Source organism: Typopeltis vanoorti, chromosome 4 (genome assembly GCF_054136105.1).
Source record: "Typopeltis vanoorti isolate ZY-2024b chromosome 4, IOZ_Tvanoo_1.0, whole genome shotgun sequence".
Taxonomy (NCBI): domain Eukaryota; kingdom Metazoa; phylum Arthropoda; class Arachnida; order Uropygi; family Thelyphonidae; genus Typopeltis; species Typopeltis vanoorti.
In genome coordinates this window covers 153,167,119-153,429,793 of record NC_143552.1, presented here as the reverse complement: position 1 = coordinate 153,429,793, position 262,675 = coordinate 153,167,119, and the positions used below count along the sequence as shown (strand labels likewise).

The window sequence follows — 262,675 nt, the reverse complement described above, 5'->3', positions numbered from 1 at the left end:
ATTTGGCTCGTTATCGAAACTGTTGAAAAAATATTTATTATATTATTTATGTATGGTTAGTCTAGAGCAGGGGTAAACAACCCTTAACATGCCTGCCAAACGTGGTACGCCAATGACTTTTTTCCGGCACTCAACCCAGGGCTCATCTTAAAAAATAATTAAATAAAAAAATGAGGATGTGAGTTCAATGTTGCAAAATGTAAGGTTTTAAAATTTCGAAAACAAAGATGGGATGCAGAATTTATGCTTGGTGAGAATATATTGTTGGAGGTAGAGGAAATAAGAGATCTGGGGGTGATAGTGGATAAGGATCTAAAATTTAGGGGACACATAGCCAAAATTGTGAAGACAACACAAAGACTTCTGGGAATGATGTGGAGGACACTGACGTGTAGAAGTAAGGAGATTCTTGTTCCATTGTATAAGGCTTTGATTAGGCCACACATGGACTATTGTGCCCAGATTTGGTCACCGGGTTTTCAGAAGGATGAAGAGATGTTGGAAAGGGTCCAAAGGCGACTGACTAAGGTAGTGTCTGACCTCTGGAATGTTGAGTATGAAGAAAGATTGAGAAGATGTAATTTGTAGAGTCTGGTGGAGAGTAGGAAGAGGAGAGATATGATAGAGACCTACAAGTTGGTAAGGGGTTGTTATAAGATCAGTGGTGGAGAAGTTCTACAGAGAATAGTGGGAGATCAGGGGATAACCAGAAGTGATCCCTGGAAACTGTATAAAGAGGGTGAGGGTGTGAGTAGGGGATGGAGAGGTAGGTTTTTTTCGTGCAGAGTTGTGAATGATTGGAATGCCTTGCCTGAGAGTGTGGTGTCTGCAAGGAGTTTGAGTGTGTTTAAGACACGGTATGATGAGATGTGTGTGTGTGTGTGTGTGTGTGTGTGTGTGTGTGTGTGTGTGTGTGTGTGTGTGTGTGTGTGTGTGTGTGTGTGTGTGTGTGTGTGTGTGTGTGTGTGTGTGTGTGTGTGTGATAAAAGGACCTCCCAGATCAGTCTTTGACTCCATGAGGTCTTGGGTAATAATAATAATAATAATAATAATAATAATAATAATAATAATAATAATAATAATAATAATAATAATAATAATAAATACATTTCAAACATCTTCGCTGACACATATTTTAACTTAATATAATACAATTTTATTACGTACAGCTATTCCAAATAAAAATGCAATAATTAATTAAACTCTACCAACTGTTTCATAATAATAAGTAATAAGAAAATTAGAAACAAACATCCCATTTCCAAGCCATCGATATATCTCCGCGATATACTGATGTACAAGTTTTGTTCAGTTCAGTTGTTGTATTATTCGTCAGGCATCCAGACGTGGCGTGACTCCTTTACCATCATTTGATATATCTTTTCATGTTTCGTAAAGAACGTATCTGTTTTCTAAAGTGTATTTGTATTTGGAATTTATTAAATCGTAAGTCATTAAAATATGGATTGGAAGTATTTATTATCAATTAATTGGAAGTATTTATTATCAATTAATATGTTTAACTTATTAGATATAAAAGCAAATTTCCTTTACATTGATTTTCGGAAACTAAAGTTTTCAGCTTTTTTCGTAAAATCCCCGCATATATTGCAATTGCTATTTCAATTACTTTTTCTGTGCGAGGTTACGCGAAACTTTTCAATTTCTTTTTTTCGCAAAGTAAAATCAGGCGTGCGAGGACCAGTTATATTCCAGTAAATACGGTAAGTTATTTTTAAAGCTATGTTAAAGCTATTATCAATATTCAGGATTATGAAGTGTTGTCTGCACGTGATCAGATCTCAACTACGTTAATTTCAACTCAGTTAATAGTGATAGATAAGGGTGAAACTGATGTACTGAAGTAAACAAACGAAAAAAATAAACACATTCCTTGAGTGTTTCTAAAATTTTGTAATATTGTAAAAAGTATGTACATATTTAATGTTTTGTTAATTCATGGGATAAAAATATTTAATATTATTTACTTATTCGACAGGCAAAGCCTAACCCATAATGTCCATGCCAAGAAAGTATCACTCTGGTTGTCAAAAAAGGAAATCAGCAGAAAAGAAAAAAGAAGAAAAGCAAAATCTCAAAAAGTCACAAGTAGATTTGTTTTCATTGCCAAAATAAATCTGACAACGAAATTGCTACGACTTCAGCAGTTGCGATTCAAACTTCAACTGAAGAAGAAAACTCCAAACAAGCTACACAACTTTTCAACGAAAATGTAGAAACCGTGGGTTTCGTAGAAAAAGACGCGTCTGATTATACAAACTTTTTGGATACAGCAAATAACGACGGTGATCAAGTGAATATAAATGATCCAGGTTTGTGGTCAAATATTATAACTGATAAATGTAGATTATTTTGTGTTAAAACTGGACCTAAACAACATCATCAAGACGCATTCATTAGGAACATTGAAGGTACATCATTTTCTACATCGGACTATTTTTAAAAAATGCCAATTGGTGAAACTCATTTTCGCAGCTGGTTAATTTACTCAAAAGCTCAAGACTCAGTATTTTGCTTTTGTTGTGTATTATTTTCCAAAAGAAGAGGAAAAGATCAATCAACACGATTTATATATGGTTTTAATAAATGGAGAAAACTGTCATCTGTAATTCGAGATCATGAGCTTTCTGTTGGTCACTTTAATTCTTTTATTGCTTGGCAAGAACTATTAAAAAGGCTTAATTTATGTTCCACTGTTGACAGAACAAATCAAATTAATATAAATAAAGAAACGGAACGTCTAAAATTACTATTCCAAAGAATTGTAGATGTAATTCTATTTTTAGCATGTAATATTCTGTCATTTCGAGGATCCCAAGAAACAATAGGAACGCCGAATAATGGAAATTTTTTTAAGTTTAATAGAATTATTAAGGAAATATGATCCTGTGCTAATGGATCATGTAAACAGAATTAAAAATACGAAAAAAAAAAATTGTGCATCATTTGGCGCATAGATTTCAAGAGGAAATTATTGCTACATTAGGTAATGAATTCCTTAATAAAATTAAAGACGATATAGAAGCAGCCATATATTACAGTATCCAAATGGATTGTACTCCTGATATTTCTCACAAGGAACAAACTTCAATAATTATTAGATATGTAAATTTTGTAGACAAAAAACTAATTATAAATGAGTCATCTAGGATTTATTGAAGTAACTGATGTGACTGGTGAAGGACTAGCAAATTCGCTTTTGAAAAGAATAGGTGAACTTAATTTAGATATTATGAATTGTAGAGGGCAAGCATTACAGTGATACTGCTGGAACTGGCAAAGGCGTTTGACAGGATACCACATGGAATTCTAATCCGTACACTACAACATATGGGAATGGATATAGGGTTGGTGAGAAGGATACTTGAGTGGTTGATGGAGAGATATCAAAGAGTAGTTTATTCAGGAGTAGAGTCCAAAAGATGGCCTGTGACTAGTGGTGTGCCGCAGGGTTCTGTTCTTGGACCGCTGCTGTTTAATCTTTTCATTAACGATATAGGGAAGGATCTAAGTGGAACAGTTCATTTTTTTGCTGATGTTGCAAAGTTGGGTAGGGCGATAGTGAATGCAGAAGATGTCAAAATCTTGCAAGATGATTTGGATAGATTGGAGTTCTGGGCTAAGGAGAATGGATGTCAATTTAATGTGACAAAATGTAAGGTTATGCATTTTGGGGTGAAAAGATTAGCAGCTGTATACCACATTGGTGGAACTGTACTCCAGGAGATTGACAAGGCCAAGGATTTGTGAGTGTTGGTGGATAGGGAGTTGAAGTTTAGGGGGCACATTGCAAAAGTAGCTAAATCAGCTCATCAAATTACTTGGTTGCTGAAAAATACTTTGACGAGCAGAGACAAGCAAGTTATTGTTCCTCTTTACCGAGCCTTGATAAGACCTCATCTCAACTACTGTGCCCAGATTTGGTCACCTCGGTTCCTTCTTGATGGGGAGGAGGTGGAGAGGATCCAGAGGCGAGTGACTAAGATGATAGCAGGTCTATGGAATGAACCATATGAGAACAGGTTGAAGATTTGTGGGTTGCAGAAACTAATCGATAGGCGGAAAAGGGGAGATATGATTGAGACATTCAAATTGTTAAAGGGATTCTATTGGATTAATTCAGAGGATATTTTTGAAATCAGGACTGGTGGTGGGAGAACTAGGGGACACCTATGGAAGCTGGGCAAGAGTGTGGTTAGCAGTGGTGTTAGAGCTGGGTTCTTTACTTTTAGAGTGGTAAATGAGTGGAATAAGCTGCCAGAGTCTGTTGTGGGTGCTATGACGGTGAGCGAGTTCAAGGCAAGGTATGATAGATACTATGAGAATGTCGTATAGTTGTGTGGACATGATGTTTAGGGCCTCCCTCGATGAGTCTAAGGACTCCCTGGATCGCTCGAAATAATAATAAAAAAATAAAAATTAAAAAAAGCACACGGTAATGGTAGCAATATGAAGGGAAGATATAATGGCGTGCAATCTAGAATAATTAGTTTAAACCCTCATGCAATTTGTGTACCTTGCTTATCACATTCTTTTAATTTGATAATTTGTGATGCTGCTTCCAGTAGTACGTATTGTAAAAAATGTTTCGGAAAATCCAACGTTTATACTGCGTATTTTCTAGAATGCCTAGAATATTCTATAGAATGTTCTATAGAATATTCTATAGAATGCCTAGCCATTCTATTGAAAAGCGTGACGTTTTTAGGCAAAGTATGAAATGTCTGTTTTATTTTAATATTTTACATACTTTCCCTAGGCATTATATAGAATGGCAAATACTATTTCGGCTAAGTATGAAAAACGCTTTTATTGAAAAGATGCATGTGAAAATGTAAGCAGTACAAAATGTAAGATACCAGATTCTTCTATAAAAAGAGAAAAAGACCAGCGCTGAACTACTTGTTGCTACAAGTTAGACTGGAATGATATTTTGAATTGCACTTAACTGCCTTTTTAATACAAAAGCACTTCAAATTTGGCACTTGGTCTTGCAAGTACACCTCACGAACCCTTGGCCGCTACCGGTCGACTGAGCGGAAGCGGCTGATCAGAGAGCTATTTCGAGATCAGGAACGTCTCCAACTCTCAGTAAGTCCTTGGGAAATCAAGTGAATTGTGATCTGGCATAGAATTGGTTTAAAATTCCTTCGGCAGTTCCAAGTCGGTAAAAACCATCGTCTGTCACACTAATAACAACCGCCAGCAGATTGCACGAGTCACCCCGTCCATTTCTGGGATAGGAACTCGCATAGTGGCCCCAAAGTTGCAGGAGAAAATATTTTGAAAAGTCCATTTTGAAGAATCCATTTTCATTTTTTGGCCTGTATTTCCAGATTCAATTTAGATCGAATTTTAACTTCGACAGCATTCTCAATATTGAAGGAAAGAGTACACAAAATATTAACATCATAACCTTCTATTTTCTCACTTGCATCTTCTTTACTCTCATGTCCACAGGTGGCATGAACAATTCGGTGACAGTTTCTACACGAATGGGCACCACTGGTTACCTTCAAACAGATGAGATGCAGAGGTAGCATACCCGGAAGCCTCTTCGATAGACGTGTATTCATCACCACTTTCGCTTCTTCCATCGTGGACTACAGTCTCCTCCGTGTTTTGTGCAATAGACTCTTTCTCTTGGATAGAGTGATCTGTTTCTTCTTGTATTGTTTGAACGTTTTCCATCATTTTTTCCAGTTGCTCCTCAGTCTGTATTCTTGTAAAACATCTTGGGGTAAGGAAGACGTTGTGAGACCCACTTTAGCTTTGCAGCCAAAGAGAACTTCGTATGGTGTTCTCTTAATCCCAGAATGAAATGCCCTGTTCTTCATAAGTTGCACGAAACGTAGTCTCTCACTCCATCGGTCAGTTTTTCATCTTGCATCCACGTATTCGATACTTCCTTGGCTTTGTGAGTGGCGAGGCTTGCCATGCACGATCTTCAAACTCGGCTAGTACTCCTTAAGCATTCTCACCACATTATTAGCAAATTTTCTGCCATTGTCGGATAGTAGAATCGAATGGTGCTCCAAGCAACGTAAATATGTCCACGAGGTTATATGCCACTTCTTCCACTGTCTTTGATGTCAGAGCCTTGAGAACCATAAACTTAGTAAGATAATCTTGGTAAACAATTATAAACTTGTATTCCCTGCCAGGATATGACTGAAAATCGATTAGATCGACCTGACAACGGGAATTGAACTCGGAAAAAAATCATGGGCTTCACTACAACACCCTTTTTAACACCTTTTTGTTTTTTCTGGCACGGCTCACAAAGGTGAATGTACAGTTCAATGTCATGACGAGTAATGTTCTTGTACTTGTGTGAGATACGTTCAACATTCTGTCACGTCCTCCATGGCCAATGGCCAAATGAGCTTCATGAAGTACATTAAATAACTCAGAATCTGTGACGTCAAACTGGATTTCACTGACGCCTTCTTTAACAGGATAAATCAACTTACTTTTTTTCTACAACCATCACATCATAGCGATTCAGCGGCCAAAAGTCACGTGATATCTTCTTAGAAGTCATCTTAGCATTTTTCACATCATTCACTAACTTTTGGTAGGTAATTTCGGTTAAAAAAACGTAGGTTTTAGCAGCATTGGCTCGAACTTTAGATAGTTCGTAGAATTGTCGTTGCAGGTCAACATACCGTCATTCCTGCCCGGACAATGTGCAGTAGCTTGCTCAGCCATTTTTTTTTTTTTTTTTTTTTTTTTTTTTGTGCAAGGCAAGGTAAACCTTGTGCAAGCTTGCCTTGCTTGCACAAGGTTTTTTGTGCAAGCAAGGCAAGCTTCGAAAGTCAAATAAAGCCAGCAGTGCAAATGGCGGAAGTGCTCTGGCTCTCTGTTTCAGACGAGCGTCGAAAGTCACGTGACTCGCCTTGCGACATTAAAAGTCACTGCCGGAAGAATGTTATACTTTGCCCATTTGCCTTTTGACATTCTATAGAATGCCTAGGAAATGTGTGAAAATGTAAGCGTTTCATACTTGGACGTCCCACTTTCGGCATTCTATAGAATGTATTGTATTTAGGCATTGTATAGAATTATTATAATTATATTATATTTAGGTTAGGCATAGAATGCGTAGGCATTGTATAGAATGCCTACGCATTCTATACAATGCCTAATTTCACACTTTACCGGTAACATATACACAGTTTGAACAAACTTATAATGCCTTAGAAGAATTTATTGGTGCAATTAACGATAACACAGCAGTATCCGAAGCTAAAAGTCTACTAGATTCATTACAAGAAATACCATTTATTTTAAACTTATCGGTGAGGTTTACAATATTGTCAAAAATTAATAGTATCAACAAACTATTTCAAGCAAAAACAATTGTTCTTGACTCTGCTTTTAATTTAGTGAATAAAATTAAAAATGAAATCCAAAATTTAAGATCAAAATTTAACACATTTTTAGACGACGCAAAAATGATAGCACGAAACTTGAATATTTCCGAAGACTTCCCCGAAAAAAGAATTCGAAAAAGAGAAAGATTGTTTTCCGAACTAGCAGAAGATGAAGTTTTACTAAACCCGGTAAAGGAATTTAGATGTCACTTTTTCAACGTTGTGATTGATACTATCATTGTACAAATAGATGAGAGATTTAAAAATATTCCCAATGTTATTTCTTATTTTACATTAATCATTGATATAAAAACATTAGAAAAAAATGAACTAGAAAACCGCTTAAGGGATTTTGTAAAATAATTTAGTAAAGATGTAAATAAAGACTTACTGGAAAGATGGAGAAAAGTACTGGAAGAGAGAGGTATGAAACTGAGCAGAAGTAAGACAGAGTATATGTGTTGCGCAGTGGGCGGCGGCGGCCAGGAGACAGATCTGGAGCTGAAAGGAAATACCACCAGGAAGGTGAGAGACTTTAGATACTTAGGTTCAACAGTGGAAGAAGATGGAGGAGGTGAGAAGGAAGTGGGATGCAGGATACAAGCGGGTTGGAGGAACTGGAGGGAGATGGCTGGAGTGTTATGCGATAAGAGGGTGCTGATCAAGCTAAAAGGCAAAATTTATAGGACAGTAGTGAGGCCAGCTATGACATATGCTATAGAAACTGTGGCCCTGAGGAAAAATAACATCAGCAGGATGGAAGTAGCAGAGATGAGAATGCTTAGGTGGATGTGCGGTGTGACCAGAAAGGATCGTCTGAGAAATGACTATGTCAGGGGAACAGTGAAAGTTACGAACTTGGGAGCGAAGATACAGGAGGCAAGGTTCAGATGGTTTGGTCATGTGATGAGGGAGGACGAATATGTGGGAAGAAGGGTCGTGCAGATGGATGTGCAAGGAAGGCGGAAGCGTGGGCGGCCAAAGAAGAGATGGAGAGAGCTGGTAGAGAGGATTTGAAGATGAAGAACTTGGATGTGGTAACAGCCCAAGACAGGAAGGTGTGAAGGAGACTCATTACAAATAGTGACCCCACTTAAGTGGGAGAAGCTGCAGAAGAAGAAGAAGAAGAAGATGTAAATAAAGACTTAATCCAGGAAAATGATCTTGGACCAAAAAAAAAAAAAATGTAAATAACGTGCAAGACATATTGCAATATACAGTATATTAAATAATAGTTATAATGAACTATTTTCAAATGTACTAACTGTATTGAAAATTTTCTTTACATTACTAGTTACTATAGCAAGTGCAGAGCGTTCTTTTAGCAAATTAAAATTGATAAAGAATTATCTTCGGTTAAGTATGCGAGAAGAACGCTTAAATGCACTTGCTATATTAAGAATCGAAAAGGAAATTGCAAAAAATTGTAATTTTTCGGAAAAGATTAATGACATAGCAAAAAAAAAAAAAAAAAATCGCATATTTAAATAAGCACATATTAAGCAATATACGTGTTAGTAAAACTAAATAGTAAACCTATTTATTTTTTTGTGCTTAAATTAATTTTTATTGCTTTAAACAATAATTAATTGTGAATAGTTTTTGTGCGATAGTTGGTGAGCCAGGTTACTTTTGTTTGTGCTACATATTTATTTATTTTAATTATTTAATACTTTTGTTTTGTGTTCAGTAAACGTTATGTTAACCTGTTATATTTCGAATGTGTTTTTTTTTTTTTTTTTTTGTTTAACTTTCCTGTGCCAAAATCATTTGCAGGTAAGAGGTTTCACAATACGTTTATTTCGAATCCTTTAATTTTTACCTTTGAAAAATATTTTAGGCCCCCCCAAAAGGTTTCTTGCACCCGGGCCCCTTTATGGAGAAGGCCATCCCTGCATGACGGAGTGTCGGGTATGACCATCTTTGTGCCAGGCAATGACAAACCATCGACTCAGTAACCCCCCCCCCCCCAATCCCCTTTAAAAAGTTCAGGTGATGATTTTCTACAAGCGCTTCTGGTTTCTTGCTTGATGCTTGCATATCGTACGACAGTTTTTTTTTTTTTTTTTTGTCTGTCAGGGACGGTATATTAAGGTACAGCACTCTAGGTGTGCTTAGAATTTTATTATTTGCTGTTTTCTTTTAATCTTTCCCCTTTTTTAAAGGAGTTACGTGATTTTTTCTGGTTGCTTGCTTGCTGCTGTTTGCTTTTCATATTATGTGATTTTTTTTTTTAATTACACGAATGCAAATTATATACACTGTCTTGACGTGATAACGGTCCGTTCTGAATTTTTTAATTTTTTATTTTTATTTTTTTTTCAGTTCCTAGGCACGTGATTTTTTGTACTGGCGTTTTCAGGTTTCTGTTTCTGTTCAAGGTGAATCTCACATGCGACAAAGAGATGCTTTTATTATTCGAGAAGAGTCAAATATACGTTTTTTTTACAGCAACCTAGGCAGGCTTAGAATTTTCTTATTTTATCGAGTTTTTTTTTTTTCTTTTTTTTTTTCCCCTTCTAATCCCTTCCTCCGCTTTAAAGGGTGACGTGATTACTTCTACAAGCATTTCCGGACTTCTGGTTTCTTACTTGATGCTTTTGTATCGTCCGATAGGAATTTTGTATTTGTCTTTCCGGGACAACGTCCTGTTCTGTAAATGCACTTTTTTCTAAATTCCACGTCATTATTAGGATGCTGTTAATATTTGAAGAATGTCAAATATGTCTTTATTATTTCTGCCACCTACAAAGGTTTGTATAAGGTAGAGCACCCTAGGTCGGCTTAGAATTATATTTTATGTCCTTAAGGTTATTATTATTATTATTATTATTATTATTATTATTATTATTATTATTATTATTATTATTATTATTATTATTATTATTATTATTATTATTATTATTATTATTATTATTATTATTATTATTATTTGAGCCTGTGTAGCTCAGTGGATGTGGCGTTTGCACACCACCACGCTTGGCCGCACGAAGGAAGTCTTGGTTTCGAGTCTAGTCGGCGACTAGAGGAAATTTTTCGACCGGTTCCCGAGTTAGTCGATCTCTGGCACGGGCAAGCAGGTTTTTCCTCCCGGAAACTCGGGTTTTTCGTCCTGTAAACTCAAGAAAATCGACCGTAGAACCCACATTATTTCAGACATTAAATATATTTGTGTTAGGGTTAGGGACCACGAGATGGCGGCACATTTGAGCCGTCTCTCTTCACTGCGTACCGCTTAATTAGTGATAGCCTTGGGCCATCTGTCTCTGAATTGGGTACCAGTGGAGATTGAACTGCCCACTCAGTCTCCAAAAAGTTAGATAGGGCTAAATGGCCTCGCCTACTTCCGTATACGGGAATAAAAAGGCGTTAGCTGATTTTGATTTTTTTTTTGATTGATTATTATTATTATTACGGGTGACTCCAGGGAGTCCTTAGACTCATCGAGGGAGGCCCTAAACTTCATGTCCACACAACTATACGACATTCTCACAGTATCTATCATACCTTGCCTTGAACTCACTCACCATCATAGCACCCACAACAGACTCTGGCAGCTTATTCCATTCATTTACCACTCTAAAAGTAAAGAACCCAGCTCTAACACCCCTTAAGGTTTTATTGTTGTTTACTTTTATTATGATTTGTTTTAAAAATTCGATAGGATGAATTAAAAATAGAACTTGAAAAGAACATTAAATAATATGTAATGATCTTTCTAGTTTTTCCTCCCGGAAACTCGGGTTTTTCGTCCCTTAAACACAAGAAAATCGACCGTAGTACCCACATTATTTCAGACAGTGACATATCTTGATATGGTTAGGTCCAAGAGATGGCAGCACTTGTTTGCCAGTCTCTTCATCGGTGGCTGCTATAATCAGTAATAGACATGGGCAAGCTATCTCTGATTGGCTACCGGTGGAGATTGAACTGCCCACTCAGTCTCCAAAAGCTAGATAGGGTATAAAGGCCTCGCCTACTCCGTATTAGGAAATAAAAGGCGTTAGTTGATTTTTTTTTTTCTAATTCAAAAAAATCTAAAAATAGTAGCATTATCTGAAACTGATAAAGTGCTTTAATAATTATATACTTTTCATTTCGGTATCTATATCTCAGTGAAGGTGGCAACTTACATTAAGTTAGTAGCAATTTCTGCTACTAAACAGTTTCCCTACCTTCCTCTCCCTTCATCCCAAACCAGATATGAAAATTTTCGGGTAGTCTCTGATTGACGGTTCTCTCAGTAGTATAAACCAACGCCTTTTATTCCCTTATACGAGCAGGGAGTAAGTAAAACCTTTTAACCCTATTGGGCTTTAGGAGACTGGGTGGACAGTTCAATCTCTATCAGTACCCCATCAGAGATAGTTGACCCATGACTATTACTAATTATATGCTGCAACAGAGAAAGAGATCGGCAAGCAAGTGTTGAAATCTCTTGGTACCTAACACCCTAACAGGATATGTTAGGGTTAGGTACCCTTGGGTTGAGTTTCTGGGAGAAAAAATCTGCTTACCAGTGCCAGAGATTGACTAAATGGGAAACGGTCGAAGAAAGTTTTTTTTTTTTTTTTTTTTTTTTTTTTTTTTTTTTTTTTTTTAAGGCCTACAGTTGAACTATAAGTCTACCTTCGGTCGACCTTGCGCAGAGAACGCAAGCGTCACTTCCACCGAGCTATACAGGCCTGTTCTTTCAGTATGTTTAATCGATTTTTTTCTGTATTTATATAGTCTAACTATTGCTGGATTTTATTTAGTTCTTTATATGCTTGTTTCTATCTTTCTCAATGTCCTCCTTAGCAATTTTATTTCTCCATGTTCTACCGAATTCTTAATTCTACATTTTTTTTCTTCATCTTCCTCCTTAAGCGTTATCTGTTTATTTTCAAACTATTTTTCCATCGGTTTTCGTTGTCTTATAGTAGTTAATTTCCGTTTTTCAATTTGCCAGATTGTTCTTTCTTTTTGCATTCTGTTGGCATTTTTTTTTTTGCAATTCCTTTTTCCTGTTAGCTGTCCTTTCATTTACTGGTTGTAAGGGCGCTTTTCTGTATAATTATATTTCTCCGCTTATGATTTAACAAATGTATTTTTTCCTGTCTTACTCCAGTAACAGTTATACTCTCTTGAACTTGTTTTTAATCTTAGTATTTTTATTTGTTTTTCATCATCATCATCATCATCATCATCATCATCATCAAATTCCTGCCATGTACCCTCAAGGATAGTACAGGATATGACAGTACTACATGAAAAAAATTACATCATTACTAACTTCCTATCTACAATTTTCCTCCAAATCAGTCTGTTACTTGTCAAGACTCCAACATTATCAGATCTTATATTTCTATCGTCTAAGGCACTTTGTACCGTATCAATCCACGTATATCATGGTCTTCCTCTGGGTCGTTTTCCTGCCAAACTGGCAGAGAACACTTGTTTTGCTAATCTTATTTCGACCATTCTGTTTAAGTGACCATACCACCTGAGATTAGCTCTGCTAATGCATCCTGGATGTTGACAATGTCAAGTTCTTTCCTAATATACTCGTTTTTAATATGACATTGCTATTGATGCCATCTGTTCACGCCTCTAATCTTTCTCAGGACTCTCATATCTGCGGTCTCTAGTCTTTGGTCAAGTGTTTTACTTCTGACCCAGCTCTCAGATCCATAAGTTAAAACTGGCTTGAATACTGTCTTGTATACAGCTAATTTAATGTTCCGACTAATTTATTATTATTATTATTATTATTATTATTATTATTTTAACGGTGTCTCCATGGAGTCAAAAGACTCATCGCGGGAGACCCGACATTTCTTTCTTATTCCATATGAATTTACTCAATTGACTTCCTACTATACCAGCTTTATTGATTCTGTTATCTATTTCCATATTTAATTTACCTTCACTAAAAATCGTGCCTAAGTAGGTGAAATGTTGTATTTGTTCCACAGATTCCCCATTCACAATGCAGTTGACATTTTCAACGATTCTGCCTATTTTCATTGTCTTTGTCTTTTTATTGTTGACCTTCATACCATATCGATTACAACAGCTATTCAATTTAGTCAGAGAATCTTGCAGACTTGTAGCGGATTTATTTAGAAGTATAACAGCGTCCGCATAAAGCAAAGAGCTGACATTAACATCTACAATTTTGATATCAGGTTTAATACCACTTTCCTTCATAATGTGATCCATGTAGATAATGAATAACAGAGAGGATAATGTAAATCCTTGTTTCACACCAGATTTAACATTAAACCATCTTCCTGTACTTCCTTCAATTCTAACTGCTGACTTACAACTCAAATAAAGACAAAGTATTGCTTGATATAATGCCCCATTGACACCATATAACTGCTGTACTGAATAGCTTCTCTCTTGCCACCTTTTCATATGCCTTTTCCAAATCGACAAAACTTAAATACAGATCTTTGTTATATTCCCATGCTTTCTCGACTATTTGTCGTAAAGTGAAGATCTGATCCTGACAGCCTCTATTTGACCTGAATCCAGCTTGTTCTTCACCAAGCTTTTCTTCCACAATTCTTCTCAACCGTTTCTAAAGTATACTTGAATAGATCTTCCCAGGAACACTCGGTAGGGAAATACCTCTGTAATTCTCACATTCAGTTTTATTTCCCTTTTTATATATGGGTACTATGAGAGCTCTACTCCAATCATCGGGAATTCGTCCCTGTGTCCAGGCTTTCTGAACTATGCAGTGCAGCCACTGTAAGACTCTTATACCACCATACTTCAGCATTTCTGGTCAAATATCATCTATCCCTGCTGACTTTCCACATTTCAAGCCTTTGATGGCTTTTTCTACTTCAAGTATGGATATGTATTCCTGACTGCATGACTGGTCAGTGTTTTTTACCACTGTGCTGTCATCACTGTTTGTTTCATTTAGCAGTTTTTCAAGGTAATTACTCCATACTTCAAGGATATCTTTTTCTCCTGTTTTCATGTCACCTTTATCATCTCTAACTCCTTTTACAGCACACTTTCCTCCATTCCTAAGCTTCTTCAACAACCTCCAGAATATTTTGCCACCTTCTTGATATTTATTTTCTATATTCTTGCCAAAGTCCTCCCATGACTTTTGTTTAGCTAGTTTTACAGAGTGTTTAGCATATTTGCATTTGCCTCTGTATTCTCTAAGAGCACAACCTGACTTATTTGACAGGAACTTTTGATATGCTTTCTTCTTTTCCTTCACTGCCTCTTTAACTTCCTGTGTCCACCAGGGAGTTCTGATTTTTTAATCCTTGCAGATAACCTCACCATATGCCTCTCTGGCAGAATAAATCAAAGTTTTTTTCAGAGTTTGCCAATGAATCTCCAAGGTTTGATTCCTGTTCTCAAACTCTTTCATTTTCTTTTCAATAATCTTTGTGTATTTTAGTCTACAGTTCACATCTGAGAGCTGCTCAACTTTTATTCGCTTTAAAACTTTCTTACATGTTATTCTTTTCAATATGAAATTCAATTTTATCCTGCTCAAGACTAAATAGTGATCACTTCCAATTTCAAATCCTCTGTACACCCTGGTGTCCTGCACCAGGGAGAAAACATCACTATCAACAATAACGTAGTCAATGAGACTTTTCTTATTCCTTGCTTCTTCTCTCCATGTGAATTTGTGCACATTTTTATGTTGGAACATGGTGTTAGTAATAACCAGTCCATGTCCTGAGCAGAAATCCAACAGATATTTGCCATTATTATTAGCTTTGCTCTTTTCTCCAAATTTTCCAGAAATATTTTTGTATGTCTCACAATCATTTTCTATTCTGGTATTTAGATCTCCAACAAGGACCAACTTTTCCTTTTTCATTGTGTCAGTTGCTTTTTCTAAAGCGTCAAAAAATTCCTCCACTTCTACCTTAGTAGAACCTTCTGTGGGACCATAGGCTCAAATAAGTCTCATTGTCCAGTTCCCCATTCTCATATTTGCCCACATTACTCTACTTGAGACTGATTGCCATTCAAGAAGATTAGCCTCGTATTTTGTGTTGAATACTATGGCTACTCCTTCTTTTCCTTGATTGTCATTGCCTAAATATAACATTTTGTATTTATTGCTCAGAAAGATCTCACCAGTTTTGGTCTTTTTTGTTTCAGTCACCCCTATTATGTCGATCTGGTACTTATCTAATTCCTCAGCTAGCTCCATTTCTTTGCCATTCAGGCTTCTTACATTGATAGTACCGATCTTTAATCTGGTGATGTTGAGTTGGGGTATGCTTTCAGATTTGTTACAGTAGCTGACTTTTCGCTGTTCGCCCCGCTTCCCTTGCGAAAACAGTGGGGGGCCTTGTTTAACCGGGCGACGCCCCAGCTGGCATGAAATTTTGTCATGTTGTACCATCATTTTTTATTTTGGTTTAACCAATAAGAATACAATTTGGTCGGCTAAATCCCAAATTGCCAGCCCATCCTCGTTCGTTCAGTATCCAAATAGATACCCAGCAGGGTGCACCACGAGAAAGTGAGGATTGGACATTAGGTCAGAAGCCCTAGTCGGTTCTTCGCATTCCTTTAAAGGCTATGTGGAGGTCTCCTCTGAGTTATACAGCTTTGACCCTTAAGCACCCCATTTTTTTTTTAATCTTGGTATTTTTATTTTTTCAGAATATTAATTTTCAAATAAGTAATGCATAGTTAGTTCCAATTATCATCTGATGTTTTAATACTGGAATGTCAATTATTTCTTCAGGTATCATTTCTCTATTCATTATTATGTAGTCCATTAAGGATTTGTTTTCTAAGATATTTCTCCAGGTTAGTTTAAAATGCATTCTGTTGGTAGAATGTAGCATTTATTCTAATTTCGTGTTCTATAGGCTATTGCAGTAATGAAAAAATCAGCTAATGCCTTTTATTATTTCCTAATAGAGAGTAGAAGAGGCCATTTTAGTCTTATCTAACTTTTGGAAACTGAGTGAGCAGTTCAATCTTCACTGGTAGCCAATCAGTGATAGTTGAATCACTAATTACAAGCAGAAACTGATGAAGAGACCATCTGCAATCTCCTGTAACTTAACCTTGACAGGATATGTTATTGTCTGAGGTCTATTTTCTTACGTTTATGGGGAAAAAGCCCGAGTTACCAGAAGAAAACCCCGCTTACCTGTGCCAGAGATCGATTAATTCAGGAACCTGTCAAAGAAAGGCCTAGAAAAAGTTCCTCCAGTCGGAAACTAGACTTGAACTGATCTTCGGGCAAACTAGCACAAAGGATGAAAACACTACTATAAATTAATTCAATATTTATTTTTAATTGGTTCATTAAATCTTTGGTATTCTCTGATTCCCAATTCATGCATTCAAAACTCCATCGATAACGGTAATTCTGTTGGCAAAATTTTATTTAGTTTCTTTTAATTCTTAGTAGAATACAGTCATCCCTCGACTTACGTCTGCTCGGAGATACGTCCGTGATTCAATAAAAGAAAAACATTTCCGACTATACTTTCGAACAAGATGCAAGCAAGCATAAAGTAAAAAAAAAAGGTTACTATTTAACAACAATGAAAAGACCTGGAGGTCCGACCGGTTAGCCTAGTGGCTTTGCGCTTCGCAACCATATGCCTGGGGAAATAGTGTTCTAGGTTCGATTCCTGTCGACGACGTGAGGAGCTTAAGGATCTTCCTCAGCCATAGCCAAGTTGGCCGGTCTTGGGCGTGGATAGCAGGGTTTTTCCCCCTAGTTTATCTGGGGTTTTCATCCCGCAAGCAGGGAAACCAGTCCCGTGAACACACACGGATTACAGTCAAGAATATCACTCTTACGGGATGCAGCACAGGAGTGGCGAACTGGCTGCATTAATATGCCAGTAAGCCCCTCATTAGGAGGGGACTCAACCCGCCCTTGGCGGACGAGTAAATGGATGGATGGAAAAGACCTGGGTTCGATTCTCGTTGTGACAAGGGGAATTCTTATATGGGCTTTTTCAGTTGAAAGTGAGTTAGCCGATCTCATACGGTGGTAGCAGGGTTTTTTATCCCGGAAACTCGGGTTTTTCATCCCACGCACAGACAAATTGGCATTCAGAACACATGCAATTTACAGACAAAAAATACTATCGTCAGCGGTGATGATGGGTGATACAGGGTGTTCGGGATAAATTTGACATATTTATAATTAATTATATTTTTCCGTAAGTTACATGTATTAACACACACTTCTCTTCATTTAAAAGTTTGGACCCTTCTTCATTCATATACAAGATGTCAGAAAGGATGGATAGCTGGAACCCACCTGAATCATGGAAGAGAATAACTTGTATCATGATGATTCGTGCCCGCCATCAAAATAAGGATATTACGACTGCTGCCCAATGCTCCCTGAATACAGTAAAAACAATCAGGCATGAACTAGAGACTTGCAATGGTGACTACGAGGATGTAGTAAGAAGAAAGATCCCTAGCAGACGATCTGATTGCGTTCGTACAGCAGAATTCCTCGCAAATCTGCAGGAACAGGTGTTGAAGAACCCTGGCATTGGAATTCGGGCTTTGTTCGTGGAGTTGCTAACTGTAGTCAAGCCCTGGATAACAAGGGTAGCCAATGGTAGGCCGTATGTATGGCAGCAGGATTCGGCCCCTTGCCACACCTCTGGGAAAAGTCAAAAATGGTTGTCTGAAAATTTCTACGACTTCACCAGTCCAAATGTTTGGCCTCCAAACTCCCCAGACCTTAACCCCATGGATTATTTTGTATGGGGCGCAGTTGAAAAAGACACCAATCGCACTTCCAGTAATACAAAAGCCCAGTTAATGGATAAAATTAAAACAGTTTTTGCGGCCCTTCCCAGGGAGACTGTAGCATCAGCTTGTTCGAGGTTCCGAAGCAGAATTGAAGCTGTGATCGATGCTAATGGTGGTTATTTTGAGTAAATCTTGTTGATAGTATTGTAATTAACTCTGCCTGTAATGTTTTTTGTCAATTCATTAAATTTAATAGATACAAAGAAGATTTTCTTTTTCCTTACGAAACTGTCAAATTTATCCCGAACACCCTGTAGATGGCGTTGATGGCAGTAGTGTCGTAGTTGGGGAATTAAGTAGTAGTGGAGAGGATGAGATGTATTTAGCGAAGTAGAGTAGTGTGCCACCCCACGATGAGTCCTTGGACTCCCTGGAGGTGTCACGTAATAATAATAATAATAATAATAATAATAATAATGCATCATACGCAGTGGCACTAGTGCATTCAGTGGCAACCTCAGTCGGCAATTAGCACATGTCTTCAAGAGTTTTTCTGTTGATTTCGTGTTTGAGAAATAGGTTATTTGTGTATTTATCTATCATGGAATTTCATATCTATCATATGCCCATTGTACTATAATTCGACATGGAATATATGTGCGCAGTAGTCTAGATGAAGTTTTATATAAAGGAAGAATAACTTCTCCATCTCTGCCTGTTAGTGTGATCTTCAACAAACACGTAATCCCATGTGCTATTTTGGTTACCCTCGCACTTTGCTTTCTAAACTTCAACTTTCCAGTCCCTCATCAGTTTTCTGCAGTTGAATTCCATGGATATGGTACTCGGCTTCTGATCTCTTCCCAAAGTGCACCACCTTATACTTGGACACATTAAACTGGAAGCCATTTAACTTTGCCCATACTGCTAGTCTGCTTAAGTCTCCACCCAAGATCTCTGCATCTCCTTCATTTACCATTGCTCTTCCCATTTTATCATCGTCAACAAACAATTGAATATTTACTGTGAGATTATTTCCTATATCATCATTGATATACAAACTAAACAACAGAGGATTAAGTACTGAGCCTGTGGAACACTACTGACACTTGCTTTCAGTAGTGTTCTTCGACATAGAACTTTATTTGACATAAAGTTCTATGTCGAATCTTGTCTCATGCTTTTGTAAAGCATAGCAGTATCACAGAGCAACCATTGTCCTTATCCAACTCCATTGTCACTTGATTATAAAAAGAAAGCAAATTAATAAGGGAAGACCTACACTTCACAAAACCACATTTTTCTTTATAGAGTATAATATTCCTATCCACAGAATCTTGAGTTCTGTCTTTCATTAATTTTCATTAATTTTCAATAATCTTACCAATTTTCCCTAATATATTAATCCTGAGATGCTCAATGGTTTACGCATAATTTGCTACTTTGGTTCGGAGACTCCTTTATGCAATGAGACTATTTTTATTCTTTCCACTTTATTGGCACCTTACCAGTATTAAGGTTTAAATTAAATAGTTTGGTCAGAGGAGCTGATAATTCCCACGCACATTCTCGTAATACACGGGTCGATATGACATCTAATCTTATCTCATAGCTGTGTTCGTATTAAGGTTATCCAGTATTTTAAGCACTTCCATTTCTTAACATGTTCATTGCCAATCACGCGATATCGCGCGATGCGAGTTCTCACCAAACGGCCGATCACGCGTTATCGCGTTGACCTCGCTAACTAAATAAAAAAATAAAAAAAATTTGGCCACCACACGAAATTCCAATTTTCAGCTTGGCAATGAAAGTGTTAAACCAGTATTTTTCCATCATTCAATCACAAATCTGGCATGGTAATGCAACCAGCTAGATGGTATGCCCCTGTAAAATGCTCACTCATTAATACAAATTTTGGGTCTATTTCCTCCCCACTGTTAAGTTTTTGAAGTCATTCTTCCATAGTCATTCTTTTTTTTTTTTTTACCTGCCACAGCAAATAACACTTTAGGGTTCCTTTGGCCTTATCAGCTAGCTTTCACTCATAATTAGTTTTAGCCTTCCGATACTAGTCACACTCCTCTCTCTACGCCTTATACTGCTTACGGTAATGCTGATCATTGTTTTCTTTATAATTCCCTCCATATCCTTTTCATAGCGTGCAACTCCTGGTAAATGAAGCTATTTTCATCCATTTAATTCATACCTGATTTATCCTTCTAACTCTATGTACACTTTCGGATACCGCTTTATTCAAACCCCTCTTGACCACCTCCCATGCACTACCAACACCTCTCCCTTCCAATTATAACATATCTCTGCTCAAAGCTGATTCTTCAGCTTGTCATAATCACTTGCTTTTTATTTCCACATATATATATATATCTTCTTAATAGCTATGAAATCGTGGGAATGTAACTAGGAATTGCATTTAAGTTTCATTGATCTCGAAAAAGAATATGACAACGTGCCAAGAGGGAAGCTTTTCAAAATGCTACAGTTATATAGTGTATGAGAGCGGTCTGAAATGTTATCGGCCTAACAATGAAAAAAGAATTTATAATTTCAAAATTATTCTTATTTTTCAACATAATCTCTCTTAAGACTAATACATTTATTCCAGCGATGTTCCAACGCCATCATCCTGTCCATGTGGTGGTTCTCAGTAAGATCTGCTGCAAAATACCCCTCTACAGCTGAAGTCACCTCTTGATTCGAAGAAAAATGCTGACCAGCGAGGAAGAGTTTTAATTTTGGGAAGAGATAGAAGTCAGATGGAGCCAAATCTGGGGAATAGGGTGGATGTTCGAACAATTCATAGTGCAGATCCTTTAATTTTCCCATTGCCAATACACCTTTGTGGCCAGGTGTATTGTCCTGATGAAAGATGATTTTTTTCTTCTGCAAACAGGATCTTTTCTCACGAATTTTTTCATCTCGTCTGGTTAGAACATCGGAATAATATTCCCCGGTTATTGTTCTATCCTTTTCAAGATAAAAACGCCTTTAGCACCCCAAAAAACCGAAGCCATGATCTTTCCTTCGGATGGAACCGACTTTATCTTTGGAGCTGAACAACCAGCTTCTGCCCACTCTTTTGACTGCTGTTTGGATTCTGGTGTGTAATGGTGAATCCATGTCTCATTCATTGTAATAAATCAGTGCACAAAATCAGTTTTATTCTTGTTAAAATGCTCCAAGCACTGTTCAGAGATTTTCATGCGAGGGCGTTTTTGAACTGCTGTGAGCAAGCGCGGCACCCATCTTGCGTAAAGATATTTCATATGCAATTCTTCATGCAAAATATATCCTACATGTTCTTTTAAAATGTCTATGATCTCAGCAATTTCACGCAATTTGACTGGCCGGTCATCCAATACCATACCTTGCACTTGATCAATGATTTATTTCTGGTGTTGTTACACTTTTTGGACGTCCTTCATATGAATCATCTTCAAGGCTGGTACGACCACCTTTAACATGTTCATTGCCAATCACGCGATATTGCGGGATGCGAGTTCTCACCAAACGGCCGGATCACGCATTATCGCGTTGACGTCGCTAACTAAATAAAAAAATAAAAAAAATTGGCCACCACACGAAATTCCAATTTTCAGCTTGGCAATGAAAGTGTTAAACTCGGCAGCCCATTTCTTAATTGTCGAAAATGAAGGAGAAGAGTGCCCATAAACTTTCATGTACTTTGAATGAATTTCTTTTGACGTTAAACCTTCTTTTACAAAGAATTTTGCAACCGCACGATACTAAATTTCATCATATCGATGCTTATGACAAATGTACCAACTTAGAAAAAAAATCTTTCCGATAGTGTTGCCATCTGTGGTCGAGGCCGAGAACTTTTCAGACCACCCTCATATATGGGACATTACATCGAGCAATACATAGTCTCTGTTTAAGCTGTAAATCAGCAGTTAGAGTTAAAGAAGGTACAGGAAGACGGCCTGATGTTATATCAGGTGTGCGACGAGAGTGGAACATTATCTCCATTGTTTCATTATATATATATGGATCACATTATGAAGGAAGGTGGTATTAAATATGATACCAAAATTGGCGATGCCAATCTAAGCTCTTTACTTTATATATATAACTGATGTTATACTTCTGAATAAATCCAGCACGTCTGTAAGATTCTCTGACTAAATTAAATAACTGGTGTAATAAATTTGGTATGAAAATCAACAATAAAAAGACAAAAAACAATGAAAATAGGCAGGAACATTAAAACCTCAACTCTATCTTGAATGGTGAACTTATAGAATAAGTAAAGAATTTTATCTATTTAGGCACAATTTTTAGTGTAGATGGCAAATTAATATGGAAATAGACAACAGAATTAGTAAAGCTGGTATTGTAGAAAGTCAGCTGAATAATTATATGGAATAAGAAAAAAATTAGTCAAATCACTAAATTAGCTGTATACAAGAAAGTGTTCAAACCTATTTTATCTTATGGATCTGAGATCAGGGTTAGAAATAAAACAATCAAAGACTGGAGACCTCTGATATAACAGTTCTCTGAGAAAGATTAGTGGAGTGAACAGATGGCATCAGTGACAGTGTCACATTAAAAACACTATATTAGAAAAGAACTGGCCATCTAATGAGGAAAAATTAGCAAAATAAGTGTTATGTAGTGATATAGTAAAAGTTGCTTAAAAGACAGAAATATAAGATCTGATAAGGTTGCAGTCTTGACAGATAAGAGATTAATTTGGAAAATTGTTAATTGGTAGTTGGTAATGGTATAATCTTTTCATGTAGTACTATCATAATTATCCTATGAATGAATCATCATCAAATTCCTGATATGTACCCTCAGGGTACATATCAGGAATTTGATGATGATGAATAGCAAATCTTGCATGAGATGCAATCTCTTAGGTCATGACTACATGATCACTTTCTCCAAGCGGACGAAGCATAGCTAGATTAGTTAGTGTTTAGTTCACTGATGCAATGATCGGATGCAGCACTCTTGAACCTCATGTTCTCTCCATTATATGTTGCCTCCGATAATTATCTCTCAGCAACTCTATAAATTCCGTTTCCTTCCTTGCCTGTGACCGTTCTTCCTCCCAGTCTATGTCTTCAGTTGAAATATGGAAGTGCCAATGAAAAGTACAGTACAACATATCGCCTTGGACGTCTCCTGAATAAACAAATTCCGCCTATCCAACTGAGTTCGATCGACAACTTAGCTACCAAAGAACTGCTATAAAATCAAAACCTACCAAAGATAAGCTATCAGTAGAAACAAGGAATGCCCGTACTTCATTGGCTCCTGGAAAGCTTGACTTGCTTTGTGAGGAGATGGAGCGATACCGTTGTGACATCCTTGGATTAGCGGAGATGTACTGTTCAGAGTCATAGGAGATGAGAGTTGGAAGAAACATCTGGTCTAGCAATAGTATAAAACATGAGGCAAAAGCATTATTAGGATACAAACAGATCAGTTAAAGAATAATAATGGCAAAATTTGCAGCAAAGTTCATTTAACATCAGAGTGTTTTAGGTATATTCAGCTACTTGAGAAAGTACCAAAGAAGAAATACATTTATTCTATAGCCACTTGGAAATATCGTTGAAATCAGTACCAAAGAAAGATATACTAATTATTGGGGAAGATGAAAAACAAGGAAAGAGGAGAAAATAATGAAAGAGGAGAAAGAATGCTTAAATATTCCCTGAAGCATAACATGGTAATTTGTGACGCACAGTTCAAGCAAAAACACTACAGATCTTTTTGCTGAAAAAAAAGGAACCCTGGTATATCTCTTGCAAAACGTCAATGACAATGCAGTGGCTGCTCTGAGAAACTGTGCATCACAAATTACAAGAGGCACGAGACAAGGAGACATGGTGTCCCAAGCATCTTTATCATGCTTTTGGAAAGAATAATGGAAGAAAGGTTGGTCGATTGGTAGAGCCTCTGCTACTAATGGCTCAAAAAAGTTAAGCAAGTTTGAGTGCGGTTAGTAGTTGGAAGGAATCAATCGTTAGATGATGTTGGCACACTCTCCCTCGATGAGTCTTTGGACTCCCTGGAGGTGTATAATAATAATAAGAATAATAACATTATTGTACTCATCCTCTCATGTGTTACTCTTCATCTCATTCAATTTTGCAGGTGATCATGTCACCTGAAAAATTGAAGAGATGGAGAGGAACTAAAAAGAACAGTGTTGAGGCTGAGTGAAGCAGAAAAGAGATATAGGCTTATAATGAACATTGAGAGAAATGGATGAAAAAGCAAATAAAGATCAATGAACAAGAGCTCACCACTTCGGTAGAAACATGACGCATGATTTAGACCGTAAAAAAGAGAAGATCTCGAACAACAAAAGCTAGAGTAAATCTACAGGCAATTAACAAGGCATGGAAGAGTAAATCAGTGAAACTCCCCGTAAAGCTGATTGCCCGACACTTGCATATTCTCAAGTGCTCTCTATGCATGTGAGACATGGATAATAGTCAAAGCCTCTGTGAGACGAATAGTGACTTTCGAAAGAACATGTTATAGAAAGAATCTAAGAATTGGATGTGTGCGAAAAGTAACAAATGAAGAAATGTGTCACAAAGTAAACTGCAAGGTGAATCTCACCACCATCATCCTTTTCCTTTTGAGTTTTTTTTTTTGGGGGGGGGGGAGGGTAGTCTTGAAAAAAAAAGGGGGATATGCTGACAGTCATCAGAAGAAGACAGATGAAATGGTTCGGACATGTGGAGAGGACTAATGGCATTCCAAAGCAAGCACCGAAGGAATCGTTCCGGGATCATGGATTTAAGGCCGACGTCGATTAAAATGGACTGATAACATCAAAAAATTGACAAATTCCTCCCTTTCTCAACTGATATCAAGAACAAGAGACCGAGATGATTAGAGAAGGCTAACAAAGAATATCACCTAACAGCCATGAGTGACCCAATGGTCCGTTTAGGACTACAGGAGAGAAAGAAGAAAGTAAAGTCTTGAATTGTCCGTTCTTTCGATATGTTCAATCAACTTTTTTCGATATTATACTCTTTGTCCAATACTGAGTATATTTTTAGTTTTTTACGTAATTCTGTGCTCTTCTTTTATCCCAGAGAGTATAGCCTGCTCTCCTTCGCAGGAATTTCATTCCTCCATTTTCTTATTCTTTTTTTTTCCTGCAGTTTTTATCGTCCAAAATTCACTTCCGCACAATAGCAATGGTCTTTCCAAAACTTTATAAATTCTTATTCTCAGTGGCGTAGCTAGGGGGAGCGGAGGGGCTGACCTCCCCGGGCGACACTTTTTCACGTGAGGCACAATTTTATTTTTCGACGATTCTTTTATTTATGTTAACTTAAGTTTTATTACTTAATCAATAATTAGTTTTTAACAACTTTACTTACAACTAAAATAAACATAAACATAGTGTTTTAATTTATTTCCCTATACGTCGTTTTGACTTTTTGTAGTATTTTTGGTGTGTATTGAGAGGGACGACAAACTCAGGAATCGCCCTGGGCTGCAAAAGCTCTAGCTACGCCACTGCTTATTCTTGTATGCTTTTGAACTTGGTTAGCTTTGAAAATAGTATTGATAATTCCTGTTCTCTTTAGAAAATTTGAAATTTTCATGCCAATGTCAGCTTCTTTTGTATATGATACAGCACATCCAAGGTATTTGAAGTAGTTAATTTGTTCTAAAATTCTATTTTCAATCATGATATTACTTATGACCAGAAACGGTCTATTAAAAGCCATGATTTTTGTTTTGTCTGTTGATATTTGCATTCCATTTTTTTTTTCCACTTATGTTTAAGGCGAATATTTATTTTCGGAGTTCATCTTCACTTCTTGCTATGATTATTTAGTCAACTGAAAACAAAAGTGTATTAAGTATAGTTCTACGATCCAGTTTAAAAGCCGGTTTTATATTTTCCTTCAATTTCTTTACTAATTCATCTATATAGATATTAAATAATAGTGGTGAAACTGGGCATCCTTGAAGGATCCCTCTGTTTATTGATTTCTATTCTGTAACGTTTTCATTGTTTCTTACAACTATTTGGTTGTTCTGATATGTTAGTTATTGCAGCAAGCAGCTGATTTGGAATGTATAGATTTTTTATTATAATCCAGAATTTGTTCCTTAAGATTGATTCTATCAAAGGCTTTCTGATAGTCTACAAATGCTATGCACGTTTCTGTGTTGTATTCTTAATGTTTTTCCATTATGATTTTTAATATAAAAGCTGGGTAAATGCACGATTGTCCTTATCGAAAGCCAATTTTGTTCTTCGCAGAGTTTATCCTCTCATCATTATCATCATCAACAACTATAGGTCCAATGCCCGTAGGTGTATGATGCCATCTTGATATGATTCTTCCATTGCATTTTATTTTGTACAAGATGACTCAGTTTGTGTAGAGAGTTTCCGCACCATTTGACGATGTCATCGCCCCATTCTCTGTTTGGTCTTCCTCTTTTGTTCTTTCCTTCAATCATTCCAAACAGCAACGTTTTTAATTTTCCCATCATTCATTCTACATATATGGCCAAATAGACGTAGTTTCCTTTTGATTATTTTCTGGATCAGGTTATCTTTTGTTTGCATTCGTCTGTAGATTTTCTCATTGTTCACTTTCTGTATCCAGCTTATTCTCAAGATCTTTCTATAGCACTTCCTCTCAAATGCCAATATCCTCCTTTCAGATTCTCTCAGGAGTACCCAGGCCTCGCATCCATAGAGCATGCTGCTGAAGATACAGGTTTCTACAATGCGCAGTTTAGTTTGCATCTTTATAGCTTGGCTCTTCCATATTTTATCCAGGGTTTTTAAAATAGTTGTTGCTCTGGATATTCTAATTTTTATCTCTTTTTTGGGGTCCAAGTCATACGTCATGTGGCATCCAAGATATGTGAAGTGTTCCACATTTTCCAGTTGAAATCTGTCTATCGTAACTCTGTTCAGTAACTCCTGTTGTCCGAATATCATTGTTTATCCTCTAGATATGATTTTAAATTTTGAAGTTAATATTCGTGCATATAAAGAGAATCTAATCCAGAAAGAAAAAATTAGAAAATAAGTTTTTTGACATATCTGCAGAATGGATTATAGTAGAAAGATCAAAATCTTGATGTCTGGTACAATGGATGGTATTAATAGAAGAGGGTGGCCAAGGTGAGAGTGGATAGACTATATAAAAGAGTGGTGCAAAACGAGTTTGCAAGATTTGAGTCACTCTGAGGCAATAGATAGAGAAAAATGGCAAAGAATAGTCAAACAAGCATCAGACACCAACGGGCATTGGACTAATGCGCAATAATAATCATGATGAAAGTTGAAATCCCCCCCCCTCCTCAATAATAATTACTCAGCTTGAACTCAACATGCTAATTTGCGAACGCATGCCATCTGCATTCTCTCGTATAACCCCTGAATTATAGCAGTAACCAAATACATATTTAGTCTATCTTTATTTTTATCTGTATTTAGAAACTAAATACATATTTAGTTTCTATCTAACACCAAGAGCTTCAAATAAATCGCCCTCTGAATTCTTGTCCCGGTGATACACTTCACTCTTTTGGGCTTTAATTCCTCTCCTATCGTTAGTAAACCCCCCTCCCCCCGTCCTGTTCCTTCTGTTCTCTTTAAAGACACAATGTCCATTGTATTCTATTCCTATGACCATATCATCCTCATTTAACCACGTCTCACCAATGGCTATAATTTTTGGCCGAGTTATGCTAACCATTGACCAAAAATCCTGCATCTTATTTCAAATACTTCTGGCATTAGTATATGTAAACTGCAATATCCTCTTCATCCCACACCCTCCCTTACATTTTGTGTTACATAGCTTACTAAAGTTAAGAACCCTATGGTGTTACATTTTGCATCATGTGATCACTCTTTCACTTACTAATCTCTAGGTTGCTGTGACCCACCTGCATCTCCCCCATGTAAACATTCTAATTTCTTTCCCTGACTTTGAGCTTCCGAAGTGTTCCTTCACTGAAGAACACTTTCTGAAGACTACTGACACCAAATCCTTTCAGATGCATGCCATCCACCATATATAAATCCTTGCTTCCATCAAACTCACTCCACAAATCCACAAACTACACAGCGCACTGACTCATTTGCGATCATAGTTCTCTGTCTCAGCTCGTCGTGGCAACATACAGCTTTAACTTTCCCACGATTCTTTTTCGCATGCAAATATATAGGATAATATGGCAGTTTTCTATTCTATCGATAGCTTTCCCAAAATCAGCCTACCACTTGTCAACACTCCACTATTATCAGATGTTATATTTGTCTTATATGACTCATCCGACTGCATCAATCCACCAATATCAATTGTCTTTCATATCTATGAAAAAAGGATACTTATCTTAATTTTTTCTTGTCTTCAAGCGCCTCTTCCTCTCCCATTCTGTCTTAAGTGACCATATCATTTTACACATTTTCTACCTCACACGTTCCCGACTGCTAATAATCTCGTGTTGCTTCCTAATGTTTTCATTTTTATCCTCATTCTGCCATTGATTCTATTTGTTTCCCTCCTCAAATTTTCTCAAATCTTTCATAAATATTCTGTAGAATTGGATCACCTGTTTTCTTTATAATCCATCTGTGAGATCCATAAGTTAAAACTGATCTGACTTCTGTTTCGTGTTATATTACGCCAATTTAGTATTTTGACTAATTTCTCTCTTGTTTCATATAAATTTATTCAATTGCTTCCCGTCGTATCAGCTTTACTTATTCCGTTATCCATGTCCACATTTAATGTGCCAGCTTAGCTTGTTTTATAAGACCTCCATTTAGATGGCAGCTAATGTTTTCAATGTGCCTGCTAGTTTTCATAGTCAGGCTTTTTATTGGTGATTTTCATATCAAATTTGTTAGAGGAACATATAATAATAGAGAACGCTATTGTGCATACATTTTCTATAGCAATTATTCAATTCATTCAGTGGCGTAGTTAAGGGGATGGGGTCCTTCCCGGGAAGCACTTTGAACACTTATCCTATACGTCGTTTTGACTTTTTTTGTAGTATTTTTGGTGTGTATAGAGGGGGGGGGTGGCAAACTCAGGGACCGCCCCGGGAGGCAAAAGCTCTAACAACGCCACTAAATTTAGTTAAAGATCAAAGGGAAGTGCCTGTTTTATTTAAGAGTATAACATCATCTGCAGAAAGTCAAGAACAAAGATTGATATCCCCAAATTTGATATCTTGAATGCACTTTCTTTAATAACGTCATCTATATCAATGATGAATAAGAGTTAAGTTAGTTTGTGTTGTCTGACATCTGATTTTACATCAAACCATCTTCAAAACGTTTCCAATATTAATAGAACCTTTTCGGAGGAACAGATACAAATGTTCTCATTGTACATCCCCATATTGAAATCTGTGCATATTTTTCTACATGAACATGCCTGCCATTGAAGAAGTTTATTTTCGTGTTTCATATTGATTGCTATTGCCAGTCGTTTCTTTCCTGTATTTACACTATATATATCCTACATTTCTGTTTAGCAGGATATCATCTATATTAGTGTTCTTCATCTAAAACAGTGCTTCCCAAACTTCTGGATGTCAGGGCCCCCTTTGAAAATATTAAAATATTTCACGGCCCCACTCGAAAAAAATCGTAATATAGACATATATTATTATAATATTTATTGTATTTATATTCAATACAAAACATATACAACGAATATTGCAAAAATCAAATGCAAATATTACATTTTTAGCATCATACATACACATTTGACATGCCACATTATCTCATATTTTTATATAGATTGATATATTGTCATTGTACATTTGCAGTACAAGCACATGAAACGTAAAACGATTATTAATAAAGAAAGAATGTGAAAGATGTGTTTCAATAGTTCTTCTTCTGCAGCTTCTCCCACTTAAGTGGGGTCACTGTTGATGATGAGTCTCCTCCACATCCTCCTGTCTTGGGCTGTCACCACATCCAAGTTCTTCATCCTCAAGTCCTCTTCTACCAGCTCCTTCCATCTCTTCTTTGGCCGCCCACGCTTCCTCCTTCCTTGCACATCCATCTCCATGACCCTTCTTCCCACATATTCGTCCTCCCTCATCACATGACCAAACCATCTCAACCTTGCCTCCTGTATCTTCGCTCCTAAGTTCGTAACTTTCACTGTTCTTCTCACATAGTCATTTCTCAGATGATCCTTTCTGGTCACACCGCACATCCACATAAGCATTCTCATCTCTGCTACTTCCATCCTGCTGATGTTATTTTTCCTCATGGCCACAGTTTCTATAGCATACGTCATAGCTGGCCTCACTACTCTCCTATAGATTTTGCTTTTCAGATTGATCGGCACCCTCTTATCGCATAACACTCCAGCCATCTCCCTCCAGTTCCTCCAACCCGCTTGTATCCTGCATCCCACTTCCTTCTCAGCTCCTCCATCTTCATCCACTGTTGAACCTAAGTATCTAAAGTCCCTAACCTTCCTGATGACATTTCCTTCCAGCTCCAGATCTGTCCCCTGGCCGCCGCCCACTGCGCAACATATACTCTGTCTTCTTCTTCTTACTTCTGCTCAGTCTCATACCTCTCTCTCCCAGTACTTTTCTCCATCTTTCCAGTTTAGTTCCCGCTTCTTCTCTCGAATCTGCACACAGTAAGATGTCATCTACATACAACATTGTCCAAGGCGCATCTTCTCTCACCTCCTCCGTCATCACCTCCATCACAATGTTAAACAGAAATGGACATAATGCTGACCCTTGATGCAAGCCAACTGTTACTTGAAAACTTTCTCTCTGTCCCAGACAAGTCTGAACACTTGTCTTCACATTTCTGTACATCTCCTGCACCAACCTGACATATTTCTCCGGAACCTTCTTCTCCCTCAGACACCTCCAGACTTCTTGCCTTGGCACTCTATCGTGTGCTTTCTCCAGATCAATAAATGCCAGATGTAGCTCCCGTTGTTTCTCTCGAAACTTTTCCATCATCTGTCGTAACCCAAAGATAGCATCTGCTGTTGATCTACCAGGCATGAAGCCAAATTGTTCCTTTGCAATCTCCACCTCCTTCCTCAATCTTCCATTAAGAACCCTTTCTAGGATTTTCATTGTGTGGGACATCAACTTTATTCCTCTGTAATTTTTACAGTCTTGTGCATCCCCTTTACACTTGTAGATGGGAACAAGAGTACTCTCCCTCCATTCCTCAGGTATATTTTCCTGTTGGCAAACTTTCACGAACAGGTCACACAGCAGGTCAATTCCCTCTTCCCCCAGTGTCTTCCATGCCTCTACTGGAATCCTGTCAGGTCCCACTGATTTTCCATTCCTCATCCTCTTCATGGCCTCCGTCACTTCCGCTCTACTGATGTTCTGCACCATCCCCTCAGAAGGCTACCCATCTTTTTTTCGAGTCCTTGCATTTTCCTCATTCAAAAGTCCCTCAAAGTATATTCTCCATCTGTTTCTTATGTCCACATCCCTCCATAATACTCTTCTTTCAGCATCTTTGATCTGCCTCACATGTAAGATGTCCTTTGCTGCTTTATTTCTACATTCAGCTAGTTGTTAAATTTTTCTCTGTCCTTCCTTTGCTTCTAATTGATCATACAGATTTTGATATGATATGGCCTTCGCCTGTGCGAAGGCCATATCATATCAAAATCTGTATGATCTTCATGGGTGAGGCTGAAAGTTCAACCTCACCCATGAAGGTGAGGTTGAACTTTCACCTTCATGTGAGGTCAGAAGTCTAAGATGATTTTTTCCATTCCTTTAAGCAATGACCTTATGGCGAATAGAAAAAGGAAGTCATCCATACTCGATCGGTCATCGCCCAGGTCACCGAGGACTTGTTTGGTATAGCTCATTACCATAAAGCAATAAATGAGCTACAGGACTCAGACTCCTTTGATGAGCAACAAGGGCAAAGAACTGAAATGCGACTGGAAGAAAACAAAACTACAAAATGTACTTTGTCAGAATAAACAAGGTAATTATGCAAGCAACCTTTAACTCATATCCTTCAACTGGTGGTATTGGAGTATTTTTTCGGGTAGTCTCGAACTGTCCATTCCTTCCATATGTTGAATCCACTTCTTTCGGTATTCATATACTTTGTCCAATACTGAGCCTACTATTAGTTCTTTTCGTATCTCTGTGCTTCTTCGTACTTTTTCCCAGAGAGTATAACCTGCTTATTCAGTTTTTATAATAATGATAACAATAATAATAATAAAATGCTGCTCAAAACTATTCCACCAATTGTATTAACACTGAGCATATCTCACTATTTCCGTGATTTAACGTTTGCTTTTATTGAAAGAAGCAAAAAGAGATGGCGGAAGGATTATGCAGAGAGCACCCGTTAAATCAGCAGTTCTCAAAGTTTGGTTCGCGATCTCTCCGAGGAACGCAAAAAAAAAAGTTACGATTTCAACAAACATTTGATAAGCATGTGTAAATTAAACATTTATTATAGAACTTATGGAAATTATTATACACTACAATCTATTATTCTATATTTTTTTAGTTTCTTTATTTTGGAGCCAACCTACTTGGCCGAGTGGTTTGCGTACCCGCTCTCCAGCCAACAAGTTGGGGAGCGGGTACGCTAATCACTCGGCCTTTCTTATAATCATTTCTTACACGTAACTACCCAATCTTGGTATGGTGTTGGTAACCTCATACTGAGGCAGTGTAATGCTTTTTCTCTTTATCTCCACCGATTTCCTCCTCATGCTGAGATCCGCCAGCTAACTCAAAAAGCAATACTAAAAGGCGAATATTACGGACTCTCTCTTTTTTTGCAGAGCTTGCGTCTTTTAGGCAGTGCAAATCAAGGCAACTCGAAAGGTTATATACTCATAAAATCTCTGCTAAATTTTCGAAAATTTCCATAAGTATCTATAAATTATTACTGGACCCATAATATTCTGCATTTTAGTATTAAAAATAACTTATTCCTAATGATCGATTTTCAAAACAACGCGTTATGCTTTGCGTTGTCTCTCAATTTTACAATTGGTTTTCATAAAATTCAACACCAGCTGAAATTACTCATAGTTCCTTGCCTTTTAAATCTCCTGCATTTGCAGTCCTATTTTTATTTCACAATGCTGCAGATCTACTTATATCAATAATACACAGCAGAATGAATATTTTCAAAAATCAGGTACGTCTTTTTTCCAGTTTAAATTCGATAAACATGAGAAATAATATCCACCAACGTGTATATAATAAAAGCTGCTTATTAATTATAAATCATTGTACATTAATTATGAATTGTTGATAAAATCCAGAGATTTCTTAATGAGAAATGTAATATGTTAAAATGGAGGGAATAATATATCTTTGATGGAGGCGTGGCCATAGGGAACACTCATTCATTTACTTTTAAACGAACATCCATTGCGTCATTCAGTCGATTAGCCTTGAGCAACTGAGGGGTTAGTTAAATATTTCATAGCATAAGTGAAATGAATTATAACAGGGGAGCCATGCGCGCCATTCATTGAACGTCACGTAATTATTTGAAAAGAGTCCATTGCCAGGGCCGTACTTACGCACAGGCACACGAGGCTCTAGCTAGGGGTATCAAAACCTAATGTCAATTTAAGGTCCCAAAGAGTGAGACAGGACCCCAGAGCACTCTAGCATCTTGGATCCCGCCAGCTTAGGAAAAATGTAAGTACAGTCCTAAGCTGGCGGGATCCAAGATGTTAGTTACAACAATGAAATTATGTACTAAAATAGCATATTTTAATATGAAATTTACACTTCTTGATGCACACTGTTATCACCGTTATTGTTTAACCTTTATAGTGAACAAATGCTTAGAGAGGCACTTGAGGATGTAGAAGAAGGAATAAAAATAAATGGAAGAATCATTAATAACTTAAAATATGTGGATGATGTAGTGGTGATGGCAGAAAGTGAAAATGGATTACAACAAATTGTTCAAAGAATTGAAAACTCCTGTAAACAGTACGGACTAAAGGTTGACACAAAGAAGACCATGATAATGATAATGATAATGAAAAATGGGAGATAATGTAAATGTAAGATGTGGAGGAAAGATTTTAGAAGAAGTGGAAAGATTTCAATATTTAGGTAGCTGGATCTCAGAGAAAGGAACTTCAGAGTTTGACATTAGAAATAGCAAAGGCAAAGCTAAATCGGCATTTATGGAAATGAAGAGAATTTTAGTAAACAAGAATATTAAAATAGGTGTTAGAGTAGGAATAGTTAAAGCAACAGTTTGGAGTATTGCAAGTTATGAAGTGAGTCATGGACACTCAGAAAGAGAGATATGGAAAGAATTAATGCATTGGAAAAGTGGTATTATAGAAAGATGGAAAAGATTAGCTATACAGAAAGAATATCAAATCAAGAAGTTTTAAGAGGAGTTGGGATGGAAAGAACACTGCTCAAGAATATTATGCAAAGAAAGACCAGATTTGCAGGACATCTTCTGAGAGGTTCTTCGGGACACCTGACAAGAACTATATTACAAGGGAAAGTTGAGGGGAAGAAAAGACGTGGAAGACTAACTAGAGAGTGGTTCAATGACATCGTGGAATGGACTGGTTTAAGAATGACGGAGGAGACAGACAGAGAAAAATGGAAAAGAGCTGCTCATCAGCTGCAACCATCTTGCTAGAGGATGCTACCGGATGCTGATGATGCACACTGTACCTGAAATCATATTATGCAAAATTTGTGCTCCGAATTTGCGTTTATATAACAATGACTTTACTGGCACTATCTCGTGATTCGATCGCCATTAACTAATGATACCGATGTGTTTTTTAATAGAGGTGAACATTCAAACGAATTTGATTTCTCATTTCGCAGTGATAACATAGGTGCCAGAAGAAAACTCATGCAATCATTTTACAATCTGGTCGGAGAATCAACGGCAATATTTCGTGAACAAATATTAGTATCCATGTTTTTAGTTTTTAGTATCCATGACTTGAAATAGCCGATATTGACAGTGTCCAGAGTGTCAATGTCCAACAGCAGGCTCCTAAATAATGAACAGGATTCATACACAGCGCTGTAGTTATTGTTCAACCTACTGGAATCTACAACTTGGTCAACAACAATTTTTTTTTCTCTCTCTCTCTCCCTAGAAGGATAGAAAAGAAAATTTACATAAACTATGTAAAATCTTCAAATATAAGATATGACTGGATAGTTTCGACATTTTATGGATGAACAGATCCTCCTAAAGCTAAATTTTCACAGACCATAAAAGAAACGAGAAAATTCATTAAGGCAGTGGCTGTGAGTTAGGCAGAAGCAGAAAGGATATTCAGTTTAATGAGCAGTGACAGATTAAGAAATAAAAGAAATATTACCCCCTAGTTGAAAATATCTCTCATCTCATGACTGTAAAGCTGATAGTAAAACCCCCTTGAAGAAGAGGATTCATGCTGTGAAATCATTTTTACACCAAGGACGTCATAAAACTGCTGAGAATTGGCTGAAGAAAAATGGGGAACCACGAGTATGCAAAGCATTAACTGGCTTTGTGGGATCTGCTTAAGCTGTTTGTCAGCAATCTGAATTTTGGGAGTAATGTAAAACAAAATTGCATGACGCATGAATTATCATCATCGTTATCACATGCTGTAAGGGAAATTATGAATCATACAACAGTTGAAAAGTTATGGTTAACATGAGCATATGTTGGAGAAAAAATAAACAGAACTGGTTGTTATTTTGAATAACACCTCTGCAACAATCAAAAATAATACTTTCTTTGCAAAACTCAAAAACAATTTGCTTTTTTTTCAGATATTCTTCATCATCTCATCTTCATTTTTTCCTCTTTTACCTTGCGGTGTCGAGGGTTTTGTTAATCATCGGACCTCAAATAGTTCACAGGATAAGATGGTCAGCCCTATGCTCCGGTGTATCCTATGTCTGTAGTGTTGAGTTCTCAAGGCCGGTTTGCCTGCTTTGCGGGATGAAAAACCCCAGGATAAACTGGGGAAAAACCCTACTGTCCATGCCGAAGACTGGCTAACTTGGCTATCGCCGAGGAATATTCTTAAGCTCCTCACGTCGTCGACGGGAATCTAACCTAGGACACTCCTTCCCCAGGCATATGGTTGCAAAGTGCACTGCCACTAGGCTACCCGAGCGGAATTAGATATTCTTCAACTTGATAAAAAAATACCAAAAGCTAGATAGGGTTTAAAGGCCTCTCCTATTCCCTATAAGGGAATAAAAGGCCTTTTAGCTTATGGTTATTATAATTATTATAATAAAAAATACCAATAAATACATTTTAGCATATTCACTAACATTTTTGGAGATCACATTAGTCCAATTGATCCAGTATGATTTTTATAACCAGTAGGACACATTTCTAGATATGGCCACAGACAGTCATCTTGTCTGAAATGAAACAATCACTTATATATTCGTTTTACATGCAATGAATAAAATCAGAACAATTTTAAAATGCTAGAAGTCACGTTTATCTGATATTCTGCACTTTTTTTTTTTTTTAACAGACTTCTATCTTGAATTTAATAAGGCCTCTCTAACCTCAGGAAAAGAGGCGAGTCTGTTCAATACATACTTTTACTGATAATATATTGAACGAAACTGATAATGCTGTGAGATATAAACGCATATTAGAGTTTTAGATTTATAGAAACCAATGACAACTTCCTTGAAACAACAGGTTTTTTCTCCTTCCCAACCAATTGTTGGTTGCTTTCAGTTCGTTAGCATCCGAATTGTCAACTGTGTACTTCCTCATTAGAACTGCATTTCATTACATGTTAAGGTTCAACGACAGTATAGAAGACTGATTACCCACTTTATCAGGTATAAGCGTGTAAGGAAGTGTTGTTATGAAGTGCTGATTTTTAAGTGCACCTCCATACTTCATTTGGTATAGACGAGCACTTTGGTTGAAAAGACCACGGTTAGAATGCGTATATGACGTGAAGAACCTTTATCGGGTATTTTCAATCAAATAGTGAGTTAGCTAGTCCTAAAAAGAGGGTGAGGATTTTTTATCCAGGAAAATCGAGTCTTTCGTCCATTAGAACAGGCAAACCTGTCTCGTGAAAACACAGATCTACAGACATAAGATGTCTGTACTCATAGAGTGATGCAACAGGGGGAATGGCGAGCTGGCTGCATTAACATTCCTAAAACCAGTAATCTGGGTGATAATCATCGGTCTTGGATGGATGAGAAATGAATTGATGGATTTTTACGACTTAATTTTCTGTCTATTATTGTTTATAGTCCGACTTCGTTTCGTATAGAGTGATATTTATATAATCTTATACTGATCTTCTCACTGGCGTTGTTGAAAAAAAACATGGAAAGATATTCGCTCGATCCCATTGAGGAACAAGGAACCTTTCCAAGCCTTTTGAACTTAAGCTGAATAAGAGGACCAGACAGGTTTTTAAAAATTCCTTATTATTATTTATACGGGTACTAAATGGAGTGAAAAGGCTCATCGCGGAAGTCTCACACTACCCTTTAACACAATACATATCATACATCTTCATAAACGTATTCACTGTCAGGACGCTTACCACCACCACCACTGGCAATTCATTCCACTCATTTACCACTCTCCAAGTAAAGAACCTGGTTCGCACACACTCCAACTGACCACAATCTTAGAAACTTCAACTATGGTCCCTAGTTTCCCCTCACTCGCCATGTATTGAATCATTTCTTTTGTGTGAAGCTTATAGAATTCCTTTAGTAACATAAGATTCTATCGTATCCAATCTCCTTCGCCTGTCAGCTAAACTCTGCAATCCACACACCTTCAGTCTATCCTGACAGAGAATATTCCACAGGCCTGTCATGAGAGCTTGGCGACTTGTCTCCTATCCACCATCTCCCGGTCCACTAAACGCAGGTAAACAAATCTGGGCACATAGTCAACATATGGCCGATTCATAGCCTTATAAAGAGAGATAATAACCTCTTTATTTTTACTTATCGATGTATTCTTCAACATCCGGGTAATCCTCTGAGCTATTTTGCCAACTCTTGCAATATGTCCTGTGGATTTCAAATCTCTATCCACCATCACCCCAGATCCCTAATTTCATCAATTGCCTGTAGTCTAGTATCATCAATATGATATCCTTTTGATTCCAAGATTTTGTTTCCAAGGAAGAGCCCTGGCACTATTTCTATTAGGACTACACCCCTGTAGTCCTAATAGAAATAGTCCCTGCATACTCCCCCTTAAACTCATTCACAGATGAAGCATTCACAACCACCTCTGGCAGTGCATTCCACCCATTTACAACCCTCCAAGCAAAAAATCTAGTAGTTAACCACACTCTTACACAATCTCCAGAGAGGAAACCCTCATTTTCTCCCTTCCTGCACTGGTCTTAAAAAAGTTATCAGTAGCAATCCTATAAAACTCTTAGTAAATTATATGCCTCTATCATATCTCCTCTTCTACGTCTATCAACTAGTTTTTGAAGCACACAGACCTTCAATCTATTGTAGGGGACATCCCACAGGCCTGCAACAATTTTTGTAAACGCCTCTGAATCCTCTCGACCATTTCCACATCACCAAGAAATCCAGGTGACCAGATCTGTGCACAGTAGTCCAAATGAGGTCTTATTAATGCCTTATAAAGTGGGACAATCACTACCTTATCCCTGCATGACAGTGTGTTCTTCAATAACCATGTAATCTGATGTGGTTTTGGCAAACTTTGCAATATGCCCTAGAAACTTATGTTCTCTGGCCACAATAACTACCAAGTCCCTAGCCTCGTTAACTTCTTGCAGTTCAGTTCCATTAATATAGTAAGCAGCATATGATCTCATCCTTTCGAAGTGCATCACCTTACACTTGGCCAAATGAAATTGTCAGCCATTTAGTTTAGCCCAAACCGTCAGCCTATTTAAGTCATCCCGCAAGATATCCACATCATCTAAATTAACTATCGCTCTTCTTAGTTTTGCATCATCAGCAAACAAGTGAATATCTCCTTCAAAGTATCCCCAATATCATTGATGTACAAATTAAAGAATAGAGGACCAAGCACTGAGCCCTGAGGCACACCACTAGTCACCTGCCTTCCATTGGACTCCACTCCACCATAAACCACTCTTTGATATCTATCCACTAGCCACCCTTTAATCCAAATCACTAGCCTCAGATCCATACCCATTTGCTCCAATTTATGCAACAGAGTTCCATGCGGAATCTTGTCAAATGCATTTCAAAAGTCCAGGGATCACTGAAAAAGAATTTTCTTTATCCAACTTCATTGTTACTTCATTATAGAAAGTGAGTACATTGCTTAGGCAAGATCTACCCTTCACAAAACTTTATAAGAGGCATGTTGCCTCTTATAAAGTATCACATTGTTGCCCACCCAGTCCTGAATTCTAATTTTTATCAATTTCTCTTGAACCTTAACCACCACTCCCGATATATTGATTGGTCTATGATTTGTTACCTCAGTCCTGGAGCCCTCCTTATGAAGTGGAATAATTTTCCCCTCTCTCTACTCAATTGGGACTTTACCAGAACTGAGGCTTAAATTTAACAGCCAAGTTAGAGGAGGTGCTAATTCTCTTGCAAATTCCCTTAAAACATGGGCCGATATGCCATCTAACCCAATGGCAGTGTTAGCATTAAGGTTCTGTAATATACTAAGCACCTCAAATTCTTCTATCACTAGACTTTCATCAGTCAATGACACATTCAGCACAGCAATATCACAACCAAGATGGTACACTTGCAAAATGATCACTAAGAAAATCAACTATTTGATTAGTTTCTGTAATTTCGTTACCATCAACACTTTTTAAAGTCATCCTTCCAAAGTCATTCCTTCTTTTACTTGCCACATAGTGAAAGAACTCCTTAGGATTTTTTTGGACTCATCAGCTAGCTTCCTCTCATAATTAGCTTTGGCCTTTCTTGCCATGCAGGTTACCCTTCTTGCCTGTATCTTGTACTGGTCATCACCTTTTTCTTTATACTTATACCACAACTTTCTCTTTATCTACAACTCTTGCTTAATAATATTATTCATCCATCTTACTCCTTCCTGATTCCTTCTCCTGACTCTGGGAATACAGTCAGATACAGCTTTCATTAAATACTCCTTTATAATCTCCCATGATTATAAAGGAGTATTTAACATCTCTTCCGTTTAAATTTTCATGCCATAGCACTTTTGAAAGGTGACTTCTCAGCTTGTCATGATCACCAGCCTTGTAATTCCACATATAACCCTTTTTAACAGAATATTTTGCACATAATACGATATCCCAAGATCACATGATCACTTTCCCCAAGTGGAAACAGTTTATGTAAATTGATACACTGTCTCCACTTACTGATATGTTCTCTGATGCTATGACCAGATCTAACACTCTCAAATTTCTTGTCCCTTAAATTACGTGCTGTCTCAGGTAGTTATCTCTTAACAATTGTATAAACTCCAATTCCTTTGTTCCTTGAGACCATTCGTTCTCCCAATCTATGTCCCCATAGTTAAAATCGCCCATAATAATTACATGTCCTCCACTCATCTTATTTGCCAATGAATACCATCTACATTCTCCCCCTTTCTGTCCTCTCTATCCTTTCTGAAGATATTATATCACTTACATTCAATCCCTATGACTAAATCATTCTTGAAAGTTTATTTTTCACTTGGTTAGAATATAATAAATTTAGTTTAATCTTTTATCCAAGTGTGAGCAAACAAAGTTTGTGCTGGGGTTCAGGACTGTGTTCAGGACTGGAGTAAGGTGGTGCAACACCAGGATGACTCCTGGTGTTGCAAGGAGTCGTCCTGGTGTTGCACTACCTTACCCCAGTCCTGAAGATACTTTCAGGCACAAACTTTGTTTGCTCACACTTGGATAAAGGATTAAACTAAATTTATTATAAATCATTCTTAATTAACCAAGTCTCACTAATTCCTATAATTTTTGGCCAAGTAGAACTAAGTAATGACAAAAATTTATCAGACTTATTCCGAATACTTCTGGCATTAGTATACATAACCTGCAATACTGCTTTCCCCCATAATCATATGGTGCGCGAAGTAGCCCACTCTGAATACCGTTAAAATTCTGAGTACAATGATTCCCTATATCACAGTTATTATGGACCTTAGTACTATTTACAGCTAACACTACTTTCCTGTCATTATTTCTGACAACCATCATCGCACCCTCCACTTCTAACAACTCTCGTTTCCCTGGTGTAAACCCTCCCATATGTTCATTAAACAGTAATTTCTGTAAAAGCTTACTCCCACACTTATTCAATAATGCAGACCATCTTTGGCATATAATTATTTTCTCCCATAAAACTCTTCCATATATCCATATATCTCACCCCTCTTTTCCTACACATCCTAGCTAATATTTCATTCATCATCAATGCCCACCTTCTCATTTCTCAAATATCATATCTGGGTAGCACACTGACAACCCTAACACTTTTACTCTTAAAACTAGTCATCTCTAACATCTCCCTTAAATCACTTGCCACACGATTTACGCTGTTTCCCAAATCATTCGTCCCAGCCATTAAAATCATATGATCTACACTATCACTTCTCTTTACAGCTCTATCTACACACTCTATCGTACCTCCCGGTCAACATTCTTTAAAGACATCTCTGGTTTTTATTCTACGAATCAGTGAATCCCCTATTATTATTTTCTTAACCTTACCCATCACCTTAACCTTTCTCTGTCTATCCATCTCGATCAATGAAGACTTGAATATATATATATTCAAGTCTAAAGGTGGTGCAACATTTATATATATATATATAAATCCTCCTTAACTTCACACCACATGTTTTTCTGAAAGCCTGAGGCATACATTAAACAAACATAGCATTTAACGTTGTTTCTAAACACCATATCCTTGAGTACTGGTGGACGAGAAAAAAGAGATGCACTAACAGTTACTCCATTTGTTAAATTTTGTTTACATTCGCTACAGTCCTTTGCATTGCTAGACTTTGACTCTGTAATTCCTTGTGCATAATCAGTCTTACCAACATCTAAAATAGCATCCTTAGGCCTGGAGGTCATCTTCTTTTTTTACCATCAAAGTTTTTCTTTTTGTTAAAATAGTGCTTTCATCCGGATATTTCTACTCTCAGTATGAGAAGCATTTTATGTGTTATGATGTTCTGCGTCAATTATGATAATTAAATATATTTTTGAAAAGAAATATCTCCTGGGGTTTATGCCTGCATCCTGCATAGTTCACATTTTCCCGTAACTTTTGCTGACGTAAACATACAGCATACTATCCTATCCACCCATAGCTAAACAAGCAACTAAATACGTTTGCAATGTGTGTGTTGTTGATCTTAGGAGTGTTTTGGTGTGTCACTTTTCAGGGAATACATTAATTTTGTAGCAATATTTTTCTATGCTTTTGAGTAAGGCAACTGTTAACCTTTATAGTAATTCTGAATAGTTCAGTGATTATTTTTAATCACAGTAAGGTAAGTAAACATATTTAGTTATTTCATTAATGTTGAATCAGTATTTGTCTGCATGTTTGATATTTAGAATATCCTTTGAAATTCGATATTTCAAATAGATAATTTCATTTTGATATATGGAACCTCTTATTCGTTATATTTGTACTTGATAATTACGGAATATAATAAATATATATTATGAAATGTGTTTTTCTATTCAGCAATTGAGATTATATGTATATAAACGTAAAACTGAATCGAAGCATATCAAAATATGTATTTTATATTTAGGAGACATTTTCTAGCAATATATGAACCTAATTGGAGATGGCTTATTGTATTGCAACATCAAAATATTGCTTATTCCATACTCAGTAGCATTAATTGTATTTTGAACATCAGCAGTATACAGCTGATTGAAATAAAATTTTAACATATCATCCAATTTGTAAATGACGTGATAAATAATAGTACGACTACTTTCAATTAAAGATTGTGTTTTACGGTATCTGTTTAATGGTGAACATCAGCAGTATAATTATTTCAGTTAATTCATTTGTGATAGTATGCTATGTGCATGCCTATTCAGCTGTAGATATTAAGTTAGGTAACATTGTATTGGTACATCATGTTAATATCTACAGCTATGTCTTACTATTATTATTATAGAAAGATGTGTTGTGGATGCTATGTTATCTTTTCTGTATTATTGGTATCTAATGGAAATGAGCAGCTATAGTATTCAACACTAAACTCAAAGATAAACTTCTTGAATGACAGCAATTTCAAGTAGAGCAATGTGGGCAAATTAAAAAAAAAAGCAAAACGGACACTGAGGCTTCTAGATCCATAATATCTGTTGAAAGTTTTTTCACTTGGTTAACTATAAATTAAAGGTACCAAGAAATTATATTCTTGGTTTCATCCTTTATCCAAGTGTAAGCAGAGTTTGCACATGCAGTAACTTCACGACTGGGCTACTTGTATATAGGGACTAGTGACTTCACATCAATTGCCTTAGTATCCCATAATGTAAGGCATATATTCTTTCAGATATGTATAATGCTGTGTATTATGGGAGAGAGAGACCACAACCCACACCAGATTTTACTTTTATTGAGGTCTCATCAGTGGGAGCCAGACCCAGAAGAAATATCAAGGTTGAAGTAATGCAGAAATATTACTAAAGCACTTTGGACTAGAGATAGATGGGGAAAGTTTTTTTTTTTTGCTTGGTTATACTATAAATTAAAGGTGCCAAGAAATTATATTCTTTGTTTCATCCTTTATCCAAGTGTAAGCAAACATAATGCTATGTATTATTGGAAGGACTATTACCCAGACTGGTTTTGATAGATTTTCATATTCATCCAGCATGGCTTGCTTTCATGCTGGATGAATATGAAAAATTTAGATGATATTAGGATTATTACTTTTGAAACAAGTTTTAAGCATGACTGGGAATATAATACTATTAGGCACATAAGATAAACTATCAGGATTCCTCTGATGTTTTTCTGGTGAAATACCAGTGAGACATTTAGTGAGAAGTGATTTGCCTTGGTCATTTACGCAGAAATTGGAGGAGAAGAATGATGCCTGGAGAGTATCATCTTTATACTTGGTTGACATTATATCATGTGGATGTGATAGAAGCATGGAAGAGTTGCATGCAAAAAGCATGATTGCTGTTTTAGAAAAATGCGATGAGAGATCTGGGAGTGATGGTGGATAGCACCTCGAAGTTTAGGGGTCACATTGCTAAAATTGTTGGGACATCACAACAATAGATTATGGCAATAGTGAGGAGGACATTGACATACAGAAACTAAGAGGTTATGGTTCTTTTGTATAAGGCTTTGATCAGGCTACATATGGACTGCTGTGCACAGATTTGGTCACCTGGTTTTGGGAGAGGAGAGATTGAGGAAATGTAAGTTGTAGTGTAAATATAATGTAATTTAATGGAAATGCAAAGACACGGATAGAAGGAGAGGGGATATGGTTGTGACATATAAGTTGGTGAGGGATTGTTGCCAGATTAATCTGGAGGAGATTTTCTTAGAAGACAAAGGTAGAACAAAATATCACCCCTGGAAGCTATATAAGGAAGATGTGAGCAGCTGCATAAGAAGTAGGTTCTTAGCATTGGGAGTGATTGGTGTAGAATGGATTGCCTGAGAGTGTGAATAAGTTTAAGGTAAAGTTCAATGATCTTTTTGCCTGAGAGAAATGGACCTCCCACAATTTGTCCTTTAACTCCATGGAGATCAGATGTTGATATTTTTTTTGTTAATAATTGATAATAATAATTATTGTTAATAATTAATAATAATAATTATTGTTAATAATAATTATTGTTAATAATTATATAATAATAATTAATAACCATTAATAATAATAATAATAATATGCAGTTTTTTTTGCATAAAAAAAATCTTTTACAAGCTAGGTTTGAGAGTGATGCTGAAATTTTTTTCTCAAGTAACTTGCATGATGGTTTTTTTTTTTTGCCTGGTTTGTTACACTTGTCAGAAAAATAAGGTTTGGATAGTGGATGGAGATTTTGAGCAGATTGGAAGATGAAGGCCTTTATTTCACCAAGCCTTGAAAGTGCATGAATGAGGGGGGGGGGGAGAGATCAAAGCATGAGAGCAATACGAGAGAGTATGGAAAAGGAGAGGAGTGAAGGATGCCAGTGTGAGTAGAAACAAAGCTATGAGAGGTATAATGTATGGTGATTCACGGTGTGTAGAATAACATGGGCAAAGAGTATACTTGTCAGGTGGAACAATGGAGAGGTAACTTTGGTATTGAAGAGAGGATAGAATGTGAAGGAGATGACAGTGATGTTGGGCATTTATTACAGGTATGCTAAAAATTGATCTGAGAGGCAATGTCAACAGTTGATAAAGGATTTGAAAACAGTGTTAGAGACTGTGCAGAAAAGTGTGAGTGATAGGATAGTGAGTGTACTTCCTCACTTTTGACAATGCAGAGTTAAGTAGTGGAGCAGTGATATGAATGATATGATTGCAAGATAGTGTAGGAAGAAGGTCTGGAATATGTCGATGTTTGGAACATTTGATGGTAGAAGACAGCTGTATACTAGCAATGGGTTTCATCTAAAACATGGAAGGTCATAAGCATTTGAAGAAGTTGCTGCTTCCTTTCATTCTAAAGGGAACAGAGAGGGCCGAAGAATTAGAAGTAAGTGAAGTGGATGTATTTACAATACTATCTACTCTGGATGTCAGCAAGGCAGTGAGAGTAGATGAGATTTTGCAATGCCTTAAAGGAATGTGCTAAAGAACTAACAGCTCCATTGACTTGGCTATTTAATGAAAGCCTTGAAACCAGAAAAGTGCCTGGGGAGTGGAAGGAAGATAAGATAGCCATTGCATTAGGGTGGTGGGAGGATGGAGGCTTGATATCAAACTATAGACCCCATTTGTATTACTTTTGCAGTTAAGGAATTGTAAAAATTGGTAAGATTTTGCCTCTTTACAAGGCCTTGATAAGACCTCACTTGGACTATTGTGTGCAGGTCTGATCTCCTGGTTTCCATTGTGATTCTAATATAGTGGAGAGAGACTCAATGGAGTGTTAAAAATGATATCAGGATTGTAGAATACTGATTATGAAGACAGATTGAGAATTTTTTGACTTCAGACACTAGCAAAACAGTAGAAAGAGGAGTGATATTTTGGGACTTACAAACTGAAAAGGTCATACAGGATTTCAGTTGATAGAATTTTTCATTTTATGGAGGGTGAGGAAAGGACAAAAGGACATTCTTGGAAGCTGAGAATGAATGTTGCTAAGAAAGGGATGAGGGCTAGATTTTTCTCTCATAGGGTGGTGCATGATTGGAATGGATTGTCATTGGACATTTGTGTGTGTGAATTCAAGAATAAGTATGATAGCTTGTGCATGTAATATGTATCCTCCCTCACTGGAGGTCTCTCATAATAATAAATTGGATGGATGAAAGGATTTAATATTAAATTATATTTGAGTAGAAGTTATATTGTTTTAATCTTTTACCCTAGTGTGAACAAAGAAGTTTGCACTTGAAGTATCATCATGATTAGACTCTTCATATAGAGGCTGCTGACTTCACAGCAGATTGCTTCAGTATCCCCTAATATACAGTATATTCTCATTCCTCCATTTCAGAAGTATATTTCCATGCAATATGCCAGGCCATTTTCAATCTTTGTTGAGGTTTCATCAATCAGAGCCTGTGGAAATCCTGAGAAATAAATCAGTGCAGAAGTCATATTTTACATTTACAAATAGCAAAATAGCTTATCATCATAGAATTTACTAAATAAATTAAAAGATTTACTGGATTGAAACAGAAATTCTTTCCTCTTTCAATCCAAACATCAATATTCATGAAAAGGACATCTTATTCCATTGGACAATTGTTGAAAGTTGTTTCACTTAGGTATAAATTAAATTAAAGATTGAAAGAAATTATATTCTTATTTAATCCTTTATCCAAGTGTAAGCAAACAAAGAGTGCTCATGAAGTATCATCATGACTCGGTTACTTGCAGTACTTTTTTTCTGGCGTAACACACTGGAACGGCGTTCCGGCACCTATTTTTTTTTTACAGTTTTTTTCAAAGGTAATTTTTGAAATACTGTTCACACGTACGTAACGTGTGCATGCGTGTTACTAGGCGTCGCCTGGTAACACGCATGCGCACACCATTAGCATCTACATTTGTGGCTGTATGGACGTGTGATTGACAACATGGAAAAGATTTTCAGTAAAACACTTATCTAAAAATATCCTTATTGAATTGACGTAAATTTAACTTATTTTCATATCCTTTTAGCATTTTTTTTTTTTTTTTTTACTTTTTAGTGTAAAAGTCTGACCCCACGTTTGAAAATGAAAAAGATTTCCAATTACTTCTCAACCACCGCTCCCATTAATAAAAAGCCCAGAATAATAACAGACACAGCGTTAAAAAATATGGAAATAATTGTGCCAGTTGATGTTTTCGAATCATCTCAAGCTAATCTTGAGCAAGGCCAAACTGAAAATGACTGGCCGAATTGCTGGACATTTGATCAAAAAAATGATTTTTGCTTGAAAAATGAATGGATGTATATTTGCAAAAAGAAACTTGGCTGTATGTCTTGCAGAAAAGTTAGAACTCTTGGAATTGAAACAAAGATGGGAATGAAAATTTCCAAAGAATGGGCCAACAACGAGATTACATATTCTGGCAAAGATAGGAAGCTACAGATGAGCTCACTTCGAAAATAAATGTTTGATCACAGAGAATTTGCTGCACACAAAGCAGCATTAAAAATTTTTTCTGAAGCTGAAAAAAAAGACCCTTGAAAAGGTTTTTTAAAATCATTATATCATGAAAAATATTTCGAACTGCATATAAAGTAGCAAAGGAAAACCAATCATTCCATAATTTTGAAAGTGAAATTGATCTGCAAGATCTGAATGGAATTGAAATGGGTCGTATTCTTCATTCAACAAATGCATGTATTAATATTGTGAATCATGTAAGTGAAGAAATAAGAAAAAACGTGTTTAAAGAAATCGTTCAATCCAAAAATATAATTTCATTGATAATTGATGAATCAACAACAATAATCAATAAAACCACTCGCATAGTGTGTATTAGACGCTGTATTGAAGGTGTTGGGATTAATTCACCGATAAATTTATTTTTGGACTTGATCGAACTTGAAAATATAATTTCATTGATAATTGATGAATCAACAACAATAATCAATAAAACCACTCGCATAGTGTGTATTAGGCGCTGTATTGAAGGTGTTGGGATTAATTCACCGATAAATTTATTTTTGGACTTGATCGAACTTAAAAACATAACGGCAAAAAGTTTATTTGATTTCTTACTCCAATGTCTTAACTATTATGGGATTGCAGAAGATTATTTTAAAAAAAGAGATAAAAAGATTTAATAGAGAAAAGAGCACATTTGAAGCTATTTGGTGTGAGATTGAGACTAGCAGAACAAAATATACAGTTGGGTGCTGCTATAGACCAGGTGATGGAATAGATGGTGGAGATAATATGCATAAGAAAATAGACACAATGAGTGGAAGGAGGGTAATTATTATAGGGGGGTTTCAACTATGGTAACATTGATTGGAAGGAGGAGAAGACACATGGGAGGAAGGAATTGGAATTTATGCAGTTATTAAGGGATAACTATCTCCAACAGCATGTAATGGAAAACACTAAGGGTTCGAGAGTGCTTGACCTTGTAATTGCATCTGAGAATTTGACTGTAATGAATATGACCACGTTGCCACCAATTAGTGAGAGTGATCATAGGGTGATATACCCTATGATCACTCTCACTCCAGGTCAAGGGTGATATACCCTTGACCTGGAGGTGCCTGATTTTGTGGAATTTTCAAACATGTGGAATTACAGGGCTGGTAAGTATGACAAGCTTAGTAGAGTGCATGGTTCAGTGCCATGGCATGTAAAACTGCAAGGGCTGGATGTTGATAGAGCATGGGAGGTGGTTAAGGAGTGTTTGCAGGAGGTAATGGTTGACTGTATACTTAGGGTCCGAATAGTAAATCAAGTAGGGGTTAAATGGATGAATAACACTATTAAGCTTGAGCTGCATAAAAAGAAACAACTGTGGAGGGAATTTAAGGAGAAAGGTGACCTGCAGGCACATGAACGGTATAACGCACAGGCCAGAAAGGTAATGAGTGTGGTAAGAAAAGCAAAAGCAGATTATGAAAGAGAATTAGCTGCAAGCTAAAGATAATCCCAAACAGTTTTTTTTTGATATGTTGCAAGTAAAAGAAAAAATGTATACAGCAGAATGATTTTAAAGAATGCCAATGGTAGAGAGTTTACCGAATCAATAGATATAGTTGAATTACTGAGCCAGCACTTTGCAAGAGTATATCATCCAAGTGGTGATATTGCAGGAATGAAGGAACCAACAGCTTATATGGAAATTGTGGTGAATGAGGTGGAGGTGAATAGTCTATTAAAAAACCTTAATGTGAATACATCTGTGGGATTAGATGGTGTTAGATCTTGAATGAGGAATTTTCATTAAAAAAATTATTTCATTCAAGATCTAACAAGAATAAAATAACAAAGAGATACTTGTACTATAGTAGGAAAACAAATTGCAAGAGGGAGCATAAATGAATAACTGTAATGTGAAGTACAAAGGAAAGATGAATTTTGTTTATCTAAATAGAAATTCCGTTTTGTAAGTTGTAGCAATCAAATTGTAGTCTATGTGAAATGTATATCAAGTGTAAACAAAGATCCAAAGGTCGCATGCTAGCCACCCAGTTTAGCGTAATGCCTGAGGCGAAGGCTTACGCGGAAGGCAAACCGAGCTCGCGTTCCCCGAAAAGAGCGCTCCTCAAGGAGCAGAGTAATGACGAAACAGCTTAAGGCCATAAGGGAAAGTGGCGTGTGAAGATTTCTGCAGCAGAAAAGAGGGCGCAACGGAGATAGAATAAATAGGGATTCGCGCAAGTTTCATTCTCTCTCGAGTTTTGTTCCTGTTCTCGCTTGGACCTGAGGTTACTGACCAATAGCAGAAAGTGCTATGATGTCAGACAGCGAGCTCTTCCCTGTGAATGCTCGATGGGTACCAAGCATGACCTCCACGTGGACGCAACCTGATGAAAGTGCGTAGCCTTATCCAACAAAAGAAGACGGACCAGGCAGAGATGGTAGTCAGACACAGTGGTGGTAACGTACAGAACTTTCTTGCTTCTTTTCCAATAGTATCAGAAGGAAAGGCGAATCAGTTTCTAGTGGAAGAGAAATTATGGACAAATACTTAGAGAACTTTGAATAACTAATATGCTTAGCAATTTATTGGTGTTTTCATTGGACTGGTTGTCTGAAAACTTATGGTCATGTGTGTGACCAAATTAATGTGAGGAGCTAGAATTGTAGATAGAGTCTGATTTAAAATTTTGTATTGTGAATGTTATATGTATCATTGATTAACTTAGAGGCTAGAGTTGTTGATTATTTATTAGAATGTTCACTTGTATTCGCCAGTTTGATTTAGTGGTTAATTTATTAAATTCTTGTATGTATTTGAATCTAATTGTAAGTACTCTAAGATCCTAATAAACGTGTTTTGTTATGTAAATCTGAGTGTTGCCTGAGCATGAGACGAACTTACCACTCATAAAATCTGAACCTATGCGAAAGGGAATAAAAAAGGGGAATTTAGAACGTTAGAGTCACGACTGCAAGCTAAGAATTCTACAAACGCTGTAGAACTTCAGTAAGATAAAATAGGCGTTAAGATACTGGGAAGGTCTCTCTGAACAAGGATTCTTCTGTCCTAGGACTCTGACTGGTGCAGCTTTAAAAAACAAATTTGTCAGTGTCTGAAAAGTAGACGGCCCCATGAAGAAGGTCTAGTGAAATCACTCTTAGTTGGTGGCTAATTTTCACTTTCATAGGGAAATTACAAAAGGGATTTGGAGTTTAAGGTTAGAAATTTCTGGAAGGGATAGATCACAGTATAGGGAAGGAAATTACATTAAGGAGAGCATTAAGATTTTAGAGAATGCAATATCGTAACAATGGTATACCAGCTGATGTCGTACGTGAAGGGGCTAAAGAATTGTCAGTGCCCTTGACCATTTTGTTTAATTTGAGTCTCAGGTCTGGGTCAGTCCCCGAGGGGGTGGAAAGAGGGGAAAATAGTTCCACTGCATAAAGGACGTTCCAAGACTGCTGTTGCAAATTACCGACCAATCAGCATATCAGGAGTCGTTGTCAAGGTCTTGGAGAAAGTAGTCAAGAGGAAAATACAGGAATGGATAGATGAAGATACTGTTTGGGCGACAGCATGGTTTTGTGAAGGGTAGATCATGCCTCAGTAACTTGCTCATGTTTTATAACACACTGACGGCTGAACTGGATAAGGATAATGGGTTTACAGTGATTCTGCTAGACCTTGCTAAGGCCTTTGACAGGATACCACATGGAATTGTAATCAGTAAACTGCAGCATGTGGGGATGGATATAGGGTTGGTGAGATGGATAGGAGGGTGGTTGAAGGTGAGATAACAGAGTAGTTTATTCAGGAGTAGAGTCCAAAAGATGGCCTGTGACTAGTGGTGTGCCACAGGGTTCTGTTCTTGGACCACTACTCTTTAATTTGTTCATTAACGCTATAGGAACGGATCTGAGAGGAACTGTTCATTTGTTTGCTGATGATGCAAAGTTGGGTAGAGCAATAGTAGTGAATGCACATGTCAAAATTTTGCAGGATAGTTTGGAGGACTGGGCTAAGGAGAATGGATGTGAATATAATGTGGCAAAATGTAAGGTTATGCATTTTGGGGTGAAAAGATTAGTAGCAGTATACAACATTGGTGGAACTGTACTCCAGGAGATTGACAAGGCCAGGGATTTGGGAGTGTTGGTGGATAGGGAGTTGAAGTTTAGGGGGCACATTGCAAAAGTGGCTAAATCAGATCATCAAATCACTTGGTTACTGAAGAATACTTTGACGAGCAGAGACAAGCAAGTTATTGTTCCTCCGTATCGAGCCTTGATAAGACCCCATATTGACTACTGTGCCCAGATTTGGGCACCAGGGTTTCTTCTTGTTGGAGGTGGAGGAGGAGGTGGAGAGTATCCAGAGGCGAGTGACCAAAATGATAGGTCTGTTGAATGAACCTTATGAGCACAGGTTGAAGATTTGTGGGTTGCAGAAATTGGTTGATAGGCGGAAAAGGGGTGATATGATTGAGACATTCAAATTACTGAAGGTTTCTATAAGATTAATTCAGAGGATATTTTTCAGAACAGGACTGGTGATGGGAGGACTATTGGCTATTCATAGAAACTGGGCCAGAGTGTTGTTAGCAAGGGTGTTAGAACTAGGTTTTTTACTTGGAGTGGTAAATGAGTGGAATAAGTTGCCAGAGTCTGTTGTGGGTGCCATGACTGTGAATGAGTTCAAGACGAGGTATGATAGATACTGTGTGAATGTTGAATAGTTGTTCTTGGCGTGATGTTAGGACCTCCCTGGGTCTAAGGAATCCTTGCAGTTGCTCGTAATAATAATAAAAAATATTTAGTTTCTCTAGCATGTGATGGCGCTGCTGTAATGTTAGGGTGTAAAAGTGGAGTGAAAAAATAACTGTCAGAAAAATTTCCTTCTATTATAGTTTGGCATTGTGCTAATCACAGACTAGAATTATCTGTAAGTGATGCTGTAAAGGAAATTTCAGGAATCAATATAGTCAAATCATTTATTGATAAAATTTATGTCCTATACCATGCTTTGCCAAAAAACAGTGGAGAGTTGCATTCATGTGCAGAATCACTAGCGATTGAGTTTCTGAAAATTGGAAGAATTTTAAGTACTCAATGGGTGTTATTGAGTTTCCTTTCAGTTTTGGATATGTGGAATAATTTTGAATCTCTAGTGCATCATTTTGAAGATGCGATGCATGATCCTAGGAGAGATAAAAATGCTAAATGTACTTATGATGGCTTAAGAAGAAAACATCTACAGACTTTTTATTGGATCTAGGATTGATGTGTGACGCTCTCCAAGAATTGTCTGAATTAAGTTTGGACCTACAAGACAGTGACATGAACCTTTACAAGGCAAATCAAAAAATAAATGCACTTGTACAAGTTTTTGACGAAAGAAGAAGACAGAATTTTGGACCCTATTATAAATGTGCTTCAGCTGCTGTATGCGATCTGCGCTTTCGTGGAGTTTTACTTCACAAAAAAGCTCCAATAAATAATCCTCCTATTGACCCAAAAACATTTTGTACCAAATTGAAAGAGTCGGTTGAAAAAAGGTTGCTTGATAGCGAAGATGTTGAGCTACTACTTTGGCTTGCGTGCTTGACCAAAAACATTGGCCTGATTGGTCTTTTATTCATCAAACTCGATGAATAAAAGACCTTTCGATCTTAAAGTATGTTGATCTGTGGTTACTTAGAGGATGACATTCAGCCTTAGATATTAAGAGCAAAGAAAGGAGTTGAGACTATTTGTTCGATGAGAATTGGACAAAACTTTGGAATACACTATGAACTTCTCCTAAATTATATAATGTTTTTACAAATTTACTTTTACTTTTATATTTGGTCTTTGGTTGTATATTTTAATTTGTTTGTTTAATTTTACATTTGATCACATCTAAAATAAAATACTGAAGATAAATTATATTTAATTAATTTATGCGACTCTGTGACAACAATAGCTGCTTTATATTTCATTTAAATTAAGATTTGAATATCATTTTCTTTAATAAAAAGCTTAACAAGATGTGAGTTCCGGCATCTTTTTTTATGGAAAAAAAGCACTGGTTACTTTTATATAGAGGTTAATGACTTCATATTAATTGTCTTGGTATCCCAGATTGCAAGGCACACATCTTTTCACATGTGTATAATGCTATGCATTATGGGAAGGGCCATTACCCAGAGAGGTTTGACCTTTATTGAGGTCTTGTCACCTTGGGAGCTAGACCTAGAAGAGAGAGAGAGAGAGAGAGAGAAAGGTTGAAAAAATGCAGAAGTCATATTTCTCATATACAAGTAGTGTAACACTTTATTATTAAACAAGATATTATTATTATTAAACAATATAATTTCTTGCATCTTTAATTTGTAACCAAGTGAAAAACTTTTAACAACTAGTGCTAATCTAGAGTATTTTAATAATAAGATGTTACACTTTTTCACTACTTGTATATTGGAAATATGACTTTTGCATTTTTTCAAACCTTCATATCTTTTGTTTGTCTGGCTCTGACTGATGGGTTTTCATGGATATGGGATCTGTTGAAGTCGTCTCTATCACTGTATTCCATTAGATGCTTGCCTACGGTATTGCTTCTATTGACGTGGCCTTTATCAGGGCCTTTTGTTGAATGTTTTCTCTTGGGAGATGAACAGTTCTGCTCAGCAATAAGGTTTGCCTCTGATTAAGTGGAACCACTGCTGAGTACCTTTCAGTGATTGAGAGTTGGGTCACTCATCCAGGTTAGAGTTATTTGAGGAATTTTCAAGTTTTTGGAGATGAATCTTTACTTATACAAAGGTCAAAACCAGTTTGGGTAGTGGTCCTTTCCATAATGCATAAATTATATACACACATGAAAGGATGTGTTCTTTGCATTATAGGATACGAAGGTAGTTAATGTGAAGTCATTAGCCTCTGTACACAAGTAGCCTAGTTATGAAGATACTTCACATGCAAACTTTGTTTGCTTACACTTGAATAAAGGATTAAAGAAGAATATAATTTGTTGTTTCTTTAATCCTTTGGACAATATTGTGCTTTTGTTTTTATTGATGCAATTTTAATTAAGTTTATTATCTTATGAGGTATTCAGAGTTCATTGAAGAGTATTCAAAGTTATTTAACCCTTTGACTGCTACAGTCGAGTTAACTTGAGCGTGAAAAAAAATGGCAACCTTACTACAATCGAGTTAACTCGATTTGAATGGTTGGCATGCCTCTCATATTCAGACAATTTTTTAGTATGGAAAGAATCGTCATAAGATATTCAAACTTCGCAGGTAGGTTCCTCCATCTATTGCCAACCAATTGAAGTTTATTTGACTTTGGTTTCTGTCCTTGTATGACATCTAAAGAGAAAAATTTGAACTGGTGCAACTAATCATATTAAGCGCCTCCTTAGTGCAATTGGAAGAACGACTGTACATTGCACCCTTCGATTAGAAAAGGCCTGAGTTCGATTCTTGTCATGATGGGAGGAATCTTTATATATGGACTTTTTCAATCGAAGGTGAGTTAGCCGATCTCATATGGAGGTAGCAAGGTTTTTTCCTCCCAAAAACTTGGGTTTTTCAGTCCACATACAGACAAATCGGCCCTTCAGAACACGCAATTTACAGACAAAAAATACTGGTTGTAGTGGAGGGCGGTAAATGGCATTAATGTGGATGATTGGTAGTAGTGGTTCGGGTGGAGACAGAATTGTACAGCAGGTGTCCTCCTGTGATGAGTCTTCGGACTCCTTGGAGGTGTCACGAATAATAATAATATGCAGCACGATGCATAAACCACGTGACTGCTGGGATTTCCGGGATGTCACAATATGGAATCTACCAGTAAATATCTGCGTTATCTTACTGATGATCAAATTGATGAATTGTTAACAACAAATGAGTCGGGAGAAGAATTGTCGGAGTTAAGTGAATTGTGTACTTCAGATGAAGAAGATCCTGGTGATTCTACATAAATTAATGTGTGTAATTTGCATAATCAAGCGGATACCCCCTCAAGTGGACACCCCCTTCATTATGCAAATTTTATAAAACACTATTATTGCCATTTTTATGAGTGAACAAGTGTATATCAAGAATGTATGATACTGTCCGGACTTCTTATTTCAGTAAGAATTTTAATTGATTTTATTTATAAATTTTTTGCAAAATTAATTGCACATGGGGTCAGTAGAATATAAAGTCAGCAGTTAAAAGGTTAAACCTCTCTCTCTGAATGCTATCATACACTATTTTAAAAATTACTTCATTACATCTTTTTATTTGCCCTGGTCCAGTTCTTTTATAATCTTACTAATTTAATCTATTGCGGTCTGGTTAGGCACTTCTCTAATTTAGAGGTTTAATGTTAGAAGCAAAAAGGAGTTGGCTTGTTTGCTTCAAACCACTTTTATTTATTTATTTTTTATTATTTTTATTATTTTTTTTATGTTCAGCCCATTCATGAGAGGTTGGTAGATCAACCTATAGTACATTAGTACCGTGTATGGGTTGGGAAAGAAGGTACTTGCTCACATTGGATTTGAATGACTGTATATTGTATTCCTTAGGGGACACATCAAGGGGAAGGCTGTTCCCAAGTATAGTAGTTGCAGTGATGAAGGAGGAGAAGAAACTTGTTCTGTGGGTTTCAAGGTTCACTGTGTAGGGATGTTGAGTAGCAGCTGCACGTGTTCCAACGAGCTTAGTACTAAGTGGGGGAATTATTGATGCTATTTTGGATGAACATCTTCCATGGAAATATTTGTAGAAACCACATAGTGCAGAGACTGATCATCTGTGTGAAAGTGGGGAGGAATGAGTTGGTAAGAGATGGGTCATTAATAAGTCTGATTGCTCTCCTTCTGTATTCAGTCAAGCTTTTGGTGGCTCCACTCCATATGTGGGAGCAGTATTTGATGGTTGGGTGGAGTTGTGATTTGTATAAGGTTAACAGCTGTTTAGGGGTGAAGTAATCTCTTGAGCAAAAGAGAAATCCTAGTTTTGTAGAAACTCAGGATGCAATGGTTATGTGTTTATGCCAGGAGAGGCTTGATGTTAGGATAATTCTAAGAAGAGAAATCTCATTGTCTGGAAATTTGGATGTTGTCAAAAATAATACTGGGAGAAAATGGTTCTTTTTTTTATGAGAAATGAGACAGTATTGGGTTTTATTTGCATTGAAATTGACTAGATTATCTGAACCCCCATTGGAGGATGGCTTGGAGGTCTGAATTGAGGGCAGTGGTAGTCGGTTCTGTTTTTTGAGGTGAGTTGTGTGGAGTAAGGTTTATCAAAAGAAAGGAAGGAGTGCAATGTGCTGTCATCTGCAAAACTGTGTATTGGCTTGGAGGTAAGCTGAAGTTGGTCATTGATATATAGTAGGAAGAGGGTTGGTGAGAGGACAGAACCTTGAGGAAACCCAGCATAAGTTGAATGGTGAGAGGATAAGGAGCCATCCACCATCACACATAGGGTGCGTCCAGACAGAAAGCTGGAAATCCAACTATAGAGGTCTTGAGATATACCAAACGATGGCAGCTTGCTTAGTAAGCCCTTGTGCCAGACCTGGTTAAATGCCTTGGAGATATCAAGTCCAACTGCTTGAGATTCGCCAAACTTCTCCATGCATTTGTCCAAAGATGGGTGACATGTGAGCAGATATCCTGTTGATCGGCAGCGACGGAATCCATATTGGCGGTCATTTATTAGACGGGTAACTTCAAGGTAGTGTAGGAGATGGGAATTCATGATTTTTTCCATTACTTTAGGGAGGACTGAGGTGAGCGAGATGGGGCGGTAGTTGGATGGCAGTGACTTGTCGCCCTTCTTGGGAATGAGTTGAATATAGGCCAATTTCCAGGCTGTGGGATAAATACCACTGGAGTAAAACGGTATATATAAGCGACATAGGACAGGAGACAGTTCCGGTCCACAAACCTTCAGGACAATTGGAGGAATGTCATCAGGGCTAGGAGTCTTTTTTGTGTCTAATTTGGACAGTATTTTGTTGATCTCTTTCTTGCAAAAGGATATAGTGGGCATTGTATGTTGGCCATCTGGAATGGTTGGGGGACATTTGCCATTATCAATAATGAATGCATTGGAAGCAAAGTGTGAGCCCAGGAGATTTCTGAGGGCCTTTTACTGTAGGTGATGATGCAGTGGAGCCACCTGGGTAGGATAGAGGTGGGAATAGTGTTGGGCAGAAGTTACAACCGATTGCTTTGTCAAGGGACCAAAAGGCACAGCTGCCATTTGTACAGGCTGCTAATTTCCTGCTTTTTACTCTTTTGAACTCTGTTTTGGAAGCATTGATTGTTGTTTTGCATTTATTTCAGGCTTGGGTATAAGCTCTAAAGGTGGATGGGGTTCTTGATTTGAGCCAGTAATGGTATTTTTGGGTTTTTATTTGTACAGCCTTGGCACATCTTTTGGAAAACCAGGGTTTAGTCGGGGAATGGCATGTCAGAGTACTGTGGGGAATGTATGATTCCATGCCAGTGAGAATTAATTTGGTTATGAGTTCAGTGCATGGTTGGAAGCAATAGCCTAACCATGGGAATGAGGCATAGAAGTTATGGAGGCTGTCCCACTTGGCACTGTTATAATGCCAAACTACTCTTGTATGGGAGTGGTTTGGCATTGGACTTGTATGGGAGGAGATGAGCACTAGGGTGTGGCCAGAATTGCCTAGCAGGCTCTCTACATTCACTGTGTATTTGGAAGGGTCATTGGTCAGGAAGAGGGCTAGGGTATTTGGAAAGTGGTTTGGGTTATCGGGTATTGTGAAGAATGTATTATGATGGTGAATGTTTCAGCATCTCTGTAAGATCTGTACAGCTGGAGGAGGAAAGCCAGTTGGTGTTGTGGACATTAAAATCTCCCAGGAGAATGATTTTGCTCTTGGGAAAGTGGGACTGGAGAAAGTCAATTTTTAAGGAGAGGAAAATTGAGCTCAGAGTGGTTGGTTGTGGTTTCATTAGGGGAGTGATAGAGATAGCATGTGAATTTAACTGAGTTGGGTAGGGATATTTTCATCCAAAGAAGGTTAAAATTGGGTGATTCTAGGTTGGGTGCTCTCTTTCTCTCTCTGGCACTTCATTTGATATCAAGATGATAGCTCCTTATAACTTCATTTGTCCATGGATCCTTATTCAATATGTTCTAACCATCCTGCCATATCCAGTGGGATGCCTATCTGCCATGGTACATAAGTTGACATCTTAGAAAAAAATAACATGGAAACTAAAATAAAAGAAATTTATTAGCTGTAAAATTTTTGTCTATGTATTATTTGTGTTCCATTATTAGTGTGCGCTATCAATGTACTACCGGCCTGAGTGGTTAGCATATCCGCTGTCCAGCCAATAGGCTGCAGGTTTGAACTGCCATGGGCATAGATGTTTGTGATTGTTCTGCTATCACTGTGTGGAAAGGGAATCTGTGACCTACCACTTATTCTAGCAGAAGACTTTACTCCCCAAATCCTATGAGGTACAGGAGTGACCATACAGCATCTATTGACATTTGTCAACATACTATGGATGCCTATGATGCATAGCTGAAAATTTTACAGCTAATAAATTTATTTCACATAAGTTTACTTTCAGTGTTTAATTTTTCTAATTATAGAATTCTCTGCAAGATGATGTTATTTTATTATTATATTGAATGATGAATGCTATTATCAATTTATGCATTTTTCTTTCTCTGTAGGTTGTAAGATCAAAATGACTACCCATCAAGATATGCTGGAAAGAGATTTTAGCAATATGACATTAACCAATTATACTCCTCAGCAGTATTCACCTTCCCATGGCAAGAAGATTGCACCTGTAGTGCCTCCAAAACCGAAAAAAAATACCGAGAATCTTAGCACAACTAGTTTGTCACATAATTTAAATGGAAGTTATTGTTCTCCAGCTGTATCCACGGGCACCACTGGTAAGTTCACACATAAGATTTTATAATATGAACATTTTAAATTCGCTGTCTAGTTGTAAATGAGAAGATTATATACAATTAAATTTGAATTTTTTTTATGAATAGTCAAAATCAGACTAGAGGACTAATTGTCTTCTTTCATATACCAATGTCTGTGTGCATTCATGGCTGTAGTTTATAGGAACCAAGGTATATGAAAGAAGACAACTATACATCTGTCACCAATCAAGAGACACGTAATTCACCGTCTGTAGAGCATGAATTCTAGATAACCCATGCTTTGTATGTTTTGTAGGATGAAAAACTTAAGTTTCTAGGAGCAAAAATCTTGCTGCTGTATTATTAACATTGACCTTCATGGAGTCAGAGACTTAATGCAGGAGGTACCCACACTATCACACACAAAGCTCATCCAACTGTGCCTTAAATTCATTCGATGTATCTGCATTCACAACACACTCAGGCAATGCATTCCACTCACCAACCACCCTCCATGCAAAGAACTCGCTCTTTTACTCACATGCTCCTTTCCCAGTTTCCTGGGATGGCCTCTTGTTCTACCTCCCTCTCCCATTCTGGGAAAAATTTCCATTTTAACCTGGTAACAACCACAATCCATCTATTCATTGGACATTATCAGGTCACGCCATTCTTCAATAATGTGCCACACCAGTCCTTGCCAGGTGGTCCTGTTGTATGCCCTTCTGGAGGCTTCGACTCTCTGAAGATCAGTCACTTAAGACACCATCCTCTCATGGAGGGTCTACCTCTTCCTCTTTTTTTCCAGGAATTTTACTTTCTGTTACTGTTTTGAGAAGTCCTGCTTCCATCCTTTCAATATGTCCAAAGTATTTCAGCTTTCTTCTGTCAAAATCTTTAAGGAACTGCATAAAGTTCTGCCAATCCTTTCTAGCACTCATTTGTTTGACCACCTTTCAGTATATAATATCCTCAACAGCCTTCTGTAACACCCTCAAAAGTGGCTATCCTTTTTCCTGTCAGACTTCTTTAGGTTCCAAGTCTTGCATCCATAAAGTCACTGTTGGAAAGACAACTGCCTCCAGACTCCTCAACTTTGTTCATGTGGAGATGGATCCATCATTCAGATTTCAGATAGGTCTCTGGGTGTTGTTTTAGCTATTTCTGATTTTCTTCTGAACAGCAATTCTTCACATTAATAATGATCCCAGGTACTCGAACTTGCTGACTTCCTCAATTCTTTCTCCATTAAGGTATTGTTTCTCGGGAGCTTCCCTGTCTATATTTCCTTTGAGAACCATAATCTTTGTCTCCCTGGGATTGAGTTGAAATCCTCTGTCTTTACTAATCTCATTAACTTTGTTAAGGATTTGCCTTAGTTCGTCCTTGTCCTTTACAAAGGAGTACTGTATCATCAGCATACTTCAGATTACTGATCATTCTTCCAGTTATCCTAATACCTGTGTTAAGCTTATCTTATGCTACACCCATGATGTCCTCAGCATATAATAAACAGGTGAGGAGAAAGCAGGCAACCTTGCTTAATTCCATTGCCAATCAGTTAATTCAACACCTGTTCTTACCATGGCTACTTCTTAATGTAACAACCCCTGACCAACTTATGTTGCACTCATATCCCCCCCCCCCCTCACCATCCACAAGGCATAGCAAGTTACATTCTTTCAATCTGTCTTCATAATCCACATTTCAAAAAAGAAAAGCTTCATGAAAGTGATAACTTTCATGAAGCTTTTCTGGACCCTATCTAACATATTCTCATCACCATGAAAATTATGTGACCAAATCTATGTGCAATAATCCATATGAGGCCTGATCAAGGCTTTAAATAATAGAATCATGACCTCTTCATTACTGCACATCAGGGTTCTCTGCATCACTCCCAGATCTCTCATCTCTTCTACCTCCTTCAAAATTTTCTCACTGAGTATACTTTGTATCCCATTATTGTTTACAAAATTTCAAAACGTCACACTTTGTAACATAGACTGGCTGATTTGCCTTCAGTTGAAAAGCTCTATGTAAAGGGTTTCTTGCATCACCAAAGATTTAGTTTTCTTGTCCTTTCTTTCATTGCTGAAAGAAAGAGAAGATTTCGTTTTCCCTTCAGTTTGAAAGACCTTTATATAAGGTCTTTCTATATGAAAGGCAGATTTCATGATATCCTTGCAAATGTTCTATGTAAATACTATTTTTAAAATGTGTGAAAGCTTTACTGCTGATACATCCCATTTCATTTTTGTAAATCTTGATGGGTTCTTGGTTACTTTGTGGTTAGGGCAAACTATTAGTAACAACCCACCACACTTCAGAAGTTTGAATTAATGTGTGTGTGTGTGTGGCATTTTTTGTTTTTCTCCCAATATAGTAACCTTACCAGGAGGTAATTTATTCCTACATGCTCCATTGCATACAATGCATATATTACATGTAGCTTCCAAGTACTACTGATTAACATTATATTTTTACATCTTCTGACCTTTATATCCATATTTATATTTTTATATGTACATATATTTACACTATATAATTCATACAATATCAATAATTTATGATACATTGTGATGACTGGAAGTTGATCTTATTGGCAAATTTAATTAATTCTGAGTAATACTTTTCGATAAGTCTGTTTTGATAGTGGCCACTTGTCTCTGAAAATGATATGTTGTATTAGGGACATCCGGTTGGAGTCTAGTAGCTGACACTCATATAGTATGTGGTCAACAGTCTGTTGAAGGTGTGGACTACAAATACATGATAGTGATTCCAGGATATGGAATTATTATTATTATTATTATTATTACAGGCGACTGCAAGGAGTCCTTAGACTCATCGAGGAAGTCCCTGAACATCATGTCCATCACAACTATTTGACATTCACACAGTATCTGTCATACTTTGCCTTGAACTCATTCACTGTCATAGCACCAACAGCAGACTCAGGCAGCTTATTCCACTCATTCACCACTCTAAAAGTAAAAAAACCCAGCTCTAACACCCTTACTAACCACACTCTTGCCCAGCTTCCATGGATGTCCCCTAGTCTTCTCACCACCAGTCCTGTTCTCAAAAGTATCCTCTGAATTAATCCTATAGAAACCCTTCAGCAATTTGAATGTCTCAATGATATCTCCCCTTTTCCACCTATCAACTAATTTCTGCAACCTACAAATCTTTAACCTGTTTTCATCAGGTTCATTCCATAGACCTGCTATCATTTTGGTCACTCGCCTCTGGATCAAATTCTGTGTTAGTAGTGTCTTAGTTTTGCATCTCCCATTTGTAGCATGGTTAAACCTGGAGAAGTGGTGTTTTTTTTTTTTTTCAGCCAGAGTCTGCTAGGCGATAATCCTTTTGTTGTTGATCTGTTTTTTTTATTTTTCCATTCTTCTTCCCATAAGTCTAGGCTTCTTTCTTCTGCAAGTGTTTTTGTAGCAGATTTCAAGTACTTTTGGTAACTTGTTTCTATCCGCTTCTTTAGCCAGTTGATCTGTTTTCTTGTTTCCTGCTATCCCAGTATGCACATTCACCCAACAGAACTTTATTTTCTATCCTGATAGAGTGAGATTCCAAACTAGATTTCTTGTGTGTTCTATTAATGCTATATGGTCGTTCTGGTTTTTTATGCAATCTATAGTTCTTCTACTATCACTGTAAATTGTTGTTGTCTTTTGATGAGAGGTGTTAAGTTCTAATTCCCAGAGATATGCAAGTGAATGAACTATAGCAAGTTGTTCTGCTTGGTTGTTGGAACAGAGAGGATGCAGTCTAGAGCAGCATTCATGTATAATGGACAGCCTGTTATATGCAATGAATGAACAACCAATGTTCCCTTCGGTTTTGCTTTTGTCAGTGTATATATGGAAATTTTCACTTTCAGAGCTTTCCTTCTTCTTAATATATGTTCTCTTTGTTGGGTGAGGCTACCTACTGTAGTGAAACAGACATTCATGGCAATTTGGATCAATGTTATAATTTTCGTTATATCTTCTGGAAGTGACTTCATGCATAAGAGACAGAGAATTGTATTTTCAGGCAGATCGGTGTTTACAGCTGCAATAACGTGAGCTATTGAAAGATATTGTCCTGAATCCTTTAATTATATGTATGGGTATAAGGCGTTGAACTCTGTTTAGTTTTTGTTAGTTTTTCTTTGATTTTAGTGTATTATGTTACACCAAGCAGGTGTAGCATAAGCGCTTGTTGGCCTAATTCCCACTTAATCCTTGCCAACTTTTGCTAGAAGGTTTAGGCAACATATGAGATGTGCTTCTCGAAGGTAAATTTTTCATCTATTGTTACTTCTAGGTATTTTAGCTCACTGGTGTTAAACTTTGAATGAAGAGGATTCCTAGGAACCCTAGTTCATCATCGTTTAACAAGAAAAAAGGAGGAAGAAAAAGGGGATTCTCATTTGAAAAGTGCTTGCTTCTAGGTATGAACTACAGGCACCAAAAAAAAACTTTGTAAAAAGAAAATATACTGTGTAAGGCCAATAATACCGTAATGAATTATTGTTAACCTGGATTATTGCAAATGTAGATGATAAAAGAGATATAAGGCCAGTAATACCTTTTGAATTATTATTAATCTGGATAATTGTAAGAATAGATGATAAGAGAAATATATTGTGTAAGGCCAGTAGTATAGCATAAATAGAATTTTATTTTGGTTAGAATTGGAATTATATGTTTGTACAATGACTTGCAAAAATCACTGTAAACAAAAGCTCAAAGGTCATGGGAGTGGTGACTGAAGGAAGAAGAAAACCCCCAGGCCGTCACGTGCTCAAAGCCACGTGGAGTAGCGGGACGTGAAAGAGAAATACGATGCTGAGCGAGATCCAGAAGGGAGGAGTGCTGTGCATTGGGCGAGCTATGTAGCTGGCAGTGGTTGTCGATAAGGGTGAAGGTATAAAAGAGTCAGCAACCCCCCCCCCTCTTCCTCTCTATCTCTTTGGCAGTCATCTTGTGCTTAACCCACAGTCCACGGGTACCCGCTCAGCAGATGGAGCAGCTCGGAACGAAGAATGATCAGAGATGACCTCTATTCAATGGCCAACGAACGTAGATAATATTTGTCGGTCAAGTGCTGATGAGGATACGTGCCTTTGATCTCATATTCCTATCCATTTGGTGTGCAGTCTATGCCATGAGATAGGAGCAAGAATATAACCTCAGCCATACTCAGAGAGGATGAACAGTGCAGGAGTCGTGCAAAGTTTCGCAGGAGCGGAAAGAGATATCCAAGTGAACATTGATCGATCTGACCCGAAGAATGTGATCAGAATTGAAGGAGCTATCAGAAGCTGGAGGAACAAATGTAATAAAGCCCTCGTGTATGGTAACGTAGAACTTTTCTTTTCATGTCATGTATAAGGGATCCTTAAGAATTGTCAATGAAGTAAAGAGACATTAAGGGACAGAGACTTTGATCGAACTTAGGAGGGAACTGTAGTGCCTTAACTAGTGACGACCATGTTGTGTTAACCCTTGTATTGGTTAAAGTATTGCAGAAATGTTTAAAGAGAGGATAGAGCGGGGTCTAGTTTGAACAATGAGTTCCATTATGTATTTAGTTGTTGAAGTTAACATAAAGCAGTGTATTTCTAAGGAAGTTTAGCTTGTATGTAGTACATGGAATTTGTTGTTTTAGTGTTCTCATTAATTTAAGGGTCAATCATAGAAATTTACTTGAACGATTTATGTGGCTTGAATTTAGTATGTGCTATTTTATATTGTATATTGCATTAGTGTGTTCAATAAACCTTAGCTATATTTAACTCCCTGCCTTTTTTCTGAGTAAAAGAATCCGATGCATCACCTGCAACAAGGATATACGAATCTAAGCGGAAAACAAAGGAAGTCCGATTCAGGTCACGACTGCATATTACTAGTCATATGGAATCACTTCTCGGTTAAAGTACCTTATTTAACCCTATTACTTTAAGTGGCGCTGCAAAAAAAATAAATTATCCTAGAGTTTGCGAGAAGCAAGATTCCAAAGTCCTTGCTTCACTGGTCTTGGCTCAACCCAGAGACAATTCCTTTGTGTTTGGAGATACCACGTGACTTCCTGAATGAGACTTGACGTGCGATGCATAGGTACAATAAGAAATTATAGAGAAAGGGACACAACACTGGCTACCTCGGGAACTTCCCCATTTAGGAAGACTGTTACAGATTGTTTTGATTTTTTACATGAGATGTGAAGCACTTAAGACTTGCTGCTATTGAATGTAACTTTTTGTTGCGTGCCCACTCTGCAATTTTAAAGAGTTCTTCGTTTGCTGTTACTTCTAATTGCAAGCTGTCATGTTCCTGAATCATTATCATCGCATCATCGGCGAAAACTATGACTTTTGTTTCAGTAGTGAAAGGAAGTCTTAATTGCGAGTCATACTGGATGTTCCAGAAGCCTGGTCTGCAGCAAGAGCTTGGGGGCAGCCTCGTATGACTTCTTTCGTTACAGCTGTGGTTTTTAATGTCATGGTTGCTCTTTTGTCTGCTTACGTTTTTTGGACATTTTAAATCTCTTCATTTGATTGATTATGGCTGGCCACAACGCAGCATCGACGGCTCCTTGTATGTCGAGTGAGATCAATAGTATGTCTTTTTTTTTTTTTTTTTTTGCTGTAGACTGTCTTCTGTGAACGCTTTAATCCTCCATAATTGTGTCTACTGTGCTTGATTGAGGTCTAAATGCATATTGATTGCTGCTTAATAGGTTACTTGAGTAAGCATAGTGCATTATTCGGTTTGTCAGAAGTTTTTCCAGCACCTTACCAGCAACGTTTATGAGACTGATTGGCTAATTTCTATTATTTGTTAATTTTGTCAGATGTTTCTTTTCCTGGTTTGATGTGGGTATAATTTTAGAGCATTTCCATACTAAAGGAAATCGCGTGCCTTTTTAGGCATTCATTGTAAACTATTGTTATGAATTCGGGGAATTCGACAAACAAACACTCTTAACAGTATATCACTGGTTATTCCGTCCTCTCTAGGAGTTTTTCTTGATCCATTGATCTTAATACCTACTCAATTTCATTAGTTGTAAATAAGTCGTCGTTAGGAGTATCTATGTCTGTTTTCATTCTTTGTCTGTAAGTTTTGTGGATTTCTTCATCTGTTGATTCATCGTCATTGGGAATAAACTTCTTTTTTATAATTGCTGCAGTTTCTGCTAAGTTTTTAGTGTAGGTGCTGTCTGTTTTTAATAGTTGATGGTATAGATGTTGACTTATCCTTGGATAAGTCAACATCTATACCATCAATTTATATATATAACTCCAAGAATTCGATATGGTTGAAACAGTACAGAATTTTTCCATGATTCTGTTTTTGTGTTTGTAATTTTGGACTGATAGCGATATTTGGCTTTATAGTAGTTATGTCTTTTATTCTCGCTCTTAAATCTTGATTATTGTATGTTCTTTGATACAGTCGTCTGAGTGCATTAACATGCTTTCTTAGGACTGTTAGTTCGTCATTCCACTGAGGTACTGATTTTCTTCCATCGATGTTTAGCTTCTTGGTTGTTCTGAGTGTTTGGTTGCTGGAGTTTTTCAGACCTGATGAAAGTGCAAAAGCAAGGAAGTCTATTGGCTTGTGATGATGCCCAGATGGCTAAGTTCTTGTTTAAGCTGAGCTGTTGTTCACTAATCCCAATAAAGTTATGTTCTGAGATTAGGCATGAAAATTCTCTTTTTAATGCTTTTACAAATCTCTCTCTAGATTGATTTTATTGGTGAAGTACTTGATGTTAATGCGATGGTTTGTGTTGTGTATTCCGTTAAAATTTTTGTTACTGATGAAACGTAATATGCGATGATCAGAATAGCTTTCCTCTTCTTCGCATCTCCATTCAGAAATCCAGAGTAAAATAACGTTCTTTGCTATTGTCAGATAGCATATGTGTACATGCCACAAAATATAGTCACTTTACAACAACAGCTATTTTGTTGCTTACACTTTCATGCTGATAATCTAGTTGTTAACGTTAATTGTTACTAATAAAGGATTACGTTAGGGTCTAGTATGCTGGAGGTGCATTCACTCCCATTATAAGCAGAATGAGGATTCAGAGCATCTATTAGATAGTAGTCAAAAACTATCAACAGAAGATCCAAATTTCTGATTTCCATTTCTAAGTTGATTCTGCCTTTTTCATCATTTTCTGATGTATATAGCCACAGAGATGTGTGTCTGATGTTATGATAGCCTAGTATAATTAATATTTCATGACCAGTTTTGCAATAAACAGTTTTCTTCTTCAAAATTGTTTATTACATGCCATCATATTTCTGGAATATCTCTCATCCATAGACAACTATCTGATGCTTATCAGATGGCCAATCTCAATCCCATTGCACTAATCTATTGTTTAGTCCCATCCGTTTGACTTTAATTACCAGCTTCTCATGTGGCAATTTATCTAAGGTCTTTGCAAATTTTAAATATACCACTGTGTATACATCAACCTTATCCAATGCATTTGTCACATTATTATAAGCAAGCAGATTGCTAAAACATGATCTTCCTTTAACAAACCCATGGTGACCATCAAAAAGTATTTTTCTGTTGTCACATCAGTTCTGAATCTTGGTCCTAACTAATCTCTCTAGCACTTTAACCACAACTCCAGACACACAGACTGGCCTATTATTCAAACCCTTAGTCTTATCACCTCACTTATGAATCGGAACAATTTTGCCCTCTTTCCACTCCTTTGGAACTTGACTCATGCTAAAAAGATATGTAAAAGCTGTTGTTAACTCCCTGGAACATTCCTTTAAAACACATGGTGAAATTGCATTGTCTTCTATCAGGTTTATTTAATTCCTCATATACCTCATGCTTGCTTACTAACACTTCCTCCTTCTCCTGTCCCACTACATTCAAGTTCTGCATGATGTTTACATTCACAAGAATAAAATACCTTTTAAAACTTGCTCATCAAATACCTCATCTATATTCTCTGCAGAGGTTATCATTTCCCTATTTTCATCAAACAGTGCTATCCTGCCATAATTGTTCTTTCTTCTACTGGCCAGCCACATATTGAAAAAATTCCCTACAATTTTCTTCCCTATCTATCTTCATGAAAAATATCATATCCATCCATATCCATTCCTGTCTCGCTTATACCAACAGTTTTGTGGCAAATAAACTCAATCAATGCAACAGTTTTATTCCCCTTATTTCGAGTACTTCTGGCATTAGTGAACAAACATACATCATTTCCGGTTCTACAAATCCTACAGACATCACTTCTCCGATGTGACTCCTCAATATCTTCCCCAGTCCCTTCTTTTATATTATCATTGATTCTACAACTTCCCTCACACTCAAACTCTCCTCTCCCAGGCCATCTTGATCCTTTTTTTTTGCCCATGCACACATTCACCTCTGAATCCAGCATCCACGTTTCATTTCATATAGTATTTCCCTATTCAACCCTAATCCCCCATCCCCCCACTCCCATTTCCCTGTTTGTGTTGTGCTTCCAGTTCCATTCATGCCACACATTCACAAAATGCACCTTTCTCCACAAATAGCATTTATAATCTTTGCTCCCTGCCTCAATTCATCACTGTCATACCTTAGCAACACAATATATGCTATGTGTGGAGAAAGGTGCATTTTGTGAATGTGTGGGATGAATTTGAGGAATGGATGGAACTGTATAAAGAAGATGGGCTTCATTTAAATGGTTTGGTGTGAGTCGGCTGGAAAGATTGTTGCTGGAAAAGAGGTAATGACTGTAGGTGGTACAAGGTGATACTGACTACTTTTCCTACCACACTGTTATCATTTACTCTCCTTCATAACCTCCTGATATCCAATCTGACATTTTCCTTGTTCCTATCCAAATTATTTGTCTCCACTGCAGCTACCGACTCTTTTGCTCTCTTATTCTTCATGTCCAATTCTTCAATCACTCTGCTGATTCTACCTCCAGGAAAACAAATCTTATGCGCCTTCTCCTTCACCACACCTCCAATAATGGAATCTCTATGGAGATTCCATTATTGGAATCATTTGTTACACCTTTCATGTGGCATATTTCCTTCCACTCTTTTTCACTCTTCCATGTATGTCCATAATTCTTTTCATTTAATTTCGCATGTACTTCATCCCTTGCCTCATCTTCATCAATTCTGCTTTCATGTTTGGATCCAATATATGGTAACATAAAGATTCATGTTTGATATTTTTATGCAGTTTCATATGATACTGATGGTAGTGCAGCAGACCTCACACTGATATGACAAGGATCTCTAAGGATAATGAACTGACTCGTGTATCTTCTAAGTGACATTCTGACCTCATAGTTGAAGTTGGTGATCATGTACATCATAATTGATATTAAATGGAAAATTATATTAAATATCATGATATTTATGATGATATTAAATTGAAAAAATATGTAAGAAAGTTTTAAAAAGAATCAAATACAAATAATATTGGGGGGGGTGAAGATGTTTGAAAACAAATTTTGAAAACTCAGTAGAAGATTTTGAAGAAAACATTCATTTAGCCAGAGATGTGGCGAGGGTGTCGCAAGGGTCGAAAATTCATGGTGCGCTTAGAAAGTTAAAGAGGCAATTAAGAAATGAAGAAAGTGTGTCAAAAGTTCTTGGTAAGTAAGTCAGCATGTTCTCTGAGAGAATACTGTGAAAAACATAAGAAATGAAGAAATGTGTCATGCTATCTAAACAAAACCATGGGAAGACTTTGGTAAAAACATATAGAAGATAAATATCAGGAAAGTGAAAACATCTTCTCGAGGCTATTGAAAAAATTGAGAAATGGATGAAAGAGTACTACTGTTAAGAAGAATCAGATGATACTGATGACATTATAATTGCAGATAAAGATATCCTAGATGTTTGGAGCCATCAAAAACTGAAATGTGGGAAGGCAGCTAGAGTAATGATATTTAACCAGAAATGCTCAAGTGTTGAGGTATAAGAGTTTTGGAGTGGCTGCATTGCATAATTCAGAAGGCATAATCAGAGGATCAAATTCCAGATAATTAGAGTACTAATTATCTGGAATTTTCATAGTATTAATCTGTTTAAAAAACTGAATGTGAGAATTACACAGGGATTTACCTACTGTTCCAGATGAGATTTATGGAAGCATACCTGAGAAGAGGTGAGAAAAATTGTTGAAGAGAAGCTGTTTGGCATGAACTCAGCTTGTTCTCTAAAAAAAATTACAAGCTGTTCAAGTGAAATAGGGGTTGTCACGATCAGATTTTCATTTTAAGAAATAGTTGGGAAATTATGGAATTATAACAGGGATCTGTATTTAAATTTCGTAGATCTGGAAAAAGCATATGATAAGGTTCCAAGAGAAAAGCTGTTCAAAACAGTACAACTATAGGATGTAGATGGATTGGTTTATTGGCACGAGAAAGGTGTAAATGGGACATCATACTGAGCAATATGCAGTCTATTTATGTTGTAAGTTATTAGATTGAAGAATATACAGAAGATAGTTTGATGTAAAATCAGGTGTGAGACATCTCCACTGTTGTTCATCTGTGTGAATCATGTTATGAAGGAAAGTGGTATTAAACCTGATCAGAATTGGAAATGTAAATTTCAGCTCTTACTTTATGTAGATGATGTGATACTCCTAAATAAATCCAGTACACGTTTTCAGCATTTCTTAACTAAACTGAATAATTGCTGTAATAACAAACATGCCATAAAAATCAATAAAAATACCAAAACTGTGAAAATAGGCAGGAACATGAAAAACTTCAACTGTATTCTGAACTGAAAAATCTATAGAACAAGTAAAATAGTTTAAGCTGTTTTGCATTTTCACTAATAATTATGCCTAATGTTGAATTAGATAATAGAATAAACAAAGCTACTATTGGGGTCAACTGAATATATGGAATAAGAAAGAGATTAGTCAAAACACTAAACCTGCAGTGTACAAGACAGTGTTGAAACTGATTTTAACTTTTTGATCTGAGAGCAGTGTTGGAAATAAAACATGCCAGGAGTATCACAAAAGGTGAAGATTGGAAATTAGGTTAGAAATCTTGATTAGCTTTCTCTGCATTGCTTAAAAGCTATATGGAGTTATCTCGATTTGATCGTTTTAATGACAAATTATAATAGTGATCATATATATGAAATGTCATTAAATACTAACCATTGATTTCAAATTGTTTTGCCAATAAAAATGGATTTATAACAGGTAAATTTGTCCCTTTGTGGATCAGTCTTGAATCTGTAACTGTTTTACAAGTTGAAATTTCAGTTTTTGATTATTCTGTTGTTTTATTGCAATTAATAATTATTATTATGGGGGACTCCAGGGAGTTCTTAGACTCATCGAGGGAGGCCCTAAACATCATGTCCACACAACTATTCGACATTCTCACAGTATCTATCATACCTTGCCTTGAGCTCATTCACTGTCATAGCACCCACAACAGCTTCTGGCAGCTTATTCCACTCATTTACCACTCTAAAAGTAAAGAACCCAGCTCTAATACCCTCGCTAACCACACTCTTGCCCAGCTTCCATAGATGTCCCTTAGTTCTCCCACCAGTCCTGATCTCAAAAATATCATCTGAGTTAATCCTATAGAAACCCTTCAGCAATTTGAATGTCTCAATCATATCTCCCCTTTTCTGCCTATCAACCAATTTCTGCAACCCACAAATTTTCAACCTGTTCTCATAAGGTTCATTCCATAGACCTGCTATCATCTTGGTCACTCGCCTCTGGATCCTCTCCACCTCCCCATTAAGAAGAAACCTAGATGACGAAATCTGGGCACAGTAGTCGAAATGAGTCTTATCAAGGCTCGGTACAGAGGTACAATGATTTGATGAGCTGATTTAGCCACTTTTGCAATGTGTCCCCTAAACTTCATCTCCCTATCCACACACTCCCAAGTCCCTGGCCTCATCAATCTCCTGAAGTACAGTTCCACCAATGTGGTATACTGCTGCTAATCTTTTCACCACAAAATGCATAACCTTCCATTTTGTCACATTAAATTCACATCCACTCTCCTTTGCCCAGAAAATCATTCTGCAAGATTTTGACATCTTCTGCATTCACTATTGCCCTACCAAACTTTGCATCATCAGCGAACAAATGAACTGTTCCTCTTAGATCCTTCCCTATATCGTTAACACGTTCGCTGCCAACTATGAGTATAGTCGTAGTTGGCAAACCTGCCACACAAGCCAGCTACAAGTATACTCGTATGACGCTTACCGCCGGCAACGAGATTACTGTACTGACCTTGAAGAAGTGAAAATGCTTGGCTTGTGGAGCTAGCATTAAAACTGTGTATTCTCATAGATGGTATATACTCTGCACAAGCCAACTACGAGTATACTTGTATGACGCTTGCAGCTGGCAACGAGATTACCGTACTCACCTTGAAGAAGTGAAATTGCTCGGCGTACGGGAACAGACTATGCCGAAGTAGCGTGGCAGCGAACGTGTTAATGAACAAATTAAACAGCAGCGGTCCAAGAACAGAACCCTGCGGCACACCACTAGTCACAGGCAGTCATTTGGATTCTACTCCCGAATAAACTACTCTCTGTTATCTCTCCATCAACCACCCACCTATCCATCTCACCAACCCTATATCCATTCCCATTTGTTGCAGTTTACAGATTAGAATTCAGTGTGGTATCCTGGCAAAGGCCTTAGCCAGGTCTAGCAGTATCACTGTAAACCCATTATCCTTATCCAGTTTAGCCATCACTGTGTTATAAAACTTGAGCAAGTTACTGAGGCATGATCTACCCTTCACAAAGCCATGCTGTCCCCCGTACAGTATCTCATTTTCATCCCATTCCTGTATTTTTCCCTTGACTACTTTCTCCAAGACCTTGACAACGACTCCTGATATGCTGATCGGTCATAATTTGCAACAGTAGTCTTGGATCCTCCTTTATGCAGTAGAACTATTTTCCCCCCTTTCCACACCTTTGGGACTAAACCAGACCCGAGACTCAGATTAAACAACATGGTCAAGGGCACTGATAATTCTTTAGCCGCTTCACGTAAGACCCGTGCCGGTATACCATCTAATCTCACAGATGTATTCACATTAAGGTTCTGTAATAGACTATTTACCTTCACTTCATTCATCACAATTCCCGTATAAACTAATGGTTCCTTCATTTTTTCAATGTCACCACCTGGATGATATACTCTTGCAAAGTGCTCGCTCAGTAATTCCACTATATCGACTGATTCAGTGACCTCCTTACCATCGGCATTCCTTAAAATCATTCTGCCGTGTACAGTTTTTTTTTGCTTGCAGCATATTTAAAGAACTGTTTGGGATTGCAATAGCTAGTTTCCTTTCATAATCCACTTTTGCTTTTCTAACCACACTCCTTTTTAAGTAATGCAATGTGTGTTACATTACTGTTATTCACTGAATCTTCAGCTCTTTTGTAAATGTCTGAGTATATGAGATTTATATAACTATCAATTTTTGGCTTATAGACATATCTTTAGTTTTTTGTTTAATTTTGCCACTGAATGGTCTGGTTGTAATCAAAATTGAAATGACTTGCAAATTTTAAGAGATCCTAAATGCCAGATTTGATTAAATTCCATTTAAAATTATTTGTTTTGCCCAGTGGCCAATGAATTGTTTTGCCCAATTTGCCATGAACACTGCTTTGATTTAAACCATAAGTGAAGACATGGATTTTCATCGACACATTTTGCCCCTTTGTGCCCCTACAAATGTGCCAATTAAAATAAATGGTTTAATTTATGTTTCCAAATTTAAATAAAATCCATTTAGCTTTATCTGGCAATAACATTTGCATAGACAATTAGATAAAACTAACCTTATACTTTTTTTTATGGGAACAAGAGATTGTACTGTAGATTATACTGTTCGGACAATATAGAATGGAAGGGCTGTTCTAGAAGACATTTAGAAGGAATGAATGAATAAATAAAGAAGACAAAAAATGTGCTCTATTAATTTTATTGATTTTATAGTTCAGATCTAAAGTAATACCTTCAGTGAAAGATTAATTTTTTTTGGATGCTGAGAACATGATATTTGTAACATGTTAATCCAAGAAAGATTGCAGGTTACATTTATCCAAAGAAGAGAGAGAGAGATCTTATCTTGTCCAGAGATTTGGGTCATCAAAAGTAAGATTGAGAGAGGGAAAAAAAAAAAAAATTTGCTAGAAACAGGACTGATGTTCGGTTGGTATTAGGTACTTTTACTGGCTATATGGCAAGTAAAAGGAAGAATGACTATGGCAAGATGACTTCAAAAAATACTGATGGTGGGAAGGTAACAGAACAAACCAAATTCTTGAGTTACTGAGTGAGCATTTTGCAGGGGTGTACCATCTAGGTGGCAACATTGCAATGCCAGATGTGACATTGACTGATGGGAGAATACAGATTCAAGAAATGGAGGTACTTAAAATATTGCAGAACCTGAATACAAACACAGTTTGAATACAGCCATGGGATTAGATGTGATATCAGCCTATGTATTATGAGAATGTGCAAGGGACAGCTTCTCCTGACCAAGCTGTTTAATTTAAGCCTCAGTAATGGGTACAAAATAGTCTCACTGCATAAAGGAGGCTCTACGACAAAGTAGCAAATTATAGGCAAATCATCACCTCACAGTGGTGGTGGTTAAGGTATTGGAGATGTTGGTGAAATATTATAATTTATAATGAGAAACATGATTTTGTGAAGAGTAGGTCTTGCCTTAGTAATATTATTACTATTCATAATAAAGTGACATTGCAGTTGTATAAAGGAAATGGCTACTCAATAATACTGCTGGATTTTGCAAAGACATTTGACAGGATTCCACATAGAACTATTTTGCATAAATTTGAACAAATGGGGATGGATATGAATCTGGTAATTTGCATTAATTACCTCTAAGTGACCTCTAAGTCACTTAGAGGTTGACTGATGGACAGATATCAAAGAGTGATTTATGGAGGATTTGAATCCAGGAGAAAACAGGTTGTTTAATTTGTATATCAATGATATAGGAAATGATTTGATGGAAAATATTCACTTGTTTGCTGATGATTCAAAACTGGGAAGAGCAATAGTAAATGAAGGTGATGTGGAGATGCTTCAGGATGACTTAAATAGACTAGCAGTATGGGCAAAGTAAATTGCTGCCAGTTTAATGTGGCCAGGTGTAAAGTGATGCACATTGGTAAGAAGAGATCACAAGCAGTATAACTACTTTTTGGAATGAAGTCAACGGACACCATAGTATGAGGAACAAACAGCCATGATGTCTGCTTTAAAAGATGTAGGACCTACTTTTGCTGTGATGACTGCAGCAATCCTATGGGGCACACTTTCCACAAGCATGCAATACCAGTTAATGGGAATTTTGGTCTATTCTTCTTGTAGTCATGTAATGAGGTCCTGGACTATTGTGGGGCAGATGTTCCTTGATCTCACCCAACTCTGAAGTTCATCCTACAGATGTTTAATAGGTTTGAGATCAAGGAATTGTGGGGAGGAGCAATCATGTCTGCAAACTATTCAGTTACAGCAGCAGTGACCTTATGACACGGTGCATTTACTTGCTAAGAGACATGGTCAGTTCTGTAGGAATGTCACAATGTAGGAAACATTGCACTATCCAGAATGTTCAGGGAATGCTTCGTTCGTTGCACCACAAACAGAAGTCAGTGACCAAACCAGGACAAACAGGACCATACCATCACACTACCACCTGCAAATTCCATAGATAGGTTGCCTACTGTGATAAGTGAGATTCACTGGGCATCTGCCACACCCACATCTGTCCATCTGCTTGGTAGAAGGTGTAGCATGATTCGTCACTCCATAACACAGCTTTCCAAGCTTCCCCATCCCACTGTACATGTCCTTTGCACCACTGAAGATGACACTGCATGTTGGTTTGGTTAATGTGGGACTTGCATATTGCAGTCCTACCATGGAAACCCATGTGAGCCTCGGTTCTGAATGTTTTTGTCCAGATTCGTGTTCTAGTTAATGCTTGGAATTCCACATTCAACACGTCAGCCAATGCATGGTGATTTTTACATATTATTCTTCTATCACCCTACGATCACATTCGTTGAGCATGGTGGATCGTCCACTGTGGGTAGCACTTGCAGTTAACCTCTTGTGCTTCCATCTCAGTATGGCATCAATGATTTGTCAGCAGCAATCTGCTAAACGGATAGGTTTGCAACATGGCATCCTATCACAACGTTTCTTTCAAACTCTCAGTTCCCGACTCACAGAGCTATTTCACCCAGACACAATTTTACTGACTTGAGAGCATCATATTCCTCCAATTTATACTGGCTACAAACATGTGATTTGTTACATACGATGCAACTTGCCCGTGAAGGTGTCCATTGACTTCTTTCCAAGTAGTGTATATTGATGGAACTGAATTGCTGGAAATTGATGAAGCCAGGGACTTGGGGGTGATTGTGGACAGGTAGTTGAAGTTTAGAAGGCATTTTGCAAAGGTAGCTATAAGATTCATTATAATTCAGTTATGCCTGATGTCATGGCTCTCTTTGCCCACATACTATTTATGTTCCAGTCGCTTCATGTGGCAAAATAATTTTTACCTACAAAAAAGAATGCACAGCCATGGGCTCACCACTATCTCCCCCCCTCCCCCCCCCCAATTGCTAACTTTTATGTGGAAGCTCTTGAGCAATGTGTTCTAGATTCCTTTACTTTAAAAACCTACAGTTTGGCTTAGGTAAGTTGACAATGTTTTCGTTATCTGGCCACATGGCCACCAAAAAACAATATCGGCACATACATTTTACTATTGAAATTGAAAATCAGAACTCGCTTCCTTTCCTGGATATACTGATCACATGTCTTTCCTCAGGCAGTCTATTCTTCATCTACTGCAAGCCCACACATACCAGCCAATATATACATGCTGACTCTTATCACCACCCTTCACAAAAACTTAGTCATTAGCACCTCAGAAATAGAGCTATAACAGTTTGCTCTCATGAAGAAGCTCTTAAACAATAATTACAAAGTATTAGCAATACATTTATAAATAATGGCTATAACAAAAATACGGTCAATAAAGTTCTTCACAAAACTTCATCAGAAATTACATAGAATATAGATTACAGTAAAACATAGCTATCTCATACATTAAAGGGTTATCAGAAGAAAAAAAAATTCTACACCATTGTAATCTTACGTGTGTAGAGGCTTAAGTGCTGTGAGGACATCATGTTGGAGGCTTAATGGATTTTTTACAACACTCAAAAAGAATTAAAATAGAATTTAATACTTCCTATATTTCGTCCTAGTCACTAGGACATCTACGGGGATTACAAAAACAATTAATGTAACATATACACAAATAACAAACAATACTAAGCCCAACCACGTGGGTGACACTAAAGTCCTATCTAGGTAGAGCACCCTCTAAGGGCAGTAGTAGGTGGCCTGGAATGTAAGGTGGGAACTCTGGTGATGAGTGTTTACCAAATCTTTGGAAGCTTAATGTAACCGTATTTATTGAGATTTGGTTGGTTTTTGAGAGCTGCTGCTGCTTCTAAGAAAAGTCTCTCTTTCTTGAATTTGCTGTGGTGGAGCATGGTGGTTTTCTTCCATGATACCCTGTGGGTGGTGTCCAAAACATGGTCAGACAAGCCTAAATGGCCATAGTTGTGTTTGAAGATGTAAGACTTATGTTCCTCTAGACGGATCGATGCTGATCTGCCTGTCTGTCCAAAGTACACCAGCTTACAGGAACAGGGTACTTTGTAAACTCCAGGCAGAGAGAGAGGAGGGAGCTGATCTTTCGTAGAACAGATAAGGGTAGCAAGTTTGCGGTTGGGTTTATATGCTGTGTGTAGGTTGTACTGTTTTAGTATCTTGGCTATTTTTTCGGATGTGCCACGGATGTAGGGTATGGTGATGGCATTTTTAAAATCTTGTTGACGAGAAGGACGGGGAATGGGGGAGGAGTTGATTATTTTTTTGATACTTAAAACTCTTACCAAGAGAGCCCACAATCTTTGTTCCAGTGGAACCGCCCTCACTACTGAGCTTAACCACATACACAGCACTCTCCTCTCCAATGGCTACAGCGATCACAGTATCAAAAAAATAATCAACTCCTCCCCCATTCCCCGTCCTTCTCATCAACAAGATTTTAAAAATGCCATCACCATACCCTACATCCGTGGCACATCTGAAAAAATAGCCAAGATACTAAAACAGTACAATCTACACACAGCATATAAGCCCCACCGCAAACTTGCTACCCTTATCTGTTCTACGAAAGATCAGCTCCCTCCTCTCTCTCTCTCTCTGCCTGGAGTTTACAAAGTACCCTGTTACTGTAAGCTGGCGTACTTTGGACAGACAGGCAGATCAGCATCCATCCGTCTAGAGGAACACAAGTCTTACATCTTCAAACCCAACTATGGCCATTCAGGCTTGGCTGACCATGTTTTGGACACCACCCACAGGGTATCATGGAAGAAAACCACCATTCTCCACCACAGCAAATTCAAGAAAGAGAGACTTTTCTTAGAAGCAGCAGCAGCTCTCAAAAACCAACCAATTCTCAGTAAATACGGTTGCATTAAGCTTCCGAAGATTTGGTAAACACTCATCACCAGAGTTCCCACCTTACATTCAGGCCACCTACTACTGCCCTTAGAGGGCGCTCTACCTAGATAGGACTTTAGTGTCACCCACGTGGTTGGGCTTGGTATTGTTTGTTATTTGTGTATATGTTACATTAATTGTTTTTGTAATCCCCGTAGATGTCCTAGTGATTAGGACGAAATATAGGAAGTATTAAATTCTATTTTAATTCTTTTTGAGTGTTGTAAAAAATCCATTAAGCCTCCAACATTGTAATCTTAATCTTGCAGTGACTTCACTCCAAAATGCTAATATGGTTGTGCCTTATAATACATCTCATGCTGCATTCAGGGCTTAGGCAGAGGGTCCTGTTCAAGAAGTATATTACATTCTCCAACAAGAGTCAGTGCTATTGTGAATGAGCAACACAGAAGGTATGGAATTAATCTTAGAAGGGAATTTTACATAGGCACATGGAATGTTTGGGGTATACAGACTCTTGAGATTGTCTGTTAAGACATGGATATGTATAAAATTGACATCTTGGGAATTACAGCCAGATGGAATGGAGAAGGTTACTTCAAAAGACAGGATGGTAGTTGTTTACTCAGGTGGTGGCTCAAAAGCATCATAGGGTAGCTGTTGATACTGAAGACAGCTCAGGCAAGAAGCCTTCTTGGTTATAACCCTGCTAATGATAAGAATACTTTGTCTACCAATGTATCAATCATGGTAGTTTATGCACCCCCACACAGATAGGAGTTCTATGAAAACTTTGATTATTTTGGACTGCCTACCAAGGACAAACATACTTTACATCTTATGGGACTTGAATGCAAAAGTGGAAAAGAGTATGAGAGTTAGGCCAGAGTGTGGCATGTTTGGTCTGGGTGAACGTAACACCCGTGGTGAAAGACTGTTGGAATTTGCCCATGCTAACAGATTAGTTATTATCAATACTCCTTTCAGAAACACCCACGATGGACCTATACTTGGATATCTAACATTGATAGGTCAAGGAACCAGATTGATTACGTCCTGGCTCTCCAGTGGTGGAAGACGAGCATCTCTGATGTGCATATTTATCTTGGAGCAGATTGTGGTACAGACCATGGGTCAAAGCTGTATAACTGAGAGGAGACCTCCACATAGCCTTTAAAGGAATGCAGAGAACCGACCAGGGCTTCTGACCTAATGTCCAATCCTCACCTTCTCGTGGTGCACCCTGTTGGGTATCTACTTTGATACTGAACGAACGAGGATGGGCTGGCAATTTGGGATTTAGCCGACCAAATTGTATTCTTATTGGTTAAACCAAAATAAAAAAATGATGTTACAACATGACAAAATTTCATGCCGGCTGGGGCGTCGCCCGGTTAAACAAGGCCCCCGTTGTTTTTGCCAGGGAACCAGGGCGAACAGCGAAAAGTCAGCTACTGGAACAAATCTGAAAACAAACCCCAACTCAACATCACCAGAGTTAAAGATCGGTACTATCAACGTAAGAAGCCTGAATAGCAAAGAAATGGAGCTAGCTGAGGAATTAGATAAGTACCAGATCGACATAATAGGGGTGACTGAAACAAAAAAGACCAAAACTGGTGAGATCTTTCTGAGCAGTAAATACAAAATGTTATATTCAGGCAATAACAATCAAGGAAAAGAAGGAGTAGCCATAGTATTCAACACAAAATACGAGGCTAATCTTCTTGAATGGCAGTCAGTCTCAAGTAGAGTAATGTGGGCAAATATGAGAATGGGGAACTGGACAATGAGACTTATTTGTGCCTATGGTCCCACAGAAGGTTCTACTAAGGTAGAAGTGGAGGAATTTTTTGAGGCTTTAGAAAAAGCAACTGACACAATGAAAAAGGAAAAGTTGGTCCTTGTTGGGGATCTAAATAGTAGAGTAGGAAATGATTGTGAGACATACAAAAATATTTTGGGAAAATTTGGAGAAAAGAGCAAAGCTAATAATAATGGCAAATATCTGTTGGATTTCTGCTCAGGACATGGACTGGTTATTACTAACACCATGTTCCAACATAAAAATGTGCACAAATTCACATGGAGAGAAGAGGCTAGGAATAAGAAAAGTCTCATTGACTATGTTATTGTTGATAGTGATGTTTTCTCCCTGGTTCAGGACACCAGAGTGTACAGAGGATTTGAAATTGGAAGTGATCACTATTTAGTCTTGAGCAGGATAAAATTGAATTTCATATTGAAAAGAATAACATGTAAGAAAGTTTTAAAGCGAATAAAAGTTGAGCAGCTCTCAGATGTAAACTGTAGACTAAAATACAGAAATATTATTGAAAAGAAAATGAAAGAGTTTGAGAACAGGAATCAAACCTTGGAGATTCAGTGGCAAACTCTAAAGGAAACATTGATTGATTCTGCCAGAGAGGCATGTGGTGAGGTTGTGTGCAAAGATAAAAAAATCAGAACTCCCTGGTGGACACAGGAAGTTAAAGAGGCAGTGAAGGAAAAGAAGAAAGCATATCAAAAGTTCCTGGCAAATAAGTCAGCTTTTACTCTTACAGAATACAGAGACAAATGTAAGAAAGCTAAACAGTGTGTAAAACTAGCTAAACAAAAGTCATGGGAGGACTTTGGCAAGAATATAGAAAATAAATATCAAGAAGGTGGCAAAATATTCTGGAGGTTGTTGAAGAAGCTTAGGAATGGAGGAAAGAGTGCTGTAAAAGGAATTAGAGATGATAAAGGTGAAATGAAAACAGGAGAAAAAGATATCCTTGAAGTATGGAGTAATTACTTTGAAAAACTGCTAAATGAAACAAGCAGTGATGACAGCACAGTGATAAAAAACACTGACCAGGCATGCAGTCAGGAATACATATCCATACTTGAAGTAGAAAAAGCCATCAAAGGCTTGAAATGTGGAAAGGCAGCAGGAGTAGATGATATTCGACCAGAAATGCTGAAGTATGGTGGTATAAGAGTCTTACAGTGGCTGCACTGCATAGTTCAGAAAGCCTGGACAGAGGGACGAATTCCCGATGATTGGAGTAGAGCTCTCATAGTACCCATATATAAAAAGGGAAATAAAACTGAATGTGAGAATTACAGAGGTATTTCCCTATTGAGTGTTCCTGGCAAGATCTATGCAAGTATACTTGAGAAACGGTTGAGAAGAATTGTGGAAGAAAAGCTTGGTGAAGAACAAGCTGGATTCAGGCCAAATAGAGGCTATCAGGATCAGATCTTCACTTTACGACAAATAGTCGAGAAAGCATGGGAATATAACAAAGATCTGTATTTAAGTTTTGTCGATTTGGAAAAGGCATATGACAAGGTGCCAAGAGAGAAGCTATTCAATACGCTGCAGTTATATGGTGTCAATGGGGCATTATATCAAGCAATACTTAGTCTTTATTTGAGTTGTGAGTCTGCAGTTAGAATTGAAGGAAGTACAGGAAGATGGTTTAATGTTAAATCTGGTGTGAGACAAGGATGTACGTTATCCCCTCTGTTATTCATTATCTATATGGATCACATTATGAAGGAATGTGGTATTAAACCTGATATCAAAATTGGAGATGTTAATGTCAGCTCTTTGCTTTATGCGGATGATGTTATACTTCTAAATAAATCCGCTACAAGTCTGCAAGATTCTCTGACTAAATTGAATAGCTGTTGTAATAGATATGGTATGAAGGTCAGCAATAAAAAGACAAAGACAATGAAAATAGGCAGAATCATTGAAAATGTCAACTGTGTTGTGAATGGAAAACCTGTGGAACAAGTAAAACATTTCAGCTACTTAGGCACAATTTTTACTGAAGATGGTAAACTAAATATAGAAATAGACAACAGAATCAGCAAAGCTGGTATCGTGGGAAGTCAATTGAATAAATTCATATGGAATAAGAAAGAAATTAGTCGGAACACTAAATTAGCTGTATACAAGACTGTGTTCAAACCAATTTTAACTTATGGATCTGAGAGCTGGGTCAGAAGTAAAACACTTGACCAAAGACTAGAGACCGCAGATATGAGAGTCCTGAGAAAGATTAGAGGCGTGAACAGATGGCATCAATGGCAATATCATATTAAAAATGAGGATATTAGGAAAGAACTTGACATTGTCAGCATTCAGGAATGCGTTAGCAGAGCTAATCTCAGATGGTATGGTCACTTAAATAGAATGGGAGAGGAAAGATTAGCAAAACAAGTGTTCTCTGCCAGGTTGGCAGGAAAACGACCCAGAGGAAGACCAAGATATAGGTGGATTGATACGGTACAAAGTGCCTTAGACGATAGAAATATAAGATCTGATAATGTTGGAGTCTTGACAAGTAACAGACTGATTTGGAGGAAAATTGTAGATAGGAAGTTAGTAATGATGTAATTTTTTCATGTAGTACTGTCATATCCTGTACACCCCTTGAGGGTACATGGCAGGAATTTGATGATGATGATGATGATGACCATCAGCTAGTAAGAGCCAAAGTAAGACTCCGAAAACTTCTAGATTAGGCACATCCCACTAGATTGGATGTTAGAAATTCCTAGTGAATTCACAGAAGAAACACCAACTTGGTTGGATGATTTTTTGGAGACCAATCAGGAGAACTCACCAGAAATACTTTGGGAAGGAATCAAGGTGATAATACAAGAACACAGCCAAGAAGTATCTCAATCCAATAAGAAGACCAAGAGACCCATGGATATCAGATTCAACATGGGAACTAATCAAAAGAAGGTGGTTGGAAAAACAAGGAGACACAGGGACTGAAGAATATAAGAGATTACATAGAGAAGTCAGAAGAACCATCAAGTAGGATAAGTACTGTACTAATAAATGTGAAGAGATAGAGTTCCCGATGACGAGGCACAATTATAAAAGGATGTTTTATTTAGTTCCGTGACCGAAAGCACAAGTTTAAGCCCAAATTGAATGTCATCAAAGATAGGAACAGAAGAATTGGAAATCAGAAACAGATGGAAAAAATACTGTGAGGAACTGTACAATAGAGTGGATAAAGAAAATTTGGAGGACCACTCTTACCAGGAAAATTCAGATTTGGAACTCCTCCACTTAGGCATGAAGTTGAAAGAGAAGTTAAGCAGCTTAACAGCAATAAAGCCCCAGGTGCAGATGGAATCTCAGCAGAGTTAAGACCACAGGGAATGGAGGGATAAGAGTGTTTCATAGATTGATTACAAGGATATGAACAGGATCATGGCCTAGAGACTGGAAGAAGTTGGCTTGCAAGAACTATAGCACTATTAGCTTAATATCTCATGCAAGCAAAATTTTATTGAAGATCATGCTAAATGGAATCGAGGCCAAAGTTGAGGCATAGATGTCTGAGGAACAAGCAGGTTTTAGGAAAGGTAAGGGCACCAGAGATCAGATCCTTTGCCTTAAACAGATCATAGAAAAATATAAAGAATTTAGACTCCCTCTCAGTGCCGGATTTACGTATAAGCTAAAAAAGTTGCAGCTTAGGGCTTCGCAATCTGCTGGGGTCTTAAATAAAAAAAACAAAAAGACCAGCTGATGTAATTTAAAACAGTAGGGGGCCTCTGGGTTTTGTATAGCTTAGGGCCTCAGCAAATCTAAATCCGGCCCTGTGCCCTCTGGTAATGTGTTTCTTAGACTACTCTGAAGCTTTTGACTGTGTTGAGGATGTGAAACTGTGGGAAATAATGAAAAGAATGGATTTTTCTCAACACACTATCAGGTTGATAGCCAACTTGTACAGGGAGAAAGAAGCCACAGTAAGAACAGGTGTTGGAATTGACTGATTGGCTTCAGGTTGGAAAAGGAGTTGGCAAGGATGTTTACTTTCTCCTCACTTGTTTAGTATATATGCAGAGGACATCATGCATGAAACATTGGATAAGCTCAAGACAGGAATTAGGATAGGTGGTAGATTGATCAGTAATCTGAGATATGCTGATGATACAGTACTCCTTTGTAATGAGAAGGAAAAACTAGGACAAATTCTTGACAAAGTTAACAAATCAGTAATAACAGAGGACTTCAACTCATTCCTAGCAAGACAAAGATTATGGTTCTCAAAGGAAATACAAACAGGGAAGCTCTTGAGAAACAAGTGACCTTAATGGAAAAAGAATTGAAGAAGTCAGCAAGTTTGAGTACCTGGGATCCATTATTAATGTGAATTGCTGTTCAGAAGATGTCAGAAGAGGATTAGGAATGGCTAAAACAACAGTCAGAGACTTGTCTAAAATCTAGAAGGACGGATCTATCTCCATGGGAACAAAGTTGAGGATTTTGGATGCAGTTGTTTTTCCAATAGCAACTTATGGATGTAAGACTTGGAACCTAAAGAAGTCAGATAAGAAAAGGATAGCTGCTTTTGAGATGTGGCGTTATAGAAGGCTGTTGAGGATATCATATACTGAAAGACATACAAATGAATAGATGTTAGAAAAGATCAGTAGAACTTTAAGGCTCCTTAAGGATATTGACAGAAGAAAGTTAAAATATTTTGGACACATTGAAAGGATGGAAGGAAGACTTCTCAGAACAGTAATAGAAGGTAAAGTTCCTGGAAAAAGAGGATAGGGTAGGTGGTCTGTGAGATGGTGTGTGTGTGTGTGTGTGTGTGTGTGTGTGTGTAGTGACCGATCTTAAGAGAATTAAAGCCTCCAGAAAAACGTACAGCAGGACTACATGGTGATGCCTGGTGTGGCACATTACCGTGCATCGGAGTGACCATGTGGCATCTGTGAATGCCTAGTGAACATATGGATGGGCAATCTTAATGCTACTTTTAAGCTACCTATAAAATTACAGATCATATCAACTCCTCTAAGGACCCTCTCCTCCGTCACCTCATTGGCTCACCCTGGAGTGTATCACATCCATTGCCTTTTATGTTGGTGAAACTGGAGGTACAGTTCCTATCCGTGAAAAAGAACACGGACGACACATTAAATTTAATAATTTTGGTGACGTTGGCTTCTCAGACTATGCCCTTAACACCCTACACCAAATTGATTAGAAAAGTACTTGTTCTTTACATCATGCAAAAGCCTTGTATGAATGCAAATGTAAAGAAGCCTGGGAAATTTTTATTATTATTATTATTACGTGACACCTCCAAGGAGTCCAAAGACTTACTCAGGGAGGACACCTACTCAACAATTCTGTCTCCACCACTTAATCCACCAACTACACTGAACCGCTGCCACCATTACCATCATCATCATCTGCACCAATGCCATCTGTTGCCTTCCACCACTAGTATGATTTGTCTGTATGTGGGATGAAAAACCCGAGTTTCTGGGTTGGGGGGGGGGAAACCTTGCTATCTCCATATGAGATTGGCTAACTCACCTTCAACTGAAAAAATTCCTTATAAAGACTAGGATCGAACTTAAGCCTTTTCCAATTGAAAGGTGCGACGTACTGTCATTTTTCTTATTGCACTACGGAGGCGTTATGGTGGCGTAAAAATCCCAAGAATTTGGATACCACATATTTTGCCCACTTAAGTTCTTCAAGTTTTCCATCAAACGCTGACTTTAGGATTCTAAGGAATAATTTCAGTTCTTAATGGCCATCATCCCACTGTTTTGTTCTAATTTATATGTGAACTTATATGAGTGAGTATGTGATAGCATGTTGCTCTCTAGCTTAATTTATTTTTTTGTAACCAAATAGATAACAACAGGGCTCTAGCATTTATCTAATAAGTTTTTCCCACCAGATGTCAGGCCAGTAGTTTTAATGGTTCACTGAATTAATGAACTTTAGCATACCATGTGGATTGTAGTGTAGCTTGTTTCTTTGTATATATGTGTATACGCCAGTGTATGACCTTATACAGGCCCTGCGCGAGGCAGGGGTGGAATGGGCGAATGCCGCAGGCGGAAAAGTAAAAGGGCAGAAAACTTAATGTTACAATTATACTGGAGGCAGAAAAATTTTTAAAAAATATTAAATTTATATATACATATTTATAAAGATAATTATATTTTATTCTAATTATATAAGCTCCAAATAATTATTTTTATTTTGATAATCCCTGGGACCAGTACCATCGACAGGGTGTAGTATAGAGGCAGCCTGCCTCATGGCGCTGCTTAACACTCGGGCGGCACTCACATCTGATCTGACAGATACATACTAATTGTTAACATGAATATGCTTTAACCTATCTATTCTATAGGTTGAAGGTCATGAGTAGCTGCACGCGAGTATATTACGAGTGCTATTTTGCACTTTTGTTGCTGTCAGTTTGGTTTAACATGTGTTATGCAAAGATTTGTGATATTTGACCCTGCGGAGGTCCCAGCAGATCTGAGAGATACTTGCTAATCGACATAGATATTTGATTGTATAGGTTGAAAGTCATGACTAGCTGTGCATGCATATGCTACACGTGATATTTTACACTTTTTTTTTTTGCTATCAGTTTGGTTGAACATATTTTTTTGTAAAGGTTTGTGATATTTGATAGTAAATTACCTTGAGCTCCGATGTCAGTATAGCTCATAAATATAAATATAAATGCTCAGATTATTCATATGCTGAAAACAATGTGAAAATACAATGCAGAATATTTATTAGAAATCTCATAATGCAGTTAGTGTCAGAACAAATAAAAAGGCGTTCAGAAATCTCTAAAGATGTGAATAGGCCTTTACGCCTGAAACTTCATTAATTTCAGACATAATTTGAAGGAAATTCTAATGACGACCTAGATACGGCTCCCTCGACAAATAGAAAAAGATGTTTTATGTGCAATGCATCCAAAACGAGTCACTTATCAAAATATTTTTGCAAGCATTGTAAAAAGTATTATGCTTTCAGCATAGCAATATTGTTTGCTATGACTGTAATGGCAGTTTTGTAAATTCAACTATTGAAGATTCTGATTAATTAATGTTAAATGCATTTGTTTAGTTTTATTTTCTTTCATTATCGATGTTTGCGTTATTTTGTAACAAAAATTTTTATTCTTTATATTTCTTTGTTTCAATAATTTCTAGAATGTAACTGAAAATAAATAAACCATCATGTATTACTGAAATAGAGAGCCAAAGGCTTATTTATCATGCATGTCCTCTAGATTCTAGAAGATGTGCTTTACATTTATGGAAAATACTAAGGAAAGTGGTCTTGGGGCTTGCTCAACCTTTACTATGAGTTTCCCGTAAGGCAATGCTTATGCTTGTATTCGCCGAAACTTTTAGTTTCTATATATTTGGCACGAAACTCTTGTAATTTCTATATTTGGCTATGAAATAATGTTGGATTCAATATTCACTTAATTTGTACCATCATGTATTATATTTGCAGTGTTTTTTCTTTGTTTTTTTGCATTTTAGCACATACTAGTAATGAATGTATCTCTCAGATATATCGTGTCGTAAGCTGCAAAATTACCCCTGTGAGTTCCCGAGTGTTAATAAGGGCACTTGCTCAGCCTATTACGGCAACAAGATATTTTACAAAAATACAGCATTTAGTTTACCAAATAAAAAAAAGGTGCCATTTCCCATTGACAGTTAAATATGTGCTTATTATATTTTATTAATAAAAAATTATAGTCATACTAAAACTAAACATTTTAGAACTCACTAGATACTGAAGGAAACAACCCATAAAGTATCATACGATATGAATTCCATAAACTTTTATAGTCTATATATATATGTGTATATATATATATATATATATATTAAATTATATTATACATGAATTCTCCTCGCTCCCTGCAGTAAACAATACACCCTCCACAACAGCAACTATACTGTAGAAACACGAAAACCAATTAGTTTTATCATGTCACTGAATAAGGTTCACAGACATCTGCAGACTGTATAATATATTTCTAAACAAATAGTGTAATTACAGACAACTGGGAATATAAACACTAACTAATGAATTACATCTCCCCTCCAAAAGAAACTGCTATATAGATCCAAGCAAAAACCACATGTTGCTGTTGCAACATAAGTTTTGCTTGACACTACCCCGTCATGAATGTGTTAAAAGAAATATATAGTGAATGTATTTCAGATGATATGGAAATCGGTTTAAGAGAATTAGCATTTCCATTCAATTGTTGCTTTTTGTTTGGGTCTTGCAATCTTTTGTTAATACCGCACCAATCATATGCACTTCTTAATAGCTGCTTTTTCTCTACTGACTCTTGCAATCGCGCACATCTTTCACTTCTCATTAGTAATTTGTCAAGGATTGTTCATTACTTATCTTAAATTACTGGTAATTTTTGCTTGATATAATGGGAAAGAAGATGTCTCTGTTTGGGGGTAGATAATTTTGACGTTGCACATTTGGGTAGATAATTTTGACGTTACAAGAAAACCACTCAAGGACAAAAGAAGTGATGGAGAATAGAAGCTTCTTGGTAAGTCATACCCATTTTCATTTTTTTTTTTTTTAATTTAGTTTCCGAAAATCCCTGCATATATCTCGCACCACGATTTTTTAGCTTTAATTTTGGGAAAAAAAGTGAGAGTTATTTGAGTAAATACGGTAATGTTTTTAGCTTTCAAATTCTAAAGTATGGATCATTCGTTAAATACTGGATTTATAAAATGCACAAAAGAGAGCAATATAACAGATAATAAGCAATTTCACTCCACTCATTGATAAATTATTTATATTAAGTAAAAATGTATAGTATCTTTATAAATTTTGTTCTATTAAAAATAAATCTTTTTTTTTTTTTTTTTGTTTAAATGTACATCTAAATTCAAATAAAATAGACATTTACAATGAAATATATTTTTCTTTATTATTATTATTATTATTATTATTTTGATAAGGTACTTGGTAATAATGAAAATTAAAGAAAGGGTACATGGATATCTGAAGTTTCAGAAACTGATCTATCTGAATATTTAGTCTGAAACATAGATGTATATTACACTGTTAGTTTTCTTAAATTCTGCTTCAAATTTGGATAGATGAAACAGCGTGATATGCAATTACATTTTTTTCAGCATCATTTCAATTTTGAATCTGAAACATATTGAGTGTGTTGTGTATTCTGTGTTAAAGTGACTTTGGACAATTTTTGACTTTGTTTTTAATTGTGTACTTATTTTTGATTTTTGATAGACAAATAAAATATTAAAGATAAGGGTCAAAGTTGTATAACTGAGAGGAGACCTCCACATAGCCTTTAAAGGAATGCGGAGAACCGACCAGGGCTTCTGACCTAATGTCCAATCCTCACCTTCTCGTGGTGCACCCTGTTGGGTATCTACTTGGATACTGAACGGACGAGGATGGGCTGGCAATTTGGGATTTAGCCGACCAAATTGTATTCTTATTGGTTAAACCAAAATAAAAAAATGATGGTACAACATGACAAAATTTCATGCCGGCTGGGGCGTCGCCCGGTTAAACAAGGCCCCCGTTGTTTTTGCCAGGGAACCAGGGCGAACAGCGAAAAGTCAGCTACTGGAACAAATCTGAAAACAAACCCCAACTCAACATCACCAGAGTTAAAGATCGGTACTATCAACGTAAGAAGCCTGAATAGCAAAGAAATGGAGCTAGCTGAGGAATTAGATAAGTACCAGATCGACATAATAGGGGTGACTGAAACAAAAAAGACCAAAACTGGTGAGATCTTTCTGAGCAATAAATACAAAATGTTATATTCAGGCAATGACAATCAAGGAAAAGAAGGAGTAGCCATAGTATTCAACACACAATACGAGGCTAATCTTCTTGAATGGCAGTCAGTCTCAAGTAGAGTAATGTGGCCAAATATGAGAATGGGGAACTGGACAATGAGACTTATTTGTGCCTATGGTCCCACAGAAGGTTCTACTAAGGTAGAAGTGGAGGAATTTTTTGACGCTTTAGAAAAAGCAACTGACACAATGAAAAATGAAAAGTTGGTCCTTGTTGGGATCTAAATAGCAGCGTAGGAAATGATTGTGAGACATACAAAAATATTTTGGGAAAATTTGGAGAAAAGAGCAAAGCTAATAATAATGGCAAATTTCTGTTGGATTTCTGCTCAGGACATGGACTGGTTATTACTAACACCATGTTCCAACATAAAAATGTGCACAAATTCACATGGATAGAAGAGGCAAGGAATAAGAAAAGTCTCATTGACTATGTTATTGTTGATAGTGATGTTTTCTCCCTGGTGCAGGACACCAGAGTGTACAGAGGATTTGAAATTGGAAGTGATCACTATTTAGTCTTGAGCAGGATAAAATTGAATTTCATATTGAAAAGAATAACATGTAAGAAAGTTTTAAAGCGAATAAAAGTTGAGCAGCTCTCAGATGTGAACTGTAGACTAAAATACAGAAAGATTATTGAAAAGAAAATGAAGAGTTTGAGAACAGGAATCAAACCTTGGAGATTCAGTGGCAAATTCTGAAGAAAACATTGATTGATTCGGCCAGAGAGGCATGTGGTGAGGTTGTGTGCAAGGATAAAAAAAATCAGAACTCCCTGGTGGACACAGGAAGTTAAAGAGGCAGTGAAGGAAAAGAAGAAAGCATATCAAAAGTTCTTGGTAAATAAGTCAGCTTGTGCTCTTAGAGAATATAGAGACAAATGCAAGAATGCTAAACACTGTGTAAAACTAGCTAAACAAAAGTAATGGGAGGACTTTGGCAAGAATATAGAAAATAAATATCAAGAAGGTGGCAAAATATTCTGGAGGTTGTTGAAGAAGCTTAAGAATGGAGGAAAGAGTGCTGTAAAAGGAATTAGAGATGATAAAGGTGACATGAAAACGGGAGAAAAAGATATCCTTGAAGTATGGAGTAATTACTTTGAAAAACTGCTAAATGAAACAAGCGGTGATGACAGCACAGTGGTAAAAAACACTGACCAGGCATGCAGTCAGGAATACATATCCATACTAGAAGTAGAAAAAGCCATCAAAGGCTTGAAATGTGGAAAGGCAGCAGGTGTAGATGATATTCGACCAGAAATGCTGAAGTACTGTGGTATAAAAGTCTTACAGTGGCTGCACTGCATAGTTCAGAAAGCCTGGACAGAGGGACGAATTCCCGATGATTGGAGTAGAGCTCTCATAGTACCCATATATAAAAAGGGAAATAAAACTGAATGTGAGAATTACAGAGGTATTTCCCTACTGAGTGTTCCTGGCAAGATCTATGCAAGTATACTTGAGAAACGGTTGAGAAGAATTGTGGAAGAAAAGCTTGGTGAAGAACAAGCTGGATTCGGGCCAAATAGAGGCTGACAGGAACAGATCTTCACTTTACGACAAATAGTCGAGAAAGCATGGGAATATAACAAAGATCTGTATTTAAGTTTTGTCGATCTGGAAAAGGCATATGACAAGGTGCCAAGAGAGAAGCTATTCAATACGCTTCAGTTATATGGTGTCAATGGGGCATTATATCAAGCAATACTTAGTCTTTATTTGAGTTGTAAGTCAGCAGTTAGAATTGAAGGAAGTACAGGAAGATGGTTTAATGTTAAATCTGGTGTGAGACAAGGATGTACATTATCCCCTCTGTTATTCATTATCTATATGGATCACATTATGAAGGAAAGTGGTATTAAACCTGATATCAAAATTGGAGATGTTAATGTCAGCTCTTTGCTTTATGCGGATGATGTTATACTTCTGAATAAATCTGCTAGAAGTATGCAAGATTCTCTGACTAAATTGAATAGCTGTTGTAATAGATATGGTATGAAGGTCTGCAATAAAAAGACAATGAAAATAGGCAGAATCATTGAAAATGTCAACTGTGTTGTGAATGGAGAACCTGTGGAACAAGTAAAACATTTCAGCTACTTAGGCACGATTTTTACTGAAGATGGTAAATTAAATATAGAAATAAACAACAGAATCAGCAAAGCTGGTATGGTAGGAAGTCAGTTGAATAAATTCATATGGAATAAGAGAAAAATCAGTCGGAACACTAAATTAGCTGTGTGTTCAAACCAGTTTTAACTTATAGATCTGAGAGCTGGGTCAGAAGTAAAACACTTGATCAAAGACTAGAGACCACAGATATGAGAGTCCTGAGAAAGATTATAGGCATGAACAGATGGCATCAATGGCAATATCGTATTAAAAACGAGGATATTAGGAAAGAACTTGACATTATCAGCATCCAGGAATGCGTTAGCAGAGCTAATCTTAGGTGGTATGGTCACTTAAACAGAATGGGCGAGGAAAGATTAGCAAAACAAGTGTTCTCTGCCAGGTTGGCAGCAAAACGACCTAGAGGAAGACCAAGATATAGGTGGATTGATACGGTACAAAATGCTTTAGACGATAGAAATATAAGATCCGATAATGTTGGAGTCTTGACAAGTAACAGACTGATTTAGAGGAAAATTGTAGATAGGAAATTAATGATGTAATTTTTTTTCATATAGTACTATCATATCCTGTACACCCCTTGTGGGTACATGGTAGGAATTTGATGATGATGATGATGATGATGATAAGATAATAGTTTCCAAATTATAAACATATTAATCAGAGGCGTATTTTGCTAAAATGCCAAAATCGCTCGTGGCAGCATACTTTATATCTTACATTGCCCTCAATAATTATAGTTTACCTTTAATTATCAAATTATTGTATAAATTAATTATTTATAGTAAAAATCTGTAGAAGGCAACTGTTTTAAATCAATTTTTTAAAATAAGATTTAATTGTTTTAAAACTCTTAAAAATAAGAAATTAATTCAAAATTAATAATTAATAGAAAAAGAATAATTTATCACTATGAAATTTATTGTCACTTAGATCAGTATTTTGAAAGAGAAAACGTTATCAGAAGCTACTTTTCTCAAAAGGAAAAGAGGAAAGGAAGCGCAAGTAAAGAAAGCAACAAGCGATATAATGAGATTTGGAATTTTTGTGATCAAGGTGTGCTCACCTTGCTCACACAAAGGGAGTCAGGAGCAGGTTTTTTGCATGGAGAGTGGTGAGTGATTGGAATGCAGTGCCCGTGTGGTGAGCACAGAGACAGTAAATATATTTAAGGTGCAGTATGATAAACCATGTGTATAATAGTGGACCTCCCATGATGAAGCGTTGATTCCATGAAGGTTTTTATAATAATAATTATTATTATTATTATTATAAATTGTTCACATATCCGCAAAATTTTCTTACATGCCAGTTCGCTGTCCCTGTATTAATATGTATTATATTATTAGCTTGCTGAATGAATTTTGTTACTTTGTATTTATGAAGGTACTTGTCCAATTCATTAATTGATATATTAGTGAAACGAGGTCCTCCTGCTGAATCAAGACTTTTTTCCATGCTATGAACATAATAGAAGTTTTCATGTATCGCATTATAATAGGATTTTGAGTAACAGAGAAACTATTAAAAGATTTTGGTTAATCTCAAGTTCAAAAAATGTAGTATTTTGTTTCTGCTGCAAATTATTTTCTAATATTCGAACTATGAACTTAATTTTGGAAGGAAATAAGTTCTTCAGCACCACGAAAAATCTCAAGAACATTTTAATAATTTTGAAAAATGGATTGATTTGGAAAAGCGTTTAAAAAATGAAACTACAATTGATCAACATCAGCTAAAATTACTCAAAAAAGAATAAGAACACTGGATGCATGTTTTAAAACGCATAATATCGGTTATTAAATTTCTTGCAAAAGAAAACATAGCGTTCAGAGGAAGTTCGGATATTCTATATACAAATAATAATGGAAAATGTTTGAAACTGATTGAATTATTTGCCGAATTTGACAGTGTATTACAAAAACATGTAGAATACATAAAAAACAATGAAATTCACGTTCATTATTTAGGGAAATGTATACAAAACAAAATCATTAATATATTCAGTAATGAAATTTAAAAAAAAATTGTATCTAAAATAATGAATGCTAAGTATTTTTCAATAATTGTTGATTGCACCACTGATATTTCACGGCAGGAGCAAATGTTCTTAATTGTAAGATATGTTTCTATAAAAGAAAAAAATGAAGAAACCCAAGATATTATACAAATAGAGGAAAGATTTCTAGATTTTATTAAAATTAATAATACCACAATAATTGGCATGGCTGAAGTAATTTTAAAATTATTAGAAGAAAAAAAATTATATATTCAAAATAACCGTGGTCAGGGATATGACAACGGGTCAAATATGAAGGGGAAGAATGCAGAGGTACAAGCATTTTTGAGGAACAAAAATCCTACATCATTTTTGTTCCGTGTTGTACGCATTCCTTGAACTTGGTATTGAGCGATGGAGCAAAAGCTGCAATGTAGATACTGTTTTATTTTTTGACATTGTTCAGTTAATCTATAATTTCTTTTCTTCATCAAGTCATCGATGGAAAGTTCTAAACCACATCCAAAATTTTACTTTAAAACCTTTATGCACGAAGAAATGGGAAAGTCGCGTTGAAGCTGTAAAGCACATCATTCACAATCAAAGGTATTAAGCGAATCATACTATACCCGCTTAACTTCAATAAAACTCCGAAATCAAGTAAAAGAAATACATGAAGCTTTAATTTTCATCACAAAAGATGACTGCTTAATTGGGCATCGAGGCATTAAAACAAAATTGGAAGCTAGTTCATCAGCAAAAAAAATTAATTCTTTCAAGTTTATATTTGCCACATTTGTTTGGTATGACATTCTAAGTGAAGTCAGTGCATCTAGCAAACAATTGCAAAACATCTCTTGCAATATTATAGAAGCCTTGAAATCCTTAGATGTCACAAAAAAATTCTTGAAGTCATACAGAAACAAAAATAATTTTTTGAAAGTTAAGCACCAAGCCCATAACTTTTTTGCTCTAAACATTGGGTTGAATGCTGATTTCACAATCAACTACAGCACACAAACTCGACATGTAAAAACTCAATTCGATTATGAATATCCTGACGAATCAATTACTAATTTTGAGCGACAGTTTCAAATTAATTATTTTAATGTAATTCTTGTTTCAGCAATAACACCAATTACTGAAAGATTTGAACAGCAAAATAAATATGAATCAATTTTTGTGTTTCTCTTTAACATTGGTAACTTAAAATTTGATAATGATACAGTAAAAAAAGCTTGTTTCGACTTAGAAACTGTTCTGTGTGATGGTGATGCAAATAACTGCATAAGTCTTTTTCATAATGTGTACACATCACTACGAATTCTTTTAACAATCCAAACTACAGTTGCAAGTGCCGAGCGCAGTTTTTCTAAATTAAGACTTATTAAAAATTATTTGAGGTTCACAATGTCCCAAGAGAGAGATTAGATGGCTTAGCCACTTTATCTATTGAAAGTGATATAGCCGAGACATTAGATCTAGAAGAAATAGTAGAGTCTTTTGCTGAAATTAAGGCTAGAAAGGTTTCTTTATTAAAATAATTAAAACTGTTATTCTTAATTTAGATTTTTTCATATTTGTTTTTGTCATGTATTTTATATAATATTTATAAATTGTGTTAAAATTATGTACTCATTATTAAATAAACAAAAATATATTTTATAGGACTATTACACTTTTTTTATAATCTTTGTCAAGTAGCTTTATTTTATCCTCCTACATGTTTCGCCAATCTTTTTCTATTGGCATCCTCAGGGAATACAAACTAGTAAGCTAAAATGAAGGTTATTACAGACTAGGTTATAACTGATAGTTCTAATTCATACAAAAAATTGGTATTGTGCGTGACAATGTGCGTGTCTCGTTAACGTGATTTATTCGTTATGGCTCATTACGTAATTGTTATGAAAGTTCATTTCTTTGATGTTTAATGATAAAAGTTTTCCAAATTTCTGGTAAAATTAGACCTTGATTCTTGTTTAGGTTTTCAGTTTTACGGGCGACTGTAGCTGCTTCTTTAAAGGTTCTTGAATGGTAGTTATCTTCTATGTATGGCATAAGGCTTTTATCCCACTCAATGTGATGGTTAGTAGAGGCAAAGTGGCATGAAAGGCCTGAAATGTCTTGTCTATTATTTCTGACATATCTTATGTGTTCTTTCTTTCTCGTTTCAAAGCTTCTAGAGGTCTGACCTACGTAACTAATACCACATGAGCAAGGTATATTATATACTCCAGAGTACTTGTAGAATGGGTGAGGATCATTCCAAAACCGAAAATTTGGTACAGATATGTAGATGACATCTTTATCATTTGGGATCATACGAAAGAACTAATGAATTACCTCAACCAAATCAATAGTTTCCACAATACCATCAAATTCACATTAGAAATGGAAAAAGATAAAAAACTGCCATTCCTTGACATTTTAATAAAGAAACAATCCAATAATAGTATCAACCTATCTGTATACAGAAAACCTACAAATACTGGATGTTACCTCCATTTCAACTCAGCTCATCACATAGCTCAGAAACTTAGCATTATCCATAGTCTCAAGAAAAGAGCTATACAGTATACGATAGACAAGGATGACCTACTAACGGAATTAACCACAATATCCAGAGAACTTTCTTTAAATGGTTACCCAAAAAGACTCTATAACAAGATTCTCTTTACTGATATACCACATCGACAACGTGATGACGTCCAATACATCAGTACAATTACGATTCCTTTTGTCAGCAACCTTTCCAAAAAATTAGCTAACCTTTTAAAACCACATAAGATCAGAGTGGCATTCAAACCAATCAACACTATTCGGAAATTTTTAAGATCACTGAAAGATCCTCACCCATTCTACAAGTACTCTGGAGTATATAATATACCTTGCTCGTGTGGTATTAGTTACGTAAGTCAGACCTCTAGAAGCTTTGAAACGAGAAAGAAAGAACACATAGGATATGTCAGAAATAACAGACAAGACATTTTAGGCCTTTCATGCCACTTTGCCTCTACTAACCATCACATTGAGTGGGATAAAAGCCTTATGCCATACATAGAAGATAGCTACCATTCAAGAACCTTTAAAGACGCAGCTACAGTCGCCCGTAAAACTGAAAACCTAAACAAGAATCAAGGTCTAATTTTACCAGAAATTTGGAAAACTTTTATCAGATCATTAAACATCAAAGAAATGAACTTTCATAACAATTACGTAATGAGCCATAACGAATAAATCACGTTAACGAGACACGCACAATACTAATTTTTTGTATGAATTAGAACTATCAGTTATAACCTAGTCTGTAACCTTCATTTTAGCTTACTAGTTTGTATTCCCTGAGGATGCCAATAGAAAAAGATTGGCGAAACATGTAGGAGGATAAAATAAAGCTACTTGACAAAGATTATAAAAAAAGTGTAATAGTCTTATGAATAATTGTCAAGAAAAAATTCAACACAAAAATATATTTTATTTATTTATTCACTATATATATATACTGTATAATTTTTATATATACATATACAATTTCGACCGAAGGCAGAAAAAAAAAAAATATTGCCCACACTCAAAAATTTGCTGGGGATGGCACTGACCTTATATGTGTATGACCTTAATGTGAAGGTCGAGACGTTGAGTGATTATTTTGGTTTATATTAAACTGAAGTTTTACTTTAACATGGTAGTTGTTTCCATAATTTTTATAATGAATGCTTATCATTGTGTAACCATGACGGAAAGGTAGCCATAAAGTTATCCAGATGTTGAAGAACACATTAATAAGCAGGGATAGAGAAGTTATTGTTCCCCTTTGTAAGGCTTTAATAAGGCTGCATCTCGCCTACTGTGTGCAGATCTGGATACTTGTTTTCTGTATGGGATGAAGTAGAATCCAAAGGTGAGTGATAATCATCTCTGGATTATGGGCTTCAAAAACTAACTGATAGACAGAAAAGAGGAGACATGATAGAAGCATGCAGGGTGTTAAAGGAGTTTTATAAGATTGACACTGAATAATTTTTATTACATGGCAGGAAAGGAGAGAATGAGGGGGTCACCCTTGGTGAACGGGTGGAATGGATTGCCAGAGGTGGTTGAGTTTAAGGAGAAGTATAAATAATTTGCTAATAATGGATTTCCCACAATGAGTCTTCTGATTCCATGGAGATACCTGTATTATAATAATCATGTTTTTTTTTCACTGTGATGAATTGTCAGTGAAGAATTGTGTTAACACAATTAAAGAAACCTAAATAAATGTGCTACCTGGGGTCTCTTCTGTTCCATGTAATTGCGAGTTAATTTACTTCAGTCAAATGTATTGATCAGTCACTAAATGTACTTCTGAACATTAGTCCTGTACTGAATCTGAAAAACATAAATCTAGCCATTCTGAACATAACATGCAATTACTAATATCAGCTACAGGATCCTGTGGGATGATGCCGAAGTACTATGCATTTGATCTCTTCCAGATTCAAATATTCTTTTAGAGAAAATAGTGATTCTCGGCCATCCAAACCTCAGCCTCTGTGATGTATTTTTCTATGCCCGTAATAATGAAATTGTTATTATTATTATTGTTGTTATGACACCTCCAAGGAGTCCAAAGACTCATCGAGGGAAGACACCTACTCTACAACTCTCAGTCTCCACCACTCAATCCGGCAACTACAATGAACCGCAACTACCATAATCATCTACACCAACGACATCTACCACCCACTACCACCACCACCACCACCACCAGTATTTTCACAGACAATCGCAAACATCCATGCTCACAGCAGGATTCAAACCTGCAGCCTTTTGGCTGGAGAGCAGATACGCCAACCACTCGGCCAACCAGGCCGGCAATTATTAGCAATCGTATTTCTTAGATGTATGGTCATGTACACATGAGCATCTATTTCAGATACTAATAGCATTATATTTACCTGACTTGTGAGTGCACATGAAAAAAGATACTTTCATTTTTCAAGTGACTTTGTTTGAATTTTCCAATTCTGTTTTGTTACACTGATGATGGTTTTAGAAACTTAAACCAAAATATTTGTATAATTAAGTTTTTTTCTTTAGCTTCTTTTCATGCACTGCTGGATATAGGCTTTCCAGTTCTTTGTTAGCTAATGTCCACCATCTCATGTCATAGCTTTGCAAATCATCCATCTTTTTCTTTGCCAACCTTTACTTCTTTTGGTATCCACTCAGTGCTTAAAATTAAATTTGCAGGCCTTGTTGACTGAGCAGTTGGCATATCTGCTTAAGGTCGTGACATGCCTAACCAATAGATTGGGCATGGATGTTTGTAAAAGCTTACTCTGGATGAGCTTATACAGTTCCTTCAGTTTATAAGTCTTGTCTTTGAAAATAATATAATTAATTACAGTTATATTTTCATGTTTTCATTTCCACTGTTTCATGTCTGTGTATATTATGCTTCTTTATGGATTCACAGTTATTTCTACATCAAAGAATGAGTATGTTTGTTTTCCAAAAGAATGCTTATATGTACCCAGTGGCATAGCTAGAGCTGTTGCTGCCCTTCTTAATATCAAAAATATTACAAAAAGTCAAAACGACGTATAGGAAAATAAATTAAAACACTTTATTTTTGAAGTAAAACTTTAATTTCAACATTCTAAAATGTTATTTTTTCTTGCTTTTCTAATTCTTTAAAATCATAGATGACATTGGTGAAGTCTATTTCATAATAATATAGGTAATTCTTAATCAATTTTATTTAGAAAAACTCCTCTCACAGGTGCACGCCAAGGGTATTTTTCACCAGGTTGCAAACTTTTATTGGCCGCCCCTAATACTGCATTGTATAATCCAAATTAGAACTTAGCTACATAAAATGCCGCCCTATCAATGTTGCCACCCATGTGTGCGGTGCACCCCTTGCACCCTCAGGTTGGTGTGCCCTGTTCACAACTAACAACACTTACAGCAATTGTGAGGAAAATTCGCAGTAGTATTACAATATTTGGAAATGAATTCTCGAGACTGTATTTTAGAATTAATTGTAAAATTTCAAAAAGGTTCACAGCGCTGCCCCCCCCCCCCCCCAGCTATGCCACTATATGTGCGTCATCTCTGTGGTAGCCAGTTTCAAAATATTTTACAGTTGCTGTTGGGGTTAAAATCCAAGTTTCTTCAGGGAAGAGAAAACCCATACTTACCTACCTACCAAAAATTAAATAATTACTGGAAAAGTTGTGCTTTGGACCTAAAAAAAAAAAAAAAAAAGGTTTCCATCTGTATATTCTGTTAACAGGACTTCACTGATGAAAATTGATGGAGGTAATGGTTGATATAGAACTGAAGTTTAGAGGCCATATTGCAAATTTTGTCCAAAATTGCACAGAGGATCATTGGGAGGCCTTAAGAACATGCTGACTAGGTCCTTATCCCTCTTTATAAGGCTGTGATATGTCTACATCTAGGACCACTGTGCCTCAGATTTGGTCACCTGGGTTTCTTGGAATGTGGAGGTGGTTGAGATTGAGAGAAGGGTGACAAAGATTATTTCTGAATTAGAATGGTGTCCATATAAGGATGTAGGTTACAAAAGTTGTTTAGAAGAGAGGGATTATGATAGAAACATGTATGCTTCTAAAAAATATTTTATAGAATTGGAGTGGGGAAGTTTTTCAATAAATAGCAAGGGGAAAGAACAAGAGGTTATGGAAGTTGAGTAAAATTGTAGTTAATAAGGATGTAAGGTTTAGATTTTTTTTTTTTTTTGCTAATAGAGGTGTTGAATGAGTAAAATGGGGTGTCTGCTGTCAGGACTGTAATTAGGGTATATGTCATCCTTAGAGAAGCTATTTGTAGCTCCTAAATTCAAGAAAATATGTATTTTTTAAAATGACGTTTTTTATGGTTGAGATACAATTTTGTTAGCTTTTGCCGCTCCTAGTCACTGCCTTAATTGCTTAGTGGGTTACGACTGTCCTGCCCTACAGTGGTTGTCAACGCTTCATCGGTGAATTAGTTTGAGATGCATGATAGGTACTGTGCGAATGATTATGCTGAACCTCCTGTGGAGAGTCTGGAAACATTGTGGGAGGGCATGATAGGTATTTGTGAATAATATTTTTAGGTATTCCGCGATGTCACTCATTGCGGAATACTATCATATATTATATAATGATATTCCGCATTATATTATATCATTCTATCTATTATTATAAAGTTCTGCCACTCTATTATTAGAATCGGGTTTGTCTTCTAAACTAGCGCCACGGAGGTTACTACAAAGTTATCAAGATACTTCTAAATATATCTAACTGTACAAAACTGTGGAACTTTATCAACTGTTGAACACCCCATTAGAATTGGATTAATATTTACTTTCCGCCCTTTATAATATGGACGTAGGTTTATTCTGAATACCTAACAGTGTTCTTGTTCAGCTGTCTAGTTTTATTTTCCGCTGGTATGGGAAATTTATGTACCCGCCCCCCATGCTTTTGTTTGTTTCTCGTGAAGTTTCTTAACAAATAATAATCTAAACAGCACAAACTAAGAGGAAATGAAAGAATCTGTTGCACTTGGTTGTAGGTTAGATATATTTCAGTTCGCTGTGTTTAAATTTAGCAGTAATTTGCGTAACGTGCCCTGTATCGGCATTGTCTTCTGCTTCACTCATGCATATATTTACGTACGTGAAGTCCGCTGAGGAGAAGTGTATGTATATATGCAATATTTTAGCGTGGATTTTAATTGTGGAGATTTTAAATCATAAAGCTTTTAAATTGTTCTAAGAATTATTTTGTAGTTAAGCATATTGTTTTCATACGTTTTTAAGGTTAAGTAGGAAAGGAATCTGTAGAGAGCCCTCCCACGACTATTTATTCCTTGGATGTATCACGTAATAATAATAATAATTAAATTGCATGCAAGCGTTCTTTCTGAAATGCTTTGATATTTATGCATAGAAGATTTCAGTCTGAAGTGGAAATTTAACCACCCGAATGATACTTAAGGTTTTTTTTTCTCGATAATTTGCTGCTCAGCATTAAAAACGATTACGTAATTGAAACATTTTGTAATGTTCACCAGTAAGTTGCCAAGCTTATAATAAAATTGAAGATTTGGAAAGAGCGTCACCTTACTAAAATTGGAATCAAACAGCACTGAATTGTAACTTTCAAGAAATGGTTATGCAGGGAATTGCTAATTCCTTATTTTCACCTTTTTTCACTGTTTAAAATTGCAAAACAGTGGAATTAGGGTGCAGGGGAAAATTGCCGTTACTGTAAAAATTCTGTAGCATGCAGGAAAGTAACCTGCCGGCGATTACGGTATTCTCCCATTGCAAAGTTCTTTCAGCTATAGTAATTATAATCTTATACTTGAATTTGAAATACATAATTTATTATGATTTATATAGCCTTCAATAGTAATAGAGGTTATGTAGAACACTATTATTATATGATTATTCTATATATATATATGTATATTAAACCATTGTAAATATATATTTATAAGTAAATATATTGTAAATAAACACAAATATATTAAACAATTGTAAGAATTTTTTAAACCCTATTCAAGCATAGTATGAATGATTTCAGATTATGCCTGAAGATCTCTTATTGCAGAATTGTCTATATTTGACATTTTCTCAATTTAATTACTGACTTAGTTGTCTTAGGTGGACAGCATCTGCTACCTAAAAAATGTCTTTAAGTGGTAGATGAATTTCATAGTCCTGTGTGAAACCGTTATCCTGCTTACCTTAAATGACTTGAAAAAGGTCGTATTTGATCTGTAGGGTTCTGGATTATCTGATTCACAACTCACTGCTAGTACTTATCTAGTTCAGTTTACAAAGTTGATTTTCATGTGATTGCTTAAAGCAATCCGACCTTCATTGCTGGAATGAAATTCATATCAGAAGGTGATCAGCATGCTCATGAAAAGTATAAGAAAGGTAACTAGTACAGTAAGAGGGCTAAATCAGATTATGAGAGAAATTTAGATAGGCAGGCTAAAGTAAGTTCAAAAGAATTTTTTTTCACTACATAGCAGATAAAAGGAGGAATGACTATGGCAGGATGATTTTAATTGGTGCCAATGATAGAAGAAATAGTTGAGTTGCTGAGTGACCACGTTGCAAGGATGTATCATTCATGTGATGACTTTGTGACTCTGTTACTGATGTGACAGAAGCTGTTGTGGGAATTAGGGTGGATGAACTGGAGGTGCTCAGCATATTGACAAGTTCAGTGTGAATGTTAGTGATGGTGCTGGATTACAGGAAATTAATGTGGCTGGGAATCTGGGGTTGATGGTGCATAGAGATTTGAAGTTCAGAGGGAATATTGCAAAATTTGGCAGAATAGCTCAAAGGATTTCTTGGATGTTTAGGAACACAATAAGGATTTGGTAGGTTGTGGTCTCTCTTTATAAGGCTGTGATTCACCTACATCTTGATTGCTGTGTGTGCACAGATTTTGGTCACCTCGGTTTCCTGGAAATTGTGGGGGGGGTGAAAGATGTGTGATCAATCTGGTGGCAGGTCTGCTGAATGCTCCTTGTGAGGACTGATTGAAAGTTAGGTGGATTGCAGACTTATCAGTTAGTGAAAGGATTCTATAAGATTGACATGGAAGACATTTATCAATACATAAATAATAGATCCTTTCTTTTAGTGTTGCATGGTGATCAGCATTCATTTTAGAAATTATGGACTTTATAACCGTGTTATAAATAACTATTTTAATTTCCTGACATCTCGATCTTCATATTAAGATCATCATCTGGAGTATATACGAATATACAGGACAAGCTGAGTTACATTATACACAGTAAGCTAAAGGAACAATGATTTGATCACCGGTTAATCTACTGGTATGACCTCTAGTGGGAAAAAAATAAAAGTAATTATTTAGCTTTGATGTAGTTTCTAAATAATTACTTGTATTTTTATTGGTTTATTTATTTTGTTTTCCATTGATGGTCATGCAAGTAGATTAACCGGTTATCAAATTATTGTTCCTTTAGCTTACTTTGTATAATGTAACTCAGCTTGTCCTTTATATTTGTATATACTTCAGATGATGATTTTAATACGAAGATCGAAACGTCGGGAAATTAAAATAGTTATTTATAACACGGTTGTACAGTCCATAATTTCTAAAATGAACATAAGTAATAGGGTTAGAACAAGGGGTAACCTCTGGAAGTTGTGTAAAAGTGTGGTTAGTGGGGATGTGCAGACTGGGTTCTTTACTTGGAGAGTGGTGAATGAGTGGAATGGGTTTTCCAGAGGTAAATAAGTTTGGGGAGAGCTGTGACAGTATTATGTTGAATAGTGGTTAGTATGGGTCTCCCACAGTGAGTGTCGTGACTCTATGGAGATACCCGTATGATAATATATAACAGTTAGTTCAGTATTTTCTCAAAAATCATATAGTTTTCAGACTGGGTTCTTTACTTGGAGAGTGGTGAATGAGTGGAATGGGTTTTCCAGAGGTAAATAAGTTTGGGGAGAGCTGTGACAGTATTATGTTGAATAGTGGTTAGTGTGGGTCTCCTGCAGTGAGTGTCGTGATTCTATGGAGATACCCGTATGATAATATATAACAGTTAGTTCAGTATTTTCTCAAAAATCATATAGTTTTCATATGTTTGCTTAAAGCAGTCTAACCTTCATTGCTGGAATGAAATTTATTTTCTGAGGTTTGTAGGAAATTCTAGAACTTTATCTTTTATTATTGATCCAAATATGGAAACCGATGTTCTCAAACAGTTGATTTTTGCCATATAATAATAATAATAATGATAATTGAATAATTAAATTATGTAAGAATCATTTAATTAAACATTATAAAATTAATGTTTTGTACAAAACTGCAGAAAGTAAATTACAAAAAAAACCAACTAATATATGTGATTCTACAAAATTACAGAAACTGATAAATTTTATCTGCCTTTCACTTTGAGCATATGCTCTTGCTTCTAGAGCCCTTCCATGATGCAAGACTAAAGTACATTATTTAATTGAAAAGATCTAAATGCAAACCTTCTCTAGTTCATTTGGTTTGTAGGAGTCAATCTTCTTCCTACACCTTCATCCATATTAAACTAGATGGAGGAAACCAGTGAGGATTGAACTAATGTGGCCAGAGGTCAGCGTGATAATCTCATCCATCCTCTCTGATGGAATGCCACATCTCTGCACTAGTGTATTGTGTAATATTATTATTGTGCTTATTGGATGTTTGATATGGCTAAAAACCATGTTTGGACATAAAGCCCAGTTCTTTTTTTTTTTTTTTTTTCATGCATGCAGTATGATTGATGTTATCAGTTTATGTCAAACATTAATAACCACATCAGGGTCAGTATTGATGAAATATATCACTCCTCGTTCACTTCGTATCCATCATATATTTAAGTGTAATATCAATGATATTATGGTTTTATTATGTACTTCACATCCATGGCAACTTTGCTGTGTATACATGTCAAGGCTGGTTGTGCAGTTAAAAAAAACCTTACATTTTGTTCTTTTCAAGGATACAGCTTTAAAATAGTTATTCCACAGACTAGCTGATGGATGGTGTACTGGATTAAATCTAATCATAAGGTCTTAGGAGACTTCCAGGTTTTATAGCAAATAATTTTTCTGCCACTATTCTGTCAGGTGCACCTGGAGGGAGTCCATTTATTAGTGGAAATACTCTTGAAGCTACAGTTTTTAGAAGAGTTGGGTGAAATTTTTGACATGTATAGCTTAGTAAAGAATCCATTACTATTCAGTATAAAGAGATATAATTACATGTAGAGAATAATGGGAAACCTCCCAAAGTTTTTCAGTCTCAATAATATTCATCTTCAATCTGTAGAACCACACCTTCTTTTCCAAACAGAAGCATAACTTTTATCTTCTTCAAGTAATCACACACACTCTTTGACTCTTTTTTTTTGCAAATAATTGTGCAAATGTTTACTCAGATATCAGATTTTCAACTTAGAATCTCCTCTTTTTGATCTTAACTTTCTTTTGCCTCATTTTGTGAGATTTATTCATTGTTTCTGTTGTCCTCCTAATGATGCCAGTCATTCTGAACTTCTCAATTTCCTTTCTTTAAATGTTCTTTTTCTCCTGTCAAACTTTCCTAATAATGAAATCATTTTCCTTAGAGATTTTAATGTTTACAATCCCAGCTAGCATTCATTTTCTGACTACGCTACCTAGCAGGTAGTTTCCCAAACATTTGCCATCACCATTTATTCACATGCTTACCTGAATACCAAATGACCATAATTATTCTCCGAGCACTTCAGATATTTTCCTCATTAATGACCAGTCTAAGTATACTGTAGCTTTTGTTTTTCCTCTACATAACCACTACACTAGATTGTGGTTCTGACCACAATCGAGTGTTGATTTCTTCTTCTTCTGTAGAGCAGCGCTCACTCAGCATGATCATCTCATTTGGCATTGTAAGTCTCGCATAATTAATAGCATATCATGTTTGTTTTACATGTTTTTGTTTAGAGAAAACGTTGCTGAGTGATCGAATTCAAAAGTTAAACGAAGGAAAGAAAGATTGTGTAGACAAAAGAATCAAGTAAGAACTATAGTTAATGAAAGAAGTACACAGATATGTAAGTACTTCTGAACAAATATATATATAAAGAATTATCATTGCTTGTAAAATTACCAAATATCTTTTGTATGTAATAATTCTACTACGAAACTGTGTTAATCAAGTGTAATGACATCATGTCCTGATGTTAGCGCATTTTTTTATATGGAAATCTTGAGCAGTATGTATGTGTGCTGCACTGAGTCTGGGACCTATATAAGCTCTTGCATCACGAAGGAGAACATCTTAGGATCTTTAGCCCTCTCTTCCCTGGGTCCACTGCCATGTGAAAGTCTGCTGTTGGTCATCAGAAAGAGAAGTGTCTTAGGGTTTTCAGCCTTCTTTTCCCTGGGTCCACTGTGTGAGGTCCACTGTCCATTACTGGAGCATCTTGCATCAGGAAGGGCAGCACAAGTTGCTTCGGAGAGCTCATGAAAAAGCATTCATTGAACAGCCGAGGCCACCACGTTGCTGAGTGATAGAATTCAAAGGTTAACGAAATCAATGACAGAAGACAAAAGGCAGGAAAGAAAGATTGTGTAGACAAAAGAATGAAGTAAAAACTATAGTTAATGAAAGTAATGAAAGAAGTACACAGAAAGATATGCAAGTACTTCTGAACAATTCACATTATGTGTCTTTGTTCTGCAGTCAGTTGTGTTAGCGTAAATAATCTTGATGTTATTGAACGAGTACCTATTCTAAGAGTAAATGTATTGTTGTATGTAATAAACATAAGGCATTGTTAATTGAGCACACGCTTAGCAAGTTTAATGTCTAACAGATAAGAGTGACTATTAAGAATACTAGAAGTTATGTTTAGGTTATAGGGTGGTATTATAGGAGAACAAAGCCAAAAAATAGAATTACTTGTAATTGTCTAAGGCTTGAAATTTCTTTGTATCAATGCTTATATGTAAAATCAGCAATGTATGTAATTTCTAGGTTTAAATAAATTGATTTGTGAGACACGTTGAGATTGGTTTCTCAATGCACTAATCCGAAAACTATGAACTTGCATAAATCTGACTAGTAAGGAGGAAGATAATATATGCATTTCAATAATCAACTTCTAAGTAATAAGTATGAGCCACGACTGTTATAAATTAAGAGTCAGAAGTTGACCGGGAATAATATTTGCTTTGTCTTTATCATTCGTACAAAACTCGCACTCAATGAGTAGCTTAATTGTTGCAGTCATAAATCAAAAAAATTCGCTGAATTACAGTGTGTGAATGTAAGAAAGCCAGAGCATAAAGTAAGAGTTAAATATAACTAAAAGGCACAGATTAGACAAAGGACAATTAACATTATTCTTATAATTTCAGACAACACACTCGTGCTTGTATGGTTTGCATTAGAAGAATGCTAAGTGGAATAATTTTTGATTTCATTGCCTCGTCTCTTGGTAGAATTGTTTTCAGTCATCCAGTCTGAGCACTTGCACTGAACCTATTACCAAAAGAGTTCTTATTGGCATGGAAAAATTCATTCCTCATTGCACTTGTTCTTTAAGTGTGCCAAGGTATTACACAAGAAAGAGTCAAGCATATTGCAATTGGTTTTCATAAATCTCCATCTTACTGTTCTGTTTGTATTAAAATTTAAAATATTTTTAACAAATTGTTAATCAACTCAAAACTGATTTCGTAAGCTCCAATTTCATAATGCATGAAACTTGCATCATGTTCAAAAGCAGTTGTGCTTTCTGTCTCTTGCTATAACTTTTGTTCATTCAATCAATGGTTCCATGGTATTAGGTCTCATGGAGTCTATGACTCCATGAGACCTAATAATTTGAGTTTCCAGGAGGAGAAAAAAAGCCCTGCTACCTCACAAATATTGCTAAGAACTATTCTTCTTATCATGATGAAAATTGATGCCTTTTCTGATTATATGGCTCCTTGCCTTGCCATTCTTCCATCTGTGCTACAGAGGAAGCTTATCTATACCACACCTGGGATATTAGCCCATATTCAACCTATTCTTGAGAAGAGGAACAAATATTTAATATCAAATTACTTTGTACACTTTCACTCACTTCAATTTTTTATTTAAAAAAAAAAGTAATGAAGAAAATCAGTAACAATCAACTTCTACACTACCTATAGGTTTATGTGTTCACAGTACATGTTATTTATTTTCACGGTATTGATAACACAGAATGATAAGAAAATAATATTTATTAACTTATTTGCTGATGTTTCACTGGTATTCAGCATCTTCAGAGCACAAAAACAGTTTACCACAGTTTGACCAACAATGAAATGTTGTAAACCTGTAGTTCATTAGTATTATGGGTAGATTAGGATTTTCACCACACTTACTGAATGTGACTGTAGGGTGCTGCAAAGGATGATATATAAAAAGCACCATTCATCAACGTTGAATGTAGAGTTCCGGGCATTGACTGGAACATGCATCTGTTCCAGTCAATGCCCGGAACAGATGCATGTTCCGGGTATTGAGTCAAACATTCAGAACCAAGGCTCACAACATGGGTTTCTATGGTAGGACCACAATATGCAAGTCCCATATTACCCTAACCAATGTGCAGTGTTGTCTTCACTGTGCATAGAACATGTACGGTGAGAAAGGAAAACTGTTGTGTTATTATTATATGGGCACCTTTGCAGAGTCCAAAGACTCATTGCGGGAGACCGAATCTATCCACACAGTCTGTCATACTTCTCCATTAACCGAAAAAGCATCCTCAGCTGACTCTGGCAACCCATTCTACTCATTCACCACTCTCCAAACAAAAAAAATCTAGTCCTCACACCTTTACTGACCACATCTTTATTCAACTTCTAGGAATGACCCCCCCCTTGTTCTGGTCCCTCTAGTCAAGTTCTGAAACATTTCCACTGTATCTATCCCATAAAATCCTTTAAGCAACTTAAATGTTTCTATCATATCTCCTCTTTTTCTCTTATCAACCAGCTAAACACACACACACACACACCTTCAATCAATCCTCATAGGGAACATTCCTTAGTCCACACTCACTATTTTAGTCACTTGCTGTGTATCCTCTCCACTGCTTCCTCATCCCTAAGAAACCCAGGGGACCAGCACAGTAATCCAGATGTGTACGTCCTTATCTCTACTTGTTAATGTGTTCTTCACTATCCAAGTAATTTCATGGGCAACCTTAGCATTTTGTCTTCTTAACTCTACTCTGTCTACCACCACCCCTAAATCTCTGGCTTCATCTATTACCTGGAGTACAGTGCCATCAATGTGATATACAGCTTGTAATTATCCCAAAATGCATAACTTTACATTTCTCAACATTAAATTGACACCCATTAACTTTTACCCATATTTGACAGCCTATTTAAATCGTCCTGCAAGATCTCCTTAATCGCATCGCCTTGATTAAGTATTACTCTACCTAATTTTGCATCAGCAAACATCTGAATATTTCCTTTCAGGTTATTTCCTATATCATTTATGTACAAATTAAACAGCAATTGCCCCAGCACTGAACCTTGTGACAAACCACTAGTCACCTGTTTTCGCCTTGATTCTTCCTCTCCATGTCCAGCAACCACCCTCTTATCCACTTAACTAGTGTCATATCGATCCCATATGTTCTAATTTGCATAACAGAGTTCCATGTGGTATTCTGTCAAATGCCTTTGCAAAATCATTGTGTCATTATTTCCTTTATCCCACTCAGCTGTTACTCTATTATAAAAAGTTAGTAAATTACTAAGGCATAACAGGCCCTTCACAAAGCCATGTTGACTCTCATCCAGGATCATATTTTATCTATCCATTCTTGAATTCTCTTTTTTATCAATCTTTCTAGTACTTTTACCACCATGCCTGAGATATTGAATGATCTATAATTTGCTTCTGTAGTCTTAGAACCTCCCTTATGTAAAGGAATAATTTTGCCCTCTTTCTACTCCCTTGGAACTCTATTGAGACTTACATTAAACTGCTTAGTCAAAGGTATTGCCAGTTCCCTTGCACACACTTGCCAAATCATAGCTGATATCCCATCTAATCCCACGGCTGTCTTTACTTTAAGATTCTGCAGTATCCTAAGAACCTCCAATTTATCCATCTCTGTTCCCACATATGTTACAGCAATAACCTCACTAGGAAGATATATACTTGCAAAGTGGTCACTCAGCAACTCAACTATTTTATCTACTTCTGTCTCTTCGTGATCATCACTCATACTTGCCACATAACGAAAGAACTCTTTGGGTTTCCTTTGGCCTGCTCAGCTAAATTCTTCTCATAGTCTGATTTTGCCTTCCTTGCCATGCTGGTCACCTTTCTCTTTATATACATTCCACACATTTTCTTCTTCTGCAGCTTGTACTTAATGATATTACTCATCTATCTAACTCCTACCCGATTAACTCTGCTTATCCTAGGTATACAATTTAATACTGCCTCCTCTAGATGACTCTTAACTGTATCCCATGCACTACTAACATCCTTACCCTGCAGTGTTTTATGCCATGGTACAGATTTATGCTTTTTCCTAAGCATTCTTTAGGAAAAAGCATAATCACCTGCCTTGTAGTTCCACAAATACTCCTTGATAGAATATTCCTCATGTTTTACAATCTCCAAGTCAAGACTGCATGGTCACTTTCACCAACTGGAGGCAATGTTTGTCACCTTGGTTATGGATAGCTCTTCTGATCCTATAACCAGGTCCAATACTCTCTCATCTCTAGTCCCCCACCATCACATGCTGCCTTAAGTAATTATCTCTCAGCACGTGTATAAATGCTCTTTCCTTTCTGCCTGTCTTCCAGATCATTTGTGGAACTCCCTGGCCTATAGCAACAACTAACTGTATATTTTGTCTTAATGGTCTTAATCTCACACCATATTGCTTCAAATGAACAGCCACCCTCCTGCCTGTCTCCTATTCTTTTTGGTTGCAATTCATCTGCTATCATCAGCAATACTCCTTTCCTCATCCTATATTCTCTATCTTCCCTGAAAATACTAAACCCTTCACATTCAATCCCTGTAACTACATTCTCTGCTGTTAGCCAAGTCTCACTAATGCCTATAACTTTTGGCCAGGTTGCACTAACCAATGCCAAAAACTCCTCCCTCTTGTTCCTGATACTTCTGGCATTAGTATATAGAAACGGCAACATCCCCCCCCCACACACACCTTTACTTTCTGAATTGATAACCCTATTCAATATTTTTGTTTGAGAGACCAGATTCCTCGCTTGGTCATTCTCACACTCACTTGCTTCATGGGTGCCTTCACACAAATTCACTTGCTTCCGCCCTAATTGCTTAAGTTTTCCTGAATTTATAGATCAGTATGCTCGGTAAATGAAGCTCCCTCCAGACACCTAGTACCAAAACCATTCAGATGCAGTCCATCTGCATTGTAGAAATCCTTTCCGTCAAACAGAAACCACAGATCCACAAATTCTACATAATTTCTTTTGCACAATCTACTTATAGACTCATTGGCTCGCAATGCCCTTCTCCTCATTTCGCCTCTATCATAACTTGTTAGGAGACTTACAATCTTCACCTTCTTGCTCTTCAGTTTTGCCTCTTCTGACAACTCCTTTACATCCTCTCTCTCATAGAATACTTCTCACCTCTCAAATCATGTAATCATTTCCTCTGACTTACCTTTTTGCATCCGGATGGCGTGGCTAATATTGTGAATTTTTGCTCCTGGAAACACGATTTTGTCATACTTTCATTAAGTACTCCCCTGATTGAGTCTCCATACATAATTTTCTCCTTAACTTGTTTTTCTTGTTTGTTTGTTCAGTCTTTATTGTTCTTTCGGATCACCCTCTTCTTTCTTTTTTCAGCCCTGCTTAACTCTTACCGCTTCTACAGTTTTTCAATTTTCGCTTTGTTCTATGAAGGATAACATTTAAGTGCACTATTTCTTTATAGATATCCGTTTCATTCTCATCTATTTCCATGGCTGCGTGTTCGACATTATTAACATAATTTTCCATCTTATCGTCAGTATTTGTTGCATTCTTGTCACTTAAGAGGTACTCACTTTTAAAGCACTTAATACTTACTCTCTCTCTCCAGTTTCAATTTCCTTCCTCATATTCTTTAATTTTCTTGACACATTTCGCATACACTGCACTGAATAATATCCCGCAAATTCAAATTGCCGGACAATGTGATCATTGCCGCCATTGTTCATCATGTTGGTGCCATGCCGACAATATCATAATAAAAATGTTATAAATATATACTAATACTCTAAAAACATGAAAATCTACATTAATATACTATAATACTCTAGTTTTTTGATGAAACAACGAATCGTACCACAGCCTCTTCCGAGCAGATGGATGGGTGTGGTGGATGCCAGGTGAACATCTCTTACCAGAGTGCGTAACCCCAACTAGGAAATGCGCAGGTGATGGTGGTGTGATGATATGGTCCTGTTTTTCCTGGTTTGGCCTTGGACCTCTGTTTATGGTTGATGCCACAAACACTGAACTCCAAGAGGTATCTGAATAATCTAGACAAAGCAATGCTTCCTACTTTGTTACGTTTCTATGGAGTTAATGATTCTCTTTAAGCAGGACAGTGCACTGTGTGTGTTTGGTTTGTGGATATGAACTTGGCCACACTTGACTGGCATCCACAGAGCCCTGATCTCATCCCTATTGAAAATCTATGGGATGAACTTGAGCATCGAGTGAGGTCAAGGGACGTCTGCCCCACAGCAGTGCAGGACCTCATTACATGCCTACAAGAAGAATTGGCCACAATTCCCATTGATTTCTATTGTACACTTGTGGAAAGTATGTTGCATGGGATTGCTGCAGTCATCACAATGAAAGGATTTCCTACATCATATTATGTTGGACATTATGGCTGTTTGTTTCTCACACTATTGTTGTCCATTGACGTCTTTCCAAACAGTATATGTATATATGCACACACACACACACACACACACACACACACACACACTAGATTCAGAAAAATCACAGATAGCATCTGAAAGTTGCAGTATATTTTTATCCAGAAATCTTATAACAAGAAATATTTAAGTTTTTTGAGGAATTTCAAATTAACATTTAAAGAATAAAAATTACGAGTTAAATATGAAACATAAGAGAAATGTTATATCCTAATATAAAGCAGGTGTTTGTTTTCATCATCAGTGATTGTCATTCGGTTTACTTGAATACTGATAAGTAAAGATACATACAGAGTACTGATACGTATCTTTACTTATCAGTATTCAAACAATGGCGGCAATGATCACATTGTCCGGCAATTTGAATACTGATACGTAAAGATACGTACAGAGTACTTATCAGTACTTCTTTACTTGTAAAGATACGTACAGAGTACTCATCAGTACTCTGTACGTATCTTTACTTATCAGTATTCAAATTGCCGGACAATGTGTTTTCCAAGGCTTTAACCAATTACTAATTTCACACATATAGCATGGATTTCATGATTGGATTACAGCTGAGCATGATAGGATTATATTCATAATATCAAAATTGTAGTATTATAGCATGAATCTGATAAACAGAAAACAAGAGATTAAAAGTGCATGTACTTTTGCTGTAGTTAATGATACAATTGTTGAAAATGGTTGTTGATTTTAAGGTTTTGTAATTTGTAATTTTGTAGTTAATGAAAAAAAAAAATTACAACTTTTTTTCATTAATTACAGCAAATCTACTCAATGTTTTTTATTCGGCTTCAACTAATTTCTGTTTAAGAATCTGCTAGCATTGATCTAACAAATAATATAAGTGAGATATAGAATATCAGTTGAAAAAATTTGTCAGTCCATAGGTCATGTTGCATTCTATGTTTACAACCGCTAATTTAGATTACCAGATGGAGAGAAATGGTTTGCACAGATTGCTGGTTGTTGTCCTCATCACTTCTGATTTTTTCATTATAATGTGCAAATTGCAAAGTTTCTTTTTTATTTTTTACTGGAAGTGTGTTATCATATAGCTAAAGTTATCTTATCTGTAGTATCACTTATAGCTTTTGTTTGGATTAACACAAATAGATTTAATTCTGCAACATATAGTATTTCTTTCTTAGGTAATCCAATCTACAGTAATTACTCATTAGCAGATGATGATCTTCCTCCTCCTCCCCCACCTCCACCACCACCACCTCCTCCTCCTCAGGTATCTTATAGCAATTCCTCAAATCAGATGTTTCCTCCTCCGCCTCCTCCTGACAATTTGCCACCACCACCTCCATCTCCTATCAGTTCTACTTATGCCACCCAGTCCAGTTATGCTACTTATCGACCACAGTCATCTGCAGTAAGTTAGCCATTCTGTTTGCTTTGAATAAGTAAGTTAGCAATTATTTTTTGCTTTGAATTAAGTAGGTTAGCTATTCTATTTGCTTTTTATGCATATTTATCCAAGTTCTTGAAGGAATATTCAGTTATTTTATTGTTTTACTACACTTGGTTTGCCTGTTCTCCCAATATAGGTTCATATCCCACAGTGACATGGATGTTTATGAAGGTCATTAAGTGATAGAGTTTTCATTGTCTGGTGTGAAACCACCACCCTGTTTATTGGCAGCATAATGCATCCTGAGATTTTTATTTAATAAGGTTAAAACACCTTATGGTAACTTGTTCTGGTAAAATACTTAAGCTCTGTATTACTAAAATCTTGGTATTTCTAGCCTGGCTCCCACTGATGAGACCTCAATAAAGGTCGAAACCAGTCTGGATAGTCTTTAATACATAGCATCATACATCTCCTCCAGGGGATGTGCTTTGCATTAAGGGTAAATATTAAGAATAGTGATCAGAGCTTATCCACCTTTACCACGAGTTGCCTTGACTTTTACTACGTGTGGGGTCACCTAGACTTGCAATACTTGCAGGGTGCAAACTTGACTTACTTGTCTGTTTGCTTACTTGGGAAATGGAGTAAAACCAGGTTTAAAATAGCTTGGTGTCTTTAACATTTATTATACCCAAGGTAAAATACTTTCTACATATATATGTTAATGATACGAAGCAATTTTATAAGCTAGGTTTTAATCCTTTTTTCCCAAGTAAGTCAAGTTTCTGCCTGCACATAGTGCAAGTCTGAGACAACTCGTGGTAAAGGTGGAGTAAGCTCTGATCACTTTCCTTAGTATTTTCCCCTAATGCAAAGCACATCCCCTTGCAGAGATGTATGATGCTATGCATTAAAGGCAAGGGCCACTACCCAGACCGGTTTCGACCTTTATTGAGATCTCATCAGTGGGAGCCAGACCATAAAAATGCCAAGGGTGAAGTAATGCAGAGCTTATAAATTTTACCTAAACAAGTTGCCATAAGGTGCCTTGAACTTATTAAATAAAAATTTCTGGGTGAGAGTAAGATGTAGAAAGTTTTTTAATTTGGGTGTACTATGTTAAAGATACCAAGCAATTTTATAAGCTAGGTTTTAATCCTTTTTTCCCAAGCAAGCAAACAGACAGGCAAGTTAAGTTTGCACCTGCACGTAATGCAAGTCTGAAGCAATTCGTGGTAAAGGTGGAGTAAGATCCGATCACTTTCCTTAGTATTTTCCCCTAATGCAAAACACATCCCCTTGCGGAGATGTATGATGCTATACATTAAAGGCAAGGGCCACTACCCAGACCGGTTTCGACCTTTATTGAGATCTCATCAGTGGCAGCAAGTCAAGTTTGCACCTGCACGTAATGCAAGTCTGAAGCAATTCGTGGTAAAGGTGGAGTAAGATCCGATCACTTTCCTTAGTATTTTCCCCTAATGCAAAGCACATCCCCTTGCAGAGATGTATGATGCTATGCATTAAAGGCAAGGGCCACTACCCAGACTGGTTTCGATGTTTATTGAGATCTCATCAGTGGCAGCAAGTCAAGTTTGCTTACTTGGGAAAAAAGGATTAAAACCTATCTTATAAAATTGATTGATATCTTTAACATAGTACACCCAAGTTAAAAAAACTTTCTACATCTTACTTTCATCTGGAAATTTTTATTTAATAAGGTCAAAGCACCTTGTGGCAACTTGTTTAGGTAAATTTATGAACTCTGCATTACTTCACCCTTGGCATTTTTATGGTCTGGCTCCCACTGATGAGATCTCAATAAAGTTCGAAACCGGTCTGGGTAGTGGCCCTTGCCTTTAATGCATAGCATCATACATCTCCGCAAGGGGATATGCTTTGCATTAGGGGAAAATACTAAGGAAAGTGATCGGAGCTTACTCTACCTTTACCATGAGTTGCCTCAGACTTGCGCTACGTGCAGGTGCAAACTTGACTTACTTGGGAAAAAAAGGATTAAAACCTAGCTTATAAAATTGCTTGGTATCTTTAACAAAGTATACCCAAGTTAAAAACTTTCTATATATATATATATATATAATACTATGTATTATGGGATACCTAGACTAGTTTTGACCTTTACTGAGGAGAAAAAGTAAAGATATGACTATCATAGTCATGGAATAGCATAGGGATTGCAAGCAGGCATGTAGTATTAGGAGAAGGAAACAACAAATGAATAGTAGGAGAGAGAGAAAAAAAACTCGGCTCTTTTATAACATCTTGCAGCCAAAGGCTATACTTTTTCCTTTTTCACCAGTCTCGTGCATCTGGTGAAACTAAAATAAGAGATGATTGGTATCACAGGCAGTTATCCTTATCTAAGTTAACCACTTTGAGTTGGCTTTCTCTGACTGAGATTGCTCTTCAGTGATCCCTACAGTTGGCCATATGACTGCAGTGAACTAAGAGGATGGAACCATGCGAAAAACCTCTCATAATGAAATCAGACAGTTTTATTTATCCTTAGTGAATGTTGCATAATGTGTGTTGTCTACTAGGGTTTCTTCCCAAGAATTCCCTGAAAAAAATTGATAGCTTTAAAATTCCCATTTGCTGGTAATAGTAGAAATATTCTGAGAAATTAAAAGAATTTTATAAACTTCTCCAATCTGAAATTCTGCATAAGAAATAACTGGGATATTCCCTGAGTTCACTGTAATCCTACCCTTCATATGTACTATACATATGCATATGAAATTGAGGTTAGTAAAATAATTATAAATATTTAATTATTATTTTTGTATAAACACTAATATCACTTACTTTATTGTAGTTACCCCATAACAATGATGTTGAAAGTTTATTTTTTACTTGGTTAGAGTATAATAAATTTAGTTTAATCCTTTATCCAAGTGCAAGCAAACAAAGTTTGCGCCTGAAAGTATTTTCAGGACTGGGGTAAGGTGGTACAACACCAGGGTACTCCTTGCAAAGGTGGAGCAAGCTACCAACACTCCTATCTCAATATCTCCCATAACGCAAAACACATCTCCTTGCGGATATGTCTGATGTTATGCATTAAGGGAAGGGCCACAACCCAGACTAGTTTCGACCTTTATTGAGGTCTCTTCAGTGGGAGCCAGGCCTGAGTGGAGATACCAGGCAGAAGCATTAGCAGGTCATCTCTACCTATAGGAGTTGCCAAATGGTGTGCCACCCTTTTTTAATAAATTACTCTGGATTTAGAGAAAGATGTTGAAAGTTTATTTTTCACTTGGTTAGAGTATAATAAATTTAGTTTAATCCTTTATCCAAGTGTGAGCAAACAAAGTTTGCGCCTGAAAGTATCTTCAGGACTGGGGTAAGGTGGTACAACACCAGGGCACTCCTTGCAAAGGTGGAGCAAGCTACCAACCTTCCTATCTCAGTATCTCCCATAATGCAAAACACATCTCCTTGCGGATATGTCTGATGTTATGCATTAAGGGAAGGCACACCATTTGGCAACTCCTATAGGTAGAGATGACCTGCTAATGCTTCTGCCTGGTATCTCCACTCGGGCCTGGCTCCCACTGAAGAGACCTCAATAAAGGTCGAAACTAGTCTGGGTTGTCACCCTTCCCTTGATGCATAACACCAGACATATCTGCACGGAGATGTGTTTTGCATTATGGGAGATACTGAGATAGGAGTGTTGGTAGCTTGCTCCACCTTTGCAAGGAGTGCCCTGGTGTTGTACCACCTTACCCCAGTCCTGAAGATACTTTCAGGCGCAAACTTTGTTTGCTCACACTTGGATAAAGGATTAAACTAAATTTATTATAATCCCATAACAATGAGTAAAACATACAAGAAATGGTTGCAGTATTTTTTTTTTAATTTTTATTTTTAATGACAAAAATGGACATCTCGTTATCGAATCTCGTAGACAGGCTTATACGTTGGTTATGCATTATTAAAACACTTAAGGAATTGAACAACGTAGTTAAGGATATAAATTAAATTATACTTTAATAAATATTTTCCGATATTTCGGTAATGTCACATTGCCATCTTCTAAAGGAACTTACAAAAAAGCAAGTGCACGTGGGCACTACAAACACAGTAACTGTGAATGAAGAGATGAAGCTATTGTTCTCCTAAAAGTCCTGATGGTGCCCTCTAGCGGGCTAAGTAGGTGTTCTTGGCCGTTGGGCTGAAGGTCTGCTGATGTAAGCCTCCCAAATTTGGGGCAGTCGCATACAACCAAATTTGTTGAGGTTTGGAGAATTTCTTAGGGCTGAGGCTGATTCCATAAATAGTCTTTCGTATTTGTATTTGCTACGGTGTATTACTGTAGCTCTCTTCCACCGTATTCTGTGGCGTGTATCCAGAGCATGGTCCGCAAGACCAGAATGGCTGTACTTGTGAAACCGGATGTAGTCCTTGTGTTCAGAAATTCTGATATTCGCTATCCTGCCTGTTTGGCCAAAGTAAGACAGATTACAACTGCAAGGGACCTGGTATATACACCAGGTAGGTCTAGGGGAAGTGGTTGGTCTTTAGTGGAGCAGATAAGGGATGCCAATTTTCTGTAAGGTTTGTAACAGGAGGTCAGGTCATGCTTTTTTAAGATTTTGGTAATCTTTTCCGAGGTGCCTCGGATGTAGGGAATGGTGATGGATTTAGAATAATCCTTGTTGTGGAGGGGGGGGGGGATCTGTGGTTTGTAGGTTCTAATATTTTTTGGACTTTTTTTGGGGGTAGCCATTGGCTGAGAAAGTGTTGAGGATGTGATTTAGTTCAGTGTTTAGGGCCAAGTCGTTTGAACAGATTAGTTTAGCCCTTGTATAGTGTTTTCACTACTCCATATTGTTGTGAGGGGGAGGGGGGATTGTTGGTGAATATATCTGCCTGTATGGGTGGGTTTTCTGTAAACTGAGAAAACCAAGGTTCCATTAGGCTGGCGGGTGACTAGTGTGTCTAGGAAAGGGAGGCTGTTTTTTTCCAGGGTGAATTTGATTCTGGGGTGTTGGTTGTTTAAGTGTGTTAAGGAGAGAAGTGTTTCCGAGCCATGTGGCCAAATAGCGAACACATCATCAACGTAGCGAAGCCATATGGTTTGTAGTGCCCACGTGCTTTTTTGTAAGTTCCTTTAGAAGATGGCAATGTGACATCGCCGAAATATCGGAAAATATTTATTAAAGTATAATTTAATTTATATCCTTAACTACGTTGTTCAATTCCTTAAGTGTCGTTATCGAATGTGTTCTGAAACATTTCAGTGCAAAGCATGATCATCAAAAAGCGGACTTTATTATTTCAAACATATTAATGACATGAAAGATAGAAAAACAGTGACTATGCACAAATGCCATCCATCCACTCAAAAAAACAAAGACTAACATTTCCATTTATCACACAGCATGTGCTAGATGTAAATAAAATATTTGCTAAACTTGCAACAGTAGATGGAATTTCTATCAATACAGTCATGAAGAGCAATTTTATTTCAATAAGTTTCTATAAAAGAGGCCTGCATTTACCAATAAAGGTAAGATGTTGATAAGAATTCATAGTACAGTCATACCCCGAAGTTTCGCGGTAGGTGGAACCAACAAAAAGCGCGCAAGTCGAATTCGCATAACTCGGGATTTAATTTTGCATGTAATTTATATATACAAACATACAAAATATTAGTTAATTGGGATCAAAGGTTTACAAAAACACCTTTATTTTTTAAGAAATATAATCATAATTGTAGTTTTTTGTACATAAAAAAAAAAAGAAAGTTATTTCGATGTCAATGGTTTCATAAAATCTAATAGATTCGTCTGACAGCATAATGTCTTGTTCTTGTCATGCAAAATTTCTTCATAGCAAGCTAATGATTTTTTTATTCCTTGCCTTGTGGCTACAATTCGTTTTTTAGAATCTATGTCCTCCAAAATCTGTAAACCTTTCTTTTATGATTGTTCTTACTGTGGATTCCTGTAGATCGAACTTCTTTGCTAGCTCACAAATTTTCATTCCACCTTCAAAATCCTTAATAATGTTGAGTTTTGTTTCCAAAGTCAATGTTTTTCTTTTCTTCCTAGCTGTAGAAGAATCGGACTTGCTTCCTTTGGACGACATTATTATTTTTTATGTGATAAAATTTTTATCAAGAACATAACATTAAACAATCACAAGATTTGTAGACTATGAAAATCGTGTATGAATGGAGACCATGCAAAACACGTCAGTGCTTGTTCACAGCATGTGCAACACTGGTGAATGCGGCCGGCGCCAGAAAGATACGACTAGTGGTGAGGCGTGAAGCGGGACGGGAATACGTTCATATAAGAAACTGCTTAACTCCGGATTCGTGTAAGTCGGGGTATGACTGTACTTGTTCTGCAGCAAAGGCATATTCTTTAGTAAAGAGAGATTGGTGTCCTTAGAGAATGTTGATGTTGTTAGAATGGCCTGGAAGACAGGGAAATTGTTATGTTTGTATGCAAATATAAGAAGTATTTGAAATAAGAGATCTGAGTTTGTTACATTGATTAAGTTAGTGTACCCGAAGATAATTGGTATAAGTAAAATTTAGTTCTGAGGATGATGTACCATTAGAAATGGAAGGATATACAATTTTCCAGAAGGATAGGAAGATGAAAAGAGGAGGGGGGGGGGGGGGAATACTGTTAATGCTTTGTAGAGGAATTGTCCACAAAGTGTGGAAGTTGATATTACATGTGAAAATTTTGAATGTGTGTGGTATGAAGTTGAAATTAACTAGATAGTATATCTGATAGGATGCTGTTATAGGCCAGAGAATGTAGAAAATATCGATTGTGAAATGTTTCGGCAAATTGCTGGGCATGTAAAAATGAAGTCTCCTGATGGGGAGACTTTAATCATAGGAATGTAGAATGGAAGGAGGAGATAGTATACAAGGAGAGCAAGTTTGTTGAATTTCTGAGAATATCTTAAGCAGCATGTGACTGAAGTAACTAGAGGTTTTAGAGTCATGGACTTGGTGATAACTTCACAGGATATAATTATTAATGAGGTACTAACACTGCTGCTAGTTGGTGAGAGAGTGATCGTGAAGTACTTGTTTGGGAAGTGGTTAAATACAAAAAAGTTACTGTCAGAAAAGGATATATGTGTGATTATAAGTTGGGTGATTGCGAGAAGCTCTTTAGCCCACTAGCATCAATTCGTTGTGTAGGTGAGTGCAGAAAAGATGTTGACAGTGCATAAGGCAGTATATGACACAAGCAATGTATAACTGCATACCAAGAGTTAAGCAAGTAAATGGAGTAAGAATGAAATGTATGGACAGTGAAATCAATCAAGCTGTGTTGGGGAACAAAAATGTTATGGAGGAGGTACAAGACAGTTGGTGGTGATCAAGTTTACGAAGAGTGTGAAGTGCAGACTACAAAGGTGATCAGCATGGTAAAGAAAGAAAAGTTGCAGATTAAGAGGGGTTAGGCCAAGGTTAATTTAGTGGCATTCTTCTGCTATATATGGCAATCAAGAGGAAGAATAATTATGACAAGGTGACACTGGTGAATAGTCCTGGAAACAGAGTGACCATTGCAAAGGATATAGTGGAATTATTAAATGAGCAATTCATCAGTGTATATCATACTGGTGTAAATGATTCTGTACAGTGTGTAGAAGGGGAGCAGTGAGTATTGAGAGAATTGGAAGTGAAAGAATCAGAAGCATTAATTGGGTTAGATGTTAATAAAGCTATAGGAATGGATGACATATCACCATGTGTGTGTGTGTGTGGATAAAGAATGTGCACAATAGTTAGCTATTTCCTTGATCTGGCTATTTAATGAAAATCTTGCAGTGGGTAAGGTGTTCCCAAGGAGTGGAAAGAAGGCAAAATAGGACTTGTCTGTATAACTGCAGTTGTGGTCAAGGTGTTGGAAAGATTGGTTAGGAAAAGAATGCAAGATTGGGTTGATGGACATAGTATTCTTTATGATGGTCAGCATAGATTTGTAAAGGATAGTCTTGTTTCAGCAATTTACTTTTTATGCCATATTTTAAGGGAGAATCATATACAGTGATATTTTTGGACTTTGCAAAAACATTTGATAATTACCATGTGATAAGTTGATGTACAAGCTGCAGAGGATGAGAATAGATAGTTATTGGTTAGATGGATTGGTGATCGACTCTCTGAATGATACCAGTAAGTTGTCAGTGTCTCAAAAAGGAGTGTAACCAGTGACATTCCCCAGTATTCTGTTTGTGGACCCCTGCTATCTCACTTGTTTGTAAATTATATTATAATTATTATTATAACGTGACACCTCCAGGGAGTCGAAAGACTCATCGAGGGAGAAAACCTACTCTACAACTCTGTCTCCACCACTTAACCACCAACTGCAACTACACCAACACCATCTACTGCCCACCACCACTAGTATTTCCACAGACAACCACAAACAACCATGCCCATGGCAAGATGTCATGTGGATTGACTGGGGATCTTTGGTTGTTTGCTGATGATGATGCAAAGTTGGGGAGAATTATAAGTAGCACTGCTGATGCTTATTCTCTTCAGGAAAATTTGAATAGACTTTTGGCTTGGACAAATGATTGAGATTGTAGTTTTTTAATATTATTAAGTGCAAGGTGTTGCATTTTGGATTGCAGAAATATAATGCCGTGTACTATATTGATAGCACTGCAGGAAGTTGAGATTTGGGAGTGATGGTTGACAGTAGACTGAAGTTTAGATGGCTCATTGCAAGTGTCGCGAAGACTGCGCATTGTATTGCTGCTATGATAAGTACACTAACGTGTGGCATTATATAAGGAGGTGGTTGTATCACTATATAAAGCACTGGTCAGCCCACAATTTGACCATTGTGCTCAGATTTGGTCACCTGGTTTCCATTGTGATGTGGAAACATTGGAGGGGTCCAAAAATGAATGAACTAATTCTGGAATGTTGACTGTGGAGAGAGGATGAAGGAATGTGGATTGCAGAGTTTGGTGGATAAGAGGGACGTGATAGAGACCTTTAAGTTAGTGAGAGGATTTTATCCAATTAAGCCAGAGGGGATTGTAAAAAGAATGGAAGGCAAGAGGAAAAGAACCAGAGGCCATTCTTGGAAGTTGTGTAAGAGCGGTGAAGAGGGATGCAAGGAGTAGATTTTTTACATGGAGAATTGTGGCTGAATGGAATGCATTACTGGAATATGTAGGTAATGCAGGTAGTGTTAAGGATTTTAAGATTCAGTACAATAAATATGCTGTTAGTTGAATGAACCTCCCATGATGAGTCTGACTAAATGGAGGTGTGATGATAATATATAAATCATTAGACTGAATAATAAAATTTCCTTAATACAATATTGCAAAGTGTTCATATGTCACATTGCTTGTTTTCAAAGTCATGTTTTTTTCCCTCATTTTCCACAAATGCTATTTTAATTCGTAAATTATAAAAAAATCAAAATTATCTTCTCGTTGCTGACAGATGTGTGTGTTGGAGGGAGGGATATTGCAAAAATAAAAAATAAATAAAAAATAACAGAACCTGTTCTATTTATTGTAAGTAATAGAATTTCCAACACATTACATAATCTGTTCCAAATATGCAGGGCAAGAGGGCAGCCAGATGTTCTACTCATTTCAATCTGTAATAGATGTCACAGATTGGATCGCTAATTGAAGTATCTCCATTTGATGACATTTGCTAGAAGCTGAATTTATGCAATTCTTCAAGCAAACTGTCCTGTTAGAGTATCCTTGGAACTTCAGTAAGTTATTAAACAGTGTCATTGTTAGTACCAATTGGGGAAATTCCTGGTAGAAGAGGTTAAAGATTTCCTTATACTAGGTTTTGCTGTCATTAATGAAAAAAAAAATGCCTTCTTCGATTGTTAAGAAATTCCTTTTAACTTCTTGGAATCAGCCGAACAAAAAAAATTGCATGGGTTTACTGTCTAATTTTTTCAGCTTCTGTAATATGCACAGCTGTGCAGGGAAGATTATGGTTTTAAGTACTGATTTTTGCTGAATTATTCTGAAATACCAATATATATATATATATATATATATATATATATGAGGTGCATCTAAAAAGTTCGGTGAATGGTATCAGAAAATAAACAAAACAGAAGATACAAACAAATTACCTTTATTGGTCTTCAAGACGGTCACCATCCTTCACAACACACTTTTGGCAACGTTCTTAAAGCTTCTGGAAACTTTCAGCAAAGGCCTCTTTAGGAATTGAACGCAGAACCACTGTCACATGTTCTTGGATTGCCGCCATGTCTGCCATCGATTGCCGCTTAGATTCTGGATCGAACTGGTAGCACCAGGTCTCACTCCTGTGACGATGGTTCGCAGAAAAGATGGATCCTGGTCACACATGGTAATGAAATCTCCAGTGGCTTCCATCCGTTTTGCTTTCTGTTCATCTGTCAGCTTGTGCTGCACAAACCGGGAACAGATCTTCCGCTTACCTGAATCTTCGCAGATGAGAGTGTGCACCGTGTCCTTGCTAATGCCCAATTCCTCTGCCAGCAATTGTAGTCAGTTGCCAATCTCGTACCAGCATTTGTTGCACTCTCTCGATCATGTCTGGGGTTCTGCTTGTCGACAGCCGACCCGAACGTGGCTCATCCTCAGTCGTTTCCTTCCCGTTGCAAAAGCGTTTGAACCAGTCGTAAACACATTTTCTGCTCATGGCTTCCATCCAGTTGCACCAACATTTCATGCGTCTCCGTTGCTGCTTTCCCCAATTTGTAGCAGAACTTGATGTTCACTCGTCGCTCCATTGCACTGTGACCCTACCTCTCACACTGACTATGTTCGACTGCCTGCAGCAGGTTTACCCTGACGGTCACGTGTATTCCATGCTAGGGTGCTTCTCAACTTGTCTCTGGATAGTCATGTGCATGCACTTTCATCTAGCTCATGTTGCGTTGAGATATCGGACCATTCACCGAACTTTTCAGACCGCCCTCGTGTGTGTGTGTGTGTGTATATATATATATATTGAATCATTATCCTTCAAAGTGCCTACTACATCATCTGCATATGCTGATACTTTATTTTCCTTCATAGTTGGAGGAACTGTTATCCTTTGCACAGCACTGAATTGTCACCTTGTAAAAAACCAATGCAAAGAGCAAGGGACTAAGAGCGCAGCCTTGCTTGACTCCTTTTTGAATTTTGACCAGAACTGATAAGAATGCATTGACTGAGAGGCAGATAGTTGTATTAGCATAAGTTCCTCTTAATGACAGATAGCAGCCTTTTGCCTCTCCCAATTTGCTAACAGGAAAAGGGATATGCTGGACATAATCAAATGCTTGATGGAGATCCATTGTACTGTCATTGGCCTTTTTTTTTTCTTTTTTTTTTTTTTCATATCAACTAGGCAGAGTGCATCATATAAAAGAAGCAGATTAAATTCTACTGCTTGGCCAGAATTCCATACATGCGTGCTTTTGATTATGTATGTCACTCCTATTTAGATCCTGTTATTGATATTGGGGAAAAAAAAATCTTATAGTCAGTATTAGAGAAATGTGCCTCCAGCTGTGGATTAAGGTATGGTCTTTATTATGTTTTGGATTGAAGATAGTATGGCTTCCTACAAATTCATGTGACCTGTTGAGAGGGGTAAAAAAATAATAATTCGAGAGTATAACTAGAATGAGAAGGAAAAAATCCCTTGCCCTACAGTAAAGTTCTGTCTCTAGATCATCAGATCCTCAGAATTTTCTTGTCTGGCATTCTTTATATGCTGTGGTAACTTCAGCTGCTGTAATGGGTCTGTCTTGGATGTGAATAGAAAAGGAATTAATGTTCTGACTTTTCCATATTACTATTGTCTTCAAACAGATGTTCATAGTGTTTTTGAAAGTAGTCAAGGATGTCTTATATAGTGGGCATGTCTTCACCATCTACTCAGATTTTGATGATAGTCCTTTCTTCTTGAAATTTGGTGAACTGTATTGAAGAATATGGCTGAAGAGCTATCTGTATTCTTATTTTAAAAGTTCTTTCTTCTACTTGTTTCTGCCTTTCCAGTATTGTTGCTGCATTCTATACCATTGTGTTGGTTTGCTGTGAACCAACTTGTCTCTTTATATAAGTCTTTCAAGTTTTTCCCTTTGAGGAAAGCATGCTCCTTTTTCAACAACTCAGTCATATTCTGTTTTACTGCTTCAAATTTCAGCCATGTGTCCCAGTTCCATGTAACAATTTGGTTTGAACAGAGTCTAGAGTTCAGTGAAAAAGATCAATGGGAAATCTGGTTGAAGTCACCACAGAACTGATCTCTACTTTTCCATGCAGTAGAATTTAAGTAGGACACTGATTATGATCTGGCATGTTAATATCAAGATGTTTTTTCTGAATTACTTTGTTTATAAGGGAAGAAGAAATATAAATTTGATCAAGACTGGAACAAATGCTCTGATTCATGTAAGTATTTGGAGATTAGGGTTGTGAACCCTTCATATGTCCGCTGAGCATTGTCAAGATTCTACTTTTCCACTTCTTGAGTCGCCTTCTATTTTGTCTAATTTTGTCACTATCCAGCTGCTATGATATAGTGGGCACTATATAAATATACCTGCAATTCTTGGAAGACAGTCTAATTGTTCCACTGGATGGAGCGTATACATTTATAAACCTCATTACATATCCATAGTATTTCCAGTCTATTGTCAATATTTTTCTGTGCATCCCTTTGGATCTTGCAGAATGACTTGGAGGGGGGGGGAGCAAGAATAAGAACCCTTACTCCAGCCATGGTAGACCTGCCGAAGGTCTATTTACTATGATGAGGATTATCTAGCATTCTTGTTGGTTGGTGAACATTTCATGTTAAATCATTACTGACAGCAAACATTTCACATTCCCTTCCAGCTTGGTCAGTGCAGCTGGAGAAGGAAAGCCATTCTGAACTGTGGACATTGAAATCACCAAGGAAGATTATCTGACTATTACAGTGATTAGACTGTATGTGATGAACTTTCAGAGATAAATAGTCAAATACGTTTCTAAAATCATCAGAGGTAGGAAAGTGGGAGACAGCAAATGAAGGTAATAAAGTGAGATAAGGAATAGATCATATAAATGAGATTCTACGTCTGATCATCTTTGGCATGGGATGTCAGATGAGATATGTGCAAGTCTTTCCTTTCTTGTAAAAGGCATTATACATGATGTAATGAAGAGAGTTGTCAAGATGTAGCAGAGGTTACCAGTTTGAGGTTCAGTGATGAATAACATATCAGGGATTAGATGTTTATGTGGTGGTGGTTCACTTATTTGATATTTGAATTAAGACCACACAAACATCCCAGCTATTGGACAGTGTCCCCCCTGCAAGCTGCTATACTTGGATTCCTTCCAGACACAACCTGCAAAGTAAGCAGCAGATGGATTATTTGCCAGTTGATCAGGAAGCCTCCAAAAGTGTTAAAAACAGGAAGATTTTTTGATATTTGAATTAAGACCTCAAATGAGGTCTTAATTCAAGATGTTTTAGCCCTATGTACTACCTGATAGCTAACCTATGGAAACTTTGTTGCTGTACCCTCAAATGGAGGCGGTACTGACTTCCTAGTTAAATAAGTATAGTGTGGCAAGTCCGAAAAATGTGCACTGCATGTAGGAAGAAAGGGAGGGGACAGTAGTTAGCATTTCCTCCAACTAGGGAGGGATATGCTTTTAAAGCAGCCATACTACCTGTTATAAGTTTTGCAACTTTCCTGATACACTTCTATATCTAGTCTGGTATTTAGATCTCCACTGAAGACCTGCTTCCCCCCCCTTTTTTTTTTGTCACCTGCTTTTACTAATGACTTAAAAAATATATAGATACAAAACAAAAGTTTCATTATTCAGTTTCCCCATTTTGTCCATATCATTCATCTTGAAATTGCTTGCCATTAAAGATTTTCTTTGTTTTAGCACTGAATACTATAGCTACTCTTTTTTGCCTGAATATATAGCATTTTGTAGTTGTTATTTAGAAAAACTTGACCTGTTTTATCTTTATTTTAGTAACACTAATTATGTTGACATAGTAGTTCATTAATTCTTTTCCCATTTACACTTTTTTATTGATACTTATGTTGATGCCTATCTTCAGTTTTGCTGCTATCAAGAGTTCATTCCAACAAACTGACTCACTGTTTGTCCTGGTTCCCTAATGAAAGCAGCAGTGCCATCACAGGCATGACTTTTCATCTTGTATCATTATTTTCTTACAGTTTAGCCAGCAGAAATTACAATTTTGTTGGAAGAAAGTTGGGTAAAATGCCAACCCATCCTCATTCATTTGCTTTCCAGCTACATATCTGCTAACAGGGTGCACATTGAGAAAGTGAGGATTGGACATGAAGTCAGAAGCCTTGATCAGTTGAACATGTTGTTTGAAAGGCTAGATGGAGGTCTTCTCCCAGTTTTCTAGCTTTGATCCTTAAGCAACCCTGTATCTTTTATATAAAATATTAAAGTCAATATTTTTTTTTTTAGTCTAAAGTAATTAAAATATATGAATACATATTGTTAAATAATGAAGAATTTCTTCATTCTTAGTATGCGATAGTTATATCTTCATGTTTATTTATTTATTTATATAGAGTACTTATGATACAAGTTCGATCTACGAACCAATTACACCTCGTCCACCAAGTCAGATGTCTACTCGTTCTACATATAGCACTGGAAGTGGTGGTTCCTCGTTATATTCTTCATACTACCCAGCTGTTGGACGAGGAAAAGGCAACATGAGCCGTGGAGCTACAGGAAAGGAAGCAGAAGTGGATCATCTAACTGACCTTTTAGTACAAAGTATGGAAAATTCTAGTGATCCAGAATTTTTTGGTAAGTTAAATGTTTTTAAGCTTAAATATTCATTTCTTTTATTATAACTGTTAATTCTGTTATATTAGAAAATGATAGTTTCAGTGTTCCATTTTCCAAATGAGTCCAACTTACGGTCATTTGTGCTGTCTCTCTAAATTTCCTTCTGTGTTTTCCATCTACCTGAGCTACTGTTATATACACTTTAAATATTATTGAAATCCATATTTCACTTTTGGAGACATTATCAAGGGATAGAGCAGAGTTTCCCAAATAGTATGTGTTTACTCAACATGTTAGCAAATTGTTGTATATTTATGACAATATAAATCATCTAACATATCTTTATTCTCCAAAGCAAGTAAACAAAGCTTTTTAAGCCTTAACTAACTTTTAGAGGTCGTTGGTAGTCAATATCCACCCTTAACCATCAGCAATAGCTGAACTCATATCTATTTGATGACTTTCAAGGCATTGGGGATAGAGTATGGTAGATAGTTACTACCCTCTTGTGATCGTAGACCTTAATACCCATATTGCTGTCTGAAATAATATCAGTGCTGTGTCCAGGATGTGAGGTTAAAAAGCTTATTTGCCTATACCATAAATACACTAACTGGGGAAGTGGCTGACAAAAGGCCTGGAAAAAGTTCCTCTAGTTGGTTCTCTTTCTGCGTGGTCTAGCATTTTGGTACTAGAAACATTGCCACAATGTTACACAATACATGTAAATTGTGTGTGTGCGTAAATTAAAATGTATTTAAATATATTTACTATCATCTGGTTATAACCATATTTAATTAAATATTAATTGAAATTGTCATAATGAAAAGAACATTGTTTAAGAAACTTTTAAAAAAGAATTAAAGTTGAACAACTTTTACAGATAAACTGCAGACTCAACTATAGAAACATTATTTGAAAAAAAATGAATTAGTTCAAAAACAAGAACCAAACTTTGGAGTCTCACTGGTAAACTCTGAAGAAAGTGTTGATTCAGTTAGGGAGGCATGTGAGCATGAGAAGTTAAAGACGTAGTCCTGGAAATGAACAAAGCATACTGAAAGTTCCTAGCAAATAAATCAGCAGATGCCCTAAAATAATACACAATGTAAGAGAACTAACCTATGTGTATAAGTAACTAAACAAAAGTCATGGGAGGACTTCGATAAGAATATAGAAGCTAAATATCAGTAAGATGGCAAAATGTTCTCGAGGGCTATTGAAAAAAAGCTTAAAAATGGAGGATAGAATATGAATAAAAGGAATCAAAGATGATAAAGATGACATGAAAAGTGAAGATAAGGATATTCAGATGCCTGGAGTAATTACTTTGGAGGACTGTTAAAGGAAACAAGACAGAACAGTAGTAGAAAATATTCAAGTGGAATACAAAAAGCATTTGCATATCAACATTTGAGGTAGACAATAGCTGTAATAAATTTGGCATGAAAATCAGCAATAAAAAGACCAAAACTGTGTAAAGAGATGGGAACATAGAATACAACAGCTGCATTCTCAATGGAAAACCTGTAGAACAAGAAAGGTTTCAACTATTTAGATGTGATTTTTAGTGAAGATGGTAAATTAACTGTGTAAATAAATAACAAGGCTGGTGTGATGGGGAGCTAGTTGAATAAATTTATATGGAATAAGAGAGAAATTAGCCAAAACACTAAATTAGCTGTATACATGACAGTGTTCAAGCCAGTTTAAATTTATTATGGATTTGAGAGGGTTAAAAGAAGTAATTGGAGCACATGGATACAAGAGTTCTGAAAAAAAAAAAAAAAAATTAAGGGAGTGAACAGATGGCATCATTGGCAGAGTCATATTAAAAATGAAGATATTAGGAAGGACCTTGATATTACAGGTAACCCTCGTATAATACGGTACTTATACAACGCGGTCTACAAATTGTAGTAACCCTTGTTCAACGCAGTTGAGATAAAAACACGGTCTACAAATTGTAGTAACCCTTTATCTTTTCATATGTTTTTCGCTGTGCAACTTGAAAATCAAATTTTATCTTCGCTAAATTGTCTGCCTGTATCGGCCATGTAGTTATAAGTAGCGGATTTATATTAGGGGAAATGCCCTTTGGTATGCATGTATGTCAATTGTTTACCGTATAAAGTGTTTATTGTTGAAAATTGTCTTCATTTTCTGCCAGGAAAGTGCATTAAAATCATGTATGTTAATCTCAAGCTGAGCACTTTATTTTCTGGTGAGTTACATAATTAATATGTAATGCTTTTTTTATGTAAAAAAAATATTTTTATAGTAATGGCCACAAACTGCAACAAAAGCAAAAAAACCAACATTGAAAAGAAAATTTATTTCTCTCGAAGAAAAAATTAAAATCTTGGATCAGTTGAAAAATGGAGAAAAACCAAGAGTTGTTGCAAAGACTTTGAATTTAAACGAATCAACAATTCTAACAAACAAAATTAACATAAAATCCGAGAAAGTGTTTATTGCTGGGTCAATGGTAAGTACAAAGCACGTTGCTCGTGTATGCAATAGTCAAATGGGAAAAATGGAGAAATCTCTAATGATATGGATAGAAGATTGCACTCGAAAGAAAATTCCTTTGGATGGAAATCTTATTAAACAAAAAGCTCTCACAGTTTATAAACATTTAGGATGCACACCAGGTGTTTGCAGATGATCCAGGTTATATTGGAAAAAAATGCAAAAACGCACCTGTACAGTATTTTGAAAAATGAAAGATCAGCTCCTGGATTGAAAGATTTCTAAAAATAGAATTACTCTACTGTTTTGTAGTAATCTCTTCTGTAGTAATAGTAATGCATTGGGTGATTAAATGAAAAAACCAATGTTTATTAACCGATCCTCAAATCCTCGTGCTATGAAGATTAAAATATGCACTTTATTTTATTTTAGCTAAGACATTTTATGCATTATGTGCAATGAAGTTTATGTATAATTTGTAATTTTTATAATTTTATACTATGCATTTGTTTCATAATTTATATATATTTTCATAACATACATGAATAACCTGAATTAAATAAAATATTTTTGTTGGATATGTCATTGTTGATTATATAATTTTTTTAAAAAAATGATTTCGGAACATAACCCTACTTTTTCTATGTGATCTGAGTCTCGCATAACGCGATTTATATAACGCAGCATTTCTATGGAACCTAACATCCGCGTTATATGAGGGTTACCTGTATTGGCATTCTGGAATGTGTGAATGGATTCTAATGTGGTATAGTAACTTAGAATGGTAGAGAAAAGGTTAGAAAACGAGGTTTTTGGTGCTAAAATGGCAGAAAAAAGAACAAGTGGAGACCAAGATCTACTGGATTGATTTAATGAGAAGTATCCTAGACGACTGAAATATTAAGTATGACCATGCTAGAGTGCTGACAAGAAATACATTAATTTGGAGAAAAATTGTTGAGAGAAGATTAATAATACTGTAAACTTAATCATGTTGTACTGTCATAGTAGCCTATCTATACACCCCTTGAGGATACATATCAGAAAATTTATGAATTAAGTAGCAATTTGCTTTTCTTCAAAGATATTCACTGAGCATGATTGGAGCTGAGTGAAGCAAAATTTTAAAAATTCTGAGTCAGAACATTAATTTATACAGACCTGGGAATATCTCAGTTGGTTTTTAAAACAAATCATTTTTACAAACTATAATTGATTCATTTTAAGTAAAAGAATAACAGAAAATCAAATTTTTCTTTCATCTTTTTTTAAGTTTAATATATTTATATGGAGTTTCCTCCCTTTTTCTCCCCTGTCCCTATTGGGGCGAGTTGAGCCCCTTTGGGGGGTTAAGTATTTATGGTTGTAGATCCATGTGTTCACAGGGCCGGTTTGCTTGCTTGCAGGATGAAAAACGTCAGATAAACTGGCGGAAAACACCCTACTGCTCGCGCCAAGACTAGCTAACTTGGCTATGGCTGAGGAAGATCCTCAAATTCCTCGCGTCTTCGACGGGAATCGAACCTTGGACACTCTTTCCCCAGTCATATGGTTGCGAAGCGCACAGCCACTAGCCTGCGCAGACTTTAAGTTTAATAAATAGTTTTAATAGACAGTACTGTTTTACATTATATACTGGAATGGATTGCCATTGGATGTTATCAGTGCAAGCAGTGTGAATAAATTCAAGAATAAGTGTGATAGCTGGTGTGTGTAATATGTGGCCTCCCTCATTGAGTCCCTGACTCCCTGGAGGTCTCTCTTAATAATAATAATAAATTTTTTATTCAGAATGTTATTATAATACTTTATGTTCTATGAAAATAATCTTCTCATTAATTTCTGAAGTTTTTTTTATAAAAAAATTTATGTTAAGAGAAGAATGTGCAATATTATCTATTACTTGTGAAATATTGTCTTTTTTAAATTTGTAGTTAGTATTATTAAAGTTAATGCAACTATTTTGTGGTTCATCAATTTTTTAATCTTTCTTAAAATAATATTTAAGATTTTTAACAATCATGTTTGTAATCTGAAATAATAGAACTTCAAATTTTTTTAGGAAAATGCTTTCATTTTGTGATGTTATGTCATTTTGTCTTATCCTTTGGGATTTGGGAAAGTATATCATACTTTCCCAAATCCCCATTCCTTCTAACAGTGCAACTTTATTAGACATTTGAACATTTTCATCTCAAAACTGTGAGCAAAATTATGTTTGCTCACAGTTTAATATTTATTTTATAGCCACACACAAAGAAATTTGCAGATATGAACAAACTCACTTAACCCATCACTTAACAAGTAATTCTGGTATAAATGAACATTTTATTTTTTTCTGTCTCGCTTTAAGAAATTTGAAAACCATGGCTATCAGATGTTAATAAAGGAGAATAACAGTTGCCTTTCACTATGCTATTATAACAAACTTACTGACTTATTAAAATAATTTTCATGGCTTACACATAATAAAAAAATTATATAGAATTTTATTCAAAAACTCCAATATATTTCATCCAACGTTATGTGGACAACGTTACATAATGTTTAAGATGTGAAAGTTATTTTAATGTGTCTAGTGCACATGTTCTATTAAAATTATTTAAACTTGCTGTGACAAACTTCCAAAAAGTTCTGAATAAAACCACGTAGACACAGTGCTGTTCTAAAGGAATTTATTGTGGTTAAAATCAACTGCAGCATGGCAAAATATACAGTACATTACAATTAGGAAGCAATAGGATTATTTACATGTTTAAATCACAATTTTTTGAACATCAAACTTTAGCTTTCTATATATACACTGGTGTCCAAAACCTACAGATGAACTATCTCTGAAGATTTCAACTGCAAATTCAGATGAATCAGCTTGTGACAATTTCGAGTACAAAGAAAGTATGCATTCAAAATTTTGAATAGTGCACTAAGGGGTCATGTGGTAGCACTCAACACGATAAAAGGCAAAAGTCTAAGCGAATAGTGTTTGAAGGAAGCTTTTTTCGTGAAGGAATAAAGTTGTAAACTTACTTGTCTTGTAATGTCTCAAAGATATCTATATGATTTCATGCAGGAAAGAATTATTGGAAAGCTTGAAAAAGGCTGCAGAATTACTGATATTGCCAGATAGTTTGGAATCTCATATAGCATTGTATCCTGGCTATGGACAGCATCTCAAACCAATGGAACGTGTTCATGACATTTGTTAAGAGGTTGTCACAGTCTGTCGAGATATCTCCATACCTGTGCTTGAATGGAGCTGACAATACAGGTGGTCTCAGGTTACGGACGACCTGACTTACGGTGTTCCATACTTACGAACGGGCTCCCGATAAGGATAATTAATAATTCAGAAACTTTTTTTTTTTTTGCGCATATAAACGAACCTGCACTTCGCTGCATTGTTAAAGCAGCTCTTCCCATTATTTGGAAGTCAAATTTAAGGGCCTGGATCACACTTGCCATGTTTGAAGATTGGTTCTTGAACTGTTTTATTCCTACTGTGGAATGTTATTGTGTGTAAAAGAGAATTCCCTTTAAAATTCTGCTTCTGCTGGACAGTGCTCCTGGACATCCAATACCTTTAGATGACCTTCACCCTAATGTAAAGGTCGTATTTTTACCACCCAACACTACATCATTAATACAGCCAATGTACCAGGGAGTCATTTCTGCATTTAATGCTTATTACTTATGGCGTACATTCCCACAAGCAGTCAGGGCTAGGGAAGATTATGTGATGACCTTGAGAGAGTTCTGAAAGAATTATACCATCCATGATGCCATCATGAACTGCTGATTCTTGGGAGGAAGTGGAGCAAGCAATAACTAAAGGGATGTGGAACAAAGTGTGTCCTCAATTCTGTGATGATTTTTGTGGCTTCACAGAGGACATCGCTGAAGCCAGAAAAGCTGTGGTGGGTGGTAATTAATACATTATTATATTTAATTTTTTTTTTTTTTTACTGTGGTGGAGCATGGTGGTTTTTCTCTAGGAGATCCTGTGGGTTGTATCCAAAACATGGTCTGTGAGGCCAGATTGATCATAGGACCATCAATCAGCCCATTGGCCAAGAATACCTAATCTAGCCATCTAGATGGCACTATTAGTACTTTAGGCTTACCCTTGCTTGCTTGCTCTGTTTCAATTTTATTTAACCAACGTGAATGCCAGCATGCATGTATCTGTGTGTACGTTGTTTCCTGATGATCTTGGTTTGACTTTGACAAAATATTGGAAGCATTAATTAATGTTTTAATTATTATATATCTTCTACATTATAATATCATTCCTAAAAATACCAGTATATAATAGCCTTATGTGCATCTTGTGATTTGGCATTCAGTGAATCAGTAGTGTAGTGGTGGCAGTTGTGTATATTGTTTTTGTCTATTTTTTATATATGAAATAGAATTTTATGGAAAACTGAAAAGCACTCTGGATGTTAACAATATTATGTGCCTCTGGACCAAAAAGAGTAAAGCAACAGTATTCAGGTAGTGGAATACATGTATGTATGTATGTGTGGGAGGGGGAATCCCTTCTCCTTGTGATGGTGAAGTTTGATTTGGTGGATTTTGGGTATTGTGTGTAAGGATTATTCCCAGAAGTATTCTGTGCACTGAAAATTTTGAAACATTTTTAAGTTGATCAAATGTAAAAGATGTAAATTTTACACTCCCTTCCTGGCGCCTTATTGTACAAATTATATTATGTGGTGTTGATAGGTTTGTTTTACAAGTTGAAATTTGTTTGATCTGAATGCAATTTGTATTTTATGTCTTTGAACCTTTGATCCTCTTTGAATGGTATTCCAATCACTACATGTCTTTAAATACATTTTGAAGTTACATTTAAAATCCTCCAAATAATAGTGAGGCTAGGAAGGGAGAGGGTAGAGAATTTTTGTCATTTAGGTTAAATGAGTAGAATGCAGCTATATTGAGTAAACACAAAAGTATGAAGGGCATAGTTTTCCTTGGTGAGTTTATTTTTATTTTCAGTACTGTTCTAAAGCATTATGTCAAAATTTAAATTTATATTCATAATGTGATTAAATGCGTAGTATGTTTTAATTCATGTATGCTATAATAGAAAATTTCTTTGTTACTGTGCTGTCAGATGAGGAGGAGGAGGAGGAAGAAATACCAGTTATAGGTAAGCAGTCTACATTGATGCACTTTATGCTGTTCATATTTATGCATCTTTTTTTAATGTATGCCTGCATAAGTTATAAGCACTGAGGGTACTACACTCTCTTCTGCAAAAAAGTTCTTCTTATCCAGGATGTTTTCACCCACTTGTGTAATTGCATGTTTCATAATTTGGTTTACAAAAAAGTATTAACATTTCTTTTTAAAATATCTATTTTTAAATCATATGCCTCATGTACTTTTGACAGGAATGTGTTCTAAATGCGGTGAAAAAGTACTTGGTGAAGGCAGCGGGTGCACTGCTATGGACCAGGTGTATCATATTGCCTGTTTTACTTGCCATGTGTGTCGTAAGTAAAGTTCATTGATATGTTTAAAAGAGTTGATATTATAAATCAGATATGGTTATTTGTTATATAGTGTGTGATGTTCATCCTTAAGCAGAAATTTGATATTCATCTTTATCCTGTGCAAACTTGAAGTAGTTTTGTTTTGAGCAGAATAAAGATGAATATTGTATTGAAAAGAAAAATGTGGAGCTTCCATAGTTTAGTTGGTTTCAATGATGCCCTTTGGTTGTAAAGACCTGGGTTCAAATCCCATCTAGGGTGCAAAAAACCTTTATCAGGGCTTTTCAAATGAAGGTGAGTTAGCTAGTCTCATATGGAGACAGCAGTATTTTTCCTCCTGGAAATTCAGCTTTTTCAAAGTCTAAAAGATACTCCTGGAAAAGAAGTAAATATATTCAAAATTCCATGTAAGTCAGCAGCTGCCATGAGAGAATGCAGAGGAAACAAGTAAGAAAGTTAAGCAGCATTTAAAAATAGCTAAAAGAAGTTATTGGAAGACTTTGATAAGAGCGTAGGAGATAAATATCTCAAAAATGGCAAAATATTCTGGAGACTATTGAAGAAGCTTAGAATTCAGGAAAGATTACCCTTAAAAGAATCAGAGATGATAAAGATAACATAAAAGCTGAAGATTAAAATATTCTAGATGTCTGGACTAACTCCGCCTGAAGCTGGTTACTCTGAGTAGTGATTACTTCAGCCAGTCCCAAGCCTGGATGAAGGAGGAGGGTTGTGCATTGGGCTGGCAACCCAGTCACATAAAAAAAATTTGATGCTATGAAACCAATACAAACCTTTGAATAGTACTCAATGACAACTGACCTGGAATGGAAAAAAGGATGTGATTGGATTACGAAATAAACAGAAAAAGAAGAATAAAATAAGATGGATTGATAACGTAATCCAAGACTTGACTACTATGAAAGTGAAAGGCTGGAAAAGATTAGTCAAGGACAAAAGATCGTGGAGGCAAGTTCTACAGGAGGCTAAGGCTCACAACAGGCTGTAATGCCGGATGGTAAATAGGTAGGTAGATGTCTGGAGTAATTACTTTGAAAGACTGTTAAATTACACCAGAATTGATAAATTTGTAGTCAATATTCTAGAAGAATACAATCAGAAGTGTGTGTGTCAATACAATCAAACACCTGAAATATCGAGGCAGCTGGAGCAGATATTTTGACCAGAAATGCTCAAATATGGAGGTATAAAAGCTTTGAGGTGTGACTATTAAATAACAAGACGAGGTGCACTGTGAATCGTGTACTCATAGCAGTGGAATGTGCTTGCGCTGTGAGTGACCTTGAAGGTTCTAGAAGCAGTTGAGATGAGCATTGTTTGCTGTCGCTCGTAGTTAGTCTGTAGGCAGTTATAAAAGAAACACGTGTGAAGTTGCTTTGCCGGAATAATGTCTAATGTTAAACTAGGAGCGCATTAATCTCAAATATCTTATGAAATTGAAGAAATCGCCGACTGAGTGTTTGATGCTGTTGCAGGAAGTGTACATGATAATGTAATGCCATGGGCCCGAATGTTTGTATGGCACAATCACTTTGCTGAAGGTCGAGAAAACATTGAAGATGATGAACGACAAGTCTCCCTGTGATGGCAGGAACCGAACAAAATGTTGGAAAAATTAATGAACTTGTCCGCAACGATAAGCATTCAGATGATAGCAGACATGGTGCACATCGATAAGGAGACTGTACGACAAATTTTGTATGAGCAATTGAACATGAACAAAGTCTGCACCAAAATGGTTCCCAAAAACTTGTGTCAGCAGCCGAAAGACGCCCAGAAACAAATTTACACTAACATCATGGAACAGCTGACAGCGGAGCCAGACTTGCAGGAGAAGATCATCACATGTGATGAGACGTGGATTTTCCAGTATGATCCAGAAAATAGAGACAATCGATGCGCTGGAAAACTCCGTCACCGAGAATGAAAAAAGCAAGCATGAGCAAGTCAAAACTTAAGGCAGTGCTGATCATTTTTTTTATATCAATGGCGTGGTAATGGTTGAATGGGTACCAGAGGGTTAGACAGTTAACCAACATTATTACCTTCAGGTTCTGGTCCCAAGCTGAGAAAACGAGTGAGGAAGAAGAGACCCGATCTGTGGAAGAACAATGCTTGGGTTCTCCATCAGGCCAACACTCCAGCCCAAAGTGCACTGTCTGTAAAGCAGTATCTGGCTGATAAGAAGATCCCAATGTTGGATTATCCACCTTTCTCGCTGGACTTAGCTCCATGCGACTTTCAACTTTTTTTCCCAAAGTTGAAATCCGCATTGAAGGGCACTCATTTTCAGTCAGTGGATGAGGTAAAGGAGAAAACGGCAGCTCTGCTGAAGCAGATAACACCCGATGACTTGCAGCACTGCTTCCAACAATGGAAAATTTGTATGCAATGGTGTATAGATAGAGGAAGGGAGTATGTTGAAGGGGATAACAATTAAGTTGTACAATTGTAATTAACCACATTTTTGCATCCAGTCTTGTTATTTAATAGCCACACCTCGTACATTGACTATACTGCATAATTCAGAATTTCAAATTCCAGACAATTGGAACAGAGCTCTCATAGTTCCCACCTATTAAAAAAGGCAAATAATCTGAGAATTACAGAGGAATTTCCCTATTGAGTGTTCCAGGTAAGATTTATGCAGGCATATTTGAGACTAAGAAAATTTCTTGAAGAGAAATTTGGAGAATAAGCTCCTCACCAATACCAACTTTGCTTTATTTTTGTCTATTTCCATATTTAATATTCCATCTTCATGAAAAATCATTCTGTTTAAGCATGATTACTTCACTTGTTCTATAGGTTATATATATGTTTACCAGATTTGTAAAACTTCTTTGTATTCCCATGATTTCTTAATTGTTGGTCTTAAATAGAAAATCTAATCCTGACAGTCCTATTTAATCCATCTTGCTCTTCCCTTGGTTTCTCTTCCACAATTTTTCTTATTCTCTTCTCAAAATAGTCTTACATAAATTTTACTTGGAACACTCAGCAGTGAAAGTCTTTTGTAATTCTCACATTCAGTTTTTTTCTCTTCCTTGTTTTTTAAATGGGATTATAAAATGTATTTATCTTGATTTGTGAGCCTTTCTAGTAGAACACTGTTTTCTCCATCCACATTTCAGGTTTCTTAATTTTTTTTCTACTTCTTGAATTGATATGTGCTCTCGACTTCAGATCTCTTGAGCATTTTCTACCAGTATTGTGCCACTTTTTTGTTTCATTTAACATCTGCAAAGAAATTCTCCAGACATCCAGAATGTTTTATCTTCAGTTCAGTTTTTACAGTTCCTCTTTCCTTCATTTCAATAGTCTCCACAACATTTTGCCACATTCTTGTTATTTATCCTCTATATTCTTCTTATCAAAATTTTCCATGACTTTTATTTAGCTCACACACACACACACACACAGCTTAGCTTTACCTTTCATTTTTCTCTGTATCCTCTCAGAGTGTATCTGACTTACTCTTTTGATTTATTTTATTTTTTTCCAGGATGGCCTCTTTAACATATTGAGTACACCGTGAAGTTTGGATTTTTCTTTCCTTGCAAACAACTTCACCTTGTGTCTTTGACTGAATCAAGTGATGTTTTCTTCAGAGTCTGCCACTGTCTTTAAGCTTTGGTTCTTGTTTTCAGAATGTTTCATTTTTTCCTTCGATAACTTTAGCATATATGAATCTACTGATAACATCTGAAAGCTGTTCCACTTTGATTCTTTAATGTTTTTTATTTATTTTTTTATGTACTGTATTGTCTTTTCAATATGACATTCATTTTATCATGCTCAAAACTTAGCAGATTAATTCAAAGGAAAATTGCGGTAGTGTAATGAGATTGTCTCTATAAAGAGAAGATTTTTATTCAGAGTATTTAGTATTTACACAAGGGTTCAATTCCGATTGGTGCAATGACTTTTAGAATCTGGAAGTCACTGACTCAAGACCAAATACAAAAATATATCCATTTAATAAAACTAAAACAATATATACACTTTAAATAAAATTACAATATTTCAAAAATACTGAATCCAAGGCATAAAATAAATCTGCACTTTAGAGATTTTCTTATTCAAAAATATTAAAATCACCCATTCTCTGACTCATTCTATTACAGGATTGTTTAACATATACTTAATCACATCTACCAGACTAAACAGTTTCCACAATAACAAAATGTTTATAGTCAGTTTCTTTGTTACGGTCTTTTCCGAAAATATAAATATTTTCTTCTTCTTTTCTCTGGAATCCTTTCTTATAACTGTTACATAGCATAAAATATTGTTCCTTCTGTCTCACTGAAGTATAAATATTTCTTACCTCTTGTCGTTCTATTTGAACGCACAATTTACTGTACCAGAGAAAACAGTTTCTTCTACTACTTCATAAACAACATATCTAAGTTGAGCTAATTCAGTCGCCTTTTCCAATTGAAATAACAAATTGATCCAACGTCCTTGAGATAGATGAAACTTTCCTATCAGTGTTTCCTCGAACATTCAATTAGAACATTGACTGCAGTATCTTCATTTATTTACTAAATACTTGTTGACAGTTTCAACTCCTCCAGTTTAAGGACTCTCAGTTCTATGATTCCTTTTCGGAATTTTGTATTAATATTCTCCCGACTGTCACATAAAACTAAAAAAAATTCCTAAGAACAAAATTCTCTGGTCTGTGTTTTTACACTTCCATTAGCTCTCTCTCTCTCGTTTTCCTCATTACCATAATACTGAACGCTCTCTTTGTCAGCTGTCAATCACCCATCAAACCCATCGGAGAGCATGTGCACTCCATGTAAATGACAAGTGAGAAGCTAAGTATAATGGCTGACAGGTTGTCTCCATTAGCCTAATGAGAACGTCTTTTCAAAATGCAACGCTTGATATTTTTAAATTGCAATAACAGGATCGAAAGTAACACAATTATCAGAATTTAGTAAATGCATCAAAATTTCAAATACTTCACATTTCTTGATATGCACTAGACACACTATGACAATACCACATAACTGTATTATGCATTACTAGCTCCCTACTGTAAAAATAGGTGCTTAAGGGTCAAAGCTGTATAACTGAGAGGAGACCTCCACATAGCCTTTAAAGGAATGCGGAGAACCGACCAGGGCTTCTGACCTAATGTCCAATCCTCACCTTCTCGTGGTGCACCCTGTTGGGTATCTACTTTGATACTGAACGAACGAGGATGAGCTGGCAATTTGGGATTTAGCCGACCAAATTGTATTCTTATTGGTTAAACCAAAATAAAAAAATGATGGTACGACATGACAAAATTTCATGCCAGCTGGGGCGTCGCCCGGTTAAACAAGGCCCCCATTGTTTTCGCTAGGGAACCAGAGCAAACAGCAAAAAGTCAGCTACTGGAATGAATCTGAAAACAAACCCCAACTCAAAATCACCAGAGTTAAAGATCGGCACTACCAACATAAGAAGCCTGAATGGCAAAGACATGGAGCTAGCTGAGGAATTAGATAAGTACCAGATCGACATAATAGGGGTGACTGAAACAAAAAAAGACAAAAACTTGTGAGATCTTCCTGAGCAATAAATACAAAATGTTATATTCAGGCAATGACAATCAAGGAAAAGGAGGAGTAGCCACAGTATTCAACACAAAATACGAGGCTAATCTTCTTGAATGGCAGGCAGTGTCAAGTAAAGGGATGTGGGCAAATATAAGAATGGGGAACTGGACAATGAGATTTATTGTGCCTGTGGTCCCACAGAAGGTTCTACTAAGGTAGAAGTGGAAGAATTTTTTAAGGCTTCAGAAAAAGCAACTGACAATGAAAAAGGAAAAGTTGGTCCTTGTTGGGGATCTAAATAGCAGAGTAGGAAATGATTGTGAGACATATAAAAATATTTTTGGAAAATTTGGAGAAAAGAGTAAAGCTAATAATAATGGCAAATATCTGTTGGATTTCTGCTCAGGACATGGACTGGTTATTACTAACACCATGTTCCAACATAAAAATGTGCACAAATTCACATGGAGAGAAGAGGCAAGGAATAAGAAAAGTCTCATTGACTATGTTATTGTTGATAGTGATGTTTTCTCCCTGGTGCAGGACACCAGGGTGTACAGAGGATTTGAAATTGGAAGTGATCACTATTTAGTCTTGAGCAAGATAAAATTGAATTTCATATTGAAAAGAATAACATGTAAGAAAGTTTTAAAGCGAATAAAAGTTGATGTGAACTGTAGACTAAAATACACAAAGATTATTGAAGAAAAAATGAGAGAGTTTGAGAACAAAACTATAACAGAGATCTGTATTTAAGTTTTGTCGATTTGGAAAAGGCATATGACAAGGTGCCAAGAGAGAAGCTATTCAATACGCTACAGTTATATGGTGTCAATGGGGCATTATATCAAGCAATACTTAGTCTTTATTTGAGTTGTGAGTCAGCAGTTAGAATTGAAGGAAATACAGGAAGATGGTTTAATGTTAAATCTGGTGTGAGAAAAGGATGTACATTATCCCCTCTGTTATTCATTATCTATATGGATCACATTATGAAGGAAAGTGGTATTAAACATGATATCAAAATTGGAGATGTTAATGTCAGTTGTTTGCTTTATGCGGATGATGTTATACTTCTAAATAAATCCGCTACAAGTTTGCAAGATTCTCTGACTAAATTGAATAGCTGTTGTAATAGCTATGGTATGAAGGTCAGCAATAAAAAGACAAAGACAATGAAAATAGGCAAAATCATTGAAAATGTCAACTGTGTTGTGAATGGAGAACCTGTGGAACAAGTGAAACATTTCAGCTACTTAGGCACGATTTTTACTGAAGATGGTAAATTAAATATAGAAATAGACAACAGAATCAGCAAAGCTGGTATGGTAGGAAGTCAATTGAATAAATTCATATGGAATAAGAGAGAAATTAGTGGGAACACTAAATTAGCTGTTTACAAGACAGTGTTCAAACCAGTTTTAACTTATGGATCTGGGAGCTGGGTCAGAAGTAAAACACTTGACCAAAGACTAGAGACCGCAGATATGAGAGTCCTGAGAAAGATTATAGGCGTGAACCGATGGCATCAATGGCAATATCATATTAAAAACGAGGATATTAGGAAAGAACTTGACATTGTCAACATCCAGGAATGCATTAGCAGAGCTAATCTGAGGTGGTGTGGTCACTTAAACAGAATGGGCGAAGAAAGATAAGCCAAACAAGTTTTCTCTGCCAGGTTGGCAGCAAAACGACCCAGAGGAAGACCAAGATATAGGTGGATTGATACGGTACAAAGTGCCTTAGACGATAGAAATATAAGATCTGATAATGTTGGAGTCTTGACAAGTAACAGACTGATTTGGAAGAAAATTGTAGATAGGAAGTTAGTAATGATGTAATTTTTTTTCATGTAGTACTATCAAATCCTGTACACCCTTTGAGAGTACATGGCAGGAATTTGATGATGATGATACTGTAAAAATATTCATAATTTAAAATTATGATTATTTTTACAGTAGGAAGCTAGTAATCCATAATGCAGTTATGTGATATTGTCATACAATTTCTGTTATAAGCATAGCTTTTGATTTTTACTATTTGGATGTTATAATGAAAATAACTAATTTCTGCTCTCTCAGGCACTACCTATTGGAAATAACCTTATGAGACTTCATTATGTTTCAAGCAATACAGAAAGGACTCATGTTGAAGTTTAATGGAGAAAACACACATCTAAGAGATAATTGCTAAATAAATTTATATAGTTAATAAGCCAATATTTCATCTTGTTCACCAAGGCATCTTTATTGGCATAAATAAATACAGCTAAGCATGTACATGCAGGAAGGCAAACATAGAGTATGAAAAGCAGAATCCTACAGTTCTGACTATAGGTTCAGTGATGAAGGTCTCACATATTTTAGGTAAAGTGAAGCAAATTTTTTCAAGTTTGTTGAATGCTGTGTCATATTCTAGAAATTATCTCTCCAATATGTATCTGTTTCTGTATGAAAAGGAGGGCTTTGTGATGATTTGTATCCATTGCATACTGCTAATCTGCCTGCATGCACATGCTTAGTTGTATTTCTTTGTGCCTATCAAGATGCCTTGGTGATCCAGGCAAAACATGGGCATAGTAATTTATTAGCTAAATGATTTTAGTTAGTAATTATTATTTCTAAATAGTGGTTTCGCCATTACATTTCAACACAAGTGATAACCAACATCTAAGCATCAATACCGGATTATGGAGAAAACTGGGGGGGGGGCAAGAATTTTACCACCTTGAAAAAGATGCTGGGCAATGTGTTTTGTAAATAATAATTATCATCTGACCTCCATGGAGTCAGCCTCATCGTGGGAGGTACACAATATTGCACACATGCTCATCCAACCATGCTGCCTTAAACCGATTCATTGTGTCTACATTCATAACCCACTCAGGCAATGCATTCCACTCATCAACCACTCTCCATGCAAAGAACCTATTCCATACTTCTCTGCTCACACCTCCTTATACATTTTCCAGCAATGGCCTCTTGTTCTACCTCCCCCCTCTCCCATTTTATGAAAAATCTCTTCCATGTCAACCTGATAACTCCTAACCAGCTTATGTCTCATTTATATCCCACCCCTCCTCTTATTCACAAGGTTTTGAACTTACATTTTCACAATATGTTCTTGTACTTCACATTCCATGAAAGGTAGTTATTCAAAAATGACTACCTTTTTGAATCTTCTCTGGACCCTTTCTAACATATCCTCATCACCACGAAACCCACGACCAAATCTGCACAATAATCCATATGGAGCCTTATCAAGGCCTTATACAGTAGTATCATAACCTCTTTATTTCTGCATGTCAGGATCCTCTGCATCATTGCCATTATCCGATGTGATGTCTTCACTTGTGTGGTGTGGCCCTGAATTTCAGGTCCTTGTTCACCACCACTCCCAGATCTCATCTTCTCTACTTCAAAGTTTCCCCACCAAGTTTACACTTTGCAACATTGAACTGATAGTTCCACTTACCTTGCTCATTCATGCAATCTATTCAAGTCCTCCTGCAAGGCCATAACGTCTGCTTGACTCTGCATTGCTCTCCCCAATTTTACATCTCCAAACAGCACACCACCTTCCTCTTTCGGGATACTGCTCCCATGGACAGCTTTCTGATAGCTATCTGACAGCCGGTCACTGATCCAACTCAGAAGTCTGTTATACAATCCCATCTGTTTCAATTTCATTTACCAGCTTGTCGTGTGGCAGTCTATCAAAAGCTTTTGCAAAATCCAAGCCACTGTATGTGCATCTCCCTTGTCCAAGGTATTTGTCATAGTTATAGTACATAATGTACACGTCTTGTTATAGTACATAAGTTAGTAAAATATGATCTCCATTTAACAAACCCATGCTGATGTTATGTCATTAAATTTTCCTTAAATCTTGTTTAGTTTAATTATAAGCTTGTCTCTCAATAATTGCTATTAGGCTCTTCCTATATCTCACTGACTCAAATATCTATCACTGCGTATGTTCTTACTCTAAGTGGGAGGCAAACTAACTACTCTGGCCGATCTTTAGATTGTACACGTGCTTATTCCAATTAGTAAAGATCAATCGTTAACAAAGAAAGAATCCTTTGATCTAGCTGTCTGGAGCATTTCCTTTTCAGATCTTGGCAAAATTTATTTTTTCTGATGCACCAGCCAATATTCCTATAATAGAAGACTCTTATTCAGGGAAACTTTTCTAGACTTTAAAAGCACATTTGTGAACAATTTAGTACCCTTACTCATTAAACTAAATACTCTACTAAGTTATATAATCTTTGTTTGCAGTCAGTCTCAAGTTGAGTAATGTGGGCAAATATGAGAATGGGGAACTGGACAATGAGACTTATTTGTGCCTATGGTCCCACAGAAGGTTCTAGTAAGGTAGAAGTGGAGGAATTTTTTGAAGCTTTAGAAAAAGCAACTGACACAATGAAAAAGGAAAAGTTGGTCCTTGTTGGGGATCTAAATAGCAGAGTAGGAAATGATTGTGAGGCATACAAAAATATTTTGGGAAAATTTGGAGAAAAGAGCAAAGGTAATAATAATGGCAAATATCTGTTGGATTTCTGCTCAGGACATGGACTGGTTATTACTAACACCATGTTCCAACATAAAAATGTGCATAAATTCACATGGAGAGAAGAGGCTAGGAATAAGAAAAGTCTCATTGACTATGTTATTGTTGATAGTGACGTTTTCTCCCTTGGAAGGACACCAGAGTGTACAGAGGATTTGAAATTGGAAGTGATCACTATTTAGTCTTGAGCAGGATAAAATTGAATTTCATATTGAAAAGAATAACATGTAAGAAAGTTTTAAAGCGAATAAAAGTTGAGCAGCTCTCAGATGTGAACTGTAGACTAAAATACAGAAAGATTATTGAAAAGAAAATGAAGAGTTTGAGAACAGGAATCAAACCTTGGAGATTCAGTGGCAAATTCTGAAGAAAACATTGATTGATTCTGCCAGAGAGGCATGTGGTGAGGTTGTGTGCAAGGATAAAAAAAATCAGAACTCCCTGGTGGACTCAGGAAGTTAGAGGCAGTGAAGGAAAAGAAGAAAGCATATCAGAAGTTCCTGTCAAATAAGTCAGCTTGTGCTCTTAAAGAATATAGAGACAAATGCAAGAATGCTAAACACTGTGTAAAACTAGCTAAATAAAAGACATGGGAGGACTTTGGCAAGAATATAGAAAATAAATATCAAGAAGGTGGCAAAATATTCTGGAGGTTGTTGAGGAAGCTTAGGAATGGAGGAAAGAGTGCTATAAAAGGAGTTAGAGATGATAAAGGTGACATGAAAACTGGAGAAAAAGATATCCTTGAAGTATGGAGTAATTACTTTGAAAAACTGCTAAATGAAACAAGCAGTGATGACAGCACAGTGGTAAAAGACACTGACCAGGCATGCAAGCAGGAATACATATCCATACTTGAAGTAGAAAAAGCTATCAAAGGCTTGAAATGTGGAAAGGCAGCAGGAGTAGATGATATTCGACCAGAAATGCCGAAGTACGGTGGTATAAGAGTCTTACAGTGGCTGCACTGCATAGTTCAGAAAGACTGGACAGAGGGACGAATTCCCGATGATTGGAGTAGAGCTCTCATAGTACCCATATATAAAAAGGGAAATAAAACTGCATGTGAGAATTACAGAGGTATTTCCCTACTGAGTGTTCCTGGCAAGATCTATGCAAGTATACTTGAGAAACGGTTGAGAAGAATTGTGGAAGAAAAGCTTGGTGAAGAACAAGCTGGATTCAGGCCAAACAGAGGCTGTCAGGATCAGATCTTCACTTTACGACAAATAGTTGAGAAAGCATGGGAATATAACAAAGATCTGTATTTAAGTTTTGTCGATTTGGAAAAGTCGCATGATAAGGTGCCAAGAGAGAACCTATTCAGTACAGCAGTTATATGGTGTCAATGGGACATTATATCAAGCAATACTTAGTCTTTATTTGAGCTGTAAGTCAGCAGTTAGAATTGAAGGAAGTACAGGAAGATGGTTTAATGTTAAATCTGGTGTGAGACAAGGATGTACATTATCCCCTCTGTTATTCATTATCTATATGGATCACATTATCAAGGAAAGTGGTATTAAACATGATATCAAAATTGGAGATGTTAATGTCAGCTCTTTGCTTTATGCAGATGGTGTTATACTTCTAAATAAATCCACTACAAGTCTGCAAGATTCTCTGACTGAATTGAATAGCTGTTGTAATAGATATGGTATGAAGGTCAGCAATAAAAAGACAAAGACAATGAAAATAGGTAGAATCATTGAAAATGTCAACTGTGTTGTGAATGGAGAACCTGTGGAACAAGTAAAACATTTCAGCTAACTTAGGCACGATTTTTACTGAAGATGGTAAATTAAATATAGAAATAAACAACAGAATCAGCAAAGCTGGTATGGTAGGAAGTCAGTTGAATAAATTCATATGGAATAAAAGAGAAATTAGTCAGAACACTGAATTAGCTGTATACAAGACAGTGTTCAAACCAGTTTTAACTTATGGATCTGAGAGCTGGGTCAGAAGTAAAACACTTGACCAAAGACTAGAGACCGCAGATATGAGAGTCCCGAGAAAGATTAGAGGCGTGAACAGATGGCATCAATGGCAATATCATATTAAAAACGAGGATATTAGAAAAGAACTTGACATTGTCTGCATCCAGGAATGCATTAGCAGAGCTAATCTCAGGTGGTATGGTCACCTAAACAGAATGGGTGAGGAAAGATTAGCAAAACAAGTGTTCTCTGCCAGGTTGGCAGCAAAACGACCCAGAGGAAGACCAAGATATAGGTGGATTGATACGGTGCAAAGTGCCTTAGATGATAGAAATACAAGATCTGATAATGTTGGAGTCTTGACAAGTAACAGACTGATTTGGAGGAAAATTGTAGATAGGAAGTTAGTAATGATATAATTTTTTCATGTAGTACTATCATATCCTGTATACCCCTTGTAGGTACATGGCAGGAATTTGATGATGATGTTTGCAGTCGTGACCTCTATTACAACATATTATACTATCTTTCCCCTTTCTCCCGCTATGGTTCAGATTTTACGAGTGGTATTTTTGGTTCATATTATAGGCAACACACAGATATACACGAAACATCGTATTTATTGGGAATCTTAAATCATTTACATCTAATCATATCTCACATTCAACTAAGTCAATGCTATATTTTATCAAACTATGTGAAACCAACTGACATTCTAACAGATGATAATAAACACTTTCCTTTAAGTTAAGTTATTAAACACACATATTATACACCAATTAGATCCAACTACTATTCTGCTTACAAGATTAGTCACGCTCACTAAATATGACACAGATCTCTATAATCATTTCCGGACAATCTGTCTAAAGGAAACTATCTGGTACTAAACAAATATTTAAAGCTCTCTAATTCAGTCCACACTTGATTATCAGTTTGTAAGCTTCCTTTTCTTATCTAATGGGGAACAAATATCAAAATCACTACATTACCATGTCCATGATGGGATCTTCAGATCGGTCTGTTTCTACTTTCTTTGTCCTGGCACAACACGTTACTTTCACACGCTTGTTTCTTTGTGGTGGGAATTTAGCTGGTAGCCCTTTCAAACATCTGCTTTGCTGCTGGCATTATGTCCATGACATTCTGGTTCTGCTTTCGATGATTCCTGGCGTTCTGCCGTAGGAACATGGGATATGTTTGCGATTCATCTAGACAAAATCTCCAGTGAAAGAATGTGGGTAGCACATGGCGATACCTTGCGCTTAGCACCGTCTGGAACTTCGATCATCGAGGTCCGACATTGGAATAACGTCTCGAATCCATTCAAGATCTGCCATTCCGCGGGAGGGAACGAACAAGCCAAAAAAAAACTGGAACACTGAGAGCGAGGGGGTGGTGCAAACTCTTTTTATTCTCCCCTCTATTTTTTACCGTTGGCGTCCTCTTTTGAACCGAGGCTGACCTTCACTGCCACTGCGATATGTTACCTCACATGATTTTCGAGTAACTTACACAAAATTCAGCGTGCGTCATCTTCCAAGATTTATACTGCTCAGGCTCGGTGTTTGCCCTAAGGTTCGCACGTGACCCTTGAACTATCGTTTACACTGTGTCTGTTCCTTCGTATACAAAATACCTTATAAGAACTATTCTTTATACGAATTCTCTACATGATTTTGGGGGGGGGGTAACATTAAATTCTGTAATTCTACATAAAGAGGTAATATTCTAACATTATTTACAGCAGACATTTCATCCATTCTACTTGAGTAGAAGCTCTTTTTCTTGTCTATTGTTTTAGACTTGTAACATCCTGAATGAATAAATTCCTTTCATAAATGTTTCATTCAGGATACACTGTAACTGTTTTTTTAGTTTGTTAAAATGCTGCTGTTATCAACCCCAATTTCTGTATCCTACTTCTCACCAATCTCTTCAGTACCTTCACAACTCCAGATATACAGATCAGCCTATAATTTGAATCCATAGCCTTATTTGCAGTGGAACAATTTTACCTTCTTTCCACTCCCTTGGTACCTGTGCTGTTGTAAGCCTTATTAAACAGGCATGCTACTGCCAGTTCGTTCCCTGGAATATTCCCTTAAGACACATAGTGATATGTCATCAAATCCTATTGCCTTATTAACATCAAGGTTATTTATTTCTTCAAATACCTCTTGCTCACTCACAATTAAGCCATCCTCTCCTATGTCCCCTACACTTAAGTTGCTCATGATTTCACCCTGCTGAGGATGGAAACACTTTATAATTGATCACGAGTACCTCAACAATGTCTTCTGCAACAGTTACCATTCTACCATTTTCATCCATTAACATCATCTTACCATGATCCATTCTTCCTTCTGCTTGCCACATATCTAAAAAAACATCTAAGGTTTTTCCTTTACCTAATTTGCCAATTTTTGCTCATACTGCATTTTTGTTTTCCTTACTAAATAAGTCACTCTCCTGGCTTGTTCTTTATACTCTACATGTAACTGATTATTACCATTATTCATCCTGTACTGTCTCCGAAGTATCTTCCAGATTTCATACTTAAGTCCCCTCATTTATCCACTTACACTTACTTTATTCAGCGTTTTGGCCTTTGGAATACAGTCACGCATTGATGCTGTTATATATTTCTTTGTCACTTCCCAAGCAGCATTTATTTCCTTATCGCTCAACTCCTCATTCCATGCTGTAGATCCAAGCTGTCTCTTAAGCTTGTCATAATCACCAGCCTTATAATTCCACATATATCCTTTCCTCACAGAAGTCTGCATATTGCTAGCCGCAACCCAGGTGATCACTTTGTGATCATTCTTACGAACTGGAGGACAGTGCGAAACCCCCACTCACAATTACATCCTCTGATGAAATGATCAGATCTAAAACTCTTGATCCTTGCATGCTCTCCTTTACATGTTGCCTGAGATAATTATCTATCTATCAGTAATGATGTAATTTTTTCAGGTACTACCATTTTTGTTCTCAATTTATCTATGGTACTGATGTACTGTTAATTTTTTTTAGGTTTTTTTTTTAAATTTTTTTTTTGATTTTTTTCCTCTCTTAAAGTCTTCCTTTATCAGAGCTTATGCTAATTATGTAACTGGTGTGAGAATTGTAGATGTCAAAGCTGTAATTCAGAACAAGTCAGAGTTTAAAGAAAAAATAATCTACATTTTAATCATTATTTATTCTTGTAACATTAGTGTAATGATTTATGATCATCATCATCAAATTCCTGCCATGTACCCTCAAGGGGTGTATAGGATATGACAGTACTACATGAAAAAATTACATCATTACTAACTTCCTATCTACAATTTTCCTCCAAATCATTCTGTTACTTGTCAAGACTCCAACATTATCAGATCTTATATTTCTATCGTCTAAGGCACTTTGTACCGTATCAATCCACCTATATCTTGGTCTTCCTCTGGGTTGTTTTGCTGCCAACCTGGCAGAGAACACTTGTTTTGCTAATCTTTCCTCTCCCATTCTATTTAAGTGACCATACCACCTGAAATTAGCTCTGCTAATGCATTCCTGGATGCTGACAATGTCAAGTTCTTTCCTAATATCCTCATTTTTAATATGATATTGCCATTGATGCCATCTGTTCACGCCTCTAATCTTTCTCAGGACTCTCATATCTGCGGTCTCTAGTCTTTGGTCAAGTGTTTTACTTCTGACCCAGCTCTCAGATCCATAAGTTAAAACTGGTTTGAACACTGTCTTGTATACAGCTAATTTAGTGTTCCGACTAATTTCTCTCTTATTCCATATGAATTTATTCAATTGACTTCCCACCATACCAGCTTTGCTGATTCTGTTGTCTATTTCTATATTTAATTTACCATCTTCAGTAAAAATCGTGCCTAAGTAGCTGAAATGTTTTACTTGTTCCACAGGTTCTCCATTCACAACACAGTTGACATTTTCAATGATTCTGCCAATTTTCATTGTCTTTGTCTTTTTAGTGCTGACCTTCATACCATATCTATTACAACAGCTATTCAATTTAGTCAGAGAATCTTGCAGACTTGTAGCGGATTTATTTAGAAGTATAACATCATCCGCATAAAGCAAAGAGCTGACATTAACATCTCCAATTTTGATATCATGTTTAATACCACTTTCCTTCATAATGTGATCCATATAGATAATGAATAACAGAGGGGATAATGTACATCCTTGTCTCACACCACATTTAACATTAAACCATCTTCCTGTACTTCAATTCTAACTGCTGACTCACAACTCAAATAAAGACTAAGTATTGCTTGATATAATGCCTCATTGACGCCATATAACTGCAGCGTATTGAATAGCTTCTCTCTTGGCACCTTGTCATATGCCTTTTCCAAATCGATAAAACTTAAATACAGATCTTTGTTATATTCCCATGCTTTCTCGACTATTTGTCGTAAAGTGAAGATCTGATCCTGACATCCTCTATTTGGCCTGAATCCAGCTTGTTCTTCACCAAGCTTTTCTTCCACAATTCTTCTCAACCGTTTCTCAAGTATACTTGCATAGATCTTGCCAGGAACACTCAGTAGGGAAATACCTCTGTAATTCTCACATGCAGTTTTATTTCCCTTTTTTATATATGGGTACTATGAGAGCTCTACTCCAATCATCGGGAATTCGTCCCTCTGTCCAGGCTTTCTGAACTATGCAGTGCAGCCACTGTAAGACTTTTATACCACCGTACTTCAGCATTTCTGGTCGAATATCATCTACTCCTGCTGCCTTTCCACATTACAAGCCTTTGATGGCTTTTTCTACTTCAATTATGGATATATATTCCTGACTGCATGCCTGGTCAGTGTTTTCTATCACTGTGCTGTCATCACTGCTTGTTTCATTTAGCAGTTTTTCAAAGTAATTACTCCATACTTCAAGGATATCTTTTTCTCCTGTTTTCATGTCACCTTTATCATCTCTAACTCCTTTTACAGCACTCTCTCCTCCATTCCTAAGCTTCTTCAACAACCTCCAGAATATTTTCCCACGTTCTTGATATTTATTTTCTATATTCTTGCCAAACTCCTCCCATGACTTTTGTTTAGCTAGTTTTACACACTGTTTAGCTTTCTTACATTTGTCTCTGTATTCTGTAAGAGTAAAATCTGACTTATTTGCCAGGAACTTTTGATATGCTTTCTTCTTTTCCTTCACTGCCTCTTTAACTTCCTCTGTCCACCAGGGAGTTCTGATTTTTTTATCCTTGCACACAACCTCACCACATGCCTCTCTGGCAGAATCAATCAATGTTTTCTTCAGAGTTTGCCATTGAATCTCCAAGGTTTGATTCCTGTTCTCAAACTCTTTCATTTTCTTTTCAATAATCTTTCTGTATTTTAGTCTACAGTTCACATCTGAGAGCTGCTCAACTTTTATTCGCTTTAAAACTTTCTTAGATGTTATTCTTTTCAACATGAAATTCAATTTTATCCTGCTCAAGACTAAATAGTGATCACTTCCAATTTCAAATCCTCTATACACTCTGGTGTCCTGCATCAGGGAGAAAACATCACTATCAACAATAACATAGTCAATGAGACTTTTCTTATTCCTAGCTTCTTCTCTCCATGTGAATTTGTGCACATTTTTATGTTGGAACACGGTATTAGTAATGACCAGTCCATGTCCTGAGCAGAAATCCAACAGATATTTGCCATTATTATTACCTTTGCTCTTTTCTCCAAATTTTCCCAAAATATTTTTGTATGTCTCACAATCATTTCCTACTCTGCTATTTAGATCCCCAACAAGGACCAACTTTTCCTTTTTCATTGTGTCAGTTGCTTTTTCTAAAGCTTCAAAAAATTCCTCCACTTCTACCTTAGTAGAACCTTCTGTGGGACCATAGGCACAAATAAGTCTCATTGTCCAGTTCCCCATTCACATATTTGCCCACATTACTCTACTTGAGACTGACTGCCATTCAAGAAGATTAGCCTCGTATTTTGTGTTGAATATTATGGCTACTCCTTCTTTTCCTTGATTGTCATTGCCTGAATATAACATTCTGTATTTATTGCTCAGAAAGATCTCACCAGTTTTGGTCTTTTTTGTTTTAGTCGCCCCTATTATGTCGATCTGGTACTTATCTAATTCCTCAGCTAGCTCCATTTCTTTGCCATTCAGGCTTCTTACGTTGATAGTACCAATCTTTAACTCTGGTGATGTTGAGTTGGGGTTTGTTTTCAGATTTGTTCCAGTAGCTGACTTTTCGCTATTCGCCCTGGTTCCCTGGCGGAAACAATGGGGGCCTTGTTTAACTGGGCAACGCCCCAGCCAGCATGAAATTTTGTCATGTTGTACCATCATTTTTTTTTATTTTGGTTTAACCAATAAGAATACAATTTGGTTGGCTAAATCCCAAATTGCCAGCCCATCCTCGTTCGTTCAGTATCAAAGTAGATACCCAACAGGGTGCACCACGAGAAGGTGAGGATTGGACATTAGGTCATAAGCCCTGGTCGGTTCTCCGCATTCCTTTAAAGGCTATGTGGAGGTCTCCTCAGTTATACAGCTTTGACCCTTAATATGACCCTTAAGCACCCCATGATTTATGATGGGTAATTATAATAATAGCAATAAATCTTTGCAGGAAATTCTTCAATTTTTGAATAAATTTTCTCTTGACATTAACAAACTTATCAATTTGGTTATACAATCCAGTTGTTTTTACATACAAAGGAAAAGTTTATCAGCAAGTGGAAGGAAGAGTCATGAAAACAGCTCTATTTTTCAAATTTGATAATTCTTAAGAAATGCAATTTAGGAACTACTTTTCTTCCTATCAACAAATTATCATCATGGTTTCTATCTGCCAAAGAAAAACATTCTCTTTTGGCTCTTCCTGGTGTCTACCAACTTCCTGACTTGACTTTCATTGTTTTTTTATTTTTGACAAACTAGACATTCAGTGGAAAAGAGAATATAAGAACACCAATCTTACATTACTAACAGGAAATCGGAGAAATCTGGTTTAGCACAGCATGGAATATATACTAACCACAATAATCACATGTCTGAAACATGCTTACTTCATCGATGTAGGTATAAATTTGAACATTTGTTTAAAGAAAATGCTGAGGTCTTACTTCACTATCCGAACTTAAATCGGAATGGCTGCCTCTCATTATCTAAGATATGGAAGAGTCATATTCTAATCACACATCATTAGTTTTTTTTTAAGTGCAGTTAATGAATAAAAAAACATTTCCTCAGTTATACCTTTGCATTGTTTTATGTATAACACCACTTTGCCCTCCTATTTCAAATCAATCCATTATTTGCATTCTACCTTGTAATTAACTAATGTTTTTACTGATGATGGTCTGTAAATATTGGCTCTAAATACATATTAATTACTTATTTCCTTGCATTTTCGTGTAAATTAAAGATATCTCCATTTCTGCCAATTTGTCGTATTCAGGTTGAATACTGTAGCATTATTACTGATCACTCCATCGAATCTCAGTTCTTTTAACTGTTTAGGCTTATTCAAGGAATCCTCCTGAAGACTTTCTATATTATGACCAAATCTAAACAACACTGTTTACATGTCTGTTTCTCCGACATGGTTATCCTTAAAATTAACATTTAAAAAATTGTTGTTCAAAAATACCTTTTTTTTTTCTGTAATTTTTTTAAATTATTAAATGTTTCTATAATATTTAAATGTGATTGTTTATTGTTTCTAAATGAGTTATTTATTGCATAGTAACTGTTTAAAGGAATAATTTTAATGGATGATAACTGTTTACCTTTTGGTTCACTGAATTTACACTGATGCTGCTGTGTTATAAGGGAGAAATATTAGTCTTTAAATATTTTAATAAATTTCGTTTTTTTTTTCCTTTATCCATATTTTTATATTATAAATAATAAAATTGGTCTTATGGTAAGTCAGACAGAAGACCAAAAAAAAAGTAGTAGTGGAACAGTCCTTATGGAAACACATTAGAAAAGCCTTTCAAGATTATTAGGACTACTGCAGTTAGTTTCAGACAGAGATTTTTTACTTTGTGCTATCCATGTAAGATTAAAATATCTGGTCACTTCATGCTACAGCTGCAATAGTTGGTGATGCTCTTGCAAGACTGATATTTGCCGTGTCTTTCCCATTTATGCTTAAGAGTGAAGGAAACATGTCCATACTCTGAATGGAGTGTGAACATCTACAACTGCCACATTTAGACAAAATAGCTATACAGATTGTTTGTTACAGCCTGAACGTTTTGGCAACTATAACCATTCCAAAACTTAAAACTGCAGGAGTGTTTTTATATAATTACAGGGGCGGGGGGTATAATGTTGTTTGTGCAGAATTGAATACTTCCTCACATTTTCACATGCCCTGTGTGGTAACTTCTGTTGCAGCATTTCACTGATAAGGTAATTGGCTTTTTTTTTTGCCCCATAATACCATGTTATTACTTCACATACTCCCACCACACACACATACAATAACTTTTGGATTTGGGAGGCATCTAATGGAAGTTAGTACTTGTGAAAATATTGTATACCTTTTTTTATCACATCATTAAATTCCTAACATGTACCCTCAAGGGGGGTACCTTTTTTCATATTCTCCTTTTTGCTATGAAAACATCATTCTAAACAGTGTTGCCTCATCAAACAATTTATTTCATTTATCGTCTATTGGCAACAGGAACATTTTTCCCCTTGTGATAAAAGAGTATACATATATCAAGTTTTATTGTATTATGTGAAAGTTTTTTTCACTTGATTATATTACAAATTAAAGATGCCAAGAAATTATATTCTTAGTTTCATCCTTTATCCAACTATAAGCAAACAAAGTTTGCGCATGAAGTCACTTCATGATGGGATTACTTATATATAGAAGCTAATGACTTCACATCAATCACCTTACTATCCCATAATGCAATGCACATATCCCTACGGACATGTAAAATGTTATGCATTATGGAAAGGGCCACTACTCAACGGTTTTGATCTTTATTGATGTCTTATCAGTGGGAGCCATATATAAGTAGCCAAAAGGTGTCCCACCTTATTATTAAAATACTCTGGATTAGAGATAGATGTTGAAAGTTTTTTCACTTCTTTATACTATAAAATAAAGATGCCAAGAAATTATATTCTCGGTTTCATCTTTTATCCAAGCGTAAGCAAACAAAGTTTGCAAGTGAAGTGACTTCATGACTGGGTTACTTGTATATATTGTTATTCTGTAATTGCATTATTGGATACTAAGGCAATTAATGTAAAGTCATTAGCCTCCATATTCAAACAACCCAGTCATGAAGTGATTTCATATGCAAACTTTGTTTGTTTACACTTGGATAAAAGATGAAACAGGGAATATATTTTTTGACATCTTTAATTTATAGTATAACTAAGTGAAAAAACTTTCAACATCTTTCTTTAATCCAGAGTATTTTAGCAGTAAGGTGTTACACCTTTTGGCTAACTTGTATATGGAAATATGACTTCTGCATTACTACAACCTTGGTATCACTTCTGGGTCTGGCTCCCATTGATGAGACCTCAATAAAGGTCAAACTGGATAGTGGCCTTTCCCATAACGTATAGCATTATACATATTCATAAGGATATATCCATTGCATTATGGGATACTAAGGCAATTGATGTGAAGTCATTAGCATCTATATAAAAGTCACCTAGTCGTGAAGTGACTCCACATGGAAGCTTTGCTTATACTTGGATAAAGGATGAAACCAAGAATGTAATTTCTTTGCATCTTTAATTTATTATATTATCTTTAATTGTTTGCACATCAGGCAAATCATTATAAAGTTTCTATATATGCAAACTTCATAATTGCAAGACTGTTGTCGACAGTAATGCTTCATCATGGATGGTTAAGAGTACATTACTTTTGAGCTTTACTTCATTGTAAGTGCTTCTGTGCATTCTCATGTGCTTTGTAGTTTCATCCGTTACCCTGGTTTAACCATTTATGAATTAATGCCTGTTTTATTACAGTACTTCATTGTATTTTATTACTGTTATCGTGTTATTTCCTTTGTTTCTGTTATTTTATTTATTTATTATTATTTATTTTTTTTTTTGAAATACCATATACCAAAATATTAATTATAAAAAACTCTAATTAATACTTTCTTGTATTTCAGCAACGTGACATTGCCATCATCAGGGATCACAAAAAAACAATGTTATGTGCACACAGGAAAACGAGGCTGAAGAAAGGCACCAAAGTCAGGCCTAGAGTCCTAAATGGAGCTCCCTAGCAGGCTAAATTGGGTAGTCTTGGCCATTGAGGCTGTGAAGTGGATAAGGGATGCTTTTCAAATTTGGGGCAGTCTTATGCACCCAAATTTGTTGAGGTTTGAAAAGTTTTCAGGTCTGAGGCAGACTCAAGGGACAGCCTTTCATATTTGTATTTGTTGTGGTGTAATAGTGGCCTTCTTTCAGCATATCCTGTGGTGGGTGTCCAAAGCATGGTCATCAAGTCCTGAGTGGATGTATTGGTGGAACCAGATATAATCCATGTGTTCAGAAATTTTGATATTGGCTGTCCTGCCTGTTTGGCCATAGTAGGACAGTTTGCAACTGCAATGGACCTGTAGGTCTAGGGAATGTGGCTGGTCTTTGGTGAAGTGGATAAGGGATGCTAATTTTCTATGTAGTCTGTAAGTGGTTGTAAGGTTGTATTTCCTTAGAATTTTTGTCAGTTTTTCAGATGTGCCTTGGATATATGGACTGGTGTTAGATCTTGAGTAATCTAAGCTTTGATGGGGGGGGGTCACGGTTATAGGGTTTAATATATTTTGTTTATTGTAGCCATTGGCTAAGAAAGTATTGAAAATATGGTCAAGTTCAGTAGTTAGGGCACTTATCAGAACTGATTAATTTTTTATTCCTGTTATATAGGGTTTTTATGATCCCAAAATGTTGGGAGGGGCGGTAGTGTGACTGATGGGGAATGTATCTATATCCACCTGTATGAGTTGGTTTTCTGTAAATGGAGAATACCAGGGATCCATCAGGTGGTGTGTAAGTGTCTAGGAATGGGAGACTGTTGTTTTCTTTTTCCAAGGTAAACTGGATCCTGGGGTGTTGATTGCTTAGATGTGTTAAGAAACTGTGGAGCAAATCCAGGCCATGTGGCCAAATCGAGAACACATCCTCTACTAGTGTAGCCAGATAGTGAATTTATGTGGGGCAGAGTTTGTCTTTTCTTCAAAGGTCATCATGAAGAAGTTGGCCAGGAGTGGAGAACCGATGGCTGTCCCCTCTATCTGTTTCTAGAATTTTCCTTGCCGAACGAAATAGCCTGAGTTCATGATGAATTTGAAATGGCTGAGATGTTGGGAGGAAATGTGTCTTGGATAAAGTCTAAGGCAGCTTTGAGTGGGACATTAGTGAATAAAGAGGAGACATCAAAACTGATTATTATGTCAGTGTGTTGGAGTATGAGGTTTTCTAACTGGCTTTAAAGTGGGCTGAGTTTTTTTTTTTTTTGTGTGTGAAGGAGTGTTGCCAGTATATTGTGTGAGCACTTTGGCTAATTTGTATGTAGGTGAATCACTACCATCTTCAATGGGATGTAATGGCACATTTTGTTTATAGATTTTTGATAGCCCATATACTGGAGGAGAGGGGGGAGGGTCTAGAGTTATAAGGTTTTAGTTTGTTTGTGACTTCTACAAACCAAGAGGTAACCTTTTTAAGGAGCCTATGGAGTGTTCTGATCTGTGTACCGGTGCGATCATAGTGGTGGATCTATGATCCTACCAGTACGTGGATTAGTATTCCCCTGCCCCCTTCATAGCTTAGATTACTCAAGATCTATCACCATTCCATACATCCTGGGCACATCTGAAAAATTGACAAAAACCCTAAGGAAATACAACCTTACAACCACTTACATACCACATAGAAAATTGGCATCCCTTATCTGCTCCACCAAAGACTAGCCACATTCCTTAGACCTACCAGGTGTCTACCAAGTCCCTTGCAGTTGCAAACTGTCTTACTATAGCCAAACAGGCAGGACAGTCGATATCAGAATTTCTGAACACAAGGACTACATCTGGTTCTACCAATTCAACCACTCAGGACTTGTTGACCATGCTTTGGACACCCATCATAGGATATGCTCGAAAAAGGCCACTCTATTACACCATAGCAAATACAAATATGAAAGGCTGTTCCTTGAATTTGTCTTAGACCTGAAAAACTTTTCAAACCTCAAGAAATTTGGGTGCATGAGACTGCCTGAAATTTGTGAAACATTAATTCTCAGATCTTCAGTGCACTAGGGTATGCATTTAGGACTCTAGGTTCAACTTTGGTTGCCTTTCTTCAGTCTCATTTACCCAGTGTTAGCACCTGTGTGCACATGTCATTGTTTTTTCTGATTCCTGATGATGGCAGTGTAACATTGCTAAAATATAGGAAAGTATTAAGTTTTTATAATTGATATTTTTGTATACATTATTTCTGAAAAAAAAGTCTTATGTTGATTACTCATAACTATCTGGTGGTGGTGGTGGTTTTTCCCTTCAGTTGTTTCCAAAAGCACCCAACAAATTGTACAAGGGTGCTTCTTTATTATCCTTTGATTTAGGGATAATAAAGTGTTAAGTGGCTTGTGCAAACAGCTCTTTGCTTAATGGATGCAGGCAAAGATACGAAAAAAGATAAACATGTTGAAGCCATTACACTACACTGTGGCAGCCTGGTGACAAGTAACCCAACAGACAATTGAAAATTGTTTTTGGAAAGCTGGTTACGTGCAGGAACAACCTTCAGAAAATTGTGACATATTGACCAATGAAGACAATGATTTCAGCCAAAACCAGGAAAAGCTGAGTGGCATGAATAGAGATAAATTCGAGAACTACGTCTCTATGGATCGCCACTTGACAACCAGTGGTGTATTAACAGTACAGGAGCTGTGTGAGAGCTTTGTGGCATCTGGGAGTGGGGGGGGGGGGAGAAGTTGGCGAACCCAAAGTTGTGCCAAACTTGGTTGAGATGCATGAAGCAATGATGGAAGTAAAAGCTTTCTTTTATGAGCATAGCATAAGTGAACAGTGATCGTCAGTTCTATACCTTGAAAGATCATATTTTGAATGAAGACATAAAGTTTGCACAAAAACAAATCTCAATCAGAGATTCTTTCAGCAAGTAGTGTTGTGTTTTAAATAAACTGCAATGTATCATATACTGTATTTCAGTGAATAATAATCATTAAATTGTTCTTGTCTATAATTTTTTAATGGTTTCTTGGTACATTCATTTTCCCGTATATATCAGTTCTCCATCCCCTCACAAACACATACACAAAAAAATAATGAATCGAAGTTTCACTGTATGTTGACCAATTTTCAACCTCCGAACATATTCTGATTAGGTGTCTTAAATTTTAGATTTAAAATTTAAATTTAAATTAAAAAAATTAACTAATCCGTACTGAAATGTATCCATGATTTTATCATGGTGTTTTGCTATATATGTGTGTGTGTTCTATATATTAATTAATATATCTATATATTTATTAGATAAAGAGCTAAGAGGGAAGCCTTTTTATGCTAAGGATGGTAAACCATTTTGTGAAGAAGATTATTTGGTAATGTGTAAATTTCTTGTCATTTGTTTTTTAAAAATCTGGAGATAATTGGATAAAATTCATTTATCATGATAAAGAAACCTAATTGTTATATTATGATAAAGTAGGGATCATAAACTTTTGTGATAGGCTCAGTATATCTTCAGTTCTCATAAGTGAAACATATTAGAGGATTTGTGGATAAGTGTTTCCCATACACGGGGACTAATGTACGTTGACCAATCAACTTTTCATTTAGCCCAACAGAAAAGAAAAAAGTTTGCAAAGTATAAAAGTAGTCACTGATATAGGATTAATAATGATGTAGAAGTTGTTAGCTTTCCCAAAATATGAAATCTTGTGCAGTTTTTTTTTTATTTTAATAATCCATCCACAAAATAAACTTGGAAGCCTGTTGTACATCAATTTTCTGGATGGACTAAGAAATTAGATAAGAAAACCTTACTTTGTAGATCACACATGGAATATTTTTCAAGCCACTTCTGATTTCCACAAAGCAGGGTGGTAGTTGTCTCCTACTGGGCGATGAAATTTCACTGAAGATATTCAAATGTCTGTTCTCGTAGCAGCATAGATGTTTATCTATTCTGCTATAATACTTTCTCAGGTCATTCAAGTCTCCAATAAGTAAGGTGGTAGTCTCTAACACCGGATTAAAAATTCATATACCACTTAGACATTCACAGATATCCATGCACAGAAGGATTCAAACCAATATCTTTTTATTATTATTATTATTATGTGTTATTACGTGACACCTCCACTGAGTCCAAAGACTCATCGAGGGAGGGAACCTACTCTACAACTCTCTGTCTCCAACACTCAATCCACCAACACTATTTACCGCCTGCCACCACCACTAGTATTTCCACAGACCATCACAAACATCCATGCCTATGGTGGGATTCGAACCCACAGCCTTTTGGCTGGAGAGCGGATATGCTAACCACTCGGCAACCAGGCCGGCGAATAAATCTTGATAGAGAACGGAAGTGCTATCCAGACCAACAGTTAGATATATCTAATTAACCTAATTGTATATAATTGGACATGGGATTAATAAATACCAAAGATACTTATGAATACTTGAAAGTTGGAAGAAATATTGTCATCGATTTCCTGATATGTATCTGCAAGGGGTGTTCAGGTTATTATGACTTATATCAAGTTCTGTCAAGTTCTATTCTGTCTTATTCCATATAAATTTATTCAACTGGCTATCTGCCATAACAGCTTTGTTTATTCTGTTAATTTCTAGATTTAACTTGCCATTTTCACTAAAAACCATGCTTAAATAGCTAAAATATTTTACTTACTTGTTCTGTAGGTTGTCCATTGAGAATGCAGCTTAAGTTTTCTGTGTTCCTGCCTATTTTCATAGTTTAGTCTTTTTATTGCTGATTTTCATGCCAAATTTGTTACAGCTGTTATTTAATTTAGTTAGAGAATCCTGGAGACCTGCACTAGATATATTTAGGAGAATATTATCTGCATAAAGAAAAGAACTAGGTTTGATGTGTTCAATTTTAATTTCCACCCTAAAGCCACTTTCTTTAATAATGTGATCCATATAGATGATGAATAAGAGTGGAGAAAACGTGCATCCTTGTCTTACCCTAATTTTACATCAAACCATCTTCCTGTATTTCCTTCATTTCTAACTGGTGACTGACAACTTAAATATAGACTATGTATTGCTCTGTATAATTGTAGTGTTTTGAAAATCTTTTCTCTGGGCACCTTGTCATATGCCTTTTCCAGATCTCCAAAACTTTAGTACGTACCTTTGACATATTCCCATAATTTTTCAACTATTTATCATAAAATGAAAATCTGATCTTTACAACCTCTATTTGGCCTGAATCCACCTTGTTCTTCTTTAAGTTTTTTTCTCCACAATCTTTCTCAACCTCTTTTCAAGTATCTTATATAAATCTTACCTGTAACACTTAATAAAGAAATTCTTCTGTAATTCTCACATTTAGCTTTATTCCCTCTTTTTATAGATGGGAACTATGAAAGCTCTATTCAAGTCATCTGGAATTTGACCTTCTGACCAGATCCTCTTAATTATGCAGTATAGCCACCCCAAAACTTTCATATCTCCATATTTGAACATTTCTGATCGAATACCATTTATTCCAGCTGCCTTTCCACATTTCAAGTTTTTGATGGCTTTTTCTACCTCAAGTATTGATATGTATTCCTCTTTACATTCTTGACAATTTTCTACTATGGTTCTAGCACTGTTTGTTTTTGTCACATCTTTAGTTTTCATGTTGCCTTTATCATTTTCAATTCCTTTTACAGTACTGTGTCCTCTGTTTCTGAGATTTTTCAATAGCCTCCAAAACATTTTGCCACTGTCCTGATATTTATTTTCTATATTCTTACCAAAGTCTATCCATGACATTTGTTTAGCTACTTTTACATATAGCTTAGCTCTCTTACATTTTTCTCTGTATTCTTCTAGAACATCTGCCAACTAATTTGCTAGGAATTCAGTATGCTCACTTCTTTTCCGGGTCTGCTTCTTTAACTTCCTGTGTCCACTATGGCATTCTTATTTTTCTATCCTTGCAGACAACTCCACCATATGCCACCCTAGTTGAATCAATGCCTACTTCAGAGTTTGACATTGAGACCCCAAAGTTTGGTTCATGTTTTCAAAATGTTTAATTTTAATTTTTTTTAATAATGTTCGTATAGTTGAGTCTACAGTTTGCCTGTAAAAGCGACTAAACTTTAATTATTTTTAAAACTTTCTTACATACTGTTCTTTTCAATTTAACAAAGTTTTAAAACGAATTAAAGGAAAAATATTAAGCAAGATAAATTCAGATAGGGCTAAAATTATGCATTCACCTAACTGACAAGAATAAAGATAAATTAGAATATTTGGGACGTTATATTACAAATAATAAAAACAAAAAAATTGAAATTGATATAGGTTAATAAGTCAAAATGGTTTATATGAAAATTAATCATTAAGTAATCACCTTAACTTAGAAGATGAAACCTAAAATTTCCAGAATTGATGATTTGGATATATATATATAAGAATTGAATGAATTAATTGGAAAGATATTGATTACTAACTACTGTTGAAATAATCTAATATAAACATGACTGCTAGAAAATGTTATGTAAAGAAAATTTGCATAACACACACACATTGAGGTTAGTGCTATAAAAGGAATTAGAGATGATAAAGGTGACATGAAAACGGGAGAAAAAGATATCCTTGAAGTATGGAATAATTACTTTGAAAAACTGCTAAATGAAACAAGCAGTGATGACAGCACAGTGATAGAAAACACTGACCAGGCATGCAGTCAGGAATATATATCCATACTTGAAGTAGAAAAAGCCATCAAAGGCTTGAAATGTGGAAAGGCAGCAGGAGTAGATGATATTCGACCAGAAATGCTGAAGTACGGTGGTATAAAAGTCTTACAGTGGCTGCACTGCATAGTTCAGAAAGCCTGGACAGAGGGACGAATTCCCGATGATTGGAGTAGAGCTCTCATAGTACCCATATATAAAAAGGGAAATAAAACTGCATGTGAGAATTACAGAGGTATTTCCCTACTGAGTGTTCCTGGCAAGATCTATGCAAGTATACTTGAGAAACGGTTGAGAAGAATTGTGGAAGAAAAGCTTGGTGAAGAACAAGCTGGATTCAGGCCAAATAGAGGCTGTCAGGATCAGATCTTCACTTTACGACAAATAGTCGAGAAAGCATGGGAATATAACAAAGATCTGTATTTAAGTTTTATCGATTTGGAAAAGGCATATGACAAGGTGCCAAGAGAGAAGCTATTCAATACGCTGCAGTTATATGGTGTCAATGGGGCATTATATCAAGCAATACTTAGTCTTTATTTGAGTTGTAAGTCAGCAGTTAGAATTGAAGGAAGTACAGGAAGATGGTTTAATGTTAAATCTGGTGTGAGACAAGGATGTACATTATCCCCTCTGTTATTCATTATCCATATGGATCACATTATGAAGGAAAGTGGTATTGAACATGATATCAGAATTGGAGATGTTAATGTCAGCTCTTTGCTTTATGCAGATGATGTTATACTTCTAAATAAATCTGCTACAAGTCTGCAAGATTCTCTAAATTGAATAGCTGTTGTAATAGATATGGTATGAATGTCAGCAATGAAAAGACAAAGACAATGAAAATAGGCAGAGTCATTGAAAATGTCAACTGTGTTGTGAATGGAGAACCTGTGGAACAAGTAAAACATTTCAGCTATTTAGGCACGATTTTTACTGAAGATGGTAAATTAAATATAGAAATAGACAACAGAATAAGCAAAGCTGGTATGGTGGGAAGTCAATTGAATAAATTCATATGGAATAAGAAAGAAATTAGTCGGAACACTAAATTAGCTGTGTACAAGACAGTGTTCAAACCAGTTTTAACTTATGGATCTGAGAGCTGGGTCAGAAGTAAAGCACTTGACCAAAGACTAGAGACCACAGATATGAGAGTCCTGAGAAAGATTGTAGGCGTGAACAGATGGCATCAATGGCAATATCATATTAAAAACGAGGATATTAGGAAAGAACTTAAAATTGTCAGCATCCAGGAATGTGTTAGCAGAGCTAATCTCAGGTGGTATGGTCACTTAAACAGAATGGGCGAGGAAAGATTAGCGAAACAAGTGTTTTCTGCCAGGTTGGCAGCAAAACGACCTAGAGGAAGACCAAGATATAGGTGGATTGATACTGTACATAGTGCTTTAGACGATAGAAATATAAGATCTGATAATGTTGGAGTCTTGACAAGTAACAGATTGATTTGGAGGAAAATTGTAGATAGGAAATTAATAATGATGTAATTTTTTCATGTAGTACTATCATATCCTGTACACCCCTTGAGGGTACATAACAGGAATTTGATGATGATGATGATTGAGGTTAGATACTCTTGTAATTTGATACTCTTGTTAGACAGCTTGTAAAAACTGAAATATTATTATTATTTATACCAGTATTGTATGGAGTCAAAAGACTCAATGCGGGAGACCCACACTATCCATTAACACAATACCTATCATACATCTTAAACTTATTCACTGTTGAGGTACTCACAACCACCTCTGGCAATCCATTCTACTCATTCACCACTCTCCAAGTAAAGAATGTAGTCCAAACACCTTACTAACTTCTAAGTGTGACTCTTTGTTTCCTCCTTACTCTCCATTTATTCAAACATTTCTTTTATGTCAATCTTATAGAATCCCTTTAGTAACTTATAAGTTTCTATCATATCCCCTCCCCCCTTCCAATTGTCAGTCAAACTCTGCAACTAACACACCTTCAGTCTATCCTCATAGGGAACATTCCACAGACTCTTCATTTCTAGGGTCTGGAATGTCAGTAATCAACATGTGGCATAAAATTGACATAAAACATTTCTTTTATGTCAATCTTATAGAATCCCTTTAGTAACTTATAAGTTTCTATCATATCCCCTCCCCCCTTCCAATTGTCAGTCAGACTCTGCAACTAACACACCTTCAGTCTATCCTCATAGGGAACATTCCACAGACTCTTCATTTCTAGGGTCTGGAATGTCAGTAATCAACATGTGGCTTTCTGTATAAATATGTCCTCTGAATTTCAAATCTCTATCCACCACTACACACAGATCCCTGGCCTCATCAATTTCCTCTAAACTAATGGTGTCCAAAACCTGAGGATAAACACCATTTCCGAAGGTTACAGCCAAAAATTCAGGTGAATCAGCTTGTGGCAGTTTGTATAACTGATGATTTCTAGTAGAAAGTGGGTACACATTGAAATTTTCAAATTGCATGCAAAGGAATCACATAGTAGCTCTCAACAGGATAAAAGGCAAAAGGCCGCAATAAGCAAATTGTGTTTGAAGAAAGCTCTTTTTGTGAAGGAATAAAGTTGCAAACCTCTGTCTTGTAATGTCTCAAAGATATCATCTAGATGATTTCACCTGGGAAATAATTATTAGAAAGCTTAAAGAAGGCTACATAATTACTGGTGTTGCCAGAGAGTTTGGAATCTCACATAGCATTATATCCAAGCTCTGGGCAGTGTTTCTAACCAACGAAATGTGTTCCAGTCATTTGCTAAGGGTCATCCTCGCTCTACTATGGAGCAAGGACAGTATTTTGATTATAACACAAAATATAATTAACACCACAGCAGGTCAGCTCCATTCAAGTACAGGTACCTGGATATCTCAACAAACTGCAGCAAGATGTCTCCGAAGGTCTGTAGCCTACATCCCTTTATCATCCATAGAGCACATTTTCAGTAGTGTTGTATCTATAAAGATTGGACAAGACACCAATGAGCTAATGTACTCTTCACCGATGAGTCATTTTAGTCTTTTCTCTGATTCCAGGCGGCATTTGATTGAAATGAAAGTGGTACTGCTTACTATCGTGAGAATGTTCTTGAAAGGCACTGCTGGGGTCATGCTGCGGGGAGGCATTATACTTAATGGACACACCGAGCTACGAGTGCTGGAAAAAGGAACTCTGAATGGTGAACAATATTGCAACAAAGTTCTTCAATGTCATGTTCGATTGTTTCGTGGTGTTGTATGTGAAGAATTCACTTTTATGGATGACAGTGCTACACCGCATCGTACATGACAGTAGAGATACTTCTGGAGACCTAGAATATTAATCAAATTGAGTGGTCAGCACGCTCTCCAGATCTCAACCCCATAGACCAGGTTTGGATGCAATAGGGAGATGCATTGCTGCGTGACATTCCCCCTCCAGAAAACAAACAAGGCCTTATTCTTGCTCTGTAGGAGGAGTGGGCAAGTTTGTCTCAAGAACACCTGAATCACTTGGTGCTAAGCATGGTAAGAGGTTGTGAGAGCTGCATCGTAGTTCAGTGAGGTGGGGGATATACCATATTGAAATGTCTTTCTGTAGGTACTGTATATTAGTTTCTTAAATAGTCCTTAGGAAATTTATAACTTTTGCTAAAAACATATTGTAATTTAATTTGTACGAAATTTATAAAATTTTTGTGTAATATAATTTATTAATATGCTAGGAATGAATTTATGTCCACATTTGGCTTTAGTTGAATTTTTTCATATACAGATAAAAATGTAGTTCATCCTTAGTTTTTGGACACCAGTGTACCATCAATGTAATACGAAATATGTAATTTTTTCATCCCAAGGTGCATTACTTTACATTTTACAACATAAATTGACGGCCATTGTCCTTTGCCACAATGCCAATTTATTTAAATCATTCTGTAAGATATCTAGATTATATTGTCCTCCCCAGTTATGAATCATCAGCAAACAACTGAATACTATTATTATCTTATTATTAAGAGAGACCTCTAGGTAGTCAGGGACTCATCAAGGGAGGCCACATGCTACATGCATTCTTGAATTCATTCACACCGCTTCCACACACAACATTCAGTGACAATCCATTCCAATTATGCACCACTCTGAGAGAAAAATCTAGCTCTCACACATCCTTCTAAGTAGCATTCATTCTCAGCTTCCGAGAATGCCCTCTTGTTCTTTCCCCATGCAACATAAAATGCAAAATTCCATCAACTGAATATGACCCTTTCATTAGTTAGTAAGTCTCAATCATATTGTCCCGTCTTTCTCCTGTTTACCAGTGTCTGCAGTCTACAAATTCTCAATCTCTCTTCATAATCAGTATACTATAATCCTGATATAATTTTTAACACCCTCCACTATATCAGAATCACAACAGAAATCAGGAGACCAGATCTGTGCACAATAGTCCAAGTGAGGTCTTATCAAGGCCTTGTAAAGTGGCAAAATGACATCCTTATCTTTACATGTGAAAGTCCATTTCAGCATTCCAGTTATCTTTTGAGTTGTATTTGCAGTCTTTGCTACATGGCCCCTGAACTCTCTAACACTCCAAGATCCTTAGCCTAATCAGTTTCTTCAATCATAATCCCACCAATATAATACAACATTGAATATCTAATCACGCTGAAGTGCATGACTTTACATTTACTGACATTGAACTGATACCATGTTCCCATGCCCACAATTCCAGCTATTCAAATCATTCTGCAAGTAGTGCATATTCAGCTGCATTCCTGATTACATACCTATCTTTTCATCATCAGCAAATAACTATGTCGCCTGTCAAATCCTTCCCAATATCATTAATGTACAGATTGAATAACAGTGGACCAAGCACTGATCTTTGTGGTCTTAAAGATAAGGTACACCACTAGTTAGCTTATCTTTCAGACTCACATCCCTTGTATACCGATTTTTGATATGTCAGTCAGCCGTCTTCTTATCCACTCTAATATCTTTTAATCCAAACCCATATTCTCCAATTTGTGCAAGAGACCTCTGTTTTATATTCTGTCTTATTATCTTATTCTGCCTTAGCAAAATCCAAAATTATCATTGTGTATCTATTCTCCTTTGTCTAGTTCATTGGTAACATTATTGTAGAATGTGAGGAAGTTGCTAAAACCTGACACTCCCTTAGTAAGCCTATACTGTTCATTGCAACATAGAGACTCACTGTCAACCCATTTCTGAATTTGAGCTGTAACCATTTTTTCCAAAATCTTCACCACCACTCCAGAGATACTGATTGGTCGATAGTTGGATACATAAGTCTTATTTCACCATCCTTGTGCAGTGGAATTGCCGTACATTCTTTTGGAATCTTCCCTGTTCTGAGACTCAATTATATAGCCTGGTCTAAGGAATAGCCAGTTCAGCTAAACAACAGCTCTAATACCTCCTCTTCATACACCTGATTTTCTTTATCCAGTGAAGAGGTAGCAGTAAACTCAATGTTGCATAACACCAGGTTGATAGTTTTTAGCAAAATGGGCACCCATTAGTTGAACAACCTCTTCTGCATCTGTCATCCCTCACACCAATTTCATTCAGAAGAGTTATTCTTTCATATTCGTTATTTCTTTTACTTGCAGCATATTGATAGAATTCTAGTGGGTTGTCTTTAGCTTGCAGAGCCAGTTTATTTTCATACTGAGACTTAGCTTTCTGTACAACAGTTGCGACTCTTCTAGCCTGTTGCTTATAATTTTCATAATGGACATCATACTTATGCACATGGTATTCCTTCCACATCATCCTTTTCTTACAGAGCTCATCTTTAATAAGATTACATATCTATTTGACTACTACTCTATTTATCCTTCAAACTCTCAGGTTACAATTCTGTTATTGCACTAAGTATTTTTAAATGCCTCCAATTCACTGTCAATATTTTTCCCATCCCGCAACTGATACTATTCCACTGACCTCAGTATGCTCCTCAGTTGATAATTTTCTGCTTTGTAGTTCAGCATATAGCCTTTTCTGAATGGAATATTCATAAACTTAATCACTTCTCAAGTGAGTACGACATGATCACTGTCACCATCAGGAGGCAGAATACTTATGACTTTAACTGAAACAACCTATGACACTATAATCAAATCTAATACTCTTTGACCTAGAGTTCCTTCTGTTACATGCTGCTTGAGTAAGTTGTCTCAAGTTAATTTGTCAGTTTCATTCTTCTAATGAGATTTTACTGCTACCCAATCAATCTTCAGATAATTAAAGTTCCCCATTATTACTCCTTTTTGCACCCATCGTCTTTATTTGGGAATGCATTTCCTCATCACTAGCAACTGATCCATCTGGTCTGTAACAACATCCCACTGTGTATTTGATGTTAGATTCTGCCTTACACCAGATGGCTTCAAACTCAGTGACACTTGAAATATAGTTCTAGTACTACAATCATAGGTTTCACCACTAACTGGATTCAAGTCATCCGATATCATTAGCAGCATGACCCCTCCTCTCCTATTCTGTCAATCCTTCATAAAAATATGGTACCTTTTACACTCGATACCAGTTAGTATGTCTGATTCTAGTTGGGTGTCACTAATGCCTACAGTCTGAGTCCCAACATATTGACCAAGGCAACAAACTCTATCCTTTTGTTTCTGATACTCTTAGCATTCATGTACAGACAATAATAATCTACCTGCATGTTGTTTTGTATACTCTAGTCTGCAAACATAAAGTCAAAATTATTCTCTCCTCATAATCAATTCCATGATAATGCCCTTTCCCATTATTAAAACAATTAATAATATTGTCACTCTTACACACATTCTCACCATTCCTCCCATTAATATACCATTAATAATCCTTAATGATATCCCTTCCTCCTGAAATCCTTCACTATATCATTAATGTACAAATTAGTGGTTCTGTTGGATTCTGATTATGTAGAGATTAGAGTAATTATTATTTGGTTCAGAATCCAACATGATCTTCCATCACAAAGGCTAGACTTGTAAACATTATTTAATGTAAGTAAATTATTTTATAATTTAATATTCATATAACTACCTTAATTTTGTCTAATATTTAATTAATTAATCAAAGATATATGTATTAATAATGAAAAGACTATTAAATATTATCAAGCTATTTTAATTATTACTATGTTAATACTATAAGAACTTGTATTTGATAATTTAACTGCGCATTAATTGAAATGTTAATGTTCTCTATTTATTCCTATTTGTAGAAGTTTAACGTTATGCAATAGCTCAATTTTATTATGTTTTATTTGGTTGTTATGGAGACGTATGTAAGTAAGAGAGCACGAGTTTGGAACACCATGTGAGGAGAATGTTGAAAATTATTGAAAAGAGTTTTAGTCAAAGAATTCACGAGAACAATTTAGGCGGGAAGAACACATATATAAAGGAGGAACGCAGAAAAAAAAGATGGAGAGGAAACAGAGAGAGAGAGGATTGGCATTGGGTTGGAATCGGAGCATTGGGCATTCGAGAATCAGAGTGCGATAATAGACTTGGCAAGTTATTCAAGCAGCTATTTTATGTCTACTTGTCGAGAAGCAGTTAGCTAATAAGTTGTAGAATAGCAATTATAGCTACGAAAAACAACTGAGAGACTATTAAATAGACTAGCGATACTTGAGTTGAGATTTAATTTCAGCGCCGACCTTTCAAGGACATACGGAACCTTGAAGCAAAGTACGAAGTTTCTAGAGAATAGTAGAGGCTGTAAAGTTGAAGTTTACCGTTAGCTGTGCTTAGAAATATATTGCCTAAAGAATTAAATGAATGCAGGAAGAATGAATAGCTGTGCATATAAAACCTCAAGGGAATTATTGTGTATTGCCTTAATTCATAAATGATCAGTAGTATTTCATGAAGAACGTTTGTTTATGTGTATAGTGACCGACGATTAATTCAGTTATTGCTTAGAAGATTTATTTAATGAGTGCCGTATACTGTTTAAAGTGTTTACAGTTATAAAAAGTGTTTACGTATAAGTAGATGAAGAAAAAAGATTATCGGTAAGATTATTCCAACCATTAATATTTCTATACAGAGAAGTGTGTGAGTTTCATCCTAGAATTTCCTTATATTAACAGTAACTATTGGTGAGAATTAGCTGAAGTGTAAAATTAAAAGTGTTTGTTTGTGAAGAGGTGTGTTACTGCAATTTTTATTGTATTTGGAACTTAAGGAACTGCAAGAAGACTGTACTAGAGATAACAGATTTACCATTGTCTGAGTTTGTATGATTGTACTTATCAGAGAAGCTAAAATGTTTGTGATATCTTAATCACTGATTTAAACTTAAGTGTAAAATTTGTGATTTTAAAATTAAATGTTTGTTTTTGTTAATCAAAAGTTGTATTTTGCCTGAATCTCTTTTACTGCACCATTCATAAAATATTCGAACCAAAGCGGTTAATTAAGTAAGTTAAATATTCTCTGCTAGTATATATAATAACAACATATAAAGGAAGGGTAGTTGAGAGTTGGTTTATCTTCAATTATTGAACTAATTCAGGTATAAAGTGGCGCAGTCTTTAAATATAAATTTTCTTTATATTTGAATTAGAGATCAACTTACAACTTATCAATTAGTTAAGAACATCGTAATAGTAATCATGTCGGATCCAAAGTACAGATGAGAAGAAGTAGGATCCAACAGTTCTAGTACAGAGCCATGGGGCACTCCATAATGTCCCCTCATTTGCCTTTATTCCAAAGAGAGTGGTCCTAGTACAGAGCCCTGCGGCACTCCATAATGCACGCACCCTCGTTTGCCTTTATTCCTCTTCCACCATATACCACCCTCTGATGTCTGTCTTTCAGCTCCCAACTTCATATTCTTTCCCATTTTGGCTCCAACTTATGTAATAATTTTCCATGTGGTATTCCATCAAATGCCTTTGCAAAGTTTATCAGTATCATAGCATAGCCATTTCACTTATCTAATTCTGCTGTCACATTATTATAAAATGTGAATATACCGCTCCCTTTTACAAAACCATACTGCCCAATATAGAATATCATATTCCTATCCATCCATTTCTGAATTTTATTTTTAACCAACTTTTCCAATATTTTAACCACCACTCCAGAGATACTAATTTTACTGTAATTTATGTATTGCAACTATCTTACTAATAATAAATTTAGTTTAACCCTTTATCCAAGTGTGAGCAAACAAAGTTTGCGCCTGAAGTATCTTCAGGACTGGGGTAAGGTGACCAGGGCAACGAGTTGCCCTGGCCACCTTACCCGTTGTGCTCGTCCACCGTTGCCAGGGCAACTCGTTGCAAAGGTGGAGCAAGCTACCAACACTCCTGTCTCAGTATCTCCTATAATGCAAAACACATCTCCTTGCAGATATGTCTAATGTTATGCATTAAGGGAAGGGCCACTACCCAGACTAGTTCTGACCTTTATTGAGGTCACTTCAGTGGGAGCCAGGCAGAAGCATTAGCAGGTCATCTCTACCTATAGGGGTTGCCAAATGGTGTGCCACCCTTTTTTAATAAATTACTCTGGATTTAGAGAAAGATGTTGAAAGTTTATTTTTCACTTGGTTAGAGTATAATAAATTTAGTTTAATCTTTTATCCAAGTGTGAGCAAACAAAGTTTGCACCTGAAGTATCTTCAGGACTGGGGTAAGGTGGTACAACACCAGGGCAACTCGTTGCAAAGGTGGAGCAAGCTACCAACACTCCTGTCTCAGTATCTCCTATAATGCAAAACACATCTCCTTGCGGATATGTCTAACGTTATGCATTAAGGGAAGGACCACTACCCAGACTAGTTTCGACCTTTATTGAGGTCTCTTCAGTGGGAGCCAGGCCCAAGTTGAGATACCAGGCAGAAGCATTAGCAGGTCATCTCTACATATAGGGGTACCACCTTACCCCAGTCCTGAAGATACTTCAGGCGCAAACTTTGTTTGCTCACACTTGGAAATAAGGATTAAACTAAATTTATTATACTCTAACCAAGTGAAAAATAAACTTTCAACATCTTTCTCTAAATCCAGAGTAATTTATTAAAAAAGGGTGGCACACCATTTGGCAACCCCTATAGGTAGAGATGACCTGCTAATGCTTCTGCCTGGTATCTCAACCTGGGCCAGGCTCCCACTGAAGAGACCTCAATAAAGGTCGAAACTAGTCTGGGTAGTGGCCCTTCCCTTAATGCATAACATTAGACATATCCGCAAGAGATGTGTTTTGCATTATAGGAGATACTGAGACAGGAGTGATGGTAGCTTGCTCCACCTTTGCAACGAGTTGCCCTGGTGTTGTACCACCTTACCCCAGTTCTGAAGATACTTCAGGCGCAAACTTTGTTTGCTCACACTTGGATAAAGGATTAAACTAAATTTATTATACTCTAACCAAGTGAAAAATAAACTTTCAACTATCTTACTCTCTTTCCACTCACTTGAATCCTCGCCTAGAGCTGAGACTTATATTAAACAACTTCATCAGAGGTAATTCTTGAGCTGACATACCGTCAGGCCCACTGCTGTATTCACACTGATATTTTTCAATATGCTGATTAATTGATATTTTCAGTATGCTGAGATAGATGAACTGGAGGTTCATCTACCTCAGTCTGAGATCAGTCTTTGTCATGTCAGTAACAGCAGTCGCTACCAGGATGGTATACCTTTGAAAGTGAACGTTTAGTAACCAAATTATTTCTTCTGTTTCTGTCACTTTCCTACCATCAGCACCGAGTAAATTTATCTTCCCATAATCATTCTTATTCTTACTTGCCTCAGATCTCAGTGGTCTCAGATCCATAAGTTAAAATTGGTTTGAACACTGTCTTGTATACGCAGCAAAAAAAAAATGCTTTTCTCTTTACTTTGGCCTACTTGGCTAATTTTCTCTTAAAATCTAATATAGCCTTCATTACCATACTTGTTATCCTTCTTGCTTGCTTGTGCTTTATATTGCTCATGTTGTGCTTTATATTGCTCATGAGCATGCTGATCATTCTTTTATTTATACAGGGCATCTGGACTAGAGGTATCCAAAAATAATGGCTTATAATGTGAGAACCACTCATTATATTTTCTGAAACTAAAGCTCAGTCAATAAGAAATCTCTCCAAGATTAGTTTTGTCACACTTTCAAGATCATAAGTGTACATGTAACCTGTTTTAATCAGAACATCAATACGATTAGATACTTAAGACAGCAATAAAATGATCACTGTCACTAATTGGTGGTAAAACATCCCTATTCTTAACAGACCCCCCTTCTGACACGCTATGAGCAAATCCAACACTTGACCTCAGGTCCCTTCTTTCACATGCTGCTTGAAAAAGTTGTCTCGCAACAATGCAATAAATTCCTCTTCTTTCTTATCATGAAATTTTTCTTCTACCCAATCAAGATTTGGAAAATTAAAGTCACCCATAATGATCATTCGATTGGTACCCAGCCTCCAGTTCACACTAGATAGAATCAAACTCACCGCTACATGGGATATTGTTACCATCATTGTTTTCTTGTTTCTATTCGAACTGGATTTAAGTCATTTGATAACATTAGCAGTACTCTTCCTCTCCTATATCTTCTGTCATTACTAAAAATAGTATACCCATTACACTCGATCCCACTTACCATATCTGATTCTGATAGCCAGGTTTCACTAATGCCAACAACCTTAGGCCACATCGTATTCAATAAAACAACGAACTCATCCCTTTGTTTCTGATGCTCCTGGCATTTGTGTATAGACATAATAAATTAGCACCTATCCTATTCTTATAATCAGATATGCAATTGATTTAGTCTTGTTCTAGAATGTTCTCTTTTCTCTCCCCAGACATACTTAAAAGGTCCGAACCCAAAGCATATTTTTACACCCCTTCGCAACATACATAATCATGCTCAAAGACATTATCATCAAATTCCAGTCATATACCCTCAAGGGATGTACAAGATATGATAGTACTACATGAAAAATTTACACCATTACTAACATCCTAATTACAATTTTCCTCCTAATCAGTTTGTTACCTGTAAAGACTTCAACATTATCAGATCTTATATTTCTATCTTCTAAGGTAGTTTTTACCGTATCAATCCACCTATATCTTTGTCTTCCTCTGGGTCTTTTTCCTACCAACCTGGCAAAGAACACTTGTTTTGCTAATCTTTATTCTCCCATTCTGTTTAAGTGACCATACCACCTGAGATTAGTTCTGCTAACACATTCCTGGATGCTGACAATGTCAAGTTCTTTCCTAATATCTCGTTTTTAATATGATATTGCCATTGATGTCATCTGTTCATGCCCCTAATCTTTGTCAGGAATCTCGTATCTGCAGTCTCTAGTCTTTGATCAAGTGCTTTACTTCTGACCCAGCTCTCAGATCCATAAGTTAAGATTGGTTTGAACACTGTATTGTATACAACTAATTTAGTGTTTTGACCAATTTCTCTCTTATTCCATATAAATTCATTCAGTTGACTTCCTACCATACCAGCTTTGTTGATTCTGTTGTCTATTTCCATATTTAAATTGCCATGTTCATTAAAAATCGTGCCTAAGTAGCTGAAATGTATTACTTGTTTTATAGGTTCTCCATTCACAATGCACTTGATATTTTCAATGCTTCTGGCTATTTTCATTGTCTTTGTCTTGTTATTGCTGACATTTATACCAAATCTATCACAATAGTTATTCAATTTAATCAAGGAATCTTGCAGACTTGTAGCAGATTTATTTTAGAAGTATAACATCGTACGCATAAAGCAAAGAGCTGAGATTAATATCTCCAATTTTCATTTCAGGTTTAATACCACTCTCCTTCATAATCTGATCCATATAGATAATAAATAACAGAGCCAATAATGTACATCCTTGTCTGACACCAGATTTAATATTAAACTATCTTCCTGTACTTCCTTCAATTCTAACTGCTGACTTACAACTAAAATAAAGACTTAAATATTGTTGATATATAATGCCCCATACAACTGTACACCATAATACCCCATACAACTGTAACAATTTGAATAGCTTCTCTCCTGGCAATTTTTCATAAGCTTTTTACACATCTACAAAACTTAAATACAGATCGTTGTTATATTCCCATAACTTCTCAACTATTTGTTGTAAAGTGAAAATCTGATCCTGACAGCCTCTATTTGGCTTGAATCCAGCTTGTTATTCACCAAGCTTCTCTTCCACAATCCTTCTCAACTGTTTCTCAAGTATACTGGCATAAATCTTACCAGGAACACTCAGTAGAGAAATACCTCTGTAATTCTCACATTCCGTTTTATTTCCCTTTTTATATATTGGTACTATGACAGCTCTACCCCAATCATCCGGAATTCGTCCCTCTATCCAGGCCTGTTGATCTATGCAGTGCAGGCACTGTAAGACTTTTATACCTCCATAATTAAGCATTTCTGGTCAAATATCATCTACTGCAGCTGCATTTCCACATCTCAGGCCTTTGATGGCTTTTTCTACTTCAAGTATGGATATGTATTCCTGACTTCATGACTTTTGAGTGTTTTTACCACTGTGCTATCACTGCTTGTTTCATTTAGCAATTTTTCGAAGTAATTACACCATACTTTAAGGATATCTTTTCTCCAGTTTTCATGTCACCTTTATCATCTCTAATTCCTTTTACAGCACTCCTTCCATTTCTGAGCTTCTTCAACAACCTCCAGAATATCTTGCCACCTTCTTGATATTTATTTCCTATGTTTTACCAATGTCTTCCCATTACTTTTGTTTAGCTAGTTTTACACAGTGTTTAGCTTTCTTACATTTGTCTCTGTATTCTCTAAGAGCACAAGCTGACTTATTTGCCAGGAACTTTTGTTGTTTTTTTTCTTTTCCTTCACTGCCTCTTTAACTTCCTGTGTCCACCATGGACTTCTGATTTTTCTATCCTTGTAGACAACTTCACCACATGCCTCTCTGGCTGAATCAATCAATCAGTCAGTCAACGTTTTCGTTAGGGCTTGCCACTGAATCTCCAAGGTTTGGTTCCTGTTCTCAAACTCTTTCATTTTTTCTTCAATAATCTTTGTGTATTTTAGTCTACAGTTCACATCTGAGAGCTGCTCACCTTTTATTTGCTTTAAAACCTTTTTACATGTTTTTCTTTTCAAAATGAAATGCAATTTTATCTTGCTCAAGACAAAATAGTGATTGCTTCCAATTTCAAATCCTCTAAAAAAACACATCTAAAAACTTGCATGAATTTCTTCTATGCAGAAATGCACGTGAAATCATTTGCTATCATTGCCCTTAACTCAGTATTGTCATATCTGGGTAGTAATCCTACAATTTTTACTCTCTCACATTTCTTTCTCACTTATTCCAACAGGCCTTTCATATCTTCTCTCATACTATATTTGTTACTACTTAAATTATACCTACCAGAACTACCATCTCTTTTACTTTCCTTTTTTTGATTTTCAAATACGTTTGTCATATTTTTAATTTTCTCCCACGGGAAACGAGAAGTGGTAACTCCCTCAGCAAGCACAAATTTCAAGATTGCGTCACCATACCATATCACTTCTTTTTTCTTAGATTTTAACTGACTCACCTTGTTGTTATTAATGTTATGATTACCAAGTTCAGTACTTTCCTGCCTGTTCTTGTTCAGATCCTTTTTCTTATCCTGTCTAAGTTTAGTCAAACATTTTTCCGCCTTTTCCAATTCTCTGGTCGATATCTATAGTTTCCCTGGTTTTGCTCTTCCAAACTCTTGCAGAACAACACTTTTTCCAATCATCTAACTCCAAAACCATTCAAGTGCAGTGCATCAAGCATATGCAGATCCTTTTGTCCATCAAATTCACTCCACACATCTATACACCATCTATACATTGCATGCCATTTCTCCTACACAATTTTCTCATTGACTCATTGGCAATCATAGCTCTTCACAATTCTGTCTCTCTCATACTGTGGCAAAAGACTTGCAATCGTTACTTTCTTACTCCTCATTTTTGCTTCTTCCAACAACTCTTTTATATCCTCTCTTATTGTATATTTCATAAATCATTCTTTTACCATTAACCCTTTCTTTTTCCATCCTGCTACACCACACACCAATCATTTCTCCAGTTGCTCAAGTTTTGTCCTGTGAAGGAGTCTGCATAAGTGTGCAGTATCTTTCTGCACTGGCATCTCCTCATTCATATTATTACTTTCATCCACTTCCTTCAAACTCTCATTTGTATTTTGTGCACTATCTTTAATGCTCCTGCTACATTCTCCATAACACTTTCCCAATCCTGCCTTACATCCTTAATATCAGTCACTTCATTCTTCCACTTCCACATGACTCTCATTTCTTGCATTCACTCATGAAATATTTCTGACAAACATTCTCTGCATTCTCCATATATGACAGTAGAAACAGCACAGAGGATAACTAAGATTATGAAGGACATACATTATCAGGTAATGAAATGGAAGAAGTATGCAGGAAGCAGAAGATTGTTCATTAGGTGATGGTGGTGTGGTGTTCATTGGCTGCAAATTGCTGATAGGGAGTGTCACAGAGAGTGAAATGGAGTGCGATCCATTCTTTCACTTAGAAGTTTGTCAGGCACCTGGCCATTGTGGTTTAGTTTGCTTTGGATATACAAAGATGTTGTCCAGCAACTGTAGAAAGGGACATCAGCAATGTATATGATAACAAGATTCTGAAAAATCTGATTTATATGCAGCACAGTTTTTTTTTTCCTGTTTCAAGATCTGTTAGAAGAAAACAAAAATTATCCACGGTTTTTGTGGATACTTTATATTATATTATGTAATATAATGTATTACATATATTATGTAATATATAATTTTTTATGTGATTGTTGCTGAATCACATCAAATATACCTGTCTGAAATTTTTCAATAAATAATTTATTTAATTAATTATTATTATTATTATTATTCAGGCCTCCAAGGAGTCAAAAGACTCATCGAGGGGGGTCCTTCCTAGTCTGTCAAGACTCATCAAGGGGAGGTCTCCCCCCCCCCCCCTGAGAAACACAAAGTCTATCATACCACTCCTTAAACTCACTGACCGTTCTCGCTCCCACCACTCCATCAGGCAATGCATTCCACGGCTCAACCACCCTCCACACAAAGAAACCACTCCTTACCCTCTTGCTCACAGTTTCCTTTCGTAACTTCCAGGGATGGCCTCTTGTCATCACTCCTTCCCGCTGTTCAACCAAGCGAAAGAACTCCCCAGTGTCAACCCTGTAACCACCTCTCAAGAGTTTAAAAGTCTCAATCATATCACCTCTCCTTCTATCCACCAAACTCTGCAGTCCACATTCTCTCAGCCGATCCTCATAACTATCCTTGTACAGTCCTAAAACCATCTTTGTCATCCGTCTTTGTATCCTTTCCACAGTTATTTTATCCCCTTCAAATCCTGGGGACCAAATCTGAGAACAATAGTCCAAGTGTGGTCTGATCAGAGAATTATACAACGGAATGATAACCCTCTTATCTCTGCAGGTCAGTGTCCTTCTCATAATAGCAGCAATCCTCTGTGTTACCTTCACCACCTTTGCAATATGTCCCCTAAACTTCAGGTCTCTATCAATCATCAACCCCAGATCCCTTGTCTCCCCTACTTCCTCCAGTATAACTCCTCCCCTAGAGTATGCAGCATCCCATCGATATTTCCCAAACCTCAAGACCTTACATTTTGTTGCATTAAACTGACACCCCCATTCATTTGCCCATCTATGTAGCTTATTTAAATCCTCTTGCAGGGCTACCACATCTGCACTATTACTAATAATCCTTCCCAGCTTTGCATCATCCGCAAACAACTGAATATCCCCCTGCAATCCACTGGCTATGTCATTGATATAAAGGTTAAACAATATAGGTCCTAGTACTGAGCCCTGTGGGACCCCACTTGTAATCCTCTGCCTCCTGGAAACTGCTCCACCATACACACTTCTCTGATACCTATCAGACAGCCAATCCTGAATCCAGTTGACCAATCTGACATCCAGACCCATGTGCTGCAACTTAAATATCAGCTTATCATGTGGCACCCTGTCAAATGCCTTCGCCAAGTCTAAGAAAATTGCAGTATATGCCTTTCCCTCATCTAATGTTCTTGTAACTTTATTATAAAAGGCTAGCATATTGCTAAAACAAGAGCGTCCTTTCACAAATCCATGTTGATTCTCACAGATAACATTACCCTCATCTGCCCAATGCTGTATACGGTCCCTCACTACTTTCTCCAAGATCTTAACAACTACTGATGACACACAGACTGGCCTATAATTAGACACTTCCAGTCTGTTACCACCCTTATGCAATGGCACTATCTTACCTTCCTTCCATTCCCTGGGCACCTTTGCCAAAGCCAGACTTTCATTGAAAAGCCAGGTTAAAGGCACTGTCAATTCCCTAGCACATTCTCTCAAAACTCGTGTGAAATACCATCCAGTCCCACAGCTTTACTGACATCCAGAGTACTCAGTATCTGAAACACACTCTCCTCCTGTACCTCCAGACCTCGAACCAGTCCTATCCCTCTAGCATTAAAACTGACTCCTCTAGGATGAAATACTCCAGTAAAGTGTTCATTGAACAATTCCACTATGTCCTCTGCATCAGTCACTGTATTCCCATTTTTATCCCACAATATCATTCTTCCACAATCATTTCTCCTCATACTGGCCACATAGCTAAAAAATTCCCTAGGATTTTCTTTGGATCTTAGGGCCAATCTCCTCTCATATTCCAGTTTCGCTTTCCTTACCACACTAGTCGCTCTTCTGGCCTGTGTCTTATATTCCTCATGCATCTCTTCCATAGCCTCTTTTTTGCATGCAATTCCTGTTTAATATTATTTGTCATCCACTTTACTCCAAATTGCGTCCTCTTCTTCGCTCGTGGTATACAACTTACCATTGCTGATAACAAATATTCTTTCACAATTTCCCACGCACTAGTGATATCCCGGCCTTCCAATTCCTCCCTCTATGAAACTTCCCGAAGTTGACGTCTAAGACTATTATAATCACCTGCCTTATAATTCCACATAAGTTCCCGTCTCTTTGATACTCCTGCATGTCTATTCATTTTCGAAGTCAACACCATATGGTCACTCTCTCCAACTGGTGGGAGAGACGTCAACTCAGTTATTATCAACTCTTCTGATGCTATAACCAAATCCAAAACTTTTGAACCTCTTGTTCCCTCTGTTACATGTTGCCTAAGACAGTTGTCCCTCAAGAATTCTAGAAATTCCATTCCCCTATTGCTACATGCCTCTTCCTCTCCAATTTATACTACTGAAGTTAAAATCTCCCATAACAATCATTCTTCTTGCACTTGCCAAACTTAGCTGTCTAAACATCTCCTGGTCCCCATCCTCTGTGCTCCTGGGTCTGTAGCAACACCCCACTAAATATCCTGTCTTGCCTACCTCTACCTCACACCATATGCTCTCAAAATCATTTGTCTCACTTCCTTCCAAATTCTCCACTCTTAGAGGACATAGGTCATCACTTATCATAAGCATTACCCCACCACCACGCTTTCCCCTCCTATCCTGACGAAAAATGCTATACCCAGCGACTTCTATTCCTGTTGTTATATCCCCTTCTGTCAACCACATCTCAGTGATCGCAATAATTTTTGGCCCAGGCTGATGCTATCTGCGCTACCAATTCCTCTCCCTTATTCCGGATACTCCTGGCATTAGTATACAGCATATAAATGCCATTGTTTCTATACCCAGCATTATCCCTTCTAGACTCCACTGGGCTCAGTGTTACCTGACATTGTCTCCCTTCTCCCAAGTATCCATTCCCACAAGAGGCCACCCTGTGGTTTAAAATATTGGATAGTGTCCATATTTAGAATGGCAGTTAAAAACGGTCCTAGAATTTTCTGGGAAGCACAGACAAAATGAATTTTATCAGAATAACAATATATATGGCCAGATTGCGTTAAGTATTCAAATGAAAAATGTTTCTAAATGGAAGTGATATTTTACATAGATTTTTTGAGAATACTAGAAAAAAATTAGTTATCATAATCAAGGATGTTTAATGATGCAGAACTTTCTTTCTAAACAATTTTTGGCCAAATCTCAAGTCATCTTATTCCAATGGGGGAAAAAGATTCACAGATATAAAAATCAAATAATAAATTCATACAGAAATGATGAGTGCAATAAAGCTCACTTGATTCTTGTTTAATCCACCATTAGATTCCAATAGGCCTAAGCTACAAAAAAAAGTTTTTTTTTTATCACTACCGCAAGTGAGAGATTTCAGAGCCAGTAGTAAATTAATGTGATGTGTTTTAATTGCTTAAAAAATAGTTAACACTGATGTGATGAGTTTAAGACCATTTCTCAGAAGTAAAAAGAGTTGGTCATATTTAAAGTAGTGGGATAACTGATATTTCACATTAGGTGTTTCTAATTTTACTGCTAGTTTTATCGTTAAATGATGATCAATGTCAATTACAATTATTTTTACTTTTGCACATATGATCTTATGCTTTTGCACATGTGAATTTAATATGCAGTGGTATATAAAAGTATTTCCTCTTTAGATATGAAATGGATATTATAACTATTTGCAAACATAAGTGTTGCTCATGGTTATTATAATTCAAAAGGGAACTGTTGGATTCTGAATCAAATAACATTTATTCTAATTTTTCTTCCTTCTGCGATCATTCAAATCCTTGTAATTGTTTCCTCTTCTCATATTTTCAGTTCTGATATGCAAAGCTGATACCTTAGTAAAATTAATCTCAGCTGGTAATTGATTCTCAGCACAAATTTCTTGCTCAGAATCAGATACTTGAAGTTTTGATGTCAAGTTGAATAACAGGCTGATCAAGTATAGTAGAGCTTAAATCAGTATTTTTCACACTAAACTCATAGGTGGTGTATCAGACTTTTACCACCACCCCCCCTTTTTTTTTTTTTTTCTAGGTTATACCTTGTTTGGATGAAATTCTCTCCTGTGTTTTCTACAATGCATGTATTATCTTCCTTGTTTTTGCTCAGATTCTTACTGTTATCACATTTGACTGTAGCATATCTTCTATTTTGGTAATCCATTCTTCTAGTCTTCCTTCTGCGATCATTCAAATCCTTGTAATTGTTTCCTCTTCTCATATTTTCAGTTCTGATATGCAAAGCTGATACCTTAGTAAAAGTAATCTCAGCTGGTAATTGATTCTCAGCACAAATTTCTTGCTCAGAATCAGATTCTTGAAGTTTTGATGTCAAGTCAGTGTCAAGTTGAATAACAGGCTGATCAAGTATAGTAGAGCTTAAATCAGTATTTTTCACAATTTGTTTATCTACAGATGATTGCATTTTATTAGGTTGTTCTTTTTGATTAGGCACACAAAATCTTCTTGTTAGTTGCCTTGTTCCTGTGCATTCAGACTTATTGTTTCCTTTAACACATATTCTTCTATTCATTAGGGATATTTGACCTCTGGTAAAATCACAAGAGAAGTGATGCTTCTCCATAAAATTTGTTCCTAATATTATGTGAGCATTTAAGCTAGGAGAGAAAGGGACTATCAATAGATCTTGATATACACAGAGGTTGATGTCTGGTATATAAATTTGTGTGCGAACTTTTTCATATGCTGTAGATCTCGAATCAGAAAGTGGAAATTCTTACAGGTCTCCTTAAATTGGTAACATTTTTCCATAATTTATCTCTTAATTTTAGGAATTAATGCTTACTGATGATTGAGGCATTACAACCTGTGTCAAATAGAATGTTACAATTATGACCTTTGACACATCCTGTAATCTTCATCATTAACTCTCTTGATCTAGGGAAATTTTGAGACTTATTATATGTTCTGTGAGAAATATGTCCAAAACTAGAGTTCCTTCTGCTGTTAGAGTAGTTTCTTTTATTAAGGTAGCAATTCCTAGTGATGTGACCAATCTTGTTGCAATTAAAACATTTAGGAGGATCTCCACCATCTGTGAGAAATTTTCTCCTTGTCTGAGGTTGAGGATCAATGGGAATTTGCTGTCGAACATTCTCCAGGGCTTCCACTACTGTATCCAATTTAGCCAAAATTGGTTTATTTTTCCTCTCAACTTCCAGTTTGACTACTTTGCTAACATGTTCTGCTGTGGGATTGAAGTTCTCTTGAAATCCTACAGTTATTTCTGTCAATTTTTTTATTACTTCATCTAACTTATTCTTCATTGGCTGTTGCAACTTTTCTACCTCCTGGTGAACAATTTCTTTTACTTCCTTGAATAATTTCATGTTGGTTTGTTCATTTGTGTCGGACATGCAGTTATGATTAATAGAATTCTCTCTAATGATTTTCCTTTCATCTTCTTTCCTTCTATTCTCTTTTGAGGATTTATTCACACCTATGGAACAATCAGTTGTTTCTACTATGTTTACAAGGCCTATATTGGATGAGGGACAAAGGTCTCCAATCATCTGTTCCTTTTCCTTGACAGCTACAAGGCATTCCTCTAGTGAGGTTATCTTCTTCTTATAGGCTGTCTCCCTCAGTTCTTGTTTGACACCTTGTCTAAATTGCTGATAAACTGCCCAATCCAAATGAGGTTTGTCTTCATTGGATACATTTAAACTTTCAGAGAGAGTTAGTAACCGATTGTAGAAATCACCAACACATTCTTTGTCCTTCTGTATAATCCTCTGTAGCTTCCACAAATTTGGTCCAACACTCCTCCGTTTACAAAATTGAGATAGTAAGACTTCTTTAAACTTCTTGTACTCAAATGTTTCTTTAAGTATAGGAGATGAAAAAAAATATGTCTTAGCTTTACCAATTAGTTTGTTTCTAAGTAATATCAACAACTGAAAGTCTGTCCAACCTGCTGTTTCTCTGAGTTTCTCAATATAAGTAAAAAAGGATAACACATCATCAGAGTCTTCTCCTGAAAATTGGGGAACTACCTGTTGGGGATTCACACTCCTAAAAAATTCACTGTCTTCCATCTCTGAATTTGAAGTAACAGCCATAGTGATAAATAAAGTATTAATTTAAATAATATAATCCTTTAATTTCAAAAAAAACAAACTTTATCTTTGCCTGATTTCAGATTACAACCAGTTCATTGTGATTTATTTAATTTACTTTCTAAATTTTCAGGGAGTAATTCCACAATTATTATTATCAAGCTAAATTCAATCTCTTAATTTACAGCTGTTAAATTACTTTCTATCAATTAAATCTCATCCTGTCGACTGCGCCATTTGTCGTGACGTTTTCTTCATGTTGTGTTCGAATCCACCATCTTGTTACAAGTCACTTTCATAAAATAAAACACAACTAATTGTAAATTGATCACTAATCCAAGGGTAGAGAAATTTCTGTTATACTGCGCCACTCTATCCTTAGATAAGTCTATATGAAATAGTAGGATCAATTCAAAGTTAGTTAGCAGTCTTTTCATTCATTCAGGCCGAAGTATTTATTTTCTTTCTGGGATTCCCACTAGATTCGAATTTTTGTGAACGGTGCAGTAAAAAGAAATTCAAGCAAATACGATAGTTAGATTAACAAATGAAGCATTTAATATAGGTCATATAACACATACATAAATTTTACTTCTAATTTTTAATAGTAGAAACAAGTCAAACATTAAGTCGAGTTAATCACATTATCACAATCTTCCAAGTCTTCACATGCACTTTCACAGCTTCTGGGTTACAAAGTTTCTACACTTAAATAAATATAATAGAACATCCAATCTAATCAATTTTCACACATTTCTCAGTCATGCTATAAGTTCAAAATATCACAGGCACTAATAGCTGAAAATATCTTTCAAACAATTCTTATCTCCAACTCTCAATCACGAAGAGTTTCCACAGTTAAAGTTAGGTTAAGCATAGCATAATTAACACACAATTCTTCAAGCATTGAAATAATACACTATGATAGACCTTACCGGAAATAGTTCCTAGTACATCAATTATGTTGTGAGCAAACTTTTGGAATTTATTTATCTTACTTAAAAAAAAAACACATCTACAAGACTTATCCACGGTTATACTTAAAGCACTATCAATTGCACTTCGGAATTCTAGACATCAATTACAGGGTACTTCAACTATCCTTGTTACCACTCATAAACTAATTAAAACACTGTGAGGTTCTTTTTAGGGCAAATCAGAAATAAGCCGCAATTCTAGACCAGCTGGGTTTATTCAGAATTCTTCCTTAAACGTCCAGCTTTTTATTTTATCCAATTGTAGCATTAATTTCCCTTCTATTATTACTGCTGATTTCACTTTCAGCTAACTATAAAATTCGTTTCGTCCTTGCTCACTTATAAAAATTATCCACTTAACTCCTACCCTTAAGAACCTTTTATTTACTTCTACTTCTCTAGTTTATCCCCTTGCTTCCTTTCACTCCCAGTTTCTGTCCCAACTCTCTTACCTCCTATATATTTTCTCTTCTTTATTTAGCCCACGCTCTGTTCCACTCGCGCTCGTTTATTTCACGTATCTCTATGACAACAGATAAACGTAAACATTCTCGCCAATGTTACATTAGGCTATAATACTACATTAAGTTATTACATAACGTTAAGCTTTTACAAAATAGGAATAATTAGAATATTTGCTTTTCAATAAATGCGTAGTTAAATTGCAAATATAAGTTCTTATAATATTGACATAACAATAAATAAAATAGCTTAATAATATTTAATACAGAATCTTATTATCATTAACACATTCCTTTGATTAAATAATTAAATATTTGATATAATTAAGGTAGTTATATGATATCAAATTATAATTTATGTTATTTTCATTAAATAATATTTACAAATGTAGCTCTTGTGACGGAAAATCATGTTGGATTCTGAATCAAATAACATTTATTCTAATTTCTACATAATCAGAATCCAACAGAACAACAGTACTAGATATGGTTGTTTTGCTTTTCATATACCACATGGCTAGGTTGCATGAAAAACAAAACCATATTCAAAAGTTAAGTTTAACTTCAGCTACAAGTAACTACATGTGTAGAAATCATAAGAATGTAAAGTAATGATATTTCTTTAGCAAAAATTTTCACAAAATTTGAGAATTTTTTGCAATCTCATTTTATTTTAGAATACAGCTTTGCAATATATATTAAAATCATATTTTGAAATTAAAAAAAAATTAATTTTATGGATTAAAAAACTTAGAAAGGGGGATGGTAAATCCCTTTGTTTCTACAGCCGGGTACGAAACTCGGATCGAAATCCATTGAAATTAATTATACCTTTTGGCTTATTAATTTAGTTGTTTGTTTTATGTATTCTGTCCTACTTTAAAAATGAAAAATATAATACTCTGCATGTAAAAGTACAAATAAAAAAATAAAAAAATCAGCTAGCGCCTTTTTATTCCCCTATATGGGGAGTAGGCGAGGCCATTTAGCCCTATCTAACTTTTGGAGACTGAGTGGGCAGTTCAATCTCCACTGGTACCAATCAGAGATAGATGGCCCAAGGCTATCACCAATTAAGCGGTACACAGTGAAGAGAGACGGCTCAAATGTGCTGCCATCTCGTGGTCCTTAACCCTAACACAATATATTTAATGTCTGAAATAATGTGGGTTCTACGGTCGATTTTCTTGAGTTTACAGGACGAAAAACCCGAGTTTCCGGGAGAAAAAACCCGCTTGCCCGTGCCAGAGATCGACTAACTCGGGAACCGGTCGAAAAAAGGCTTAGAAAAATTTCCTCTAGTCGTCGACTAGACTCGAAACCAAGTCTTCCTTCGTGCGGTCAAGCACCGTGGTATGCAAACGCCACATCCACTGAGCTACACAGGCTCTTAGTACAAATAAATAAATAAAATTTTAAAAAATCATCACCCCAAAAACTTTGTTAGTGTGTAACTCTGACAGTTATATATGATTAATGCTTATTATTGTAACCTCTAAAATTGTAAAAGCAATTTTATAGAAAATAGTTACCATTTGACATTATATATATTTTATATTTCTTTTGCAGAATACACTAGATAAGTGCTGTGTGTGCGGTACATCAATTTTAGACCGTGTAGGTATATTTAACATTGCATCTGTAAAAAAAAAAATACTGTTACTTTCTATCACTTTTCTTTTCCTTATTTATTTTTTACTTTGCATTGCTAAAATAAAGTTGCTTATTCTACAGATTCTGCGTGCAACTGGAAAACCCTATCATCCTGCTTGCTTTACATGCGTAGTTTGTGGAAAATGCCTGGATGGTATTCCTTTTACAGTTGATGCTACAAACCAAATTCACTGTATCGATGACTTTCATAAGTAAGTTTTGCTGTTCATATAGTATGTTGCATAGCTTTAGTACATAATTATACCTTATGATAAAATTCTGTTTATTGCTTCTTAGAAACGATAGCCAAACTTCAAAATTCAATCAGCTAATCAAAGCCTATCAGCAATTTGAGAATCACATAATGTGAAATAAATTGAAAACTATTATCATAACTTACGATTATGAATATTTTTTACAATTATTTATCTAGGTTAATATATTATTAGTTTTGATTTTGTAACATGTACATTGCCACTTGCGATGTGCTCGTTATTGATGTTATCATTGTCAAAATGAAATGTAAACCATTTGAAATTGATATACTTACTAGATTCTGATAGTTGTGTTACATTCAATTTTTTTTTATTGTAATTAAAAATTAAGTGTTGAGGTATTTGTGATGATTTGTTTAGACATTCTGTTTATGCAACAGAGATGTGTCGGCCATTATACGCAACTTCTCGCTTCTGAAAAGGAATCTTAGAATTGAGTCTTTCAGCTGGAGGAGTTGAGACCGTCAACAAGTATTTAGTAAATAAAAGAAGATATTGCAATTGACATTCTAATTGAAGGTTCAAGGAAATGCTGAATGGAAGGTTTCATCTTCTATTTTAAGGACACTGGATTACTATGGAAAAAGCAATTGGTGAAATTTGAAACTGTAAAGTGGCTTAATATGAAGAGCTCAAATTAGATATGTTGTTTATGAAGTAGTAGAAGAAACTCCTTTCTCTGGTACAAAATAAATTGTGTGTCAAATAGAACTGCAAGAGATAAGAATATTTATACTTCAGTGAGACAGGGGGAATAATATTGTATCCTACATAAGGGAGATAAAAAAAGATCCCATGAAAGAGAAGAAATTTTTATATTTTCAGAAAGAGCTTAACAAAGAAACGGACTAAACATTTTTGTTTGAAAACAAGGTGTTTAATCTGGTAGATGTGATTAAGTATATGTCAAACAATCCAATAATAGAATGAGTCAGAGAATGAATGATTTAATATTTTTGGATAAGAAAATCTCTCAAGTGCAGATTTATTTTAGAAGGCCCTGGATCCAGTTAATTTTATAGTAATTTATGTAATGTTATGTAAATGTATATAATGCTTTAGTTTCATTAAATGTATTTTTCTTATTTGACTCTTCAGTGAATAATTTTCTGGATTCTAAAAGAAATAGTTAAGTCATTGCACCAATCAGAATTGAACCCTTGGGTAATTAATAAACATTTGGAGTAAAAATCTCTTTAACAGAAATATAACAGTATCCATTTTACAGTTGATTCTGCAAACCAAATGCACTGTATTGATCACTTTCATAAGTAAGTTTTGCTGTTCATATAGTGTGTTGCATAGCTTCGTTACATGATTATACCTTATGATAAAATTTTGTTTGTCACCTCTTAGAAATGATAGCCAAACTTCAAAATTGAATCAAGCAGTCAAAGCCAAAGTATCAGCAGTTCGAGAATTACATTATGTGAAATAAATTGAAAGTTGTCATATTTATCAGTGTTGAAATTGGATGTAGATGTGTTGGGGGTGGGGTGAGGGGTGATCTTTTTGAAATCAATTTCTCTCTTTAAGAGTCCCATAAAAAGAAGAATCACTATTAATAGTAAGAGTTACTCTAATATAGTTAGCAAAGTTATCTTTTTGTATCTGCTTGCTTTCAATTTGTTGCTGATGTTTAAAAGAATGCCATTAATTTTGAATGTAAATCAAAAAGATGAACACTGTTACTATTTTGAAATATACTACCTACCTGGGGTTATTTTTGGTCTATGATGTTAGCTGTAATACTTCTTACTTATTGTAGTAATCACACTTCATATGGTCAACTCTTATATAGAAAACTAATAAAGCCACTGGAACAATTTATTTGCTATAGCAAATTTTCTTTAGAATGTTATTCTGGCTGTGGAGTTTCCATTAGGGCTTTTCGTAGTTTGCTGTATTGATTAAATTTGCTATTATTATTATTATTATTACCTGACACCTCCAGGGATTCCAAAGACTCATCGAGGGAGGGCACATACTCTACAATTCTGTCTCCACCATTCAATCCACCAACAAACAGCAACTACACCAATGCCATCTACTGCCCACCACCATTAGTATTTTCACAGACAATCACGAACATTCATGCCCACGGTGGGATTCGAACCCGCAGCCATTTGGCTGGAGAGCGGATACACCAACCACTTGGGCAACCAGGCCTGCATTGACATGGTGTTAACGTTTTTTTGTGAATGTGGGGGAGAAAGCTTATAAAAGATTGGAAATAAAATTATACCCAACCAATTACAGTAAAAGTAAAATCAAATTGACAATATTTAAACTAACAAACCAGTATGCACTAAAATTTGTCATAAAAGACAAGAAATGAAAATAAAATATTCATTCCACTTGATGGCACAGTGCCTAATAGTCGTGTGAAATAGTACTCCGTAGTAAACAACGTTTTAATTAGTTATCTTATTAAAAAAATGTATTATAGTAATTCTTGAAGTGTAGCCTGTAATGCCCTCTACCAGGTAATGTAATGCTCAGCTCTATGAAAGTTAACCTCTGCAAGCAGTTTTAAAAAAAAATTGCCTATTCAACCTGCTGTTAGTCAATGGTCGCCATTGGACTAGTATATGTGGTGAATACCTAGAACAAAGAATGAGATTAGCTTTAGTGCTAAACTCTATCTAACACATAATGGCAATCAGCTGCTAATTTTGTGAAGAGACATATTGACATTACATCTGTTATGAAGTGTGCAGATAAATGCAAAAGTAGTTATCATTTTTATTGTGCTGGTCTCAGAGAAAGCCAATTTAAAAAGCTCTCTAAAGGGAAACAAAACTGGAAATGTGCTTTGTGCAAATTCTGCAAACAACAAAGATCTGCTCAGTGTTCCAACTCTTTGTTCCACGACGGATGCCATTCCAGTGCTAGCCATTGCCTGCTGGCAACTTCTCCCACGGGTAATGACTTGTGCATTCCAGAGATTAGTAACATGGACAATATATGTATTACAGATTTAATGTGGATAATGAAAGAATTAAAAAAGACGTCAACGACTTAAGAAGTTTGACAGAATATACCTTGTACAAAAATGGATGACTTTCTGGCTATCATTGCTGGCCTGATACAAGAAGTTAAGGAACTTAAAGAACTTTGAACTAGAAAATGCAAATATGGAGCTGCATAGGGAGCTTAAAATATTCATGAAACAGTGGATGACCTGAATCAACAGGCAATTAGCTCAAACCTGAAATTGTTGGTGGTCCTCATGAACCATGCAAAAATAGCAAAGAAAGATTAGCTATCATGAAGATGATATTGAAGCTATACATCATGTTCCTAGTGGGCAGAAAAACAGAGCAATGCCTATGACGGAATTTGATTATAAAATTTAAAAGTAAAGCGATTGGATACAAATGGCTGGATGGAAAACAAAAATATTAAATATAGACTAAACACAACTGATATATGTGACAATTTTAAGGATAGCAAAATATATCTAAATGAGCACTTGACTGGAAACCTAAAATATTACTGTTTATTGCCAAGAAATGTAAAGAAGTATGCTACAAATATCTCTGGGTCAAACAGGGCAAATTTCATGCGAAGAGACTCATCTAAAATATGCAAATCAGATCTGAAGAAGACTTGTGTAAACTCCGAGAAAACAGCGAGAGTAATAACTGACTCGCGAACAACAATGGCAGATGAGAATAACAACTGTGATGTCCCTTTTCATAAATTTGTAATATGTCATGATTCAGTAGAATTAAGAAACTTTTTATCCTCAGACAATGAATAGTACTTTGAATAGTTTGCATATAAATATAAGAAGTATTCGAGATAAATTAGAATACATTGAATTACTGCTAGACAATTTAAACTATTGGCTAGATGTTCTGATATTAACAGAAATCTGGGTTAAAGATTAAGAAATTGATTTGTACCATTTAAGTGGATTTAAAAATTATCAGTGTAGAAATTATAACAAATCTAGAGATGTAATTATCTTTATTCGAAATTCCATATCTTTTTATAACATTACTAACATAAAAATGAAAACTGAAAATGTCAATTTATATTTAGAACACCATAATACAGGTAACTTTCTTTTTATATGACTTTTTTTATACGATTTTGAAATAACACGGTTTAGAAAACACAAGCAATTCTATTTTTGCACAGTATATTTTGATTTAACATGGTTTAAATGGCGCTTATTTTTAAAATTTCTGTTTGAATTCAGTTCTGTGAAAAAGGGTATTTCCATTATTAATTAGCATTTCCTAGAATGGTACCTATGTTCTTAAAATTGAATTTTGGGGATCCCCCCCCCTCGATGTTTTAAATATCAAGGATTACTCTACACTACAAAATGTAGACAATTGTGCAGACAACAAAAAACTCAATTTTTGTAATTATGATTTAAAGTAAGCTGACAGATGATCCATTATATTCACTTGCCATTGGTTGCTGGAAGCAGAAGGGTGCTATGCTGAGTGCTTCATAATGTAAAAATAAAGGAGAAGCTGCATCTGCAGATGAGCCAGCAGCTAGGGAATTTCTTTCAAAAGTCCAAAATTATTGAAAATGGTGACTACACTTCTGATCAAGTTTGGAACACAGATGAGACTGCCCTTTGTTGGAAAAAAATGTCAAGTAGAACTTACATAGCAAAATCACAAATGTGTTGGTGGCTTTAAAGCAGCTAAGGATCATGTGACTGTTATTTTGCAGCAATGCTTCAGGAGATCGTATATTAAAACCATTACTCATTAATCGATCCCTAAGACCTCGGGCAATAAAGGTGTAGATTTTAACACGTTACCAGTGCACTGGAAGACAAACAAAAACGGTTGGGTTACAAAAGAAATTTTTAATGAATGGTTCCAGAATCAATGTTTTGTTCCAGAAGTTAAACGCTATTTGATGGAAAAAAAATCTGACCTTTAAAGTTTTTATTGATTATAGACAATGCACCTCGCCATCCTGTTTTAGAACACCAGAATGTGGAATTTTGTTTTCTGCCACCAAATACAACCACTAGACCAGGGTGTGATCACTACCTTCAAAACTTACTACATAAGAAGAACATTCCAATACATTTTGGATAAACTATAAGGATAATTTACTGACAGTGATTGATGTGTGGAAGAAATTTTCTATTTTGATTTGCTCAAACTTGCTAAGTTGGCATTATCAGAATTGAAACCATCAACTTTAAATGCATGCTGGAAAGCTACTTGGCCAGAATGTGTTTAAAAAAAAACAAAAAAAAAACCTGTACCTTTGCATATAACTGAACATCCCAGTATCATCAGATTAGCACATGCAGTTGGCGGAGAAGAATTTGATGATTTTTCGTTTGCGGATATTGAAGAATTGATGGTTGACAAGGCTTTTAGTGATGATGAAATAATAAAAGCTGTCCTTGAGAATCTCAATGAAAAAGTGATGATGATGAAGAGATTCCACTCAATGCAGGATTAATTAAAGAAAGGCTTCAAATGGCTAGTAAATTGCAAAGTCATTTTCTTAGACGTGATCCAAATACTGAACGAGGTGAACAGTCTAAACGTGAACTTGAAGTCATGTATGGTGCAATATAAAGAATTATATAAAGATCTATTCAAAACAGGATCTCAACAATTAATTACAGAGTTCATAGTAAAAAAAAAAATTTAAAAAAATCAACCTTCAGAATTATTGGAAATTAGTGCTAATTTAGTTCCTTTTATTAAAGAAAACGTTTCGCCATTGCAGTATGAACAGGACAGCCAAAGTGTTTCGAGTGATGGAAGTGATTTAATTCCAGTCTCACAAAAGAATGTGGCTACTGTCAGAAAGTGAAAGCGAATAAAATTTAAGTAATAACCATGTGCGCGAGTTATTCGAATTTCTTTTTTTGAATTTCTGTTTTATTAGTGACACACTATTTTCTTTAAGAAAGATAAACATGTATATACTTTGAATAAGTATTTAAAATAAAAAAAATTTCATTAAAATTAGAGTTTTATTCAATGATTTTCATATGTTTTGTTTGAAAATAACTTATTGTTCATATCAGATTTTCACATCTGGAACCATTCTTCTATTTTTTCATATGCACTGTATTCTTTTTTACATGTTTTTTTTCTGTTATCAATCTACCGGGTAAATGGAGAATTGGGTTGTGTATATATATAATAGCTGTATATAGGTTGTATTGCTACACAGAGTCCAACTTTATACAAGAACTTGAAGTGTAGTCTAGATGAGATCAAAAGTCACAATGTTCTCATAACTGGGGATACGATATTGACTTGCTGAGAAATAGCAGCTTCTCTCAAGATTATCTAGATTTACTTGCCATGCATAGACTCAAACAATATATTAATGTCCCCATGAGAGAATTCAGTGGTGGTAGAATGTGCCTAGATCATGAGAACTTTCGGGAGAACTTTAAGTTGAAACAAAATCCAAGCAGCAGTTTTACACTAGCCTCTCGCAGATCATTTTCAGTTGGTATCAAAGTGCATTTGCAAGTACAGCACAGAGATAGAACAACCGAAAACATCCCCTACACAACAATTGACTCCAGAGTATTGAAGCATAACTTGAGCACTGTTTCTTGGGAAGAGAGAACGATGGAAACAAATATTGATACCTCCTATCATAAATTTAATGCAATATTGAACCAGTGGCGGCCCGTACATAAGCACTGTGACACTGCAGCACCCCGAAGGAAAAAATGAAAAAATTAAATTTTGTTTGTGTTTATAAATAATAACAATGCTTACAACATTATATAAATGCAATACAACATGTTAAAGGTTACAGCTTGTGTTTTGACATTGATTGAATAGTTAATAATTGGAATTGTTCGATTAACGCTTTAGATTACGAAAAAAATGCACTGTGATCTAACGCCAATATTCGTTTGCGCTTGTTATTGCATGTTACGTCATTCCCACACTGCTCGAATGGCAGTGTATCTTTAATATGCTTACTCGTCTTATTTCTGTGAGATATGAAATGTTTATTATTGATGTGTGTGCATGGTGAACTATTTTTTGTAAATCTTCTTTTATTTTGTTAAAATAATATATAATTATTTATTTATTATAGATACAAGGCTGAATTATGATGAGTGGCACTGTTGAAAATATGAAAAGAATTATATTTTTTCGATTATCATTACACGAAACGATAATTGCGATCTAACGCTGGTATTTGTTTGTGCTTGCATGTTACATCATATGATACACTGTTGTTTGGGCAGTGTATCATATGCTTCCATGCGTTATTTCTGTGAGATATTATTATTATTACGGGCAACTCCAGGGAGACCTTAGACTCATTGAGGGAGGCCCCGAATCATGTTCATCACAACTATTCGACATTCATACAGTATCTATCATACCTCGCCTTAAACTCATTCACTCTCACAGCATCCACCACAGACTCTGGCAGCCCATTCCACTCATTCACCACCCTGAAAGTAAAGAACCCAGCTTTAACACCCTTACTAATCACACTTTTGCCCAGCTTCCATGGATGTCCCCTAGTCCTCCTACAATCAGTCCTGTTCTCAAAAATATCTTCTGAATTAATTTTATAGAAACCCTTCAGTAATTTGAATGTCTCAATCATATCTCCCCTCCTCTGCCTATCAACCAATTTGCAACCCACAAATCCTCAACCTGTTCTCATAAGGTTCATTCCACAGACTTGCTATCATATTGGTCACTCGCCTCTGGATCCTCTCCACCTCCTCCCCATCAAGAAGAAACCTAGGTGACCAAATCTGGGCACAGTAGTCAAGATGGGGTCTTATCAAGGCTCGATACAGAGGAACAATAACCTGCTTGTCTCTGCTTGTCAACGTATTCTTCAGCAACCAAGTGATTTGATGAGCTGATTTGGCCACTTTTGCAATGTGTCCCCTAAACTTCAACTCCTTATCCACCAACACTCCTAAATCTCGTGCCTCATCAATTTCCTGGAGTACAGTTCCACCAGTGTAGTAAACTGCTGTTAATCTTTTCACCCCCAAAATGTATAACCTTACATTTTGCCACATTAAATTGACATCCATTCTCCTTAGCCCAGACCTCCAATCTATCCAAATCATCTGCATTCACTATTGCCCTACCCAACTATGCATCATCCGCAAACAAATGAACTGTTCCTCTTAGATCCTTTCCTATATCGTTAATGAACAAATTAAACATCGGTGGTCCAAGAACAGATCCTTGTGGCACACACCACTAGTCACAGGCTGTCTTGTGGACTCTACTCCTGAATAAACCACTCTCTGATATCTCTCCATCATCCACCATCCTATCCATCTCACCATCCCCATATGCTACATTTTACTGATTAGAATTCCATCCGGTATCCTGTCAAAGGCCTTAGCAATCCAGTAGAATCACTGTAAACCCATTACCCTTATCCATTTCAGCCGTCACTGTGTTATAATACATGAGCAAGTTACTGAGGCATGACCTACCCTTCACAAAACCATGCTGTCCCTGATACAGTATCCTATTTTCTCCAAGACCTTGCTAACGATTCCTGTTATGCTGATTGGTTGCTAATTTTCAACAGCAGCCTTGGAACCACCTTTATGCAGCGGAATTATTTTCTCCTCTTTCCACCCCTTTGGGACTTACCCAGACCCGAGGTTCAAATTAAACAAAATGGTCAAGGGCACTGACAATTCTTTAGCCGCTTCACGTACGACACGAGCTGGTATACCATCCAATCCCACAGATGTATTGACATTGAGGTTCTGTAATAGACTATTTATCTCTACTTCATTCATCACAATTCCAGTATAAGCTATTGATTCTTCCATTCCTGCAATGTCACCACCTGGATGATATAGTTTTGCAAAGTGCTCGCTCAGTAATTCCACTATATCGACTGATTCGGTTACCTCCCTACCCTCGACATTTTTTAAAATCATTCTGCCATGAACATTTTTCCTTTAACTTGCAACATATTGAAAAAACTGTTTGGGATTCTCTTTAGCCTGCATGGCGAATTTTCTTTCATAATCTGCTTTTGCTTTTCTTACCACCCTTGTTACTTTCCTGGCCTGAGCTTTATACTGTTCCTGCGCCTGCTGGTCACCTTTCTCCTTAAATTCCCTCCACAATTGTTTCTTTTTTTGCAGCTCAAGCTTAATATTGTTATTCATCCATTTAACTCCTACTTGATTTATTATTCGGACTCTTGGTATACCGTCAACCGTTGCCTCCTGCAAACACTTCTTAACCACCTCTCATGCAGTATCAACATCCAGCCCTTGCAGTTTTACATGCCATGGCACTGAGCCAAGCACACACACTCCTAAGCTTGTCATGCTTACCAGCCCGATAATTCCACATGTACCCTGTCTTAATTGTAAATTCCACACCTTTAGTCACTTCCCAAGTCAAGACCATATGATCGCTCTCACCAATTGGTGGCAATGTGGTCATATTCGTTACAGCCAAATCCTCAGATGTAATTACTAGGTCAAGCACTCTCTGACCCCTAGTGTTTTCCATTATATGCTGTTGCAGATAGTTATCCCTTAATAACCGCTTTAACAGTTTTTAAATTTTACATGCCATTTAACTCCTACTTGATTTATTATTCTGACTCTTGGTATACCGTCAACCGTTGCCTCCTGCAAACACTTCTTAACCACCTCTCATGCAGTATCAACATCCAGTATCAACATGGCACTGAACCAATCAAACTCCTAAGCTTGTCATACTTACCAGCCCAGTAATTCCACATGTACCCTGTCTTAAATGTAAATTCCACTCCTTTAGCCACCTCCCAAGTCATGACCTTATGATCACTCTCACCAATTGGTGGCAACATGGTCATGTTCATTACAGCCAAATTCTCAGATGCAATTACTAGGTCAAGCACTCTCTGTCACCCTATTATTTTCCACTACATGCTGTCGCAGATAGTTGTCCCTTAATAACCGCATAAAATCCAATTCCTTCCTCCCATGTACCCTCTCCTCCTTCCAGTCAGTGTTACCATAATTGAAATCACCCATAATAATTACCCTCCTTCCACTCATTTCTTCTATTTGCCTATGCATGCTATTCCCACCATCTATTCCATCACCTGGTCTATAGCAGCACCCAATTGTATATTTTGTTCTGCTAGACTCTATCTCACACCAAATAGCCTCAAATGCGCTCTTTTCTCCATCCTGCAGTTCAACTTCTATACTCCTTGGCTGCAACTCATCAGCTATCATCAATAACACTCCTCCCCCCTTTTTATTCTCCCTGTCACTCCTGAACACGCTATACCCGTCGCATTCAATTCCACTAGCTTTATGATCTTCTGTCAGCCATGTTTCTCTAATACCCTCCTTCCAAGTACCAACCAAGTGCAAAAACTTTTCCTTCTGTTCCTAATACTCCTGGCATTAGTGTACAAGAATTGCAGAAGCCCAATAGTCCCATCTCTACTTTGATGCCTTATACTAACTATCACATTCTGATTTGTTGTCCTTCGTACTCGCTTGGACATATTATACTCATTTATTCACTCAACTACCTTCCTAAAGTCTGCATATCTATTCCCCCCCCTTAATAAATCTAGTTTCCATGAGTCTGTACTTCCACTTCATTCATCAACACTTTTTCAAGCCTCCGTACACCAAATCCATTCAAATGTAACCCATCCATCTTATATAAATCCTTTTGCCCATCGAACTCACTCCACACATCCACAAATTCCACACCACTCTCCATGCATAACCCACGCATAAAGTCATTGACAATTATGGCCCTCCTTCTAAACACTTCACTATCATACTGCGGCAAAATACTCAATCCTAACTCTCTTACTCTTCTCTTTTGCTACCTCAAGTAATTGCCTCACATCCTCTATCATTTCCATTTTGTCTTCTTTCAAATCATTTGTTCCTGCCACGACTATCATCTCTTTCACCCTCTGTTTTTGCACTCGAATAGATTCGCTGACGTCCTTTATGTTCGCACCCGGTTGGTATGATTTCGTCAAACGCTCAATTATCACACCTCTTAATAGCGAATCTCCATACAGGCACTCACTCCTTCATTTTATTTACGTTTACGATATGAAATGTTTATTATTGGTGCATGTGAATGTGAACTATTTTTTGTAAATTTTATTTTATTTTGTTAAAATAACATATAATTATTTATTTATTATAGATACAAGGCTGAATTATGACGAGTGTCACTGTTGAAAATATGAAAAGAATAAAATTTTTTCAATTATCGTTACACGAAAAATGCACTCGATGATCTAACGCCAATATTCGTTTGCGCTTGTCATTGCTATTGATACAAAACTTTTATTATTGGTGTTTGTTCGTGGTGAGGATGAAATATTTTTAATAAAGCAATTTTTAATATGTAAATTTATTTATTAATAAATTCGTTACTGATTATGAAATAAAGTTTTTTTTATTTTTGATTTTTTTTTTGGTATATGCAGCACCCCCACTTAAAATTTTCACTGGCCGCCACTGTGTTGAACAATAAAATACAAGACTCAATTAAAGTTAAAATAATAGACCATATGAAAGAAACAGTCCTGGATTACTCAGGAAATCAGACACTACATAAAAATTAGAGATAAAGCGTATAAAAAGTTTAAAAATACCTGCCCAATCAATATTATGAACACTGTATCAAGTACTATAGAAATCTAATACACCATAAATTAAAAGAAAGTAAAAATGAGTACTACAGAGATGAATTCCTAAAATGCCAAGGAATAAGCAATTCCCAGATTAAAGATATTGATAGGAATAGAGAAAATGGAGACAGAGGATGAGCTGAAGAATTCAATGTTCACTTTGTCATGGTCAGTGAAAGCATTCTGAAAAATGCTGAAACCACTTACAAAAAAGGGAAACAAAAATTACAGCCCAATCTCCCTTCAACCATTTTCGAAAATATTAGAGAAATTGATAAAAATTAGATTCATGAAATTTTTGGATAAAAACAACTTTTCAAAGAATCAATTTGGGTTCAGGCAAAACTTTAGCACAGAACATGCTTTACTGAACTTCACAAACATAGTTTATATCTCCTTAGATGAACATAACTATCATTAGCAGTATTTTTAGATGTACACAAAGCTTTTGACACTGTATCACATGAAATTTTAATAAAAAAAATTAGGATTATAGGAATATGAGGTATTGCTCTAAACTGGTTCAAAAATTACTTAAATGCCAGATCACAAATTGTAAACATAAACAACAGCTATAGTAGCTCCAAAAGAGTAGACTGTGGTGTACCACAAGGATCTGTCTTAGGACCAATTTTATTTAATATTTATATCAATGATTTCTGCAATCTTAAACTAAACGGTAAAATAAATACTTTTGCAAATGATACAATACTAATTTTCTCTGCAGACACAGCTGAACTAATGCAAACCATAGTGAATTCTGCTCTTTTAAAAGTAACAAATTGGTTCCAGTCAAATAAACTCAGTCCGAATTTCTCAAAAACTAAACATGCAAATTTTAATATGCAAAATACAACAGACAATGAACTTCACTGCACAATTAATTTCGCATGATTGGAATTGCAGGACAAATTCAAATTGCAACTGTGAGGAAATAGAAAAAGTCAATGTAATAACTTACTTGGGATTAAAAATTGATAGTAATTTAAGCTGGAAGCTACATATTACCAATGTTGTAAATAAAGTATGGATTATGTTAAACAGACTTTACTGCCTAAATAGATTTTTAAATTTAAATATGTTAAAAATATTATATTTTACCTGGATTCAAAGCACACTACAATATGGTATATTAAATTGGGGAGGGATCTATGGCACTAAATTGAAACCTTTAGTTTCAACTCAGAATAAAGTAATTCAAATCTTAACTAGAAACAAATACAAGGATACTGTAATGTGTAATAAATACACTATACTAAACATACTAAAAAAAAAAATTTTTTTTTTTAAAAATCAGCTAACGCCTTTTTTATTCCTGTATATACAGGGAGTAGGCAAGGCCGTTTTTAGCCCTATCTAACTTTTTGGAGACTGAGTGGGCAGTTCAATCTCCACTGGTACCCAATCAGAGATAGCTGGCCCAAGGCTATCACTAATTAAGCGGCACGCAGTGAAGAGAGATGGCTATACAGGTGCCACCATTTCGTGGTCCCTAACCCTAACACTCGTATTTAATGTCTGAAATAATGTGGGTTCTACAGTCGATTTTCTTGAGTTTATGGGACGAAAAACCCGCGTTTCTGGGAGAAAAAGCCTGCATGCCCATGCCAGAGATCGACTAACTCAGAAACTGGTCGAAAAAAGGCTTAGAAAAATTTCCTCTAGTCGTCGACTAGACTCGAAACCAAGTCTTCCTTCGTGCGGTTAGCGCAGTGGTGTGCAAATGCCACATCCACTGAATTACACAGGCTCGACTAACTAAACATACTATCCCTTAGATATTTATACACCTATAGGGTACTGCTATTCATAAAAAATGATAATGAATACGTAAATATCAAACAAGATGCTTCCATAGTAGACATATGGGCCTAAAATATATAGTTCCTAAAGCAAATAAAGAAGCAATACACAAACATTATACTTACCAAAAATATTCAACGCACTACTTTTAACAATAAGAAATGAAATTAACCCAAACAAATACAAAACTCGAATGAAAGGATATTTATTTTCACGCAGAAATGAGGAATCTCTGTTCAAAATAATTGTATAAATGATTGGTTTTTGCGTGTCGGTATTAAAAAATCCAGTTTCAGGTGTAAAATGTAAAAAATTTAAATGCTATTTAACTACTTTGTTTTATTTTGTTCCTAATTAATGTTATACAACTTTCTCTGTACATATTCAAGTGTTTCCTGTTATGTTAATTTATTATAATAATATGTATATTATATGTATAAGTCCGCGCGGTTAGCCTAGTGGCTATGTGCTTCGCAACCATATGCCTGGGGAAGGAGTGGCCTAGGTTCGATTCCCGTCGGTGACGTGAGGAGCTGAAGGATCTTCCTCAGCCATAACCAAGTTAGCCAGTCTTGGGCGTGGACAGCAGAGATTTTTCCCCAGTTTATTCTGGGGTTTTTCATCCCGCAAAGCAGGCAAACTGGCCTTGAGAATTCAACACTACAGGCCATAGGATACACCGGGGCATAAGGCTGACCACCTTATCATGTAAACGGAGTGAGGTCCGATGATCAATGGACCCTCGACACCGCAAGGTAAAAGAGGGTATAAGGAAGATGACATGATGATGATGTATATTATATGAATGTACACATGTGCATGTAATGATAATGAATTACATAACTTTTTGTAACTTTAGCATATCGTAACCTGGATGAGCTGTTGCTTTTAAGTTACACATGATTGTCAAAATCTTGTACTATGTAATATGTAACTTAGAATAAAAAATATCTATCTAAATATATATATACATATATTATGTTATGAAAAAAAGAATGTTCATCATGAAATGACTTTAGTGAAGTTATGCTCTTCTTTGGCATCTCCATATAATCAAAATCTCATTGTAGAAGGCCCAAACCTATATCACGAAATGCATTATATTAAAAAAGGTCTGTCAAGTGGTTTAGCCAAGAGCAGAAAGAGAGAAGTGTGAAAAAAGAGAAGAGAATGGTTGACTATGAGAGAGAGAAATTAAGGAGATGGTCTTGTACAGCAATTCTATCATAAGAGTTGTGATTGGTGAGAGGGTGACAAAATTGTGCTTCCTGGGTGCAAAAATTAACTAAATGAACTTGAATTTAAAAAAATAAATAAATAAAATAAAAAATTAAAGTTAGCAAGCTATTTAGAATGCAAAAGTTAAGGTGAGAGAGTGATTGTTTTGGCTGAAACAAATGATTTAAAAGGAGAAAAGTATGGTATGAGAGACATGAAAGAATTAGTGAAAGTTACAAAAGAAAAGAGTCTGAGTCTGTTGCCACAGTATGACATTCAGTTGAGAAGGACAACCATAATAGCAAATGAATAGATGTGTAGGTCATGTATGAGGAATGATGTGAATGTGTGGAGTGAGTTTGATGGATGAAAAAACTTATACAAGAAGGATGGTTTACATCTGAATGGATTTGGTGTTCAATGTCTGGAAAAAGTTGTTGAATGAAGTGAAAGTGGATGTGCAAAACTGGGAAACTAGAGCTTTTTTGGAGTCAAGGGAGCTGTTGAGCTAGTACACAGATAATACCAGGAAGGCAGTTGAATGTAAGAATGTAGAAAAAATTGCTAGTGATACATCAGAATGTGATAGTTAATATTGCTGGCAGCCAGGGAGTGCCAGTAGTGTCCGGCGCCTATGTGCAAAACTTTAGTTGGTGCCTCTATACCCCTCCCCCTAATAAAAAATCACTTTATAAAAATGTGTCAGTGAGTAAAAATGAAATACGAAATATACTAACTATATGTTTATTGAACAAAAAGCAGAAATTACAAAAAAAGTATATAAGAAAACAATAAACATACAAGAAGGGTACAAAAACAACAAAAATAATTTGTTATTTGGCAAGAAAATCATTTGCGAATTGCACCTTATGTAGTTTTACGTAAATTAACAGATAAACTTGCAGTTTTTATAAAAACAAAAATATTAAATATTTTTTGGTACAAAAATAAACTAACTACATTTTATTTGGCAAGAAAATCACTTTGTCATTTGTACTTTGTATAGGTGTAAATAAGAAACAAATAAACTTACAAGTATAAAATAGGAACATATTAAACATTATTGGGTAAAGAAATAGGTAAATAAATATTTAAACAGAAAGAAAAATCACTTAGGGAATTGAACTTTTCTAGTTTTCATTAATGAAAATTCTCAAATAATATCATGTATATCAAGTTGATCCAAAATATCTGAACTCTATTGATATAATGGCAAGATTTGAAAGTCTGTCTTGCACCATTGTGGAGCGCAAGTAGTTTTTAATAATTTTAAGTTTAGAAAAAGACCGTTCCACAGATGCAACAGATACCAGTAATGACAAAAGAATCTGAAGAACAATTGTAAAGTTTGGATAAACTGTGATTAAGTCGTTTGAATAAATATACTGAATTATCTGATATACATCATCATCATCAAATTCCTGCCATGTACCCTCAAGGGGTGTACAGGATATGATAGTACTACATGAAAAAAATTACATCATTATTAATTTCCTATCTACAATTTTCCTCCAAATCAGTCTGTTACTTGTCAAGACTCCAACCTTATCAGATCTTATATTTCTATCGTCTAAGGCACTTTGTACCGTATCAATCCACCTATATCTTGGTCTTCCTCTGGGTCGTTTTGCTGCCAACCTGGCAGAGAACACTTGTTTTGCTAATCTTTCCTCTCCTATTCTGTTTAAGTGACCATACCACCTGAGATTAGCTCTGCTAATGCATTCCTGGATGCTGACAATGTCAAGTTCTTTCCTAATATCCTCGTTTTTAATATGATATTGCCATTGATGCCATCTGTTCACGCCTATGATCTTTCTCAGGACTCATATCTGTGGTCTCTAGTCTTTGGTCAAGTGTTTTACTTCTGACCCAGCTCTCAGATCCATAAGTTAAAACTGGTTTGAACACTGTCTTGTATACAGCTAATTTAGTGTTCCGACTAATTTCTCTCTTATTCCATATGAATTTATTCAATTGACTTCCCACCATACCAGCTTTGCTGATTCTGTTATCTATTTCTATATTTAATTTACCATCTTCAGTAAAAATTGTGCCTAAATAGCTGAAATGTTTTACTTGTTCCACAGGTTCTCCATTCACAACACAGTTGACATTTTCAATGATTCTGCCTATTTTCATTGTCTTTGTCTTTTTATTGCTGACCTTCATACCATATCTATTACAACAGCTATTCAATTTAGTCAGAGAATCTTGCAGACTTGTAGTGGATTTATTTAGAAGTATAACGTCATCCGCATAAAGCAAAGAAACATTAACATCTCCAATTCTGATATCATGTTTAATACCACTTTCCTTGATAATGTGATCCATATAGATAATGAATAACAGAGGGGATAATGTACATCCTTGTCTCACACCAGATTTAACATTAAACCATCTTCCTGTACTTCCTTCAATTCTAACTGCTGACTTACAACTCAAATAAAGACTAAGTATTGCTTGATATAATGCCCCATTCACACCATATAACTGCAGCGTATTGAATAGCTTCTCGCTTGGCACCTTGTCATATGCCTTTACCAGATCGACAAAACTTAAATACAGATCTTTGTTATATTCCCATGCTTTCTCGACTATTTGTCGTAAAGTGAAGATCTGATCCTGACAGCCTCTATTTGGCCTGAATCCAGCTTGTTTTTCACCAAGCTTTTCTTCCACAATTCTTCTCAACCGTTTCTCAAGTATATTCGCATAGATCTTGCCAGGAACACTCAGTAGGGAAATACCTCTGTAATTCTCACATTCAATTTTATTTCCCTTTTTATATATGGGTACTATGAGAGCTCTACTCCAATCATCGGGAATTCGTCCCTCTGTCCAGGCTTTCTGAACTATGCAGTGCAGCCACTGTAAGACTCTTATACCACCATACTTCAGCATTTCTGGTCGAATATCATCTACTCCTGCTGCCTTTCCACATTTCAAGCCTTTGATGGCTTTTTCTACTTCAAGTATGGATATGTATTCCTGACTGCATGCCTGGTCAGTGTTTTCTATCACTGTGCTGTCATCACTGCTTGTTTCATTTAGCAGTTTTTCAAAGTAATTACTCCATACTTCAAGGATATCTTTTTCTCCCGTTTTCATGTCACCTTTATCATCTCTAATTCCTTTTACAGCACTCTTTCCTCCATTCTTAAGCTTCTTCAACAACTTCCAGAATATTTTCCCACCTTCTTGATATTTATTTTCTATATTCTTGCCAAAGTCCTCCCATGACTTTTGTTTAGCTAGTTTTACATAGTGTTTAGCATTCTTGCATTTGTCTCTATATTCTCTAAGAGCACAAGCTGACTTATTTGACAGGAACTTTTGGTATGCTTTCTTCTTTTCCTTCACTGCCTCTTTAACTTCCTGTGTCCACCAGGTAGTTCTGATTCTGATCTGATATATATTGTTTTTAAATTAGAAATAAATGGTTAGTGTAAAATTTCTTTGCATAAATCGCCTGTGTCAATGTCTGAATGATTCTCATGTGTTAATTTTTGTCATAACTTTTTACAACAAGATAATAAATATTCTTTATTTTGTGAAGTACTTAACAAAAGAAATGAATTCGTATGTTCTTTTAATAAAGTAAATCTTTCCTGCAAAGATTCTAATCTTTTATCTATTATGCAGAGAAAAAAATTTACTTTAAATGAAATTTCAGGACCTACTATATTTTCATGTTCGTAATCAAATTGCGTTGTCTTTTTACGTCACCTTAGTGGTCTACTACTACAAAATACAGATTTCCTCCTCGCCTGAAATCTTTGACGCCTTTACTCTCTGGCACCTGTGTGCATTGCATATATTGCCGGCACACTCCTGCTGGCAGCACGTCACAATGGAATAGTTAGCATAAACTGTAAGGACAGTGGTGGATCTAAAAGGATATGGCACTTTATGTACACTATTGCCAGAGCATTTGGAACAAGGAGGAGTTTTTGGCATTGGTTAATTCATCCTGGTCAAACATTACTGGCATGAGTTAGACATGATTAACAAAAGATGATATAGTTAGTGGAATAGAAGTGAAGGATATAGTGTTTTCAGGGAGTATAGAGAAAAGAGTGTGCGTGTGTTTGGGGGGGGGGGATATTATTGATACTAGCCGATGAACTGCAACCAAAAAGAGTAGGAGTTCAACTGCTGGCGAGTGAAAATAGCACATTTGAGGCTATCTGGTGTGAGATAATGGCCAGCAGAACAAAATATACAGTTGGTTGCCTTCTATAAACCAGGGGATGTAGAGGATGATGGGAATAGTGTACATTGGCAAATGAACTCTGAGTGGAGGGCAGGTAATTATTATTATAGGAAACTTTAACTATGGGAACATAGATTATAGATTCATAGAACTTAGAACAAGGAGGAGAGGATACATTGGAGGAATATAAGCAAATGGAATTTATGCAGTTAATAAGGAATATTACCTGATGCAGCATGTGATTGAATGTACTAGGGGTTTAAGAGTGTTATATGTATTAACTGCATCAGAGAATTTTCCATAACCACTATAACTGTTCTGCCAGCAATTGGTGAGAGTGACCTGGGAGGTAGGTAAATGTGTGGAATTTTCAGTTAACTTTGGGGGGTGGGGGTTTGTGGAATTATAGGATTGATAAGTGTGATAAGCTTAGGAGATTGCTTGAATTAGTGCCATGGCCGGATGTTGTTAGTGCATGGGAAGTGATTTCAGAGAATTAATAGCACACTTGCATACCTAGAGTCAGGAGAATGAATCAAGTAGGTTAAATGGATGAATACCATCATTAAGCTGGAACTACTATATAGTAGGCAACATAGGTAGGTTGTGCCTCAGTAACTTGCCCAAGTTTCATAATACAGTGACACCTGAGTTGGATAAAGGTAATGTGATTTAGTGATACCAGGATATCTCATTTAATTCTAATGAATAAATTGGGATATGGGGATGGATATAAAGTTAGTGAAGTGGATAAGAAGGTGGTTAATGGAGAGATATTAGAGAATAGTTTATTCATGAGGAGAGTCCAGTAAAAGACCTGTGACTAATGGTGTGCTATAGGGCTCTTTTCAGGCCACTACTATTTAATTTGTACATTAATGATATAGGAAAGGATCTGAGAGGAACTATTCAGTTGTTTGCAGATGATTTAAAATTGGGTAGAGCAATAATAGTTCATATGGATGATGTTAAAATTTTGCAGGATGATTTGGATAGACTGGCAATCTATCCAAATGTTAGGGTTATGCATTTTGGCACGAAACCTTACCAGCTGTGTACCACATTGATGGAACTGTACTCTAGGAAATTGAAGTCAGAGATTTGAGGGTGTTAGTGGATAGGGAATTAAAGTTGAGAGGACATATTGCAAAAGTGGCTAAAGCAGCTCATTAGATTTTTTGGTTACTGAAGAATACCCTGATGAGCAGAAAAAAGCAGGTTATTATACCTCTTTATAGAGCCTTGGTAAGACCTCCAATCTTGACTATTGCACATGGATCTGGTCATCTGGATATCTTGATGAGGAGAGAATTTAGAGGCAAGTGACCAAGATGGTAACAGGTCGGTAGAATGAACCTTATGAGGACAGGCTGAAGACTTGTGGGTTACAGAAATTGGTCAATAAGGAAAAGGGGTGTTATGATTGAGATATACAAATTACTGAAGGATTTTTACAAGATGAATTCACAGTAAATTTTTCAGAACAGGTCTGGGGGTTTGAGAACCAGGGGCCATCCTTGGAAACTGAGTGTAGTTAGCAGGAATGTCAGGACTAGTTTTTTGTTGCTCGGAGCATGGTAAATGAGTAGAATGGTTTGGCAGAGTATGTTTTGATTGCCATGACTGTGAATGAGTTCAAAGTTAAGTATGATAGATACTGCAAAAATGTTGAGTCTAAGGACTCCATGAAGTAGCCCATAATAATAATCATAATAAATCGAATGTCAGAAAACATGAAGGCAATAAAAACTTGCTTTGTGTGGAAAAAGTACTTTGGATATTTTCATTTTTAGCCTATAAGTGATATAAAAAAAAAGAAGTCCATTCTATTAAACAGATTCAGTATGGACTCCTTTTTTTTTATATCACTTATAGGCTAAAAATGAAAATATCCAAAGTACTTTTTCCACATGACATTCGATTTATTATGATTATTATTATGGGCTACTGTATGTGTATACAGATTTAACTCTCCACATTAGGAAAGGAAAGAATTATTATTTAATGTTGTATATTATTAGCAGCATTGGACATGTTCATTTACATTTAATATTTTTCAGATCTTGTATTTCAGTTAAAAATATTGACTTCACGAGTCTACCACTTGAGTCTCCATGGATTGAATTTGAACTATTACATTGTACATTAATGATATAGGAAAGGATCTGAGAGGAACTGTTCAGTTGTTTGCCAGTGATGCAAAATGGGATAGAGCAATAATTAAGTTGATACAAATGATGTTAAAATTTTGCTGGATGATTTGGATAGACTTGGCAGTCTGGGCAAAATAGAATGGATGATGTCAGTTTAATGTGGCAAAGTGTTAAGGTTATCCATTTTGGGGTGAAAAGATTACCATCTATATAGTGCTTATGTTATTATGACATTAATGGAACTGTACTCCAGGAAATTGATGAACCCAGAGATTTGGTTGTATCAGAATACCCTTCCTCCTGTTCTCCCCTAACTACACAATAAATTAGCACATCTCTTTTGCTCCAGACAGTACTACTAATATACTTATAAAAAATCTGTCAACCATAAAATACACTTCTCACATTTGGAATGGTGCACAAAAATTCTCCTTAAAAATCCTTGTTGTCAAGAGAGTATTCTGCCTAATAAATGATCTCTCTCCCACACACACACATGCTCCACTCACTTTCTCATAGGCATTTCTGTCTTGTCTTTTCTGTAGGTATTTTCATGGACATTTTTCTAATAAAATAGCATCTATTGTGAGCAGACAAACAAATATTGACCAGCTGCTGCTGCTGGCCAGTATTGTATGTAGTTTAGCTTCAAATTAACCAAAGTCTGAAGTTGTCAAAGTTCTCTCTCTCTCCTTTAACCACTTGTTCACTCCACTCGCTGCAATGTTTTGCTGTAGGTTTTGTGACTCCTCATGCAAAAGGTTGATATAAGTAAAAATAACACCCTTGGGTGGCATGCACCAGTTATGTTAATATTGATATTAACATAAATAACGCATCTCTGTTCCTCTCAACTAGCCAAAGTATTTTCTCTGATTTCTTCTACTAGAAAATGTCGTACTTGTGTTTTATGCACTTAAGACCTCCCATGCTAGAAAGTATAGAATTTTGAGTAGCCTATATTTGATCGTCTCTGATTCAGATTTTTCTTGTTTCCATTTTATCAAATTCATTTGCTATCTATATCCTCTCTAAATGTAGGTTCAAATTAAGAAACCATTTTGAGCTCTTGTTCATCTCTAAATTTCAATTTTCTGTAGTACATTTGTGTAGGAAATATGGAAGGGTTATTTTATTTTTTTGCAGGAAGTTTATATGTATTAATAGAGTATATTGTTATTATTTATGGGATAGAGAGCACACTGTGTGTGTGTGTGTGGGGGGGGTGATATAGCCATGCCATCGGTATAACAGGTACAACAGTCTTGAGCATAGCATAGTGCTTCTAATATGCTACCCGTTATTCTGCCAGGCACATTCTGGTATGCTGGCTGGCAGCAAGATTATGCACAACTTGTAGGTTGCCATCAACCTACAAGTTGTGCCATCTTACTTCTGTGACTAAGCAGCCTCAAACCAATCATGTGCTGGGTTTCCACAGTATATTTAGCATATGATTGATTAGTACTACTACTTTCACTTCACGTGTGTGAGAAAGAAGGGAAGTCAGATTTCCTTCTGCTGATCCAGTGATTTTAGTAATATTCATGAGGGGTTAAATACTTTGTTATTAGCAGCATTTCTGTCATAATGGAGAAGTTGGGAATGTACAGTATATAAATAAATCAAGAGCCCTGCTCTGGATGTCACAAAGGTTTTCTTGGCACTTCAGTTTCCACTTTGTTATTTGACGCCATAATTACTGAGTGAATGGTTAAGAAGGCATTCAAAGCAAAACATTTTGCAATAATAAGAAAGTAATGTGAATACGAAAAAATGCTTGGATTTTAATTATCCTCCCCCCCCCCCCCCCCAAAAAAAAAAAAAAAAAAAAAAACTCAAAATAAGCGATTTTCAAATATTATATATATTTGAATTTTTCAGTTGCGACATAAATATTTTTTTTTTATTTATTTCTATTTGATAATGTACATTTATAATTTTATAAATATACTGTTTATGTTTCTACAGAAAATTTGCTCCTCGTTGCTGTGTTTGTAAGCAGCCCATTATGCCAGAACTTGGACAAGAAGAAACTGTGAGAGTAGTAGCATTAGATCGTAGTTTCCACGTAAACTGTTACAGGTGTGAGGTAAGATGTCATATCAGCATTTTATACATGTTGCACAAATTTCTTAATTATTTTCGATATTAGCAAAGATATTATCACCATTGCTGAAAATGTAGAGTGCTTGATACATGGTATCCAAGATCTGATTGCAAAACTGCAATCACTGATGGACTGGTATACTTTTAAAAATTTAAATTCAGATTGTTCTGTTATTTTGTTATGGATCTTAATTTGATTTGTCTTTAGTCATCTGTCTTTTAACCATGTCGCTGTCAATATGGATAAAATACATCACTCCTCTACACTTCGTATCCATCATATATTTCAATGTAATATCAATGGTATTACAATTTTAATATGTACCTGGATTACCATGGATGCAAAGTGCATTCAAATTACCATGGCAATTTGAATGCCTTCTTAATCTGGATGGATATATATACACACACACACACACGTCTTAGCCGGTTGGGTGGTTAAGGAAGCTCTTTATTAGTGTTTTACACTACTACAAAAGATTAAGGATGAATGAGATTAGAAACAATAAATAATAGAATATTTCGAAGAAAATTGTTTATAACAGACTAATAATTGATTGCTAATTTTGTTTCTCCTGAGATAATTCTTATTCCCCACACACACACATGCCTTGAGAGTACAATCTGGAAAATGATATACAATAAAAGGAAAATTAAACAACACTCAGCTGTAACAATGTATACATATATTCCATATGGTTTGAATGAGGCAAGCATGATGTACGAGGGTGGTCTGAAAACTTCTTGGCCTTGACCATAAATGGCAACACTATTGGTAGGATTTTTTTTTTCTCATACAGGAAGTAGAGGGTTTTTTCACCCTGAAACTCGGGTGAAAAACATGTCATTATGCCCGTAGTTAACCATGTGTCACATCACGATAGGCAATCTCCTGGATAGGAGACAGCACATGAATGGGATGGTTTAAATTAAATTAAACTTGCCATATGACTTTGCATTAATTCAACCTTGGTATATCTTCTGGATAGTGACCTTTCTAAGTTGGTACATCTGTCATAAGCATCCATGTGAAATTGCAAGTCATTCTATCAAGTAGTTTGTTTTATACAGCTGTTCTGAAGCAAAAGTGTTGTATGTATCCCTTAAAATAGATAAAATTGAGTATTCAGTATCGTGCAGTTATAAAATATTCTTTGTAAAACAAGGTTTAACGCCAAAAGAAATTCATTGAAAGTTCATAAAAGTTTATGCACACTCTTCTTGTTCGTTTTTGACAATTAAGAAATGGGCTGAAGTTTAAACGTTGCCTTACCAGCTTGAAGCTGATCCACATGAAGGACGTCCAAAAAGTGTAACAACACCAGAAATCATTGATCGAGTTCACTTTTGACTCTCCGGTATTGGATGACCGGCAAGTCAATATGCATGAAATTGCCGAGACTAATAGGCATTTCAAAAAAATGTGTAGGATATATTTTGCATGAAGAATTTCATATGAAAAAGCTTTGCGCAAGATGAGTGCCGTGCTTGCTCACAGCAGATCAAAAATGCACTCGCATGAAAATCTCTGAACAGTGCTTGGAGCATTTTAACAAGAATAAAACTGATTTTGTGGGTTGATTGATTACTATGGATGAGACTTGGATTCACCATTACACGCCAGAATCCAAACAGCAGTCAATGGGCAGAAGCTGGTTGTTCAGCGCCAAAGACAAAGTCGGTTCCATCAGCAGGAAAGGTCATGGCATCGGTGTTTTGGGGTGCTAAAGGAGTTTTCTTTATTAATTATCTTAAAGTGTAGAACAATAACTGAGGAATATTATTCCAATCTTCTAACAAGACTAGATGAAAAAATTTGTGAGAAAAGACCCGTTTTGCAGAAGAAAAAAATCATCTTTCATTAGGACAATGTACTGTCCACAAAGGTATTTTGGCAATGGGAAAATTAAGAGATCTGCACTATGAATTGTTGGAACATCCACCCTATTCCCCAGATTTGGTTCCCTCTGACTTCTATCTCTTCCCAAAACTAAAAAGTCTTCCTCGCTGGTCAGTGTTTTTCTTCTAATCAAAAGGTGATTGTAGCTGTAGAGGGGTATTTTGCATATGAAAAAGAGAACCACTACAGTGACAGGATAATGGCGCTGGAGCATCGCTGGAATAAATGTATTAGGCTTAAGACAGACCATGTTGAAAAATAAAAATAATTTTGAAATTATGAAGTAGTTTGTCATTGTTAGGCTGAGAAGATTCCAGACCACCCTTGTACTGTTTTCATGAAGAGCAACTAGTATTAGTGTTGTCATAAAGTACAAAATAATTGAGGCATCATTGGTAGAATGTAATATATCCTGTTACAATACACATTTTGTGTTTGAGTTTAACTTATGCTACAAATATTCTTTTGAATCAAGTAGCGGAAAAATGAAAGATGATATTTTGAGATGTGCATTCACACATTTGAATAGAAGCGAGCTTTAAAACACTTCATTTTGGCATCAAACCCGTTTTATACCTCGTATCTCTAGCGCCCTCTTTTGCCCAAAACTTTCTGCCCGACACTTTCTTTTTTTACGTCCGGCTCCTATTTCATTCCTATCTTCCTGGAATACTCGTACGATTGCCGTGTCTTCCCAGAAAAACACTGTGCGCGTGCCGTTCGCACGTAAGCAAATTGCTGTCGGCTACACAGTTTATCCGAAGTTGTCATTAATGGACTTTGATCCTTCGTTATTATGCTCTAACATATATCTTATAGAGAAACTTCTTACATTATAATCTTTTTACAAAAAAATGACATCTTTCACTTTTTATTAATATTACAAAATTTGTATTAGTATAATTCTTTAAACAAAATTGGTATCTTCACTTATTTACAAGCATTTCCCCTTTTAGTTTTTTGTTTTTCTTGTTAAATTCTGAATGAGATATTTCTTAGTAAAAATATTTTCATTCAAAATTCAACAAAGGTTTCCCCTTTCTCTCAATTCTCTGAGAAGAGGGAGTCGTCTTCTTCACTCCAAGACTTAAGTCACCTCCTTGCAGAAGTCCACTTGGTGTGTCCTCTTTTGTGCTTCTTCCCATGTTTTGTGTCTGGCTTGCCCCTTCCGTGTTGTAAACTGATCATGTTCAACTCTCACGTGTTTTCTTCTAACCCTTTCCTTGATGCAGATATAATTAACCTCTAATACCCTCTGACATATTTCATCCTGACTCTTGCTTGCCATTTCATTCTCAATATTTGCTTTAACTTCTGTAATGTCACTCGTACTTGGATGTCTCTTCTCCTCTGGTTGGGTATTCTCATTTGATTCTAGTTGACTGCATGCTACATGATTCTCTTCCTTCTGAGTTTGTTCTAAATTCTCTTTAGGAGAATCTAGAACAAACTGGGACTCTATGCCGGTTGAGTTCTTTCTGTCACCCAAGTAATGTGCCCTCTGGTTCCTTTTAGTAACTTTCTTCCTTCCCAGAAAACAGATTTCTTCTCTAGCATAATCACGTGAGAATTTATGTTTCCTCAGGAAATCATTTCCAAGTATTAGTGATGTGTGTGGGAGAGAGGTCCTTGGCAGGATCAAGAACTCATGCCAAACACACACATTTCACCCAAAACTTTCTGCTCGACGCTTTCTTTTTTTGCACCCGGCTCCTATTTCATTCCTATCTTCCTGGAATACTCCGTACAATTGCCATGTCTTCCCGGAAAAACACTGCGTGTGCCGTTCGCATGTAAGCAAATTGCCGTCAGCTACACAATTTATCCGAAGTTGTCGTTAATGGACTTTGATCCTTCGTTATTATGCTCTAACATATATCTTATAGAGAAACTTCTTGCATTATAATCTTTTTACAAAAAAATGACATCTTTCACCTTTTATTAATATTACAAAATTTGTATTAGTATAATTCTTTAAACAAAATTGGTATCTTCACTTATTTACAAGCATTTCCCCTTGTAATTTTTTTTTCTTGTTATATTCTGAATGAGATATTTCTTAGTAAAAATATTTTCATTCAAAATTCAACAGTGTCTTGATGACTAAGCTAGTTGTATATGGAAGCAGATAACTTCACATCAGTTGCCTTAGTATCCTATAATGCAATGAACACATCCTTTCAGATGTGCATAATTCTATGCATTATCACTATCCAAACCAGTTTCAATCTTTCTTGAGGTTTCATTAATGGGGAGCCAAATCTAGAAGAGATACTAAGGTTGAATAAATGCAGAAGTCGTATTTCCCATATACAAGGTAAAAAAAGTGTATCGTCATATTATTAACATTCTCTAGATTTAGAGATGTAGATTTTTTTCACTTGTCATAAATTAAATTGAGCCTCTGTAGCTCATTCGGTATAGACAAATTCCTTTCGTCGGAAAGACCTTGGTTCGATTCCTATCCATGAAATGAGGAACCTTTATCTGGTCTCTTTTAACTAAAGGTGAATTAGCTGGTCTCATACGGAAGTAGAGGGTTTTTTCACCCGGAAACGGGTGAAAAACATGTCATTATGCCCGTAGTTAACCATGAGTTGCATCATGATAGGCAATCTCCTGGATAGGAGACAGCACATGAATGGGATGGTTTAAATTAAATTAAACTTGCCGTGTGACTTTGCATTAATTCAACCTTAGTATATCTTCTGGATCTGGCTCCCACTGATGTGACCTCAATAAAAGTCAAAACCAGCCTGAATAATGACCTTTCCATCCTCTCACATGACATCTTAAACGAGTAGAAAGGCTTATTTGTTGGCAGTGCATGTTAGTTTATTTTAATTGTATTGATTAAAACACAGAATGATAAGAAAATAATTAATATTAACTTATTAACTGATATTTGCTGGATTATATCCAACATTTTCAAAGCGCAAGAATAGTTTGTCACAGTACACGAAACAGCAGTTTGGTATAACATTTGGACTAGCGTAAAAAAATTGTAACAGACAACACAAGGATTTCTTAACTAAGGTCCTAATTGGCACCATCTGTTGTTGAAAAATGAGGAAAAAAAAAACATTTGGCACTATGGTAATGCCAAGTCAGATCAAGCAGACCATGCCTTGAATACCCCTTCACACAAGATCAAATGGAAGAAAGCAAAAGTGCTTCACAGAAGTCAATATAAGTCAGAGAGATTGTTTTTCAAATCAACAGCAGCTTTAAAACATACTTCAAACATCATCAAGTATGGCTGTAAATTTACCAAAAATTTGGGAGACAGTCATTTTAAGATCTTAATTCATGCTTATTTTCTCTCTTTTCCAACAATAGATGGCACTAATTTTGACATTAGTTCCTTGAGCTGTCCATTGCAATTTTTTTTTAAAATAGTCCCACTGTTTTTACCAAATTGTTGTTTTGTGTACTGTGACAAACTATTCTTGTGTTCTGAAGATGCTGGATATCTTCTCTTAAGTATTCTGCAAGAGCAGGTTCTTCTCTTAGTAGCAAAAACTTTCCTTCCACTCTTCTGTTCTGAGCCTTCTCTTTCAAGGTTGTGTACCTGTCTCCATTCAGCATGTCATCTAGTTGTTTTCCTTATTTTTCCTCTGGGTCTTTTTCCATCTATTTTTTCTTCAATGGCATCTCTGATGATTCCATTTCCTCTCAGAATATGTCCGATCCAGTTTTCCTTTCTTCTTCTACTCTTTTTAAGACCTCTTCATTAATTATTTTATCTGTCCATTTGATTTTTTCCATCCTTCTCCAAATCCACATCTCAAAGCTTTCCAAAATCTTAATTCTTTCTTCAGTGTCCAAGTTTCAGCTGCATAGAGGGAAACACTCCACACATATTTTATTAGTCTGTTCTTTAGGTTTCTGTCCATTTTACTTCTGAATAAATTCCATTTTCTATTAAACACGTCTCTTCCCATCAGTATTCTTGCTTTTATGTCACTTTTACATCTTCCATCACTGCTAATCATACTTCCTAGATATTTAAATGCCTTTACTTGATTCAATTTTTCCCCATTTATTTTGATATCCATATTTGCCTCTTTCCTTGCTATTTTCATTACCTTTGTTTTTCTTATGTTAATTTTCATTCCATAATTGATACAGGATTCTAGTAATTTGTTCAGCAGATGTTGTAGTCCTGTTTCAGTATTTGATGATAAAGCCTTGTCATCTGTGTATCGTATTGCAAATATCTATCTACTTCCAGTCTTTATTCTTTCTTCTGAATTCTCCAGTGCTTCTTTAAACATTGCTAATTAAGTTAATATAAATACTAATTATTTTCTTATCATTCTATGTTGTAATCAATGCCATTAAACTAACATCACATGATGTCTGTTTGCTTGCTATAAGCTCTTCTGCCTTTCGTGTATGGGATATGTGTGTGTGTATAAACAAACTTTGTTTGCTTAAACTTGGATAAAGGATTAAACAAGAATATAATTTTTTAGCAAATTTAATTTATAACCAAGTGAAAAAACTTGGTGTTTAAGGGTCAAAGCTCTATAACTGAGAGGAGACCTCCACATAGTCTTTAAAGGAATGCGGAGAACCGACCAGGGCTTTTGAGCTAATGTCCAATCCTCACCTTCTCGTGGTGCATCCTTTTTAGGTGTCTACCCCTGGATACTGAACAAACGAACCTCGTTCATTCAGTATTTAGGTAGACACCTAAGTGATCACTATTTAGTCTTGAGCATGATAAAATTGAATTTCATGTTGAAAAGAAAAACATGTAAGAAAGTTTTAAAGTGAATTAAAGTTGGGCTGGCAATTTGGGATTTAGCCGATCAAATTGTAATCTTATTGGCTTAAAACCAAAAGATAGAAATGATGGTACATGACAGAATTTCACGCCGGCTGGGGGCGTCGCCGGTTAAACACGGACCCGTTGTTTTCGCCAGGGAACCAGGCAAACAGTGAAAAGTCGGCTACTGGAACAAATCTCAAAACACACCCCAACTCAACATCACCAGAGTTAAAGATCAGTACTGTTACCATAAGAAGCTGAATGGCAAAGGAATGGAGCTACCTGAGGAATTAGATAAGTACTAGATCGACATAATAAGGGTGACTGAAACAAAAAAAAAAAACTGATGAGATCTTTCTGAGTAATAAGTACAAAATGTTATATTCAGGCAGTGACAGTCGAGGAAAAGAAGAGTAGCCATAGTATTCAACACTAAATACGAAGCTAATCTACTTGAATGGTAGGCAGTCTCAAGTACAGTGATGTGGGCAAATATCAGAATGGGGAACTGGATAATGAGACTTATTTGTGCCTATGGTCCCACAGAAGGTTCTACTAAGATAGAAGTGGAGGAATTTTTTGAGGCTTTAGAAAAAGCAACTGACACAATGAAAAAGGAAAAGTTGGTCCTTGTTGGGGATCTAAATAGCAGAGAAGGAAATGATTGTCAGACATACAAAAATATATTGGGAAAATTTGGAGAAAAGAGCAAAGCTAATAATAATAGCAAATATTTGTTGGAATCCTGCTCAGGACAAGGACTGGTTATTACTAACACCATGTTCCAACATAAAAATGTGCGCAAATTCACATGGAGAGAAGAGGCAAGGAATAAGAAAAATCTCATTGACTATGTTATTGTCAATAGTGATGTTTTTTCCCTGGTGCAGGACACTAGAGTGTACAGAGGATTTGAAATTGGAAGTGATCACTATTTAGTCTTGAGCATGATAAAATTGAATTTCATATTGAAAAGAAAAACATGTATGAAAGTTTTAAAGCGAATTAAAGTTGAGCAGCTCTCAGACGTGAGCTCTAGACTAAAATACACAAAGATTATTTGAAGAAAAAATGAAAGAGTTTGAGAACAGGAATCAAACCTTGGAGATTCAGTGGCAAGCCTTGAAGAAAACTCTGATTGATTCAGCTAGAGAGGCATGTGGTGAGATTGTCTGCAAGGATAGAAAAATCAGAACTCCATGGTGGACACAGTTAAAGAGGCAGTGAAGGAAAAGAAGAAAGCATATCAAATGTTCCTGCAAATAAGTCAGCTTGTGCTCTTAGAGAGTACAGAGACAAATGTAAGAAAGCTAAACAAAAGTCATGGGAGGACTTTGGCAAAAATATAGAAAATAAATATCAAGAAGGTGACAAAATATTCTGAAGGTTGTTGAAGCTTGGAAATGAGGAAAGAGTGCTGTAAAAGGAATTAGAGATTACAAATGTGACATGAAAACTGGAGAAAAAGATATCCCTGATGTATGGAGTAATTACTTTGAAAAATTGCTAAATGAAACAAGCAGTGATAGCACAGTGGTTAAAAAACACACAACAGGCATACAGTCAGGAATACATATCCATACTTGAAGTAGAAAAAGCCATCAAAGGCTTGAAATGTAGAAAGGCAGCAAGAGTAGATGATATTCGACCAGAATTGCTGAAGTATGGTGGTATAAAAGTCTTACAGTGGCTGCACTGCATAGTTCAGAATTCCTGGACAGCAGGACGAATTCCTGATGATTGGAGTAGAGCTCTCATAGTACCCATATATAAAAAGGGAAATAAAATTGAATGTGAGAATTACAGAGTTATTTCCCTACTGAGTGTTCCTGGTAAGATTTATGCAAGTATACTTGAGAAATGGTTGAGAAGAATTGTAGAAGAAAATCATGGTGAAGAACAAGCTGGATTCAGGCCAAATAGAGGCTGTCAGGATCAGATTTTCACTTCTCAACAAATAGTTGAAAAATCATGTGAATATAACAAAGATCTGTATTTAAGTTTTGTCGATCTGGAAAAGACATATGACAAGGTACCAAGAGAGAAGCTATTCAATACGCTACAGTCATATGGTGTCAATGGGGCATTATATCAAGCAATACTTAGTCTTTATTTGAGTTGTAAGTCAGCAGTTAGAATTGAAGGAAGTACAGGAAGATGGTTTAATATTAAATCTGGTGTCAGACAAGGATGTACATTAACCCCTACTATTATTCATTATCTATATGGATCACATTATGAAGGAAAGTGGTATTAAACCGGATATCAAAATTGGAGATGTTAATGTCAGCTCTTTGCTTTATGCAGATGATGTTATACTTCTAAATAAATCCGCTACAAGTATGCAAGATTCTCTGACTGAATTGAATAACTGTTGTAATAGATATGCTATGAAGGTCAGCAATAAGAAGACAAAGACAATGAAAATAAGCAGAAGTGCTGAAAATATCAACTGTATTTTGAATGGAGAACCTATTAAACAAGTAAAACATTTCAGCTACTTAGACAAGATTTTTAGTGAAGATGGTAAACATGGAAATAGACAACAGAATCAACAAAGCTATGGTAGGATGTTAATTGAATAAATTCATATGGAATAAGAGAGAAATTAGTTGGAATACTAAATTAGCTGTATACAAGACAGTGTTCAAACCAGTTTTAACTTATGGATCAGAGAGCTGGGTCAGAAGTAAAACACTTGACCAAAGACTAGAGACTGCAGATATGAGAGTCCTGAGAAAGATTATAGGCGTGAACAGATTGCATCAATGGCAATTTCATATTAAAAATGAGGATATTAGGAAGGAACTTGACATTGTCGGCATCCTGGAATGCGTTAGCACTGCTAATCTGAGGTGGTGTGGTCACTTAAACAGAATGGGAGAGGAAAGATTAGCAAAACAAGTGTTCTCTGCCAGGTTGGCATGAAAACGACCCAGAGGAAGACCAAGATATAAAAAGTGCCTTAGACGATAGAAATATAAGCTTGATAATCTTGACATGTAACAGACTCATTTGGAGTTAAATTGTAGATAGGAAGTTAGTAATGATGTAAATATTTCATTTAGTACTTATCATATCCTGTACACCCTTTGAGGGTACATGGCAGGAATTTGATGATGATGATGGTCAAAAAACTTTTTAATACAAAATAAGTTCCAACTCCTTCGTAGTTTTGTCATCTTTTAAGTAATGCAATATAAAGCATTTCTCATGCCAGCGATTGTATTCACTTAAACTCTTAGTCACTTGCATAAACTTTTAAGTCTTCAAGATAAATATTAGTTTCTTACTAGGCTGTAAAATGGCAGCACACTGGAAATCATAGCCCTTTGCTTGTATATGGAATATCTTATTTCAAGATGTTCCATATGCTTACTATCAGATTTTGAGTTATCTCAGACTGACCTTGATTATCTTATATTGCAACTACATCTCTGTGTACTTCTTATGGGTGGCTTTAATGGCCACACTACTCTGTGGGATAGTACCAACACCAGGAGAGAGAGGCCAGTTTTTTGGGCATATGCTTGATCATAATGATCCCCCCCCCCATTCCCACCTATATATTCTGAATTTGATTTTACTATCTATTCCTTTGCCATCTTTCTGCTACTTATGTGAGATGTCAAAGATAGCATATGGAAGTGATCACTTTCCTTTGCTTTACAGTATATTCTCACAAGAATGTGGATATACTGTTTTTACACCTGGGTGTCTATGAAGAAGAAGAACATTGTTCTTCACAGACACTCAGGTATAAAAGCTGAATGGAATCCTCTTTATAACTTTCAGAATTTAGTTCCTAAGACAGTCAGCTCAAATGCCTATCAGTCGAGCAGTGATGTAACAGATCTTATTGTCCAGATAATAACCACATTCCACAGACATTATTTTAATTAATATGCTGTCCAAACCATGATAAAATCCTGAGTCCCAAGCAAAAAAAAAAAAAATTCAAGACAGCACAGAGCATATTTCATAGATACCTTACCATACCAAATTTTATAAACATTCGTTTGAACCAAGCCACATTCCCTTTCGGTTTCAGAATCAGAATCTTGGATCTAGTTTGGCATTGGTCAGTCATGCAACCAATGTAAAAGGAGTATATTGGATAAAATCCATAAAGTGATGGGTAAATATTGAAATCTCATCCATCTGTCTTGGAACATGTGTAGTCGATGAATCCAGTGCAGTTGCAGACACTGTAGGAGAAAGCTTTCCAAGAATATCAGCAATGTTTACTTTCAATTCAAATTGGCTAGAGCCATATGATTATTCATTAAGGAGGAACTGAAAAAAAGAGTGCCACAGAGCCTCATAACATTCATTTTGAGAGAATAAAATATCTTCCATGGATATTTTATAATGAATATAATGCCTACTTGAGGAGCACTTTCCAGATTCATGGAAAAAAAAGGCAATTGTCATTGCCTTCCCAGAACCAGGAAAAGATCCAAAACTAGCAAAGTAACCATCTTATTGCTCTGACCAGCTTTCTTGGATTACCATTGTAAGATATTGGAATAAACATGTTTAAACCAAACACATTACTTTTTGTCTTCAGAATCTACTGACTTCTGTAGTATCTCGAAAGCAGTGATTTGTTTTACCACTTGGTTCATATAGAAACATCTTGGACAAATTCTTGAAATCTGAGCAGTTGGTTTCTGATTTCTTTGAAATGGAAAAGTTTGACACAGCATGGAGATATTGGCATATTAAAAGATTTATAGTCTAGGTCTCATGGGCATTTCACTCTTTTTATTAAAAGCTCTCTCTCTCTCTAGCTGACTCTTCCAAGCGTGAAGCACACTGCCCTGGCCATCCTGCCTAGACGAGGGTGTTTCCTAAGACTCAGTGACACAATAACATTGCCCAACTGTAGACAGCCCTCTTTATGAGGGGGGGGAGTGAGTTCTGATAAACACCTAAGACAAAAATCATATTAAAGTAACTGATATAACCACAAGAAAGAACATACTAGTTGCAGAATTTTCAAGGTAACTTATATTCTTATATCGCAATATGTTATTTCTTGTGGTTATATCAGTTGCTTTAATATTATTTTTGTTCTAGGTGTTTATCGGAAATTTCCAGATCCCCTCCCTCGCATGTTGATGAGTACAAATTTTTTTGTCATTCCTGGTAACGTAATGGTCATCAAACAGCACCTGCAACAAGCAGTTGATTATCTTTCTTTGTGAGCATCAAGTAATGGGTTCGGGTTTTCAGGTGTATGTACGTCATACACTTTGCCAAAAGTGCAGGCTTCACCCAGACTAATCATTAAAGATGGAACAAACTATTATACCAGTCAAGTTACCATTACCAGTCCTAGAGAACCCAAGTTATTCTCTAGGACTTTGATTTTAAAAAAATATTATTTACACACACACACACCTGTATTTTTTGCCCTATAGGATGCATCACATTTTTCATGTAAATTTTTGGGGAAAAAAAATTCTTCACAGTATAAGACTGAATTATGCATCAAATATTTCATTAAAAAAAAAATCAACTAATGCCTTTTTGTTCCCGTATAGGGAGTAGGCGAGGCTGTTTGAGCCCTATCTAACTTTTGGAGACTGAGTGAGCAGTACAATCTCCACTGGTAGCCAATCAGAGATAGCTGGCCCAAGGCTATCACTATTAAGCAGCATGCAGTGAGGAGGCAGCTCAACAAGTGCTGCCATCTTCTGGTCCCTAATCCTAACACACAATGTATTTAATGTCTAAAATAGTGTGGGTTCTACGGTTCATTTTCTTGATTTTACGGGACAAAAAACCTGAGTTTCCAGGAGAAAAAATCCACTTGCCCGTGCCAGAGATTGACTAACTCGGAAACCGATCAAAAAAAGTTTAGAAAAATTTCCTCTAGTTGCCAACTAGATTCGAAAGTAAGTCTTCCTTCGTGCGTTTGCACACCACGCCGCTTGACCACACGAAGGAAGACTTACTTTCGAATCTAGTCGGCAACTAGAGGAAATTTTTCTAAGCTTTTTTCGATTGGTTTCATTATATGAAAGCTCTACTGCAATCATCCAGAATTTGTCCCTCTTTCCAGGCCTTCTGATAAAAGTCTTACAGTGGCTGCAAGCCACTGTAAGACTTTTATAAATGCATACTTGAGCATTTCTGGTCGAATATCATCTACTCCAGCTGCCTTTCCACATTTCAGACTTTTGATGGCTTTTTCTACTTCAAGTATGGATATGTATTCCTGACTGTGCATGCCTTTTGAGTGTTTTTTACCACTGTGCTATCACTGCTTGTTTTCATTTTTGAAGTAATTACTCCATACTTCAAGGATATCTTTTTCTCCAGTTTTCATATAATCTTTATCACATCTGATTCCTTTTACAGCACTCTTTCCTCCTTTTCTGACCTTCTTCAACAACCACCAGAATATCTTGCCACCTTCTTGATATTTATTTCCTATGTTCTTACCAACATCTTCCCATGACTTTTGTTTAGCTAGTTTTACAGTGTTGTTTAGCTTTCTTACATTTGTCTCTGTATTCTCTAAAAGCTCATGGTGAATTATTTGCCAGGAAATTCTGCTTCTTTAACTTCCTGTGTCCACCATGGAGTTCTGATTTTTATGTACTTGCAGATGACCTCACCACATGCCTCTCTGGCTGAATCAATCAATGTTTTCTTCAGGTCTTGCCACTTGAATCTGCAAGGTTTGGTTTTTGTGTTTTCAAACTGTTTCGCTTTTCTTGAATATTATTATTATTTGTGACATCTCCAAGGAGTCCAAAGACTCATCGCGGGAGGACACCCACTGTACAACTCTCCATCTCCACCACTACTGAGCCGCTACTACCAATGAACTACATTAGTGCCATCTACCGCCCACAACCACCACAAGTATTTTTTGCCTGAAAGTTGTGTGTTATGAAGGGCCGATTTGACTGTATGCGGGATGAAAACCCTGAGTTTCCCGGAGAAAAACCCTGCTACCTCCGTATGAGATCGGCTAACTCACCTTCAATTGAAAAAGTCCATATAAAGATTCCTCCCGTCATGACGGGAATCGAAGGGCGCAATGTACCGTCGTTCTTCCAATTACGCTACAGAGGCAATTGAATATGTTTGTGTATTTTAGTCTACAGTTTACATCTGAGAGTTGCTCAACTTTTAATCGCTTTAAAACTTTCTTAAATGCCCGGAACACACTATCGCCATTGGGCTTTGTTGTTGCCATATTTTCTTTTTGTGGTAGGCAATAGCAGGCACTTGGGTGATATTTAACTAATATAAAGACTTATTGGACCCTTAAAGAGTCCTTATGGATTTCTCAGTGATATTAAACCCTTTAAGAACTCCTGCTTCGGTTTCACTTGGTGAAATTTATATAGGAGATCACATTTAAAACAATAAAAGAAGGAGCACATATTTAGAACAACTTATTTCAAATTGCCACCGATGTTTCACATCAGATGGTGTTATACTCCTAAATATGTGTCCCGCAATGCCAGAGCTCGATTTCTGTAAATGGGTAGCTCTGACAAAGCAAGTGCCACTTAAAAGCATACCTTCCCTAGTTGGAGAAAATACCATCTAGACTTATTGGTGATTTTCACTGTGCAGTGATATGCAACTGCAATGCTTATTAGATGTGTGAAGAGGCTAGTCCAATGTTTTGACTCTAGAGTATGGTCTCTGGTTTCTGCCCCATTTCTTTGTTCCTACATGCAGTGTAGATGGTGACTCTGGCTGTGTATGCTCACCATGCTATACTTATTCAACTAGGGAGTGAACGCTATCATTTGAAGGCACCGTAGTACAATGGGTTCTGCAGCCCAGCCACCAGAAGTTAGTACACAAGACTGAATGTTGGTAACTCCTTGGAAAGGCTTCCAAGTCAGATGGCAAATAATCTTGCTGTTTTTGCTTATTCTGCCAGGTTAGAATATAACAGCTTTCAGGGACACTACTCGAGGCCGTACTTAGGTTGGAGTCTGGGCACCTCCTAGACTCCAACCTAATTATGAGTTATGAATATTAGATGACTTCACAACCGTTACATGTAATTGACAGAATACTAGTTTATCAATTATATATAAAAGTTGTGAAGTTATCAAAACATCAATATGCATAATTAATTGTTAATAAGCTTTTGTTGTGTAAAACTTTTCTATACCTACCCTGATGATGTAAGCTTATGACTTACGCAAACTTGTTGGGTTTTAATTGCTTATTTTTATTAACATTAAGTACAGAAAACTTCCACATAAAATTTTAGTATGTTCTATAAAAAAATTTTTTTTCTCTTAGTATTGCTTATACCATGAAGCACTGTTGCATATTCAGAAGAGAGCTGCTCTCTTAATACAGGGTGATCAAAATTAAAGTTTCCCTGTTTAAAGCCTTGTGGAGCACCACCCAGTAATCCAAATGCTGCGAAACTTTGCATGAATACATTGTGCGTCATAGGAAAGTGATATCTGGGGAAAAAATGTAGTTCCAAAATTTGCCACCAAGGGGTGCTGTATGATGTACCTAATGTAGATACAGTAATTTTTCTCTGTGTGTGAGAAGGAGAAAAACGATACAAGCATAACACATTTTTATTCACTTCCGTTATGCATTCACGGTACATTCGAGGCTGATGTTGCACACATACTGCATTATGCTGTCTTTGAGAAATCCACAGAGTCAGCAGTCACCGAATCAGATCAGGTGGATGAGGCAGCCATGCAGTGAGAAATGCACGAGGAACCTCCTGTATGGATCATGGTGTGTGGAGGGGACCTTATTCTACATGAAAATGACTGGATCTGGCACATGCACTGCTGTAGCTTTGGTACGACAAAATTGTGTATCATATTGCGATACCTCTTGGCACTAACTGAGCAGGTCACAGGACCTGAATGTCCTCAAAAAAGAATGGTCTAATGATCGTAAATAAAGCTGTAAACCCATACCAGACAAATTATTATTACTTGACATCTCCAGGGAGTCCCAGACTCAAGAGAGGGCGCCTACTCTACAACTCTCCGTCTCCACCAATTACAGCAAACCCCATCATCTACACCAATGCCATCTACTGTCCACCACCACTAGTATTTTTCACAGACAAAAGACAAGCTGAAGGTTCGAATCCCGCCGTGGGATTCGAACCTTCAGCCTTTTAGCGGAGAGCAGATACGCTAATCACTCAGCCAAATGTTGCATTGCATGTGGGTTTTGTGCCATACCCAGCAATTGTGGATATTCACAGCTCCATTCAGGTAAAGCGAGTTTTTCAGAAAGTTGTGTAAGGCACATCCATGTGTCTTGATACAGCATATACACTGCAGGAAAAAGTGCTGTTATTCATGCCTGCTCCACAGCAGCAGTAGCAACTTCATTCACTTGTGAATTTATTGGTTTGTGACCTCTGCCAGGTCTAACTCCTAACAATTGTTTCTTCAGAATGACTAATCATTTATTACAGAACCCATGGAGATAGTGGATCTCATCATGGATGTCATTTGTTCCGGGCAACAAAATTCACAGAGTGCAGCAACAGCATTGCAATTGTTTATATAGTAAAGCTTCACAAGCAAAGCACATTGGGGCAAGGTTAGTGCCATCACTGTGAATGGCATTAACAAAAGGAAAAAATCCCATAAACCCTTCTGGCACCTGCTGAGTTGCATGATATGCAAATTCCATGCTTTTGGTGTTTGCAATGCCCCTGGTGATGAATTTTGGAACTACTTTTTTTTCTCTCAGATATCATTTCTGCATGATGCACAATGTATTCCTGCCAAGTTTTGTAGCATTAGAGTCACTGGATGGCAATAAGGTCTTAAACAGGGAGATACTTTAATTTTGATCACCCTGTAGAAAACCTCACATCTCACCGACTCCCTCCAGTCACTTTACCATAGATGCTCTGTTTCTGCCTTGTCTTTTCTATAGGTATTTCTATGGATACTGGTCCACTGAACTAGTCATCACCAATCATCCACTTTCTATAATTTTAAGAATATGGGACACTGCTGGTCAACTTATGTGTACTGTTTTCAACTCCAACCAACTTCTCATCCTCTTCCTTCATTCTATATGTCCCTATTCTTTGAAACAATCTACCCATACTGTTTTTCTCTGAATACAACTTACTACCTTTCGATGAGCACGTTAACTGATTCCTTTCTTCTTTTTGATCATTTGCCCCTCCACACGCATACACACTTGGCACTGTGCTGTTGTGTTATAGGTCTTGATGCAACAAAATTAAAAAAATGATAATAAATATGGTACAAGTCTTCAGGATTCTTTGACTATATTGAATAATTGGCGTGACACATTTGGCATAAAAATTAGCGATAAAAAGATGAGAACTGTGAAAAGAATATGGAAAGCTTCAACTGTATTCTAAATGGAGAACTTATCTTCTTCTTCTAAGCCCTTGTCATAATTACTTTTGGTAACAGGCTTCCTTCATTTGTCTCCATCTTTCTCTGTTTGAAAGTTTCCTGGTGCCAACATTCTCCAGCCATCTCCACTAGGTCCTCCTTCCAATTCACCCTGGTCATCCAGGCAATTGTCTTCCTTCGTATTACTGGATCATTCCACTGGATGAGAGTCAATCTGTTACTTTTCATCCATACTATATATCCTGTCCATCTCCATTTTAATTTGAAAATTTCCAACATACTGTTGTTTTATATATATATATATATATATATATATATATCTATCTTCATTCCTTATTTTGTCTTGCAGTCTGATTTTTAGTATGGCTCTCTCCATTTCTGCACTCAATTTCCCTCTTTCTGTCCAGTATTGATTATTGGCTGTGTCTCTTATCCATATGTCATAACTGGGATGAAACACTGATTGAAAAGTTTGGCCCTGGTTTTATTTTACTGCATTGGATTTTTTTCTCTCAAAAAGCCATCCATCCTAGCTGAATTCTTCTTTTTATTTTTTTCATAAATGCATGTTTTCAATAATGTAAAAGTTCTTCTGAGGTAACCACATTCTTGTACTTTGTCTATTTTGTTATTATCTACTTTTATTTGGTCTTCTGTTATCTGGTGTCCTTCAATATTTGTCATTATTTTAGTTTTTTCATAGTTTACGTATGATCCTGCTTTATTTGATACTGTATCTAATTCATTCATCTTCTCTTTTAGTTACCTTTTGCTGTTTGCTATTATTACAATATTACTGTAGTAATGATATTGTATTTGTTTATTTTCTTATATCTTATGCCTTTGGAAGTGTCATGTATAATAATGTCAGTAGAAACTAAAATGAACACAAGTAATGTAGTAAACTAAATTGTTTACAATCATAAATGATTTAGTTTTTTACCACTGATATTAATCCCTTTGCCACTCCAATCTAGTTCACTAAAGGCATATTGTAATACTACATTGAATAGTTTGGGTAAAATAGTATCTCTTTGGCATATTCCTTTATTTATTTAGAATTGGCAGCTGTATTCATATATAAATATACTAACAGTTGCTTTTTCATATATTTCATTTATTATCTGTATATGATTTTGGCTTACTCCATGTTTCTTCATTGCTATTAGGATTGCTTGTTTTCCAGCTGAATCAAAGGCTTTTTTATAATCTAAAAAAACCTAAGCACATAAGTTGTATTCTCTGTGTTTTTCTATTGTTTCAGTGTCTTTTTATCTTAATATTTTTTCTGATATTTTTATTTATTTCTAAGTTCTACTTTCTCTTTCTTTTCTCCAACAGATTTTTTGTTTTCTCTGAGAGGTTTTTATTTTTAACGATTTTTATCTTTTGCAATCTGATGTGTGCTTTCTGTAATGATTAAGATTTGTATATTATTCATTTGTAGATGTCTGTTTTCATTTATATTATTTCTTTGATTGTATAATTTTTCCCCCTAATTTCTTCTTGGTGTAATTTTTTGTTGGCTACTAATGTATCATTATTTATCTTTACATATTTTGTTTTATTCTGTTTCATCCTGTAATTTTTTTTTTCTTCTATTGTTATTCTCTCTCTCTCTCTCTATTATCTGATCACTTCCTATGCCTGTTTGATTGATGACTGAAGCATCTTGAAATATTCTTACACAAGAAGATAAAATATAATCTATTTCACTTTTTGTTTGTCCATTTGAACTAATCATGTCCATTTTTGGTTTGGTGTTTTCTTGTAAAATGCACATTTAACTAGTTTAATATATTTCCTCTTTCATTTTTTCTTTATACATTTTTCAAGTTCATTTTTAGTGTTTCCTGGTCATGCATTAAAATCTCCCAACATTATTGTTTAGGCTATAGGGTCATAGAATTCCTCTACTATTTCATTCATATTCATAACTACTAGTTGGTGCATATATTTATTATTTTAACGGATTTCTATTCTGGTATTTGCACTATTATCCAATCTGATATTCCTACATATTTTATAACCTTTTTGCTATGTTTTTTGTTTAGAAAGAAACCCACTCCTCTCTGCTTGACATTGTATGCTCCTTTCTGGTAAAGCACATTTCCTGATTTTGCATTTCTCTGGTTTTCTTTTTACTTCACTTAGTCCTATTATATTCTATTTCATTTGGCTGATTTCATATTCCAGTTCTATCTTTTCATCATGTTCTTGCATTGTAAGTAGCAATCAGGAAATTAGTTTTGTTTTTTTACACTTGCTTTTATTATTTTGTTTCACAATAGCATGTCCAGTTGCTTATTTTAAACCTTTACTATCTTTGTAAAGAGATTGTTTTACACTGAGTGTTAAGTAATTAGACAAGTTCATTCCGATTGGTGCAATGACTTTTAACTATTTCTTTTAGAATTCGGAAAATGATTGACTTGCAACCAAATAAAAAATATATACATTTAATGAAACTGAAACAATATGTAGATTTTAAATAAAATTACATAAATAACTACAAAAATAACTGGATCCAAGGCCTTCTAAAATAAGTCTACACTTTAGATATCTCCCTATCTTAAATGAATACAACCATTCGTTCTCTGACTCTTTCTATAACTGGTTTATTAAACATATACCAGATTAAACACTTTGTTTACACAACAACAATGTTCAGAGTCAGTTTTCTTGTCAGGCCCTAGAACTATCTCTTCACTTCCATGGGATCTTTTTTAATTTCCTTATTTAGCATGTGATTTTTTTCAATCATTCCTCCTGTTTCACTGGAGTATAAATATTCTTACCTCTCGTAGTTCAGTTTGATGAACAAAGTACCAATTTTTGTACCAGGGAAAGAAGTCTCTTCTACTACTTCATAAACAACATAACTAAGTTGAGCTTTTCATGTTAAGCCACATTACAGTTTCAAATTTCACCAATTGCCTTTTCCATCCTAATTTGGCACCATTAAGACAGATGATGAAATTTTCCATTCAGTGTTTCCTTGAACATTCAATTAGAACGTTGACTCCAATCTCAACTCCTCCAGTTTAAAGACCCACAGCTCTATGATTCCTTTTTGGAATCTTCTATTAATAATCCTTCCCAACTGTCATGTTTCTTAATAACAAATTTCTCTGGTTGCCGTTCTCTTCAGTGAGCATGCACTCTCCATATAAATGGCAAGCGAGAAGTTATGTATAATGGCTAACACGTTGTCTTCATTAGCGTAAACAGAATGTTTTCACAAAACACAACAAATATCTCAACACTTAACAGTTTTATATTACAATAAAGATTAAAATTGTTACAAACTATCAGAATCTAATAAGCACATCAATTTCAAATGTTTTACATTTAATTTTTACAATAATATATCAATAATGGCACATCGCAAGTGCCGATATACTTGTTACAAAACCAAAACTAATGATATACTAACATAGAGAAATTATGATTGTTTTTACATAGTAGCATGTCCAGTCCAGTAACTCTGTTTCTCTAAGGAGAAACGTAACAGGCATCTTTTCTCCCATAATGATGAATCGGCTTGGGAGAGGATTCACAGTAGCCCATCTAACTAGAGCTGTGGATCCTATTATTGATATTGTTACTCTTCCCATCCAAATGGATAAGTAACCTGCTTCTGTTTCTACTTGGCCTATGCTACTCTACCTCAGAATATGTCTAAGTGACCAAGTAAGCTCTATAGCAGGGGTGGTCCAACTTGCTTAATATGAGAGTCACATACGATAAACCTCAGATGTTTGAGAGCCACAACGCATGAACAAATATTACACACATTTTTATTGTTGCATGTACATATTTATTCTTGTATATAGTTTTTAAATTGTTAATTTATATTACTTTCAAAAATCACAAAGTACACAGATTGTACCAAATGTATGTATCTGTGTACATCAAAATCCTGACTAATCATTGCTTTAACTATATTGAGCATATTTAATACTGTAATGAACTATGGAAACATGTAAGAAATATATGCAAATTTGCATTTTATTAACATTAAATGAAACTGCAAAAAATAAAAGGGTGAAAACAGACATTTTTCGTATTTATTTGTCTTAGTAAAAATCTGGTCAAAACATAGAGGACCATATGTAAACCAATAAAATTAGAGATATTTTAATCATCCAACTATATACAAAATGACAAAACTATATACAAAAATATAAAACAACTATATACAAAAAATACAAATAAAAAATGATGGTACGACATGACAAAATTTCATGCCGGCTGGGGTGTCGCCTGGTAAACAAGACCCCCCATTGTTTTTGCCAGGGAACTAGGACAAACAATGAAAAGTCAGCTACTGGAACAAATCTGAAAACACACCCCTACTCAACATCACCAGAATTAAAGATCGGTACTTTCAACATAAGAAGCCTGAATGGCAAAGAAATGGAGCTAGCTGAGGAATTAGATAAGTACCAGATCAACATAATAGGGGTGACTGAAATAAAAAAGACAAAAACCGGTGAGATATTTCTGAGCAATAAATACAAAATGTTATATTCAGGCAATGGCAATCAAGGAAAAGGAGTAGCCATAGTATTCAACACTAAATACAAGGCTAATCTTCTTGAATGGCAGTCAGTCTCAAGTAAAGTGATGTGGGCAAATATCAGAATCGGGAACTGGACAATGAGACTTATTTGTGCCTATGGTTCCCACACAAGGTTCTACTAAGATAGAAGTGGAGGAATTTTTTGAGGCTTTAGAGAAAGCAACTAACACAATGAAAAAGGAAAAATTGTTCCTTGTTGGGGATCTAAAAATAGCAGAGTAGGAAATGATTGTGAGATATACAAAAATATTTTGGGAAAATTTGGAGAAAAGAGGAAAGCTAATAATAATGGCAAATATTTGTTGGAATCCTGCTCAGGATTCCCACAAATATTTGCCATTATTATTAGCATGGACTGGTTATTACTAACACCATGTTCCAACATAAAAATGTGCACAAATTCACATGGAGAGAAGATGCAAAGAATAAGAAAAGTCTCATTGACTATGTTATTATTGATAGTGATGTTTTCTCCCTGGTGCAGGACACCAGAGTATACAGAGGATTTGAAATTGGAAGTGATCACTATTTAGTCTTGAGCAGGATAAAATTGAATTTCACATTGAAAAGAATAACATGTAAGAAAGTTTTAAAGTGAATAAAAGTTGAGCGGCTCTCAGATGTGAACTGTAGACTAATATACACATTGTTATTGAAGAAAAAATGAAAGAGTTTGAGAACAGGAATCAAACCTTGGAGATTCAGTGGCAAGCCTTGAAGAAAACCCTGATTGATTCAGCTAGAGAGGCATGTGGTGAAGTTGTCTGCAAGGATAGAAAAATCAGAACTCCATGGTGGACACAGGAAGTTAAAGAGGCAGTGAAGAAAAAGAAGAAAGCATATCAAAAGTTCCTGGTAAATAAGTCAGCTGGTGCTCTTAGAGAATACAGAGACAAATGCAAGAATGCTAAACACTGCGTAAAACTAGCTAAACAAAAGTCATGGGAGGACTTTGGCAAAAATATAGAAAATAAATATCAAGAAGGTGACAAAATATTCTGAAGGTTGTTGAAGCTTGGAAATGAGGAAAGAGTGCTGTAAAAGGAATTAGAGATGATAAAGGTGACATGAAAATGGGAGAAAATGATATCCTTGAAGTATGGAGTAATTACTTTGAAATATTGCTAAATGAAACAAACAGTGATAGCACAGTGGTAAAAAAAAACACTCAACAGGCATACAGTCAGGAATACGTATCCATACTTGAAGTAGAAATAGCCATAAAAGGCTTGAAATGTGGAAAGGCAGTAGGAGTAAATGATATTTGGCTAGAAATATTGAAGTATGGTGGTATAAAAGTCTTACAGTGGCTGCACTGCATAGTTCAGAATTCCTGGACAGCAGGACGAATTCCTGATGATTGGAGTAGAGCTCTCATAGTACCCATATATAAAAAGGGAAATAAAACTGAATGTGAGAATTACAGAGGTATTTCCTTAATGAGTGTTCCTGGTAAGATTTATGCAAGTATACTTGCGAAACGGTTGAGAAGAATTGTGGAAGAAAAGGTTGAAGAAAAAGCTGGATTCAGACCAAATAGAGGTTGTCAGGATCGGATCTTCACTTTATAACAAATAGTTGAGAAATCGTGTGAATATAACAAAGATTTGTATTTAAGTTTTGTCGATCTGGAAAAGGCCTATGACAAGGTGCCAAGAGAGAAGCTATTCAATATGCTACAGTTATATGGTGTCAATGGGGCATTATATCAAGCAATACTTAGTCTTTATTTGAGTTGTAAGTCAGCAGTTAGAATTGAAGGAAGTACAGGAAGATGGTTTAATGTTAAATCTGGTGTGAGACAAGGATATACATTAACCCCTACTATTATTCATTATCTATATGGATCACATTATGAAGGAAAGTACTATTAAACCTGATATCAAAATTGGAGATGTTAATGTCAGCTCTTTGTTTTATGCAGATGATGTTATACTTCTAAATAAATCTGCTACAAGTCTGCAAGATTCCCTGTCTAAATTGTATAACTGTTGTAATAGATATGTTATGAATTTTAGCAATAGAAAGACAAAGACATTTTCAACGACTCTGCCTATGAAAATAGGCAGAGTCATTGAAAATGTCAACTGCGTTGTGAATGGAGAACCTGTGGAACAAGTAAAACATTTCAGCTACTTAGGCACGATTTTTACTGAAGATTGTAAATTAAATATAGAAATAGACAACAGAATCAGCAAAGCTGACATGGTAGGAAGTCAATTGAATAAATTCATATGGAATAAGGGAGAAATTAGTCGGAACACTAAATTAGCTGTATACAAGACAGTGTTGAAACCAGTTTTAACTTATGGATCAGAGAGCTGGGTCAGAAGTAAAACACTTGATCAAAGATTAGAGACTGCAGATATGAGAGTCCTGAGAAAGATTAGGGGCATGAATGGCAATATCATATTAAAAAGAGAATATTATGAAAGAACTTGACATTGTCCGCATCCAGGAATGCGTTAGCAGAGCTAATCTCGGGTAGTATGGTCACTTAAACAGAATGAACGAGGAAAGATTAGCAAAACAAGTGTTCTCTGCCAGGTTGGCAGGAAAATGACCCAGAGGAAGACCAAGTTATAGGTGGATTGATACAGTACAAAGTGCCTTAGACGATAGAAATATAAGATCTGATAATGTTGGAGCCTTGACAAGTAACAGACTGATTTGGAGGAAAATTGTAGATAGGAAGTTAGTAATGATGTAAATTTTTCATGTAGTACTATCATATCCTGTGCACCCCTTGAGGGTACATGGCAGGAATTTGATGATGATGATATTTTAATCAGAATATCACCTTACAAAATTATAGTGTTATCATAATACTTTTATGACACAGACATTTCTACAATTTCAAGCTGTTTACTGCTAATAGAGGTCTTGTGAGTTTCCATCTTGGCTGTGAGTCATTGAAAATCTGGCTGATATGTTATCAAGGCTGTGCAAATTAGCTCCGTCAGGTGTTGATTTGTAAGGATTACGTGATGCTTCGACTTCACAAACTTCATTACAGAGTACTGTGATTTATAGCAGTATGTTGTGCTGAAAATTGAGATGAGTGGCACACTGGTTTTCTTCAGTTCAGGATATTTTATTTCTGGAACTTGCTTCTATAACTCAATTGTAGACTGGGATTTATGGATAATTCTATTAGTTCCATTTCCACAGCAGATGATTCTGTAACCAGAGGTTTAAGAATTGGACAGCCATCATTGATATTGGTGATATTTTTATTATCAACCATGAATGGATTTGCAAGAAAGGTTAAGCAACGCTTCAGCTTCTTCAAGTCCTCAAACCTATCTAGGAAATTATCAAGCAGTTCTTGTAATTTATCTTTGTATTCTTCAAGTTTGTGGTTCTTTATTTCAATATCAGAGAATGTATTTACTCTCCTTTTGAGATTGGGGGAAAGTAATAACTGAAGTCTCTTGATATGTCTCTTTGAAAAACTTTTATTTTATTCTGAAAGCTGAAAATTGTCTGGCTAAGATCAAAAACAATCTTATCCTTCCCCTGGAGTGCTGAGTTGAGAGTTTGTAGATGAGTCATTATATCAGTAAAGAACATTAGATCTTGCATCCATTCATCATTTTCCAGTTGAGGAAAGAATCTTTTCTTTTTTTCAAGAAAAGTAATAATAAGCTTCAACAGACCCACAAATCTACCTAAGACATTGCTGGTTTGACAGCCAGCTCACAATTCAGCAGAAAGAGACACCACTGTGTTTATCTTCTATCTCCAGTTCTTCAATAAAATTTTTGAATTGTCAGTGGGCCTTTCCATTTTAGTGTATGAAATTCATAATTCAAGAGCAGATTTATCTTCATACTTGAAGTATCTGGCTGGCAGATGTTCATGATGAATAATGCAGTGAATAGGGAGAAACTCTGAAAAGCTGGAATCACATTTCATAAGTGCAGTTAATTCTGCATTTTTCCTTACCATTGCAGGTGCTCCATCTGTTACAACACTGACAAGTTTATCCAGTGGAATATCAGCGTTTATTAAGTCTCTGTCAAGCACATTTTTAATGGCAACACCATGAGTTGTTTTTTTTTTAGTCCCACTAAGTCCAACATCTCTTCTTTCAGTTACATCAGAGGAAACATAATGAACAAATACTGCCAATTATCGGTTGTCTTGTATGTCCGTAGATTCATTAAAAGCTAAACTGAATGCAAGGGAATTCTTTAAATCATTTATTATTTTGCCTGCAACATCAGCACTGATCTGAGAGATACACCTCTCTGTAGTGTGGCATGAAGCTGGTGGTTGTGTTATTAGTCACTGAACTTTTGTGTTATTTGAATCTAACACTGCAACAACTTCAATTATATTCTTCTTAACAAATTTATCAGAATATGGACATTTAGCATGAGCAATATTCCGTGATATAACAAAACTAGCTTAAATATATTTACTCACCATGAACATTAAACCTATGTTTTAATCCAGTGGACTCTCAGTTTATACCCAGTAAATAATTATAAAGCTTGAAAAAATTTTTAATTACCTGCTATATTAATTGTGATGCAAAAAAGGAGCTCATCCAATATATTTCCCCGAGCCACACATATGGCAGGGAGCTGCACGCAGCTTGTGAGCCACAGTTTGGCTATCCATGCTCTGTAGTCAACTGTCTCCACCCTAAGGGGCAGCAGATTCTGTTGTGAAGCTGATCCTTGAGTTCCATCGTGCCCAGTCAGAATCCCTCTGTCTGGTTCCTTAGTATCAATCTGTCTGGCTTGGGAGACCCTGCTAGTAGATTACACTACTGCCGGCATAGCTCATTACATCCTCAAAACACATAAGTTCCTTCACCACGTCATTGTGAAGATTCCCGTGAAGTTGACTAAGAACTTAAAGAACGAGTAAAATATTTTGGCTGTGGTTGTGACCGCTTTGAATAAATTTTTATGGAATAAAAGATAATTACCAAAACACTAAACTACCAGTATACAAGATGATGTTCAAGCTGATTTTAGTATATGTATCCAAGAGTTTGGCTAGAAATAAAATAGTTAATCTATGCTAGAAACTGCAGGTGTGACAGTTCTGTGAAAATTATGTCAGTGAAGCAATGTTATTATCAGTGGCAGAATTAATTCCTTTGGATGGCACTAATGACATGAAAGGTAAAAAATATTGTATTAGAGAAAATATGAAGGAGTTATTGGTAGAAGTGAAAAATTAGAGCAAGAGGCTGAAAATTGTAAGTCTGTCATATCATAGTGTGGCAGAGGTGAGTTGAAGAGGAGGTCACTGATCTCAAATGAATTATTGCACAGATGTGCAGAAGGAATATATAGCCTTGTAGACCTATAGACTCCACTTAAATGGGCTTGGAGTTGGGTGTCTAGAGAAAGCTTTGTTCACTAAAAGTGTGGGAGCGTAGTCAGAAAAACTAAAGCTATTATGATAGATACAGATGTATGGAGGTACCCATGAAGTGAATGAGTGAGAATGACCAAAAAATGCAGATTTGCCATTTTGTTCTGCCTCTCTCAAGTGACAGAATTGAATGGCATAGTCAGTACAAAGGTGTAAAGGTGGTTGGAGGCCTAAATGGATGCTACAGTTTGTGATATAGGGATAGAATGTGGAAACTGTAGTGTTTTCAGGAGGATAGAGAAAATAGGATGGGGAGAAAAGGAATACTGTCAATGATAATAGATGAATTGCAGAGGGAAAAAAATAGGAGTTCAGAAATATAGATATGTGGATGGCAGTTCCTTTGAAGCAGTCTGGTGTGAGATAGAGGCCAGTAGGACAAAATATATAGTTGGTTGCTGCTGTAGGCCAGGAAGTGCAAAGGATGATGTGGAAGACAAGAAACAGCAAATTAGTAGAATGCACGTTGAGTAATTAGTATGGGAGACTTCAACTGTTGAGTAAGAAAGATCACATGGTAGGAAGGAAATGAAATTTATTTACCAGCTAAGAGATAATTACTTGAAATAGCATGAGATGGAGAGGGGTTGAGGTTTAAGAATGTTGGATCTAGTCAAGAGGATCAGAAGACCTATCCATAACCAAAGTGGCCACATTGCCTGTGATTGGGGAGAATGATTATGTGTTCTTGACTTGGAAGGTTGCAAAACTTTGAATTTTCAGTTGAGAAGGGGTATATGGGGGGGTTCTACAGGGCAGATGATTGTGAAGAAGTCAAAATCCTTTAACCAGCTTGGTTAGGAAGGCAAAATCAGATTACAGGAAAGAATTAGCCAGACAAACTAAAGAAATCCCAAAGAATTATTTCACTGTGTGGCAAGTAAAAGAAATGATAACCATGGAAGGATAACTTAAGTACTGATGGTAGTGAAGCAACAGAAGCAGACAAAATAGTTGAGTTCCTGAGTGTCCACTTTGGAGATCTGTTGTCCAAGTGAGAATATTGCTGTAACAAATATAGCAGGAACTGATGTGATGTGACAGTAGAGATTAATGAATTGGAAGTATTCAAGATATTGCAGAATTCCAATGCAAATATGGCTGTCAGATTAGGATATCATTACCAATTCCTATGCATATTACAAGAATGTGCATAGGAATTGGTATTGCCTCTGATAGGATGTTGAAAATTTTGGTAAAGTCTCAGGAGTGGGGAAGGGGAGGGGAAACAAATAGTTCTGTTGCATAAAGAGATCTCCAGGCTTCAGTAGCAAATTAATGACCAATCAGTTTATCAGCAGTGGTGGTAAAAGTATTGGAAAAGTTGGTCAAAAACAGAATTCAGGATTGGGTGAATAAGAATATACTCTATGTTCTAATTCACCAACTTTTTATAATAGTGACAGCTGAGTTGGATAAAGGGAATGACTAATAATGCCTTGGATTTTGCAAAGATATTTGACAGAATATCACATGGAACTCTGTTATAGAAATTGGAACAAATGGAATGGGCATGATATGGGATGATGTAAAAATAATCATAATTTAAAATTATGAATGTTTTTACAAATTGTTTATGTTAGTACATTATTAGTTTTGGTTTCATAACATGCATTGTCGGCACTTGCAATGTGCCCTTATTGATGTTATTTTGTCAAAATGAAATGTAAAGTATTTAAAAAATGTATGTACTTACTGGATTTGGATAGTTGTGTTACTTTCAGAAATGTTATTGTAATTTAAAATTATCAAGTGTTGTGTTTTATAAAGACATTCTTATTATGCTAACGGAGACAACACGTCAGCCATTATATGTAACTTCTTGATTGCCACTCACATATAGTGCGCATGCTCACCGAGGAGTTTGATGCTGATTGACTACTTACAGAGAGAGCGTTCGTATCAAAGTAATGGAAAAGAGAAGAGAGAGCTAATGGAAGTTTAAGAACGCATACCGGAGGAATTTTGTTCTTATGAAGTTTATTTAGTTTCATGCGACATTTGGAAAAATATTAATAGTAGATGCCGAAAAGCAATAGTAAAACTGTGAGTCTTTAAACTGGAGGAGTTGAGACTGTCAACAAGTAATAGTAAATAAAAGAAGATATTGTAATCCAATGTTCTAAAGGAATGTTCGAGGAGATGCTGATTGGAAAGTTTCATCTGTCTTAAGGACGCCAGATATATTTGTTATTTCTACTGGAAAAGGCGAATGAATTAACTCAACTTAGATATGTTGTTTTTGAAGTAGAAGAAACTCCTTTCTCCGGTACAAGAATTAGTAAATTGTGAACTGCAAGAGGTAAGCGTATTTATGTCAGTGAGACAGGAGAAATAATATTGTGTGCTATATAAGTGAGGAAGAAAGGATCCTACGGAAAAGAAAATGTTTATATTTTCGGAAAAGGCCCTAACAAAGAAACTGACTGTGAACATTTTTGTTGTGAACAAGGTGTTTAGTCTGGTAGACATGATTAAGTATATGTTAAACAATCCAGTAATAGAATGAGTCAAAGAATGAGTGATTTTAATATTTTTGGATAGAAAATCTCTCATGCCTAGATTTATTTTTGAAAGCATTGGATCCAGTATTGTAATATTGTAATTTTATTTAAAGTGTATATATTGTTTTAGTTTTATTAAATGTGTATATTTTTGTATTTGGTCTTGAATCAGTGATTTTATGGATTCTAAATGAAACAGTAAAAATTCATTGTACCAATTGGAATGAACCCTTATGTAATAATAAACACTTGGAATAAAAAATAATCTAAATAGAGATAATCTCATAACAAATGAGGATTGATAATTATCAAAACAATTGGCTCAGCTGGTATAATCAATAATCCCTTAACTAAACAAATGGTGCAGCCAACAGAATTGATACCTGTCAAAATAAATAATCCATTCTCAAACAAATGGTGCATTCGACAGGATTGATAATTATCAAAATAAGTAATCTCTTCTTATAACAATATGGAAGACAAGAAACAGCAAATTTCAAGAGTGGCTGATGGACAGACCAAAGAGTAGTACATGGAGTGCTGAATACAAAAGTATTCATTTGTTGCTGATGGTACAGAATTGAGTAGCATAATAGTTAACATGATGTAAGAAAGCTTGTAGGATGATTTGAATGGGCTAAAGATAATGGATGACAGTTTAATGTGGAAAAGTGTAAATTACAAATTATGTGTGTTTACAAACTGTGTACTATTGATGGAACTGTAATCCAGGAAATTGACGACACCAAGATGTGCATGTGTTGGTAGGTAGAGTTGAGATTCAGAGATCAGGGAGTTATTGTTCCTCTTTATAAGACCTTGATACAGCCACATCTCTGACTCTGCTTAAGTCTGGTCACCTGGGTTTCTTGGAGATGAAGAAATGACAGAGAGGATCTAGAGGTAAGTGATCAAGATTGTTAGTGTTCTGTGCAATTCTCCCTATGACAATGAATTTGAAGGTTCATAGGTTGCAAAAGTTGACTGATAGGAAGAAAAGAGATTTAAGATATATTTAATTTACTAAATGGTTTTATGGAATTAATACAAAGGAAATATTTTGGTATTTGGCTAATGTGTGTGTGTGTGTGTGTTGAGGGGAATAGGAGAAATTAGAACAAGGGAAATTGAGTAAGATTTGTAGATAGCAAGCATGTAAGGATCAGATTTTTCATTTGAAGAATGCTGAATGAGCAGAGTGGGTTGCCTGAGTTTCTTATGAGTGCTTTTACTGTCAATGAGTTCAAGAAGTGCAGTCAGTATTGTGTGGATGGTTTGGGTTCCCATGATGAGTCGTCGGTCTCCATGGAAGTACACATGCAATAATATAATATATTAAAAGTGAATATGTTAGAAAAGAACTTGGCATAGTTAGCATTAGAGAGAAATTCTCTATAAATTCTCCATGTTCAATTTGTGATCTGACAATTCAAAATGCCCTGGATGGTCTGATACATTAACTGATCTTCCCTTTCAGTCATTTTCCGACCGTAGGTGACTTTGTAGGCATTGCCCACAAAGTATTCCTGGTGAAATTTTTACAGGGTAGTTCACCATTGCTTTCCCCAACCCCCTAATTTTATCCGGTCTTGGGACCGGCATATGACTGTAATCCACATGTGTTCACGGGGGCCGGTTTGCTTGTTCTGGGGGATGAAAAACCAGAGTTTCAGGGTGATAAAACCTCTTACCTCTGCATAAGACCGGCTAACTCACCTTTAGTCGAAAGAGACCAGATAAAGATTCCTCACGTCACTGATAGGAATCGAACCCAGGTCTTTCCGACCAAAGGGCTTCAGCCTATAGGCTCATGTCTGATATATTACCAGTAAAATTATTGTACTTATGCTCAAACTGGAATCCAGAATGTGATAGCAGAATTAATCTCGGGTGGTATGGTCACTTAAACAGAATGGGAGAGGAAAGATTAGCAAAATGTGTTCTCTGCCAGGTTGGCAGGAAAAAGACCCAGATATAGGTGGATTGATAATACAGTAAAAAGTGCCTTAGAAGATAGAAATATAAGATCTGATGATGTTGGAGGCTTGACAGGTAACAGAATGATTTGGAGGAAAATTGTAGATAGGAAGTTAGTAATGATATAAGTTTTTCATGTAGTAATATCATATCCTGTACACCCCTTTGAGGGTACATGGCAAGAATTTGATGATAATGATGATGATCAAACTGAAAGGAATACCACTTTCAAATCTATCCAATTACTGAATCAATTAATTTGATATTTTTACAAAAAGATTTAATTAAATTACTTAGACAAATAACTTGAAAATTATGTTTTACATTTTCCAGAATTTGTAAATTATTTGACATGTCTTTTTATATACCGACGTATAGGATGCACTCCCTTTTTTGTACATATTTTTTAGGAAAAAAACTTTATCACTGAATATTATAATGAATTTACAGTATTTCAAATATAAAGTAATAAGTAGGTCTACTTTCAACAAATACCTAATCTAACTAGGAAAGACTACCCACCTTTTAATCTTCAAAACCCAGAAATTCATCTCCAGAGCTAAATGAAGAGACACTTGAAACCTCTTCTAAATCAGAATCTGAGTCCTCATACAACAAATTGTTCTCTGTACCATCCAGTGCATTACTAATTCCACACTTCTTAAATGATTTAACCACTGTCTCAGTTTTCACAGTATCCCATGAAGCTTTGACCCACTTGCAAAATGCTAGGCTTCTTCCTGATGGCGTAACCTCAAAATCTGAAGACTGCATTCAGCTGTTCCACTTCTCCTTCATAAATCCCTTAAATGGTTTATTAATACAGACATCTAAAGGTTGAAGCTGACTAGTTAGACCTCCCGGAATTACAGCTGAGTTTTCAATTCCTTGAGTTTATTTGTAACATCGTCTGTTCTGTGAGAACGAAACTGATCCCATACTAGCATGGCAGGCTTCTTCAACAGTCCACCAGGGGCGCCTAGACCAAATTTTATCTATACATAACTTCATTCCTCCTCCATCCATCCAGCCTTTTGCATGAACATGTACAAACACTCCTTTAAGCAGTTTTTCTTTGGATAGCGTCTTCCTTTTAAAAATCAATAGTGGTGGCAATTTTGTCCCATCAGCACAGCAGGATAAAACAACCATGTAGTGAGTTTTTTGTGCCCCGAAGTTTTAATAGTAACAGTTTTAGTGCCCTTGGAATCTACAGTTTTGTTTGAGGACACATCAAAAGTCAGCAGAACCTCGTCCATGTTTCCTATTTGCACTAGTTCAAAATTTTCTCGTTTCCTTGCGTTAATGACGAATCAATGAAATTCAATCATTTTTTCTTCATATTCAGCTGGCATCTTTTGTGATATTTTTGTTTTAGTCTGCATATTGAACACCATGATGTTGATCCAGAAAAGTTGGCGATCCCTCTGTTAGTGGCTATTGCTTTTGCTTGATGAATAATCATTTTTGTAGACACTGAAAGTCCAGCTTTTCTGTGGTCTAAAATCCAAATATTCAGTTCTGCCTCAAGTTCTGGCCATTTTGCAGTTCCACTTCGTAGGTTATGTTTCTGTGAGTTGCTTTTTTTTAAATCCTCTTCTTGATTCCGCCAAATTCTTATCATTTTCTCAGTTGGGGGTGATCCGAAATGCCTCTCTGCAGCCCTGTTTCCATGTTCTTTAGCATACGCAATCACACGTAGCTTGTATGCAATATTGTAACAATGCTGACATTTTTCAGCTATAATTTTCCAAGAAATTTAGAGAAAACTTAACGGCAGAAATTTATTACCGTTCACAACTGCGACAATAATTGGAAAGTTTAAATGAACAGGACACAGCTGTGATCGTCGATGACAGCGCATGCACATCCACTGAACTCTACGTCAGTGTTTCTCAAAGTGTGGTACACGTACCCCCCGGGGGTACTTGAAAGGTCTTCAGGGGGTCCGTGGCAATTTTTGGCTATGCATCATTAGCGCATAGAATAAAATTCAGTGCAATTAGAGACAACTGGGATAAAAACGGCACTAACTAATGAATCGCATGTCCCCTCCCACAGAAAATGCTGTATAACTCGAGCAAAACCATATGTTGCCGGTGCAACATTTGTTTGAGTGAACTTGTTAAAACAAAGAAATATATAGTGAATGTGTTTCAGATATTATATAATATAGTATAATATAAGGAATTCGGTTGAAGAGAATTAGCATTTCAACTCAACTGTCAGCTCGTCTTTGTCATTTAGTAGCACGATCTTTTGTTAATACCGCACCAATCATATGAAGCGGATGTCTGAAGTTTGAGAAACATTTCTCTACATAACTGGAATGCTCTCTCACACACACACCGCAAGGAAGCAATAAAGAAATCACGTAACTCAGAACAGAGAAAAGTTCCAGAAATGAAAATAATAAAAAACTGAGTATCAGTGTATAAGACACACCCTGTTTTTCAGACCTATTTTCAAAGAAAAAAGTGCATCTTATATGCTGGCAAATTCGGTAAATTTTAGTATTTTTCACTGGATTTGAAAATTACCTGCTTGTTATTTAAAGTCATGATAATAAAGTATGAAACAGTAAATACATTTAAACTGTATGTTCAGTGTTTTCTAGTTCATTCCATAAACGTTTAAATCATCCAGTTAGATGTGATATATGCTAGAAAATTATAAATTTCTAGTATTTCTGATACAAATTTCAAAAATTGTATCAGATATTACCAACGATATAATACTGCTAAGATTTCATGAGTTTTTATCTCTTAATGGAGACTTAAGGATACCATTATCTCATTTGAAACTGATAGTGTCCTTTGGTTGGAAAGACTGAGTTTGGGATCCTGTCTATGATGTGAATAACCTTTACAGTAGTATAATAAATTTAGTTTAATCCTTTATCCAAGTGTGAGCAAACAAAGTTTGCTCCTGAAAATATCTTCAGGACTGAGGAGAGGTAGTGCAACACCAGGCAACTCGGAGCAAAGGTGGACCAAGCTATCATCGTTCCTATCTCAGTATCTCCCATAATGCAAAACACATCTCCTTGCAGATATGTATAATGCTATGCATTAAGGGAAGGGCCACTACCCAGAGCGGTTTCGACCTTTATTGAGGTCCCGTCGGTGGGAGCCAGGTCCAGAGGTGGAGATACCAAGGCAGAAGCAATGGAGAGGTCATCTTTACCTATAGGAGTTGCCAAAAGGTGTGCCACCTTATTATTAAATTACTCTGGATTTAGAGAAAGATGTTGAAAGTTTATTTTGCACTTGGTTAGACTATAATAAATTTAGTTTAATCCTTTATCCAAGTGTGAGCAAACAAAGGTGCAAACTTTGCATCGACATTCATATTGTGCACGCACAGCACAATATGACTGTCAGTGTGTGTATAGATATTAACAATCGTATGAAGCTCTGTAGCTAAGTAAGTAATATGAAAAATTTTTATAAAGGCTTTAAACTGAAGATGAATTAGCCATTCTTATATGGAGATTACAGAGATTTGACTCTTAGAAACTAATTTTCATCCTGCAAAACAGATAGAAAGCATGTACCAGTTGTTCATACTGTTATATGTATAACACTATGAACAACATCCATACTGTTATATGTATAACACCATACCTCTACCTAGTAACAGATAAAAATAGTTACAGAAAAAATTAAAGATAAATAATGGCATTAAAGGTTGTATTTGTGAAGATAAATACACTCGCATTTGGACACATTGATACAAACTTAATACCACCTTTGAACAAAATTAAAGTATTTATTCAACTCCTGCAAAGTTTGCTGACTTACCCAAAATATAGTGAATTCATCATCATGAAATTTCTCCTCCAAATTAATCTATCTGTCAAGACTACAACATTATCAAATCTTATATTTCTATCTTCTCAGGCACTTTTTGCTGTATCAATCCACCTATATCTTGGTCTTCCTCTGGGTCTTTTTCCTGCCAGCCTGGCAAAGAATACTTGTTTTGCTAATCTTTTCTCTCCCATTCTGTTTAAGTGACCATGCCATCTCAGATTAGCTCTGTTAACAGATGCCTGAATGCTAACAATGGCAAGTTCTTTAATAATATCCTCATTTTTAATATGATACTGCCATCTGTTCACTCCACTAATCTTTCTCAGTACTTTCTATCTGTGATCTCCTGTCTTTGATGAAGTGTTTTATTTCTAACCCTGAACACAGATGCATAAGTCAAAATTATTTCGAACACCATCATGTATAGAGTAAATTTAAATTAGTCAAATGAATAAATTTAAATCTAATTTATTCATCTGACTCTCTTGCATACCAGCTTTACCAATTCTGTTGTCTGTTTCCATATTTGTCATCTTCACCAAAAATTGTGTTTAAATAGTTGAAATGGAATGGTGAGCCTATAGAACATTGTTCTATAGGTTCACCATTCAGGATGCAATTGATGTTTTCAGTGTTTCTGCCTATTTTCATTGTCTTTGTCTCTCTCTTTATTACTAATTTTCATATAAAATTTATTATAATAGATATTCAGTTTAGTTAGGGAATCTTGAAGACTTGTATTGGATTTATTGCAAACATCATCTGCATAAAGTAAAGAGCTAAGATTAACATTGCCAGTTTTGATATCAGATTTAATACCACTTCATAATTTGATTCATATAGACAATGAGTAACAGTGGAAATAATGTGCCCCTATATCACACACCTGAATTTAATATCATACCATCTTCCTGTACTAACTGCCTTCAGTTCTAACTGCCTACTTATAGCTTAAAAAGAAACTATGTATTGCTTGATTATAATTTCCCATTTAACTAGTGTTTTGACTTTCCTCTTGGCACCTTGTCATATGCCTTTTCCAGATCTATGAAACTTAAATATAATTCCTTGTTATATTCCCAAGATTTCTCAATTATTAAATTGAGAAATCTTGGGAATATAACAATCACTTTATTGTCTTAAAATAAAGTGAAAATCTGAATCCAGCTTGTTCTTCAACAAGCTTCCCTTCCACAATTTTTCTCAGCTGTTTCTCAAGTATACTTGCATAAATCTTACCAGGAACACTCAGTAGTGAAACACCTCTGTAAATCTCATTGTTTTATTTCTCTTTAAAATAGATGGGTACTATGAGAGCTCTATTCCAGTCATCTTGAATTTGACTTTCTGACCAAGCCTTATGAAATATGCAGTGCAGCCACTGTAAAACTTTTAGACCTCCATATTTGAGCATTTCTAGTTGAATTTCATCTCTTCCAACTGCCTTTCCACATTTTAGGTTTTTGATTACTTTTTCTACTTCAAGTATTCATATGTATTCCTGTTGGGAGTTTTCTACCACCATACTGACACTGCTCATTTCATTTAGCAATCTTCCAAAGTAATTACTCCAGACATCTAGAATATCTTTATCTTCAGTTTTCATGTCACCTTTATTATCTGTGATTCCTTTTACATTACTCTTTCCTTTATTTCTAAGCTTTCTCAATAGCCTCCAGAATACTTTGCTACCTCCTGATAATTGTTTTCAAGATGTTGCAAAGTGCTGTGCTTTGTTACATTTTTTTCTGTATTCTCTAGGAGCACATATGCTGACTTGCTTGCTAGGAATTTTCAATCTGCTTTCTTCTTTTCCATGACTGCCTCCAACTTCTTAAGTCCACCATGGAGTTTTCATTTTTCTATCCTTATAGGTAAACTCACCACATGTCTCGCTGGCTGAATCAATGTTTTCTTCAGGGTTTGCCACTGAATCTCTAAGTTCAGTTTTTGTTTTCAAACTCGTTTTTCTCCTCAATGATGTTTGTGTATTTGAGTCTACAGTTCACCTCTGAAAGCTTCTCAACTTGAATTTGTTTTAAAACTTTCTTACACACTCTTCTTTGCAGTATGAAATTCAATTTTATCCTGTTCAAAACTAAATAGGAATCATTTCTTATTTCAAATCCTCTATGTACTCTTGTATCCTGACCTAGTGGGAAAATATCACTGTCATCAATAACATACGGTAATCAATGAGATTTTTCTTATTTCTTGCATCTTTTTTCCATGTGAATTTGTGCGCATTTTTATGTTGAAACATGGTGTTAGTAATAACTAGTCCATATCCTGAACTGAAATTCAACAGGTACTTACCATTATCATTAACTTTGGTCTTTTCTGCAAATTTTCTCAAAACATTTCTGTATACTTGGTGGCATTCGTTTTCTACTCTGCTGTTTAGATCTCCAACAAGGACCGCTTTTTGCATTTTCTTTATGTCAGCTGCTTGTTCTAATGACTCGAATCACTTCTTCCTTCAGAAAACCATCTGTGAGACCATAGGCACAAATAAGTTTCATTGTCCATTTCCTCGTTTTGAAGCTTGTCCACAACTCTACTTGAAACTGCCTTGCAATCAAGAAGTTTTTTTTTAAATAATGAAACCTGTGGTGAGATAATTAAAAGAAACACACGTATTAACCACAGTGAAAATTATTTACTTGTAAATATTTCATCCTAAGTATTTTAGGACATCATCAGTACAGTAGTTTAAACAATAATAGGAATAACATACAGTTAGAGCGCATGATTACAATAGAATCTCATTAAATGTGTGTAACGTGTTACAGAAGTAAAAAAAAAAAAAAAAAAACTGATAATTATTTTACACAATTTTGTATGACAATTTCCCATACTTTAGGAATAGTAAGAACGTCGTTGCAGTTTAAATTTGGTCTGTGTAGTAGGGCTTCAGAACTTTCTTTATATAAACGTTCATGTTTATATAAAGATCTATGTAAAAGTTTAAACTTTTCCCAATGGATCCTATGGCTTGGATTTTCAATTCTGTGTTGAGAGAGGCCAGATTTTTGCGGTTTAAAAAGACGAATGTGGTCTTGATGTTTCGAAATGCATTTCTGAACAGACCTACCCGTCTGTCCAAAGTAAGGCAATTTGCATGAGCATGGAATCTCATAAATGCCAGGCAATGTCAAAGGTGAGAGTTTGTCCTTAGGAGAAGGTAACAAGTTGTAAATTTGGTTGATAGGTTTGTAAGTAGTGGCAAAATTGTATTTCTTCATAATTTTAGAAAGACGTTCGGATATGCCTTTGATGTAAGGTATGGGAATCCTATGAACTTCTTCTTGTCTGGTTTGATTTGTGGGAAAGTGACTGATGATTTTTTGAGTTGTTTTAGGATTATATCCGTTTAGGATGGCTGTATTTTTGATTACTTCTAATTCTTGGTTTAGAGATTCTTCAGAGGAGCAGAATTTGTGTGCTCTAGAAACTAGTGATTTAATAATGCCAGATTTCTGAGATGGATGATGAGCGGAAGAATTGTGAATGTAGCAACCTGAGAATGTAGGCTTGCGAAAGACAATCTTTTGCAAGCCTACAACAATCTACAAAAACGAAAATCTTTTTGGATTTACACATTCAAAGAAAAGAAGATGGTTCCATCGCTATGTCTGTCTTTCACAAGCCTACATTCTCAGGTCGCTACATTCACAATTCACAACCTGGCTCTGCAGGAAACTTCCGCTCGCAATTCCTCTCTGACGCACGTGTTTTACTTCAGGCCTTCACTTCTTAATCCGATTATCTTATTCTCTTCATGACACAAATATTTATACATAGTTTTAACTTCTAGAAACTTCACAATGAATAACTATATCATATTGTAAGAGAATATTACTTAAATTACAATCGTTGTTGGTAGTTTATAATCAGGCGCATATTTTCTGATATACAAATATTAGCTCTGGGAATGTTGTTGCTTGTTAAATCTGAATGAAAAATTCATGGATTAAATTTTCTTTCATTCAGAATTTAACACAGTGAACTCAATGTTGCATTCACCAGGTTGATAGCTTTTAACAAAATGGGCACTCGTTAACTGAACAACCTCTTCTGCATCTGTAACCCTCACCATCTGGATTTATAAGTTATTCTTTGATATTCATTCTTTCTTTTATTTGCAGCATATCGATAGAATTCTTGTGGGTTGTCTTTGGTACTCGGAGCCAGTTTCTTTTCATACTCCGACTTTGCTTTCCGTACAACAATAGTGACTATTCTAACCTGCTGCTTATAACGTTCATAATAGGCATCATCCTTATGTAAATGGTATTCCTTCCACATCGTCCTTTTCTTATGAATCTCTTGCTTAATAAGATTACACATCAATTTGACTTCTACTCTATTTATTCTTCGAACTCTTGGGACACATTCTGATGCGCAGCATTTAAGTATTGTTTAAATGCTTCCCATGCACTGTCGATATTCTTTCCATCATCAACTGAAACACCCTCTGACACTATAATCAAATCTAACACTCTTTGCCCTCAAGTTCCTTCTGTCACATGCTGCTTGAGGAAGTTGTCCCACAACAGCTCAATAAATAAAATGATTTGTTTCTAATTTACATATAATGATATGTAAATTAGAAGTGCGTTGCTACCAGTATAGTTTCTAAGCTAATGTGATATAAGAAGCTTCATGCAACATTTGCACAGCAGTTCTCCAATCAAGTTGTCTAGATTTAAGTCAGTAGTTCCCAAAGTGTGAAAGTGTGTGCTACAGATCCCTGGGGAGCCGTGGCTTCCTCACAGGGGTGCCGCGATTACAAAATTTTCATAATTTTATTTCCATTTTCAATTCAATGTGATAGGACATGACATCTAGTGGACCTGGTGCCAATCAGTAACTCACTTAGTAATAACTGTTTGCAGACGCCTCTACAAATGGTTACCAGATGGCGCTCTACAATAATTAAGTTTCTTAAACTTTCTCGGTACTTTGCGTTCGTATATAAATAGCTGTCGGTTTCGCGCAGTCTTAGTATTGAGTTAGTTTTTGAAGATTGTATCAGCTGAATATTGTTGTGATTTAGTCAAGTGAAGTTTTTGAAGTATTTCTTCTCGTATGTATTTTTAAAAATGGATCGGTTTTTACTAAATAGTAATAAATGTTGTGAGAGAGAAAATAAAGAGGGCACACCGTCAAATAGTGGCAAGAGTGTGAAGAAGCGAAAATATGATGACAGTTATTTGGACTTAGTTTTACATCGACAGAAGTCAATGGTGAAGGGAGGCTGCAGTGTGTACTGTGTATGACAGTTTGGGCACCAGAGTGCCTGCTACCAAGTAAGTTGAAACGCCATTTAGAAACCAATCGTCCCAGCATGGTTAGTACATCTTGTGACTACTTTACCAGAAAGTTAAAGGAGTTCAACAAAAAAGGTAGTTTTTATAAGCAGGGGTCAATACTAAACAATGCTTTGCTAGCATCTTACAAGGTGGCACATAGAATTGCAAAATATAAGAAACCTCATTCCATCGCAAAGATCTCATTCTACTGGCTGCTGTAGATATGGTGACCATTATGATCAGTGAGTCTGCTGGGCAGCTACTTTCAAAAGTGCCTTTGTCCAATAACATCATCATTCGCAGAACACAGCACATAGCGGAGGACATCAATGATCAATTAATTGAAAAAATAAAAGGGAAGGAATTTGGGTTGCAGCTGAATGAGGCCACAGATGATAATAATGATGTTCACTTGATTTGCTATGTACAGATTATAGATAGTAATAATGTTGAAAGTTTATGCATAACATTATACATATATGCAAGGAGATGTGTTTTGTATTATGGGAGATACTGAGGTAGGAGTGATGTTAGCTTGGTCCACCTTTGCTACGAGTTTCCCAGTGTTGTACTACCTTACCCGAGTCCTGAAGATATTTTCAGACGCAAACTTTGTTTGCTCACACTTGGATAAAGGATTAAACTAAATTTATTATTAAGATAGTAATAACATTGTAGAAGACCTTCTCTTTTGTAAAAGTATCACTGCTTGTGCTAAAGCTCAAGACTTGTTCAAGATCCTTGATACTTTTATATCCGAAAATAATTTGAAGTGGACTAAATGCGTTGGTGTCTGTACTGACGATGCTCGTTCTATGTCCGGCTGTTATGGAGGATTGCAGGCACTTATTCGAAGCAAAGCCCCTGATGCACTGTGGACCCATTGCGTTATTAACAGGGAAGCACTTGCATCAAAATATCTGAGTCCTACATTGAACCAGGTCTTAGAATATGTAATGAATGTAGTAAACTTTATAAAAACTCTGCCGTTGAAGGCAAGGTTTTCAAAAAACTATGTGAGGATATGGGATCCGAGCACACGTCTTTGTTGTACTACAGCACTTCGTGATGGTTCTCTCATAGTAATGTTTTGTCTCGTACGTTTGAACTGTGACAAGAAATTTATACTGTATTTTTCTTAGAGGAAGACCACAAGTATATCGAAAATTTTGTGAATGAAGATTTTTTGGTAAAACTAGCACAGGTAAAAATAGCATGCTAGTTTTACAAAAATTCATAAATTCATATATACCAAAATTACAAAAAATTCATTAGAACTTAAAATGTGTGGCAAATTTTAAGAGCATTGGGAAATTTTAAGTATACTTCATTGTTTTGCTTGTTGCCCCTAATGGCCTGTCTAATTCCTTAATATATTTTTTCTTTGCATGCTTATCCTGATTCTTTTTTATTTACCCATATTTCATATTGCTTTGACATAATTTTATATAAAATTTCAGTATATTCTGTTAAGAAAGTGTTTTGAAGGTGATTTTTTAAAAGGGGGGGGGGATTAAATCAGAATTCCATAGATTAAAATGTATTGAACTAAAAGAATGTGAATATTGGAGCAATTCCATGAAAGATAGCAAGTCTATTCACGCATGCATATAATTTGATTGGGTGACTCGTATATAGAGGCTATTGACTTCACATCACTTGCATTAGTATCCCATAATGCAAAGCACATATCCTTAGGGACATGAATGATGCTATGTAAGTTTTAAAAAAAACTATTTCCTACATGAAATTTTAAAGATTTTCCCACTTGGTTATACTATAAATTAAAGATGCCAAGAAATTATATTCTTAGTTTAATTCTTTATCCAAGTGTAAGCAGAGGTCTCATCAGTGGGAGCCAGACCAAGAAGTTATACCAAGGTTGAAGTAATGCAGAAGTCATATTTCTATATAGAAGTAGCCAAAAGATGTCACACCTTATTACTTAAAATACTCTGGATTGGAGATGTTGAAAGTTTTTCTACTTGGTTATACTATAGATCAAGTTTTATTTAAAAAAAATAAACTAAGTTTCTAAACATTGTGATGGTTGTAATGATACTGCCAGGTATCAACAACAATTTTGTTTCACATCTCCATTTAGCTCTCTTCATTCTGATGTTAATAATTATGTATAATACTTTGAAGAGTATTCTATAATTAGTGTTAAAAGTTTTTTTTTTTTTTTTGTTATTCCCACCCACCTGTATTATTTTCATAATATGTGGGAAGGGACTTGTATTATGTATATGGCACATTTTTTTATTTTTTCAGGACTGTGGTATGCTGCTTTCTTCAGAAGCAGAAGGTAGAGGATGTTATCCATTAGATGATCATATTCTTTGTCGTAGTTGCAACGCAAAAAGAGTTCAGGCTCTGACTTCCCGTATGACTACTGAGTTGTAAACATGTTTCTTGCATTCCCTGACTGCTGGTTGTGTGACCTATTTGGTAGTGCTTAATATGCTGCAATAAAGAAACCACTTTATGGCTGAGAAGTATTTCTTGAGACTGCAGTATATACCAATATCTGACTAAATTAAAAAAAAAAAATATGTTGCAGCTATTTTTACTGCGATGTTGTGGTTGGTTTTGAGTGATACTAGTCTAACTTGACATTTCCTGCATTACATAGGAATTCAGTGTATTTTTGCTGCACTTATCAGTTAATGTCTCAATCAAAGATGTTTGGTATGAATTTATATAAAATGTTCTAGTTTTTTATATGTAATATTTTGAACATTTTTCATTGTTTTTAACTTCAATATTGTGAAATTTTTACCAGATTAAAGCATATAGATAGGTTTGAGGTATTTAAAGCACTGTAAATTTTTGTGCAAGCATTTTCAAGGCCAGCTGGCTGTGCCATAATGCATGTTTGAAGCTTTTCATTGCTGAGTGTCGTTTTTAAGTGGATACTACTACATGTATAAATTAGGAGGAGGGGAGAACACTTCAGTTTGTTAATAAAAAGAATCCACCTATATTTATACACTGAAGTGACATTGATTAGGGATAGCTACCTAGTAACATGTTGGACCCCCTCTGGCCCTGATAACAGCTGCCACACAACAAGGCAAGGACTCCACAAGCTTGCGAAAATGTTTCACAGGTATGGTGACCCATACATCCTCCAGATTCATTGCTTAATGGAGTTGGCAGCACCTTATTCTCAGTCTCCCATCAGTGCTCTGAAGTTTGACTCTCGATTCATCATTCCAGGCTGCGCATTGTCAATTTTCAATCATCCAGTTTTGATGTTCTTTACCCCAGGCATGGCATTCAGCCTGGTGCCGTGCCATTAGAAGTAGGACTCTTGTAGGTCGGCAACTCCCAAAGTCTAGATGATAAAGTGAACGTTGCATGGTCCTTGCACTGACTTCTGGCTGGAACCCTCGTTTAGACTAGAGGTAATTTGAGATAATGTCTGCCCCCTATCAGTCTGTGCGATGCAAGTTAGACAGTGAAGCCCATGATCATTCAAGGCTGGTTGCCATCGCAGTTTGTCGGGGTGCATGTTTTTTTGCCAGAATTTTCATACTCCCAACACCCTTCAAACTGTCATATGACAAAATCCATGTTTGTTGACAATTTTGGAGTTCGAGCGACCCATCCATTGGACACCTACTTCAAATGCCCTCTGTCGAATGCATGTAAATCCCATGCCTTTCCCATTATGCTTCTCATGACAAATGCTTGGAGAAGCCAATGCTGACAGTAAGTATAACCACGGTTTCGGTCACACGTGCACACAAATGCAACAGTTGCACAGAATTTGCATAGTGTCTCCTATCCCTAATTCAATGGCACTTCAGTGTATTTCCTAATAGCATTTTTACTTGAATAGTTAACTGTATTTTATATCAGTATTGCATTATATATTGGACTGTTAAAGAAGAACCTAAAAAACATTATTTCTGAACTGTGTAGCTGAAATAACTCAATTGAGGTTGTGCCAAAAGAATTAAGATAGAATTATGAAGGGTTAACTTTTAAATTATAAATGAGAATTTTTATGAATGACCTGGCAAGGAGATTTTATTATGATCGTGTGATATATCATCTACCCATTTAGACTTTTATTCATGTTGCATTTAGATTTTATTACTGAAAATCATGTAACAAATATATTTTCTATTTCTTTTGTAAATTACTTAATTCATGTCTCCAGTTGAAATCATATAAATACTTAAAAATTATTTTGATGTTTGACTTTCATTTAAAAAAGAAAGGGATATATATTTACACACACACTAAAACTTGAAGATGTATGTCAGCCATATAGCCATACAAATAATTAAAGCCTTTTTTTTTTCCTGTAAAATTTTGAAACTTATAATTGTGTTATATAAAATGGCAGAACAGTTATTCAATACAGTTTAACATACAGTTCTATTATATAAATATTGACCACTATTTTTAACAAATGTTATCTGTATTGAACAAAATAGTACACAGTTTATAAGTCAACACAAATAAGTAATATTAAAATTCTGTTTGTTTTTTTAATCTGTCATGTTATTATTGATTAATTTCTTCTCATCATTTTAGCTACCTCTTTATATAACATATATTCCTTATCATTTCATTCCTCCTTTTATTTCAACAGAAAGAATGCAATAATGAGTGCAATAATGTATTGTGTTCATTTTGAACAAATAGTGTAGAATAAATTACTAGTAACTTATTTTTCATAAAAAAGTATAGCACATGAAGTACAAATCATGTATGATTTCCAATAATCTTTGCTCCCAATAACAAACTGGTATATATTTTATAAAATTAGCAGAGATAGGAATGTAAGATTTCAGATTTAATAGCTTTCAGTAAATATCCACATTTATTTATACCCATGGTCACCTGACAAACTATTCATTCTTTTCTTCACCTTTTAATGAAAATCCTCATCCCATGAGTAATTGTATACCCATTTGCATTAGTATCATAAATGGGATATGGACTAAATAATCTGATTATCCTTGCTTCAGAGACCAAACAAATTTTATGTACCTTTCAAGCTTCTTCAGGCCTCTTTTAAGCAGAGTAACACCTCAGTCATCAGCTTTCGTAGATCAATAAGTAACGTTGTCCTTTGGTTGGAAAGATCTGAGTTTGAATTCCATCTAGTAGAAGAATGTTTATATAAGGTGTTTTTTAAAGAGAGTCAGCTTGTTTCATATAGAGGTAGTTGGGATTTCTCTCCCAGAAACTTCATCCTATGAAACATGAAATGGCCAGAAGAACAAATGATTTACATGCATAATAACTGAGTAATGCCTCGGTCATCAGCTTTCATAGATTAATAAGTAATGTTGTC

At 36.0% G+C, this 262,675-nt stretch overlaps 1 protein-coding gene across 2 annotated transcripts; it reads left to right on the top strand.

Moving 5' to 3' along the window:
• Positions 1 to 42,418: 42,418 nt before the first annotated feature.
• On the top strand, positions 42,419 to 261,557 carry LOC150107764 (lipoma-preferred partner homolog). Of its 2 annotated transcripts, XM_090391523.1 has the most exons (11): positions 42,419 to 42,672; positions 59,659 to 59,886; positions 116,033 to 116,262; positions 130,860 to 131,103; positions 138,677 to 138,712; positions 138,957 to 139,058; positions 164,724 to 164,791; positions 193,200 to 193,247; positions 193,365 to 193,495; positions 216,572 to 216,692; positions 259,633 to 261,557. In XM_090391523.1, the coding sequence occupies exons 2-11, from the start codon at positions 59,673 to 59,675 to the stop codon at positions 259,762 to 259,764; spliced, it is 1,326 nt and encodes a 441-aa protein (XP_090247649.1). In that variant the 5' UTR covers positions 42,419 to 42,672; positions 59,659 to 59,672; the 3' UTR covers positions 259,765 to 261,557. The 2 variants fall into 2 exon arrangements, with proteins under 2 accessions (XP_090247649.1, XP_090247650.1); XM_090391524.1 differs by lacking the exon at positions 138,677 to 138,712 and having other exon boundaries at positions 42,423 to 42,672.
• The last annotated feature ends 1,118 nt before the right edge of the window (positions 261,558 to 262,675 follow it).

Coding starts and splice junctions, on each gene's coding strand:
- LOC150107764 (XM_090391523.1), top strand. CDS start 59,673: ATGACTACCCATCAAGATATGCTGGAAAGAGATTTTAGCAATATGACA. Junction 139,059..164,723: donor TTTTACTTGCCATGTGTGTC/GTAAGTAAAGTT, acceptor TATATTTATTAG/ATAAAGAGCTAAGAGGGAAG. Junction 216,693..259,632: donor TAAACTGTTACAGGTGTGAG/GTAAGATGTCAT, acceptor TTATTTTTTCAG/GACTGTGGTATGCTGCTTTC.